Below are 243,793 nucleotides of genomic sequence, written 5' to 3'. Positions count from 1 at the left end.
AAGGATTGCAAAGGGCATTAACATCTGGGCAGGCTTACGGTTATTTATTTGGACATTTTACAAACGGCAGCAAAAGAGTACCTGCTTACTCATCTGAATTCCCTGAAGAGTTTTAAAACAGAGTAATAAAGAATCACTTATAGAAAGTTAATAACTATCACCAGAGGGGAGTGAAAGAGCCACAGGAGAGTTTCTGGGCCAAAATACAGACTTCTGAAGCTTTCTGCAGGAATCAGCTAGAAGTCCTAAGGGCTTTGAGGCCAAAAGAAACCTCTGCCATGGCTCACATCACTGTGTTCCCAATGCAAGCAACACCATGCTCGTGCAGTGACACCTTGCCAGTGTCCCCTCTGCTGCATCAGTCACAAACGCCACAGCTCCGGCTGAGTTTCACCCCTTTTTGCCTTGAGTGATCCTTGTGGTTTTATATTGAAGAACAAAGCACCTCCTCTGATAGCTCATATTCCTTGAGTACAGAAAAGCTTTTTAAGAATTTAGATTTAAACGTTACTTAGCCTAAAAATATTTTTGCACGGACCTCTTGGGAACGACAACATTTCTCTTTAGCTCCCTCGAAACTAGACAACGAACTCGTAAAACAGATTAAACTGTTGAAACACAAATTACGAGCTGTGAGGGAAGAGACTGTCTCTGCACCTGCGAGCAGTCCCGGAGGGGACAGTGCGGAGACTTGTCCTGTGGGCTTCAACCTGTTCCCCCTCCTGCCAGGCAGGCACGGCGCCTCACCTTCCCCTGCCCTTGGGTTTTTGTTGTTAAACACTACCCGAACCTCACGGCTGGATTCGTCCTGCCCGTCGCTGGGATTACCCAGCCGGCGCCTGCCACCTCCTCTCCCCTCGGGGCTCGGGGAGGACGGACCGAGGGAGCGAGTGAGGGAGGGGGCCGCCATCTTCTCAGGGCGGGCGCCGGTGGCGGGCGCGCGGCGGCAGGTCCGCGCCGGGGCTGCCGGGGGGTCGCGCGGCCGCGCCCCCGCCCCGCGTGCGTGTGAGGGAGCGAGGGAGGAGGAGGAAAGCGAGAGGGAGAAAGCGAGCGGGAGGGCGGGGTGTGGAGGCAGCTCCCGCGGCTGGGCGTGTGCCCGGCCCCCGGTGCTGCGTGACCGCGCGGGAGGAGCAGGAGGAGGAGTGTGGGTGCGGGGAATTTCCTTGTGTGGCGGCGGAGGAACAACACCGCTCCAGACAGCGGGGCTGCGAGGAGGGCGCTGCCGCCGCCGCCGGTTGCCGAGCGATGTGAGGGGGAGCCCCCCCTACGCCCTCCCCTCCCTGCCCCTGGAGCCGCCTGCTTTCCCCCTCCCGCCCCTCGCTCATCCCCGCCCCGCCATGCCGGACCAGATCTCCGTGTCGGAATTCGTGTCCGAGACCAATGAGGATTACAAGTCACCCACCGCCTCCAACTTCACCACCCGGATGGCCCAGTGCAGGAACACGGTGGCGGCCATCGAGGAGGTGAGCCCGGGCGGGGGGCGCGGGGCGCGCAGCCCTCTCTGGCCTGGCTGCAGAGAACAAGGCGCTACCGGCGTTGGCTCCTGCCGCTCCCTCTCCCGCCCGGCCCCGAGCAGCGCCCTCGGCTGCCGCTTCGAGGAAATGGAATGGGGCTCGCCCGAGTGGAGAGGGGAAAGAAAAGGCGGGGGGAAGGGCCGGGGCGCCGCTCCCCCGGCCCGCGGGGCTCACGCTCCGCCCGCCCCTCAGCGCACGGCGGGGCAGGGTCGTCCGCCGCCCTCAGCTGGGGGAGCCCGAGCCGTCGCTTCTCGCTCCTCCTGACGCCCGGGGAGCCCCGATCTGGGCGGTTCCGGCCGCTTTCCTCGTAAATGGGGTGGTGGGGGTGGGGGCTTGAACTCTGCAGTCTCCTCCGCCAGCCCCTTCCTTCGTATCGACACCTGAACCGCCTTGGTCTCTCTAGCTGCCGTGTGGGGCTTCGGCTTTCCCTGTTTGTCCTTTCCCTGAGTGTATGTCTGCCTGCCTCCGGGCACAGGTGGGATTTAATCCGCTTTCCATTTCCCGCACACAGAAATTTAAACGCGCTTCCCCCGGCCATACGGTTTAAGGCAGCCTTCTCTGGGGATCCGCTCCCTCAGGGCCGTGCCCGCTCCTCGGTGTCGGGATCCCCAGCTCCCTCTTCCCTGCCTCCTCCGGGACAGCCGGGCTGCTCGTGCCTGGCGTGAGCCGCTTTTGTCTCGCCGAGAGCCGGGTGTTTTTCTATCTTTAAAGATACTCGGAACGTGCCGTTGGACTTGATGGTGAGAGCCCACCCTCTCTCCCGCCGGGGATGTCTGCCAGCACTCGGGAGAGGGAGGCTCTTTTCCCTCCTGCTTCAAATCAGAGGGAAATCTGGGACAGGTCTGAACACAGTGAGAGCACATTCCACATCCCAGTCATACACGCACAATGAAATGAGAAGCGTCTCTGTATCTTGACTCCCCTAGCAGCTTCTCTGAAGTAACTTGTAGGAGGGGGGACTCTTACTTGTGCTGCGGATTAATTTGCTCCATCTACCTGTTACATCAGTTCTTACAGTGTGTGTTTAGTTGATTTGTTTTGCAGTAAACATATATTTTTAAAAGATCCACTTCAACAACTGACAAGATTCTTTTTGCTGATGTCCCTTCTTTCAAAAGAACTGCCACTAGCAATGGATTATTAATGTGTCTTAAGTGAACAAAACCCAGGTTAGGTGTTTAAACACCCTTTTCAGGATTTTCCTGTTTTGCCAGTTCCCAAAACCACTAAAGCAAGGAGTTGAATTCAAAATAAATCTTGTTCCTGAGGTAATTTTCTGCCCTGCAAGCTTGCACTTAAATGCCTGGATTTAATTATGCTTTATTAACCCGATAGTCTTAAGATCAACAATTCTGTAACAATGACAACCTCTTCCTGAATATTTATAGTAATGAATAATTTTAATTGCAAGGTAGAAGTGCTTAATAATTGACTAATACAAGATCGAAGTTGGTATAAGCATTTGTGTCAAAAGCAGTTTTGTGAGATTTAGAGATTTTTATTGCAGTTCTGAAAAAAAATTGTTTTTTCTCTAAGTCGAATTTAGTGGATTGGTGTTTGATTTTTAATGGAATTCAATCAGAACATTAAATCTTCCTTTGTATCTGCATATTTCTGGTATTAGATGCTGTCTGCTAGGTTAGTACAAAATTATCTTTAGTAATAATGATGATAAACAATGAGCCTAGTAAAGTTTGCAAGGCAAGAGGTGAGAGATTGCAGAGACTGGCAGTAGTTGTTAATAGTATTGATCTATCTGGCACTTCTGGCAAAATATCAGCAGTTCCTGTCTGTTTGTGCTGCTGTCTGAAAGCATGTGTGGAAATGGCTACTGAATCATTTTCTCTGTGATTTGTCAAGAACAACAAATATATTTTCATAGTTTCAAAATAGTGAATTTTTTTTTCAGGCTTAGACTTCTTTGGTTTGGAAATACTCAGGTCCTTCAGCATGACGTGCCTGGTTTTTCAGGTTAAATGTGATTCTTGGATAAAAAGCTGTCTATAAGTTGTGTAATAGAGAAGTCAGGGCTCAGCACTTTTTTCGGGGAGGCTGGGCGAGAAGTAGTTCATCAGCTTGTTATGAACTAAAGCTTATTAAAGAATGCAACTAAAAATGTTCAGGGAATACAAAGAACCTGTGCCTTTCCAGTGGCACTGGTAGTGTGAAGCATTGATTTGCAGAGCACACTGCAGCAGGCAGTGCAGTTCTGGGAACTAGGAAGTCTGGCTGTGTGTGATTGAGGGAATGTGTTACTTTAAAGCAGTTAATGGGTAAGTGGAAAGTGGCTGACTGCTGACTTTGTGTATGCCCTGGTTTGAACAAGCGACTGTAAGAGCTAGTTTATTAACTGAAGACACGTTTTTGCTTCCCAGGATATTGTATACATTTATTAAATCAACAAATTAAGTGGTTAATGCGATATTTAGAGGATGTCTCTTTACTGCTACTCCCACAAAATAGGGTTCTGGAATGGAGTATTCAGCTGCCTGCATGAAGCCCGCTCTGGGCTCCCAAGTCTGGTGTTCCCTTGGGAGTTGGGGAGGCAGTGCAGAAGCACAGGAGGGAGAGACTGCTGTGACTTGTTAGCCTGAGCTCAACTGTCCACAAACACAGATACGTTTTCGCATCCCATTGGGATGTCTTTTGCACTTAACATTGCTGACTACTTGTTTTGTAATTCTGTCTTTGTTAATTCGTAGGTATCTAATAGTGTCTTAAAAGTTTAGTTAATGAAACTTTCCATGGTGGAGTGGAAGAGCCTTGTTAAGTGAGGAAGTCAATAAGATGTTGGACAATTAAGAGTGTATAATTTATCTGTATATCTTTGTGGGCAGTGGTCTTGCCTTAAATCTGAACTTGGATTAACTGACCTCTGTCAGTTTCACAGTATGGGTGATTCTTAGTATCAGTTGAAAATACTTTCAGTTTTACTGTTTTATAAGATTATGTACACTGGTTACAGACCATGGATCATGGCTTTTGAGATCACCAGAAACACCTGCATTGCAGTTTGGGAGCTGGTGCCTGTTCAAACACTTGCAGAAAGAGCATCTGATTCTTTGCTGAATCTCTTTATTTGCTCTCAGTAGTGGAAAAGGGATTAGGGAAGGCATGCTTGTGGAGCACAAAGTGATTTCAAAGGAAAAGGAATCATATAATTTCTTATTGTTCTCAGATTGTGGCTTAGCAAAACATTGGGAATATTTAGCGTCTTCTGAAACAAAATTATTAGTAAGCATTATGTCACAGGCCCTTACAGGTTACTGTTTAATCTTTACAAGTATGATAGTGACTAAGATTAAATAAGTTTTAATTGATAGAGTGCAGAGCATGGTCACATGACTGGGGGAGTGGTTGCTTGAAATCAGTAATCTGGTCTGAGAGCTGCAGCCTTTTTAATTGTCTGTTTCTACTGAAGGTCACAGGATCTAAATAATTGTGGTGACCATTCTTAAACTAAATTGTAATGAAACCTGCAAAGTGGTTTTAGTAACTGTGATAATTTAAAAGATTTTTAGAAATTAGTTTAAAGAGTAATTGAATGACTAGAATCTAATTGTGCCACTTTTTTTTTTGAAGCATGAATTAAGTTTTACACTAAAGAGTGGAATTCAAGCCCATATTTCTGCTCTGACTGTTTATTGAGATCCAGTGCTGGACCAAGTAATAAGGATAGGGAGTAGTTTTGCAGACTAATATGTAAACAGAGAGTAGCAGTCCCTGCGCTGAAGACATTTCCATCTAAGTCAGGATTGAGGTACAAATTTACCCACCTACTTAAGCTTCACTGCATGCACAGATTTCCCTATGAAGGGAGGAGAATGGAAACACAGAGAAGTTTAATAGGTTACTGGGACACCTCCACATCACAGTGGCACTTGCCACTGGAGTAAATGTGTCCTAAAAAGTGGAGAGGACAAACATGGGGGAAACATGTAAAGTGTACAAGCAGAAGAAACAGTATAGTGGTACCAAAGGTGGTTTTAGTTCTCTGGATAGAAATAGATTTCAATTGCTTACAGTCTATTTAAAAACCACTCTCAAGGAATTTTTGTAAAAGCTGAGGAATTAATGTTAAAGGCGTAACTTGTAATTTCAGATCCTGACTTGCCTTTGTTTTGTAGGTCCCATTCCATGATGATTATACCTCAATAATTCTGTTATTTTACACTTTCAAAGATTTTTTTTTTCAATTACCGCTCCTACAAATGCAGCATGTCATTTCTGTATCAAATGCTTTTCTTCCTCACTGTCATTTATAATGCAATTTTCTATCAGAAATGGCAACATCTTCTTGCCACCTAAGGCAATCCACAGTTTTCAGCTGGCTTGGAGTGGTGTAAGGGATCGATGTTTATTGAATTTGATTCCCTCTTGTATGGTACAATTCTGTAGCATGCTCTTCTGCATTTTGGTTCTGCAAAGCCAACAAGGGGGAGATGTAATAACAGCTTGGTAGGGTGGGGGAATGTGAGTCTGGATATGTGGATACAATTGTATATTTACTTTTTGTTTGTTACATTTGTAAGACTGGATTCTGTTTTCCTGTAGTTGATGATTGTGCCTTGTATTTCAAAGTTACATGAAGAGAGTGATTCTGTATAGTTTGAGAAGCAGTAGGAAGTGTCGTATACTGTAGTTCATTTTGAGAAATTCACTGTGCTTTCTTGTCTATTTCTTTTTAATAAAATATATCTTTATTCCCTCCACAGCATGCTACAGAAATATGTAGCACACTTTTATTACCTCATGACTAAATACACTTCCACAAATACATGTTGTTTAAAATGTTTTTTGTGTTCCTTTCTGGAATCATGATTCTCTGTCATCAGCATCCAGAGGTTTCTGGAAAAGTCATTATAACACAAAAGGCATGATGATTTCAAAAAGAGTGTGGGAATTGTTTTCTTTTTGAGAGGAATATAGAGGATGAAAATTGCAGAAATACAGGAGCTAAACTGTACAGCTTCAGCTGGAGCTTTGTGCATATTTTCAGGTAGCCAGTTTCAACTTTAAACCTTTAACATCAACATGTAGCCAGTTAAAACAATGTCAAACCACAGAAAGAGATTTCTGTGCACCTTACCCTTGTGCATTTGGTAATGAATCTGCTTCACATTACCAAATGCTCCCATTCCTCCTAGGAGCATGAATGAAAAATATAGATTTATACAGAAAGATATATCTCTTTCTGAAGTACTTTACTACTTGAGGGTTTTGTGTTTTGAGTTTTCCATAATGTTGGTGTATTTTTCAGAACCATCTTATCTGAATCTAGTGTACTTCATGCTGATGCTAGAAGACAGTAATGTAGAAAGTGGCTGCTTCTGTTTAGGTTTAACCCACCTTCACTTCCTCTTCATGTTGTTCTCTGTATACCACAATATGCAGCAACGTTAGGTAAAGGTGAATAAAGGTGAAGCCTTTATTCTGAAAGGCATTGCAAAGTCAAAGGACAAAAGCCTAATCCCTGCTCCAGAGTTCTTACAGTCCACCTGTCAAGTGGATCTGGCTGATGAATACAGATGGAGAAATGCAAGAAAACTTGGTGCACCTGACTAGTGTAGTGTGTTAGTAGCTGAACCACTGTGAAGTGCTTTCTTTTTATTCATATGTGTTGAAATAGTGGCTATTAAACACTTGGTTCAACTCTTAAATCTATGATTGTTTTATAATTTTCACTCTCCGTGTGTGTGAGTACGTTCATGTATTACATGCAGCCATTCCCTGTGTAAGTTCCAGCACTGCACCTTCTGAGCCTCTCTCTAGACAGCCCACACGCTCTGTCAGCTCGTTTCCCAGAAACAATCTTTCCACGTAAAGCTCCATAAAAGTCAGGTCTAGCCTTGTTTAGGCTGATTCTTCCCTCTCTTATCTTGGGTGTCAAGCTTCTCTATGCTTTCAAAATGTTCACAGTCTCCTTATCTTTCTCAATTTCTTGAAACTCCTTTGCTACAGCAATCATTGGTGCTTTGTCCCAGCGCTGTGGAGGTCCCTGCCTTGGCCCAGCCCTGTCCAAGGTACTGGAGCAATGGCTGGACCTCAGGTGGGCTTCATGCTAAGATGAAATGACTCTCATGGGTGGGCCAGTGGCAGGAGCCTTCACTTGTTCTCAGCCCTTGCTGTCTCCAAATAAGTCTTATTTTCTTTGTGAAGTTGCTAGAGAGGGAAGAAGTCATGTTATAGTCAGGCATCTGTCATGGCAAGCCACGATGCTGACTTTTATACAAGGAAGCAGAAGCTGGAGGGACTAATGAGAGAATCACTGGTTTAAAGGAAGGAATCAAGTTGTGGAACCAAGAGAAGTGTTTATTGAATAGTAGGGCTGAATTAATTATGTGCTAAAAGCAAAACAAAGAAATTAAAAGCAAAGCAGACACAAACACACACACACACAGACACACACACACACATATATATATATATATATAAATCATTAAACTGAGAGCTGGTGAGGTCGATAGAACTGAAGAGTGCATATACTAAAGCCTGAAAAATGTTCATTAGATATTCCAGGAAAGGAGAAAATTATGGGAAAATCTACAGACTTGAAACACCCCAGGAAGAATGTCACAAATTATCTAAGCCTGTCAGATGTGTGAAGAAAAAGCCAGATATTTAGAGGAAATTTTGTTTTAAAGAATATGTGTAAAGATAAAGGACAAATTTGCAGAAGTCGAGTTTCTTTAGGAGTGACTGGAGGCAGTAAAGAAAACAAAAATGCTTTTAAGCACATAAAATTGCAAGGAAAAAAAGAAGACATAATATGCAGTTAGAATGTAGTAGTATTAAAGATAATGTAGGTATTGCCAAATCTAAACAAATGCTGTCCTGCAATTTTTGAGCTCAAAGTGTGGGAGAAGGTAGAATGGATGGCAGGAATAGAGATGCAAGTAAGCAAGGCAATAAACAAAATTGTGAGCTTTAAGCACTCAGTTTGTTGGGGCTGGCTGACTTATTTTCCAGGATCCTGAAAGAACTAAGATGGTAACTAGCAAATATTTCTGACAAATACTCTGAAGACTAGCTTGATATCTGATGTAGCACAGGGGGTTAAAAGGCAGGCATCGGAAGAAGAGGAGAAATATTTACATCTAAAAAAAAATATTGCAATGAATGCAGAAATGCAGACCATAACCTTTAAATTGAAGAGAGGTGTTCTTACTCAAAAATTGTAAGTGTTCCTGGATGAATGGCAAGGAAGTACTGGTTCCCCTCCTGCTTCCAGAAATGTTTGAAAAACATTCTAAACATGCATTTACAGCAATTACCATTGCTATTCAAGAAGACAGCGCTTTCACATTTGTAGCCTGGTCAAATGTGCAAGAGGTTCACAATAGGAGAAATTGTGTGTCTCCTTATTTACTCTTTCAGCAGTGCTGGAAGCTGCTAATGGGAAATCAGAATTATTGAGAATCATACTTGTAAAGCTGTACAAAGTGGTTATATCCAGGTTTCATATAGCATCAAAATCTCTCCTTTGGTCCGTTTTAACTGAGACAGGGTTTTTTTTTCTTTACCCCAGCTGGAAAATGTAGTTCTAGTTACGGGACAAGCAGAAGTTTGAAGTTTGTAACTATTAACTTTATTGCAAATTGAGGGCAGGACTTCTCTTTTTTTTGGTAGCCTTTTCTCCTCACAGTCTCACGTTTGTTAGCACGAAGCTTAAACTGTTCTGTATGCAAAATGCTTACTGTGTGTGTAGCTGCTCTTGGTGGGGACAGAGAGATCAGCTCAAAGAGTTTCAGTATTAGAGATGAGATTTTCTGTGATTAAGGTGACCACAAGCTTCTTTTGTTTTGACTGAATCTAGACTTCTTTTCTGAAGTTTACATCAATCTAGGGATTAAGTGGTCAAGTAAATTTGGCTGGGAAGCAACAATAAATGAAAACACAAGAAAGGGAAGACTCACAAAGTAATGGGCACCTGAAATGTTTAAGAGGTAACATGGAGATCAGTCAAATGTGAAGAACAAGAAAAGGAAATTTGAATTAAAAACTAATTGAGAGATTGATAGAGTTATTCTGAAGCAGAAGTACTGTGATGGCATATGAGGAATTGAAGGATCAGGAATTGCCACTTGGGGAGAAGCATGAAGGAGGGGATAAGGAAATGCATAAAAAGTCTGAGGAAGTTTAGAGAAATTTGAATTGACAGGAACTGCAAAGGAAGAGGGAGTGTGGCAGTGTTCACACAGGAAGTAGGATGAAAACGCAGGCCTGAGAACATGGGGGCAGGGCTGATGTGAAAAGGATCAGTGTAGCAAGGAGGAGGGCAGGAATATAGGGAAGTGGTAGTGGTGGAGGACAGGGAATAATGGTGATCTCTTAGCTATTTCTTACTGTGTAGTTTAGGAATGGAAGAAGAGTTCTGTAAGTTCCTCGGAAAATGGGATGTAATTAAGAATTATGCAGACTTTATGAGATATTATACATATATTAATTTTATTTGGAAAGAGAAAATAATTTACATTACAGGGGAGAATTTGTTAATGGAGGAACTGAGATAGAGTGTTGTAACTGAATAGGTTTTTTCTTGTGAGCAATGGTGCTTTGCAGGAAATTAGCTTGGGTGGTGTGATTCAGTACTTTTCATCTCAAGTAGCAGGCTTTGTTTTCAAGTGAGTAGGTGTTGGACAGAATTTGAAAAATGTGCTTCTTTGTGCATGTGAACTCTGCTTCACAAAAATATTTACTATGTAAGTAACATACTGTGCAGTGAAGTGTATTTCTTTTGAGTATGTTCTTTAAGAGGTGGCTGTAAAAGTTAACATGGAAGAAGCTATAGTATAAATCCTAGCATCTGACTTGTTGAAACAAGAAGAAATAGAGAACTGAGAGAGAAGGCTAAAACTCTGCTCCTTGTTGTCTTGGAGCAGTGCGGTGTTCAGAACCATCTGCTGTTTGTGGACCCCTCAGCTAGCCCTGATTAAAGATCAGATTATCAATGTAGTTCTAGCCTGAGATCTATAATTGTGTCTAGGCATTATGCTAAGCATGCATGTAGATACATCAAAACAGCTGAAGTGATTAGAGCTGAACAAACTACTTCCACATTCCTGAAAGCTTTGTACTACATTTTAAAAGCACATAGGAAGGCAAAATGGTAGTGAAGGGATGTGGATGTCCTTACAGATTATTTTCTCATGTTTTATAATTTCTGTTCATTGTTAATGAAAGATTTCTTTCCTAGAATATGCAATTTCAAGGAATTTTAGGCTGTGTTCTAGGGAAGTCAACTCAGAAACCAATGCATGAAGTAATCATGTTAAGCTCCTTCAATCAACCAGGATTACTGTTTGGCTATTGCAATAGGAGTAGAAATTTCCTTAGCATTTGCAAACACACAGCCCCTGCTCCGTAGTCACATGCAAAACATGCAGTATGGCGTTTTGCAAAGCACATGTTTTTAATTATTTGTTTATTTTCCAGCACTGTAGGTGTATGTTACACAACAATAGAAAAAATGCCAGCAGAGTCCTCCTACACTGTGAGCTCCATGTAGACTAGATGCTGATTGTGCTGATGAAAATAGCATTGAAGAAGCAACAAAGTAGTAAATCTTTTCTAAGCTGCTTTTTGTTCGGTTTCATTCATTTTTCTGCTTAGTTCACTCTCTTCTGTTGTTGAAATGGTCTGGATATAGATGGTAAGCTTTTCATATCAGTATTTCCAGCCCAGTCTGTTTTAGGGATGGAGTCATGTTTGCCACTGCCTTCCCTGTCCCCCAGGCCATACGGATGTGGCACTGGTGCAAGGACACACGGTGCTTGGTTACGTATAGATTCACCATTTGTCTCTTTTGCGTCAATCAGTTGATTCAGTAGCTCTTTTCTATTTAATTTAAGAGCAACAGAGGTTATGATAGGCCTGCACATGCTTCTCTCTTCTAAATTGCTTCAATTTTAAATGCAGAACTTCTTTGTCTTAGGTAGTGTTTTGTCTTAGGTAACAGTTTTGTATGAATTTGCCTTCCTAATCTAAATTGATTATACAGGGAAGTGCCATTCTAGAGATACTTTCTGTGACATGAACTCTCTCGTTATTTTGGCAAAGTCCACTCTAGGGATAAAGTTTTTATTTTTGCATCAATATTATGCAAATGAGTATTGTATCTCTGCTGTTTGGTGCTCTAATAATTGCATCACTTAAGATTCACTTACACTTTGAGGCAGCTGTCTCTAGTGACAGGAATGTCTGAGCTGTTAATTTTAGTTATACTTAAAGCTGCTGAAATTCCAGTAGAATTTAAGATCGTTGCTTTCAAGATTGTAATAGTGTCCTGTGATTTCTGTGTTGAGCACCTGAAATGAATGGCAGTTCAGATGCATTCTTTCATTTAAGTGTATTGATACTGAGACATTGCAGAGATTTTCAAAGTATAGTGAATTACAGAGAAGTTGGAGTGCAAATCATCAGCTGAATTCTGAAAGCCACTATAGAGCAGAAATAATTTTATAATGTTTCAAGAGAAAAGAAGTTATGTCATTTGACACTGGGTTTTATGTGTAATAATAATATAGCATTAGTATTACAGGTAGATGCTGTTAATAAATTTCTACCCTGATAACAGAGAGATGATGTCCAGTGTGCTGCTTTACCTCTGATTGTTTTGACAGCTGGTTCTGTATGTCCCTCGGAATGGTTGGTTCATTTGAGGTGATTTGTCTTACTCTCCTGAAGTTCCCTCTAGGTACCTCTGCCATTCTTTGTTGTGGGAATATGGCATCCTAAGAGTTTCTGGTGTATCATAAACTAGATAGAGTTTGTGTACCTTCTATTCCCTTCCAGAATGGACACCTTGTATGTGTCCGCCAGAGATGTTTGTGACACCGATTTGTTATTTATGTCTGTTAAGAAGCTCTCCGAGGCCTGTTAAGACTGAAATTCAATTTTGCTGTGTTGCTGTAGACTCTCCTCTTTTCTAGGCTAGTTTTTTGTCCCTAGAATTATTGGATACCTAAAGAGGAAAAAGTCAAAGGAGTGTTGGATGTGGAGGGATAGATCAGTTTATGGCATCCAACTCATCTGTGTACACACTGCAAAGGTTCTCATTTTTAGCATGAAGTACATCATACATAGGGGGAAACATAACTGTTTCATTTTTCATTGTTTTGTAGAGATTGTAACAGGAGTGTCTGCCTGGTTCAAGTAGAGGTTTGGAAGACTACAAGTACCAAACTAGACCACCAGTATGGGAACTTTTGAGTATTTGGAACGTGTTTTGATTTGCTAACTGCTCCCATAAATAACTAAACATTCTATTTTCAGAAAGCTTATCACACGCAGAATAAAAGGGCATTATGTTCTGCAAAGATTAATTCTTGTTGCCTGTGATGGTGTCTGAAAAGATTTAATACCGGGGAAAAGAATTCCTGAATTAAAAAATCTGCAAAAGGAAAATCCCATCAGCCGCCTCATCATAATGCTGTTGAATGACACAGTGTGAGGATCAGCCTCTTCCAACAGCTGGACCCCAACCATGAGCGGCTTTGATGGATGCTGACAGCAGACAGAAAAGCAAAAACATGAAGCTAGAAAAAAGTCTCTTGCAGGGTGAGGACCAGAGAGTTTTGGCATGGTAAAGGGATGGTAAATCTTACTGGTCCATTTAAGACAATCATCACTGGAACTTTAATCCTGTTCCCTATGTTACTTTATTTCACATGGTGATATATCTTAGTATGTAGGAGGATGTAATGTTAAAAAAATGGAGATGGATATCAAGAATTGGCTACTGCAACTGACAAAATAAACAACAATTAAATATTAAATAAAGGAGTTTATTTTATACCCCCTCTGTTTATAAATAAGCAACTGTAAAGATTAAGTGCATAATCTATTATGTTGCTTATGAGATCTGTATTTAAAGTCCAGTCATCTTGTCTTTGAACGCAGATAGCTGCAGTGTTGGAGAAGGAAAGTGTATTTCTCAGTGTAAAAATTGGTTAGTGCAGGAGGTGGATGTGTTCTGGAGAAATAGTTGGCATAAGCAGCTTCCATTCTTTCTCTAAGCATGAGATTTTATTTCACAAAAATGCTTGATGTCTGTTTCCTAGTTAAGTATCTGTTGCATTTCTAACTTTTTGTAGTGAGGGAAGCCTGTGGAAATCAATTAGTACACAGATACAGCACCTGTTTAGTGTGAAACAGTCTCCTTTAGTGACTTGTATTAATGATGTAACATTTTGTATCTCTGAACTTCTGATTTAGGATTTCTCTTCTGACAGAAGTAGTCTGTTAGAGAATTCTGGCTTTTAGGCATCCCTTCTTTGTTTTAATAAATGCATTGTACAAAGTCATCACGTTCAGGTCTGGTTTTATACACAACACAGAGCACTGCCAAAGTCTCCCATTGTTTACCTTTGCAGCAGAACTACCTTGCACTTTCATGTATTAATTTCCCAAAGCACATTAGTGTTACTTTTTTCCACCGTGCATATCCTTAGCTCAAGAGTTTACTACATTCTTCTGCCAAATACACCAGTGGTTGTTTAAACAGATTGCCTTGGCATTGGGCCCTCAAGAACCACGAACCCAGATGCTGGAGAAATAATGCTTTTGTGGAAAGGGACCTTTCAGAGATCATTCTGCCATAAACTCTGTCCTTTTTTTGCAGGTTTGTCTCTGAACCTTCAGTCTCTTCAGCTGACAGGTCTCACAGCAAAGAGTTCATTTATACAAATTAACTATCATAGCTACTGCAGTTTTTCACATAGCTACTGCTCCAAGTAAAGTAATTGCCCCAAACTGAAGTGTTTTTAAATTACTGTTGTTCCAGGATCCATTCAGAAGCTACAATGCCTTGCCCCAGACTATGCCTGTAAGGGTTTTTTTCCACCCTTTGTATCAGTCCCTCTGTGAATGTGTAAGGTGATCAGTGGAAGGAAACTGGAGAGAGTTTAGAAAAGAAACTAATACATTGAAGGAGGAAATGACATAAGAGTAGGAGAATGGAAAGAGGATTCTGAAGAGAGATAACGTAATTTAGGAAGTTTTTTTACCACCCTCTGTAACAGTAAAGTGGATTGAAGCCAGCGGTGTTGACAGTTCATTTCTAGTAGAAAAATAACAAGCTGAGACAGAATGTCTGTGGATATCTCTGATCTTTTGAGTCAGCAAGGATTAATTACAGCAAATATCAGATTGCCTGTAAAGATACACAAGAAAAGCCAAACTATTGTGGTTCCTGGATACAAGTAAAAAAAATTTGCTGTTGTTAATTTTTAAACAAGACCAGTCCAGTGAGGCACAAGAACCTTGTCTTGTTCTGCTGTCTCTACAATAATTACATGATTGCCTCTCTTTTCATAAACTCACCAAGTTTCTTCCTGTGCCTTTTGTTTTTGGGAAGGATGTTCCTGTATGTGTTCAGCATCTGCAGCTGCCTCTGGCATTATTATTTATTCTGAAATACTGGAATGGATGAAGTGCAGGATTTATGACTGTTGAGTAGACCAATGTTTTAAAGCAAATTGCTAAAATTAAGAGTGAGATCTGATTTTGTTTTAAAGAAATAGTGTTAAGATAACTGTGTATAATAAATCAAATATCACTGTGTTAATATTTTTTGTATATTTGTCAGTTAGGTAAGTTATTTGCTCAGTATAGAGAAGAGCAAAAAGGTTCCTGACTCCAGGATAATTTTTCTAATGGCACAAGATTTATTTCCCAAAATTTTGTTACTGCTTTAACAGTACTTCCAAGCATTTGTTGTTGTTGTTCCAATGGACTCTTTATTTTACAAAATGGTAATCTTGAGATTTTCCTCAAATTTAGATCCAGTTTTATGGATGCTTTCAGCAAAACCCCGTCCAAATAGCTGAAAATGTGAAATAGTAACTTTCACACTTTCCAAAAGAAAGCTGCTGTGGGTAAGAAGGAAGGAATGTGTTAGAGATTTTGAACTGTTTTAAATGCAAAATAAAGTAAAGGTGACGGCCGACTCCTTCCTCTTCCTCTGTCCCTACTTTCCATGGTTTAGTTTTTTTCTTTTCCTTGTCTGGAATGAGAAAATTTGGGCTTCTTGTTTCTCTTGAGAAAAGCCTGTTGGGTAGTGTTTATGGCTGAGAGTATATCAGTCTTTTGTTTTTAAACTCATTACTGGAAACTGGGAGATTATCCTGGGGAAGGATGTGTACGTGCTTTTCCTTGCTTGCTGCCCCGAACATCTGCTGTTGGCTGCTCCTGATAGAGGATATCAGGTTAAATGCAGTGTTGATCTGATCCAGTATGGCTGTTTTTCTATTCCTTCACAAATAATTAATTATTTTCTGGGCCACAAAGAAAAAGACACTGGTGTGAGGGCACTTGTAGAAGATAAAGACCCAGACTTCTGCTGTAAGTTTGGCACAAAAGATGTTTAATGAACCACTAGAGCCTGGGGACTCTCCACTTATGCTGCTACTGCCCTGGTTTTCCCCGTACCCTTTGGCTCTGTAAAAGGTGCCAAAATCATCTCTGGGATGTTCGGTTTCTGAGTTTCTGTCTTCCTGCTTTTTTTCCTCCCTCAGTTAAATATGCTAATAATAGAACAGTTGTTTCTCCCCTCTCCACTGAAAAAGGCAAATAATACATTCATCTTTTATGCCAGCTATCTATATTGCACAGATCTATTTAGACAATATAGATTTGGGGATTGATGCGAATCTTTATTTTCGGAGTTTTTTGGCGGGGGAAGTAGCACAATTAAATGTTTGAAAATTGCAAATCCTGGTGGGCTTAAATCTTTCTAGGCAATGTGAAACAGACTTAAGCAGATCTATAATAATAATAATAATAATAATAATGATAATGATAATTAGAATTAGAATTAGAATGAAGCATACAGAGTAGAATGTAGAATAACATTTCAGGATGTTTCAGTAATCTCAGACTGATTTCTTCCTGGTGAGATGGATTTGGTTCTAATTAGGTGACGTGTTTTACTGTTCAAAGTAAAAACCTTTGAAGCAGCGAGAATGGAAATTGGCCTTTAGCAAGTGAAACTGGACCTTGTTCCTGCATGCAGAAAAAAGCCTTGCTACTTATCACTAGTAGCTTGAGTCCTCTGTGCTGCGTTCCTTTGAAAATGTACATTTGATTGCGATATGCTTGTTCCTCTCCCTAGTATATTTCTGACTAAAAAGTAGTTTACCTTAAAAATGGTTTCATCAGGTTGCCATCAGAAATCACATGAAAGTAAATGAACAGAAGACATAAGTACTATATTTGGAAAAAAGGTTGCACAGACAAGGACATACTCAAAAAGGTCACTTTCGAGTTTCTGTTTCAGTTCACGTGCATAACTCCACTTCCACAATAATGTGACTTCTTGTCTTAGGTACTGTAGAGAATTTCCCCCACCCCCTTCTTAGGTCAAAGCTATATTTACTGTTTTTAACAACGGAGCAGTCTGAGTACTCATGAGTAGAAGCTGCATGGGACTATGAAAATTATTTATATGGCCTCATAGTCTCAGTTGTGCTGAAACAAATGCTAAAATAAGCAGTCTTACAATAGAGTTTTTTGAGGCAAAACTAGAAACCTTACCTGAGAGGACAAACTGATCCCACCAAGTGAAATACACGGTCACTTTTCTTCTTGTTCAGGAGTTGACTGGTCATTTTTAAGTGAATAAAAAGAAACGCTAGTATATGCAACATCCAAAGCCATTTTAAAATTTCCTGCTTCTGAAACTACTGAGAATGCACCAAGAAGTTGAATTAGGGTGCATGTGTGTGCATTGGTATAGTATTTATATATTTATGAAACAAGCAGAAGCTTAGAAATGTGAACTGTAGTGAAGCTACAGCTGGATTTGAACTGATTCCCCAGTGCTAAGATGTGACAAAGAAAAGGACAAGGAAATATGAAGAACAACACTAAAGACAAGGAGCTGACATTTTCAAGTTTTATCCTGAAATGACTCCTTTGAAACACTAGATGTGAATAAACACCAATGCTGTTCAATTAAACAAAGGCAAAGTCTTCCTCTCTATTTTTTGGTCTGTAAGCAAGAGTGAAATACAGCATTGAAGGTGCAAAGCTTTTCAGTATTTTGCCCATTAGTTGTAGGCACACATAGACACTCTTAAATGCCACACACTATGAGAAGATTGTACCAAGAAAGGGGGGAATGGGCAAAACTTCCTACAACAGTAAGTGTAGTTATGTTACCACAGTTGGAAACATAGTAATAGTATTTCATAAATGTATCCAGGTCCCTCTTCAAATGGCTAGATATTTGTTATCCTTTGTTTCCTGTTTGGAAAGCTTTCCATAACTGATTTTCCTCCCCAATTTCTAGTTGCAGTTTGTTACGGTTCAGGTACAGCTTTGCACTGACACAGCTGAAAAGACAGGCAGGGGATGAAGAGAGGACCCAAGAAAGCCTGACCTGTACAGTTTCAATATATTCAGCTTTTAGGTTTTGCTTGTGTTGTCCTTGGTACTGTCAGTGGGGTATTTTCCCCCTTATCCTTTGTTTTTAATTTTTATGTGGACCAGCTGTCTGAAATGGGTTGATGCTTGAGTTGTCACTGGTGTATTAGGAGCATTAGCTGCCATTTCTGTTGGACTCTGTGCTGTGCCTTGTGGATTTGTTCCTGTGCTGCCTGATTCTGGTGAAAGTGGAAGCTGCTTGAGAGACATTTCAAACCAAAATGATGACTTTAGTCGAGGAAGCGGATTTGAGGTTTTTTCCTTGCTGGGAGTTGGTGCTTTCTGACTGAGGCAATCTTGGGCCAGAGGATTTTATGAATCCATAGATCTGGCTGGATCCGTGACCATGGTAATACAATGAATCCCATGCATGTATCCTTCTGACATTTCTCTTCCTTAAGAATTATCTCCCCCAAAATAAGGTGCAGAGACTTAAATTTTCTCAGCTGCACACACAAATCTAAGACTTGGCTGAGAATTGAATTTGTAAGTTTTAAGTCTCTGGCTGTCAGCCTTCTCTTTGGACTGTCGCTCATATTGCTTGTAGTTTGAGACATTCCTTTCACTTGTACTCCAAGAGGATGACTGCCCTTTGATGCAGTCATCAATGAAATGATTCCTCTGTATCAGCTGATTGGAAGGTGCTTTTACAAGGTTATTTTTATAAATCACCAAATATACAATGAGGGAATTCACTTCATGTACTCCCATCCAAACAGGTGACTAATTTAACCTTGGAGATCACACTAGATATAGACTTGTTGTCATAGATGGAATTCAAATTGCTGAGAGGAGTGAACAGATCTGGCATGGCTTTTATGGGCTTGCTTAGATTGTTTTATTTTCCCCTTCCTCTGTACTTCAGAATTCCAGGTGAAAAGCCCTCTGCACTTCTCCTGCTGATGTGTTTCAGGTGTGAACTATAAAGATGCTGGAGGTAAAACCTCCAATGGATATAGCAGTACCATGACACTGTAACCATTAATGTTAAGGCATTGTCTAAACTGGTTGGTTTCCATGGAATGCTGTGAAGATTTTGTTCAGCTATTTGTGGTCTAAATAGATTCAGTTTCAGAATCCTCCCAGAATCAGAGGGCTTAATATTTCTTTTTGCATTCACTGTGTTAAAATAATTGGATCAACTCCTAGGGGCTGACTTTTCCGCATAAAACAATGGTAGGTCAGATGTGCAGCTGCTGCAATTCATTGACATGTTTTAAATGAAAACTGGAATTAATTTGTTGGGTTTACTTTGCTTTATCATGTATCATGCTAAACAGCTCTTGGAATAATACAATTTGTAGTGTTCAGTATTGTTTTTCAGTGGGGTCTAAAGATACCCCATCTCTGGAACATATATTTTCTTCAAGTTTCACAACTTTTAAAAAAAATTAATTTGTATAACTGTAATTCTGCTTCTCCCTTCTGGAACTATTCTACATTTTTGAGTCTGCTCATATTTCACTTCAGTAAACAAAATGATGACCTGCTTTTACTTCTTTCTTTGAAGCAAATTGATTATAAGTGCTTGAGCACTCTGGGCAAGATTTAAACTTGAATTTTATATAGTGTTGGGGAAAGCTTAGCCTAGTGTTAAACTGTGTGAAAGATATTTGAGAGATATGCAATTTATTTTGCTCAGCATAACAGTTAGAAAGTGTATATAGTTGAGAAAGCAATTAACTAAATTATCCAGGAAAACTGAAATTAAATTCCATTTTCAATATTCTGCCTAAGGAAGTGATATTGCTTATTTCTTCAGCAATATCAGAATATACAATGGGTGAAAACCGTTTTAAGCTTCTTTAATAATTTAGCATGGAAAGATGATACTGTGTAAATTGTTTCCTGCTGAGTTTACATGATGCTGGTCCCCAGCCAAAGATGGAGGAGGTGTTTTTTCGAGCAAGGGGACAGAATAGGTTGTATGGATGGGGGTGGAAACAAACAGCAAGTAACTTATTAATTATGGAAATAAAGTTAACTATGTAATAGTTGTAACTACAGCAGGTTTCCAGGGCAGAAATTTGCCAAAGGACAATCCAATATTATGTTTTTCTCTTTTTTTTAGGCTCTGGATGTTGACCGAACTGTTCTCTATAAAATGAAGAAATCTGTCAAAGCCATAAACTTATCTGGTCTGGGTAAGTACATAATTCCTGTTAGTTTATATTGGTGAAATTAGAAGATTTTAACAGTCAGATGTCATACTGAATCAGAAAGAGTTGTATGGGTATCTCTGAGAAGAGAAATATATGCATTTTAAATGGCAGTCTTGAGCTGGCTGTTTGATCATGACCTCAGTAGGGATGAAGTGTTGTGGGGCAGCTAAACCTCTCTTGCTGGCGTACTGGTAGCAAGTGGTAAAGCTGTGCTCTCCTCTTTCCACTGGGTGTGGGCTCCCTGCTCCTTCTGTCATGCCTGCTGCTTGGCAGATCCCTAGATAAGTTTTTAAGCTTGTATAAAGCTGCATATGCAGTGAGATCAACTTAATTGGGATTAGAGGAGCACCTGAAGTGGAAGGGCCATGTGTATCAGTGGGGGGGGGGGGGGGGGGGGGAGGCTGAAATTACTCTTTGGCACCAATAAGAAGCTACATTGGCTCGACTGCTTTGTGAAACCTCAGTTTCCCTGGTGTCTTCCACTTCCAAGAGGGAGCTAATGAGCTGCAACTCTTTATTGTCATTATGTAAAAAATCAGATATTTTTTGTACAATGCTGTGTAAAATATAAAGAACTATTGCTGCATGCATTTTTAAATGTATGCCAATCTCTTAGAATTGTGTGTGTTTATCTACTTTGAAAAAATAGCTGAAGCTTTTTTTTTGTGGATCAGCATCATTTTGTGAATAAGAAGCAGCATTTGTTTTGGTGGATATGAAATGGCATGTGGTTGGCTTTTGTTCTCACTATGCAGTTAATAGCAATTAGAGCTAACAAAACCTATATTAAATGTAAAATAGATAGGCCTGTCAACCTTGGAGAGCCACCAATATCTGACAGAACTTGTGGCCATGTTGGTGTTCAGACAAGGCTAGAACAAGAACTGCTGTTGTGGTGTGATTCATCTCCAGTAATTGAAAGGAGGTTCCTTGTTGAATGTAGTAAAACTGTTATCTTTGGATTGTGGAGGGTTCTGTTTAAGATTAATCAGGAGCTGTTTCATTGATTTGGCATCCTTTCTTCTTTTTCTTGCTTGGCTGGCTTATTTTGTTGTTGAGTTTTTTTTTAAATTTTATTCTAGAGTGCTAGACTATGCCTCCTAATCAGAGTACCTGCTACATTGTAGCAAATCACTAATCTTACATACAGTCAGTACCTTGCCCACATTTTAAATTTGTGCTGCCCATCCAATCTTGACAAGAAAGGTTTGGAGGCTTTTATCTTCCACCAGAAGAAACATCACTAACCAAGCAACTTATCAGCCCCTGGGGTTTCTTTTAACAAAACAAACCCCGTGGTCCTACACTCAGAAGAGCACAGAGACTGGATTTTTAGTATAGGTTGCCTAAATAGGTAATGTTTTAATAAAATAATGTTTTGTCTTTCTTTTTTAATGTGAGAGTTTACAAACCATTATTAAGGATTATTTAGTGACTCCCAATTTGTACATAGCTTGGGTTCTTACTTAAAGAAAGCCTCTAAACCCTCAAAACTGGATCAAGTTTCTTTTTTTGATTTCATACCTTTTGTTTGTAGAGAAACTTTTAAAAATTGTCAGGAAAACACCATAGGACAGGAAGAGTATTTTGGAGAGTTCAATCAGAAAAATAGATTTTTGTGTTCTTCAGAAGCACTTGGGGGGTACCAGCTCACTTAATAGTACTGCTGCAATAAACTACCATCAGCATTCTGGGGAATGTCTCAGAATCTAAAAGAACAGTCCCAGGATGCTGGGGAATAGAGGACTCCTGGGGATGCCATGTGGAATGGTGCCATGCTTGTTTCTTAAGGTAAAAAGTCAGCGTGGCTCAGCTACTGGTTGCACATCTAACCATAACACTTAATGGTAGCAGCCTTTTCACCTTGCTTGTATGCAGGGGCACCTTTCTCTTTTTGCTGTAGGAATTTTGGCCTGACCTCTTCTCTCACCTGTGTTCATGTAAGCTAAGCTGGATGCAGGAAGCAGCAAAAATGCAAAGCAGTGAGTGTGGAACTAATTCACCTTAGTGGGTAGATGTGAGATCTAAAGGAGCTGTGACCTGCCACATCCTCATTTTTGCTGTCTGTGCCAGTTCATTGAAAGCTTGTTCAGGTGTATATATGTCACACAACAGAATTAATTGATCATCCTTACTTCATCCTACAGCAAAAATTTTGTTAAGTGCTCAGCCCTTGCTGTTGATGCTGAGGAAAATAAGTAACTTTTAGTGCTAGTACTCAGTTTTTAAATTTAATAGCGATCTGCAAACTATCTGTCACAGGCTGCAAATTCAAGTGCACAAGTTAAAAAGTTGTAGAATTAATGCTGTTTGTGTAATTCCCATTCTGCATGTACATTATGTCATTAATTACATAGTGTTATACCACTACTGCTCAGGGTTCTAGTTTCATATATTGGAAATGAGAGAAAATTTTCCAGATAGGACACGTGAACAGACAGGTTTGTTTATAGTCTGGAGCACGATAAGTTTATTGAACAGGTTATAAACCAATTCACTGAAATTTGGGAAAGGACATGGTATCAAAAATCCTTTGGATATTAAATGTGTTTATGTGTAAAAATAGCTTGAAATGAAACTGAATCATTGCTTGTTTAAACAGAATAATCCTCTTTAAATGATCTTCAGGGTTTATGCTAGTCTCATGTAATGACCAAGACTGTCTTTGTCCTTATTAATGCATAATTTGTTTTCTAGGGTGGGAAGTTTTTTTTTTTCCCCCTGACTTCCTTTGAAGCTTTAGAAATTGTCTACAGCTATTATTACAGAATAAGAAATAGGCAATGTTAGCTTTCTCAGGAGCCAACTCTGTGTGCTTTGTCCACATGCTCAAGCATGACATGGTCACTAAACTTGAGTTCAGAAAAACTTTCTGTTTCTGTTTTATTCCACAGGTCAAATTGACTTTTGACAAAGGGACTTTTTATGCCTGTCTGTATAGGCAAGTAACCTGGTGACCTAGGAGTAAATCACTTGGGCAAAGTAGTTAAGACTCTCAGATTTCCTTTATATTTGAATTTATTTTATGTCTAGATTTCGTCTCATGCCCTGGGCTGAATAACCCCCCAACATGTGCAGCTCAAAGCTTTCTGAACATTGATGTTAGATGTGTGCTGCATGAATTGTCCTGGTGTAACCCAGGACCACTGGATGATTTCTAGGGCAGAGCTTCTGGTTTTGTTGTCTCAGAAAGGAATCTGGTTGTCATGAACCAGAACTGCTTTCAGAACTGAACTGGCCTCTGGTAAATGCACATCACTCGGATTTGCTTCAGATCCCCATTGCTGCCCTGAATTGGAGAACTAACATAGATATGGTTTTGGCCTCCTCTGTAACACGTTTTATAGTCCTTTTTCCTAGGATAACCCAAGAATATTTGATCTATTGCCTTCTGTTGTAGAGATCCAAGACTCTGCCAGCACACTTTAGCTCCTGTTTCTTTTCCAGTACACAGTAACACATAATAGCACACAATTAAAATAAGGAAGTGTTAATAAAAGACTAAAATCTGAAAGTTCTTTATAGGAGTTGGGAGTTGTTACGAGGTCTCTGCTATGGTGCAGAAATATTATGGGTCTTTCCAGGGTGTCAGGTGTTTGTCTTGTCTTGGCACATTGTCATTTGTACATGTGGATAGATGCATGCAAACCAGAATTAGTGAGATATGTCATACTTCTCGCATATCAGTGTTAAAGTGTAAATAATGGCTGGGTTTTGTATCAAGTAAACATTTTTAGCAATAACTCTGGAAAGCTTTTTTTTTAACCCCCATAAATTGTGATTTCAATAACCTTTTATCTGCTGATGATATCTTCATGTTTTGCTCTTTTTGAAGCTCATGTGGAAAATGAAGAACAGTATACGCAAGCACTGGAGAAGTTTGGTGGCAACTGTGTTTGCAGGGATGACCCAGATTTGGGAACAGCGTTTCTAAAATTTTCTGTATTTACAAAGGAATTAACTGCACTCTTCAAAAATTTGGTAAGAATTACTTAAGAAAAACATGTTGGGATTTTAAAGTCAAAAGCTGTATTTTGGAATTATAACAGCTTTTCGTATTGGAGACAATTTGTGTTTTAGCAACCACTGTTCTTACAAAATTCTCAGCTTATGAAAATATCTCATGTCCCAGGTTTTCCCCTTGCAGAAGTTAAAACTCAACCCAAACCAAAGAAACCAGAAAAGAAACCACCGCAACATAAAAACACAACAAACCCCCCTCTTCCAACACTTCTCAAGCCTAAAAGCTTCCCACAATAAAGCAGTTATAACATGCATTATAAAACACACATCTCAGTTTGCTTTGTGAAATTTTTACAATGTGACATTTTTAAAATGTGAAACCAGCAAAACCCAACTTGATTTACTGTGTGATCACGATGTTTTACTTTACTTTTTCCCACTTTCCATTTGTACTCGTTAAGGGAGATTTTAGTGACCCTGGAAGAGAGCATTTTTGCTTCTCAGGGAAATGAGTCAGGGAAACAAAATCAAGCAAAATGCTAAAACAACAGTAGCATCCATTGGGGACCAATTCTACAGCTGAAGCCAGTAAGTCTTAAAAGCCTCTTTGGTGAGCCAAATGGGATGGAGCCAAATGGAAGAAGAGGATATTTCATTATAAATGGAGAATTTTCAGCCTCAATTTCACATTAATCAGAGGGTGCAAAAAGGGCAGATTCTGGTTACTTCCTAGGAGGAAGAGCTATCCCATATCTTAAGTACCAAATTTACTTGAATTCACAGAACTCTTATACCAGGGGCTAGGAAGAAGAAATGACCCAGATTCCCAGGAGCATTTAAAAGTCTGTGTCTGCTGAAATCAGTGGCATGAAGAGATATCAAATGCTTTTGTGAGTCTAGACCAAATGTCTGTATTTTGCAGCCAGCTGGTCATTCATAATCACTTCTTTGGGGGATGTTTCCAGCTGACAGGATTTAGGGCAGTTCCATTCACTCTCTGATGCTGTCCTGTCTTTTTACCCAATCATGATATTGATGAATACAGTCACAAATGTATTTATCAACAATGAAATGTACTGCATATCGGTTATATTGATTTGAACTTCTCTGGATGTGCAAATACTATCTGAGATTATGTATCAGAAGAGGCATCCTGATTCAGTGTGAGTCAGTTATCCCAAGTCTCTCATACAGAGGCAGGCAGCTCCTATGGAAAGGAAAATTGAATGGGTCTTCTAATTGATACCTTCTGTTGACTAAAACCCCCTCTCTATCATATATTAATTGCAGTATGATGAATTCATTAGGCAAATGGATCTGGGAAATGCGATGTTTAAGTGGTTTTAAAAAGCAATCTGCTAAAAGCTACACCCCCTTCCCAGAAAAATCTTTCAATGTATTACATTTCAAGAATACTTCTGAAGGCTAGAAGGCGTTGCTTTTTTACCAAAAATCTTAGCTATTTGTTCTCTTAAAACCAGAAACTACTATCTTTGCAAAATGTTTGTGACAAGAATAAATTTTCTTCCATGCTTTGGAAGGGAAAAACACCCAAATAAGTATCTATGGGAAGTTGGAATGCATGTTTTTGTTACGTTTCGTTATCTACCTAAGTGTTTTGTGTGTCTTCTCAAAGGAATATTTGTAGTTCTTTATGCTGTGTACTGTTTTATTGAGTAACAGCTATGTCCTTTTGCTTGAGTTTGTGTGTGTAAGAAGAGGCTATGTCATAAGAGAGTAGCTAAGTCTGTAGTTTTTCTCAATTTCGGGTTCTTATTTTCTCTGTTTTTGAAGGGAAGAGTAATTTTGCATAGGTATGGATATAATTTCTTTTTTTAATATTGCAGTAGCATAGGCACCTTCTCTCTTTATTACTGTCTGGTGAAGAGCAGGTCTCTGTAAAGTTCTGCTCCTTCCTGATATGCCTCATATTGTTGAGGTTTGAAGCTTTTTGTTTTTTCCTGACTAGCAAAGGAAACCTAATGGTCCTAGAATTTGGTGTCTCAATAGGAAAATAGTTTCCTCCAGAAAGAAATACATATGAAAAAAAGATGTGAACTTCATTTTTGCTTGTAAAAGACATATTTATGAAAAAGAAATCTAGAGTAATGTAAAATTATATAAAAAATTATATATCTAATTTGTCTATTAGAAGTTAATGCCACTAGAAAAAATTTTTAGTAACTGGTCACTTTGAAAATCTGTTCATAAATTCAGTGTTTGAGGTCTAGTTTTCTAGAAGGTTAAAAGGGTATTGACCAGTATAAAAATTTCTGTACAGGAATTGGAAATAATTTTGGGTGTCTTTTGTTTAACTCATACCCATATGTGCACATTCTCAAAATGAAGAAACGTATCCAACTCTGAGTGCTTTCAACACAGTGATATTAAAAACATGCCTCTCCTCTGGTGTTTCCTTGTAGTACTCCACATGTTTTGGTTGTAAATATTTTCATCAAAAATGTAGCTGGGGCCATCCCACCTGCTGCTGTTGAAAAAACATTCTGAAAGGTACTCTTTAAACAGACCTTTCTCTGGAGTTTCACAGAGTGCTGGATTTCCACAGAAAATTTTAACTGAAGTGGATGGGGAATGTGCAAGGAAGTGAGAGGACATGTTCAGACTGGAACAGATGCCAAAGCTATTAACACTGGCAAAGCTTTAGGGCTACTGTCAAGTTTTGCTTTGTCATATATTTTACTTTTGTTTCTAGAAGCTGATGTGTTCTGTCAGTTCTTGGCCTGGATGGCATTTACAGCTGTAGCTCTAAAGTCCTTCTGCACACAGATTTTCCTTAAACTTGTCCTTAGTAAGTTAAAGGAAAGCCATTATAAAGTTTTTCTTCTTTATCTGGAGTTTAAGGCGCTTATTTTCCCTAATAATTTTTAAAGTTTCCCAAAAGACTTTGAAGTTTTTATGGCCTTATCAAGACATCGATGTTTTAAAGTATTTCAATAACAGCTGAAGTGTTTTTGTTTTTAATCCTAAAACCTGGATACTTACTATTCAAGTTAAAGTTTAGTTCTTGAGGTTTTTATAAGTTTGCTATGCTGCTTTTGTGTGTGCACTTTCAAATATGCATCACATTTAAAAAAAAAAAACCACCCCAACCTTTGTAGTTTTTCTTCACTTTTGAAGGGATTTATAAATGCATCTTCAAGAAATGAATTTTTATTTACTGTATATTTATTGTAACCACTCATTTTAGCCATTCTACCCCAGTTGACATTATTTAGGTCACTGTGATACATAGTGTGCAATTATTTTCTCTTGCCAAATCTCTGATAAAAACGTGAAAGTTTTTTTTTTTTAACTTCTGTATTTTAAGAAGATTGAGCAATCAGTTTGTGTTTTTGGTAGTGAGAGATCTGAAAATACTAGAGGCCATTTTCAGAGATAACGTACTACATTTTGTGGCGAGCACAATATTGTTTGTTGATGGCAACCTTGTTGCTAATTCCTAATAGACTTGGACCACCCAGTAGAGTAGGCAGTTCTCCCAGGTGGGTAAGGTCTGTATGGTACTTGCTTGTAGTGTTAATTATTATTCCTTCTTAAATATAGTGCCAAGGGATAAAAGTGTGAGTCTTAATATGAAAAATGTTAGGACAAGGAAGGGCTCATTGCAATATATTTGCACTTTAAATATTGTCTCCTTTAAATCCTATTAAATTGCTACACTGAGAAGAAATAAACTGTAGTTGTGCATTTTTGTCAACACTCCTTGAAAAGGGGTTTGATCTCTGAAGATGAAGTAGCTATTGAACAAATACCATTTTCTGTATTTGTTGTTGTAATACTTACTTTTGTCTTTTATTTTTTATTTATATAAATTTAAAGCTAATGAAACAGGCTGCATTGAGAGGAGTGGATCTGATATTTCCACTCTGTGGAAGATAGCTGGAAGTAAGAGATTCTATTTTTATTAATAATCCTTGGAGTTTTAGTCAGAAAAAATGGAAGAACAGCAGTGATATTTTTCTGACCATATGCTCTTGCTTTACTTACTTTTTTAAATGTAAGAAGAAAGAAAATTTGCTTAACTGTAAAAGGTAACAGCAAAACTGAAGGAATTATCTTTTCTGTATTATGTAATGAACTTGAAAAATTTATGCCCAGAATTTTATTTGCTGAGACCAAGGTGTTAAAACACAATGTTTGATGCCTGAACCTTCGCAAACATATTTTTGTTTAGAAGGACTCGCTGAAGTCCTTGAAAAAACCCTACAGGTATACATATTTAAAACTGAAGTATTATGTATGGGGCTTAATGATTTAAGTTGTGAGCTTTCAGTTTTTCACCAGTACACTTGAGGAAAACTTGGCTAACAGTGTGAGTTAAAAAAGAGTTAAAAAGGTACTCTTTGATTTATGTTTGTAGAGATATAAACCAAGATGTAATAATTCCTCCTTAGCAGCATGGGTTCAGCTCCACCTGGAATCAAATCTTTATTTTTTTGCCAAAGGGTATTGATCCAACTGGAGGAAATTCAGAGGACAGTAATAAAACATGATTAGGGCTTCAATAGGTAGGTGTATGAGGAAAATTTAGAAGAATGTTTACTTCTCGGATAACTCTGATTGTGGAAGAGGAAAATAATAAATTGCGTATAAATGGAATCTCACTCTGAACATATTAGGCAAAGTGTCCCAGAAAAAGTGATAGAAGCCTACCACTTAGGTCTTTCAACCCAGATTAGAAAATGTCCACTCTGGAGTTCTCCACTGGCAAGGAAGAAGGGCTAGAATAACCCCAAGCCTCTTCCTTCCTTTTCTTTTGCAGCTCTTCATTTAATGCTTTTCAGATTTCCCGTGAAATACTTCCTGATAGAGAAGTTCCCAGTTTGTAGTTTGCATGTTGGTGCTAATAATGGGGCTGATTCTAAGTAGTCCATGGTGGCAACACTTGCTATCTTGTATGAAGGCATTTTTCTAGGCAACTGTGCCAGCAGCTCCATGTGGACACTTAGTGGTGCTCAGCTCCTGCTCTGCTGGAGTCATTTTCCCTGTGGCATAATGGGTGGAGGGTGATGCCCCAGCTCAGCCACACCTGTGCTGTGGGGGAAAGGGGCTGAGGACAGAGGAAGAGCAGCACTGTGTCCTTGTGTGCAAGGGGAGGGCACAGTGCAAAGATGAAAGTTTGTGCCACCAGTCTTTGCTACACATTTTTCTGAGGTCTTGGGGGTAGATGCTAGACCTTAAAGCTTAGACAAACAATGTCTCATCTGTACAATGCTCATCAGAGTATCTGTGGATGCTCTGACTTCCACTTTCTCCCTGCTGTGTTGATTGGCCTTGTCCTACTAAAGCTCATGTCACGAGGAAAATTATTAAACTATTAAAACTATTAAATGCAATATTTAAACTATTTAAACTATTAAATCCAATTGCACTTGCTTTAAGAAAACAAACAAAAAAACCCTAAAAAAACTTAAACGGTGATTTGTCAGCAGGCAGTACTGCCATCACCCACCTGCACACACCCGAGCTCTCTGATGGTTGAGAAGCCCACAGCCAAGTACAAGGACTGCATCTAAGGTTTAGTAATGGCAATAGGAGACATATCATACTGCTCAATTGCCTGAATTTTAGTTTAAACTGAAAAAGTTTTAAGTTCTGCATGTTAAGAAAAGCATTTAATTTCTGAAGCATACTGAAAAGGCTTTTTTTCCTTTTTGCTTGGATTTAGCAGACAAAATCTACAGTAGTACTGCAGGCACCAGTGTACAAAGCTCTTAGGGAAAAGAGCTTTATGTTAAAGTAATCGGGAGGGCTGGCAAACAGTGAATTTAAATGTTTAACCATAGGCCCTTAAACCACTTAAACATCTTTCCCCTTTACAAATGCTGGCTTGCTTGTTGCCTCTACCAGCACTTCTGGCAGCTATGTGTTTTGTTTATATGTTCTCTCCCCTGCTATTTCTTCTTCTCTGAGCCTTCTCCAGCTTAGGAAGTTTTAATTTTTTACACTGTCATCTTGTTGGAAACTGTCAGAGGAAAACTGCAAGTGCCAAAGCAGCAAAGTTGGAAGTGGAAACGAGGTCAACTATTTTTTTTCCTTTCTTTGTTTTTTAACCATGTGAAATTTGCTAGTGTTCCTCTGAGATGGGATGGCATTAATTGCTGTGAAGCTGTCTTGCACCTTTATGTATTTTTACACATTTTAAAACATAAAGTAGTCAAAATCTAAAGTCCATTGCATATGTTCTAGCTCCTTGTACTCTGCACACAGAGTAGGAGCTGCACGTATTAATGCTTCTCTGTATGCCAAAAATGGGTCTATATTTTTAGATAGTTCACCTTATGCTTCTCAAGAAAGAGGGGAAAAACATGTAAGGTGTTTCATCTGTATATTGCTTGCTGACTTATAAATATGAGGGAGTATGATTCATCTAACTGGGTTAATAATGACAAGTTCATGCATTATGTATGTCTTTTGTTACAAATAGAATTGGAGCATAGGGGATACAATAGACTGATGGTAATGTACAGGTGATGGCACACAGAAGGAATTAATTTGAATAGGAAACAGTCTCTAAACTTTTAAAAAAGAGTGTGGAGTTTTTCTCCTTTTTTTTTTTTTTTTTTTTTTTGTTAAGTTGCTTTGGACTCCAGGCCTCATGGTGTGAAATTTCTGGCAAATATCCATAACTATTTTGGAGTCTGATTGATGTTTACACATGAGTATGTTTGGGATAATACTTCAGATGGTTTATTTTTTCGTGACTTAAAGAAAAATCAGTTGTCTTGAGTCTGCTGTTGAGAAATGCTTTGTTCTTTATTCCTGTCTACTGCATTTGAAGAATAATTAAATAGAGGCTATGAAAGTATTGATCCTTAAGTTAGACATTTGACTACATCAAACTCATAAAATATACTAACAAAGTAGAAATCTTTGCATGGAAAGATATAGAGACCTCTTCTCTTTTCCACCTGAATAACCATTCTGGATGTGCACTTGCAGCTTCTAGAAGTTTTGGAGTGTTTTTATGTAGGTGTTGTGCAGTTTAAACCTTTGCACTTTTCCCCTGTATCTGTGACATACAATTTTATTACCTTTGGGAATGGTTGTGTTGATATATGCATGTGGGCTTAGGAGGTGGATGGTTTCCAGCACTGCCAGCTAAGCATGTGGACATGTCGCTCATTCAATTTTTACAGGAAGTACTTAAAAAAACCAGCCCCAATACAGAGCTGAAACATAACTTGTTGATTCTGAAGGGCTGTGGTTGGGTCCTGCAGCTTGTTGGGGAGGAGAAAAAGTAGGGTGGAGGAGGGGAAATATGATTTGTGTTAAGAGTTTGAAAGACCAGATTTTCTGTGTTTCTTTAGCTTTTCCATGCGGAGACAATCTGTGTAACCTTTAAAACTGATGAAGGTTCACTTTGACTGGTGGCTGAAATTTCAAGCAAATGCAGTAAGGTAGTTTCTTTGCGGAGGAAAGGTGGGGACAGTGGGGCTTTGCTGGTTTGTTTTAACAACAACTGTTATGTATCATGGAGTCAGTTCTAGTGAGGCCACCAAGTAACTACATGGTGATAATATTTTACAATTTTACAATCCTGGGGAGACTGAAGCATCCATAATTGGAATGATTTTTTACTTGAAATTTTAGTATTCTTTCATATCTGGATGGGTTACACTAAAGAGGACTTTGATGTCCCTGACATTATTCCTGAAGAAATAAAAGCATTTGTTCCTACATGATGCAAAGTTCTTTCTGTAATTGGAACATTTGAAATCCATCTTCATGTAGGGATTTCAGAGCTTCTTGAAAAAAAAATCGCATTTTAAAAGAGCATCATAAAATACCAAAAAGTAGCAACTCATCCAAGGGCAACTTTCACTGAACTGCTGCAAAAGTTATTCTGATTTTTTTTCTCTTTCTGTTATTTGAAAGTATTTTGGGTTTTGCTCCTCAGAGCAACCAGTCCTTTTGAATAGTTACAGTTTAAACTCTCTGCCTAGATATTATGGTCCATACCTTGAATGTTTTCCCTGAATCATAAATGAGTTGATATAACATCTTTTCCTACCTGTCTTATTTCTACAGTCTTTTTTTGTTCTTTTTACATACTAAAATATTATCATACAGATATTTAACAAAAATCGTGATTATTTTACCACTGTCTTAATTTTTATATAATAATTTAAAAATATTTTTTATCTTCTTGAAGTACTTATGTTCTCTTGAATTACTTGCATACTAAAGACCTCAATAAATTCTTATTTCAAAGTTTGCATGAGATAAATAAGGCAGATGTATTGCTTTTTAAAAACAAATGGAAAATATTGGAATGTTGCTATTTTACAGGCTAGCATTCCTTTATCTTTATAACTTCTATCAGAGTAAGATGCCATGTATTGGGAGAGTAGCAGATGTGCTTTATGGAATAGGTCTGAAGAAGCTAGAAAGTAAACAAGGTTAATATAAAATCTGCTCATGAACTTGAAATTATCAGTGCTAAAAATTGTATACTTCTTTTCGTAGAATTTAAATGTGGAAATAAGGCAATGTAAAAATTAGTGGTCTTATTTTGCAGACACTGTTGGATGAGATATTTATAATCAGCAGTAATTCTGGAGGTTTCCTGCTGGTTTGGGTTATAGTGTTTCCAGAGTGAGTTTAATTAACTTGAGTCACTTTCTTCTTTGATTGCTGGCTGTGCTGATAAATATCTCCATAAGGCAGGGACAGGAAAATAATATGTAAGATTTCCTTGTGAAACTTTCTGAAATGTATGTATTAAGACAGTCTATATTCTGTGTCTAAATATATTAACTGATTTGGTGTAATTTTCTTGTTACAGATTCAGAATATGAACAACATAATCACTTTTCCATTGGACAGTTTGCTGAAGGGAGACCTGAAAGGAGTGAAAGGGGTATGTCTTTCCTCCTATTAATATATAGGATTGTTGATGGTACAGTAGATACATTTAGCAAGTGTATTAATCTTATGTGTTGGAAGACATAGGATACTAAAGTCATGTATTAGCTCAATAAACAAGACTTTGGGAGTTTGTTTGTTTTTGGGGTTTTTTTGTGAATCAAGTCATCCTTTCTGTTTGTGGATTCACATACCTCATGTTCTTGAGTGTGTATACAAAACAACATTTGAGAAGCTTTAAAAGCAGGCTGAGATGCAGAAGATAAGCAGAGAAAGAGGTGTAAGATTCAGATATTTACTTAGCTGAGTTAAGGGTAGTACTATATTTTTAAGGATTTTTAGCATTCTAAACTTACCTGGAACTATTAAGAAACACACATTATGCTCTATGAGCATAAGATTTTTTTTAAGAAGCTGAAATCCATTTGTTTATGCCCCAAGGACATTTCCTATTTGAAATAACAGCAACTTAAGACTCAGATGATGATATGTTTATGATAAATTTCAGAACCTATGGCGAGCAAACTTATTTGGCTTTGGCTTTGTTTACTAGTGAGCAAACAGGAAGTGACTGGCAGCTATTGTTCTAGGACATTGAAGGAAGGAGAAAAATATGTACATAGACTAAAAATGGTTTCTGTAAATTACTGGAGCATAAATACATTATTAAATAAGATAGACTTACTATCTTTGTCTTGTTTGCTTACCACATTTCACTCATGTTTTTCTGTATGTCAGAATAAATACATTTATTACAATACAGTGTTTCCCCACTGCCTTGAGAATATAATCAAATGCTACTTCAGTTAATTTAATAATTATCTCAATAATTAATTAACATGTAACAATTAGTTCCTAATCTGTAGTCACAAAGTCTTTCCAGTGTCTGACAGTTGTAGTTGTCTGTTCTCTTGAACTTCATCAAAATTTCATCTCTTGCATTTTTATACATCAGTGAAATAACTTTACAAGTTGTTAAGATCATTTTATCCAAATTTCCTTATTTAATGGAAAGAAAATAAAGGAATTTGGAATATAAGTCATTCATAATTCTCACAGATTTAGTTATCCTGAGCCATAAGGTCTATACTGTTCCCATTAAGTCAGTGGAAATTTGATTTTTTTAAACTTTAGTGTGATGAATCAAGTTCTTAGCCAAGGCTATACTGCAGCCTCGGGACAGGGACTTTGTTCCAGTAGAGGTAGAGAAGGAATGATGAGAAAGTAGTTACTTTGATTAATTGCATAGTGTGGTGTTGGGATAACATGTTGTTATACCTTTTAAGGAGTAAAATGGAGCTGTAAAAATCATAGTGAAGAGCATCCTAGAGATGCTTTTAAAAACATGAGTGTATTAATTCTCTTTACAAGATTGGTTTTCCTATGTGCAAGATTGCTTTTGCACAACCCTTAGAAGAGAGAGTGAAGTCCCTTATTCTAGTAGGCACTGCAAGGGGCCGAGGTGTGTCTTCATTGTTAGAGCCACAGTATTTTTCATGTAAATAACTGGCTGTTATTTTTTCTCTTTTCTTGACAGGACCTGAAAAAACCCTTTGATAAAGCCTGGAAGGACTATGAAACAAAAGTGTATGTATCTTTTAAACTTATTATTTAAGAGGGAAATGTAACTGAAATCTGTAGAGGTTATTACTTAATGCTGAGGTTGGATGTTCTCAGCAGGTGCAGCATGTATTAGAAGTGTATGTACACCTATCTGAGGCTTGTGAGTTGTGTCTTATTTTGTGCATCTAACCCTCCTTAGCATAAGCCACTTGTTGGAAATTGCCAGATACACTGCTTAAACAAACAGCTATAAAATAAGCTTATAAACACCAGAATTTTATATCTAGCTAAATAAATGGAATGAGTCAACAAAGCTCAATACCTAATATCAAACACAATTTATGCTGGTTCCTAGTAAATCTTAAGTGGTTCAGTGTCCTGCATCAGGGACAGTTGTTTCCAGGGTTGGCCAGGTCAATTGTATCAGTACAGCTGACAGTCTCTGCAGTAGAATTTTGTAGTGAGTTTTACTCCACATTACAGTATTGCCTGGACTGACTATCAGTTTTGTGTCACATGTCCTGTGTCTTTGTTCTTCTGAAATAATGCTGCCTTGCATCAGACCATCTCTGATGATACAGGTCCAGAAGCATCACGTACAATGACACTATTTAACATAAGTAACTTGCAGATCCAATGCCAACTAGACTGGCTGAAAATCTAGCACCATTTCTGTATTATTTTTTAATTGCACAAAGTTACAGTGATTCTCTGGTGCCCACTTAGTCTGTCTGAAGTCTTCAGAAATTATTCCTGTAGCTGGTTTACCCACAAAAGCAACCAGTTAGCTTAATTTCATTATTCTTTTTGTGAATAACAATGAGAATGGTCTAGTTATTGCTTTCTAGCATCAAACTGGGAGGAAGACCTGTGTGGCTTTTGGTTTTTGAAACTGCCTAGCTATAGCTGGATTTTCATAAAAGGACATTCTGAAATACTGAGATAAACCTCTGGTCTGACACTCTAAATCCATAGAAGATTGTGTTGGCTTCTCCAGTGTTTTATGTTCCTGACACTGGTGAGCAGTCTTACTTCGTGCCATTCCAGTTATTGGCTATTGAAATAATTAAGATTTCTAATCATTGCCTGTGGCAGTAGTTGATCTCTGAGGATGGGCCTTAAAGAATAATCCTATAATTTAGTCTGCTGTTGTCTAGCACTGCTTGATTGCTGGATCTGAAAACTTATTTACTTGTGTGTGACTATTCATACTGACAACCCACAAAGTTTATATGCAGAATTTCATACAAAATTGTGCACTGCTGGGACATACACCAAGAGGAATGTTACTACTGGACCAAGACCTCTAGTGCTTTTAGGATTTCTGATCTAGTGTTCACTAGGATGAGTGTGTTGAAGGGATGTAAAGATTTGTGCTTGATCATCAATTTGTTCAGAGCTGGCATGTCAGAGTCAGATATACCAGAAATATTTTCAGTTGTTATTTAATTTAATTAAGTACTTGAGAAGTAAGAAATCCCCTTAGAAAATGTATTTGTGTATTTGGGGATTTTCATTCGAGGTTATGGACATGTTGGAAATGTTATTTTGTGTGCTGTGTCATTCGGGACCTGAACACGTGATGCTGACGATGTGTTTTCTGTCTGTGGCATTGAATCCATTGCTGCTTGTATGATATAATGAGATTTTTTCTTTTTCTTTCAACTGGCAGTCCTTTAGAAAACCTTTTTTATGACTTTGCTTTCAAGTAAGACACTTGGGTTTTGATCTGAAACGGGTTTCCTTTTTCCACTTGCAGTTATCTCTACTTTCTGCAAGATTTTTAAACAAATGAAGCAGACCTATTTGGCAGTGCTCATTTCTAAGCCATTTATGTGTCAGGTTATTCAACATGCAAAAGTTGAAGGTAGTGCACATCCATCAGGAATTTTTTTCAGATCCATGAACGATTTTTTGGGTGGGCTGGTACAATTACTGTGTGCTGTATTTAAGTGGTTAGATGAAAGCTCCACATCAATATGTTGAAGTTTTAAGCTCTTAGTCCAGTCTGTTGGACTCCTTGACTTTGATACAAGGGATCATCTGCTTGAGGTTTAGGATAGGGAGCCTGGGAATCCTGTGTACAAGACAATTCTTTTAAATAATGGACTGCTCTTTTTTTACTTTTTTTTTTTTTTTGTAGGCTGTTCTACAACAGTGGAAATTAACTTTTCATGGCGTGAGGTTGCAGGGAGTATTGTTTTTCGATGGAAGCTGTGTTGCTTATACCAAGGAGCAGAACAGTTTTCCATGGTTTTGTTAAGTTAAATTCAGTCTTGGAACTTCCCTGAGACCCTTGCCTGTAGGACTGTGGGATTGTCAGACCTCTTGTACATAAGATCAGTTCTCAGATAAATTGAGATGTTACAACCTGTCATTATGGAGCATTTGTCTTTAAAAACCTGAGATGGGAATTTTAATGATGTGATTTTCAACTTAGCATAAGAATATTAATTTGAACTTGAATTTGTTCAGGTCATCTTTTTTCTCATACTAATTTTTTGACATAGGAAAACAGTGAGGTTTCTCTGGGTTGCTATTATACATGCTCCTGAGGGTTCTGAAGAAAATAACTCCTTTCATTCTGTGGCTGTCCTGAATGGATGTAAACTTCCTTATAGCTGTGTGTTTTGATCATCTCTAGCAGTGGGTGGATGCAGAATCACCTCAAGAAGTTTTAATTGCAAATTATGGGGGTTTTGTTGTGGTGTCTTCATGCTCTCTGCTTTAATAAGAAGGACAAAGGAACCGGGAGAGGTGACCTCAGTCTCACCTACAGCTTGTGTTGTCAGAGTAGAATGGTGGATGTAGGTGCTGATAGCCAGAGGTTTGCTCAGCCTTCAATCTGTTACTTTAGATAACTCCGTGTTTGGATTCTGCCTAAAACCAATTCTTGGTGTGTGCTTAGTGAGCTGTCTTTTCCAGTGATATTTCTTCTAACATGTGAATAACTCTTTTTAAAATTCTTCCCCCTTTTCTTTTTTTCTTTCTTTTAGTTTTCCCTTTTGGTTAACAAAGTATTCAAGGCTGCTAGGCTGCTCTTTTTCTGCACATGCCTCTGTATCATATGCTTAATACCATATTGTTCATCTGTATTTCCTAGTCACAAGTACAGACCTGTGAAGCAACATGCCAGATAATGAAGTGGTATTTTTGTAGTCTGTTGGGAAGTGACAATTTTCATATTGATTGCTGCCTTTATAAGGAAAAAATTTAAGCTTATTTATCATACTATCTCATCTCTCTTCCTTGCACCTTTGTGATAACCTCTTGGGTGCAAATATACCCAAGTGTGACATATTTCAAAAGAAAGAAAGTTAATTTAAAAATGGTATCTGCTTTGCTTTATTCCCATAACAATTTTGGAGATTCACCTTCTCTATGTAATTAGGTGTGTTTAAAAATTCCTATGTATCTAGTTCTTGTTTGAGAGAGAGATGTTAAGATCCATTCTGATGATCTTGGATCACCATCCATCATTGTTGATTTCTATGCTTCTTCTTTGCCCTGTAGCCACCTAACTGCTCTGACTATTTTCCTCAGGATCACCTTAGCTGAAGTAATGGAGGGAAGCTGGAGCCCTATTTCTCTGTACCCTGGGGCTGCTCTTGAATAAGGTAGTATGAGGAGCAAGCAACCTATAGCTTCATGCAAACTTACTTCAGTCAAAAATTGGGACTATCCTGAGGTGGCATTCATGAATAATTTATATTTTCTCGCTACCAATCATTAACATGACTCAGCTGGAGCCATAAAGATTTTGAAATGTTTTTAAAGCCTTATAGCAGTGCATTTCTACTGGGACCTCAGTTACAGTTGTTGTTTCCATATAAGAGCTGGGAGATGCTGCTGGCCACCAGAGCAGCGCAGCGGGACTGGTCTGTGTCCTTTGGGAGAGCTGTTTCAGACTGGGCTCTTCTTGTTACGAGGCACTTGCTTTCCCGTGTACTTAAACACTAATGGCAGGCGTGCTGGGGACCATATGGGGAAGGAGTCCACATGTCATAAAAACTGCTCATTCTCCCAGCAGACAGATCGGATTCAGCAAGGCGCTGAGCCAGATATCACCCACGTGCTTCAGTTTGATCGGTCCTGTTGTGGTAGATTCCGAGGTAAAGACTTTGTGTCAATTTTACACAGGAAATAGAAGCATAAACTTACTGAAGCATATTATTCACAGTTTTTTTTAGCTGAATATGTCTGTATTCTGGATTTAAGCCTGATTTTCCTGAAAAGAAAAAAAAGTTAATTTTTTAGAATAGAATCTTATTTTGAGGCCTGTAAATGCCTATTATCTTCAGAAGTCTTCTTTAACAAGTGTTGTGCTCATGCTATGAAATGTAAAGGTTTAATGGAAACTAATGAGCTATTTCTGGGAAGGCTGATTGCCTCTCCTTCTTTGCCATTCTCCTTTTAAAAACTGGGCATGAGGTCTCTTTTGCACAACTGAGTGAAGAGTGTTTGAATGTGCTTATGGCATTTTAAGATCCAGGCATTAACAATACATTACTGTGAAGAAACGCAAGCGCTCATATCTAGAAATAACTATCATTGATTTGTTTCTGAACTATTTGAAGTCAATGGAAAAAATGAACAAAGTCAAATACAGTCATCTGTTAAGATGTCTGCACAACTATTTGTTTAAGTGATGCTGTTTTCAGTTTAGTAAACTCATGTTTTGCACAATATAAAACAATTTTATCTGAAAATTCTGCAAGCATTTCTCAATTTACTTCTTCAGAGCTCTAACTTCTGGACTCAGAAGACCATTAATATTCATAGCTCCTAGATATTTCTGCCATGTTTCCTTTTAATGCAAGTAGATAAGACGAAGTAGAGGTCCCAGCTTGTAAACAGTGATATAGAATGGAAGTGCTAAACAAGGTTGCTTAAATATAAAAAAATCATAGAATAGAATAATAAAATGATTTAACTTTGAAAATACCTTTAAGATTATCAAGTTCAACCATAAATCTCGTGCTGCCAAGTCCACATATAAAGCATGTCCCTAAGTGTTACATCTGCACTCTAAATACCTGTGGGGATAGCGACTCAACCACTCCTCTGGGCAGCCTGTTCCAATGCTTGGCAACCCTTTCCAGAAGAATTTTTTTTTCTAGTATCCAACCAAAACTTTCCCTGGTGTAACTTGAGGCATTTTCTTTTTGTGCTATTGCTTGTTACCTGTGAGAGGAAACTGAAATTCCACTGCTAAAACCTCCTTTCAGGTAGTTGTTAAGAGTGAAAAGGTCCCCTCAAGCCTCATTTTCAACAACCTAAAGAATCCCAGCTTCCTCAGCCATGGTGTTGCATTTTAGTTAAATGTTATGCTCTGTCTCACCCATCGAAAATGTATGGTTTATTCTAAGCTGTGATCCTCCCCTGCAGTGTCATGTATCTGTAATCACATTGGCCCAAGTCTTATCCCGCGCCCACTTTGATTATCCCTCTTAAGCTGTGCGGAGGAGACCAGACTCGCTCTTGGCCCCTTTTCTCCATTTCTCCCTAGGCTCTCCCTCTCTCCCCTTCCCCCTCGCCCCCACCCCCTTTCCCTTCAGAAACTATGCTGCTCCCGGGGGTGGGACCCCCAATAAACCCTCATCTAATTAACACCCTCAGAAGCCGTGTGGAGTCTCCTTGCCTGCCTGCTGCTACCAGCGAACACACAGCTTAGGAGGCTCACAGGGACTTGCCAGGGGCCCCCTAAAACTAACTGCATCACTCAGCCACTTCTCATCAGACCTGTGCTCCAGACCCTTCACCAGCTCTGTTGCTCTTCTCTGGACTTGCTCCAGCACCTCTATGTCTTTGAGGGGCCTAGAACTGGATACAGCGCTCGAGGTGTGGACTCACTGGTGCAGATACAGGGGCATGATCACTGCCCTGGTCCTGTTAACCACACTATTACTGATACAGGCCAGAATGCCTCTGGCCTTCTTGGCCACCTGGGTATATGCTGGCTTGTGCTCAGCTGGCTTCTGACCAGGATTTCCAGGCTCTTTTCTGACAGGCAGCTTTCCAGCCTCTCTGTCCCCAGCCTGTAGGGCTGCTTGGGGTTGTTGTGATCCAACCTCGCACTTGGCCTTATTGAACTTCATATCACTGGCTATTCCCTATCGATCCAGCCTGTCCAGATCCCTCAGCGGAGTCTTCCTACCCTCCAGCAGATCCACACAGTCCCGCAGCCTGGTCTAATCTGAAGACTTACTGGGGATGCACTCAAGCCCCTTTTCCAGGTGATTCATAAAGATATTAATCAGGACTGGCCCCAACACCAAGCCTGGGGAATACTTCTAGTGACCAGTCACCAGCTGGAGTAATTCCATTCACCATCATCCTCCAAGCCTGGCTCTCCAGGCAGTTCTTTTGCCCAGTGAACAGTGTACCTGTTCAAGCCAGTTTCTCCAGGAGAATCCTGTGGGAAACAGTGTCAAAGGCTTTACTGAAGTCCAGGTAACCACATCCACAATATACTGTTTCAAGTCTAAGATTAAGTATTTTTATTTTGAAAGACATTACCTAGAAATTAAATGGAAAAGTCTTTGAATGAATCTGCAGATGTTATGGGTGAAATGATGAAAATATCTGAGCACATTTCACTCCTTCTGTCCTCTTCCCCTTTATCATTCAGAGCAGGATGTATGGCAGGAAAAACCTTTCAAGCATTTCCAAAAGAAAAAGATGACTTCTTCATTGAGGACTTGCATGTTAGGAGAGACATACTTTACTGTGAGCATTGACAGACAGTAGGGTGAAATAAAATAGAGGCTCTTTCACCAAAAAGCTGGAGGGCCCAAGCCTGGAGAGTCAGGCTGAAAAGGAAGACTAGACAAAGAAAGGATATTTGAAATGAAAATGTCTAATATTTTGTCAAACAAAATAGCCTTCAGAAGCACTTCTTTTTCCAGAGGGCTACCAATTAAAGTGTGTTCCTTCCAGGTGCTATTCTCAGTCTCTGCACCTTCTCATGTATGTACCCAGACTCAGCCTGGCTGACGGCTGTGTGGAGAAGGAGAGGAAGAATGACAGAGTTGCTTCCCAGTCAGCCAGTTCACTACTGCTGCTTCCACACAGGATGCTCTAATTTTTTACCCTTATTGACTGACAGAAAATAAATACAAGTCTTTGGTGCTTATTTATACCACAATCTGTATGACAAAATTGATTTATTTGAAATGAAAATTGTAATTTATATTGAAAGATGGTTGCTTTTCAAATTGAAGTAGTAAAAATAGTCTTATATTGGAAAATGAATGGGTGAGGCCATTCACTTTGTATCTCTTTGACTTTACTGTTGTAATTCTTCATCCTGTATTTCAGCTTTGCTTGTCTGTTATGCACATCTGACCTCACTGTATATTACTTGTGTGCAGCTGTCTTGTAAATGGACTGACGTGTGCTCACATTTTAATCTTAGTCAGCAAAGTGTGTATATGTGATATGTGCTGCATGAGCTCCAAGAATAGCAGCATTACAAAACATTTGCTGCTTTCTTATTGTTTCTAGGGTATTTTTTTGAGTTTTCACAATTTTGTTATTCATTTGAGTTAATTGATCTGCCTGGAAAACCTGAATACCCTGCAACATTTGGAAGTCTCACAGTGTAGTATTACAGGACTGTCTTTGCCAAAAGGATTTGGTTAATGTCACAATAGACTGACACTTGAAGCTGAGTTGATCCTTGCATTTGGATAGAACACTCAGCCAGCCTTTAGCACTCAGAAGACTTGCATGCAAAAGGGCTGTGAGGGGTTTCTTTGTTTCCCTAGAAACAAAGTGTCCTGTAGTATCAGTCACATAGGAGGTAGCCTATAATTGTGGCAAACAACAGGTTAAGTTCTGAATTACAAAGATGAAGATGTAGTTAGATATTAGAAGTAAAATAATGAGGAAATGTAAGTGTGACATGCACGAGGCATGTATCTCTGATACTTGTCACTGAGAGGTGATTTGGGGTTTTTGGTAAAGTATCTTTTTGAGTTTTTGAAAACAGGCGGCCTGAAGCTCCACCAAATGGCTTCAAGGATATCTTTCTCTGAATTGCTTGATAGAGGTCAGTATATTTTCATCTTGGTTTAACTATTCTTTTGTCTGTGGAGTATGATTTATCCTTTAAAGAGCAGAAAGCACTCTGTCACCAAAATCTGGCTTTCCTTAGGAGGAGTACAATGTATGCTGTGGTATTGCGTGTAATGTTTGACTGTTTGGCAGTGTTAGCTGTCTTTTAGTTTAACTAGCATTGACAGATACCTTATGACTTGCTAATAAACTCCTAAGATTTTGGAGGTGGTTTCATTTTCTTCTGCTTGAGTATTGTTCTCTGTAAAAAATGAAAATACTATACAATGGTAATTGGTAGTTATTAGCCTTCTCACACCTGGTCACGTTAGTGAGTTCTCTGGCCTCAAGAACTGTTAGGTTAATTCGGAAATTGAGAGAACAGAAACACCCTGGATCTTTCCTCTGAGGTTTCGGCTGTTTTAGAACTATCAAGTATGATATAATGTAAATTCTTCTAGAGTGTGGGCTAGAAACGAGCTGCATATTCTTAATTTTCTGTGTGTGAATCTTTTTTGTAGTGGTTTCTCTTTCTTGTTCAGGTTAATTCTTGTCTGGTTAATTCTTGTTTCTGGGCTCTTGTTTTCTGTGCCTTCAAAATAGCATAATTGGTAGTAATTTGGGTAAGAGTGAGGACTTACTGTTCATGAAAACAGAACATTCTGGAATTGAGTTTTAATTCAGGCAACTGGAGGTTTTCAGAACATTTTTTTCAAAGGAGAGGAGCTTCCTTCCAAACGTCTGCTTCTGGCGGGATGTGATGGGCTGAGGAGGAGCTGGCTGGCTGTGCTGGCTGCTGCAGTACTGCACAGGGCTGGCTCTGCTGTGCCTGCCCGTGATGAGAACACAGTGGGGCTTCTTGAATTGCTGCTCAAAATTCTTCCCAGTGGGAATGTTGCAGGGAAGAATTAATGGAATTAGTTCTTGTTTTCTCTTGCTGCTTGAGGTGTAATAGGAGGCAGTTCCTCATTTATGAGAAGTGTAAGTACAGAATATTTTGTTGTGTGGAAGTCCTTAGACCTTCTAGACATTTTCCCATAAGCTGTTAGGGTAATGTTAACATCAGGTTAAGAGAGTACTTGAGACATGTCACCTTTTCAGAGAGAGAGCTAAGAGACACTTGACTCTACCTCTACCCAAGAGGAGGTAGGACAGTTGTGTGTGTTATTTGTTCCTCTGATCTCCTTCCTGTATTCCTTGTTCAAAAGCAGTATAGCATTTCCTCAGGAAGCTCTTTTCAGAATTTGAGGTTCTAAACAGTATGAGTGGCAAACTAAAAGTCTTGAAAAAGTTAATACCTTTACGTATTTTCTTTCCTTAATATATACATATATGTATTTATATGAGACTTACCTAACTGGGTTGTCAAATTATGCTGCATTTAGGAATAATATGGAGAATAGCTTTAACAAATGGAGAAGTGAGTTTATGGGAATAGGCCAGGCATTGGTTATTCATTTATATTCTGCAGGAGAACCTGTTTTATTCAGAGCTCTTGGAAAATGTTCATGGAAACTTTTAGGGAATTAGGACAGCTGGTCTAGCAGACTTTGAAGTCTGCAACACAGCCGGCTGGTCGGCATTCCCAGTGCCAACTGGCTCAGCAGCAAGTAGAGACAGCAACTGTGATTTTGGCTTAGGAAACCCTGTATATATAGAAGATGACTTGATGACAGGCAAGACTCAATAAATCTGGTGACATAACTGAACTTTGTTAACCAGTGTTTGCTCTGTTGGGATTAAACATCCCCCTATGTTTTCAATTAAAACTCATTATTTTTTCCTGTATTTTCTTTCTTTGGAGCAGGAACTTAGTATGTATTTCTCATGGACTGTCTTTTTGGAATATCTGTCAGAACATTACTTTAACAGATGATTAATTATATTTCAGCTACTGTATGTCATTGCTGATCTTTAGTCATTGTCAAATTTCAAGTGAAATGTCATTTGGAAGTAAGTCATATGCAAAGCTACAGAAGTTTGGCTCCGAATCTGTCAGTAGACTTTGTGAATAATCTGATTTCCTGAGAGGCTGTGGATTTATCACTTCATTGACTGATTCTTTTTTGCCTTATAGTACAAAAATAGAGAAGGAGAAAAAAGAGCATGCTAAGCTTCATGGGATGATTCGTACAGAAATAAGTGGAGCTGAAATTGCAGAAGAGATGGAGAAAGAAAGAAGGTTCTTCCAGTTACAGATGTGTGAAGTAAGATTCAGTGTGGAATTATTATTATTATTATTATTATTATTATTATTATTATTATTATTATTATTATTATTATTATTATTATTATTGTGCTGTTTGTAGGAAAATTTTGAAAAATGCAATTGTTTAAGAGTAGCTGTGATATTAAAGGGAAATGCCAAGTTATTTGTTGACTCCATTTGTGAAAACACATTTTTTATTTTCCTGATGGGCAAACTTTGCAGGAAATTTAGCTATTTTCTAATTTCACTAAACAGCTAAATTAATGCAAATAAAACACTAAGAGATTATAATAAATCAGTCTTTACACCACTACATCACTGTAAGTTATTTTAAGCCCTTGATCATTCTCTGAATTGTTCCCTGTCCTGACAGCTGTTGCGTTATTAGGAGGAGAGGCTCTAGTCTAGCACACTGCTGGGTTGGTACAGGACAAAAGTGCTAGGGATGGAATCCAGTTGTCTTTCAAGTTGTTTCAGAATGTTTCTACTTCAAAATCTCTGTGATTTTGCAATATGTTAAATCTGATGTGAATATTTTTGGTTCGATTAATTTAAGGTTATGTCTGGTTCTGTGGTTGGGAATTCAAGTTGCTGTGTTCTTTTTTAGTACACATTAGCCCAGAAATACACCATGGGTGTTTCTACTGCCTTTCCTGTGATGATGATCGCTAATTTGACTCATATGCCAGCATAGCATAACTGCAGTTGTCCTGTATATTACTTTTGGTAACTACATGCACTCATACATAAGAGAAAAGCTTCACATTCCTATACAGAATCAGACTAAAATGTTCAAAACTGATTAAGGGATTTGAGTAACCAATAAACATATGGATGTTGTCAGCTAATTGCCCATCTGTAGCCTTCCTAAGAAACAACTAGGAACAGATGCTTCTCTTTTGCTGTGTCATGGTAAAGGAAGAGTTCACTTTAGTCAGTTGTAGTGATAATGAAGGATATAGTCTGTGAATTTGGATTAAATTTCCTTAAATGTGGAATAGCTGAAGTGTATCCTGTATTTCTTCTGATTTTGAGGAAAAGAAGTTTATATTCAGTTACCTCTGAATAGTTGTGAAAGAGGACTTTAGTTTTGTTTTGATAGTAAGTCAGAAGGGTGACATATTGAAGTTTTATGATAAGTACAGACCAGTTCTCTATAAATTATGAAAGTGAACTGAATACCAAATGCCTAGAGCTCCATTTTAAATTAACAGGAGCTGGAGAGGTGATTGTTGTAAATAAATACTCTCCAGTGCAAATGTCTACATTTAGGCTCATCATTTGTTCACCTGAACCAGCATAAGAGGCTGCAACATTGAAAACTGGCACTTGGATGCTGCTTTACTTTAGCTGATTTAAAACATTTAGAGTGTATGGTGAGAAGGGGAAACCCAGGTGCATTAGAGCATCATTAAGAAGATATTCACTCCTTTGCTTGGAGGTCACTGGCTAAGTTGGGGTTAAAATTTATTGTCATTTAATGGACAGTTAAGGACTTTGATATTTGATCAATCATACTTCTGCTTGCATGGCTGACATTTTATGCTATGATATTCAGGGGAGGAGCTGCTGCTTAATGTGGACTTTGATTGTGCCTTATGCAAAAGGACGGTAATTACACTTCTTTTGTACATGACAGTAGATTCATTGAAAAATCTCTTGCTGAACTTGTAATTTGTTGTAATTGCCATGTATAAGGATTTGATAAAGAAACCTATAAAATAAACAGGCAGATTTCAAAACTTGTTAAAATAATCCCTCACTTTTATTTTAGCTTTCCTCCTTAATGACATCTGGTTAGTTAATGACTAGTGAGATAAATTTTTAGATGTGCTGCTAGGTATAAGAATGGGTTCCTAAATGTACTCAACAAACCCTTTCATGCTTTCTTTAACAGTGGCTTTCCTTAGGAGCCCCAAAGGATATTCTAACAATTTGAACAAATCATAGTGAAATATCCTCACAGGATATCAAAAGTCAGCAGTGACAAGAATTCTTTTTGTGTGACTTAAATCTTGAAGCCACTTTTTGCTGCATTTTCTTTTAGGTTTTGTAAATCTGCCACTGTTTAAACTTGTTGAAATATAACTGAAAATGAAGTGTTAAAAAAAACCCTGTAACAGTAATAAATAATTTATTTTGTGAATTATTGTTTTAACAGTACCTGCTGAAAGTCAATGAAATCAAGATTAAAAAAGGAGTGGACTTGCTTCAGAACTTGATCAAGTATTTTCATGCTCAGTGCAAGTATGTTTTACTTTTCATAATCTCTACACTAACTGGAACAACATTTTGTTTTCAAATTTTGACATCATCATAACACTTTTCTAGAATTTTTAAAATCTGAAGTTTCAGCTGTTCTTGCTGATGTCTTTTGACAGATTTCTTTTGTCAGATTAGTCATAGCTTTTGTTACTGTATTCTGAAACATGTAATGAGGTTGAGCTTGTTACATTGAATATAGTTGTATGTTCCAAAGGAATACCGAGCAATAATTTGCCATGTTTATAAACTACTCTTGAAACAGGGCTTTTAGTTTGTTCTATTACTTAGTGGTCCATTAGTTTTGATGGACTTCTTTGAGTGTATCTAACAGTGATCTAAATTAATTATGCAATCAAGAAAAATAAGTTGCATAAGCAGTGGAATAAACCTATATTGAAAGAGTCACTGTTTTTCTAGTTGATTGGAGGAGGACCCAGTAGTAAAACACAGAATTCTCATTAGAATTATGTGCTTTTTGCTACAATAGTGTTACAAGTCTGCCATGTAGCAATGAAGTCGCAGCTATAAACTTGAAAGAGCCACTGCTAACCTGTTTGAATCAGTTTTTCATCTTAAAACACTAGTCTGTATCTATGTATTTTTTCCTTAATAGATGTGTTGCTTTTAAAATCAGTTTCACTTGTGGTGTGTCATTAATCTGCTCTGTCCGTTTAATAAAATTTTAGCAACGTAAGTGCTGTGTTGTATTGTCACTTTCATGACTGCTTCCCAGAGTGAAAATATTTCGTTTTGTGAACAGTGCAGCAATATTTAATCAAACATACATGTAACTGTGATTTCTTATAATTTATTTTTTAAATCTCAAATTATTTTTTTAAGAACTGGAATACTTAGAATAGACAGCATTACTCTGCCAATTCAAAATGCATGTACTACAGAAAGGTGTAGCATATTCTATAAGCTCACTTATAGAGCATAATTAATGCTTGGGAAACAGAGGGGTTTTCCTTTAGTAAAAGGATTGCATCGGACATTAAATTATGTGGCTTCAAGAAATCACAATTATTTTATATGGAGGTTTTGCTTTTCTTCAAGTGAATCTTACTTGTTCTGGGCACTCACAAAGCGTGATGAGAACTTGGATTTGAGGTGAGAATGAGGAAAATTTATGTGGCAATGGATTCTGGCAGTTCTGAATCTAAATGGGGATTTTGCATGTTAGAATAAGCTCTGATGGAAATAAAGAGGTGGATCAGTCAAAGATTAATTTTTAAAAAGTTTACTATTTTGAAGTTTATGGCATGGCATAATAATATGTATGTCTTACTTTGGCAACTTTTTAAGCAGAACATTCAAAGTAAAGTTTCATAACAGCTGGCTTTTTGCTTTTCTTTTTAAGTTTCTTTCAGGATGGGTTAAAAGCAGTTGAAAGTCTCAAACCTTCAATTGAGACGCTCTCGACAGATCTTTATACAGTGAGTAGCAACATTTCATGTTTGTGTGGTAAATTTAGTTTTCTACAGTAGAAGCATGATCATTTTGGTTCAGGTTGCCTGGCTGCTTTAATAGTCAGCATTTAAGGTTTAGAGTAGATTGTTGGTAAAGTCTTCTTTTAATATGACATTCACAAGTCTTAGTTTCAGTTCAGTACCCCACTGTGTAAAATGTTATGAAAACAGCCTTTGCTCAAAAGGGTTTATTAAGTGGAAAATAACATGAGGTTTCAAATGGAGCACAAGGAAGCAAAAGCATTGTGAGCCAATATCAAAGCCTTAACCCAGCAATATCCTAACCATTATCAAGTCTTCTGAAGATACAAGGGAAAACAAAGCCATCACATTATCTTTTCTTTTTGCTTTCATTCTCACTGAATATTTCTCAAAAAATGAACCAATTAAGCAGCAAATTTGAAAGACCTGCATCGAAAGTTAAAAAAATGTTATTTTTGATACGTGTTTTTCTTTGTTCAAGATTAAACAAGCACAAGATGAAGAACGAAGACAATTAACACAGCTCAGAGATATTTTAAAATCAGCACTCCAAGTTGATCAGAAAGAGGTGAGCATATAAGGTGGTTTGACTTTGGAATACCTATTTTAATTACTTGTAATGTAATGTTAATATTCAAAGTAAAGTTATTTTAACTTTTATCAGACATTTAATTCCTTTTGTTAATTCATTTTTGTTTTGAGGCTGATGTTGAATGTTTCTGACAAAAGCATTTTTTAAAAAAACAAATGCCCACTAAAAATATGAGACTTACTGAAAAATAATTTCTTTTTGTTACCAGTGTTGTAAAATACTTCAGATGGTGCACTGTTGCTCAAACTGAGAATGAAAAACTTGGGCAGCATCAAGAAGACCATGTAGAACCTTATCTCACAATATTATTCCAAACTGTATAATGATTATGTAAAATTGAACTTCACATCCCAAAACACCTCTGTCATCATTTGCAAAAAATGACAATCAAGTTTGGTACTCAGCTGCAAAATGCCAGTGTTCAGATGTGCAGGAGCTGGGTCAGCTTGGCAACCCAAAAAATAAGTATTTTTTGAGTTCTAGTTATGATTGCCATTAGATTTAGTGAATTCTGGAGTAATCTCAAACACTCATCTGGAAGTAAGCATCTTTTGTATAATGTAATCCTAAATACTGGGTATACTTTTTTTCAGATTGCTACTGCCTCCTCTTAATATAAATAAATGCCAGCCAGCTTCCTTTGTGTGGCTGCTGGGCCATGAGTAAGTGATGAATGAGCCACCCCCCCACTTTTCAGATTCTCTTTCTGAGAGGGATCACAATGAAATAGTTTAGTCTGCAGAGCTCAGACTTCCTTGATCTTTTCCGGTCCTGCTTTGATCTTCCCATAAAAAGTTATGGTGACTCCTAGCTCTTCCTGGTGACAGATGATGGTTGTTGAACAATGTAATCTAGTGAAAGGTGTCCTTGCCCACAGCTGGGGGTTGGACTTGATGATCTTTAAAGGCCGCTCCCAACCCAATCCAAGTGATTCTGTAACTTGCTGACAGGCATTTGGAACGGTCTCGAACACTTCTCACTTTGTTACCTTGGGAAGTTTGTGATAATGACCATTGTGTACAAAGTCCCACAAGATCAGCAGGCACTTCCTTAGATTCTGCCTGGCATTCAGGACTCACTGATTTGCCAAAAGCTTCCAAATTTGAGCTTGGTAGAATGAGACACTAGGGAACCTCGTGGAAGTGGTGACTGCTTTGGGTTAGCCATTGATTGCCCACTCCTAAGAAGGATTCTTTGCTGTTTAGGGTGTGTTAGCAGGTGTCCTCTTTCAGTCAGGTCTGTGGCTTTCATGGTTGCTGGGAATGTCTATCAGTGACACTGATATTAAATATATATGGAAGATGTGACAAGTACACATTTTTTCACATACTCAAAAGTTAGTAATACACATACATTTATTATTTCTACTGAGTTTGTGACATTTAAAAATACAAGTATAAAAAGTGCTTTATGCTGTAGTCATTATTTATTAATTCTTCAAATTTAGATATAGATGCTTACCTGCAGAGCATGAGAATTACTATAATTATTCTTAGAGCTTTTTCAAAACATCAATTAATCAGTGGGATGCCAAAGAGTTCCAGTGGGATGCCAAAGAGTTCTTATATAATTTACTGTATGACCCACTGATATTATTCTCGTTGCATTGTAATTTTCTTTACTATAACTGATTTCTTTTTCCTTCCTGAAATGCATTTACATTTTGTGACCGAAGTCTAGGAGAGTAAGTGTTACTATGTTTTCATGAAAATAATGGCATGAATTGCATTCAGATTTCAAGAAACTGGATTTTTCCTCTGAGCTTTTTTCTGTTGGCATGAAAAGACTGGTTCTTTTTCCTCTTTGGTGTATTTTATTAGCAAGAAAAAAAAAAAAAAAAGGAAAATATTATCAAAAAACGTTTCAGACTCTTCTTGGGAAAGAAAATTGTTGTAAGACAAATTGGTGATTTCCTTTGTACTTTCTTTTGGAAATTAAATCCAGTTGCTTGATTTGATGTTCTTGCAAGATTTTGAAGATATATGTATTTTTAATTAAAATGGACTTAATGTATGAAATGACAGAATGTTGACAAATATTGTTCCTGATATGTTTAAAAATTTTAACACATACAAGCACTCTTAGTGAACCTTTTTTTGTTGTGCCTATATGCGTAGTTTCTTCCTGCACACAACTTTGTCAAATCTGGTTTGTACTGAAACTTTATTTTTAAATGTCTTTTTGTGCACATCTTCATAATTTTTAATTTTTACGTTTTTATTTTTCAAGTGTAGAAGTTCTGCAAGTTTCAGAGTCAACCTTAGAGTTGTATTGCCTTAACTGTTCTTGTTCCCATGACCTTGGGTGAGGTCACCTCCTGTGACTGTAGTGTTTAGATTCATTTCTGCTTCTTTGTTAGAACCTATAATCTATTTAGACCACTGCAAAATAGGGTAAATGTTGTGTTTCTTGACAAAAATTATGGTAGTTTTGCGATCAGAGAGGCTGCCTGCAGGGGGTTCTGATAGATACATCTTTTGGAGACTTTGTGGGGGTGTAATAGGGATAGGGATGGATCTCTGGAACATCCTCCTGGCAGTTATCCTGCAAATGTCAGAGATGCTCAGGCTCTGGAAGAGCTATAAGAGCTTTTTTTTGGCAACTTTACACACAGGAGTGATCTAAACAGTCTAAAAATCCCGCTCCATGGGAGCTGTGGAATGGCTAGCCAAAATTTGTTGTGTATAGGTTGAAGCACCTTGTAGGAAAAGTTCTGTTATGTTCACATAGTGGAGCTGACAAATAGGATCCCAGAATATCTCTTGTCATAAGTCACAGGCCACCTTTAGAGAATACTGTTTTCACATTTCTTTCATTTTTAGCTCTGCTGTTCAGCTTGACTTAAAAGTCAGTGTATCTTCATAGACTTTGGAAGACAGAATTTCAAACCTTTCTATGGTCAGTGAAGTGATTCACTAAGAATATGCTGCAAATTTTAAATGACTCACTTCTTTTTATATGCCTATCTACATTTCAAAGTTGATAAAGTGGTCAAAGTTCAGTTCCTTTGGCTCGTGTACTTAAACCTGATTAAGTTCTGATTTTGTTATGTTCAAGACATACTTAAAATGACAATACTCTGAGCTAGGTGTGTGTCCTCTAGCCTGCAGTAATCCATTTCCTCCCATAGGTAATGTACATTGTTTCTGCTCCTCCAATGAGGCTATTGGGTCTGACCCTGTTATCTGTGATTTCTATCTCTGTTTTGTTTAGTATGCAAACCAGAAATAAGGGAAGATCCTTGGAGGGCCTGCTTATGGAAAAGGCGTGCTGAAAGGAAGGATGTTAATTATGGTGGTGATTTGTGGGGTGGTTACCGTCTCTTAGGAGCTGGATCAAAATCATGAGCTTCTTGTCAGATGGCTGTGGAAAACCATCATTTGGCAATCACATTGGACAGTATTGATGTGGATGTGATCTGAACTGAGAATTTAAAATGAACAATATGTTTGTCCTTAAGATCTTTTAATGAAATAGTATTAAATTTTTTAGATCCTGTTCAGAGTCATGAATGTGTGGAAATACACGTCAGCTGCTGCAGCTTCCTCTCCTGCTGAAATGAGGCAGGAAGCTTGTATTATTGGTTTGCCAGTTTGGCCAAACACAGCAGCTGAGCATAAACAGATGCAGGGAGGTAGCTGAAATGAGGCAGAAAATAATGCACAAAAAGTAGCAGCACAGACTAATGGGAATGGTACTATGAGCAGGTGTTGGAGGTCATCAGAAATCTTTACACAATATAGGATGGGGAGAACTGAAATTAATTTCCTGTCAGGCCTCTAATCTTGAAAATGGAGTTCCTTTACTTGCTAATGGGAGGCAGAGATCAAGGCATTGGTAGGGCACAATAGGCAGTGTCAGATCAGATTTTCTTCAAAAGTCAGTAAATGTATGCGTGCAGCAGTTTTTAATGAGTGACAGGAATATTTTAAAAATGTTTTTCTGCCTTTATGTTGTGCAGAGTGCAAAACCAAATAATTCTATGTAAACAAACTAGAAAGGAACGATAATCAGACTGGTTTAAATCTAAAGAAATGCTTTGTCAGGCACAGTCAGCTAAGTGGTAGTTCTTTAGGCTCTTTAAAAGGCCCAGATGGTGTTGTAGCTACCTGGTATGGCTTCCTGCATCACTTGCTGAGAGGCAGGGAGAGGGCACAGGTTGCTTCTCTTGAAAAGGAGCACCAAGGAGTGCTGCATCCTATGCGGAGCTCAGCTCATGGCTCTCAGGAGCACTGAGCTCCTGCAGGGTGTTCAGGATGAGCCTGAAATCCTGCAGCTTGGAGGTGAGGAGTCCTAAGCACTCTGAACAGAGGTGTATGTGGGAGCTCTGTCCCTACCATCGTGTTTAGAATAGCTCATAGTCATATGAGTGAGCTACTTTGTGTCTTTTTTCCTCACTATACTTGTATTAAATGCCATAAATAGCACAAAAGTAATTATGTTCATAGAGCAATGACAGTAGAAAAAAAAATGAAAATTACTTATTACTATTAAGTAATAGTCACTCTTTCTGTGTGCATTTAAACGTCCATTCTGTCACGTTACTGCTGTTAATATGATGTGACACATCAGATTACTCATTTTCAGGTTCTTATTTTTTAAGAAGTTGGACTCTTACAGCAGTGGGTCCTGCCTCTGGGTAGTTCTGAGAGCAGTGAGAAGGGTTCAATTAATCATTGTCTCTTCCTATCTCAGAATTCTACTTTCTTCCAGATATTTTGCTTTAAATTATTCTTTTTTGGAAATGACTTTTCAGTTTTCCTGTATGACTCCTGAACTGTGTTTCCAGGAGGACTCTTCTGCTATTCAGACAATAACTTGACTCAGTTTCCACAAAGAGAATCACTTCTTCAAATTGATGTATGTAATTATTTTTTCAGTGGAAGAGTACACTAGGAATTGCAGGTAATAATAGTCTTTAGTGTTTGTACCTTGCAGTGTTAATAGGAGTTGGAAAGGCCACTACTCATTTAAGTTTTGGGTTAAAACTCCTATATATTAAAGCCAAGAGTAAATATAAATAAAGGCAAATAAAAAGATTTTGGCAGGTGCTGATAATGGATACTTCTCAAAAATTTTTGGTGCCCTCTGAAAAAATAAATGGATCTTGTTCTCTTTCATTGAGGAGGGAAATTGTGCTTCATTTGGCCTGTTGGATTAGAGCAGGAAGGAAAAGCTCTGAAACTCATTAATGGAGAAGTAGTTTGGTTGAAAGTGTGGAATGCATCACAAATTGCTGTTGATTATTTCAGGATTCTCAGATTCGTCAGAGTACAGCTTACAGTTTACATCAGCCTCAGGGAAACAAGGAGCATGGCACTGAGCGCAGTGGCAGTCTGTACAAGAAAAGTGATGGGTAAGTACTGCTGCAGTTTGCTGGGAGAAATATTAGGTTCTAAGAGCTCAAGAAATGTAATACAAAATATGTTTAAAACTGTCACCTTTCTTTTCTTCCTTTAAACTAGAATCAGAAAAGTGTGGCAGAAAAGGAAGTGCTCAGTTAAAAACGGTTTTCTTACAATTTCCCATGGTACAGTAAGTATTTGTTTACAGTATTTTATGTACATGGTTACTAATACAGAAATACAAGCTGTGCTGATCTATATTTATGATTTGGAATTAGCTAGATTCCTGATGCAGTGTTTTGAATATGAGTGATATATTTTTTAAGTCAGCCTTTTAGAAATATATCAAGACATACACAGTATCTAAAAATACAGCTATTTTAATGTTCATGACTGTTAATGGGAAAAAAAGGCTTTTTTAGTGACTCAGTTCTTGTAAATGTTCATATTTTACCAGGCTATCTAAAAATACAAATTCTAACTTTTTTTTTTTTTTTTTTAAGGTATGGTTGGGCATTAAGCAATTTTTTAGATATGAGTTAAACATTTGCAAGATAAACTTGGAGTATGCTGAATTACTTTTTTCCCCCGGATTTGCTGCTGTATGGTAGTCTATTAGCTCCTTAGGATCTTAGGAGTAGCTGTTGGGGAAAATCAAGGCTAAAAACAACTTCTACCAGAATGACAAGAAATAGTGAATTGCAAATTCCTCTTTATTACTACTACCAATATTTGAACACATTAACTATAACTATTAAACATTTGTTAAAATTTTAAAACTTTATGCTTTCATGGTTTGGGCTTTTTGCACTTTGCCTTCAGCTTGGTTGTGCTTTCCGGTAACATTTTTTTATTGTTTCCTCAAAACTTTTAAGAAAGTTTATTGAGGCAAAAAATAACTCAGTGTCAGTATTTCCCATTCTTGGTCTAATAAACAGTCCTGTTTCTTTTTCCTGTTATGAACTGTTCTGTTCTTCATCCTGTTATGCCTGTTGCTATGACTACAAGTTGACCCTGGCAGCAAAAATGAATCAATCTCTCATTTGTGCATCTAAGCACAAGCTGCTGCCTTCAGAATTGATAATCAGGAGTTAAGGAGGAGTGTAAAGTCAGGCCTGCAAAGCAGAGTCCTTACTATGGCTTTGGAATTGTCCCCTTGTTTATGCCTCCTCTCATTTGGGTGTATAGGAGTGTGTCTTTCTCAGAGGGAAGGTTGGTGTATTCTATGCTGGTGTCTCCATGTGCTGTGGTTGTGCCTGATGTTGGACATGCTGTACTGGTATAAGTAGGAATGTAGCTGGGGGAGCTCAGAGCTGGCAGAGGCTACAAAATCCACTTGTGGAGCAGAATTTGGAAACTTTCACTTGCAAGTACAGTTAGTGAGTCTGTCAAGATACTGTTTTCTTCTCTTTTTATAACCTGTCTACCAGATGGGCTGACATTTTCAGAAGCAGTATGTTCCCACTGAAATCAGTGGAGCTGTAGCTGGAAATCAGTTCCTGAGGGAAATATTCAAATGTGAATTTAGATATGTGCATTTCACAGGTTTTGTCTCAAAGTTTTTATATTACAACATTAGAAAAGTCCATTCTTGTTTCAAAATATACTCCGAAAAGGTATTTTCACTTATTTACTCTTTTCCCCCTTATATATTGATGATAGCTTTATGTGAAAAATTAATTATTGTTTCACAGTCACTGAAACAGGTAGAAATCATACTTGTTTGTTAAAATTTTTCTAGGCTGCTCTGAATGTCTTCTGAGAATTTCCAAGCTTCTCAGGGTTGATATTTCCTGGTCTCTGCAATATGGTGTATTGTTCTCTCATCCCAGTAGTTCATCAAAATTTCAGAAATTCAGTTGTCAGTTTTGCTTTCTTTATCAAATACAAATTTGTAAATACTTCTCCTTTTAGGTCTAAGTATTCTTCATGGACTTCTCTTTGGTCATGTAGTCTCTCTTTATGAGGGACTACTTTGTCAGTCTCTAGAACAGCTATCTTCAAGCAATTGCAGGTTCTTAAACTGGCCTGTCAGGAGCTCTCCTGACAGATGGAGAGAATGTGTTTGGTTCTCTGTCAGTCACCCAGCTGTGACCCTGTATGTACCTGACTGCATTGGCGTATGTGCAGAAGTTGTACTTTTAGACAACTAAAAGCTTCAAAGAAATCAACATTTGTACATTTAACATATATGGATGAAAAAACAATGATAAAAGAAGATTGAAACATGTAATTAGGAATTCCTAAGTCCTTTCCAGATCAAGAAGTCCCAAGGCAAAAAGATTTCAGAAACGTCAGACTCCTCAAAGCTGGATTTGTGTTTAAAGAAGTTTTGCTGGTTGTTTGCAAAAGAAAGAATATAAGAGAGTCCTTATCGAAACTTCTTTTGTTGGTCTTTCTTTACTGCTGAAAACCTTACCATGATGATTAAAAGGACAATCTGAAAGCAAAACAATCAGATTTCATCTTTTTATTTTGAAGTTGATCACTGATATCCAGAAGAAATGCATGAAATCAGCCAGCCAGTCTGTTAGTGGACATATTTGCTCATGCCTTTTGTAAAATCAGCTCTATGTCTCCTGTATTGTCTCAGAGGCCTAACTTTCTGATTCCTATGCTTCTGTTTGTTGCTAGAACAGTTTATAAGTCAGTTTTGATGGATAGAGGATTGCCATTTTTGCAGGAAGGAACATGAGTTGATGCTCTGGTCTGTGTATGGTATAAAAGGTGGCAGCACTTTTCAGAGTGTTGGCATGTTAACGTGGGTGTCCGAAAACTCAGCAGTAGTCTGAAATTTAATCAGAGACTCAATCAGGAAAGTGAATCTCAGAGGTTTCAAACAAGTAGTGTAATGTTAGTTACATTTGTTAGTCTTTTCCATGTCTAGTATCTCCTAATACTGCCAAATGTCTGAATCAGTGTGGCTGAGGAGCTCACACAGTCCCTTTGTCTTTAAGCATCAGCTTCTCCCCAGGCAGCACCTGCCATGTGATGGAAGTGAGTTGTCCACAAGCAGTGGGCACAGGCTGGGGAGGCTGCTGGAGAAAAACTGTTAGCCAGCTGCAGGATGGAACTATGAATGAGGTGCTATCAGCCACATGCACGGGGTTTTTAATACCCTTGTTAATGCTGACTTCAGGTTAGGAGTTCTTCAGATAAAAGCTCAAAAATATGTATGGTTTCCAAGATCAGCATATTTGCCCAGGATATGTTATTATTGTTGCAGCCGTTTCTTTGGGTTACCAGATTGTGATACTGAGTTCTTCTGCTGTATTCTCCTGTCCCGAGGGACAAGTCCTGTGGGCATGGCTCCTTCAGACCCCTCTAAAGCATTTTACTGCATTCATTTACAGCTTCATATTTCATAAGTTAGAGAAAACTAATTAGGTCCCAAATGCACTTCAGATCCAAAGTCTTGGGCGAGGGGATTTTCTCTTAAAGACGAATTGCATTTTTACATTCTGATAGGGCCTGTGAGAAAGGTATATATGAGCTGCCCAGTGTCTGAATAATTAATAATTTAGAAATATTTTTATATATTTATGTATAATTTATAACTAAATAATTAAAACTCTATGCACTTTTACTACTAAAAGGAAGGCTGGAATTTGAAAAGCTATTTATTAGCCAGAGAATACAATGCAATTGTCAATAAATTGTCATCTTGCTGCCTCCAAAACCTCTCTTGGGTATAATTTGTTTTACATTGCCCAGAAAGTGACCTGCACATTTATTGTTTCAAAGCTTGCATGACTTTGTTTTGTCTGCTGCTTATGCTGGGCAAAGCATGAGCCTACTATTTTTCAAGGACACCATGCTTTTTTTTTCTTCCTAACAGGAAAAAAAATACATATTTGTTTCCTTTCTTGTGTTTGTCCATGGTTTTGATTTTTTTAACTGGTCTGCAGATATAATGATACTGTTCTTTTTTGGCCAGCTGTATTGTTTTATCAGATTGTTTCAAGGGAATCTGTAATCTTTTGATTTGTTGTCCCTTGTTTTTTTGAATTAAATGTTTTCATCAGTAAATTTAGATGAGATTGTGAGAATATCTACATTTCTTATCATTCATTGCAAGTTAATAATATTATGTGATAGTACAGCTTCATTTGGTAATAGTTTTGTTTAGATATTTAAATCTTATTTTAGCAACTTAGTCTATATGGTTAGAACGCAACAATAAGTGTGGTAATGAGTTTGTGAATATTGCTATCCTTAGAATAGTTCTTTCCTAATGGTTTAATGATGGCTTAATGATTTTTTAGATATTATTTCTAGAGCAAAGGTTGACTACTTAAATCTGCTTTCTGATTTAATTATTCTAAAAGAAGAGTGAAACTAGTTATCAGTTGTAGGAAGTGAAAGCCATTCCTCAAGTCAAGGTTGCAAACAAGTCTTTCTAGGTCCTACCCCAGGTCTGCAGCACAGGTAGGCTAAGGGAAAGAAGAGTGCAGAGGTGCTGTTTGGAAAGTCTTTGTAGCCTTTATGAGTATTTCAAAATGCAAGTTACTTGTGAGTCTTGCTCTTAGTAGAACACTGTCACATTTTGTTCAAAAAGGAACTGAAATAGCTGAGAGCACCTTGACGAGAAAATATATATCATTGTAAAATATACATTATTTCACTAGATTTTTTTAGTAATCAGCCAGCTCATTTTACTTTTACATATGTTTGGTGCAAGACTTCTCTGTGAAAACTTATTTTCCTTCACTTAGTTTCCTTTACTGATTAAAAAAATTCAGCATTTGTTCTTAACTGGTTTTTTGGGGATCTCTTAAAGGCATTAGCAGAAGTCAAAATAATTAATTACTGAAAACTAAACAAGTAATGTTTTTAAACTAAATGTCTGAGTGTTAGGGGATTAAATGTAAGTATGAACCTGTCTCTTTTTCGTACCCAGTTCCTTCAGGTAAGTGTTCCTGGTTAGTGATAATTAAAGAGATTCTACCCTTCTTCCTTTCAAAATCCTAGTGTCTATCCAGTTACCAGTAAACAAAATCATCAGATAAAAGTAGCTTATGAACCATGATGAGGAAGAAAACATGAATGAAAACCTGAGGACCTTAAAAATTTAACAGCCATTTGTCAAGTCTTTTTGGCCAGTCTTTTGGCAAGCCTTTTTGGACATTATCGTGTGCTTTCAATCTGCAGCTTTCAGTCAGTGTGGGTGTACTAAAATGTGTATGTTTTATCTTCAAATAGGCTAACCGACCTCCAGCAAAGCTCAATCTGTTAACCTGCCAAGTGAAAACAAACCCAGAGGAGAAAAAGTGTTTTGACCTCATATCACGTAGGTTTGTTGTTCAGGTCTTTTTACTTGCAGCTCATAGCAGAATTTTGCATTATTTCTGTAGATGTGTCAGTAATCCACTAGAACATTTTTGCCATTGTAGAATGCTTCCCTTTATAAAATGCCCTTCCTATGACAATTTGACCTTTCAGTTATTTTAGCATAATGCAACTAACTGTGCCTGTTTCTTTGGAAAACCACTTGTATATAAAAGCTGTCTTCACTTCTTTTGTCTATTTAATTTTTTGCTGTATTACAGCACAGTAACTATTTTTTGCTATGACATCACTCTTCATACTGAAAATGTCCTAGCTCATCATCTTGAAAAGTTAAAGCTTGTGCACAAGATCAAAAAGTGCTTGTTAAACTTTTTTAAATTTAAGTCTGGTGGTTGCTATGCACCTGTGAAGAAAATACTAAAAACATTTTTTGGTTTTATTATCTCATAATAGATAGAAAGATGAGATGAACAATCTACATGTTAAACCCACCAGAATGAAATAATTTTTGGATCAGAATGGGATGATATGAAATTGTGTAGTAGTCTGTTTCCTTTGTTTTCTAACTAGGATATTTTACTGAAATATGTATCTCAAATTAGCTGGGGAGAAGAATATCAATGTATTCCTCATTTGTTCCTTTATTGAAGCATAAAGTTCTTCTGCATTTGTAGATGTAAGCTGTGCTGCTACTGTGAATAGACTCAAATGCTTGTGTGCAACATGCAGCTAATTCATTTCTGCTCCTGCAGCTGGGCTTCCCTGTTTACTTTTGCACTTTCTTTCTTTGTTGATGACCGTGTCATGTTTTGCCCATTATCAGCTTATTGCAGTGTTACCACACACTTGAAAAGGCACAACTGGCCTCTTAGCCTTCTCCAGATTACTTTTTCACTTTGTTTTTATGTAGAGTTAGAAAAAATTGCTTGGTCTATACAAAATGGAAATTGCTGTATCATGGCAAGAAAAAAAATCTCTAAATGTAGCACTTTCCTTTCTGTTCTTTCATATCTCTTCACTGTCTTAATATTTTCCATGCTTGAAGCTATCTTTTAATACCTTTTAGCCTGAATATTTTTAAACTTTAGAAGTTTTCACCTTAGAATATATTTGCCTGTAGCTTTACCTCTGTTGTTCTCATCAACTATTCTCACTCCAGCTCAGTCATTAAACTGTATCATAGCTTATTCTTCATAGACTTACAATGTATTATGCTTTTTTCTTTAGTAGTACACTATAATAACAATGCTTAGAATTAGAAAAGTAGTAGTAAATTAAAAATTGTGAGCTTAGTTTAATCGAAATAGATTGGGGCTCATGCTGGTTGTAGTTTGGACTTTCTGTCTGGCAGATTTTTTTTGAAGTTTGTGATTATTGGGTTTTAAGAGCTCATTTGAACTCCTTAAGTCTTTCCTACATACACAGATAAACTCAAATATGGACTCTATATTTTACTCCCCTCCCTCCCAGCAGAACTTTATATTTGTGATGATGGAGATTATATTCAAAACATGGAACATTTCCTTTGCTCTCCTGCTGCTTCTGTGATAAAAGCACAGCATTGAAGAAAGCAGCTTCTGTTTAAAATGCAGCAAGCCGCCTTGTGTAAACACAGATGTAATCATACAGGAGCTGTAGGTAGTAAGGTGAAACTTCTTAAATGGACTTTTTGTCTGTCAGCACACTCCAGTGATGGGAATGGAGACCTCAGGAACAAATTAATTTTAGATTTCATTGAGAGATTTCTGCAAGATGAGTTTTGCAATAACTTTTTTTAATCAGTATGTGAATTATTTATTGTGCAGACGACAGAACATACCACTTTCAAGCAGAGGATGAACAGGAATGTCAAATGTGAGTTACTTTGCTAATTTTATTGTTGACACTGGTGATCTACTGAGACTTACTTTGAACTTCAGAAGTGCCATAACACTTAATAGCAAAATATTGCTGCCATTTTAGATGGACATCTGTGCTACAAAACAGCAAAGAGGAAGCTTTAAATAATGCATTCAAAGGAGATGATAACACAGGAGAAAATAATATTGTCCAGGAACTGACAAAAGAAATTATATCTGAAGTCCAGAGGATGACTGGAAATGATGTTTGTTGTGACTGTGGAGCACAAGGTGACTCAATTAAGCCTATTTCTAGTTGGTAAAAATTCTTTGTCTCATGAGAATCTTTAAGCTAATGTTTTATACTTTCACTTTTACTTATTATTTCACAAAAATTATACACATAGTAGAATATGCTAACAGTTTAATGGAACTACTTTAGTAAGAATTGATTTGCTATATGCTTATTATCAGAGGGGAGAAAAGTTACTAAGAAGCTTATTTTTCTCCCATGTGTTTTGCTAATTGTAGCTTTTGCTTACATAAATCAAATGAACTTACATAAAATACGGGTTAATGTAGGATTTAGGTAAAACTGAGCAGCCATAAGTTACTTGAACATTTTTTTAATACACCTCAGGGAATATGTCTAAGGCTCTACTCATTTTAAGAATGCTCCTGCTGGCTGTGGTTTGCAGTGTTGGTTTTCTTCATCAATGAATTTCTATTTTAACCCTCTTTTTAAAATCCTGCTGTTTCTTGTGCTCTTTTGTGTTGCAGGGGCACTGCAGGACTTAGGGTTTTCTGATATAAAATTGTAGCTGCAAACAACTGCTCGGATGCTGTATGCACTTTACAAATTGATTGTTACTTCCAGCAATAAGTATTGTATAAGGCTATGGGAAGAGTCAAGTCTGCTGTCTTAAAAAAGAAGAGTGTAGATGGCAACTAACAAACCTTTATCAAACAAATTAATTGCTAAGCTGTCTAAATCTTCAGAAATTAATTATTTGGCTGGAAGATGAGGGAATGATGTAGTAAATGCAAAATACCAGGAGAAAAGACTTTCAAGGGCTATGGAAGGAGAGGGATGAGCCTTAGTATCTTTGAAGTAGTTGAGTGAGAATCTTGTCGTGTATGCTTTGTGTGCACTTCTGAATCACTTCTGCTTCACTTGGTTGAAAGTCTATATTTGAAGTACAAAAAAACCCCAACCCTGTAAATGTTGTTATTTCAGTTTAGACTGCACTTGTATTCCCAGTTGAGAGTGTGACACCATTATACTGGTGGTGGGAAAATGCAGTTCCTGAAAGCTCTTTGAAGAGTGACAACCTGGAGTGGTTGACGGGCTCCCTTGAACAGCAATGTCTTTCACAAAAAAAAAAAACAAAAAAACAAAACAAAAAAACCAAACATTCTCCTCTGCACTTCTTTCAGCATTAAAAAGATCCTGGTTTTTTTCCAGGTAGAGTAAATGTAAAGACATAAATTAACTAAAAAAAAAAAAAAAAAGGTAATTAATGTACAAGAATCTTACTTTACAGAATTTCATTTGTGTATTCTACATTTTCTAGATTAAATAATTGCCTGAATAAATTTTAATTCTGTGGGTGCCTTCTGTTTCAGATCCTACCTGGCTTTCAACAAATTTGGGAATTTTAACTTGCATTGAATGCTCAGGAATCCATAGAGAACTTGGTGTTCACTATTCCAGAATGCAGTCACTTACATTAGATGTGCTGGGAACATCTGAACTTCTGGTAATCAAATTGCTTTTATTAACTTAAAAATAATACTGTAAAATACTTTTAACACAAGTATATTTTTTGTCACTTTAGCAAGATGTTCTTATCCTGAAGTTGTCTCTGGATAAACACAATTAAAGAAAGCTTAACTTTTGAAGTTTATTGGAACCTTCTGGAACATAGTGTCCTACTGTACATTATCTTATCTTATCTTAGTAGAGGCTTAATATTTTTTCTGTTTTCAAATCTTTTTATCCTGAGTTGCTTTTTAAAAGAATGCGGCTGTTTCACATATAAGTGTGCTTCAGATTAAAAATTGGAGGACTTCACAAATACTTGACCCATTAATTATTTAGCATTATTTTAGAAGACAACTTTAATTCCCAAAGGAAGAAAATGTATTTAGCTTTGCTACACAAAGAAATTACCACTTATCAGCTGCTTCATGACAGTTTGTATGTGTTCTTACCCAGCACGAAGTATTTGCATTTATTGTATGAAGTGGTGTCTTGATGGATTATTCTGCAGTTATTTGTTCATGTACTAAATCCCCGTTGAAAATTCACATCCAAAAAAAGTCCCTAATCTGTTTCTTATTGCTGACATAGCAGAAGACCAAGGAATCAGAAATAAGAGGTCCCAACTCTCATTTTCCCTTGTTCTCCCCTTGTTATGTGTGTGGCTAATAACTGAACATGTTTATTAATTGAGCTGTGGGATTTTGTTTTTTAACAGCTTGCAAAGAATATTGGGAATGCTGGATTTAATGAGATTATGGAATTCTGTCTTCCAGTTGATGAGGTAGTCAAACCTAATCCAAGCAGTGATATGTAAGTAAAGAGACTCTACTTCTGACAAAGGCAGGCATTTAATTTGCTATTGCTAAGGGGCTGACCTTGCACTGGCAGGCCATGGAAGATGTGTAATATCTTATTTATGGTCTCATAGCTGAGGAGTAAACTTTCTTTGATGCTTTGCATGTTTGTTTTATTGAGTTTTATCTGACTGTACCTACTCTAATAGTAAGGAATATCTTACCAACTCTTTGAATCATGGTTTGCGGGAAAGAAACAAATAAACTGTGACTTGTTGGGAACCTTAACGTCATACAAGGATAGGGATTAAAACCAAAGCAATTAATTTTGTGCTATTTGAAAACAAAATAGAAATTGTAATAAAGTTCACCCGATTGTAAGTTCACATGATTGTTCTGTATCTTAAAAGATACAGAACAGCATTTAGAAACTACACCTAGGACCAAAGTCTGTGTGGAATGAAGACAGAACATTTAACTGAATTCCTTGAAAGCACTGAACAGTGATGGCAGAGATACAGCAAGGACAGCTGCTTACTTGGCTGGATAGTACTCATCATGAAAGAGCTAGTAAACAATGCAGAAACAAACCCAGAAGAATTGGCTCTGGATGAAGCTGATTTTACATTAGGTGTATTTTTAGCATTCTGACAAAACCAGTGTTAAACAAGGCAGTATAGATAATTTTGAACTACTACTACTACTACTATCAATAATAATGTAGAGTATTAATATTAATAATTTAAATTACCAATAATTTTACCATATGCTGAATGAGTATAATAAGAACACTTCTAAAAATTTGTATTTAAAAAGATAATTTCATTTGCTACCTCACCTTATCAAAATTGGGGCTATTTTTTTGAAGTGAGAACCTGAATACTATCAAATGCTTTATGAACAAGAGTTAGCCATTGATTCAATTTATTATTATTTATTGGGGTTTTTTTTACTTCTTACCCATTACACAGTATCCAGATGATGAGGTATGGCTTTGTTAATTGTCTTCTGTGCAATGCTGTGTTCATCCCAAGACCTGGTAAGGAGTTCTGCCTTTGGGAGGCAAGCAAACTCCTGCCTTGCAGTGATGGGAAGAGGAGTAGATGTGTTTGATGTGTTACTGGACATCAGCAGCAGAAGTGATAACTTGTGCTGAGTCAGGTGGACTAAATTTTCATCTTGGTTTAGAAATATCGCTAAAAGGTCCAAGATATCCTCCCTGTTACAGTTGTGGTGAAAAAAACATACTCACTGTTGTGAATTCAAATTCAGGGCCTGGATAGTCTGTGCAGAGGTATAAGATAGATTTTTTTTTTTTTTTGCTGTTATTGTTTTTTGTTTGTTTGTTTTTTTGTATCCCATGCTTTCCATCCCTTTCCAGCCTGTGTAGGAGTACCAAGTCAGGTAAACATAAACCTGCAAGGCAACATAAACCAACATTTTGAAGCTTTGCTGTATCTTCTGTACATAGAGCTGGATAGTCTTGATCTCAACATCATCACAAGAGTTTGGAGGAAGACATTTGTGGTCCGTCTTCGTATTGGATATTTGATTCACTTTCTGTAACTACATTTCATACTTGAAATGTGAGACTGCATGGTTACATGCATATTTTAAAAGAAGAATTATCATAATGAATGATTTCAAATGACTTGCATGTATTTATGGAAATGCTAATGTGTATCTTCAGCTGAAAGTTATAGAAGTAAATCATATTCAATTTCAGGAATGCAAGAAAAGATTACATTACTGCCAAGTATATTGAGAGAAAATATGCAAGGAAGAAGCATGCAGACAATGCAGCTAAATTGCATGCTCTTTGTGAAGCAGTGAAATCAAGAGACATTCTTGGATTAGTTCAAGTGTACGCTGACGGTGTGGATCTCACAGAAAAAATTCCACTGGCCAATGGCCATGTAAGTGTTGTAAATTTGATTAGACAGATTGTTGTAAGTGCAATATGCATTCATTAATTAAAAATTATTTGAAATAATATCTGAAACAGTGTTCTGAATGCATGTCCTTTGAATGATGTAATTTAACAATAAAAAAGAAGATACTAAATAGTTTAATCTAAAATTGTTTCCAAGTACTGTCTTATATTAAATTTATTAAAACATTAAACATTAAATCATTCAATAGTCCATTAGTTTTCAATGCATTTATTTATTTATTTACTTTAAAGGAACAAAAGGGACACAGTAAGTCTTCACAGATGTTTTAATGGTAGCATGTTTGAATATTTTGAAATTACATGTTTTATTTTATTTAATTACTGTCTTACTAAAATTTCTTCTTCAGAGGAAGAATAAACAAATATCTTTTTTCATTTTATTCTTAGGAGCAAGATGAAACAGCACTGCACCTTGCTGTTAGGTCAGTTGATCGAACATCCCTTCATATAGTTGACTTTTTAGTGCAGAACAGGTAAGTATGGAAAGCTAAATATTGACATTGCTTTTATGTAAAGTAATATAAATACTAAATAAATAAAAATACTTAAGTACTAAAGCTGTATTTGCAAATGTAATGTTATTCTTTGAAAATCTTCTAATGAGAATGGCTTAATAATGTAGAGGAGGAAACTTATGTTTAATTACCTTTTTTCTTTCTTGTACTCCAAAAGTGGCAATCTAGATAAGCAAACATGTAAAGGTAGCACAGCCCTGCATTATTGCTGTCTAACAGACAACGTTGAGTGCCTCAAACTGCTGCTGAGAGGGAAGGCTTCTATTGAAATAGGTAAAAGGGTAATGTGTACTTCAACTTTCCTATTTGTCATTGCTTCAGATAAAAAACAGTGAAGTTGGAGTAAGTGCATTTTCTTCTCCATTGTTTATCATAATTCTGTAAAACTTCATTATTAGAGAATCAATATTCACTGTTTATTTCAAGTTTTAAAGTGACATATATTACACATAGTTTTTAAACAGGTTTAGATTTTCAATTGCTGTTTTGTTGTCAAGTTATATACTGCCATTTCATGGCTATCATTCGTATGTATATGTGGCATGTTGAATTTCTACTGCTTGTCATGTTCAGGGGGTTGATGTGAGTTGGGCCTACCTATAAAAGAAAGAGATGAGTTTTTGAGTGTGTTGCTCTAGTACTTTACTATCCAGGTTTGTCTTTAGTAATGGACATGTTTATAGTGACATCTCTCATCATACATTTCTTTTTTTGCTGTAATATAGCAAATGAAGCAGGAGAGACACCACTTGATATAGCTAAACGTTTAAAACATGCTCACTGTGAAGAGTTGGTGAGTACAGTGTCATTCTGTGTGTGCATTTCATGTCTGATCATTTAACAGTTTACAGCTGAATATTCAGTGAATATATTCCAGATACAATAGTGGTGTAGTAGAAATAGTCATATCCTCAGAAATAGTCATGTGCTTACATAAAGTTATATGCTTTTAAGAAGAAAACAATATTTTTCTTCAGATGCAAGGGAGTGATTGAGTCGCCTTTCCTGGAGCTATTGTTGAATAGTGTAGAAGTGGCACTTAGGGCTATGCTTTAGTGGTGGATGTAGCGGTTCTGGGTTCATGGTTGGACTTCATGATCTTAAAGGTCTTTTCCAACCTAAATGATTCTATGAACCTAAGTGTCTGACATCCCCTTTAAATCTAATTACTAAAGTACTTTTTATGAGTGAAGGCTGTTATCTTGTTGCCCAGAGAAGTTGTGGATGCCCCATCGTATTAGAGGGGTCAAGGCTTCTTAGTAAGTCACTTGGATTCAAGCAAACTGCCATTGCAGTTAATTTCTTTGAACTGCAATTTCTAAATCAAAGCAACTACAATATGGTGCTTCTTATAAGAAAATGGAGAATGGATCTACAATGGTTAATGAAAAGTCTAGTTACTTTTGATTTATTTGTGTTGTATTTGGTAACACAGCTTAATTTCAATTTACTTCAGTGCAGTAACTTTCCAGATTGCTGAAATCGAGATTCTTCCTATTTGTGAACTTTATTTGCTTTTAAATCTGTTGTTTTAAAGTAAGTACTGCCCATAACATAAGTGTCAACAGTCATCTTTTTTCTTCCTTAGCTTACTCAAGCACTGTCTGGAAGATTTAATTCTCATGTTCATGTAGAATATGAATGGCGGTTACTTCATGAAGATCTGGATGAAAGTGATGATGATGTGGATGAAAAGCTGCAGGTTTGTATCAACATTATTTTTCTGTACACGTGTATGTGTGTGATGTTCATAATTATTTCAATAGCTTTGGTTTTTACTATAGGTATGAAGACACTGTGAAATAAATTTCTGTAGTAAAATGCAGTAGCTTAAGTTTTTGTTTCTGGAATTATAGTTGGTCTTCTTTTTTCTCTTAAAACATGATGATGTGGTGCCAAATTATTAGCCATGTGTTATATATTCTTTTCAATCAAGTCAGTAGTTGGTTTCAATATATCAGGAATATTTAGATCTGCTGATTGTGAAGCAGATCTAACATGAACTGGGAAAATTGCTTTTACAATGGAAGGCACCTCACACTATCTCCTCATGTTTGTGAAATATCTCCAGTCAATGGCTCTAACTTAAGAACAGTTTATGCATTGTTTTGTCTTCAACTGAACCTGTTCATTAAATAAGCTACATCTATTAACAGCAGGGGAGGGTCTTAATTCTGAATCTTCACATATAAAATAATTTTTCATTTTCATGCTTTTCATACCTGAAATGTCTAGTGGAGTTGTGGTACTTTTAGGTCCAGAATCACAGAATGGTTGGGCTTGGAAGTTTAACCTCCCTGCTACACCAGGACCACCAGGAGCCAGTTGCCCAGGACCATGTCCAGATGGCTTGAATGATGGTCATATTTATTACAAAACATTTCAATAGCACAGAAACTTCATTGCATTTTCAAAATTTAATTTCCCAATTTAGGGCCCAACTTGAAAAAGTATTTATGCACCTGAACACACAGACAGGTAAAAAATTACTGTGTTTTGACACCTAAAAATGGCATGACTTTCTAGCAGACAAATAATTTGAAATTATGAATAGGCTCCAAAATACTAATAACATCCTCAAACTTTCATAATTTGAAGTATTCCATGTAAGTATTGAACAGGTTTTTGTTCTTTGTGTGTGAATGGTGTTCTTATGGCTTATGCCTTTTCTGCTGTCCTTATAAAGTGCAAGAAATTCATAATAGGCTTTATATCAGTCTTCAGATGTTAGCACAAAGTTTTTTGAAAGTAGCTAACAAAAAACACTTTCTCCTCTGGATAATGAAATTTAACTTTTTCTTTCTACAAGCTTTAGCATTTTAATACTTCTCTTCCAAAATCCCTCATCTCATCTAGGGCATGAATTGCTAACACTAAACTGATAACATAAAACTGAGTCTTATGTGTTGGGTTTTTCTTTGTTTTCAAAAATATTAAAACCTGAGAGTCACAGGTTCATTTCCATTACCTTCATAGAATCTCTTTAAAATTGTTAGTTCATCAGATCATTAAATTGGCTTAAATGTTTTGGAGACTAATTTTGACATCAATAATTCCTCTGTTGCAAAATACCATTTTTACAATACCATGTGTGCATAGGACTCTTTCCCCATATCCTGTGTCTCTAGTCCGAGATAGCTGTTACCTCTGGTGCTTGACTTGAACTAATTAGCAATAGAAAGTGTCACAGGCCATTCCTTTCAAAGCACAATTTCTACCTTCTGAGACTCTTCTTAAGATTTTTCCTTTAAATTTTTAAAATTTTTCCATACCTTAAATATAAATAAATACCTTAAAATTGGTATCTGTGGAAGAATCTGAAATCTGTGAGCTGCTAGATCAAGTTCTTCTGCATACTCTATTCCCATATTTATGTATTCCTATATATTTTATTGCCTTCCACATAATAACAATAGTAATGATGACCATTTTGATAAAACAGATTGAAACCTTTAGAGGTCTCATTATTTTCCAGCTGTAGAAGTTTTTGGTTATTTACAAATACAAATCCCTTTCTGGCATGATCTAAATTTGTTTTTTGATCTGTTCTTGTCCTTCACTTTCTTCATGGTTGCCAGTTGCCTTCTGCAGTTGAGTGATTTGTTTGTTTCTTTTACTAGTCCCTGAGCTTCATCTCATATAGGAAGGTATCTGCTACTCAACAGTGTGGCTAAAATTATAAAGGTCCTATTTCACTGCCCACTATTAGTAGGTTTATACTGCAGGGACTTTTGAAAGGAGATTAAAGACTATTAATCATAGAATCACAGTATCTGCGACTACATTGTTCACGGGGGTGAATACTGCTGTTGCTTTGGATCACATCAGAGATTTGTTTTTAAATGCAAGGCTTTTGGATGTGTCTTGCTGGTAAGATGATTGGATAGATTTTGTAATCCATGTCAGAAAAGGTCATGTATGAAATTTAAGTTCTTTTAGTCCAGAATATTTCATATAAGAGAGACTCTAACCTAAAAGAAGGTTAAGATAATTCATCTGGTTTCTGCTGTTGTTGTACACCGTGACTGCCGGGTCCTGCCTCAGCTTTTGCCTCCACTCTGGCACACATTTGTCCCTGTATTGAACTGCTTCAGTTTGATGAGCCAGTGAAAAGCTGAATTATAAACATGAAAAAGAATTTCTGCTGGTTTGGAAAGCAGAAGAAGGTGTGGGCTGAAATAAGTCCCAGAACTAGGACAGTGGAGAGGTCAGGCAGTGGAGAGTGTCAGCCAATGAGGAGTGAGGCTGCTAAGCCAAAGCAAGGGTAGGGACTATAATGTACATAATTCTGACAAATCTTGGAGCTATAATGCTGTGCTATAACATATCTAAAGGCCCTACATGATGAATCCAGAAGTAATCATTGAATGTATTCAGAGGAAAATCAATTGCTTGTTAGTGATACTGTTGATGCAAATCTTTATTCTGCCTAAATGCTATTACTATAAATTGTTATTTTAATTTCATACAGACAATATGTCACTATGGCGCGTTTATCAAGCACTATTTCTGAAAGTATGTTTATGCTCTCTGGGCATGGATTTTTAAAGCCCATTGCTGTACTAGCCACATGAATTTGTAACTCTACTATTTTAATTATCATTTGGTAATAGTAATGACTATGCTTGCTGTTGAAACAGGAAGAATAATGCTAAGTGCAGATGATTCCTGTAAATCTCAAAACCAGCTAATCAGATACAATTCGAGAATGTGTGTGGGATGAGCAATGTTCCTTCGCAGCTGCCAATTGAAATAATCTCCCAAACTTAACCAGTAATACTAGTGAGCTAAAAAAGAGTTTAAGAGGAGTTTTGGCTACTCATTTGTTGTAGGTTGAGCTGCAGGTAGAATACTTAGATGAAATCTTGTCTGGGCTTTGAGGTCATGATCATCCATTTAGTATTTAGCTCTGCTGAACTTCAGATGAGGCTAAGGACCTACAGTTGTTTATTTAGATTTGAAAATACTGCTGGATATTTTGATGCAGGGAAACTTTACTTGATCCAGTCTGAAAATCTATACTAGTTATCTACAGAAATATAGTCTTGTGTATATAGGGATACAGTATTATCCTGTAGCAGTGTACTACAGAAGAAATGAGAATATATTAATAGTTTTGAAGTGCAATTCACCTTAAATCTTTTGTTGTTGTTGTTAGGGTGCATTTTTAGGGTGCACAGTTACTTTGTCTTGAAGAGGGCAGAATGTAGGTTTTACATTATGTATTCAAAGGAACAAAAATGCATTTTAGAAGCCATTTTTTCTTTCTAGAAACTAGTAACTTTCTATTAACTAATTAATAAAATGAGTACAACTAATATGGTATCAATGAGTACTTTTTTTATTGTGTTAAAGCAACCCAGTCCCAACCGGAGAGAGGACAGGCCTGTCAGCTTCTACCAGCTTGGATCAAACCAACTTCAGCCTAATGTAGCATCCTTGGCAAGAGATGCAGCAAACATTGCTAAGGACAAGCAAAGAGGATTTATGCCAAGTATATTACAGAATGAAACATATGGAGCAATACTCAGTGGCAGTCCGCCTCCCATTCAGCCTGCAGTACCTGTTACAAGTAGTGCACCTCCTCTACCTCCAAGGAATATTGGCAAAGGTACTAGAAAATATAATTGTATATTAGAAGAATAGGATCATAACTTTTTTAAAAATAATAATTTTTAGGTTTTCTCTTACAGTTATTTAGCACAGGTAAGTGTTGGAACAGTTACTGATGGCCTCATTTTATATCCTTGAAGTGAATCTACATTACATGTTCTGAATTTGATTATTGGTATACCTGCAAGGCACTACACAATAATGTTTGGGAAAACAATACCCAGATAACCTCACCAGAGTTAAACCATTTATTAAAAGGATGGCTGCAGTCAATGTAGCTCATCATTTTTTTGTTATATTCAATCTTTTCGTACTTCTGTTTCTTGAAGACGTCACTGTCAGGGTTCACTGTAAAGATAAAATTTCAATAGCATTTGTCTGCCGTGAAACTTTGTTTCAGACCTCAGAGAATGGAGAGTGTATGCAGAGCATGAGATTTTAACCTTGCAAATTCTTCTCTTAATAAATACATGCTTCAGGGTTGTTGAAATAAAAGTGTAAGTGTCATGATGAGGAGAACTGGACGATTTTAGCGTCCTGATAGCTGACTGAAAATATAGCTGCCAATTACTGGTTGTCTCTAGAACATTAGAACAGTGTAAAAGTATATGTCTCATCCTGATTCAGAGGGCTGTGTGCTTGCAAAATCTACCATTAAAGCTGGTGCTGTGAACTTCATTCTTATCTTCATATGTAATCTGTTTGCATCACAGTAAAGAAACATAGAGAAATCTGAAGGTCCTCTTAGTACAGGTCATATTCAATGTGTTTCATTGTTTTAATACCTTTATTATCCATCATCTTTCATGGAGGCTAAATTTATGTATTCAATTGAATTCAAGAAATGTCCACATGGTTTTCTATGGTGTTGTATTCAGACTCCATAAAAGGAGATATGATCAAGAAATGTTCTGGGCACGCATGGGTGACTTCTGACTTCGGGAGCACTGTGCAGAGGTCAGAATGCAGGACTCCACGCACCGGTGATTGTGACTGAGATGGCAAACTGATCTTCTGTGCAATATGAAAAGCCAGTTATGCAATGGCTGCATAAAAGGGGCAGAAAAACTGAGAACAGAAAAGTCTGGTTTTGGAAAGGGTAGGATGGGACTGGGGGAAATTTAGTTGCATGTAAAACTTAACCAAGACAGGATTACTTTAACATTTCATATGAAGTCTAAGCTTAATATCTAGACAACATTTTTTTACTTGGTGGAAAGGAATATTTTCCCCACCAAACAGGAAAATTGACACAAGGAGCTTGCCTGGTTTGTTTAAGTGTCGGATTCTATCTCTGGCATAGTAAAAAATTGAATAGTTTAAAAGACTGTTTTATCCTTCGATATTATTTTAATCATGGCCTACCATACACACAGTTTGCCCTTGATTAAATGACACATTTCAAGAAGTGTAATTTTAATTTCATTCCTAACCCCAAACTTCTTGGCATCACATGTAATACAACTCAGCATGAAAACATGCTGCCTGCCTTAGATTATTAGCTCATATTCTTTACTCTAGCAATGTATTAGCCTATTAATTTATATACTTAGTTAAAAGCTATAATAGTATCATTGACTGTAGCTTCTTGTCAGTTGCTGATGTTGTTCATGTTATGCTTATGGTGTATTATTGCTCCTTTATCCTCATAGCTTTAGGCTGTTTTCCAAGTCTTCTGAGCCTTTTATGCTTTTCCCTGCAACCTAATATTTGTTCATACCTTACTCTGTTTCATCTTTTCTTAATATGATACTCATGTGCTGAGTAGGGAGAAATGGCATAATATGTGCAAAATACTGGCTTTATAAAGAAAACCTGTGGAGTGTTTTTATGAAAAGAGGAGGCAACTCTTCAGAATGAAGTAATTTAAGAGGCTCTGAAGAAGTACTTTGTGACTGTTTCACAACTAGTTATTATAGCTTCTTGCTTGAATGAAATTCAGATTTACAGTTTTATTTCTAAGTCAAAACTGATGTTTCACTTTGAGTCAGCAATGTGTGCTCATGCTTGTGGAAGAGTGAGGTCCTTTTCTTGCATTACCTGAGAAAATTACAGTTATCAGTCAGGGATTAAAGAAGGTAGCAAGATGTGCCTTCTGCCTTCTTACTGAGAAATCTGCTTTTTCAAGTATTGATATATTTTAAAGTAATGACTGGAGAAAAATTTTGTTTAGGTAAAGTGTTAGAAGTTTCTGGGTGATTTTTTTCTGTAATTTTTAACACCAGACTGATTTCTGCTCTGGCATTCCATCGGGATGCAGTGACTATAGTTGATGAATATAGTGTTGCTGAATATAGCGGTCTATCCACACCATTTCTGAAAGCACATGTGTGAATATTAACACTTTGTGCTTAGGGTAAGTAATAATAATAATGCAGTATTTTCCTCTCTTTTTAGTTCAGCCTTCAGTTCTTGGCAGTGGTATTCAGACAATTTCTTCATCTAATGCAATGTGGAAGACAAATTCTTTAGGAGTGGAAAGTATAAGCAGGCAGAGGTCTTCATCAGATCCACCAGCTATTCATCCCCCTGTGCCGCCATTGCGTGTAACATCTACAAGTATGTTTCCACTTTCCCCTGTTTTCCCTTCTACTGTATCTAATCACAGTTGGCTTATTTTTCCATTTCCACAACTCATACTTCCTCTTTTGGTGACTGTAGCTTTGGCCTATCGTTCCCATCCAGTAACAAACTGTCTTCTCTGATGCTCCAGTGAGGACTGTATGGTGTAGTGCAGGGTCAGTAGGAAACACCATCTATTACTACAGCTAAAGGGCTCATCATTTTATACTTCTTTTTTTTTTTTTTTTTTTTTGGTGATTTCTCACTAGTTGTAAAGGTGAGTGTTACATGTAAGCCTGGGGCTGTCTCTCCACATTGTGCTTGATTCTTGTAGACCACTGGAATGCAAAAGGATGTTTTAATTCATAGCCAGCTGCTGTTGTGGTGGTTTTAAGAATTCAATAGCAATTTTAATTAATTGCTAAACCTAATCTGCTGTGAATCACAAGCTTTTAAGAAGAGATATTCATCTAAATAATTCATCTAAATTGCTCACTTGGTTACTTTTCCATAAAACACAGACTGAAGGCATTGACTGGACAAATAATATTAGCACTTTAAAAATGTATTCTGATCTACTGTTTTCAAGAATGTGACTGACTTCAGTAAGAATTTTCTTTGCCTGCACTTTAATGCTTTTAAATTCAAGTGCTTGTGAGATCTCCAACTTTGACTAGGTGAAACAAAAGGTAAACCGTTTTCCAAAGAAGTCGTCCTTCCATTACATGTAGTAAAGCATTTTTCTTACATAAGTCCTGTAACAGGGGAACCTGTAATGAGAACCCAAGAAATCAAATGGTAAATGGAAATTTAATTCCGTGTTTCTGTCTAACTTTCCTATACAGATGTACTTTCTCCAGCACCACCACCTCCAGTGGCAAAGACAGCCAGCATTATAGAAGCTCTGAACCAGCAATCGAAACAGCAGCCAGCTCCTCCACAAAACAAGCCAACCCCACCACCACTGCCCCCACAACCTCCTAGCAGAATCTCTCAGAGAAAGCCTATTCCTGGGTAATTGATGTCATTTTAATCTTTAATATACTTCATCATTTTTAGTAACTTAATATATCTATAACATGCAATCATCAATAGAGCATGCCTGCTTTTGCCAGTGATGTGCTCTAGAGTGTGGGAATGAACAGAAGGCAGATGCTAAGGATGTAGATGATTACTACAGTAATGGAGGATTACTACAGTAAAAACAAGACAGCCTAGTGGTTTAAGGACATATGACTTGTCGAATATCTCCAGAATGCCTGGCTATGATGGAGATAAAAAACCATAAAAAATATTCAATTCCTTATTCTCATCTAGTAACTAATAGGAGATAATGGGATCTAATGTCTGATTGTGCTGTTTATTGTTCACGTGCTTTGCATAAGTTCTGTTCCATTGCATCTTTCCATTTGTGGCAGAAGTAGAGAGACCTGGAAAGGAAAAAAAAAAAAAACCCCAAACTTTTAAATTTGCAGAAAAATAATTTAGGAAGGACATATGCACTGGAAAACAGGATCATATCCAAAGCATCCTTGAGAAACTGAAGGAATAGTCAAGGGAAAAGAAGGGTATCATTCAATAAGCAACCCTTAGTAATTAAGAACAATCAACTACAGGGATGAAGCATGGAGAACAGCAGACTATGGGTAAGCACAAGTCCTTAGAAGAAGGATCTGTAAGGACATAGTAAGTAAGGCAGATGACCTAGTGCTATTGTGAAAGAGTTAAAGAGTATAGTTTTACCTTAGCCTGCAAACTATAGGAATTAATTCTCTCAACTTTCTCAACATCAGTGGTGCCCCAGCAGGACTGCTGTGTTCAGTTTGGGGCATTGCAGTAAAATGAAATACTGAGATGGGAACCAGGGGAGATCAATAAGGTAATGAGAAGTCTAGAAAATAGGGCCTTTGAGCAAATTTTGGAAGAAATAAGGTTTCATTTGCAAATTGGGACTAAAAGATAAAAGCAACCTTGACACTTAAGCTCCTTTCTAGCCCTTTTTTTCCATGTACCATACTACCTAAAAGGTAGTCACAAATTATTGAAGCTTTCTATAATGTACAGACTAATATGGATGCATAATTTTAAGAAAAATAAAATAACAGTGAAAGGAACTTCAAATCTCAGGAAAAGGCATGAATTGCAATAACCAACCGGTATTATTTTTCTGCGTTACTTTTTTAAAATTAGGAGCAACTTTCAATTCACCTAATCAGAAATACAGAAGAAAAGTAGTACTTTTAAAAGCAAAATAGCTGTCACCAGATCGTACTGAAGACATGCCAAGACTTATAATTTGGAAAGTACTCTGTATTGTTGTTTTTTGAGTTCTTGTTTGTTTCTGAAATGGACCAATTTCTCACTTTCTGCACAGGACTGAGAAGTCATCTGGCTTAACTAACAAAGGGCAGACCAGAGGACTTGGGTCCCTACAACAACCTGGTAATTGTGGTTTTGAGATTCATTTTATTATAGTTAAGCTGTCATAAGAGTCAAAGGGAGAGTGTGGGTTTGTTGAGGTTTTCTTTAATCTGTTCATTTACCTTACACATTTAAATATAATCAGTGCGAACATTCTTCTTGTTTCTCTTTGTGATTGTGTAGGCCCTGATGCCTCAAGTTCTTTAGCATGAGCAGAGCTATGGGCCAAATAAAGTCAATAATGGGACCGTGTAGTAAATATAATCACAGAATGGTTGATGTTGGGAGGGACCTCTGCAGCTTATCAGGTCTAACCCTTTCCTCAAGAAGGATGAGCAAGAGTGGACTATCCAGAGAAGCCCTTCTTGTTATCTTTGAATTCCTTGCCAGATTCAATTCCAGCTAGGCTTTAGCTTTCCTAACCTCACCTTAAAACCCACTCAAACAAAGGATGCATTTGAAAATTTTTGTTTGCACTGTTATTTGCATATGTCATAAAGAAGGTGTCAGATACACATTTTAGAATAGAAAAATGTGTTTCTGGCTTGAAAATCCAGAGCTTATATAGAGTCACTTTTAATTATATTGCAAATTGATATCGCTCTTTTCATGTTAATAAACAGAGTACATTATTCAGGGTTCATTATTCATTTTGTGGTTTTTGCTGTTCAAAGTAACTACTTCTTTGGGATATGACAATAATGTAATCTCCATAAAATCTCTACAGTGAAGTTTGTGCAGATTCTGTGGTGGCTGTGGTGGAATTTCTCCTACCTTGTTTGCCCTTCTACTGTATATTTTATATTCATTTGTTATTACTGTGATTCTTTTTCATTTTCTCTTGACATATCCCAGAGGAATTTGCTGATGGCTGTCTGCCATCTGTGTCAGAAGTCTCCTGTGAAGGATACAGCACCCTGATAATGATGGTTTTTACTAGGAAAGAAAGGTTCTAACAGCATACAGTCTGTAGTGAAGGAAAGTGGGAATGGGATATTTGGTTCTGCCCCCATCTGTTTTATCTCTTAGCATATCTGCACTGTTTAATGTTGTAGGCAGTTGCCTTTGGGAAAAGTGGCCTTTTTGGTAAGGAAAAGAATAGCATTCTGTTCCATTATTTAGAAAGAACCAGTAAAAATTAAATACTCATGGGATATAAAATTATTTATATACTTTTAAGAATAATTGGTTTGGTTTGAATTGATACCATCACTCTTACTTTTTTTGGAAGCATGCCTAATATTTACTTGGTTTATTTACTTCAGCAGGAGAGTCATCTTCTGTATGTGACATTCCAGGAACACAGACTGGTTCTACAGCAAATACTTTGGCACAAATCCAGCCACCAGCACCAATGCCAAGGAAATCACAAATAGTAAGTACAAAATGTGGTGTTTGATTTTATTCATCTTCTGCATTCTATCAAACACACTGTAGACATGATAGTGTGGCCTGCCATAGTAAAAGTGTGGGAGCCATGAAAGGCCTGTATCCTGTGTTTGAGTATCTGTGTGACTTGTACTAAATAGTTACAAAACCTTTTTTTCCTTGAATTTCCTATAGGATAGTAGGTGATTTTAAGTTTAAAAAAGCAAACCAAACCAAACCAGTTGGATTCTTTGTTCATGTCCAGATGTGACCAACACAATCCACAGAATTATGGTTTGACTTATGGGAGATAGATAAGCTTTAGGAGTTAGTGACTTGTAGGTGAGCTTGGTGAGTCACTTGTAACATGTGGCTTCATTCTCAGTCTTCAGTGAAGTAAGTTATAAGGGAACTCTTGTGATTTTATAATGGACACAGATATACTGACAGTTGTTCATGTAGGTAGGTGGAATGACTTCAAACAAGACCAGCAGAAGTCAAGCTCAAAACAAAAGAAACTGTTTCTTTGTGCTGTCAGTTCTCAGCATTTACCTGGTGATAGGAGAGAAATCACTTGGTAAGCATATCCCCAGCAGAAGGAGGTTAATTCTAGATTTTTCTTCTCCACCCTCCCCCAGCCTTACAGTGACTATTAGAAAAAAGATACTGGATTTAGATGGACTCTTGATCCGATTGTGTGGCCTTTTTATACTCTTTACTTATTGTTTTTAATCTAGGACCATGAATGGTAACACATATTAGTGTCAGTACCTGTAGTCTTATACTGGTGTAGGTAAAAGGGATGTATTTCCAGATGTCAGTGGAGCTGTACATTATGTGTAGTTAACTCGGTCTTTGGTCCTTGCTTCAATTTTATGTTGCTTTCATGCGTGATAGATCTAAAAGATCCATATCCTTGATCATGACAGTAGATCTCTGCAGGAAGCAAATCCCAATATGTAGAGCCCGTACATTTCCGAGATGCTGTGTGTGACTGGGTCTGGGCTATTTCAAACATTCTGTGCAGGAGTGTGCTTCAGTAGTCAATAAGCAGAGAGGTAGAAAACGTGCTGTTCCAGGCTCTGCAATGGTCTTGTTAATGGCTTGTAATGAAAACACCTGCTTCCTGCAGTCCCCTGTGTCTCTCCTTTCAACCATTTTTCCTTAACCATGTCCACTGAAATAGCAGCTATGCAGGTGTGTTTGTGTGCATAGCCTTGCCACTGGTCTTGAGCACACAGAGCCCCTGTTACCTGTTTCTCATCTGATAATGATGAGAAGCCTCATCATCAGAGTCATCATCTTGCATTAGTCGGGAGTATAAAATTGTCTGGTTTCTTGCCTCCCCCACACTTGTTCATCCAAGTTACTATCCGTCTTGCATTAAAATAACTTTCATTTTTTAGGCCACAAAAAATTAAATGGTCTAAGTAATGTAAATTGCTTATGTTGTCATATTAGCTTTGTGAAGCTACTGGACTCTGATCTTAATTTCTGTTGTGTGTGCTGGGATTCAAGTGTAAACACTGGTTACATCCTTCCAGCACATCTGAAACAGCTCCTAACCTGACTTTCTGTATAAATTGTAGTTTCCCTATGTTGTTCTCGTTGTTTTTTTTGTTTTTTGATGTTTTTTGGGGGGGAGGGGGTTTGTTTGTTGTTGTTGTTTTGGGGTTTTTTTGTGGTTTTTTGGGGTTTTTTTTGTTTAATAGGAAGGGGCTGTGCTGGCTAGTTTTGGGGTCAGTGTCTTCAATGTTTAATATTAATTGCACATAATATGAAGAACATAATCTGACTCTCCAGCTGTTTCTAGGTCTTCATTGAGGTGAATTCTATCACTGAGCAAATCAGCTGGGTGATTTTCTTCTGTCATGGGACAGAGAAATAAGGGAAAACCTGGCTCAGGAGTGTGTGCTAGTTAAGATGATTTAGCTAAATTAATCTAGCTAAAGCATCTTAGCTGAGATTTAGTCAAGGGCCCCTCAGCTAAAGAGCTTTATCTAGATCAGTCTAGCTAAAGTTCTTTGGCTAAATTGCTCCATATACCCTTATACTCCTGGCTTTTTTGCTATGTCTTTACCCTGCCAGGGAGTCCAGAGGCCAGCCCAAGTTTAGAAAACGAATGCAGAAATGCTTCTTGAGTAAAGAAAAGACAGGTCTAGTTGTACATGCACATTTAGCCAGTGGCTTTACCCAATAGCCTGTTAATCAGGTGGAAATTCCTGATTCACCTTTTGATTTCTTTTTTTTTTTCCTCGATATGATATTTAGATTTTTGAAACCATTTTGTAGATACATGGGAAATTTCCCCAGCAGATTTTATTCCTCTGGGAATGAGATCTATTTTAATTTCCTTGCCTTCTAAAGAACAAGAAATACCTGTAATTACTGCACTTTGAAGTTAGTAATTATATCACTGTTGTACTGATGTGAAGCTTTTCCCTTTTGACCTAAAAAGTGGTTATGGTTCAGACTGCCATTTGTCTGAGAAGGAGTGTCTGGAAATATTGCTGCGCTGCAGTGCCAGGCTGGCAGCTCACAGGGATGAGAGGGCCTCAGGGTGTGCCTGCCCTGAGCAGGCCACAGCTTTATTTATATTAGAATTTATATACAATTTATACTGGAATGCAAATGAATGCTTCTAGAGGAACATAACAATCACGCTGCCTCCATCCTTCCCCATCAGCATTCCCTCTTTGCTCTGCCTGGTGCTCAGCTCTAGCACAATGGCACAGCCAGAGACCGTTGGGCAGTTCTGTCCTCAGCACAGCATTTTGCCAATGGAGAAGATGAGAGCTGTAAATGGGGTCTCTTGTTCCTTTTCATCTGTCTGCTCCATGGCTGACCTAACTAGAGACTGGGACCAGGCACTGGGGGAACTCCAGTATGGTGATGAGGCCATCTTTTCCTTATGCCATGTGGAACTTCTGTCCCAAAGAGCCACTGCACTAACAGCCATCTCAGACCTAAATGGGACTTACACCTCTGCTCTGACACTTTAGGATGGAAAGGAGAGATTTTTGTTCCCTATGGCTGGGAAAAGGGTGGACTCATGGTGGAAAGCTTTACACTCTGCCTCCAGCTCTTGAGCCTCTTCACTTGTTGGCTTGTTTTGCATGAAAATGCTGTGTAGGCAGCATTATTTTTGGTCTGCAACAGAGAATGAGGAGGCTGAAAAGAAATGCAGCAGCAGACTGGTTTGCACTGGAAAAGGTGTGAGATTAGGAAAACCAGAGCGAAACAATTTTGATATCCCTTTGCACAGAACATAGCTTAGGACTGAGTCCCCCTGCCATACTGGAATATTGCAACTCCTTACTAAACTTTACCTTTGAAAGAGCTGCCAAAAGACTCCTGTGGCTGGCAGTCCTCAGAGCACTGGTGAGTTCTTACACTACTGAAATGGGTTTAACAAATTAAGAAGGAACTTATTAGCAGGTGGCTCGGGCCTCCCTCTGATAATGCTGCTGCTGTTACATTTGCACTGAATTTGATCACCCCACCTTCTGAACAAAATCATGCTTACTGCAGTGATGTAGAGCTCTGAAGACAGAGGGTGAGCCCTCTGTAGGTTTGAGTGAGCCAAAATGGAGAATTTCTAAAGGAAACATGGCCTATGTTATTAGCACAGTGGTTCCAAAAAGCTTTGGGTGGTGCCAGATTCAGCCTGAAGCATGAGCACCCAGCATAAAAGATATAGCTGAACTCTAACCTATGAAAAACAGCAGTTGGAAGCAGTTCTGAAACTTTCTTTAAAAAACTCCTCGTCTACTCTGTCTCTTCTGTGCTGTATTATTTACCTTCAGGGTTTGTTTTTTTTTTTTTTTTCATTTCAGTCAAAAACTAAACCCAAGAGAGTAAAAGCAATTTACAACTGTGTAGCAGATAACCCAGATGAACTGACTTTTGCAGAGGGAGATATTATTGTCGTTGATGGTGAAGAAGATCAGGAGTGGTGGGTGAGTATTTTGCATTTTCTGTCAACACACTTAGAAAGAAAGACATTAAATCTTAGAGGTTGACACTCACTTCGGAAGGTCCCCTGCTGGGTTTCCAAATAATGAGAATAGTTTCATCTAATGGAAACTGGAGATGAAATTTCAGAAGTCAAACTTCAGACAAGCTTTTAGCTTTTCTCACTCAGAGGAAAAAAAAAAAATCGGATTAGTAGGGTTCACAATACACTGTGGACATGGTCTGCATGATCCAGAAAAATTTTGGTGGAGTGTCAGCAATTTAAGAATCTGCTATTACAGGTGCTATGTAGTGGGTGTCTGTCCTGGTTTGGGACAAACTTGGAATGGAACTTCCAAGGAGATGTTCCCTAATGGGCAGACTTCAGTGGCCCTTCCCCCCACCTGTTTGGGAGATAAACCTCCTTCGAGAAAAGTGGATAAAAGGGTTTATTTAACAAGCAAAGTACTCACAGACATGAAAAAATGAATAATATTAAACAATGGAACCTCTCGTTGTTCCGAAGAAATGTCAGATTCAGAGAGGGTCCTTTTTGTGGGCTGTAGCTCAGCTCGCTCAGTCTCTTATCAGTCTCTCCTGCCCTGTAAATGCTGTGTCCTAGTCCCCTGTGGGCCACAGGCGTGAGCTCCCAGGGTTTTTCTGGGTTTTTGGTCCAAAGCAGGGCTAAACAGTTCCAAGAAAAAGAAAAGCCACAGTCCAGGGAACTTGTCTGCCTCAGCTAGCTAAAAACGAACTGAAAGCAAAGGAGAGTTCTGTCCCGCTCACTGTCTGTGCTGCAGACAACACGCACCGAGAGAGAGAGCTGAAGCTCTTACCTCTGTGTTTTGAATACAGTCTCCTTGGACATTCCACTGATTCTCCTTCTGCCTCCCTTAGCTCTCAGATCTCGTTTTAAAGGTGCAGAACCTATTTCTGGACTAAACAGATGGATGGGAATACAAATACAATACAGCATCCTAAAGTCACCCCATTACAGCATCAGAGGAGAGCTTTGTATTGTCCTCAGTCTTCAGTTGGCTAGGACTGAGTCTGTTTGAGCTGGGAACCATCTCAAGTTTTTATATTCCAGAGTCTTAATGGCTAAAGTAAAATCATGGAAAATTATTGTGCGTGAAAACACTTGCCTTAATCTGTTAGCTAGTGAAGAACAGAGCTTCACATTGCATCTAAATTGACAATAATGCTGTATAAACAGAAATAGGTTAATGTAAAACCTGAAACTGTTGAAGCTTGATTCATCCTTTTGCCTCACAGTGGTGCTTAAAGAAGCAACTCAACAGAGGCCAAATGTGGGCTGCCAGGCATTACAGATTGCACTGGAATTATGCAGCAGTGGTACTGCAGTAAGATGTTGTGTATTCAAAGAACTGGATAAAACTTTTGATTTTGACAAAAACCCAACCTTCAGCTGAAAAACATGCACCCTGTAGGACTGAATTATCCTATCCGCAGAAGAAAACTCGCACTACCACAGAAAAGATTTGGTGGGAAGCTTGTACTACAGGCAGGAAGGTCACTGGTATTCATTTTGAGATTTAAGTTGAAAAATATCTGATCTCTTTCAGATTGGTCATATTGATGGAGATCCCAGTCGGAAAGGAGCTTTCCCTGTATCATTTGTGCACTTTATTGTTGACTAGATTGCTACTGATAAGTGGAGACATTTCTCATTTCCAGCAGTCACAGAAACAAGTTTTGTTCTATTTCATTTCACCTACCTATCCGCAGCCACCTTGCCAGAGCACTGCCCAAGTCCTAGGTACTGTAGCTTACTTTTTTATTGCCATTGTTCTGGTTTGGGGACTTTTAAACTTTTTTCTACGTGAAAACTTCTCATAAGCAGTTTACACTTTTAAATAAAAACAACTCTTCCTGTATCTTTCAAGGTGAACTGAAAAGCTTTAACAATCAAAATCCATGTGTCCGAGTATCACAACATTATGAATGTTCTTATCGATCAATTCACTGTAATTTTATTATCCCGTTTGTAACATGACAGTACAACAGTTCAGTGTTGCTTCCCCGGTTAAAGAAATTGTGTGTGCATCTACCAGGGCAGGGAACTTACCCAGTTCTTGATGCCATTTGAAATGTTGGAACCAAAACATGCCAGCTGCTGTAGTTCTGAAGTGGACTCGTTCAGTAGCTTGCCATATTGGTTGTCATCAAAAATGCCAACAGTTGCAGAAGAAATTGTTTTAATTATGTGTCTTTGGCCAGGTGAAAGTGAAAAAGTACTTCAGTTTACTACAGGAGAAATTTCTTTCTTTCAGAATGGATGTAGATATTTGCTTAAAGTTATCTGAAATCTGTGTTAGTTGTTGAACTCTCTAGTTCTGATTTTGTGAGCTTGAGACTGTTTTGTTTTTCTATGCTGCATGTGTGTAGAACCTGTTTTTTGAATGTTCTTTATGTATGTTACATCCATTTTGGTCACTTAATGTGACTACTGCTGGTTAACTAAACTATGGCAATATTAATGAGTTACTACATTAACTCAAGGATTTGAAAACTGCACTTCCTGAAATGTACTTAAGTATGATGATGGATTGCAGAACATTTCTTACGCTTGTCTCATTATAGCATTAAGACTTTGTTTTTAAATTCTTGAATTTTCTTTAAATCATCCAGCAATGTGTTCACAGAGAGAACATATTTGGTGGACCATGTAGGTAATTATCCTTGGTCAATGAGACACCTGACACCTCACAAGTTCACTACGTTCTGTTCTGGTTTATGAAATTTGTGTGCCACTACCTTGCAAACAATGATAGTTTGCCAACTCACTCTGTATTTATATAGAATACCCACGTATATGGTAGCTACACTGTTGTTAAACTTGTTTTGCTGATTTGTGAACAAAAGCTAGGCCATGGATAGTTCCCAGGTGGTTGTTGGAATTTAAAACACCAATACAGATCGGACATCATTTTGATGTTTGTGTATTGTGAAATTGTACCAGGTTTTGCTTATGCTACAGGAAACAACTGAGGCATAGGATACAGAAAATCAATGTCTAGGTCACATTGGCTTTGATCACGTTATGTGAACATTGTATCTCTAGATTTATCAAGAGAGCTTTGAATTTCTGGCAAATGGTGCTTAAATTGGCCATTTCATATTGGAAGGAATGGAAAACAGGCCACCACCACATCTGTGCTTATTTGGAGGAAAAGCACGTTGCAAAAATGCTGGAAGAGCAACACTGATCTCACCCTGTATCACCCTTCCTGAATGGTACCGCTGGTTGATGCCTCTTGGGCGTGTGGGTACAGCCACGTAGATGTGTAATTTTCACTTCCTAGATGCTGTTGCTGCAGTATAAATGGGGAACAAACTGGAATGTTTCAAGATATTTTTATTGCAAGTTGAAGCAAATTAGTCTGTATTTTCAAAGTTCCCAGTAAAATGATAGAGTAATAGTTTAGCACTACAGTTTTATTCACTTACTGATATGTTCAGTTTGCAACACTATTTTGTATGTTTCTATCCCTGATAGAGTCTAGAGAGTAAATGGGCATATTATTTTGCACAGATCTCCTAATGTACAGTATTTTTAACACAGAATCTTATAGTGTATGTAACGATTCGTAACATTAAAAAATGATACAAATTTCCCTTGAGTTCTGCTAGAAGAGGAATAGAGTAAAATGTCGCAACTTTGTTCACAGGTCACTTAAAAAACAGGAAACTTGTAGACTTCAACTTAATAGCACTAACAGTGCAGACAGGTAAAATCCCAAGGACCAATAAAGAGCAGCTAAGCAAAATGTATCCCCTGATTTTCTCAGTTTCTCAAAAGGTTTTCTCCTCTGGCAGAGAAAATGAAATTCTAGAGCCTGTAGATATCTATTTATAATATAAAATTAAGAATTTTAAGTCCAAAATTTTGGCATATCTCATACAACTTTTCAAATCTGATTCAAAAAATCTATTAATAGACAGACTATTAGGTTGCTGTGTTAACTGTTTAAAAAGGAGCAAGTGACACTTAAAATGCAGCTTAGAATGCTATGAGATGTATAATATTCAATTCAGTTGTTTTTATTTTGTTTAGTTGCAGAGCAACTGTATATATTGTATAACCTAAAATCAACTCTTATTTTCAATGTCCTGGATGCAGTGATTTATAATTAGAGCATGATTAATAAATTTTACTCTTGTTAACCAGTCAAATGTCTGGAAAAATAAAACTACTTTTAAAATCACTTTTTCTGCTTCTCTTCTGTTCCCTTGTATTGCTTATGCAATATTGTTCTTTTTAATGTATAAAAATGACAAATACAAACGTATCACTTGAGGAAAAAATGTATTTCTTATGAACTTTAGTTGAACAGAAAAAACTGTAGATGGCACACCTGAGACTAAATTAGAGGGGTAAAGCACCAAATAATTCCATTTTACCACTTTGCTTTTGTTCTAATATCTGGGTTAAGCAGAATCAAAGTCTATATTAACAAATTATTTCTCAGACAACGAGGTAGAAGCAAGTGTCAGTTTTATTTTACATTTCTGCAATATTGACATTAACATACAAAACATGATTTAGGAAAAAGAGAAATTGTGTTAAATATAAAATTCTGTAATGTCCTGGACACTGAAGATGGAATCTTCAAGTCATGTTTGGGGAATGCCAGAGTACCATGTGCAAGGTTGTGTGGCTCTTCTTTGCACAGTAAGGCTTTCCTAGGACTGTGTGAGGCTCCAAGCTGTCCGTGGTGTCACGAGGAGCCCCGGTGCCTCCCACATGAACACTGCTGCCGAAGGAAATCAGGACTTCTCCGACATTAAAACCGAATCAAAGGCTGTAGACAACACTTTGCAAATGGCTTGTGCTTGTTCCTAAAAAACCCAAACACACGTTAACACCTTCTGAAGAACTTCTACACTTCTCAAAACTCATTTAAAACAGAATGTGTCCTTCATTTTGCTTTGTGAGACCCAGATATCACCTGTCTGGCCTGCAATGACATGTAAGAGCTGTCTTACACGAGCTCTTTTGAACCAAGCCAGAGTTCTGGCTGTCAGTATAGCACAGCACCAGCATTCAGAACCTAATTTTTTGTGTTCCCCAGTGCTGCCAGCCAAGGGTCAGTGTTATCACAGCATCCTAACAATGAATTCTACTACTCATAAGAAGGGACCACCTCCCTTGCTTACAAATATGGTTGCAAGCTCTATTACCAGAATTGTCACTCCATCCCTTCCTGCTCCCAGGAGATTTTTGTTTTGTTTGGAAATACAAGTGGAGATTGTCCATAGGTGCTGCCATAGCACCCTTTAGACTGGACACAGCTTTCTCAGGTGAGTACAGTCACTGGCAATTTTAGGGAATGTAGGTGTTTTCCTCAAAGATGATCCAATGTAGGCAGCAGGGCTGTTTTCCCCTCCTCAGCCAGCACACATTTATACCTTTTTTTTTTTTTCACTGAAGTAATCCTTCTGCCAAAAAGCCTTTACAAGGGCCTTGGGTTTTAGAATCTCCCTAGAATCTGATTACTGGAATCAGAATTCCAATACCTAATTTAAATACTGAAAGCATAAACTCTTACCAAACTATTGCACTGATATACCCAGAGGCTGCATTCTTCAGAGGCTGCATCTGTTGTCTTCAAAGCCAGTAAACTTTTTCCTGCTCCCAGACCATCATCATAGCACACCATCCTTACAATCAAATAGAGAGCATGCCTATGTAACACATCCTGAAAGCACATGGCAAATCAAAGTTACTCTGGAACAGTGCAACAGATATTTCAGTTTTCCATGTTTTTATTCTTACTTACAAAAGACTACTTGAGATTTATTTAAAGGAGAAAAGTTTTCCTTGGTAAATTCCTTTTTTTTTTTTTTTACTTGAGAGTTTAGTCAAGATTTTAAAGAGTGGTGGCTAAGCACAAGTTTAGCTTTAATTTTTGCTTCTACTCCAGAAGTGCATTCCTACGTGGACTGCGAAGACAAGCTGAGAGAGTTGTTCAGCCAGGAGAAGAGAAAGCTCTTGGGGAGACTTTGGGGCACCTTCCAGTACCTTAAGGGGGTCTGCAAGAGAGCAGGAAAGGGACTTTTACAGGGGCATGTAGTGACAAAAAGGGGATTTGAATGGCTTTAAACTGAAAGAGCAGGTTTATAGTAGGTTATTGAATTTAAGGTAAGAAATTCTTTACTGTGGGAGTGGTGAGGCACTGGAACACGCTCAGAGAAGCTGTGGATGCCCAATCCCTGGAAGTGTTCAAGGTCAGGTTAGAGGGGGCTTTGAGCAACCTGGTCTAGCAGGAGGTGTCCCTGCCCATGGCAAGGGAGTGGAACTAGAGGATCTTTCAGATCCCTTCCAACTCAGCCCCTCCCATGATTCTATGGTGACATTCCTGGCCATAATCTGAAAGTGCACATTCACTTCTCACCAACCCTCACTCAGCCTCTGTGACAGGTGGGAAACTCTGTCATTCTGGCACAAAGGTAACTTTAAACAACTTCTTACTTTGCCAGTATTTTTCCCCTGTCTCAGTCTTGGGAAGAATACACACAAGAAACTGTTCCCAGAAAAAAGTACGGACAAGGTCAGTTGCTTTGAGGGGCAGTGGCCACGTGGCTGTAGCCAGGCTGTTTGTGACCAAAACCACAGGATGTGTCCTGACTCTTCTACAGATCTTGTCTGGGAGAAGTCTACTCTCCATCAGAGATGCAGGATTTCCAACACTTCTGATTTTGGCCATTCCAGAGAGGAATTGGTAGAAGACACCCAGTACAAGGTCTCTGCAGCTGTACCCTACACAAAGCCTTTCTTCTCCAGCCATCCTGCCCTCTGATCATACTCATCTGGTCAATTCCAGTCATACCATCTCCAGGGTCTTAGGAATTCTAGACAGCTCTGTTTCTGTGTTCATGGCATCAAACACCTGTCTCTGTCAGCTGAAGGGTCTAAAGAGAGCCCACTTTGATACAGAAGCTGTAGAAATGGGCAGTGAGCTTGCTGCCTGCCTTGGAACTCTGGAGGGAAAGACCTCCACCACAGCCCTCAGGTCACCTTGCTGAAAAATGTCTCCATCCTGAAGCTCACTCAGCTCATTGCTCACATTGCTCTCACCACCAGCAATATCACACCATGCTCAGAGCAGCTGGAGCCTGCCTAGAGCTTACTGCATCCACCCTCCCATCTCTGTAAGAAAGATGCCAAGACTTCATCAAATTACTCGTAACTCTCAAGGGCTGCTTGCTTGGAACTTGCTACAGTACTAATGTGTATGTGGATTATCACTAAAAGAGGGATGATAGAATTCTTTTGAGTACAGTCTCCTTGTAAATCAATTTCTTCCCATCCTTTCAGTATTTTGGAACTCTGTGAAAAGAATTTGGTGAACTAACACACTGAAGGACAAATTAAATGCCTGCAGTGACACAGATGCAGACAGCCAGAATTTGGGGAACAATGCAATGCCACAAATTGTCAGTGCAAGCTAGCTTAACCACAAAAGGCTTCATCTGCTTGTGCGTGCTTGCAACTTGAAGACAGAAAAGCGATGGATGAAAGTCTTAAATTAGCTATTTGATCTTTATCAAAGCACAAGGGAATTTAAATAATAGTGTAACCTATGTTTTTAATGAGAATTAAGAATTTAGGAGAGCAAAAACAGAATTTGAAAGAATTCAAAGTCTGAATAACAAGTACTACCCTTCCTCCCAGGCATTAGAAACAAGTGGCTTATTTTCTGAAGGGACCAAAGGAAACTTTTTGGCTCTCTTCAGAGCATTCAACCATTAAGCAACCATTCTCTGTGCTCATACTTGAGGCTTTCATGAACAGGCATCGCTGGGTTGTTGATGGGTCAAGGCTTCATAAGGCCAAGTATTTATGGTATCTGGGGCTCTGAGGGCAACCAGAAGGAAACCACATGGCTGCAACACAAAGCTACACAAAGGCAACTGGAGGGCCCTCGGGAAGAGACCGGATTTTTATTTTTAGCAAAGAAGCTACTTGAAGTGCACTAAAGGAAAATAAACTACATGTAGGAAATGATGCAAACAAAAAGTAGGCTTGATCAATAAAGTAGAATCATGAGGTTTTAATGCTAGAGTGAACTCTTAACTCTTGGATTAGGAGTGCAAGGATGGAACTTAAAACAGCTGGGCAACTCAGGTATTCTTAGAAAAACTCCATCCTTTGTTTTTCCCTCTTCACAGAAACACCAAGAGGAACTAAATGCCTTTCTAACTTGGGCTCAGGAACCTATGGTCTTGGCCACCACAGTCACACTACTTCCCCCCACGAAATAATGGTGCCCAAAGAGTATTACCAAAGACTTGCCTGCCTTTTGTCTGGTGCTCTATCTCAAAATCTCTATTATTTTTGTCATAAATCCAGGAAAACACAGCCTGTGGAGATATGACATGAAGCAGTGCTGCTGGGAGAGCTTGTTAGTTTCACTTTTGCTTAAAGCCAGAAATAACATTTTGGTCACACAGATCATCTACCAGAGAAATAAATGAAAGCACTTTTCAACTCTCATCAGAAAGATAAGTTGGGTGGAGCACTTACATACTGATCAGATGTGGAAACTTTAATGCCGTATTTGGAAACTCCCATAATAAACTCCTCTTCACCTGGAACAAAAGGTAACTTTCCATCTTGCTTTGGAGGGAAACAAACAAAAGCCTTTAGTGCAGACAGAAGAACATGAACAATGAAGATACATAACAGAAAACATATTTATGTGTACTTGGGTCCACTGGGTCAGCACCACCACAAACCCTGCTCAGATCCTGCTCTGTGGGGTCTGCCCAGCACTCACCAGTCTTTTAATGTTAAGTGAAATACATTCAGGGGTCACAGGACATTAGGAGGCATTTCTTTACTGAGAGGGTGACCAGACCCTTGAACAGGCTTCCTAGAAAGGTGGTTGATGCCCCAAGCCTGTCAAGTGTTTAAGAGGCACTAAGACAATGCCCTTTACAACACATTTAACTGTTTGTCAGTCCTGAAGCGGTCAGGCACTTTGGACTGGTGGTCACTGTGGGTCCTTCCCGCAGAAACACTCTATTGCATTCTGCTCCATTCTACTCTAAATATCACATGGTTCCAGAAAGGAATTTGTCGTCTCAGGGGAGAGTTTGGCCCTGTGGTCAAATCAGGTTGGCTGAAAAATCGTGCATGGCCTGTCATGCTGCACTGACCCAAGGTGATCCGTGTTCCACTGGCAGCCCTTTCACTGTTTGGCTACAGTAATAGTTTCAGCAAATATGCAGAAATGGCAAGTTGCTGCACAATAAACAGACATTCTGTGCTTTTAAAAATATGTAATCAGCTACCTAATGAGAACAACCAGTTATGGCTTTCAGTACAAAAGTAAGTACAAGCAACCAGAGTTTGGCAAGGATGACCCAAATATTATTAAGGTTCTTTGGTCACAGGTTCATGAGTGATGAAACTTGCAGAAACTTGACATCTTCCTCTATGGGAAAACGTTTTACAATAGTGAAGAATCTGGGGAGATATTCCTTCCTGGATACTGATCCTAATCGTGCTGGAGGCAATGTAACAGCTTTCAGCTGGGACTTGCTCAATAAGGACTCATGAAAAGGGCCTTGGCTCTGAGCCTGCTTCTGCAGAATGGTTCTCTGTGTGCATCTTCTCCAGTCACCTAAAATTACAGAACTGCGATGGCTTTTGAGATTCATATGTTAATAGTTAAGTATGCCACTTTCTTCAAGTAAGTCTAAAATTTAAAGATGTCAAACCACAGGATAAATAAAAAAGCCCACACCGAAGTTTAAGATGTTTTGACTTTGTTGGTATTGCCTTTTGTCACCCACTTACCTGTGCAACATCTATGTAATTTATCAAGTCCAGTGGCCCTTCAAGACTTTTGCTCTCATTGTATTTCAATTTTTCAATGGCACCAACATATTTAACTCTGAATTCTGCACATGTATCAGAATTACTATTGCTTTGTCCTGCAACAAAGTAAAACAAAGCCATTCTGAAGACTTCCAGAACTGTAATGCTATTCTAATTGCCGTTGACAGGGCTAACATAATAAATTCCCTAATTTTGCAGACTTTCATCAAAGACTTATCACAGTATATTAACTCCTCTTTAATGAACTGTACTGGATTGATTTAGAACAGACCCTTGGTAAAGGCAACAGCTTTGTATGCATACATGATATTGGTATAAGCAGCACTGGTTATGCCAATTCAAATGTGGAGTTAACCTTGAATCAGAAAACATAAAAAAGCTGGTTCTACTTTTTGAGGTCTATTTGTTTCAAATTAGCTGTTTGGTCCAACAGTGATACACTGGTAACTGAAAACAAGTAAAATCAAATCTTATTTCCATTATTTTGGTGCAAATGTAAACTTAGAAAAGCAGAAAACAGCCATCCAAAAAGCTGTACAAGATTTGTGCTGGTAATAGACTGGTAGCACAACTAAGTTTTTCTTCCTCAGACACTTTACTTTGAAAACAGTGACTCAATCCTAGACGAATTATTAATAATAGAAGCCTAGGGCTGTGCCTGCATTAGTTACCAGGCTACCTAACAGATTCACTCAGTATTACTGAAAATACCTATCTTAAGCTTTTCCATTTTCTGCTGTTTTATACAAAGACAGAAAGTTAATCCTGCTGTACCCATATCTGCTCAAGCTCTGATTACGTACCTGAACTTTTTGTGGAGTCTGTATCTAGGCTGGCCACAGTACTAGACCTGGAAAGTCCCCCAAGGCTGGAATCTACAGACTAAGAAAAAAAATCATCATCATCACAAAGTTACAGAGAATGTGTTAACAATTCACTTCTAGATGTCCTGCCTCTACTATTTAAAAAAAAAAACAACCCTGCAGATTATGTTCTAGTTACTTCAGCAGCACTGGAAGATAGGGAAGAAAAAACAGTACCACCTGTTTCTTTCCTGAAGTTATCTTTCTGCCCCAGTGCAGATTGGACTGATAAAAGTTCATCAGGAACCCTTGAGAAGTCCACAGATATTTTAAAAGAAGGAGGAAATGAGAGAAGAAGAGAAAATGAACCTTAAGGTTATGTCCAGAGAAAAAGGAAAAATAAACCCTAGGGTTATGTCCAAATATTTCTGGTACTGCAATATTACCTTAAGAAATTGACAACTACATGCTTGTCACCAATACTTAAAATAACATAGCAGTGCAGGGGAAATGAAACAGCACCTTGGAAAATCCAGACTATTCAAGTCATCATTCTAAAACTAATCAGACAAAATGTACACATTATTCAAAATTAAGAATACTTTTAGAGATACTGAGAAACCAAAAAGTACTGAAGAATAAACTCATTCTTGGTACCTAGCACCAGGCACTGTCCTTAAAAGACAAAATTTAAGAACAAATGTACTAATTTTTCCTTCACACCTTTCTATGTGCTGCAAGAAAATCTTGTGTTTGTGCAATTCACTGTGGAAGTGACTGAGTATCCATCTCAGAATACATGGGCTTTATGATTGATAGGTATTTTTAACTCTCATAAATGATGAATCTGATGAAAGGAAGTAGAAAGTTCTCTTTGTGGAACATGGCATTTTATGGAAATCACATCCTACCATCAGTGCAAGTGAACCACTGAACTGTTAACTTGGAACAAACCCAAGGGCTTCCCAAAGAGAATAAACACCACCTCCAGCTTACCTTGCTTTTAGTGCTGATTTCACTGCTTTGTGAGCTGCTGCTGCTGTGTCGCTTTTTTCCTTTTCTAAACATTTTTTCATAATTGGATCAAAGAAGATCTTCTAGGTAGAAAAAATTAAAATTAAAGCCTGTCATATCATCAAAGGAAGGAGGTCCAGGCAAATACCAGTGACTGTGTCCAAAGTGGACCAAAACTGGAAATTTGCTCAGGACTCTGTGAATGGAGGTAGGAATTTTACTCTGACGCTCTTCATGCATGACTGGGGAAAGTTCCTCAAGCTCTCTGCTAAAACTTCCTTTTCCTTCTGAATTGCCAAAAAAGGCTACTACCTAGTTTACAGAATGTCACAAAGGTCAGTTTCTAATGCAAATAGATACATTTAGGAACAAGGCAAAATTTAAAACTTATCCCCATCTAAATATTAGGTGATTTTTACTTGTGAGTACAATCTAAATGCCCTATAAAGTGCATACAACACATTCCCTGCTCCAATAACTGTGTTTCCAATAAAACAAAACAAAAAGCAAAATCTATCCCCCTGCCACCGCCCGACTAAAGACTCCCCCACAACCAAACAAAAAAACCACAAAATACCCTGAATCCCAACCCCAACCTAATTCTGAAGAACTACTGACTGGAATACTCATAGGAACGGCCACTACCACTTAACATAATCCTGAAAATTAAGCAAAATATGTGGTACATTTACTGCATTAGAACTGAGCTCCTGGGAGTTCTGAGAGGATTCCAGAACCCTGTGTCCCGTGCCTGCCCTACTAACACCTTGCTTCGCTTCAACTTTGGCTGGCCAGTGTCAAGCAACGGGATGCTGGCTCCCTGTTTCTCTGAAACTCTGTTTCTCAGCTTCAGAGACGAATTATTATCATTACAAAACTTTAGAAACTTTGAGCAGGTGGAAGAAAGAGGACAATGGACGATGACAGCATATGGAAGACGGCTCACGCTGTAGAAAATAATGAAAGTAGCACAAGGCGGAGCTTAGATGCGCGATGCCGTGATGGGTCACAGCCCCTCGGCCGCCGCTGTTCCGCCACTAGGCAAACACTGGGTCCCCGGCGGACTAAAAGCCACTCAGGGCAACCAGCGGTGCGCAGGGCAGGGCGGTGTCCAGCGCACCCCCGAGCCCCGGCTCCCAGCGTGGATGTGCCGGCGCCTCCCGCACAGCGCCCGCGGCCGCTCCAGGAGCGCCCCCGCAGCGGCCTCCGAGGGGCCTCAGCACCCGCGGCTCCCGGGCGATCCGGGTGCGTTACACGGGCCCTCAGCAGCTCCCGGGCTTTCCGCGGAGCATCTCTGCCCCAGCGGGTGGAAGGGGCGGCCCGGGAAGCCGGGCAGGGCAGCACCGCATCCCGCCTTGGCTTCCCGTTCCTCCCTCCGTCCCGGGCCGATAACCCGAAAAGTGACAGAGCGATGCGGCCACTGCTCACCGGGCGCGCCGGGCCCCGCTGGCTCCCGTTCCCGCTGCCGCTGCCGTTCCCGATCCCGCTGCCGGCGCCGATGCCGTTCCGGGTCGCGCGGGGCGGGCGCAGGCGCGGCGGGCGGCGGAAGGCGGCGGGAGCGCGGCGCGATGGCGGCCAAGCGCAAAGCCGAGGCGCTGATCCCGGCCGAGGAGAGCGACCAGCTGCTCATCCGGCCCCTGTGAGCGCCGGGGCGGCCGCGGGCCGGGGGGCGCGGGGGGCCGGGCCGGGGCCGGGCAGCGCCGCTGGGAGCCGCCGGGAGAGGTGCCGCTGCAGGCTGAGGGTGCTTGTGGTGGCGTTCCCACAGGCTTTGGTGTGGGGACGGCTTGGAGATGCTACTCCAGGCTTATTCGGCCCGATTTCTTACTTAGGTGAACTTTAATTATATGTGCCAATAGTTTGAGACTCGAGTGCTCATTAAAAAAAAAAAAAAAGGCCAAAATAATTTCCTCAAACGGGTTGTTTTTATTTCTGCTGCGTTACGTAGGGCCTCATTTCCTTTGGGATAAGTACAGCTGTTCAGGTACTTTGGATAGCTGAGCTTAAAAGGGCCGTACAGTTCTTATTTCTACACAGAAGAATAACCCCGGTAAACGCATCCAGTGTGAGTTGTTACGGGTACGTCTGTGCAGTGTGAGTTGTTTCAGTCCTCATGACTTTGATATCCTTTTGCAGAGGTGCTGGCCAAGAAGTAGGAAGGTCATGCATCATTCTGGAGTTTAAAGGAAGAAAAATAATGGTAATTATTGCATGGATATGTTTGTATGCCCTCTCAGTGTGCTACTTCAGATCACCAAAATTATCTGAAATGTTGCAGGTTAAATTCAGCCTCTGCTCTGAAGTCAGAGACAGTGCTAGAAAAGGGACATTTTGTAGCCTTCTGGAGCAGTATAGCATGTATGACATTAGGCATCACAGAGGCTGTGCTGCAAAATAAAACCCTCTCCCTATATAGAATGTATGTGCTTCCAACCCAAACCATTCTCCTTGAAATCCAATGCTAAAGTAATGCTTAATGAAGAAAAAGCTTTTTTTGTGTGATGCTAAAAGTTACCAGTCACTAATAACTATGCCACAGACCAAGATGGAAGAGGGTTTTTAATACGTTCTGCTAGAAGCTTTAACTTTCTTTCATTTTCCAGCTTGATTGTGGAATCCATCCTGGGCTGGAAGGAATGGATGCTCTTCCTTACATTGATTTGATAGATCCAGCTGAGATTGATCTCCTCCTTATTAGTCAGTAAGTGGCACCCAAAAGCACAAGTAACTTGAGGTCATGGTCTGAGCTGTGTTCACTTGTAGGTTCTTAAGAGAGGCTGAAAAATAAGTGTTATTTAGATGGTAAAGGTCTAGTTTCTGGGTTTTTTTTTAAAAAAAAAAAGTTTGAAGGATCTCCATTTAGAATTAAGGACTGAATATTGAGGATGTTCATTCACATTTGACATTACAGCTCTTCTCTGAGGTCACTCTGATTTCTGACTGTTTTACAGCCTGGCCTGCTTTAACACCATTGTGATAGCTTGTGTAGTGAGTTTTCTACACAAAGACTGCAGAAGAATATTGGTTATGTTTTTTGCTCTGTTGGCTTTGATTAGAAAGATTCTTGGAGACTTTGAAGATTTGAATGTGGTTTATGTATTGCTTAGTGGCTGAGAGACAAGGAGAGCCATTTCTAAATGATGTAATCAGTAATAAAAAGCTCTCCATAAAATCCTGAGTTTTGTGGTATGTGTTTGTTCTACCTGTATTTCAAAAGTAGTTTCTTAAGATGGGTCTAACTAGAAGTGTGAACAAATAATTTAATTTTCAGAGATCGTGTTTTATTCTGTAATGTGCAACTTGCAAAATTAGGATCATGTTTTTAGCTTTCATGTATCTTTGATGTTTACTGTCCCTGGTTCCTGTTCCTTTTCTACCTCTAAATCTATACAGAAATCACAAAAATAAGGTAATTCTAATACTATACATGTATAGTATTGGCAATTATTGGAGAATTTCCTGTATTAGTTTTATCTTTTCTTGGTCATGTTTCTAGTTACCAGTCTGCAGAACATAGACCAGCACAGTTAACAACAAGGTTGGAAATTCTTTTTCTGGATTTTTATGACATCGTGTTAGTCCAGTGAAGGAGTGAATTATAGATATTATTTATTAGTGCTGTGTAATATGAATGTATTAATTGGATTTGTGTGTCTATTTTAAGCTTCCATTTAGATCACTGTGGGGCTTTGCCATGGTTTTTACAGAAAACAAGTTTTAAGGGAAGGACATTTATGACTCATGCCACAAAAGCTATTTACAGATGGCTTCTTTCAGACTATGTTAAAGTCAGGTAAGCTAACCTGGGGGCTGTCTCTTCCTGAATTATTTCACCTATTTCCCTTTCCAACAGGAAACTTTAGGTCAAGCTGCCAAAAGTAGCTGGATGAACCTGGATGTTGTCATAAGTAGCAACATTACCTATAACCAGATTAGAAGTGATGAATCATTTTACTACCTCATGGATAGTTTGTAGTGAATTTTAAGCTCCTAAAGATACAATTCACTCTTCAGGACAAGGACAGATCAAATATTAAATATAGAAAGAGGGTTCTGTTACTTACATGTTGGGGGTTTTTTTCTCTCTTATGTTTTTTGTTTTCTTGTGTGTCGTGCCTTGACACATTATTTCCATGTGACTGCAGTGGTCCTGAGTGTATCTCGACTCAGTTGTTTAGAGCTTGGATCAGAAACCTGATGAACAGTCCTCTTTTCACTTGTTTGTTCTGGGCTGGTAGGAAAAGCATGGATCCGTGTGGTTTTTGAGGACTGTTACTGGCTGAGCTGTAGATCTCTGCCCAGGCCTGGGTATCTTTCTGGTACCTTTTGAGAAACACAGAGCAGATACTTAACCAAAAAGACTCTTCTAGCATGGCCTTTCAAAAGAAAGATGCTTTAACTCTCCTTAAGTGAGCTACATTAGAGTAGCTGGGCTTGATTTCTAACGTGGGAAATGTGGCGTTACGGAATGGAAATCTGTCAGTGGGGAAAACCCAGGAAGTTTTTTCCAGCTGTTCAGATGAGCTGATATTTCGCCATTTCACTTGTACCCAGTAACATCTCAGCGGATGACATGCTGTACACAGAAACAGACCTCGAAGAAAGCATGGACAAGATTGAGACCATCAACTTCCATGAAGTGAAGGAGGTGGCAGGAATCAAATTCTGGTGCTACCACGCAGGCCACGTTCTGGGAGCAGCCATGTTTATGATTGAAATAGCTGGTGTGAAGGTATTTTCTCTTTCTTACAAGTTGAAATCAAGCCTGAGTACTAATATAGCCAGTAATTATTATTGTCTCTTATGTCCCACCACTGTGGCTGGAGCTGTCCAATAGACTTGGACTCAGGTCAGGGGGGAAAGGCCTTGGCTTAGGACATGTATTTTCTCATTGATTTAAACTGGCAAGTGACACAGATCAGGTAAGATGTTTGGATTGTATGGGAGTCTGAGACATGACTCAGATTTAGAGCACTGAACTTGTAGTTTCCCTTGCTGGGCTGATCAGAGGCAGGTGGTAGCTGAGGCAGCTGTGTGGAAGCTGCATTTTGGTAAAATCTGTGAACAGATATTTGTTTCTGTAATTCTCATTTATGTCTCTGCCTGTCTCAAGTTCTTATATGGCATTTGTCAATGCATGTGAGTTACATTTTTCTCATAACACTCCTGTGCTAAAGTACCTAAAGAAATAAGATGATTATTAATTTTAGGCACAGAGGGATTAAGTAAATCATATAATCACAGATAGCACTGTGCCAAAACCAGATACTTGAAACATGTTTCCTGAGTTGGAGTTCAGCAGGATAATCACTGTCCAAGGGAAGTCTCACACAGCCCTGAAGAGGGAAGAGAGAAGTTGGTTCTGAGGCTTGCTACCCAGTAGGAGTTTGTTCATGATTTATAAAAATTGAGAATTATATGAGTTTTAACTTTAAAAAAATCCTAGAAATAGAACTGAGTTTACAATGATCACAAGAAAATTTAGATCTCTTAGTGTTTCTTTTTTGGTTTTATTTCTGATTGAGGCATGATGACGAAAATTTCCCTCTTACTACACATGACTCCAATAGACTAGGTTTTAATATCATTATTCTCATTAATTCCCTGTGATAGTAGCTTAACCTGGCAGACCAGGTGTCTGCTGTCACTGACTGTATGTTATTTATTATTCACGTTTTCATCAATGGAATTATTGTTAAATAAAAACATGTCAATTTTGAAACCATCAGTTTGGGCACAGAGAGTTCCATTCCACCCTGCAGTTAAGAATCCATTAAAAATAAATAACTATTAAAAATTACTTCTTGGTGTGTTGGGGAACATGATTATTCCATTTGGAAAATCAATTGGATTACAGGCTTTCTTAGTATCAGAAAATATTAGAAGAATTTTTAATGAATAATTTATTGGATTATTCATTATATTTGCATTCTGGTATGTAAATGCAGTTTGATTTTGATTTACTTCCTTGTAGGAGTTGCTGTATTTTATGTTATGTCTATTTTTACTTCTTTGGGGTCAGTGCAAGTATGCAGAAGGCTGAAAATGGCACCTTGATATCTGAAATGAAAAATAGGAGCTTGATAATTGTTTACCTGGTTTTGTTGGAATGATGTTACTGCTTGAAAAACCTTTACTATTGAAGTTTAAATACTTGAAGTACTGTTGACCTAAAAATGTAAGCACTGCTCATATAAGAAGAGTCTTATTTAAAGTACAGCTGACCTTGTTATCAGAAATTTATTAAAACCATCTTTGCACAGTCTTTTAAAGGCTGCTGCCTGGTAAGAACCTGTAACCAGAGCACCTGCTTCTCTTTGTCTCCAACAGCTGTTATATACAGGTGATTTCTCAAGGCAGGAAGATAGACACCTGATGGCAGCTGAGATTCCCAATATTAAACCCGACATTCTTATAATTGTAAGTTGTGCAAAATTATTTCTTTTTGTTAGTGGTTAATTATGGATTAGGGGTATGACTTGGCTAAAGCCAAAATGGAATGACAAAGACAGTGGAGATTTAGAGGTAGGGATTTGTGTTAAATATCCAAAATACTTGGGTGTCCAGAGCTCTGACATTGCTTCCCATTGTATTGAAAAGTCTAATTACAATTTTATAATTCTTCTGATGAAGCTCCTTAAGGCTCTAGACAGACCTTTTTGAGATGGGAGATTTATTAGATTTTGGCTTGCGTTACACTAGCCCAAATTTGACCAGGCATCTCTTTTAGTAGATTCTAACCTACTTCCAGATATGTAAAGGATTTGTCCTCGGTGGAGGGGCCCTGAGTGTTATTCCATTTTTTTGTTTTGTTTTCTGAGTGAAATTATTTTATTCTGAATCCATGCTTGGAAAACAGCAACTCAAGGGAAACTTTATAAGGAGCAGTTTTAACTTTATAAGGAGCAGTTTTAGCTGGAAACAAACACTGGGAACTTTCAGAATTATTTCGTTTACTGTGTCCCTTCTAGTGTTCTCTCTAACTGATAATCTAATTTTAAGTCACATCAAAGTTTGTGTTTTGTGTAATTCCTATATTTGAAGTCTGGGGTTAAACCATGGCACATGTACCACTGTGGGCCCTGTCAGTGTGATCATCAAAGCTCTGACAGCATTTCCAGATAGGAAAATAAGTGTGTTACATTTGAAACCTCTTAAAAGAAGCATTGCAATTAATAGCTCTAACTTCTTTAGTACCAGCAGGATCTGTGTGTCCAAATTGCTTGGAGGGATTTGGGAGCAGGGAAGTTTTGGTTATTTGCCTTGGCAGGGTGGTTTTGGGAACTTGGGGAAACTTTTCCCTCTCTTTGACCCCTCTCCTTCCTCTCCTCAACACGTTAACAGCAGCACGTTTATCTGCTTTTTTTTGTTGGGTTCAGAGAAGATCAGGAATTACTCTGTGTGCCAGCCCTTTCACTGCTCTGTCTCTCCATTTGCAGGAATCCACGTATGGCACTCACATTCATGAGAAGAGGGAGGAGCGGGAGGCGCGGTTCTGCAACACCGTCCACGACATCGTCAACAGAGGGGGCCGAGGTCTCATCCCTGTGTTTGCCCTGGGTCGAGCTCAAGAGCTGCTCCTCATCTTAGGTATGTACCTTCCCAGCTGCTCTTAATGGAAAGGCACAGAAAGGGATTTAGAATGTTTTCAGGTATCATAATTCCTTGGACAACTCTTCAGCCATTTTACAGCGTGTTATTTACCTGATAATTTAATATATAATGCATGTTTGTACAAATGCAAAAGGTCAGTAAACCAACCAGCAGTTCTGCTTTGTGAAGTAGGATGGGAGACCTAGAAAGGAGGAGATGATGGTGTGGTAATATGTGCTTGGCTTTTGAATCTTTTTGAATCAGGATTTCAGCAATTAGGGACAATTATTACAAATAGAAAAACAACAACAAGAAGTTACAACAGCAACTGTTTTATTTAAACTGTACTGCTAAAAAAGGATATATTTTCTTCTGAAGTTCTGCTATTTTTGCACTTCGATTTACAAACCTGTATGAAAAACTCTATATAGGAAAAGCTTAGAAGACCACAGAAGACACTTCTAACACTTCTGAAGTCCTAATAATAACAAAAAGTAAATTAGGCTTTTGAACAAAAGTGAGTGAGAACTACCCATGAACGAAACAAGCTACTTCACATAAAATATATAGAGAGTTGTTACAAGGTACTTAAGCAAAAACAGATTTTAAGTAAATTATTCCCAGGCCTCTTTTCTTCCTTTTAGCACATTTAATCTGTACTATGTTACATGATTTTCTTCACTAGTCTTTCTGCTCGTTTAAAGGCTGGCAAGATCAAAAGAAAACTATCTCAAGCTTAAAATGCTTATATTTAGGGGTGTTGAATATGAAGTGATCTCTAAACTAGTTGAAATCTTTCTCACTTTTCATTTCAATTTAGCTCTCTGTTAGAAACTAGTTTGTTTTCAAAATGTCTTACTAGTCTATTCAAATGTTAACAACACATTCATATCTAGGCACGGGGTAGTATTTGATGTTGTAGAGTTATTTACTACTTCTCAGTGATTGCTGGGGGGGTTTAATTTATAGAGAACATAAAAACTGAACATTTTCAACCCTGCGTGGCCATTAGGTTGTAATTTGTTTGCCTCTCTTTGCTGTGTGTAGATATTAAACTGAGTTTCTAAAGATAAGCTTTAAAATATATCTAGGAAAGCTAGACATGCAGTTGGATGCTTAATTAGGTAGAAAATGCAATTGCATCTCACATACCTATGCAGTTGAGTCTGCAGGCTTCTCTGTTTATTTTTCTTCTTTCTGTAAGTGTATGACAAAAATAAAATACTGTGTAACGGTGTAGAACATTATGATGATGAATTGAGTTTGTGACTGGTTATCTTTCACTGGCTGTTTCCACCTTACACCTGAGCTTATTAAGGTAGCCATGGCAGTGAGCCTCTCTGAAATGTTGTGAGAAGCTTTGCCTGCAAATCAGAAATGTTAGGTAAAAGCACATTATAATGTCATTGTAAATGCACAAATATAGCCAAAAGAGTGTACCTCTATTTTTGGACTATGGTGTCTCAAAGGTACAGCATAAATATCTTTCAGACTAGCAGAAATGTATCCAAATGGTAAAATGGAGGAGTTATATTTGTACAGCTGCATTCTGATCTCTTCTTTGTGTTTAGGAAAGGTCATGGCTACTGTCATCAATGATAAAATAAGTTGTGATTTATGGAGGCTCTTTCCTTGATTTTGTTCCAGTTGGGCTTGTAAAATAGAATTGTTGGTGCTATACATGAAGCCAGGCTTTATAATGGAGTGATTCCTTCTCACCTTGAACTCCATGGATTTATTTTACAGAATGTTCATACAGTGATTTCTCATGAACAAATAAATCTGTGTGCAGGTGTCCCTGGCCCTTGATGTGTAATTACTATTTGACAGGGACATTTTAGCTTTAGTGTAGAGATGTAATAAAAGTTCTGTTGTTATGAATGTGGACTTAATGCAGTGTAGTGTCATGTATACTTTAATCCTTGTAGCTGAAGTTGGTGGTTGATTAAAATTTGACCTGCCAAAAGGATCTGAAGTTCACCTTTGTCATGTCTGTTTGCCTGTTTGTTTGTTTGTACTGCTTGTATATAGTTCTAGCTGGTGACTGTGTTAGAAAAGCAGGTGAAAGCAAAGGCTGTGATGGTGATTTTCTGTACTAAAAATGCAAATAATAATAACAAATAATCCTGCGGATGGAATTTTGTGTTTTGTTGTTTGGTGGCTGGGTTTTTTTGGTTTCGTTCTTTTTTATTGTTTTGTTTGTTTTGTTTTTTTTAGATGAATACTGGCAGAATCATCCTGAACTCCATGATATCCCCATATACTATGCCTCCTCTTTGGCCAAGAAATGTATGGCAGTTTATCAGACGTATGTCAATGCCATGAATGACAAAATCCGCAAGCAAATTAACATCAACAATCCTTTTGTTTTCAAGCATATTAGTAATCTGAAGGTAAGCTTGAGATTCTTACAAAAAGGTGAATGTGACAGAAGAGTTCATATTTGCTCAATAGTTTGCATGCTTAATATCCTGATATTACAGGATATTCTGAGTTGGAAGGGACCCACAAGGATCGTGGAGTCCAACCCTAAAGTGAGTCGCCCCTCCAGGGACTGAACTCACAACCTTGGTGTGTTTTTAGCACCATGCTCTAATCAGCTGAGCCAATCAATAATTTTAATATCCTAATAGATTGATTAGGTGCAGGTTTATGTCTTGCTGTCCCAGTGCTTAGATAGCTCTTTGAGGGAAGCTTATGCACCAAAATTTTTTCCACTTCAGATCTCTGTGCTTGCAGTTTAGTCCTTGTGGGTATCAGTAAGGTGAATTTTCCTGCAAAGGGCACTTTTTGTGAGGATGGGGTATAATCTGTGAACACAGGGCCCTTCTTGTACGTTGTTTAAGGGTGCAGCTGGGCTGTCCTTGGTTTAAGTGAGCTGTGGTAACTGATATTCCCACTGTGTCCTTCTAGAGTATGGATCACTTTGATGACATTGGCCCCAGTGTTGTGATGGCTTCCCCAGGTATGATGCAGAGTGGCTTATCCAGGGAGTTGTTTGAGAGCTGGTGCACAGATAAGAGAAATGGAGTCATTATTGCAGGGTACTGCGTTGAAGGAACTCTTGCTAAGGTGAGTTGCTAATGCACCACAGCCTCTTAATTACAGGTTGCATTCGTGTTAGGTTTTAAAAGAATTGGTCAATAGGAAGTGTCTTTGTTTGATTCACTGAGATTGTAGTTGTGGGTATGTATGAGTATGTAGTCAAAAGTGATTGCTTTTGGCTAGTACTAATGAAAAGTATAGACAATTTGCATATGGTCATTTCCAGTGATGTTATGTAGAATAATCTTTTCTAGGGGCAGTTATCTTGTCATGAGAAAGAATGACTGGTACTTTAGACCTCTCCACTGCTTAATTTTTCAAGAAGGTAGCCCTAATCCTAATTCTAGAGAAGTTGATATTAAGTCTAACACTACTTATATGTTAGAGACCAGACTGCCTTGTGCACCGTGTGCCATTGAGCATCTGTAGGGAATGAAATCCTTCCACATTCCAGCATCTAAGAGCAACCACAGCATCTAATTCTGCCCTTAGAGATAGAAATCACACACTTGTTACTGTTTTGATACAAGTCAGAGAGATTTATCTGGAAGAAGGATGAGCCCCCAGATCTGCTGAGGATGAAATGGTGGGTGTTGTGCATGTGTTTTTCATGTGTGAGTGTGTGTTCTGGGAAATTTTTGAGATTTTTTTCACTGCTTGCTTTACATTTAACGAGGCTGCCACTATTATTTCATTGATATTTGAAATGTAAAGCATTAGTTATACGGTGTCTATAGGAGGCTTTACTTTTTTAAATTAAGGTGCTTTTTCTTTTCTAGCACATCATGTCTGAACCTGAAGAGATCACAACTATGTCAGGGCAAAAACTCCCACTGAAGATGTCTGTGGATTACATTTCTTTCTCTGCTCACACAGATTATCAACAAACTAGTGAATTTATCCGGGCCCTGAAACCTCCACACGTGGTCAGTATCCATGCTGCCCTTTTCTCCAGAGTGGGATTCATCAAACCAGCTCACAGTCAAGGCAGGGACTGGTGTCTAGCAGTAGCCAGCATCCCTGTGCTTTGAATAATTAAAGGTGGAGATTTTAATCATTTTTTGTCAAGTTATCTTGGCAAAGTAAAAATCAGCTTGTTCTTGAGTGGGATGTGGGATCCCTGGGGATGACTTTCCAGACAATGGTGTAGGACATAATCTGTTTCAGCAGTGTTTTGGGAAGTAAGATGCAGTATGGACCAACGTTAAGTTGGGGATGCTGGTATTGGAATAATTCACTGGAATTGGCCCTGAAATAAGTAAGAAAACATCAATTGAAGGTATGTGCAGACAGCAAAAGACAAAGGCAGCACTTAGAGGGAAAAGCATGAGCAAATCATGGGAAGAAGAAAGTGTGAAGGACCAGAATGTGACAACAGCGACTAGGATCTGAAACTGGTGGTGAAACAGTGTGCATACATAGATAAGAAAAATACAGAAGAGAAGAGAATTAACTTGGCAAAGAAAATGGTGAACTGTGAAGCATCCTGTTTGAATTGCATGTTTATTATGTTTATATCTACACACACAGGCACAAAAATATAAAGCTAACTGACTTCTGTTGAACTTAAATTAATACTTCCCTTTCATAGTACAACAATATATTTGTGTGTGAAAACTTAAATGGGATCTCTGGAATGCACTCTGGTGGCATGGATTTTTCAACTGATACTCAGGGTTGTGAAATCCCACCCTTCAAATAATGCAGAGAATTCACAGACACAGAACTGTAATTGAGTTCACGTTTGCTACACTGTGACCTCGTGGAATTGCATTTGTATAAAGATGAGATTGAATATGGCAGTTTTCTTGGATAATTTGCTTACTAAACATGTCTGGTTGGACAAATAAATTCTGCTAAAAGGAAAACTGTCTTTTTTATAGATTTTAGTTCATGGTGAGCAGAATGAAATGGCCAGATTGAAAGCAGCATTGATACGGGAGTATGAGGATAATGATGAAGTTCATATAGAAGTCCATAATCCTAGGAATACTGAAGCTGTGACATTAAACTTCCGGGGAGAAAAACTTGCCAAGGTATGAAATCAGTGTTTTCTTATATGTAGAATGGAATTATTCTCTTCTGGTGTAAAAACTGCATGTTATCTTCCTAGCCTCTTTTTTTAATTGATTTAAAATTACATGTTTTCCAGGGTCTCAAAGTATGTGAACGTTTTGTTTTAGTTATATTTGGGGTTTGGTTCAGGGGTTTTTATTTTGAGGTTGTTTTTTTGTTGTTTTGGGGTTTTTTTGGTTCTTCACTCTTACAAACAATTCTTGTGTTAATGTCTCAGAAAGTTTTTAGGTTACTCTGACCTTCTTTTGTTTACAGAGTTAATTTTATACTCTGATTTTTCTGAGAGAACCATATTTCATCTCCATAATTACTTGATGCTGTGAATGCTTCAGATTGTTTTGTTGCACTGTATATGTTTTTCTCTCCAGGTGATGGGATCTTTAGCAGATAAGAAACCAGAGCAAGGACAGAGAATTTCTGGAATCCTAGTTAAAAGAAATTTTAACTATCACATCCTTTCTCCATGTGACCTCTCCAGTAAGTACAGACAGTCATGTGATCAGTGGATAATTGAAACTTACTGTGTCATTAAAACACTTATAATTCTGAGGTTTTTTTCCAGCAGTTTTGTGTTTCATAAGCAATTAGTGAACATCTTAGTTTTATTTCTTATTTGCTATAAGTTCTGAACTATTGTAGTGAGATGAAACGCATTTAACTCGTTCGCTCAAATTTAAAATCTTTCCTTTCTCTAACAGAAAAGAAGCAAAATTCCATTTCCCTTCTGGTTACTTAAAACCTTTTCCTCTGAAAGAATATGCATAAAACATTCCAGTGAGAACCAAAAAAGACCTCAATCAATAGTCCTACCATTCTCTAAAATGTCATTAGATTTTAGTGTAAAAAGCTACAGAACACAGAAAATATTTGTGTAATCCACCTATGCTTTTTATTACTCAGGGAATTGATCTGTTCTCAGAATAGAAGAGGAATTAAAGCTGAGGTCAGAGGAGCTTGGGGGAAAGCAGTTCATTGTTTGTCTGTAAAGGCAGGACAATAAAACAAGCTGGTTTCCTAACCACAAATACATTATTTATCTTATAACAGGTGTTCCACCTTCCCCTTTACAAATTGCTCTTTTCAGCCTCCTTGTCTTAAATGTAGCAATGCTATTATTTATCTGTGATGACAGTTCTGTTTATTAGACAGTAAATTCAGAGGGGTCGTTTCTAACATGCTGTTTCTCAAATGGTTTCAGATTACACGGACTTGGCGATGAGCACAGTGACCCAGACCCAAGCCATTCCCTACACGGGCCCTTTCAATCTGCTCTCTTACCAGCTGCAGAAACTCACTGGTGTGTGCTGGGCAGGACACGGCCGTGAGTTACACTGGCCAGCCTTTAAAACAACTTCCAGCCTTCAGAGGTCTTCTGAGTGGGGATTTCTTTGTATTTTACAGCTTTCATTAGACTATGCAGCTTCTGCCAGATGCAATTTATGAGTGTGACACAGCTTTGGGGGGGATTCTACTGCATTCATATTACAAAGTGATGAGCATATAGCAATATAGAGCATAGGCTGATTTCTGTCTCTGTCAGCCCCCAAAGTGAATGCTCTGGCCACTCTGATGGAAACTTTATTAATTGATCTTGTATCTCTAGCCCCAAATGGAATGACTGATGCCATCCAGTTAATCAAAAAAAGGACTCTGGCCTCCTTTGGGACAGACAGCCTCGTCTGTGCCTCTGCAAGAGGCACAAATTGGCTTTTTCTGGATGAGAAGCCATTTAAACCTGACACTGTGACTCTCACTGGCTTTCTCAAGGGTTAGGGGCAGTTCCTATTCTACACTCACCTTGCAGATTCCTTTCCCAGATTTAAAGCTCAGAATTTTTAAAATTCTCTAGTGTCAGAACCAAATTCATGTCACTAGTGAAGAGAACACCTATATTCAGTTGAGGTTCAGGTCTCATAACCCGAGTGCTAGCAGGCACACAAGTGCTTTTCATTTAAGCTCTATGCTTATGTGAGCAATGGTTTATCCTTTAAGGGGTAAGAGCTGGTTACTTCTGCAAATTGAGCAGAATTAACTAAATTTCTCATATATTTTCTTTTTTGATGATGTACTCAGTGTACTAAGCTAGTCAAATACGAGGATTCAAACCAAGTCAAGTGGCCAAAATTAACTAATAAAAAACCCCCAAACAATCCAGAACAAAGAAAATAATATTGTCAGGTAAGGGAAGAGAATATGGGGTTCCATTTTGTGAGCTACTCTGAGCAGTTGTGATAACAGACAACCTCTCTTATCCTCAAACTGACTTATTTTCTCACATGAATGAAGTTAGTCTTGCTTCCAGTATAATTTCATTATTGCTAACTCTTTGTTGTCACTCCTTAGGTGATGTAGAAGAAATAGAAATCCAACAAAAACCAGCCCTGAAGGTTTTCAAAAATATTACTGTGATCCAGGAACCGGGCATGGTAGTCCTTGAGGTGGGCATCGGTGAGGGAGAAAGAAGTATTTTGTTCTCCAGTTTCTTCAAAATAATACCATAGAGATGCCATGCAGAATTCAGTGTTTTAAGGAGTTTTCTGTTGTATGACGAGTAAAGGCTAGAACTAAGTTCCCCTTGAGCTGTGGTCCTGTGTGGATGTGTGTTGTTTGATTTATCCAGTGCCAGTTGGGTTTTTTTGCTGGATCTCATGAGTATAATGGCAGATTTGGTGTCCTTTTTTCATTTGGTAGATAGTAATTGAAAATAACATCAAATGGTTGTTCCTTCCTCCCCCAAAGCGTTGTGGTAATTAATTATTTTGTAAATGTTCTCAGAAACATTCAAAAGTTTGAATTTTTCATGGGAAGTTACTGAAGTACACCCAGTTAAAAGTAGTTAATTATTTGGTGTGAAATGTATAACAGCCATTTGAAGCTGGAATTCAGAGAAAAGCCAAAGGGAGAATGCAATAAATGTTATATTGTCTTTATGCTGAATTATTCACTCAGTCTAAATCATGAATTTATTTTTTTGTCTTCTAGTGGGTGGCAAATCCTGCTAATGATATGTATGCAGACACTGTGACAACAGTGATACTGGAAGTTCAGTCAAACCCCAAAATACAGAAAGGTATAAGTTTAATGCATGTTTATTTAACTGAGGCATTTCTTCCTTTTTTTTTTTTTTTTTTTTTGCATCAAGCTTAGAGGGAAATAATGCCTTCCAATAGATTGCAATCCCCTTATTGTATTTCCTTGCCTTATGGAACTTACTAGGGAGTAAAATTTGCTACTTAAAACAGAATTACAGGTTGGTCTTCATTATTTGTGACATGTTCATTTGTTGAAACTTTCTCTTACATGGCAACCGATAACTGCCTGTGGAAAACATGGCCTTATTAAAAATAAGTTTTAAACCTTGTACAAAAAAAACCTAAAGTGATTAAGTTTTGTATGGCCCAGTCCAGGCCATTTTTTGATTCTATGATTCGATATGGACAGATATTTTCACTGGATTATTTTCACTGGATTAGCTCTCTTGTATTTTTATTATATATTTTAATAATTTTGTATAATAGCAGTCAGTGTTCCTTAGGGGTTTAGTCCCATACCTGACTCAACATATTTGTTAAAAATCCTTTCACCTGAGTTTATAAATTTCCATAACAGTTCTTACTTTGTTTGGGGGTAAAGATTTTCCAGTCACCTTGACCCAAACAAATTCAGAGTGAAATGTTCTGATCTTGGTTGTGATAATTTTCACTATGTAAGTCCTTCTGGCCATGTGCTCTTGTTCTGCTCTATGAGACCAACCAAAAATAGAAATTTTATTTTTGAATGATACTTTGACCTCCTCTTTTTTTTTTCTTCCTTTATACAGATGGAAAAACTATTTCACTGTTTTGCCAGATTTTTTAAATTTCTTATTGTAGTATCTGTCCTACCTTGTGTTTTCATAGTCCACACTTTCTCTGTATGATTTGTTAGTGACAGTATCTAGAATCTCCATCCTCCACTGCCCTGAAATTATTTCTTTGTATTTTTATGTGCCTTTTAGCATTATCTCCCTTGTTGTTTTCTGGTGCTGATTTTGTCTGCTAATCTCAGGTGTGGCTTCTTTCAGTTGTTTTTTTTTTGTTCTGATTTGGGATAAAAACATTCTAAAGAGTTCTTGCAGTTGGTATTTTAGGGTATGTACACAGGATCAAAAGAGATCAAATTAAAATATCTGAAGTTATTGTTGCTTAGCTGACCATGTGCCTGTGTTTATCTCATTCCCAGGATAAAATTATATCTTGCTTAGTACATTCAGAGGAATGGTAAATTTTAATATATTAATTCTGAGTTTTTAATTATTATTATTAAGATTTAAGCTCGATCACTTGCAGTTGTAAAATTTTTCAAATAATTAATCAGAAACTTAATGCCACTGTGTTCTGAACTCTTCAGCTGATTTAGAAGTACTGAAAACCAGTTTTTCAAAAGACTTGAAGTTTTTGTATCCATCAATGAAAAGGGTACCAATTTTCACAACTACCCTTTTCTCCAGACTTCTGACTCTAACAATCAAATACTTAAATAATCATGTTCAAAAGAAAATCACTTGTTTTACACTACCTCTGAATTTTGAAACCAGGTCTAAAAAAATTTATTGTTTTTATTTCAACTCCTCTATGCTGAAATATATTCCAGGAATGTCTGTGCTTATTACTACTGCTCACTCAGTATAAAATAAATCTGTCCAGCTTAATTTTATTTTATTCTCTGCATGTTCCCAACCTCCATGATGTGGTAGTTTTGTGTAATAAGAGAAAATGGAGGGATTATAAACAACTGATAAAAGTAAATTATTTTCTCTATTAAGTAAAGGATATGTGAGATGTAATGAGTGTTAAGAATAAACGGGAGAAATAAAAAGTCAGAATGTGAATTGTGAATTTTTTTATTACTTTAAAATGTGATGAGAGAACAGGAATATAAAATGGAAATGTATGCATTTCCTTGATTCTCATTTTTAATAAATTGTTTAAACATACATATTTTATTTTTTTATTGTTTTTCAGGAAAGTCAGTTTGTGAATAGCATCTATCAATTAGCCATTTTTCCCTCCCAGTAAATGTCTGTGAAAGTAATTTTTTTTTTTCTTTTCAGCTGCAGTAAATAAGATTTCCAAAAAAATAGATATGGATGTATATAGGAAGAGAATGGAGATCATGCTTCAGTAAGTTGGTGTATATTTTTCTAAAGGAAAATGAGCAATGTTAACCACACAGATAGAATAGTTTTAGTATAAGAGAGTTTAAAGATAGTTGTGTAAAAATACTTCATGCAAATTTACTTCAGTCTAATTTCTGTGAAGGCCAGGAATTAAGTAAAGAAAGAGGTACAATAAAAAGTTCTCAGCATCATTAAAATTTTGAATACAGGGCCCAATTATGTCTTACAGAATCAGATTTTTGAGTTGTCTCCCAAAGTTATGCTACAAATGGCTAATGAAAACAACTTTGGATCACATCTCTTTTAAAACTTACTCTGATGTGTATTCTTTTATTTGTGTAGAATTCTTGCCTCTTTTGAAATCAAAGGAATCTTTCCCTTTGTTTATTATGAGATTGATTTGGTAAAATCCTTACTGTTATTTGATACCACTGTCATAATGAAGATTGATCTTTTTAATTACATTGGAGCGAGTTTAATAATTGTTGCTGAAAGGTGGTCCTCACCTGCAAAGTGAGCCCAGGGTTAATAGAAAAGCCTAAGTTTGCTGTTTGGCCACACCTCACACTCCTGGGTCTTTGCTTTAGGGATATGTTTGGAGAGGACTGTGTGAGTTCCAAAAATGACTCTGTGCTGTGCATCACAGTGGATGGAAAGACTGCCAACATCTCCCTGGACACTCGGGTATGTAAAGCAAAGCACCTTTGTGTGTGCTGCGTTCAGCAGTCCCCCGTCTGACACACAGGGCTGCCTACACTGTCATGTACTCACTTGCTAAGGAAATGTACTTGGTATCAAAACAGAGAGCATTCTTAACTAAAAAATGCTAGCAATGTTTATGCAACAAATGCAGTACATTTGGAAAAAAAAAAAACCAGTATTTTTCAGCAGCTCAGTTGTATGAAAAAAATTATTAAAGAAAGATTGTAGAAGAGAAACTGAGTTAACCCATAATTTTTAATGCTTTTAAAGCATGGCTCTGGTCTGAATAATTGAAAAGTTACAGGGTAGAAATGCTGTTAATAATTTTTTTTGTCATCTTGATCCTTTTGGAGCTAAGTTGAAAGCCTGAAATACTCACAAAAAGAAATACTTTATTAATTTACTAGCTTACAGATGTCATGCATGTTAGAAGGGTGCTTTAAGAAGCCATCACACCTAGTAATTTCAATAATTTAAAATAGTAAAGAATGGTTAAAGCCATGTCCTTCATGTTCTTAAGCATTTTAACATATTGTTAAGCATTCTTAAGCATTTAACATATATTTAACATATAGTCATTACTAATAACGTGTTAAACAAAGCTTGTGTATTGCCTCTATTTATAGTAATAATATAATGTAAATTCATTCTATGGAGCACCTCTCACGTGCTCTCCTTCAGGGGTCACAACAAATGTTTTAAGTGTTCTGCAAACCCAGAACATAAAGGTTAGCCCCTGCCAAAAATTTGTTACCTATTGAAACAAAACAAGTGAATGTTAATTACCTTAAGAAAATAGTGAGTTACAGTGGTTAACACACAACTTGTGCCATCTCTTTCAATTCTTTAATAAACATTGCTACATTTCAGTTTGTACATAGTACAGAAAAATACAGGACTGGTGAAAGAACTCTTGAAATAAAGAAAAAAGTAACTAGACTAGAAAAGGATGCATACTGCTTAATCAAGAAGTCTGATTTCATTTTTGTAATACGTCATTATTGTTGTAAGATTTGTGTACTGACAGAAAGCCCAGTGGCAGTTCAGTTAAACAGGGTGTACCTTGCACTTACTGTAGAGTCTGTGTTGGCAATGGCAAGCTTGTGCCATTGTGAACCAGATTTTACAAGGCAGATCTGTCCTTCTTCACCTGTGTATGTATCTTATAAAACTTTATTGCTTTAAAATAAAAAAGCTGTTCAGTGTAGATCTGACTGGCAGGACACATGGATTTATTTTTTTCCATGTTAACACTATGCTTTCACAGTTAACAGAATTTCAATAACATTGCTAGGTAACATTAAATGCATGTTTGCTGTTTTCAGTGCCTTTTTTCCTCCCCCCAAACCTTTATGGATGGAAAAATCAGAAGAGTAACAATACTGAATTAAAGGAGGTATAGTCTTAGAGTCTAGAAAGGCCACAGGACCAAAAACAGTATTACTACTCAAATGCTGCCCTTTGTTTCTGAAGTAGAGCAGTCAGGAATGTAGATCAAGGTTCATGTTTGGGGTGGGCATCTTTCTCTAGGAGAATTTGTTTTAGTAAAAAATTAATTTATTTGGATTATTTTTGTGTAAATGTTGTCATGTATGTGGGAACATCAGTGTGGTGCCTGTACCTCTAGTGACTGCATGTGTTTTGCAGTGTTAACCCTAATACAGTGTGAGTGAATTCACAGATAAAATAATATCTCCAGGAACTGAGTCTTCTGTGATTTTATTTGATTTCGAATCAAATGTAATCCACAAAATGCATTTTACATAGCAGTTTTGAGCATAAGACTTGAAATTAAGCTTCTTGTTCCTCAGCAGGACTTGCTTGAGTCTTCTCTGAACTCCTCTACATGCTGGCAGACCACTGAAAAACATAGAGTGCTGCTCTTGATAATTTCCGTGGCTGCTTTTTCGTTTCCCCTTGCGAGCATGCTTTGGGTGCTGACGGGAGCATGAAGTTGCCCGATGTTGTAACATCCTTCTCTTTCTGTTCCCAGACAGTTGACTGTGAGCCAGGAAGCGAAGATGACGAATCCCTTCGTGAAATGGTGGAACTGGCAGCACAGAGGCTTTATGATGCCCTCAGCCCTGTATACTGACCTCTGTAGATACTTTGGATGGCCTAAAAAAAATCTTTTAAAATTTCAATTTATTTGAGCTATTTTTTACGAGTAAATAGATTTTTTCTTGAATAAGTCAAAGGTTTCAATTCTGTGAATGTGAAAGTGCTGAGTTATTTCACATAGTGGATCAGCAACCTCATAATAACTGTATTTGTGCATATGGATGCCATTAAATCAGGTAAAGTGTGCATATGTTCTCTTATGTGCACATACAAGAAATAATTCTTAACCTGATTCAGAATTACAAAGATTAAACGGAGTTTTGTATTTTTGAATATTAAAACCAGTTGGAGGATAAATTGCATGTATTGAGTTTGCATATATAGTTTTGCTCTTGTTGAGGAAGTGATTGCCTGCATGCTTGTATCTACTTGAAGTCAAAGGATCTTGAACACAACTGAAAAGGGAATCCGTGTTTGCATGGTGGGGTTAGTTGGAGCTTTGAAACTCCGCCTGCTGTCTTGCTTTAACGGGACTAGAGGAACACCACCACCTGCAAGAGAAGTGGGTCATGAGCACCCACTGTGACAGCCTCGTCTGCCCCAAGCAGTGACCGCCCCGGCCTGGGAGGAGGGACACGGAGTATCAGCCACTGCAGGACACAGAGCGGAATTCCAAACACGGTGGCACTGATGCTCGGAGGTAGCTGCAGTTGTTGTCAAACGATGATCTTCATAGTAGTGTTAGACGATCAGCAAAATTAGTGATACTTTCCTCCCCAAATTGTGTCGTTAGCAGGCTCAACCTGAAGTCTTTTAAGTGAGGTAGTTGCATTTTCTTAAGAAGGAAGTCTCTCTTTGAAATAGATGAAGGCCGTGAAGCTGCGCGCGTCCCGCCGGGAGCGCTTCCAGCCCGCACGGGGGTGTGTGAGGGGTGGCTCCCCGGGCGCGCCCCTGAGCCTTTTAAAGAGGCGATAAAAGATTGAGTGGGGCTGGAACCTGAGGCTGGTTTGTAACCGGGCCCTTCCCCCGGCCCGCCCCGTTTCCCGCTGCAGAGGAAGCGAGGCGGCCGCCGCCGCTCCCGGCGGATGTCCGGCCGCGGCCATGGCGCTGGCGGAGCCGGGAGCCCGCGGGCGGCTCCTGCGCTGGCCTCGCGTCTTCCTCTTCGGAGACTCCATCACTGAGGTAGTGCCCGGCCGCCCGCCCTGCCCCGCGGCTCCCGCATGGAGCTCCCTGGCCAGCCCGGCTCCTCGTACCGGGGCCCAGCCGATGCCGGCGTTGCTCCGAGCTCCGGCGCCGAGCGGCGGGAAAGGGCCGGTGCGGCGGGAAAGGGCCGGTCCGGCGGGCGCAGCCGGGAGCGCTCCTGGCCCCGCTCACGGCCCCGCGGCCGCCCTGAGGCTGCGCCGGGGCCTTCGCGCCTGCGGGCCCATGTGAGGCTCGGGGTCGCCTCACAGGAATTCTTGAGGTCGCTGTGTTCGAGGCGCGAAGGTGTAGCTTGGGACCTTCGGGTGTCAGGGGCATTTTCCATGCGCGGGCCCAGCGTGCTGCCCTGCAGGGACCGGCACTGCCCTCCCGGCTCCTGGGCCATCCCTGCTCCCCGTGTCCCGCTCCGCCAGCCCGGAGACAGCTCCTGCACTGAGGAGGCTGCTCCTGGTGAACAACTCTGAGGCAGCAGAAGCTCTTGAGCGTTGATTTTGGGTGCCTGCCTTCTGTTGCATGGGTTGTGTGGTGGGTCACAGAACTGCTCTGATGAAAAACTAACCAGAGACCAGGTTTGTCTTAATTGGGAGATGGATGTCTGAGCCGACTCACTGCAGAATTGTAGCAGAGAGGATGGTGCAGCAGTGGGAATAAGGAGAAGGAATTAGTTTTTCTGTTTCTGGAAGAGGTGGGTATTAAACTGAACCCCATGAAGAGGGAGGATTTTTGAGAGGTGCTCTTCAGAATGAAAGAATCTTAGAAATAAAGTAGAAAAATATTCCAAACACAGCAAACCCTTACTGGCCAAAATGAAACTGCAGTCCAACAGCAGTCAGTTTGGATTTTGAAGGGACCACAGGGTCAGTCCCTCCAGAGGTACCAGCCGTGGGTTGCCTCGGAGGCCAGTGGTGTGCCTGGGTGAAACCAGGACTGTTGGACCTCGGAGGACAGGGCAGGGAGAGAGGAAATGCACCAGCAGCAGTGCCAGAGGCCGTGCACAAAAGCTTTGCAGGTGGGAAGGTGCCAGTGGTGGGACTAAGCTCTGGAGAACAAGTTCTTCCAGTGAGGATCTAACCATTTTCATTGTTTTCAGTACTCCTTCCAGGAAAATGGCTGGGGGGCATACCTTGCTGAGAGACTGGTCAGGTAAGAGCTTAAATTTCAAAAGTAAGTTCTAGCTTGCAGAAAGTCATGGAGCTTTTCTAAATGAAAACCAACAGCAGTTAATACATGTTTATTTATTGACATTTATTTATTTAGTGAAGTGGAACTGCCTTCTGGGCAGCATGCCCAGAACTGGTGAAAATACTCATTGGGTGTTTCTACTCAAAGCTTGAGTGGAATTAAAAATCCCGTAGTGATTGTCAGGATTGTTGTCCTGGTTCCATGGTGTAACAGGTAAACAGTACATGTGCAGCCTGTGTGTGCACTTTCAAAGCATGATCCCGTTGAAAACTCAGGTGACATCTCATTTTTCCTGAGAGGGATGGAGGCAGATGGCCTGACGGAATGGTTCAGACCTTCCAAAGTTTTGTTTTGGTGGACAGAGAAGAGATGTTCTTTTTGATATGTGTCTCTGTTTCAGAAAATGTGACGTTGTGAACCGTGGGATCTCAGGGTACAACACCAGATGGGCTAAATTAATTCTTCCAAGACTGATCACTGAAAGTACTAGTGCTGACAGTATTGCTGCAGTTACTATTTTCTTTGGAGCTAATGACAGTGCTTTGAAAGGTAGAGTAGCTTGCTTTCTTGACCTATTTTCTTAAAACAGTTTTACAGTTTAGCAAAATAGGCAGAACATTTCAGAATAGGCATTTCCTGCTTCTTCTCTCGGAACTGTTTACTCTCTTTCCATTTGTACAGAGGTTTGTTTTCTGTCATTTCATTTGTATTTAAACCGTGCAGTGCCTTCCATTTCTCTCCCTATCACCAAGTTTTAATACTAGACAAATAAATGTCAGGAGGCTCAAGACTTTGTTGTGTAGCAGTTGCCTAAAATTGGAGTCGGGCACCCAGTTGTTTCTTGTGTCTTTAGAGAAGACTGATGAGTTCTCGGCAGGTGGGCTGAGGAAAGGAGGGAAGGCAGCATTTGGATTCTCTTTCAGATGAGCATAGCAGGATGCAGAGTCTAATCAAAATGATAACATCAGTGCGTGAAGGACTGACTGTATGTCCACAGGACTTCCCAAAATTTTCTCTGCATCCAAGAATATTGGAAATCTCGGGTTTTGGTTCAGGCGAGGTTTGAGGTGATTATATTTTCTGATACTAGGATATGAAGTTGTGAAAAAAACATGTTAAAAAAAACCCCAACTGTAGGGTTTTTTTTCCCCTGTGCCTTATTTGCCTGTTAGAAATGCTGTCTTTAAACTCTTGATTTGTCTGCTTTGGGTATCGAGGAACAGAATTTTCCTACCACACCTCCCGAATCCGTGATTGAGAGGAACTGCATGCTGGAACTGAGTGTCCGTGGCCACACTGTGTAAAAGTGCTGTTATGCTGTGTAAGAAGCCTGCAGGGAGCTCAGCCCCACTGATGCGTGTGCTCCACCCCTGACAGAGCTGAACCCTAAGCAGCACGTTCCTTTGGAGGAGTACGCTGCCAACCTGAAGAGCATGGTGCAGTACCTGAAGTCAGTAGACATTACTGCAGACAAGATTATTTTGATAACGCCCCCACCTCTTCAGGAATCAGCTTGGGAAAAGGCATGTCTAGCCAAAGGTAAAGGAATTATGAGGGTGGGTGGAATTCTGCATTTTACAAGTGGAGTGTAAGTGACAGATCCCAGGTTGTCAGGTGGTTTCCTTCATGTGTGTGCCATATTGCAGTCGTGTTTATGACTTGTTGGAAGAGGGCTGCTGTTTTACTAAACAACTTCTGGATAAGCTCATGGAGTAACTGCCAAGTAATGACAAACATCCTTTCCAAAGTGTTGATTGATTTGTTAATGCATAAAACTGACAGAAGTGGCTGCCCTCTAAGAACATGGGGTTGGTCAGCATGTCCTAGGCAGATTCCATCATGTCCCAACAGCTTCCAGAATAATACAAATAATGGAAGAAATGTTGGCATTGTGGGCCTTTTAAAAATTTTTACTAGGTACAGTGGATTTCACATCTGTTTGGATAAGCAGTAGTATCCCAGCCAGGTTAATTTGAAAATTAAAAAAAACAATACCAGAGAGTACCATATTCTAAGGATGCTAATAAAAGTGCCTGAAAAAGAAGAAAGAGGTAGTTAAATTATTTCCCATTATGTTATTTAAGCTAATTCTAAAATTAGAGACATAATAGCACCACTTACTTTGTGTTACTGAGCTGGTGGAAATTGCCATAATCCCATTGACTCCAGCAGTGACAGTTTTTACCTCCTGCGAGCATGTGCTCTTTTCTGTTGGGACACCTTGTCCAGTTCTTACACATTTATAAAAAACTTTTGAGTCAGGTTAGGTACAAATACATAGTAGATGATACATAGAGCTGGTACCTTCGTGGCACAGTTTTCTATGATTTAGGTGGTGTTGTATATCCTCAGTTATGTTGTTAATTAAAGTAGTAAAACTTTGAAGATGACCCTAAGTTTAAACTGCATTAAATGAGACAACATTATATGATTTTGCATTAGGAGGCTTTGATCTGATCATGTGAGCACACCTCAAATGCTGCTTATCTGGCTCCCAGCTGTCCAGGAGCACTTGTAGTGTTAACCCATTTTCCTCTTAAAACTGTCCTTTTTATGGGGTAGGAGGGGAGGAAACTTGAATTTACAGCATTGAATCTGCCAGCATGTGTCTAAAAGAGAGTACTGTGTAGGGATGGAACAAAAGACAGGGTGATCTCAGACCGTGGACCATAAGTGAAGTGTTGTGGGCACAGTAAGCAGCGGTATCAGACCATCTGCCCTCCAGTATCAAGGAGAAGTTTTCTGCCTGTTTCTAGTTTTGCCAGATACCAAAGCAAAGGAGAGATGGGAAGCAGGAGGCTGGTGATGTTCACAGGAGCATTCATCCAGGTGCGAAAAGTAGCACCTGGGCTACTGAGAGGACCAGTTGCATGTGGAGTCAGACAAAAAGCAGAAAGCTACTTGTAAATACATTTCCATTTACTTAACTCTGTTTTACCTGCCTTAGCAGGTGTATGAAGAGTTTTAAGTCTAAGCACTGCTTTCACCTGAAGCTTGCCAGAAGGTGAGAGCTGTGAGCAGCAGAATTATACTGTCTGCTCGTTGCTGTTGCTTCTCTCTCAGCCTGATGCATTTCTTCAAAAGAGACATTTTCAAGTGACTCAGAACCAAAGGGTGCCCTGAAAAAGACCACGCAAGCTGTAGCTTCCAGCCACTGACATTGCTGCGCGTTGGGTTTAGTTTGTGATTGTTTATGCCTGCTGGTTTAACACCTGATGCAGACGGTGTTTGCCACAGAAGACTGGAATGGTGCTGCATCAGTGGCGGGTGCTGCATGTTTTCCTTGTTTCTGCTTGGCAGGTGACAAACTGAACCGCAGCAACGCCACCACCGGGCAGTACGCCCAGGCCTGCGTCCAGGTGGCCAGGGAATGCGGCACGGATGTGCTCGACCTCTGGACCCTGATGCAGAAGAATCAGGTACGATGAAATCAGAAATATTTGAAACTGTCATGAATTGTGAAGTGCATCATTTAGCATAGAGGAACTGGTGGTGCTGCATTATCACTGAAATGCTACAAAATACATCCAAATTGCACTTTAGGGAAGGAAAAAAATAATCCAGAGTGCTTCGTAGTTGGCTATGAGAATTAAAGCTGTATGCAAACTGGCCCTGGTGCTTGGGTAGCAAATATCCTGAGTACATCATATCTAAATAGCCTTTTCCTTGAACTTGAGTCATGGAATAGTTTAGGTTCAAAGGGGCCTCTGGAGGTTTCTTGTCCAGCCCACTGTGCAATGTTGGGCTAATTTTGAGGTCAGATCTGGCTGCACAAGGGTGTTGCTGATGCTTCTGACCAAATACCCAAACTCATCCATGGGAGACTGCAGACTTTTCCTGTGAGCAAATAACTCTAGTTTGGACCCTGAACATTTTCTCTCCCCTGCTCTCCCCAGTGCAGTAGACCTGGTGACTTTTGATTGCATCACTTTAATCCTATGATCTTTTACTGATGAATAGCAGTGATTTTGGCTATCAGAACATTCTCTTAACATTTTAACATAAACAGTGAAAAATAAAACCAGTTTACCAGCTGGTTTTGAAAAATTACTAAAGGCTGTCTCTTTGCAGCTGGCAAATCCACTAATACATGGTTTTAACCTCACTTGCAGGATTTCTCTTCCTATTTGTCTGATGGTCTTCATTTATCAACGAAAGGCAACAGCTTTCTAGCAGCTCAGCTTTGGTCACACCTGGAAAACAAACTGTCTGCTCTTCCTTCACTGCTCCCTTACTGGCGTGATGTGGACCACACGAACCCCGAGGCCAGTCTCCTGTGACACCCCTGCAGGGAGGAGCCGGGGCAGCCGTGCCAGACAGAGCCAGCTCAGTATCCAGCAACGTGCTGCAAACTCAGGGAACTCCCGTGTCCTCAGGGAACATGGCACTGGGGAGTCCCCAGCAACGCTCTTCTCTGTCCCCTTCTCTTGGTCTGTGGGAGAATAAAGGTGAGATCACTTGGGGTGTGCCCTGAGGTGTTTTTTCTTCATGCTGCTGTTGCCAGGATAGCTGTGGGGATGAGTAGCTCTTTCCTTGGAGGACTCAGAGGAATATGAGTCTCCGCTGTTCTGTGGCCAAGGGATAGGGGCTGCCCTGAGCAGTTCCTGGCCGTGCTGAGCTTTGGGAACTGCACTGTGATTAATACCATCTACTTGCTTTAAACACAGAGGAGCTCATAAGAGGCAGGAGTGTGGAGTTTGTCAAGAGCCATTAGTGTCAGTCCAAATTCATTTATTTGGATGTAATACAACAGGAACAGCAGTTCCCTACGTTTTACTGTGGCTTTGGTATTGATAGAGAGTAGTTTAGAGCAGGGCTTTTAAAATGTCACTTGCTCTGGCACCAGCAGCAGCTTCTTTTTACCCAGCTCTTCTGTATAGGCACAGGTTTCAGACTAGTGCATGTTTCTGGGCAGTATAAAACTGGTAGATATATGACCTTGGAGAAACTACTAGAAAAGGTCTGCATCTCTGCTGACAAAGCTGCATTGTATGTCATTTGCCATTGAGTTAAGACGACCCTTTAAGTGTTAAAATAATTTTACAACTCATCTAATACATAAGTACTGCAGACTATGCAGGTTTTGGCCAAGAGAACAAAAACTACAAAACTGCCTTTACAAACAAACAAAAAAAAACATTGTCTGCAACCTAAATGAAATTCAACAAGTATGGAAAAAATGGTTTGGGAAATGATGGTCTAGCAAGCCAGATAGCAGCAAAAATGATACAACTAACCGTGCATAAAAATCAAATGGTGTATCACTGCAAATCTACCCCCTCCACAATTCTGGGCTGTATTAACAGTTATGTTGACATGGAACAGGTGTGCTTATTATGAAGGGGGTGAGAGAGTAATGAGAGGCTCTCATGCTGTCCTGCACGGTCAGTGCCATTAGACTGCCTTTGCTTCATTAAATAATCAAGACAAGCTAGCCAAGACCTGTCATCTCCTATGTAACAGTGTTATAAACTGAACCATAAGTATTTTTCATGTGCCTGGAGCCAGAGAAAAAGCAAGTTTGATATATAAATATTTATGAGTGCTTAACTGGACTATCCTTTCTGTAATAAATGCTTACAGTAGATACTGGCTGCACAGCAGAAGGGGTTCCTAGTGGGAAGCTGTGGATCTTCCTGCCTTAGATGTTACGAACAAATCATGCAAGTACTGCTTTCAGTTTCTGGAATACAGCCCAGGCTGGGGGATGGATTCAGTGAGTTCCAAGGCTTGCTCCAAATCTCTGTTTTCGTGCTCCCAAGCACCTGCCACTGCATGGTTTTCACCTGGGATGTGAAGACCTTGGTGCTGAGAACATGTGCTCACAGATTTGGTAGCTGAACAGGCATTTGAGCACACCCCCATCCCTCAGGCAGTTAATGTCGCCATCTGAATTGATGATAATCTGCAGGACACATGGCATTCCAGCTCCAGCCCAGGCAGGAAGCAGGCAGCCCTCACGGTGCAGGTCTGCACCCTCATAGTCCAGGTCTGGCCCCTGCAGCATTTGAGTTCAGAGAGGAGCAGGCAGAAATCCTGGTTCCTGCCTGGCTGCGTGCCAGACTTTTAACCCAGGCTTTGACAACCAGAGAATGGAGATCTTTTATGAAAGGACTGCAGAGAAACAGCTCTTGTTTAACTGATTTTTTTAATATAAAAAGCTTTTATTTTGTTGGGAATTAAATTAACTCCTGACATGTGTACTTTGCACTGAATCAAAAAAAGAAAACTTGAACAAAAACAAACAAGCCCAAACAAAGTTCAAAACCAGCATATAAAACATAGTAGCTAGTCAGATAGGAATACCATAAGGCACACATTCAAGTAACTAGTGTAACAAGTATCCTTGGCTGTGGAGGACAGGGAGCACTCACAACTTCGCAGCACGGGTTCAGTTCCTTTCGCTCTCATTTAAAAACATGGGCTCACCGCAGCCCCACGTCCCTGTGCCTGAGTCCAGGCTTGTAGGAGTTAAATGGTTCTGCCCTTGGCCACGTTCTGTCAGTTTTACCGATAGATTATTGTGGCAGAAAACAGCTGCAGAATGAAGGTGCTGCTGTACTACCAGGGCAGTTGCTCTGTGACTCTGCTGTGTCAGTCCATCTGCTGCTAAGCTAAAACAATGCTCGTGTGCCAGTCCAGCTCACCTGACAGATCTCCAGGTGTACAGAAGACACCATCCAATTATCAGCTCTTAACATCATGTTTTACTACCTGTGTGAGTATCAGTATTCACAAAATCTCCTCCTTATACTTACCCTGCAAGTTTGAACAAAGGTTTATTTCTTTATTAATTCACAATTGTTTTAAAACAAATGCCTCCCCTGCAATGGAATGATTTTTTTTCCCATCATTCATGCAGCAGGAGCTTCCAAAGGCCACAGAGACCACAGAAAACTGAGCTCAGTTATTTGAAAATTTCAACAATAGTGTTGCCTGTTTTAAAATAACATTTGGAGAAACATTTCTGCACCAAAACTGCTGTAAACAGCAGCTTAAAATATCATCTGCATAAATGATTTCTTCCTTTGCGCTTCTTTTTCCAACCAGACACCTGCGACACACAAACCTTGGTGCAGAGTGGGAAGCTCCCAACAAAAGCCACCAAGACAAGACAGCCTCACCACTGAGGCAGAAGAGTTTTGTGCTAGAGGAGCATTTCTCATGCACTGTGTACAGTGTAACAGCCTCTGTGATCCTTTTATTTATACAGAAGCTGGGCATTTTAAGTTTCTTTATTCTGATTATGCATTTTACTGAATGCTGCGAGCCTGTATTTTTACCTGTTTCAGTACTTTCTGTTCTCAAGGCATTTGCTTAGGCTTTTGGGTACATGTACCTTAAACTGCTAAATTATTTACTCTATTATGGAACATACTGCAGAGTTCATTTTGGTTTTAAAAGCCCCTTAATTTTGTCTATCAGTGCTGTCAGACTACAAAATATTAAATTATAAAAAACGGCTGATATACACAATCCAATATCCATCAGGATATTTGGTTTTGCACCACAGGTTGAAGGAAATGTTAAAGGTCAAGGAAGTAGAAAACCAAATCCAAAAAGCTTCAAAAACAAGCCACTTCTTGTTTGGATTTTCCTTTGTAAAAGATATAATGCTCTAATAAATGTAGTTTAAGGAAGGTCATACACATGACCAGCATCTGCAGTAGGTCACTTCCTTATTCTCCCACTCCCTCACAAAAATATATATACATATATTTATATTTATAGAAATGAAATGGTTTCAGATCCTTATTTTGGAGACAGGAGTCATACATGTAGAAGGCAGCAGGACACTAGCACTCTGTTTCTTTGCTGTCCACCCGGTTCTGGCGCTGCAGTTTGAAGGATGACGCTTTCTCACTCCTGATGACAGGGTGGTCTGTCAAGTCCTCGAAAGATTTGGCGGCAGAGCTGCTGTTTGGGAAAGGGTCCTTCTCAAAGGCGTCCTCGTCGATGTGCGAGTCGGTGCTGGGGTCCTCCTGGATGGTGTCCATGCGCTGGTGCTCCTGCTTGGGCGGCGCGGGGCGCGGCGGGCGCGGGCGCCAGGGGCTGCAGCGGCTGGTGCCGGCTCGTGGCCTGCGCTGCAGGGAACGGCTTGATGATGCGGACGGAGGCAGAGTCCAGGCTGCTGAGCATCTCCACGTTCTGCAAGACACAAGTGGCCACGTCACTGGCAAAAGCAACCAGCAGCTGGTCCAGGGTTCGGTTTTTGCAGCATTTTTCGAAGGGAGGAGGCAAGTTCTGAGGAGCAGCTGCGCTCCTGTGAAAACTGCTTAAAGGCTGTCCTCTGTGCCACTCCCTAAAGGCAGAAAAGCTGTTCTGTCTCTGCTTCCTCCTCTGTATAAAGCACCACAGGTGACAGCCTCACTGGGAAGAGCTGATGAGTCGGCCCTTCCTTCCTGGGGCCCAAACTGCTTTGGCAAAGCCTAGGACTGGAAATGCAGGGTCAAGCTACATAGCACAGAGCTCAGTGTAGGGAAACAGTCCAAGGTACAGCTTATTCCAGTCCTCCAACTTGGAGAGTTCATGGTTTAACGTACAAGAACTGCACTGAACACAGGGTCAAACACTGCAGGGATCAGTGTCATCGTAACTCAACCCAGTTTAAGTTCAAGTACATTGATGTCTGCTACTATTTCAGAATGGTTTGGAAAATATCCAGATATCTCTAAGCATAAAAATTCCCCAAGGACCTCAGCAAATGCTAATTCTGGGAAGAATCAGATATTTACCTGCTACCATTTCCCAACTCTCCATCCTCAGCAGATTCAAAAGACACAAAATCTGTTTATTAAACTGCTGCTGGTAGAGAGCAACAGTTCTCCTTGCTGTGCAAGGAGACCATTGGCTACACCTGTGCTCTCTCTCCTGCCTCTGGGATGTTCTCAATTGAATGCAGGCAAGAAGCACTAAGATAACTTTTCTCATATCACAGCTATGGGGCACTCAAACTAAGATCACCCTCAGTTCTATCACAGCAGATGACAGAGGCACTCTGCCTCAGTAGTCTCCAACTTCAGTATGCTTCTTCCAATGGTTGTACAAGGAAGAGCTCCACGAGGCTTTTTTCCCCTCTCCTAACAGAACAACTTTTCCTTAACTGAATATTTTAGTTCTTAATAGGAACTGGATTGTCAAAGCACAGGAAAGGATACCCAAACCTCTATGTCACAAGGTGCCCCGTGCTGGACTGTAATTAAAATTTTTCTTGGCACTTTTTTGCTCTTCCCCTCTCCCAGCTCACCATCTGCAAGCTCAGAAGTGCTGCTGATGTGACACTTGAGCAACTGGAAGGCTGTAGCACATCTGGCTGCTAGAAGCCACCTCCTGCAAACAGCCATTCTGCAGCAAAGACACTGCATTTTGCAGAGGTTTTTGAGCCTCATGTTTCAGTGACTCCACCTGGCTGGGAACTAGCAGCCTGTGGCTGGTGCTGCCCAGCGTGCTGTGCCGAGGGGATGCCGGACACGGGTGAAGCCGTGCTCTGCAGAGCAGCGTGGCTTCCTGCCCCTCTCTGCTGCACCAGAGGGGCTCTGCCAACAAGGCTCAGCTCTTACAGGAAGGAAGGATCAGAGCCTGCCATGCTGCAGTGCTTGGTAAGAGTGAACTGAGGCTTGTTCAGAAACCAGCTTCCCCTCTCATGGATTCACCCCTCTGCAGCATGGGGCTCTGGGGCTCTCTCTTACTACTCTTGGTATCTCCTCTGCAGACACCTGAGCTTCAGGTTTTCCAATACACATGGGGCAGCATTCTGCCTATTCAGACTCAGACAGCAACTTACACTGGGGCAAAACAGGGACTTTGTGTTCTCCTCATACTGCTTGTCCAATTTCTTGTCCTATTGAAAAACACACAACAAAATAAGAAAGTTAATTTCCCTGTGGCAAAGACTCCTTTTCCTGCAGGGACTCAGCACATTGTGGGAGTCCCCTACTTCCCATCAATCCCAGGAGTGCCTGTGGGCACAGCATCCCTTTGCTCTAAGCCCACACTGCTGTCAGCAGCACCCCACATGTCCACACTCCCAGTGGCCATGAGCTCACTGACTCTCTTTACCCATCCACCCAAGATCACTTCCCACTCTGGGTGTTCTCTCAAAATGTGGGTGTCTTTTCTTCGCAGGGCTTTAGAAGAATTTGTTTTTAATGATAAAAATACCAAAATTATACTTGGGTGGAACTCAGAAGGCAGAGAAAGAAAATCTGCCTGGGAAAGAATGGGAAGGGCTCCAGGGAATAGTCGTGGGAGCGCTGGGTCTGCCAGGGCCTGGCAGAGTTTAGCAAGAGTTTTGCCTACTGAAGGAGCAGTAAGCCTTACATATGCTGGATTTCCCCCCAGGGTTTGCTAAAAGCTTCCCATCATTTTTCCCACAGCCATCTGCCACTTCACATATGAAGAGTGTTCTCACAGCAAAATCCAACAGAGCAGTCATCTCAAAGACAGCTTACTCACCACACAGTGCACAAGGATGCTGAGAGGAATCCAAAACAGTAAGGAGAAGACAAGCACAGAGCCCACTATATTATCCGCTAGGAACTTCCCTGTGGAACCAGTTCAAATCTGTCAGTTACCCACAAATACTGTTTGATGAACACACACATCTATCCCCCCTTCTGCAGCCACTGCTCAGGCAACTGAAGCCTCAGAATTGCTTAGAGAAATACAGGCTGCCTACTTGGAGGTAGGCAAAGATAAATTTACATAATTTTTAAAAATTGCATCCAGTATGTTAACAGGTTTTTCTCTGTTGTTCTCTGAAGAGAAATGCTGTGAGGCTGTAATATTGAATATGGGCTGTTTTGGAGCAGCCTATACTGAGCCAGCCAAGCTGCCTCTCACTCACACAAGACACTGCGAGTCCATTATCACATTCTGATGTAACAGTCATGTGATCTCTACCTGCCTCCACAAACAAAAATATTTGGATGCCAAAGATTCAAAAACTGCCTCTATCCAAGCAGACTAAATAGCTTTATCAGTTACCAAATTTTTTGTCTCTGAAACTTGAGACTGAAAGCTGCATGCCAGAAATTGCACTGTGCAGGCAAAGTGGTGCCATGAGCACACACAGTTAGGGCTCATGACACAGCACCAGCTTAACCATGGGCTTCGTCTGGTGCCAGTAACACAGAGTGAGACACTGGGGGTGACACCTGGGGTGAGGTGACACCTGCTTAGGTTGCATAGCTGGGATCAAGACCAAGGAGGCCCACTCAGTCACAGGGAGTGACTCAGGACGGGCACAGCTTGAGGTGTGTGACCTCTGGTTTTCTTAAATGACAGAGAAAGGAAGTGTTCCCCTCCCTTTCTGTTGACATTTAAATCCCACTGAGAGGCCCACTTTATACCCTGCTGAATCTAGCTGACCTCTACAGAGACTGACTGTTATTTGCTTTTCTCTAATTGACCTAGTTCTTGGTATTCAGACAAGAAGCTATCATCCTTTTCACAAGCTTGGAAGATGCCTAGGAAAAAAATAGAATACAAAAATGCAAAACAATCTCCCATCCTTTCAGCTTTAAAAGGTGAGATCAGTAGCGTCAAACTTCAGGCAAAAATGTACTTCAATATATCACAAGCACAGCTACTCTTGCACACAGTGAATAAATCCAGGCAGCTAACCCCCCCCAGGCTTTAGAGGTTCATGTCATGAACTCAAAAATCCCCAAAGGATATATGGTTATGTATCTTACCAAAAGTATTGATGCTGAGTTGGTCTATGAAATCCCAAAATCGTTCAATCACATCCTGTACTTGCTTCTCGCATTTGCCCTACAAAAGTAACAAAATAATCTTATACTACCCAAGTATTAAATACTGCCTTCTTGGAGAGGGAGGTACAATAACGGTAATGAAATGACAACTACAGACACAGTATGACTTTGCTTACCTTCTGAATACAGAATTACTCTCATGCCCAATAGCAGCAGTCCATTTTTACTGCCTTTATTTTTATCAAGCCAGTTTCAATTCAGTTGCAGTATGAATCAGATAATTTTTTTTGTTCGAAATGTGCAAAATCTACTCCACCTTTGGCCCATGTTAGGGGACATAAAACTGATGTTTCTGGAGAGATTTAAACACTAGAAGCCTCAGATGCCATTATCCAAAAAGAAGGCTGCAGCTCTCAGGAGCCCAAGGTTACAAACAAACTCACTCCCAGATTTGGCTGTGCTGGTTTAACAGAGCAGAACCTTGATCTTCCAGTTCTGCCAGCAGACGGACTGGGGCATGCCCTCCCAAATTCACTTCTGCTGATACCCAGTTTAGCTCCAGCCACTTGGGGTCTGCAGGTATCCGTACAGCTGTACCATGGAAAAGGCCAATGAATGCCAGCAACCCACCAGTGTCCCTGCCACAGGCTCACTGCCCCTTTCAGATACTGCTGGCTGGATTTCCATGTGATTGCTCCCTGACCCGAATTACTGGAATAAGAACTAATTGGGCTAACGGGAACAACTGAAAAGGCAAGCGCTGCAAACCCAACCGAGCTTACGGCAGCGCTCAGTCCCCTCCTTTGTGCAGGGTGCCAGGCTGCTGAGCTGTGCAGGGTCCCCGGCTGAGCTGTGGGGAGCAGCAGAGCAGGTAACGAGCAGCCCCAGAAGGTAACAGCTTCCCCTTGCATGGGTCCCTGCAGAACTCCAACACCCACAGCCTCCAACGCTCTTTAATATTTACCCCATGAAGAGGTACTTAAAACCCATTACCCTGCTCAAGTTCTGGCTTCTCTTCCCCAGCACAGTCCCCAGCAGAGCAGAGCTGGGCACACTTACATTTGTGTCACAGAACCCCACAGTGCAGGGCTTGCCCTTGCGCAGGAACAGGAACTGGTCGTTGGCATCCACGTACGGCGTGCACCTGTCCTGCTCGTCCCGGCAGCACACCTTGCAGGAATTATCTGTTTCTGAAATAGAGCAGCAAACTCATTCCTCGGGAGCACAAAGAGTCACCTGCTACCCACAACCCCATGTGTCTCCTGGCTGAGCATAGTCCTGACCAGCTGCCCCTCAGGGAAAGCAGGACCAAGCTGCCCAATTTTGGGCACTCTGACAATCAAGCCTAAAACTCAATCGCATGCTCTGTGCAACATATTAAGGGGTACAGTGAGACCAAGTTCTCCAAGCTGATACCCCAAAACTGCACAAATCAACAGGCCAATGAAGAGTGTTCTAAGCACATCCAAAAAGACAAATTTAAGTGTTTCTTGGGCTCTGAGTCCTCTAGGTACCTGTCTCCTCAACTATGCCCTCAATCTCAAATGGTGAGGCTCACAGCAGTTTCTTGGGTTGCCCCTGTGAAGTTTTCATCCTACTCCCAGCTGCTTTACCACATTTAGGGAATAATATGGACAGCAAAGGAGCAGGAAAAGTCACTGGCAGAAGTGTATGGCAGGCAGCTTAGCAGGGGAATTAAGCTGGGCATTCTATATTCTTAAGGCATTTTAATCTCTCTGAAATCTTTCTTTAACCCCTTGCTGGAAGCCACTGCTCCTCTGCCAGATGCCAGATCCAGAGGTTGGTTGGAATCTCCTTACAATCCCCTCTTGTCCATCTGTGGTAGAGCTGGAAGGTAGGAAAGTGTCCTCTCCTTTAGCTGGAGTGTCAGAGCCTAAGTCTCATGTTAGTGTCTTCAACCCAAACCGCCAGAAGACAGGAGGACATTGACATCCCCTTTTTAAACAGAGAACAGCTGACAAAACCCAACAGTTTAAACTTTTCCAGAAACCACAAACTCAGACCTCCAAAAGGCCAGCCCACAGTGAAGCCAGCACTCTCCAAGGAGCAGGGGTGAAATACGAATTTCAGTCCCAGTCCCGTTTCAGTTCGCTCTGTGTCACCCACCGTTGCACGCACACGACCGCAGGTTCTTCTCCCTCTCGCAGAAAGGGACACACTCCCCGTCCTTGCACTTGCCCATGTCCACGCACACTGTGTCATCCGGAGCGTTCCCTGGAGGGGGACACTCGCTGCTGTTCCCTGCAGATGGAAGTCAGCAGAGTGGGAGGACTGTGTTAGAGCAAAGGTCAGAGAACCTAAGTGTGCAGAAGAAAGAAGGAAAATAATGGAAATACAGACTTATCCCAGGAAAACCCCAATAGCTTGTTCTTGGCTTTCGACTGCAGGCTGCCTGCCAGCTGCTCTGAGAGGCAGCAGGAGCTCTGGAGGCTTTCAGCAGCTCGGGCATTGTGGCACTGGCAAACAAGCAGTAGGTGCAGACCCTGGAGCCCCCCTCAGCAAAGCACACGCTGACTTGACTCCCTGTCTCCAAGAAAGACTATGAGAAGAAAGTAAACAAGTGGGGAAGTGAAGCAGAGCTGCAGTAATTCCACTATGCAAAATTCATTCTTGTTCCCTCCCAGGGATATATTCTGTTTTGCCTTTTTTTTTTTCCTTTCTTTTAAGGGAAAGAAACAAAAAAAATATTTTAAAAATCAACTTTTTTTTAATGTTCTTCTGGGCAATAAATCACAAAGTGACTCTTGAACTACAATGAAACTCATTATAGGAGCATACTGTGCTGCTTAACTGGTCTCTAAAATTACATGTACCGGATGACTAAAGGGCACTAGACTGAAAGTGGGCTGAACAGGACACTGAGCCTGAAGCACTTGGCTAGCTGACATACAGGAGGCAGAACTACATCCTACCAGTGCAAAAAGATTCTCCTTTGCAAGTGGCATTTATGGCTTCCTGGCATTTCTTTTGTGCACTTTCAAACTGGCAGCCTTTACAGCAAGGACTGTTTCGGTCACTGGGGAAAGATCAAAATGGAAGAAATAAATATTAACCAATCTTTAAAAAATAAGTACAAGTGTGACAAAGCCAGAGAAAAAAGATGTTTCGGAAATAAAAAGCTACTTCTTGGAGACTGACTCATTGATTCAACCCTTGTCCTCTCTGTCCCCTCCTACAACACCTTTCTTACATACATACTCACTCTTCATATACTTAAGGTCAAATCACATAGAAAGTACAATATATTAAGAGACAACAGAGGGACCCTTGTATTTATTCAAGGCACTTGGATCAACCTCTTGTAACCTGTTGTGCAACTTAGGACAAGTTCTTTCACCCTTTCCTTCCCCAAACATTTCTCCCCCTGCTGTCTGCCCTGAAGGTTTCCTACTTTGTATTCTCCATTGTCTTTACTTTCATTTTCTCACCTAATACATGAAAGCCCTTAGTACAAAAACACCCATTAAAATGCATGGATTTTCTTGCTAAACAACAGGAATTGCACAAGCTCTCTAATGTTACATGGTGTAGAGCTGAACTATGAAAAAAAAAGATTGGACACTGCATTGCAACAAGGCATGAACTCTCCAAAAGGCAACAACAGAAAGAGAAGTCAGTTAGTGCAGTCACTGTGTTGTCTGCTCAAACACATTTTGCAGCACTCTGGAATTACCAGTATGTAGCAGTGTAAAAAGCCACCTTCCAACACAAACAAAACTTGTATTTGCACAGAAAGTGCAAATGCTTTTTGATTGCCTAAGTTTTCTTTTTTAATGCTTTTTGATTGCCTAAGTTTGCTTAGGCAGTAATTGCAATAATAATGGTAGTAATAACAATGACAACACAATAATAACTTGCAAGGCTGTGGCTCTTGACACTTCTCAGGAAAACAAACAGAATGCTATAAAAATTAATGTATGCATACAGAAGCCTTTTATGAAATCTTTCACTGTCGTGAGCTCTCTCGTTCAGCCTTAAAGCCAGGGAAGGGGCCTGTGACACTGCAGGTGCCTTTAGGAGTTTTCAGCCCGGCCCAACGGTCTCTCCTGTGTAAAGAGAAGCTGCAGCTCATTTCCCCTTACCTGCACTTGGCACCATCTTTCAGTTTGCAGTCTGCAGAGCAGCAGGGATCAGCCAGCTGGTACAAGAGGCCAGGATCGCATTCCTCGCCTTCATCCACTCTGGAGTTGCCACACACTTTGTTGTTGCGCTCTTTGAAACACTCCTGGGCCTTGACCTCTATGGTCCTATAGATGGATTTTTTGCTGCAGCTTGAGAACATCTAGAGAGTCACAGAGGAAAAAGCAGCACTGAGTGTACCTTTCTGTCAACAACCGGCATCTAAGACAGCCACAGTCTCCCCATGTCCCTGAGCTCTGGCATTCCAGAAAGCAGTTATTCCCTTTGTACTGTCGGTTTGATACCTTGGAAAAACTTTAAGATGGGAAAGTAACAGCCGGGTCAGTAAGGGGCACTGCTGCACACTGCAGGGACTCCCCCACGCAGTCTGGCTCAGAGACAGCTCCAGCTCTCCCATGGCTTAAGCGGCCCCAGGATGGGATGTGAAGCTGCAGCAAGAAGCACAGACTGCGCTGCCTCTGGGCAGAGGGGCTGGGCACGGGTCAGAGCAGACTGCGAGCCAAGCATGCCCTGCTAATCTGGGACAGGCACAATGCCAACCCCACACTGCCAGGGCAAGCTGCCACCACGGCTGTGGCACCTGGCAGCCCCTCTCCAACAGCAGCTATGGACCACCCCAGCGCTGAGTGGTACTGAAGGTGCTGGATTTGACTCTTGCTGAGACTTGCTTGTAGCAGCATATGGACACAGCTAATTACAAACAATTAATTCAAATGCACCTTGACATGCTATGAACTCCAGTGAAACCCAGATTACAAAGATGAGCTTATTTTACACAGAGCCCAGCTGCATGCAAATGTTTTCTTATGGCTAATCCATTACATTCTGGTGGTTTCAAACTACAGGAATCATTAACTAAATAGATTTGCCGTGCAAAGGGTCACTGACCATAGCAGAAACTTTTGTGTTGATGCAAAACTAAATAACCATACCTTGTTGTTTTCATGATCCCCACTGACAGCAATAGGATACATGACATATTTCCCACCCTGGTCCTCAGTGGGGGCACACTCTGGCAGACTGTCAGGATCATGCTCTGCTCCAAAGTTATGTCCAAGTTCATGTGTTGTAACCAGGTCAGCCTCCTTTTTTGAACATGAAAAAAACAATGTTGGAAAAAATTCATCTGACCAGTAAAGGACAGAAGACCCCAGCTACTTCTAGGCCAGCAGCAATACTAAAATACTCCGAGATGATAGGGATTTTCCTATGAACATAGGAATTTCATAGGAATTTCCTATGAACATTTTTCTGGTTTTCTGGAGAAATTAAGGTAAATGAAATTATGGTCCTTCTCAAAGTCAAGTTCAAGGACTAGATTTGAACATTAAATCACTCTTAAAGGCAAAATACTGTCCTAGAATACCAATTCAAACTTGTTTTCAAGGCAATGCAGATGCTTAAATATGAAAATTTGCTTCTATGTAGCTGAAAGGCATAAAAAGTTAAAACAAAACCCAACCCAAACAACAGCTACTACAATTAGTCAATCTCTTGTTTAGCGTATCTTGCCATTAGAATTATTTCTTCTAAATGGACGATGACATTAGGAGTGCTGAATAAACTCCACTACTGCATGATTTCTAGGAAAGACACCTACAATTATGGCCCAACAGGGATGGATTTCCAACATCCTTTATGTGAGACACGCCCACCTGTGCTGAGGATCCCAAACCAGCTCTGCTCGCTGCGCACCTCCCACGGCGCCTTCCCCAGCAGATGGTGTCACGCTCACAAGGTGACAATCACAAATTCAACTCACACAGATGTAAAGACAACCACAAGGAGACTGGGCAGTTCCAGAGAGGAACTGTCACTGCAGCTGCTGTGCGGGCATGGGAAGGACCAAGCGCTGCCATGAGCTGCCCCGGCCTGTGTCAAAGCACAGCCGATGTGGGAGCCAGAGACAGGAGAGCTGCCTGGGCATCCCTCCTGGGCTTCACTGTGTTTCATTTGGAGAAGAGTTTTAAGGAAGTTGTTTTCATTTTCTTTTTTTTAAACCAAAGTGGAAACCATGCAGCACTTTCTCTGTGAAATCAACGTGAACCATCATCCCAAGCCCTAAGCCTGCCACTGGGAAGACAGTGAACTAAACCTCCTTTGTAATCCAAGGCAGAACTCCAGTCTGGAGATTGAACAAATGCAAATAGCATGGCAACAGCTATTGCTAGAGCTCTCTGTCAACATGCCTCTAACACAAAGCTTTACTGTCTTTTTTCCCTATCTTCTTGACAGTTTCTGTGCCAAGTTTTAGCCCACACATCAATTATAAATTCCTATTATTACAATCATGCTACAGAAAAGCACAGCTGAGAAGCCAGCAGAAGTCAGCAAAGGCAAAATATGCCCAGCTTCAATTAACAGAGGCAGACATAGGCACTGCTCTGGTGTCTTTGCAAGTGAGACAACGCTCATATTTAGGCCTTTGTGCACTTACTATCTCATAAAGTATGGAAAAAATCCAGGAAGCATCAACTTACATTAAGCTTAGTATTAGCACGAATAATCTCTGTCTACTATACTATTCTCTGCTCTAGTTACTCAGGACACACAAAAATCAGGCGGAGGAATTTCATTAAAAGGCTCAAACTAAACCTCCTCCTTTGCCTGCTTGTTCTGTTTGAGGGTTTGTTTTGTTAAGAGTTTTGTTGTTTGTTTGGGGATTTTTTGTTAAAACAAAACACATTTAAATTCATCTTTAGACATCAAAAGCCTGTTTATGTCTAGGAAACTACAACTCCTATGAGGCACTAGCTGTTTCTGTTCCTGTTTAACAGTGAGTTCAATTTTCAGTTCCATTCAGTCCTGTCTCCCCTTGTCAGCTACAACAAAAAAGATGGTTTTTGTTTTATGATCTATATCCTTGTCCTCAGAGATCTCACTCAAATGGAAAGCCAGCAGCTCTTTTCAGAGAGGGCACAGGAGCTTGTCACAATCCCATGGCACATATCACCAGCACACACATATAAGGAGGATACTCTTCTACCTTTGTGAGGATGGTCTTCCCATAGTTCTTGGTGCTGGTCAAGCCACTGTTCAGATAGATATCCTTCTTTACAATTTGACTGTAATAAGCTGAAAGAGTGAGAAATAAACAAATTAAAATTGAGAAACATTTTTTTTGAGTTTCAGGGTACTTTTGGGAAGAGAGGGATATTTGTCTGGGGAAATGAACAGCTTTACAGCTTTATTGTTCTCACAGGCTCACTAGTGAGACTCTGCCAGTTTTTGGAGCTGGGAATCTTTCAAGCACAGCTCCAACAGCTCATGTATTGCAGTAAAGGCAAAAACAGCAGAAATTTCCAAGACAACAGCATCTGCCATTCCAGAACCGCTGCAGGATGTGCCCGCACAAAGCAGCCCTTAGAACAGGGCTTTTTCTATACAGCCTGTTCACACCAGATAGCTTAGCAACTTTGTTTAGTGACTTTTATCCTTCCCGCTTTTTCCAGCTCCAGCCAAAAAATCCAGCCATCCCTTCTGTGTAAAAATCCAGCCCCTAGAGTGTGTGCAAATAACACAACATACTCCATGAAAGCTGGAGAAAAGAATTGAACATGAATAACAAAACCTAGCTTCCAACCCACAACTGGGAGAGAAAAAAAAGAAGCCTTGCCTTTAGGACAAATGCCACCATGGCTGTTAGGTCTGGGAGAGCCAACGTAAGCCAGTCCAAGCGTTCCCATGTCAAAATCTTGGTACGTGAAGAGATGAGCAAGGCACACATGAGCTGCTTTCTCTGCAATATCAAAGCTAAATTGCTTTAAAAAAAAATAAAAATAGTCAAATCCCTGTTAGCTTACAGTGCTTGTTAAAAGTCTGTAGATAATAATATTTATTTAATGTGCCAGACAAGTACCTCCTAGATCTGGTTAAGTCAGAAACAGCAGCTGTTTAGCAGTCCTGCAGAGCTGCAAGAAATTAAACTAATGCCCAAGTACACTGTACACATTCATTTACATAACTTGTCTATTCATTTTCCCTTTTCACAGGGGGGAGAAAGCCAAGCACAATAACTCGATGAAGGTCACAAGGCAGCCTGTCTCAGGGCCAGACATATCAGGACTGCCTGACTCAGACCACATTAACAAGACTAATTGATGTCTGCTCTGTAATTATGCAAGGGAGCCCTTTACCAAGGGCTACAGGGCACAGCAGCTGTTTGACTTTGTGTGACATCTACACATCATGCAGAGGGAGCACAGGACTTTCACCCATTACTACAGAGCAGCCATACGAATGAGCAATTTTCTGGGCACGATTTTTCAAGGGGTACAACCTACCTCTAGCAGCATTTTCACATCCCAGGCATCTTTCTTATCATCTGGGTAACTTCTTGCCATATTATAATGTTTTTCTCCAGGTTTTACAGGATTTGGCTCATTGTGGATGATAATCTACATGTCAAAAAGGGCAACAATAATGAACAGGATTTTTTTGTCATTTTTATAGCTACAGAAAAGGTTTCAATGTAATTTTAAATATCCCAATAGATCTGTAAGGAGAAAAATTCAGACTCAGCATGATTCTAATATTAACTTTCCAGTCTCTGCTAGTTAAATACACCAACTAAATCATAACTTCATTGTAACCCTTTTACAGGATAATATCAGAAGTTTTCACAGTAAAATTCTGCTTTGAGATGCTTTTTACTTCTAGAAAAACCCCAGACAAATACGCCAATATGAATAACCCCAAATAATTTCAGAGCTCTAGTTCACCAAAATGCATGTTAAAGGACTGCCACTTTCCCAGTAACCCAGAATTAGCTCACCATGTTCTCTACCCCTTCCCTGCCCAAGTAATGCTCCTTCTCTATGCCTGCAGATCTTTTCTCAGCAAAAGGGGCAGCTGGCTTGTACTGTGAGTCTCCATGTCCCCCATCACAGCTCTTGCAGTATGCGGAGCTGATGGAGCCCTCCTGTTTTTAATGCTGTTCTCCAGATTTCTGTGCACTTCAAGACACCATTGTAGAAACTGAAGTTACAACATTCCCTGTGTCCATATACAAGCCTCTACACTAGCACGATGTCTAAGGGAGTCATTAAAACTCTTCAGGCAAGATTGTTTTCACCTGGATTTGAGGCCCACTCAGGCTTTGTAAGCCAAGAACTAGCAATGGATATATAAAATAAAAGCATGAGTATGTCTAAATGAAACAAAATTTGTTCATATTCAGGTGAAAAATGTACTTTTGAATCAGGAATAAATGTGGAAAAATTCTTCCTGAAAATTCCCATCTCAAAGACTGCAAGGAACTTAAAATGGGCATTGTGTCAGATCATTAATACTGGCAAGATGCAACTTCAGAGTGCTCCCGGCTGGAGTTAATAATGTAGGATTTTCCTATTTTAGCTCTAACTCAGACAAAATAATCAGAAACACTGCTGTTCAAACCATGTTCCTTTAACTTGGCAGCCCTCTGCAGAGTGCAGTGAATACCTGCTCTATCTGTATGCCGTACCCATTGAAGGTTCCATCGTCCCAGGAAGTGTTTCGGTAGATGTCATCTACTCTGTCTATCAACTCAATCTGTGTGCAAGAGAAAACAAGTTACCCAAGTGAGCTTTCATGGAGCAAAAGACATTCAGAGAAACTGCTACATACTTACCCAGAAACAGTCACTTGAATTAAAATTGAACCTCGTGTAAGGTAACAAGACAAACTCCCTGGATCCAAGAACTGTTGGTTTTGGATCAGTATTATCCAATATACTTGAAAATTTTCCATCATAAAAAAGTAGTACAAACTTTTCCATTTATCACTTTTGCTTGAGTAGTGGAATAGCAATAATATTAAGAACAAGACATTATGGGAAACACTTTGTTCAAACACTAATTTTCCAGATTTCTTTGAGGGAAAGGGTGGAGGAGGGAGCTGTTTTTACTGCTTTGTTTCAGCATGGTGCTTAACTAGTTTAACTGACCCCCCAGGCTTTCTTCCCTCACCCAGCCAAAAACCTATTATTTTCCTCATTATGGTTCAAGCACAAGGTTCCAGAAAGTCTCTTGTCAGTGCTCACAATCAATACCTCCCTTTTCAAGCTGTTCTCTTAAAAAAACACTTTCTACTAAATATAAACCACTAAACTTGCTGAGAAGGAGAAGTGACATTCAGAACCACTCAGTAATAGTTTATGCTTTAGTTTTCCCGTCACTGTGTTGTTAACAGCACCCATCTACCCAGGAAGCACAACAGGGGTCAGCCTCAGCACATGTCAGATGCTGAGATAAGAGCACTTCTGCAAACACACCAAATGAGGCCCCCTCACCTGGAGAATGTGAAAGCATTTCTGGGGACAGAAAGGTCAACAAGCCAGCAAAAAGTGGAAGAGAGTGATTAGCATTTCAAAGAGTAAAGCTCGAAAAGAGACTTTAGACAAACAACAGTCCTCCAAACCTGTTTTCATTTGTTTTGTCTCCAGTCCCCAAACCCCCATACTCTTCCCTTCTGCTGAAAGGGAGAAGGGCCTTGTTCTAGTTCACAAAAACCTATCAGACAGACAACCCCAGTGTTTCAGCTGGGTCACTCAGTAATTGGTACACATGATGGAGCCCTGCTTCCCTGAGGATGCCTGAACACCTGCCTGCTGATGAGAAGCAGTGAATTAATTCCCTTGTTTTGCCTTGCTGCTGTGAACAACTTTTGCTATTAAACTGTTTCTGTCTCAACCTACAAGTTATCTCACCTTTACCCTTCTGATTCTCTCCCCATTCCACCTGGGAGGAGAGAGCCAGTGGCTGCCTGAGGCTGAGCTGCCTGCTGGGGTTAATCCACACCACCAGCGTACAACCAAACAAGTTGTTTACTGGGCCTGCTTCTAATTTATGGTTCTGGACAGACAATCCTGAAAGAATCTGGAAAAGAAGATCTATGTGAGTTGCTTTAACTTCTCATTAAACATGCTAGAACTTTAAAGATGCTCAGATCATTTACAGTGGATTTCAAAACCCAGGAGACTCTAGAGCTCTGACTGAGGAAAAAAAGGAGTTCCTGGGCAGAAAACAGCATAGCTAACAGAGGTATGTTACAGGAAGGAATTTGCTTTTAAGTGAAATTTGAAGACTACTGAACTACCTTAGCTTCATTGTAGAATATTTTTAAAGCATGATTTAGCACTTTCCCAGGTAAAAGCCATGTGTACAAAAGCAGTATAAGCTGTATGGTGTTACTTACCAAGTAGTTTATAGTGGTGCTCTCTTCTCCACGGCCCATGTACTTGAAGAAACGATGGTCTGCCACTACCAACATCTTGCACGTGTTTTTGGAGTTCTCTGGAATGGCTCTTTTCTTCCGATGGGTGCTTCCTACAGTAAATATTTATAAAAAATCACTCAATACTACTACCACTGCTGAGTCTACTGTCCTTATTCAAGACCGGAATTTGAGTGTGGGTGGGCTCCTGGGAGGAGAATGGGGATGTTTAGTTTTAGCTTGGGGCTTTTTTTTTTTTAATAGCCATTCTTGTATTTTGTCTTCCTAACAGTCCTCAAACTTACTGTAAGGAAAACAATGCATGGCAGTGAAACTGAGTTATTCATCAGATTTACCTATAGAGCTTTTAAGGTCATCACCACAGCCTTAACACCTCCCCTCCTCCTGTTCCTAGTCATTACCCCAACTTTTGCTGACACAGCAAAGAACAGAGGAAAGTGAGACCAAAAACTCTCAAAACCCCATCATAGCTCAAGATGGATTCCTTGAGTGACCATAGAGGCCAAACAGGCCCTGCTGCACAGTGCACAAAGTTGCACAAAGAAGTACAAAGTTGTTTAAAGAGGCGTGAGGAGTGCTGCTTCCCCCCTCCATGCCCACAGTGAATTGATAGAGCTAATTTGTTTCAAAGATGCTGCTCTCCCAAGGTATGGACACTCACCTTCATTTTGCTTCCTGTCTTCCAGTCCTTTTGGCAACAGTTCATCTTCACTCAGCTTTAAATAACCACATACTTTGGGGGACTGCAACCTTGAGAAATCTTTGATATCTTCAGATCTGTAGACCAGCAGTCTTTCATCTTCCACATCATCTACAAATCTCCACAGTGGCTGACAGCACAAGGAGAAGTTAGGAACACAATGAACCCAAAGTCTAGATAAGTAAAAAACTTCATGTATGCCCCATTGTATCTCCACAGCTTTCTGTGTACACACACAAATGCACAAATGCACTTCACCCATAGCAACAAATCTACTGATAAAATGACATCCCCAAGAAAGCCAACAGAAGTCAACTCTGTTATGCTACATGGAATCCAAAAGTCTGAGAGCATCTTAACAAAGTAGTGGAAGCTACCTGATAAGGCTATAGGAGAGAATTTTTCTTCTCCTCAGAATCTGAGCAAGCTGAAGAGGCTTCTCAGGTTCCTCTGCTCCCCTCTGTAACAGCATGAAGCCAGAAGGATATCTTTAACTACTAACCAATGCACTGACCAGAAGCACAGGAAGAGGCAGGTAACTGAGAGCCTTTAAGCACACAGCAGAATGTGGACTCTTCGATGTTCAACAGCTACCTAAGTCACTCACAAGCATTTAAGTTTCTCCAAAACCAAAGAAGACCATGAAATCTCAAGGAAAGACACCAATTCCCATAGCAGATGCATACAAATAATCTTTTTACTTTACTGACAAGTCCTATTCTTATGTGAATGTTAAAGCTAAAGCAACACCACCAAATACGACACAGACAGGGTCAGTTCTTTGGCCAGAGCCAAGCAGCACAGACTGCCTGCATCTACAACATAGTGCACCTGGCTCTGGGTCTCCTCTGACCCTTGGGCAGGGCTCTTCCAACTTCAGCCAAACATCATTTAGCACACTGTGCTTTCGCTTCACAGCAAAAAGGTCCCAGAATGTGAAGGTTGTGCCATGTCAGCAGCCGCATGTCTGCAGCACAAAACTGAAGGTTTCACACACTAAGGCAAGGTGTGGGGGCAACAGCAGTTTACTCAAAGTCCCACAGCCTTTCCCAACCATACACAACGACCTTGAAAACAAAAGCAGGAAATGGCAGAGCAGCTTTGTCCATGCTACCTTTGGGGAACAGACTCAGGCCTGCTCCCTCTGAGACTGCACATGGGAATCATCTCACCCAGGGCTGTCAGTGGCCAAAGCTGACCTGGGGACACCACCAGCAAGGCAGCAGGGCAAGCCAGAGGCTGCACACCACTGCCTGCCCCCACCTGCACAGACACAGCCAGCCAGGAACAGGGGGCTGGCTGCATGGAGAGACAAGGCACACCCACAACTGCTCTGGAGCACAAAGACAAAAATGCTTTACATCACAAGAAACAGATACTGTATGTTGTCAATGTAAAACACAAGTACAGTGATTTGGGCATTTTGATCACATTTTTATACTTTAATATGACTAGATTTCTCAGGTTTACCCATAATTCTGCATATCTTTGGGTTTGGAGACAATTACAATATCCATATAACACTCAGCCATAATTACTGTTATTCAGTCATTCAAATACTGCTTGTGTCTGGGAATATACTGCACTGAACATCTCATTATGACAGTCTCCAATCATATACTTGTTGAACATTTTTTTAACCAAGAGCTCAAAATAACACAAGCAAGTAAAATGGTGAAAAACAAGGGAGTAGGGAAAAATAACCAATTTTCAGATAAAATATCAGATTTTTAATGAAGTTCTAAGAATGGGAAAACTTCCAAGATGTAACAAAGCCGGTTTTAAAAAGCTTCACAGATGTTGACTCTGTTTAGACTGCCACAGTTTGTTAGAGGCCATGATCCTCACTAATTTCTGATATTATCCATTTCTGTTTCTGAAACGCCTTCCTGTTTAAAATATACCTTCACCCTGATGTACGTAAAACATGCAACTGTCAGAGAATGTCACTCACTAATGAAAGTCAACACTTGCAAGCCAAATTGGTTTCTTATTTCTCTCCCTCCTCACCACAAAACAAATACTACCACCAAATCTTGTTTGAGCTACAGAAGCGTCAACATAACTACCAAGGAAGAGGAACACCCAGAGGAAAAGAAGGTGATTGTCTGGATACAGCTTTCCACAGCAAAGCATACCTCGATATTGTATTCTTCTCCATCCGTATTGATTCGCACCGTAAAATCTTCATCCCCAATATGTGCCACAACCTTGGAATTATGCTCTCCTTTAACATAAGCATGGAAGCATTAAATTAATTCAGCTGTTTGCATGTGCTCCTGGACAGACACTGTTTGTTGGGGGTTTCTAAATGTTTCTAAACTTCATGACAAATTACCTTCCTCAGTCTCTGTACTGTTCAATTTAAAGAAAAAAATGAAACTAATCAGCACTTCTCCCAAGTCTTAACTTCCCAATAGTCACAGTCAACGAGACTCAGACTCATCAGAAAATTTTGCAGAAAGTGTTGAGATGGCTCTGGGGATTAGTAATGGGGGACACAATATTTCTGCCAACAAAAGCAGCATGCATCTAACTACTATCAGACAGCAATTTCACGGCGTCAGCCTGCATTCCAGTGGAAAAGTCTCACCACATCACAAAGGCAACAAAGAAATCAAAACAACTTAGCAGAAGCATCAGTACTGCATGAAAGTGGAGCATGGCATCTTTCTTTACAGAAAAGTAATCTACATAGAACTTAAGTCTTTTAATTGAACAGTCTGGGCATTACTGCATCACCTCTACCTTGGCTTTGTGTTCTGGGCAAGGAACATTCAAGTCCTACATTCCAGCAGGAATTAAAGCTACCATCAGCATTTTAAAAAAATAATAATTTGCAAGCTGCTGCTTAAGTAAATTATACCTTTGTGTCCTGCCAAACTCAACACAAGAGTCCTGTCTTAGGAACTTGATGCAATACACCCCACCACCCACTAAACCTAAAAAAAATCCCCAAACACACCACAAAAACAAAACCAGAAAACCCAAGAGGATAAGAATTACGTTTATTTCTTCATCCTAACCCCATCTGATGAAAATGAGGGAAATACACCATCTACTCTGCCCAAGAGACTCGAGCAAAGCTGTGGTTTCTCAGCATTGACCCATAGGCTACTTCATACTAACCAACGACATGGCCGGTGAAAAAGTCTCGCCATTGGACACGATACTCCTTTTCCTTGCCTTCACCATCCACAACTAATGCTTGAAATTTTTCTGAAAAGTGTTCAGCAGTTGCAGTTAAGTATAATCTAAAGTGCCTGTAAAAGAATTTACTTACATTTATTTTTAAGCAAAGTATACACACAACAGATACATTCAATCTCCATTTTACTGAAAGTCCAAAAGAAGTTAAAAAGCATTAATTTTGATAAGCAGGCTACAAAAACACATACTGTGTAATTGATAACTGTAAGTATTTTAGAGTCAAAGATGTTTAATTAAGAAAAGTTAAAAAAATAACCCCCCAAATCCAAAACAGTCAGAGTTTGCCCATGATGTGCCTTCTCCATTTGCAGTTAAGCAAAACCAGTTACTGGTAACTATTAATAAAATAAAAAAAATCAGACCAAGAAATTTATGAATCTATTTGAAATTAAATTATCTTGAAGTTCTTACTGTCTGACATAATAAAGGCAGAAGATCATAAACAGAAATCTGAACTCCCTGCATTTTCCAATATATTGTCACAAAAACTGAAAACTATCCCCAAAAGTTTCCCTCTTCTAGAAGAAGCCTCACGGGCTCTTGGTTTATGTGGGCTTTGGGTAAAAGATTTTTGGCATGCTCCTCTGCAATTATTCTGTAATCATCATTGGCAACCTCACCCTAAAGCCAGCATGCATGAGGCAGTGCAAAACGGGACAGTCAGACATCTGATCCCATTAATCTTTCATAACTGCCCCTCCAAACTCAAAAAAATGCCCTTTCAAACATTCTGAGATTCAAAAATTATGCATAACTTGCATGACAGTTGAAGATGACACAGGAGCAGGCACATGAGTACACAGAGGACGAAAGATGTCAGACAAGCAAAAATCAATCTACATTTGTTAATACAAAGTGTTACTCTGACCCTGCTCCCCATTTCAGATTCACAATTTCAGCACTAAACACCTGCAAGGCATTTTTCTGACTCTCAGAATAAAATCCCTGCAATCTTCATGCCTGCTCCCTTCTACTTCTCCTCCCCCTTTCACCTGAGCTTTTATTTCCCATCTTATAACAAAAACTAAAACCAAACCAAACAAAACAAAAGATGAAAATAAGTATTTTATTTAATGGGACATTTATACTCAGTAGGAAAAGGATTAAACCTCCATCAAAATAAATACAGTAAATCTCTTGGGCAGTACACCACACACACTTCCCAGACTTAAGGCTGAGATTTTCAAGAACCAGAGGACAGTCAAGAAGTACTGACAACATTGCCAGATGAGGTATAAGTGAGATTCAACCTTATCAGTGGGAGTAATCTACATTAAATTAAATCTAAAAATAAAACAAAAGAAGTCCTAAATTATTGCCACTTCAGCCATCATAGAAATAAAACAGAAATTACTTTCCCCTTTCCTCTGAGCCTCTCTGAAGTCATATAACCAGGCAGATCACTAACTGAGAAGAATTGACCAGTCAGGACAGAAAACAAGACAGCAATTTCTGGGTTTGAAACTGCACATTACTCATCAGAAACTGAAGGAAAATATGATGCTATTTCATCGCTGATGATTTAATTACCTTTGCAGGGCTGAAAAACTTAAGAGCCTCTCTACGTGTGTCTCAGGCTGGAGGTCCCTCTTCTTCAGTGAGTGCTGCTGGATGCTAGACAGAGAGAGGATGTCGTAGTCTGAAAGCATGGACTCAACTGTGTCTGAAAGACCAACAACAAAAGTTTTAGTTTCAAAATACTTTCTTTCCAAATGCACACATAAAAAAGAGCAAACCAGAGACTCCCATTTCAACAGCAAGACCACAGTTTACTCTAATTTTAGGATAACTACTGTACATTTCTGTAACAGCCTATTTTGTGTACCCAAGTAGAAATCATAGAATGAGACGAGACAATCAGAGAGACAGAGTTTGCTTCACTTTTTCTAAAACTTCTGAGCAACCAACTCATCATTTTTACTGCCACAGCAATGCAGAACTAATGCCCTCCCTGGCTGCCCCCCAGAAACTGAACTGGGAGAATGTCCCTGTTTCTTTGGGGTGAATTACTCTCCTCACCTGCTGGTCCCCACATGAGTCTGAGGAGGAAAATAGTTTAACCTAGGAGACTTAAACCAAGTTAATTGCAGACTGGACTGTATTGGGCCTTTCTGCCCAACAGTAACCAGAAAACAGGTATCTGGATAGCACAATCAATCAGAACTAACTAACAAGGCAACTCATGCGAGATACCCTGATTTCCCTATACCTTACCATCATGCAAAACTCCTTTTCCTACTCAGAACACGAAAACTTGTTCACAGAAAGGAGAGCAAGTGCTTGAATTCCTATGGGAGCAGTACACAAATTACAAATTCAGGTCAATATTCTGCAGATGTTTCCACCATTAATAAGTGCACAACAGCTGCAAACAGTGCTTGGCTCTTGCTGATAAAACCTCCTGCTACTTTGTAAGGCATTCCTTCATCAAAGCACCCATCCACACTCTTGCCTCTCTGGAGCACCCACCACTCAGAGAGACACCCAACAACCACCCTGGCTTCCACTAGCACTGACAGATTCAGTTGCTATTTACAGCCTTAATGAAATGTTCTTATTCCCACACTGCTGCTTTCCTTCTCAGCCAGAGGTGTTCACTATTCACTGCACTAAATGAGGATTCAGGTGTGTTTTACAAGAGACAGAAGTGCTCACCCAGACATTCTTTTTTTAAAAAATTCCCTGTTTCCTCCCCCTCCATTTCCAGCTATGCTTCTAAACCAGACGTGATAGCTACCAAAGAGGTTTTCTGTTAAGGAAGATGGCATTCCTTCAGAGTCCCTGGTCACTAGCTTACCCCACTCAGCAAAGCTACCTCATGTGTTTTATTGGCCTTTAAGGTAATCAGCACCCCTAACAAGCTGTTTTACTGGCTATTGTGCAACAAACCAAGATTGCCATCTTGAAATCTAGATGCTCACACCTCTTGAAATAACAGGAGTTTTTTAAACCTGACATTCAGTACCATAATTAACCAGCAGTGTATGGCCACAGGTGAGCTTGTGTACTGAAGTGAGCAAGGCACGGAAGCAAAGATGACCCTCACAGCCCTCCTGGCCCTGCACCAGAAACACTCACAGAGTGAGGCACGGGTGACACGGCTGCTTTCTTGGGCAGCAGAAGCCACTGAGCAGCGGTTCCCAGGCTTCTCCCTCCCTGGGCCTTGAGCAACACAGGAAGGGCAGTGCAGTTGCAATTTCCTGATTTCTGTTTACAACTCTCAGGTCGAGAGCACCTGCACATGATTACCATGTGTTTCGGGTTATATGCAAAGACAAGTTTCTATCACCGTGTTTTCTGTCGTGGGGGTTTTCCCTACATGTGCCCCACTGCTGCATGTCAAGCAGAGCCTTCATTTTAGGTTGCTATATGCTGCAGAGCTGGTGCACGAGAGCCACGCAGTGAGTAAATGCCTAACTTCCCCCCCCAAACAACTCTTTTTTTGTAAAAAGTCTGTTCTAATTAATTGCCTTTTATCTGGCATCTGCCCTCATCCAGAACCACCTATGAAGGGGTAGGAATAGGGAAGGAAATCAATTCTGGGAAAAAAACCTCATTAAACTGCTTAGTTCTGAATTCTTTTATTCAAACTCGAGATTCTGTCACTACACTCAGGCTAGAGCTGACCCCTCAATTAAAGTGAATGTTGATATACAGGATATCCAACACTGGTTTATGATACAGACCAAGTGCATGGGACATAAGAGGTGTGGTACCACAGCTGTGCTGTTCGGGGACTTGCCAAGCACAAGGTCTGCCCGAGAGGCACAAACCCAGCTACAAAACATTACTGTCCTTTTCCACCTCTGCCTTTCAAGTACAGACCAGAACCAAGAGAAAGCCATGCCAAAAAGCAAGACGCAGTTGCCACTATGGCCAGACAAAATGTCTCAGTTTCATGGCAAGAGAAGTCTGCTAAAAAAATCAGGTTTTTTATTTGGTAGGCAAGTCCTACTCCACCTTACTATACACAAACACCCTTCTGGAAATGCCTCACAGAGACACAGGAAAGGTAGTAAGAACAAGACCTAAGAAGTTCATGAAGATGAGTAAGATGATTCTACTGAAGTAACAAATGAAACACACGGCACTCCCAGTTCCTGCAGCCCTGAAACAAGAGTGCACTTGTTCGTATTTCCTCTTACCCTTCCTAAATTTGTTTGCTTTTAATTTTACTTACAACATAAGTAGAGGCTTAAGACACACTGCTCCCAGACATAATCTGTTTACTAATTACGGTATCAGACAGATGTGGAACAAATATATTGGTAATACACTACAAACCAAAATTTGCCTGTAAAATGTTCGTATTGTGAAAATGAATCCATTATTCATGGCTTATTGAAAATAAAGATGAAGTGTCATTATTCTGAAGAAAACACAGAACTGTACAACAGTCTATGGATGGGAGCAATAGAAAGCATATACTTGACTTTTTTGGTCAAGTTTAAAAATCTTTCTGGTATTCCTTCCCCATTATCTTCATTATAGGCCAAGAGTCATTTCCCATGGGCTTCAACAGATCTGAGCTTAGGTTTCCCAAACCAATTTTTTGCAGTTCATTCCCTTCCACACCCTCCTAGATTTCTGCATTCCTGTCATTTTAGGGAACATCTTAATTGCATCCTGATATGGCAAGTATTTGTTTATTGTCACCAGCCTTCATCTCATGGTACCTTCTTTCCCGGAGAGAAAACTCCAAAGAACACACAGAAATTGGGTTAGTAAGACAGACAGGGAAGGGACATCAGTGACAAAGACAATATCCCAAAGCTCTCAAAAAGAAATCCACAGCAGTGAACAACCTCTACCCCCAGCTTTGAACTCGCCAACTCTTGCCTCTTTTTTTTTCACTTTGTTTCTGGCCTAAAAGCCTCCTGGCACTAGACTTCCAGACTCAACACAGGAAAGTATCTTTTAATAAACTCTGCTCTAGCACCAAAGAGCTCAAGAATGCACAGGAGAACAGCTTAACTCCCTGAGTTGGAGGCCACTCCATGTACTTCAAAAGAAGAAGTTTCTCTTTCAGTGTTCAGCTAGCAATTCAAATACCAATGTCAGCCTTCTCCAACCAGCTTGGCTTTCATAAGTACAACAGTAAATTCCCATGATCTCATGCCCCATCTATTGTCCGGAACCCAACAAGTACATATGGCAAGTCAGCCATTTCATAAGCATTCTTTTGCACTGTGTCATTTATGGAAAGGTTACGCTTATCTAGAAGCGTGAAGTTTTAACCCAGAAGATATAATGAATATTTTTAGAACTCTCTTCAAAATTATCCCATGACAGAAAATGTTCCTACCTAAAACTCAAGATCCAAAATTTAAAAAAAAAAAAGTTACTTTTGGGATTTAAAAAAGACCGCTAGATAATCAGTGGGGCTTGCAGGAATAATTGCAGTTATTTCTCCAATCATCCCAAGGGAATAAAAGCAGAACTAATTTTTCTGTCAAAGGCACTGGAATGGGATGACAAGCCTACAGAGATCAGTCCTAAAACAGGCACTGTAAACACGTTCAGGAAGGATTTTGCAGTGGGGCTGTTAAATCAGTGTCATCTCCAAGACTGAAGAAGGGGCTCCAGGCTGTATTTCATGCGGTACTCATTGACTACATCTGGGTTCTGAACTCAAGCTGATTTCCCATGGGTACCAAACACCTATCAAAAGCTTATGAGCAGCTGACTAGTAACAATTTTTCTTATTCAGCTGAGGAGTGACTGAATAGAAGGGCTCCATATTCTTTATTGTTATTATTTTGTTTTGTATGCTCTTCTTGTACAATAAAATATATTAATTGAAGTAACCAAACACAGTAATTGGAAATATAATTCAGAGTCTCAGAATTAAGACTAGGAAACACAGACTGGAGTCTTTCCAGCTTGAAGCACAAGAGCTAACACAGGTGTCCATCACCCTACATAAAACAGCTGCCTCTGTGTTTGCAGTAACAGCCACTCACTGGCTGCAACACAGCCGGATCCTTTGGCTGCAGCACCATTCCAGGGAGTGCTAACGGAGAAGGCAAATATATTCCTATTCCAACTGAGCACACAAACGGTCTGTGCCAGGCAGGAGGTGATGCAGTCCTGCACAAATGTTTGTGGACACCCTCTCTGAACAGCTTATGCTGCTTTTAGGAGACTGCTGACGAAGAGGACACATTGAGAAGGTTCATCGTGGGAAAGCTGTTCTGTAACAACTCCTTGCACGTGCTGTTACATCTTTCTCCAGCACATCTGGTACAGAGACATTGCCAGAGACAAAATACAAAGTGAATTGAAACACTTATCCCCCACAAAACAGCCCATGCTTTCAACAGTTTACATAAATCGTGCTTACTTGTTTCCACTGAAGAGTGGTTGCTGTTTTGCTTATCAAGAACATGTAAACACAAGAACTTGTATGAGAAACCAGTTCAAAGCAAGAACCAAATACATGTCAGCATTCTAATAAACCATAACAAGATAAAAGTTTACACTCTGAGCACATTTCTGGACAAACCTGTTAGAAAGAATGGTCAGCCACATCAGCACTGCTGAATGTTTTAGAAAGCATGTTTTTAACTCGATCCCAGCTGCACATAACTAGTCAAACCATGTGAGAAAACAAGGTGCCTGCACTCACTCACTCACTCAGCAGCAAACAAAGCCTCCGGGTAGGGTTAATCAGCCCTCATGCTGGGAGGGCAGGGATGCTGCTGCTTTACTGTCCACCAGCTACTCCACAGTGCACTTCTCCTGTAGTTACAGTGAGCAACTACTCCCTCCTTATCACACATTCAGACATGCCAGTGATGGGTATCATGGAAAAGCTAACAGCTTACTAAATACCATTTAGCTCATATCAGGAAAAACTTGTTCATGTAGCAGCACCTTTATACTACTCCAAAGTTTTTCGCCACAATAAAATAAACATCTGTTTCCAGGCAGTGGGAATATTTCCTTAAGGGTGCAAATTCTGTTTAGCAGAAGCTGTATAGATAATTAAGCTGCTGTTTCTGGTGGTTTTGAATACAGCTGAATACCCACAATGGCTCCTACACATTACCTCACACACTTCCTTGCAAATTATCTCCCTCGCTAATCACATCTTAAATAAGGACCAGTGAGGAACAAAACTTAACAATGTTGGATCTACTTGATTTAATACCAGTTTGCCACATTAATGACAACAGACCGCTTTCCAAAGGGAAAAAAAAAGCAACAGCCTGCCAAATATTGACATTATAAAAAAATAAGGAAGTCTACTGAATTAACATCCTCATAATTAAAGTGAAATGAGGGCAACAAAGCCATCCCATCTTACAATAGAACAGCATCATACGACTTGATGCACAAAAAACACCAGCACAATCCACCCCCAAACCACATGCTTTCATACATTCTGCAGAGAGGAACTGCCCAGTCATGGGATGCAGTGTTCTCTGGAAACAGAACATTTGTCTGGCTATCAAAAAACTACAAGCCTCACTACTGTACAAAGATACCACATCACAAAATCCTGCTCTGTCACAAAATAAGTTCAAGTGGAGCTGATTCTAGGCAGACACTAATTACTATCTAGACTGCACTTGTGAGACCAACCCCTTCACTTCTGACTGCATTTCTTTTCCTTGTGGATACAACTATGGACTCATTCACACACGAACTTCCAAAATTTGAGGCACCTCACAGGTACTGAGGAGCACAATTTTACTATGTCAGTGAAAACCTGAAAATGTGAGAAAGGAAACCAAGGGATATCATGTTCTTATTCAACACCTCAGTAATTATGGATCAGCATCTACTGGGTGGCAGCTATAGGTGCCTCCCTTCATAACAGAGCTCCCTTGCCTTCCCACTTCCCAGTCTGTGTGCCTACAAAGGTTAAAAATGCAAATATCAAGGAGGGAAAAAAGTACAAATAATGCACATTAGGGCGGCACAGAAAGACAGGGATGGATATTGTCAAGAGATGCAGACCACAAGTGACAAAGATGGGCAGTACTATCACATGTATCTACAAAAATGAAAGACATCAGGAAGACCATTAGAACCATTGAGAGGGTTGCTGGACATCCCCAAAACAGGCAAGTTCATGTGCTGCACATGAAGATCACAGAAAAGGACAGCAGGATATGCTGCTCTTTGTTAAAGAAACCTAGCTCTTGGGTACACAGCAAAGCACATGCCCTCATCAGTCTGGCAAACAGGCAAACTCAGACTCCTACAGTTTATAAAAACGCTGGGGTGGGGGATCAACCTGTTCATAATGGAAACTAATATAAACTTCTATTGCAAAGACAAATCTCTGCCAACTACTAAATGCAAAATTACATCTGAACGTAAAGTCAGAGTGCCAGAATTTTGGAGTATCGCTGGCAGGACTTCCTCACTTGGCCCTTCCAGCCACAGAACAGAAATCCATGCTGGGGCTTCTGGACATGCACACAAAAATTCCAGAGTGCCAGAAGCATGAAACTGAGATGAGTCACTGCTGCTATCAGCAATGTACAGCAGCAGTGAAGTTGCCAGTTTTTACTGGGGAGAAAATTAAACCATCCCAAATCTTAAAAGCAAACAGGAATTTTACTTTTTGTCTGCTTAAAGGTCAGAACAAATTGGCACTACTGAAAACCAAACCCACGCCGAGTACTGGATTAGGCTCCCATTATCAAAATTCTTGCAACACTTAAAGGTAATTCATATTAATTAGAATTTAATGTAGCACTGACATTCTTCTTTTTGTTGACCTTGAGTACTTTTTGCAGAAACTACACTTTAATCACTTTTTTCAGTTGGAAATGGAAACATTGACCTATTCATATAAACAAATGAAAACAAAACTGAGAAAAGCACTTGAAAACCTTGATATTAAGTAACTTCATGGAAAAGATTGCTAATCCACAACACAAAAATAATACTGGTAATTTGCATTCAATAGGGCTATGTCTACACCAAGCATTTGCTGTTTATACAGAGACAGACACTGCATCAATTCCTGCAATGATTTCAAAATAATCCCACCACATCCTGGGCAGGGACCACATGCTGTGGGATTGTGTGTCCTTGAATTCTCCACCATGTGATGCATGGTGAGAAACACACTCAGTCTTCAGCTTTTGGGCACAAACTGCAAAACCAGCTCCAGCTACAACAGTAATCTTAATTCAAAGGATATCCAAATGGGGTAAGAAACTGTAACAAAAAGGCAGATTATGGTAGAGAAATGAATCATTTGACCCTCACCTAGGTCTTGCCTTGGTCTCCAACAGAAGCTTCAGTCCAGCAGGATAAAATTTAACCTTGCATTAAGATTTTCGTCACTAATTATCTCACTGCACATTCTTGACACTGAGCTAAATTTCCAATCCCTAAAATCTCTGTCAGCAAGTTACATTCCTGGCCTTTGAACTTCCTGCATTTTGTCACACCAAGTGTGAAGAATTCAAAACTGACTGCAAATCAATTTATGCTGCCCTCTGTATCACTTAGCTTCCCTGGTTTATTCTTCAACACCACTAGCATTTGCGGATTTTTCACTCAACAAATCTAGATCCGAGTCTTCTGACGTGCATCAGGTAGGTTTGCACTGAACCATTTGTACCAGGTCATTTCTCCAGCTCATGCAGTTGGTCCGAGTTCTGCATGGTATTTCTGCAATGTGGAGAAAAAACTGCTGAAAATCAGGGTACCTGCCTCAGATTTTATTAGTGCAATTTGGCAGGTAGAAAAAGATCCCCAGTGAGTGATTTAAAGAGTATCATCTGCCCAGCCAAGGAAGAACTATCTTATTTTAGCTCCCTGCCTAGCTTGTGACAAAGCTCTCACTCAAAAGGCGCAACAGTTGAGTAAGACACATTTTACACCCAGACTCTGCTGGGAGTAATCCTGCATAAATGCTGCATAGTGGCAGCACACAACTTGTACCACTGCACTGTAATACAGATTCAGGCAGTTCTTTAGATATAGTCAGTGACCTATTCACCTATTCAGCACCCAAGCTGGACATCTGCACTGTTACTCTTTTCAAGTACATCAAGGTCTGTTACCATTCAGATATGTCTGAACCCCAAGAAAAACAGCATAAATATTTTATAGGTATAAAAGGTTGTCTTCAGTCATAAATGACAACAAAGAGAAAAATCATGAAAGAGTTGCCATTGATTTTTCTGGAGCTAAACTACAGTATCAGTCACTGTATCGAGCAGCGGAGTCCCACTTCTCTAGAAATTGATCCCAGAGGTCAACATTACTAAAAAGAGTACACCTAAAGACAAATTGAGGTGGATACCATTCTGCCTTCATCCCTCACCTGGAACACAACCACTTCCACTCCTCAAAAACAATGGGGCAGGTGCTTGGACAGTCACACTGTGAGCTGCTCCACAATAATGGAGTTCACAGAGAGAAACTATACCCTTTACAGAAAATAAACCAAAATCAAGCAAAGAACCCCAAACCACTAATTTTTTTTTTTTTTAAAGCAAGGAAAAAAACAACCAAAAAAAAAGAGATTCACTTCCAGACAGCTCACATTCCATGAATGCGCTCACAGGAATGGGGAAGGGATTGGAAAGCTGAGGTCAGGTTGTGGCAGTCCCATTTTAGATCAGTTTAGACTCCTGGAGCACCACACCCTAAGATTACTTCAGCCGAAAAAAAGCTGGAAAATTACCCCCATAGTTTTATCACTTATTCTATTCTTTGTCAATTTTTTTTTTCACTGTATAATTTCTTTTCCTCCTTGAAAAACGGAACTCAGAGTATTAAGCAAGAAGTTCTCAATAGAAATCACAAAATGTTAATTCATGAAACTTCCTTGCAGATTGTGCTCATCAGAAATCTGGTATCAGTTCCCAAAAATTAAGCTGTGGAAAAACAAAGCTTTCAAAATAATAATCTTGAAATTATTAGAAGGAAAAGATTATATTTAGAAAACAAAGCTGTAAGATGAAGACAACAGAACTCCAACAAAAGATGAACATAAAACCACAATAAAATAGGCAAAGGTATTTTTAAAAACAGCTTGTAAAAGGCAGAAAGCTAATACTTGAAATATTTTTTTTATTTTATGAGAAGAAACCACACAGATAAATAACGAAAAAGGCTTGTAAAACAAGTAAGTTGCAAATACAGCCCCAAGAATGGATGCTAAAGGCCAGTACCAATAACTGACCTTAGTATTCACTGCAGAGGAGATTAAAAAGTTCCCCAATAGGAACTTTTTGTCATGACAGGATATATGTAAAGACCCGTGTTAAAGACTCAGGAAAAGAGGCTTTATAACAAGTCAAGAAAATGACCAATAAATCAACAGGATATGAATGCATTACCCCAAGAGTTACAAAGCACTGCAAAAATAGAACTGGTCAACTCCTAACTGCAGTATGGGACTAAAGAGCCACCGGTGTAGCGCAGGGGGTCTGAACAGACCAATTTCCACTCCAGGTACCATCTAAGGGCCTAATCAACAAATACATTCAGTATCCCCACCTGGCAAACAGGTAACACTAACAAGGATGTGTAAGTTATTAGACCTGAGGTTAAATAAGACACTGGGGAAGTCGTGCCTCCTATACATATATACCTATCTGGCAGTAGTGTGTGGACAGAAGTAACAGCTAATGGAATTTTCAAGTTCTTTCACAAAAGACTTTTGCAAATTTAGTTTACTAGACAACAAAACTAAATGTGATTAAGTTCAAAGTGTGAATGTGTGAAATAACATGTGAGGAAAAGTATTCCTCACGGTATTTACACAACAAAGTATATCAGTACAATTATTACCACTCAAAGCAAAACAAAAAAACCCCAAAAAACCAAACAAGCCCCCCAAAAACAAACAAAAAAGAAAACAAACAAACCTCCCCCACAAACAAACAAACAAACAAAACACAAAGAAAAGAGAGCTTGGAGTGACTATTAAAGACCAAAAACTACTCAGAAAGGAAACAGAATAAAAATCATTCCTAATTATAAATTTATGCTGCCTTTGTATTACAAATGGTGTCCTGCAGCCCTGATCATACATCTTAAATAAATAAATATCCAACACAAAATATCCAGACAAAAGTAACCAATAAAGCCATGATTCTTTCCTCATACTAAGAATTATTATATAGACTAATATTTTATCACTTAAACAGCAAACAGTAGTACAAATGAGACTAATTGCATAGGTATGTAAGTCACTAAAGGTGTGAAGAAAATGAATAATTCTTCCAACATTTAGAAACAGAAGAAATGAGGTTTTCCTCCATGCAGTATTTCATAAAATTGAAGGGCTCATAGTCCAGGCACAGTGGTACGTGGGCCAAGAAGATAAAAGCCATCAGATAAAGACTGCACAAACTCCTAGCAGACAGGTCCTTTAGAAGGCATGAAGATTTGACAGCCCAAGATGCAACCACTGCTCAGGACCTCCCTGAAGTTGAAAGGACAGGCTGTGTTTGTTTCATTTCTATTACACTTCCCGGAGCATCCTCCATTGAGCCCCATCCTTCCCAGGTTCTTACAGCCACAAACTGCTGAGGTGTGCACAGAACCACAAATCCACCTCAGGTGCAGGACAGGAGGGCAGAGGTGCAGACACCTGTCAGGAAATGTGCTGAGAGATCTAAGCCAAGAAAGGAAAGGAGTCTTGGAGCAGTCCCTGCTGGCCTCACTGACTGGAGACAGGAGAGCTATCTCTGGATGAAGGTACAGCTGACTAACCACTGCAACAGTGTTCCAAGACTGTCTATAGACAGTTCAGTTGTTGATTTAATGTCAGCATCACCCCATGTGAATCCCGCCCTGCATAGCAATGGGCTCAAGGAAAGCAACAGAACTTATCACAAAACCATTTTTTGTACCTTTGATTTTCAAAACAGGGGTTTTCATGTGGGGGCCACACAGAGCTTTTAAAGGAAACAAAAATTTTGCTGCTCAGAAACTATCATATGGAGAAGAGGAAAATGGAGCAAAGACAAGGATCCAAGGAGTATGTAAGGCACGGGTCTTAAGGGCAAGACACAGCCACTGCCTCATGCAAGAGCCCGTCTGCCATTTCAGTGATAAGCTTCTGCTTATCAAACGAAAGTCTACAACTTGTTCATGGCAAAGCAGAAGCTTAGATGCAAAACTGTTTACAGAAGCTAAATAAAGCAGCGGCTCTCCTCCGTGTCAAGCTTTTCTAGCGGTCCCTTCCAGCTCCAATGGCTTCAGGCTCTCTGGTGACTCTCCAAACAGAACTATGAAGGGATGCCATTTATATGGTTTTGCCCAGTGAGGCTGTGCAGCCTCCCTCACTGGAGATATTCCAGAACCGCCTGGATGCAATCCTGTGGAATGTGATCCAGGGTGACCCTGCAGGAGCACGGACACCGGACCAGATGACCCACTGCCGTCCCGTCCTACCCGACCTATTCTGGGATTAGCCCGCCTCAACAGGACGCAAACTCCCGTGAGGAAAACTTTTCAGCAGACCGCGAGCGTGAAGACAATGGTGTCTCCCCGCCTCCCCGCAGAGAGCAGCAACCCCAAAGGCAGCCCATCAGCGATGCCTTGGGCACAAGGTCTGCTCTGCCCTGCTCTGCCCTGCCCCGCCCCACACATCGCCCATCGCCAAGCCCTGCCACAGGCGGGGGGGCCGTGCCCGCCTCCCCCCTCCCGCTCCCAGTGGTCTCTCCCTCCTCCTCCTTCCCTCTCTCCCCTCCCCTCCGGGGTTGCCGTGGTCGCGCCCCGTCCTCACCGTAGCGCTGCGGGCGCTGCGGATGCCCCAGCGCCTCCAGCCCGCCCGGCCCCCATAGCAGCACCAGGGCCGGGACCAGCCACAGTCGAAGCCTCATGGTCCGGGCGCGGCCTCCTCCGGCACTGCGCGCCCGCTCGTTCGCATCCGCTCGGAGCAGCTTCACCCTCCGCCCGCCGTGCCGGGCCCGCCGCCCTCCAGGGCCCGCACCCGGAAGCGCGGCAGCTGCGCGCGGGGCATTGTGGGGCGGAAGGGGGCGCCATCTTGGGCGGGGGCGGTGCGGAGGGGAGGCGGCCGCTCGGCTGTGAGGGCGGGAGGCGGCTGCGGCTGCTGCCCTCATGGAGGCACGGCGTGGGGCCGCGTGTGGGGGACCGCGCTGGGGCGTCTGGTCCAGCCTCGCTGCTCCTGCAGAGTTGTCCTAGACCCCATGGCACAGGATTTCATCCAGACGGTTCTTGAATATACTCAGGGAGGGAGACAACACAGCCTCTGGACAATCTGTTCCCGTGTTTGGTCGCACGCACAATAAAGTTCTTCCTCGTGTTCAGGTCGAACTTCCTGAGCACCCATTTCTGCCTGTTGCATCTTGTGCTATTGCTTGGCACCACCCAGAGGAGTCTGGCTCCATTCTCTTGACACCTCCTTTGAGACACTGAAATACATTGATGACGTCCTCTCTCAGTCATTTCTTGTGGCTGAACAGGCCCAACTCTCTCAGCTTTTCCTCGTAAGAGAGATGCTCCAGTCTCTTCATCATCTTTGTAGCCTCTGCTGGACCCTGTCCGGGAGCTCCCTGCCTCTCTTGCACTGGGGAACCTGGAACTGGACACAGCGCTCCAGGTGTGCCTCACCAGGGCTGAGTAGAGGGGCAGGATCACCCCCTTCTACCTGCTGGCAGTAGCTCTCTTCCTGCTGAGAGCACTTGCCTTCTTGGGATAGCCTCACCACAGCCCCCTCAGGGCCTTCCCAGGGCAGGAACAAACCCCTGGGAAGGGAGAAGGCTCTGGGTTCTGCAGCCCCTCTCTGGGGACAGCATGGGCTGTGTACCTGCCTGGGCAGGACCCTGGTGCCCTCAGACCTTACCCGCTCTGTGATGCCACTCACAGCTGTTTGCTGCTTCTCCCCAGCCCATGTGAGTGACTGTACTCAGTGACTTTACAAGGCTTTGTGTAGTTTCCTTAGCACAACTGAAGATTGTGGCACTTGGTACAAATATTAAGTGATGGGTCCATGACTTTATTGTTCCCAAAGAGCACACCTTATTGAGATAAAAGCACAGAAAATGTACTTGTGTTGCAGCTGTGCTGTAGTGCTCTGGTTAATGTTCTCCTGAACTAGGTGATCTCTGAACCTTTTTGCAGATGCCTCCAGCAAAGATGATTGCAAGTGATGTACTCAGCAAAAATGGAGAAAAAGTGTCCCCATTGCCCACCCTGCTTAGCTGTGCTGCTCATTAGTTAACCTGAAAGATTTAAAAAGCATCAATAAAATTACTCATTTTTCAATTTTTCATAGCACCATAAAGGCAGATACATCACTTGAAACAAGAGTATGTCTCCCAGTTCTTGTCTCCAAAGATGAGAGGATTGCAAGAAGTGAAACTTCTGGTGAAACTTCCAGTGAGGTGAAACTTCTGCTTTGAACTTCCAACAATTTGCTTCTAGTGACTCCTGAAATCAGAGGTAGTGTCTTGCTTAGCCGCCCTCCCTGTATCTCCTCCACACATTTGTTCAGTTGATTTGATGCTCAGGAAGTGCCAGCTGTGCATGAGGAGGAATTTCTTTACTGTGTGAGTGACTCAGCACTGGAAGAGATTGTCCAGGGAAGCTGTCAAGTCTCCCTCACTGGAGATATTCTAGAACCACCAGGATACAATCCTGTGCCATGTGCTCTGAAATGGCTCTGCTTAAGCAGGGAGGTTGGACCAGATGCTCCACTGTGGTCCCTTCCAACTTTATCCTTTCTGTGATTTCTATGATTTCTGTGATTTCTGTGACCTACTGCTTGTAAACTTGTAGCATCCATATCATCCTGTGGCAGGGAGTTCCACAGTGTCACTGTATGTATGAACAGCAACTTTCCTTGCTTTCAGCTTGACATTTTGTGACACCATGTGATGACCCAACTTGAGAAAGGACAGTACATCAAGTTTGCCTTCTCTATGCCAGTCACCACTTCAGAGCCTCCATGAAATCCCCTTGCAGTCTGGTCAGGCTCCTCTTGCAGACTGACAAATCCCAGTGAAATCTCCTTTCTGAGGAAGTGTTTGCTGCTATTCTATGAACTTCACCATTTCTGTTATTTCTGTTTGTGATGGTGGGACTGGAACTCCATATGGTGTTCATGACAGAGGCATCTAGTAGATTTATAAAATGGCATAATAATATTTCCTGCCTTGTTTTCAGTATTGTTTCTGATTATTTCTAGCATTCAATGTGCTGTTGATCTCTAATGAGCTGGCATTGTCCTACAAATAACCTTAAACTTCCCAGCTCTCACTCCTGACATGTAGTGGTCAGTTCAGAGAGCATTGTTCCACGTGTGATGTAGGACTGTTTTGTCCCCATGTGCATAGATTTACATCTGTCTGTCTTCATGATAATCTTTTGTTTTCCTGCCAGGCACTGAGGTCTCTGTTCAGTGGAGGTGTCCAGTGCTATTCCAGATGACACAAGAGGGTCTGAGTGAAGTTTTAGAAGAGTCTGCGGGTCCCTGTTGAGTCCTCCTTATCATTTCTCCCTGCCACGGGGGTTACCTTGATTTCTGATAGAATAGCACAAGTACAGCACATTGAATAAAAAAAAAGTTTATATATGTAAGCAGTGAATGTGTTTCCCTGTGTTAATAATAAAAGCTGGAGATGTGGAGTGACAGCTAGCTGGGTAACTGACCCTATTCACAAGAAGGGTCCCTTTAAGAACAACTGTTCAGTAAAAGAGGTAAACCCACTACCCAGAGTGATTCATAGAATGTACAGTTTAGTAGTTTATTTGGAAAGGAAAATGGATTCTGTGGCATACCCTGGAGGAAGATGGTGGATTGCCTTTGTTTTGTGAATGTCTGAAGAGTAAATGATCCCCTGAGGAAAAAGTCCTGATCTTGGTTCTGAGCTAAAGAGATAAGCAGAGCTCCTCCCCCACCCATGTGGGAGATGTAGGCTTAATAAAGCTGCATATTTTCCCATGGGAATTATTGAAACCCGTATTACGTGTGGCTTTTGAATCTATGTTGAGCAAAGACCTGGGAAGTGCAGTGACTTATAAGAAGTGTTCATGCTTTGTGAGAAGGATGGAATGAATGTATTCATAAATCTCTTCCACTTTCATGTTCATCTGCAGAAAGAAAAAGAAAAAAAAAAAACAAACAAAACAAAGCTTTAAAAGCACCTGGGAGTTTCTCAAAGTGAAATAACCTCCAAAACATGGAAAAAAAAACCCAACACCAAAAAGTCATCCATGTTTATGTTGCACAAGGAGGGGTTTGTGTTTGTTTCATACCATGGAACAGGGGACCTAACTGCAAGAACAGGTCTGCAAGAGTTAACAGGCAGAAGACTGGTATACTTCAGCCTGATTGCTGAGGTGTCTTCTCTCTCCTGCTGATAAATGAGGTCTGGAGTCCTGTGGCATAAAAGTTCTGAAGTTTCTGTAATTCCTCTTTTCCTTACCTCTTTTTCCTCCACTCTTCCATGTCTGTCTTTCACCAAGTCATCTGACTTAGTCTCCTCTTTTATCTCCGTAGTTGTTTTTATTTCCCATGCAGCGTTTCATTACTTTGAAGGCCTCACCCTTACTTAGCTCAGTTTGGCCTATTGTCGCTTTCAAAATATGTAAAATAGCGCTCCACGTAAGTGACCCAGGAGTTTCCAACATTTCAACATTAGTGATCCAATGATTTCCCAACATTTCCCCTACTTACTCAGAAAGACAGAAATTTGGCTACAACTCTTGAAATATACATATTCCAATATTTTCTGACTTCGAGGAACTTCTATGGTCTCCTGTGGTCTTCCAGGACTACACAAATATGCTGCAACTGGACTGACTTTCCTGCTGTGCTAGTTTTGAAATCTGCTATTACTGCATCACAAAGGAAAGCAGAGACTAACATGAGAGAGCTTTTTAAAGGCAGAAGCAATCTGAATTTGTTCTTCATTATTGTGAGCATATGTTCTCTATAATTATAATAACACATAATACTTTTCTTCCCTGAAGCATATAAAAGGTAATCTTCTTAGGGAGGGAATATGTTCTTGTGAAGTTACTTCCTGCTTCAGCCTTTTTAAAATCCACGAAGAAATTACTTGGGCCCTACCTTCTGACACAAAGTGGTCCCTATTTCTTTTATCTGCCAGGAGATGGTGCTGCCAGTCTTCCATCTCTTCCTTTCCAGTTTTTAGGAAAGGTGGCACATGTTTATGTATGAATAATGAAGATACTTCTGCCATCTGACTGGTACACTTTTGTCCTAATAGTGGTCTTAAGAGAAACAGATAACACCTTTCCATATTTAAAGCTTACTTCTGTCTTACAACTGGATATTTCAGATTCACCAGATGTCCTTGGCAATTCAGGAACTATCCAGAGGTTTTTAGTGTTCCACAGCAAGATGATGAATATAAACCACTTAACTTTATGATTTCCTGGGTAGTTTCACACATGCCTTTCTCACCTTGACAGACATCTGTGGATACACTCTGGCAAGATGGTTCATACTTTCAAAGGCATCCCAGCCCTGTTCAGAGAACAAGAGCTGTGACACTGCTTTAAATGAAAGCAAGATGCAGTTTTAAAACTCATCCTAAATCATTATTTGTAATTTAGACAGTTCTGTTAGCATCAATGTTAACAGGTCATATGACTTCAGGTTCCACTGAGCACACTTCACAAAATTTGGCCTGAGAGGACCTTGCAGTTTATAATGGAGAGACACGTTCTCTTCTCCTTGATCGCATTTACAAATATTTGTGAATGCCACAGAGCAGTGTACTTCCTTTTAAGCTTAAAGGATCAACTTTTTTGCTTTGTTATTACGTATCAGATTTTCTTTTCATCAGAGCAATTGTTTGGTAACACTCATGGCTACATTAAAAAAAAAAAACAAACCCAAAACAAAACCTAAAAAAACCAAAAACAAACAAAACCCCACAAACCCCCAAAAACAAACAAACAAACAAAACCAAAAAACCCACAAAGCCCAAAAACAAAACAAAACAAAACAAAACAAAACAAAAAAAAAAAACAAAAAAAAAAAAAAAACAAAAAAGAACTGGGCCTAATGTCAAATTCCCAGGTTTTGTTGTGTTCTGGTTCTAAAATACATCCTGATGATTTAACATATACCCTGGTGATTTCTCTTACCCACCCAACAGCTGTCACAGACACTGGTGGAAGTTAATATCTCTGGTATCAATTCCTGCTATTCAGAGGACATCAGATATTTTTATTGATTCTCTTTTCTCTCCTAGGAAAAAGTGAAATTTAATAGAAGAAAAGAGAATCTAAGCACAAGGTAAAATGTGTTTCTTCTGGGCAGTATTTTTGATCAAACATTAGGACCAGATATTATTCCAGGAGTGTTGTTAATATCAAGGCAGCAAATGTGGATCTTGTGGAAAGTAATGAAATGTGGGCCAGTTTCCAGCTGTACTGTTTTGGTGTATGAGATGCAGAGGGAGCTGACTGCTGGTATAGTACAGCAGCCTAAGCAAAACCTGGCAGCTGGACAACTGGACACACCGTAGTAAAAAAACACACCAAAACAAAACATCCCAAAACATTTAACTGATTGCTTTGGGTTTGGAAGGATCTGCTGGCATTCTACCTTATGCAGATTGCTTTGCCTCCACGTTTGTGTGTGTATATGTACTATGTCTTTATATACATATGAAGAGTTCCTGTTTAGGCTTAGAATAGTATGAAAGAGACAAATGAAACTCTCTTGGGCAAACTGAAATCAGAATTCAGTGGCTTCACAAGTGAGATTTATTCTCATGCATGGGAGTTGAAAGATGGTACTCCTGGGTTTTTTTCCCTTGCAAGCTAGGTTGACAATATGGGATTTAAGTGTAAGTGGAGACTTCAACATGATATGGAAAATTCATGTATTGGATTCTGTACCATCTGTATTACAAAGAAACAGAAAAAGAGTGGGCTAGAAAAAGGCTGTGCTGGAATGGATTTGTGCCTTCTAGGGTTTTTTGGCAATACCTCAATTATGGAGCAATTCATGGAATACATGGAATGTAGTGTTAGATTTTGCTTCCTATTCCTAAGTAGAGCTGTAGTAGACCACACTTGTGAATGAGGCATCATCAAGAGCTGCTTGAAAAGAGATAAATGCCTCAGCCAACCAAATAAGACCTTGCATTTTCCCTGGGTTCCACAGTGAGAACTGGAGCCCTGAGCCTCCTGCAGAAGCAGATGCTCTTGAAAAAATTGCTGTGGTGGGATGTTGCAGCAATTCTCCTTCTGTAAAATGAGAAGTTTTGTGCCTTGTCTTAATGCTCCTCCAGAAACTATCTTAAAGCCTCAACAGAGGGGAAGGATCAGGACGAGAGGATCTCGTGTAGTGACCTGGTGACTTTGCAGCAGAAGGACAGGGCAGAGTTACCCTAAATTGCACCACTGACTGAATGAACCCACTCACCTCACAACGGGAGGAATGCAGGCAGTTTTTTGCTGAGCTGCTGTAGTCCTTAGTGTCTACAAGCTATCAACAAGTTCAGAGGTTTCATTCTCCTCAGTCATTTTTGACCCTGTCAACTCTCTGATATCTGAGCAATGTAAGTGTGAAGCATTGCTGCTCCAGGCTAGCAAGTACTTCACACTTTGAATAGGTGTAAGTGCCTGCACTAAGCAGACAATCTGGATCCAAGTCCTCACAGTTCTTACTCAGACAAAATAGTTCTCCTGAGTATGTGAGTGAGACCAAGAGAATTTATTTTAAAATAATTTCTTTACAAAGAAAAGTTCACCAAATGTCTTGGGTCTAGAAACACTGTCAAAATCTTCATGTGACCATAATTCACACATATCACCTGTTTCCAACAAGAAATCTCTATGAGGAGCCTGCATCTGGGACAGCAGTTCACCACTGCAAAATGGGCCTGCACGTGTGTTGGTCTTGTAGACAGCCCACTGATCTCAGGCTCAGGAGCAGCACTGGCATACTTCATCCAACAGTCAGGGTCCAGGTGACCCAGACTGGCCATCCTCATGATGGAACTTTGGTGAAGGAGCTGCATTTGAACTGCTTAAGTAAGACCTGCATGTGATTCAAGTCACCTGCCCATCAGCTGAGATTTCAACATTTTTTTAAATATGTCTTCCTATTTATATGCTTTTGATGTCTCATTTTCATGGTGCCTCATTTCTCTCCTCTCCAGGGCTTTCAGTTCCGTGTGCTTGAAATGTGACTCACAGAATCGCCACTCCCCAGCCCTGCCCGATTACACTGCTCTGGGATGTGCTCACCAGCCAGATCTGATACAGGGCACACAGCAGGAAGACAAGAGAGAAGGGCGCTTCCAAGAGACACTTCTGCTTCAGGACAGTGCTGCTCGAAGGCATGTTCCCTTCTACACCTGTGCAGGCTCTTCATCCTTCTCCTGGCCTACCTGCAGTGGTTTGGTTGGAAGTATATTCTGTGTAGTGGCAGTAAAGAGCCTCGAGAGACCTGCCCTCAGCAAATATGCTGGCTGTGTTATTCATTGAGCTGTAGCTTAGATCACCCTGGTAACACAGCTCTGCCATCATAAGGCTGCTGGGAGCACTTTGGTAATTCTGTAATCACAAACGTCAGACTAGCTTAGGAGTCTCCAAACAGTTTGGACCACCGGAGTGTAGTCAACTCTGAAAACTCTATTATTAAAATTCTACCTGAAGCCATGTTTTCATATGATTCTGTAGAGTCCATACCAGCGGCTCTTGGGGCACAGTGAAGGAACCACTGGCCAAAATACTTCAACTGTAACTAACTTAAGGTACAATTAAAGAGACTCTGTCTAAGTCTTCTCAGCTTTCTGTGTGTGAATCAGTTTTCGGTGGTAGAGCACGGGCAGTGATATATATTAGATATGCAATGCAAGAGCCACAGTGATATATATTAGATATGCAATGCAAGAGCCAAGTGTTCAAGGTATTATACACCTGCTGACTTAAAGCACAAATTCAGAAGGACTGGGAAATAACCAGAAAAAAAGCATAGTGCTAGACCCATTTTAAAGTGATTATCTTAGGTATTTTTCTTTATGAAAAGTGACACCAAGCTTGTGTTTCTCACGCATGAGAAAATTGTTATTGGTGAAGAACAGGTAGGCAGAAGTTTCTAAGGTCCCTAAAGCAAAAAGCGCAAGCATGGAGTTTACTGCAAATCTAGGACACAAACTCATACTTGCTTATTACTCTTTACATATTTTTGTTCTCAAAAGAATACTCATTTTTATATAACCAGGGATTTAATATGGCTCTTTGTATTTTTTTTTTTTTTTTGCACTTGGGGGAAAAGATAGTAAAGAGAGTGTTTGAGAAAATGTCTGTTCTGAGCAAAGGCCTGTTAGTTAAGATAGTAGGTAAGCAGCACTGTAATTAAAGGACTCAAACACTTTTGAAGTTGCTGAGGAAATTTGTGACCAATATCATCAAGAATGTGGTTCAAAGGATAAAGTTCCTATCTCTAAGACACACAGGATCAGACACACTAATTCTGATCCCATGCTAGTTGGGTACCAGGCTTCAGCTGAATCAAACTTACTCTGCTGTCAGATGTCCACACTGGGCAACTTTTCTTGTTTTATCTGGGATGCTGAGAAAAGATGACCCATGGGATCAGGGCAAAGAAGGAGCCCGAAACAGATGATAAAAGGGGCCATGAAAGATGAGGAGGTTAAAAAGGTGACCAAGAAAACGTTTAAGAGAAAAAAACCGCCCAAATTCTGTAGTGCCATCAGAGCTTTTGCTCTTGCTCTTGTCTCCTTGATACCTTCTTCTCCTTTCCTTTTCCCTTTGAGCTTCGCAAAAACTGTTCCAGTTTGGCCAGTTAAATGATGCTGAATATGGTTTGTCATTATTTGTGGTTGTAATTAAATCATACTGAATTCTTAGGTAGTTTATAGTTTTTAGATTCTGAATTATTGTAGTCTATTTTGTTGGCTGGTTGGGTTTTTAAAATTTATTTGTGTTCACAAATACAGGTTAAAAAAAGGAGTGGAAGGCATAAATAGTTATGCAGAATCGAGGTCTACAGTTGCTGGATTTCTGGATTGTCTGAAAGACTCCTCCAAGACAGCTGACTGGGAAGATTGAGACACAGGTGAACACCTGGGGTGGGATCCCATGGGCCTCCACTTACATTTTCCATGTAAGGGCAGCAGTGTCTGCACAAGACCTCTGGACTCTTGTAGCAATGGTCATCCTGCTTAGGTGCCTTTGCAGGATTGCAGACTGGATTAGGTGCCTTTTTGTCAAAAGTCAGTTCTTCTGTGTGTTTTGATGAAAATATTGCTGGAGCCAGTGTAAGCAAGGATGCATTGCTGCTGTTTTTGAGGCAATTATACTGAAATTAATGAAAACATCACTTTTCAGGGCCTTTTACAACACTAAAGTGATTAGAACAAAATTAAACCAGTTGAATTTTAGTGTGCTGCTGTTGGACAGGTTTTCTCATTTACCACAACTGATACAAATCCATGTCTTTTCCCCTTGAGAATACAGATTATTGGCTTTCTGAGTATCTAAGAAACAGTTTAAAGCATAATTCACCAAGCCCCAATCTCCAGAATGCAATGGTAGCTCCCCAAGAATAAAAACCACCACTGACTATACAAATATATTTGTATTTAATGACTATGCAATAAGGGGTCTAAAATAAAAAAGATAGTATAAAAATGAAAGAAATGAAGGACTTGAGAGAAAAAACCCAGCAACACTGTTGTTTATGTAAGATTAAATAAGTATAGTGGCTAGTTTTAACGCAGGGTAACTTCAATGTATTTGTTAGTGGATTAGTGAGAACAACTGACTGCATTAATGCTTTTAATGCTATGCAGAGTATTGGGATGATTTAGCATATGTGTGTTTGAAAGACACACCCCGAGGAACCTGTAACTTTGAAGTTGGACTTGCTCTGAGAGGAGATATGAACCATGTAATTTCCATAGGTCCCTTCCAGCCTTAATGGTTTCATGACTCTAAAGCATTATTGAAACTAAGCTGCTTTTATTAAAATATTTGCCTTGTTAGTGGCTGACAGCATTGTGTAATGATAAGAGCAATGGAGGCAGGATGTTAAGCTATAAAAAGTCATAATCAGTAAAGTATGGAGCCATAAACAAACAGCTGCACTTTATAAATGTGTGTGTGCAATTTATGCAATGTAGAAAAACAGTTTTAGTATGAGATGTTTTGTAAGATCCTTAAATGTATATTACTTGTCTTGCTCCTATTATTGCAAAGATACTGCATATATGGTAGTAAGTAAGCCTGAACAGTTTTTTTTATTTTGTATGAGTTGATTACTTTTATATTGCTCTTTTGCTGTGCAAGCTTCTAGTATTTCCTATCATAACTTAAACTATGTTCAAATGAGCTATTTGGAAAGTTTAATTAATAAGTAAACTGTTCTTACCTGTATACAAAACTCCAGAAAAGAGGAGTTTATCTCTAAGGATTTAGACTTTCATTTATGTTTTTTCCAGACAACATGACCAGTAATTACTGTTAAATGTGGTGTCTAAACAGTCTTCAACCAAGACACTATAATTAAAGTAATGCATTTAGTACAAAATTTTAACATTTTTATGTCCCCATTTGAGTTGAGAAATCCAAGTTATGCAAAGGCAGGAGTGGCTCACAGGACTGTAAACTCACAGCTCATGATGTGTGGTTACTGGCATGGGGTCAGCCAAGGTCCTTAGTAACCAAAAGCTGTTAGCATCCGATTGTAACTAATTTCCAACATACATGTAAATACATATAAATATATATAACAAAATACTTATAAACAATATATATATTTCAGTATACACACACTAGCACAACTGAAACTATTTAGTGTATTATTCATTATTTTTCCACCTTTTAATTTTCCTGAATATGTGTATCTTTTAGGTTATAATTTTAAAGAGAGGATTCCAAATCCACTTCTCAGTTGAAAGAAATAGGAGTCTTGCTCTAGATTGTTTCATTTTAATGAGTTAAACTTCTTTAGTGAACTAATTTTCTGTGGTTAATTATCAGTTCATCTTGTTTCTTGCATTAATCCCATATTCTTCTGTGTCCTTGATTACAGGCATCACTACCAGGACATTTCATTCTGGAACAGTACAGAAACAGCCTCCCACACAATAAAGCACAGGAGGACTGTAAACAAGGTTTGCCTTTTGATGCTTGAATTTGTTTTTACCCTTAAGCCCAACTTGTGAAGGTAGAAAGAAATTGAGTTATGCAGAACACCTGAAATTGTAGTAAAACAGGTTTGCTGACCATGCCTGTGTTCTGCTGGGTGTCATGTGGATTGACACTTCTGCTAAGGATACCAAGCTTCTTTCCTTGGTGAAGATCTTAATTTTTGTCTTTTATTTACAACTCTTCTTTTTGTGCAGTTTGAGACTCGGGAGCTTTCACTGCTGGAAGATATCACTCCTAAAGAGACTTTGATCATGCAGCCTAATGAGCGAGAATCCAGTGTCACTCACTTTGAGCCAACAATAAACATTCCAAGACCAGACCCAGAATACAGTGCAAAGTAGACAAATAAACCTGCCTTGAGTCTGACAAGAAGAGATGTTAAACTCCTTGCATCTGGGTTTTTGTTATGTTGCCACATCATCCATCCTAATTTGCATTGCCATGGGGAGGAGGAGTGCTCCTAGCCTCTCCTCTAATGCATTTCTCTTCCCGAGGGTCAGCATGTGGGCAGGGGAGGGAGAAGGGAAAGGTGTCCATACCTGCACGTGGTTTTGCATTCAGGCTGTCTGATGCCAGCCTAAGAGGGGCACTAGGGACAAGCAGAGATGAGACAGCGGAAGATTGCAAAGGCAGTATGGATTTGTGTTGGACTAAATTGACTGCATAACTGTGACCTCAGAGGGATCCTCCTGAGCACTGGATCCAGTGCAGCACCTGCTTGTCAGCACAGGAGACATGGCCCAGGAGGACAGGCTGCCACTGGAGCTTTGTACCCCAGCAATTCCCATTTAATGAAGATCTTCAGACATCACTGGCAGGGAGTATGAATCTGCACAGCCTTTGGACTGCTGTAATTTGTAAGGCTCAGACTGATACATTTTATCCCACAACACTGTTTAGAAGCAATATGTAGAGTTTTTAAAGTAAAGATCTTTGAAATTAGGCAAGTAAACAAATTACTAATAGCAAACAGGAGTTTTGGAGTGGGTGGTGCAAATAGATATGAAAGCTGAGCGACAAGGAAGAAAACCAAACGCAAACACATCAAACTGCATCTACCAGTTGCTTTTGTTTCAGTGGAGTAGGTCTCTGAGGCAGTTTCCCTGAACAGCAGCAATCTCTCTGCTCCAACTGGAAAAGGAAAACATCAGAAAGCTTCACAAGTCAAGGGAAAAAACAAGCAGGAAATATGCTGCTAAATGTAAGATTTTTCCTTTTTGGTCATTCCTTCCACAAAGGTCCCTCAGTAGTCAGACACTCCTCATTTCTAAATGTTAAACCTTCTTCATTATCACAGTATTTTTCTTAATAACCAATGATATTTTTATAATACACATGTATTTATTTATATTTCTTAAGAGCTCGATGATTTTTTTCTCATTGTTTTAGAAATTGGGATTGCTTTGCACAGGAAAATACTTTAAAAGAAGAATGCAGGGCATGGAAAACTATTGACATCCCTGTATCTTGTCCACGTCTCTGGCCCCACAGGTGGAAGGATGGAGGGAGTGCTCCTTTTGGCTACATGAGTAGGAAAGAATTGATTACCAGGGCCAAAGGAATACAGCACTTGTCCAATCTTGTACATGCAAGTCTGTAATAAACATCTACTTCAGAAGGCCCCATAAAATATGTAGTCAATAAATCTAAGCTAAAAGACAGGTTTTTAACATCCTCTAAACCCAAAATACCTAAAGAAAAAGACTGAAAGCCACAACTATTAAAAAAATAAGGTACAAGAACAGGTCAGGAGATTGGGCATTGCAGAGACCCTTGGTTTCTGCAGTAATAGAAAGTATATGACATACAGCTCTAGCAAGAAGCACTCTACTCCACTTTTTCTTACTGAGGAGGAAATCAGCCTTTCCACAGTTCTTCCAAAGTGGTTCTGAGAGGCAAACTCCTCCTGCATCTCAGTTGGCTAGATGAGCATCCATCTAGTAATTGTAAATCAGAGTTGTGAAGGATCTCAAGGATAAACGTCCTCTTTCAGACAATACAGTGCTTTTGTGTAGTTTCCATCAAAACAGCCAAGTGTTTTGTCTGTGTATTCTGCTTTTTAAAGTTCTTTATCTTGTACACCCTCACTTTTCCACCCAGATGCAGGTGTTTCTAAGTGCATCCTTGTAATCCGTTATCATCTTAATGCTAGGGTCAGGACTCCTCGGCCTTCGTGTTTGGTTTTGTTTGTAGGTATGATTGATAATGGAAAATGATTACAGATGCAATGCACCAAGTGGGTATAAGATTCCATGTATAAACTCTGCAGCATGAGGTTATGTTATTAAAATGTATTTCAAAGATTTATTCCTTGATAATAATCTAAATCCTGATTATAAAATTCTTCATATTGCAGATAAGATCTGATACTACAAGACCTTGGCCTACCTCACTCAGGGAGAACAGGTAGCCTGTTCAGCCAGCAAGAAGCACCAAGTGATGGGAAAGGAAGAAAAAAACAAAGAAGAAAAAGTCTCCTTCTGGATCATGATAACCAGGTCATGGCTGATTTATAAACAGCTGCAACAAAAGCCATCTCAAGGCAAATCTAACCAACTGCCAGCTCACGTCATATGTACACAAGGTATGATAATGGAGAAGTAGTCAGCACAGTGCTGCACTTCCAAAATCTTGTAGATGAGTTGTATGGGGTAACATTAAAACCGGGCAATAGAGTATATTTTTCCTGCAACTCCTTCTTTGAGCTCTTCTTCTCAAGCCTTGCTTCTATTCACACATTAACTGCACCAAGCAGATGTCTCATGCAGCTGAGGAAGCAGTGCTGAATTCCAGACAGAGCAGATTGCAAGCCAGTTTTAAGGGTTTCATCTAAAATGCCAACGTAATGATATAGGACTGTATGGCATTCAATTAATCAGTGCTTGCAAGGTGATGGAATCAAGAATAACAGGAATTATTTGTTTCACGGGGAGATGTACTTTCTATATTTTTTTATCCTTGTTGTCAGTCATGTGATTGCATGACTAGTTGAGGAATCAGACAACTCCAATGGAAAAGAGAAATTAGGTCATCTGGTCCATCCTTGCTGCCAGGACATGACTGTTCCCTGCAGTGGATCACTTCCCACACAGTTATCTTTCCAACAGTCTTTTTGAGGATGGAAATGCAATTCAGAGTCCCATTGGGCTATGGCTTCCAGAGCTTTTGAGGACTTTTTATTCTGCCAAGAATGCTTAATGAGAGAATCAGATCCAACAATTTTAAATTCATTTCAAAGAAAAAAAATCAAAATCTCAGAATTTCATTCTCAATAAAAACTTTTTAATAGAAAAATTATGCAATATTTGGGATAATTTGGGACTGTCTTTATTAGACAGGAAATAGTTTCTGTGACTCAATTCTACCAATTAAATAATAGGATTCCTGCTAAAAAGATCAAGCAGCTAACTCATTAAGTAGCTTAGGAAGCATCCAGTTCTTGTGATACTCTGAGCAGACCATCATCAGGAGACCCGGCACCAGGGCTAGCTGACTGTAGGGATTCCAGGTTGCCTTGATAAATTACTCCAAGTGCTTGGATCCCCATCCTTCAGCGGAACACCTCAGTGGGCAAACAACACTCTGACTGTACAGAGCAGGACTGGTTATTAAGAAAAAAAAAAAAAACCACAAATGTAAAAACAGTGATAGAACTTACACATAGGGAAATGGCACACTGCTTCCCTTATAACAGCTTTAGCATGACTGCCATGCTGCCTGCAAATGCAAACATCCCACATCTTTTACCACTACATCACCGTGCTCATTGAGTAAATCCATTATTTCAATTAGTAAGTGGCAGTCCAAGTATTTCCCTAAGGTTGATGTCCTTCCCCAAAAGATGTGACCATGTAGTTTGCTTTAAGGCTTGATTCACTTCCTGAAGTGAGGCAGGGATTCTCTAAACTCGACTCAGCCTTGCTGGATCACCTTGGCTACCAAATTCCCATCCTTCTTTGCCTTCTCACACTTACCTACATTATTTTTTGATGTTTTTAGACCATCATCCTTCACTAGAGAATTTTGTTTGAACTTCACCCTGCAGCAACATTGTCACCAGAGAGGATTCAAAAGCATTTAAGGAACTTCAGTACAAATTCAACAGTTCAGAAACAAGCTCATCATGACAAAATGAGTAATGTCTTCTCTAGATCTTAGAAAACATCACAACCACTGCAACCTCAAGTACAAGTGCATGTGGTTGCTTTTTTTCTCACCAGAGAAACAGTAAGATTTGCTTGATAAAAGATGCCTTTTTTCCTACTCCAACAGAAGAGTGCTCTCAGGTGCTCCAGAGTTCAAGAATAAAACAGGCTACTCTCTCCAGTTGCCTTATTAAATCTTCAAATTAATCCACGTAGCTTCTTCTCTTGTCCCCAGCAGAACTACCAAAAAACTGCAGGGTTATTCCATCTCTGCTATAAATCCTGAATTCACTGTCAAATTCTTATTATTCTACTTGTCTTTTAAACACATAAGAACACTGTATTTCATTCCTTTATATAAATAATGCTTGATCTTGTCTTAACTTAAATGGGCTTTATCCCACTATTTTAGGTGGTCATTGCAGTTACCAAAGGTTGTCCAAAATTCATCGGTCAGGAAAGGGTCAGCATGGCAGGTGGGAGTTCCCAGGGTTTGGATGCTTGTGTATGTCATGCTCTCCACAGCACGGTTGTGAAGGTTTACTGTAATAACAATAATTATTAGATCCATGGTGACATGACAATTTTCCTTGGCTTTTTTGGAGTAACAGGTTTCTAGATTCCACTTGATGAGGAAAGATGTGGTTACTAACAGAAGAACACACTAAATTATACACCTTTTGTGGGTGTAGCAATTTCCTACTGTTAGAGAAAAACAAAACATTCCAGTATTACAAATCCACTGAACAGTTAACTTGTTTTCCTTCTGTTACTTTTCTTACTGCACCATTTAATCCTAGTGACTTATTAATTAGTAGGAAGACCTGCCTGATTTTCTCAGCAAGTGAAATTTAGAAAGTCAAGGAATACAATATGAAGTTCCAGGATGCTGATATCGATCTCATATTTGTACCTGGATGGGAAAAAAAAAAGTTACATTTGGAAAGCTTGAGCACCTTTTAAAAATTAAAGCACCTTTGACAAGAATGATTTGCTCTTCCTCCTCCAGTTCCAATTAAACAAACATATTTGCAATTGACCCATCAACTAAGCCAGACAGATAAGCAACATTTCCTTTTTATCTTTTAAGACAGTGAACTAACAAGTGAGCCATTTTTATAAAGAGCAGCCATTTGGAAAAAGAATGTTTATTTCTTTCAAATGTCAATGCCCATGCTGTTAAAGATCATTCTATTCAGCAACCAAAACAATTCCTTTTTCCTTGATTGTTTTTTCCTTTTGCAACAGATTCTTTGCAGATGCACTCCAAAGCAAATTGCCTCCCTTACCAGCCAAATTATCACTGAAAAAATACCAATGTTAACTATTGCAGATCACTGATTAACTGAATCCTCATTAAAATCAGCAAAACCTTGAGCAAAAGGACGTGCAGCCTAAGGACCCACCTCTGAAAACCAATTACTGTTACAGATGTATTGAAGTTCTGCACAATGTACTATCCCTGCATACCACAAAATGTTCCTGGAGCACTCTGGTAATCTAAGATTCCTCTCCATGCAGAGCTGCTAACAGCAAAATGTTTACAAGGTTTAGCTAACAGGCAGCCCTGACACAAAAATAAGTGGGTAGAAGCTAGCTAAGAGAAAGCTTTTATTTGGATTTCTAGCTATCAGCAGGATGAACATACTGATAGCAGCCTGATAAACATACTGTGTAGAGTGGGATGTGAGATCTAGAGGGTCTCCCCCAGACTTATTTTAAGTACATAAACCACAGCATAAGTTGTCCCACTTTGAAGCAGAAGGCTTCAATTGGTTAGGCTGGCACACTTAAGGCTGTATCCTCCACAGGAACCATTTATATTATTATTTCTCAAAATTTATATAATTTTTTAATTTATCAAAGCTACTGGTTTTGAACCATAGTCTTCAGATTCAGTGGAGGTGACCATGCCCTCTTGGTACAGAACAGCATGTGATCATCTTGTTGCTTGCAGAATGGAGCAGCACATGTAGAGATATTAAACATCTTTTCAGCCTTGACCACACATCAGACCTTCATGCATGACATCCCTCACTTTTAAGTGACAAAGTATCTTAAGTCCTTTCCACTCTGGAGCCAGTAACAAGAGACAGCAGTGTTTGCATTCAATACTGACAGATGGGCTCTGGTTTTCCAATTCTTCTGCCTTTCAGCAAGATGATCACTGCTGAAAATGTTTGTATCTTCTCCCCCCTGGGATCCTACACACCTGGCACCTGGGTGCAGAATGCCCCCTCAAGTATTTGCGATGTGCAAGAGATAAGAGCAATTTGCACCTTTGAGCATCTCTCCCCCACCATCCAGTGTGCCCAGCCCTTGCTCCAGAGCCTTAGAAGAACGGGGTAGAAAGGACGAGCAATGCAAGACAGCTGGAGTAAAGCAAGAGCAGGAGAATAAGCAGAACATTAGAAACAGATTTGTAGGGATGGAGCAAAAGTAGCTTTGAACTTGGCTGCTAAATAATTCAAGCGGGTCTAGCAAAAGCCCTAATTTTATTTCCCACTGAGCATTATTGAAACTGTCCCAGATGGTATAAAACTTGAGGGGAGGGACAAAATGTAGTATCAAAAACTGGGTCAGTTAAATTGGCTCTAGCTGCAATTCCACTATACACAAACTTCTTTGGTGATTCTCTGGTACTCCTTGAGAAGTTCCTCTTGTTCCTCCCACTGATGAAACTGTCAACCATCTCTCAAACCACAAACCTTAACAGCAATAAGCTGGCATGAGTTTCCACTTGACACAATCCTTACTGAGCACTAGTATTTATTTGAAGCATTTTGGAGCAGCTACATATTAACAAATATCTATACTTTGAAGTGTCCAAATAAAAATATATTTTATGTGGGTGCTTATCCTATGTTTACATAAAACCCTACTGAAGACCCAGTGTATGAAAATTGAAAATTATGTTCTCAAGGTCCTGTATTTAAACTGATTAATTCTAACATTAAAGGTGAATTAAGTTATTAATAAAGTTCACCAACTACTGAAACCTCTTAAATCATATAGCAAGATCTTGTTCAGACCATTCAGTCTTCTCAAATTAGCTCTATAAATGAAGTTTAAGTCACCTATACATTGAAACCAATGAAATTTTGCTAACAGAACAAAGGCAGGTTTTGTGTCAGCCTGGATTTTTCAGAAGGGATGGGAGTGGCAAAACCTTGGCTTGGCCACTTTATATTAGCCCAAATATTCTGTTGCCTCCTGGTTCACATTGGCATAATTTGTTCTATGAATAGAAACACAAGTATTTTTTAAACTTCACTGGGCTGATTCATGCATCCTGTACTACAGAGGCTTCAGTATCACTTAACACATGCACAAAATCTCTTTGGAAGCCTTGAGTTACGTGAAGAATGCTATAATGTCCAGTGTTGTTATTGCTGTTACTGCTGAAACCAAACTCTATCACTCCCTGGCTGTCACACACCAGATTTCCCCAGGGAATGCAATTTAAGTAATTCATAGCATAGCAACAAACATCTCTTCTCTCTCTCATTTCCCTCCTTTTTACAGGACTGTAATGACCCTCTTTTATTGTTTCCAACAGATTTACAACAGATTGGAAATACCCAGCATCTGCTCAGCAGCAACAACATGAGCAGCCATATGTGATTTGAAGCAAAGGCTTAAAAAAAGCCCCAGTCTTCTCCCTCCAAATTTTACAAACTGTCCTTTTGCTTCCAAAGTAGAGGGTTTTTACAGTGACAATGACCACAACAGGAATGAGGATTTAACTAAGCAAAGAAGTTGGACAGCAAAGCAGATAATTTGCAATAAAAAAAGCTTATGAACCACTTCTAATGGCATTTACAGAATCTCTGCTCGGAAATTCTTACATGATATCAATGCACAGATCCCACACTAGAGACAAACTGCCTTTAAACTGGTTTGCATAGACAGAAATACAAGTTTTAAAATACTTGATGACATAGTTTCAGGCTACACTTTATTATCAGGTGTCCTCATGACCATGTGGCAGAAGACAACAAAGCATTCCTCTAGGAAGCTGGAGTCTTTGCAGAGTAGCAGAAAATATCATGGCAGTAACCCAAAGCTGGTACTAACATTTCACCCTTCCCACTCTGGCATTTTATACAGCTGAAAGCTGGCCAAGCTGTAATTGCTGCAGCTTTCAGCAGCCGTGTCATCTAGCCACACTCACACAAAACAGGGCACTTAGTTCTTGGGACACAAGTCTGGGATTTCAGCTGTACAATGGGAATCTCAAGTCTGTATGCTTCCAATAATGTCTGGAATAAATTACCAAGTCTGCCCTTTACCTACATATGATGATTTATTGCCCAGGTTTACCTGGGAGGGAAAGACTCAGCAAAGTCATTTAGGGAATTACAATCCATCCCTTTAATTTGTGGTATCATCCCATTCCCCTACACCATTCCCTTACACATTTCATTCCCTCTCTCCTCCAAAACAATGCAAATACTTGGCCAAATTTTGCAAGTAACAATGAGGAGAGATGCTGCTGTATTCATTACTATTAAAATTTAAAAGCTGATGTTGCAGTTTCAAGACTTTTTTTTCATGTAAAACACAGATACAATCAACAAGAGACAGTCTAGCATTTGCCCAGCTTGATAATAATCAGAAAGCACGTTTAATAAATTAAGCTATAATCTAGATACAAGGCCCAGCTGCTGTTCCTGTAAGGAAAACTGACAACTCTCTCAACAAGGTGCAAAAGAAAGGAAACAAGAGAACGGTGTTAGCTGACAATGCAGTGCAAGCTAAGACAGCAGCCAGAAGACAGCAAAGAAAGCAAACCTTGAGCAAAGAAAGCAAAAAATGAGCAGATAAAGCTGACTGCGACATGTAGTACCCAAACAGCCTTACTAGAGAATGGCAGCACTTAGGAGCTAAAACCTTTATGAAACAAATAAAGGATCAGTAAGAAATGTGTGGGGGAGGGGAAATTACAAAACCAAAACACTGATTAAGAAGCGAATGAGTTTACTATGTAGAGTCCTGCCACACAGTACTTTGACAGCAATTCAGAGTGACTGCATGAAGAAAATGGAATTTATACAATTTTTTTAGCGTAACGCATGTCGATTGAAGCACAGATTCTGAACAGTTTTATTGAAGAAACACTCATTGTGCACACTCAATGAATAAAAACACGGAAGGTGGAAGATATACCACCAGAAGCTTTCAAGGACTAGTAATATATATCCTTTTTTGCAATGTGATTTCTTGTCCAGCCACAACACTAACAAGAGTTAAATATTTTCAAAAACCCACCAACATGGGAAAGTAAGAGGTAGAGATTTAGGAAAAAAACTCTTAAGGGATCCAAGGGGAAAAGGAAAAAAGCAGAGCAACATATTGTTACAAAAAAAAGCTCCAAAAAATGAGGGAAAACAGTAACACTAAATGTAGTCTAAGAACAAGAGAAAGCAGATTGTAATGTAGCAACACACAAACTAACATTCTAGAGCACGACAAAGTCCTCTGCATTACTAAACATGTAGCTGGATCACTGTAATGAGATCCATCAGGAAAAACACAGCAAGAGAACACAGCAGAGAACTCCAATAGATTACAAAAAAAAATTGCATCATTTAGATGAGAATATCTGCAAGCCATGAAAGCAAATTTCTTGATACTCTATCTTTTCTTAGTTCATTACTAAGGTGAATCAATTTCCTTAAGTAATAGATTTAGTTATTAAGAAGTCCACATGTCAGATTAATTATGAAAAGATATCCAGGGAATTTTTTTAAACAAGTTCATTTAAAAGCAGACTTTTAAGAAGTATGCCATAAATTTGAGAAAGACATTTTCAGCACAAGATACTTACTTTAATGTTCAGCCCTGAAGTTATTATATGGAATTGTTACAAGTCAACAGTAGGTGGTTTATAAAATGTAATTTTATTTAATGTTACTTTGCTGTTACAGAGGGCATAACATTTTCACAAGGCTTTTTTGGGACTACAATCAATGATTAGCAACACACAATAGTGGTCCAAACTCTCTAACAATCACTGGACAAACTTGACACCTTCTCACATGTGCACAAACCTGCATGGAAAAGTACTAAATTTTATACTTGGACATGTGAACTTCAATTGGTTTTCCCATTCCAGTGTATTAAGAAATGACATGCACTTTAGTCTGCCAAAAAGCACTGCCTGTACTCCAGCAGTAACATGCTGCTTCTAATACATAGTAAAGTGAATACCAGAACTACAAAGGCAGGAGTGTAAGTGAACTTTTATTGGGAAGGGATATCAACTTAAACAGCAGCAACTGAAGATTAAGAGAAGCCCCTGGTTTTGAACACACAAGCTTCTGTATTACATGATACGGGAAGCAACTCAATTTGTGGTTTTCCAAACTTTAAATGCTCAACTTGATCTGGCCCAGAACTTCCATATTCCTACTGAAACGAATACACAGTAGCATGTGAAAGTCAATTATGGAAAGGAAACCCTGCAGAATAAGAAGGGAATGTGGAGAATTAAATGCTATGTGGAACACTCTTTAGTTGCAATTAACTACATTTTCATATCTTACTGTAATACAAAACACAGTCGACTGGCAGGAACTGGTTCAGATTTGTTTTTAAATACCAGGTACACTTTAGTCTGCTACATAAGTGTTTGGAAGTTACTTATGTTTATATGAAATGAAGCTATTAATACTTTTCTACAGCAGTAACCGCACACCAGGAAGGCCAGGACAAACACAAATCAAGGAATGGAGTTTTCCCAAAGCTGCAGTGTGAAAAGACTATAAATTGATTTCCATACACATGGATGGGTTTTCTTTGCTATAGGAAATCCAAGTGGAGCTATAAGGAATGGAGACGTGTAAAAAGGTTTTTGAGAAGGAAAGGGAGAATGACGCCCCACGTGCAGTTTAGTTTTCTGCACCTTCTGCAGCATCACATTCTTCTCCTGCGCTGTCTGATGTCCATAACTAGAAAGAAAAGAAGAACAACGTCAGCTTTCAGAAGTGCAGCTTGAATTTCAAAAAGAGACAACTACTGAGTGTAAGGAAATGACAATGAATTAGACTTAAGGATGCCCCCAAAGTACCAGCGCATTGGCACTGCACAACCCTGGCTGCCAGCACTTGCTGGGGAGAGGCAACTGGACAGAGCTCCCCCGCACAGGGCACAATGAGCTTTCCCCCTCAGGCAGAGCAGACACGTTCTCAACGACTCCAGCTCTTGTGCTTAACAGCGAGCTGTGCCATCGATCCCAGGCCATTCAACAGCAGCTCCACGGGCAGCTGCCATTTCAAACACAGCAGTCTGAATCCTGCAAGTGTAGATTGCCACTCTGGTTATTGAAGCTAAGTGTCTGTTCACTCTGCTAACAGACACTTCTACTGAAGGACTACTGCAAAATAATAACTGTTGTAATTTTAAACACAGTAATTATTCAGAGTATATTCCCTGAAAAACTGCCATAGTTGCATATTTTAATACAACTTAGTTGTTCCACAAAGTACTTTTCTTAAATGGCTTATCATTATAATAACATACTCAAACAAACTGATTTTATTCTTAGTACACTGAAATTTCAGAGCTTTGAATGAAAATCAGGACAACAAGAAAAGCAAGCTACTCCTGGTGTACATCCAGTGAAACTTTGTTTTGAGGTAGTCATCAAAAAAGTTTGAGTAAAATTCCCTTTTTTAATTCCTTGTCCTATCTTATCCATTAGGTTGGGCTGAATGCCCCTTCTCCTCTCTACCCTAAAGGCCATCACACCAGGAAGAATGTGAGCTAACCAGGCTGTTATTCCAGATTACACAGCATGAAGTTGGACATCAATTTACACAACATTCAAGCTCAGTTATGAAAAGGTGACAGAGGCAAACAGATCAAGTCAGTGCTGTGCTTTGTGTAAGAGGAAAATAAGAGGTTTTTTTCCATCACAAATTCAGTCTAAGCAAACACCTGGAGAAAACAACCAGATAACACATAAAAAAGCAACTTACTGTTAGGTTGTCTCTAAGCAACTGCATGATGAGAGTACTGTCTTTGTATGAGTCTTCATTCAGTGTATCAAGTTCTGCAATTGCCTCATCAAACGCCTGGAATAATTAAATCATCTTTAGCCTTTCTATTAACTGATCATTAAGCAAGCTGAAGCTAAACCTATCAGAAAAGGTAGCTTAAAAAAAAAAGCAACAGCAGACATTAAATGACCTGCTCTACTTGAAACAAAACCATGCTAAAGACATAATAAAAGCCTCCCATGCTGCTGAAAATTTAAGTCACATTGTAAATACAGCCTGCTTGTACCCCTTCAATCCCACTAACAACATGAGCGAGGAAACCAGAAACTTTAAATATGATCATTTTATTCACAAACTCTAGGAAGCAATAATTCATACAGTTTTAAGCATAAACTCTCTTCTACTTTCCCTGCAGGCATACTGGAAAAAAAAAGTGACTTACTGTCTTTGCCAGTGTGCAGGCAAGCTCAGGATTGTTGAGAATCTCATAATAAAATACAGAGAAGTTAAGAGCTAGACCCAAGCGAATTGGATGTGTTGGCTGCATCTCCTTCTTGCTGATATCAAACGCCTCCTGATAAGCTCCCTGTGAGTTTTCTATTGTTTCTGTAAAAGAATGACAAACAAAGTGGTTTTGGGTTTGTTTAAATTTTTTTAAAGATATTCCTACCTAGATCACTCCATGAGTAGGAGACTCTACAGTGCTGTATGTAAACCTGTTCTTAGGAAAACAGTGCATGCACTTTAATCAAAGTAACGCTGTACCCCCATCTTAAGTGCAGCTGCCAGAGTGACAAAGCACAGGGACCAAACTAAGCTACTACAGAGCAAAGGTATTCAAGAGAGATAAACACACAGAACTTGGTAAACACAAGCATCCAAGACTACTTCAGTCTTCAGTGGCCTTTGATACTTTGGGGGTGGGGAGGGGGGGAAGCATTTGTGCATTACTTTTTCTACAGAACTCCTACTTCATTCCTTTCTCAGGATGGACATCTTCATTCGAGTTATGTGTGCAGAGTAAAGAAGGCCCAGTTCCTTGAGGATGTTTGGGAGGCATGTACAGCATGTTCCTGAAAAACTGAAGGTTTGCCTCCAAAATCTACGTGTAGACAGGCCAAGATTAAAAGCCCCAGTGTTGTGCCCAAAATAACTGGGATAAACATCACAGAGAAAAGAGGTTACCAGGTCAGAGTACTTCAGGAGTGCTACCTATAAACTATTCCAGATTCACTTCTGATAGACAACCAAAGGGCCAACAGCTGTCCTAAACATGCTGCAGAGTGGAAGGAGACTGCAGGAAAAAAAAGGTCATTGTCAGAGCTCAAAATACTGTGAGGGAGCTAGCTAGTACTGGCACTGCTCCAGCAAATGCTGGTAAAAGATCTTGGTAAGCAAAATAGTAAGTATTGAAAAGAGTCAAGACAGACAGTATTTACACAGTAATGAGTGCTAAAGGACTATCCATTTGTTGAAAACAGGTGAAAGTAGGCAAAAAGCTAGCAAATCCAGAGATAAATTAGCTTTTGAGTACAGAAAATATATTTGAAACTGAGAAAATAAACAGATGTTTTGAAGTGGAACATCAGAAAAGCTTTAAGTCTTGAAGTTCTAAGAAGTTAAGCAGAAGAGTCTGCATGGTGATACACATAAATTGTAACTGCACAGCTAAACCCCAGCAGGATCTGCTAACAAGGCTGTATCAATCAACCTCTCCTCACACTGTATCCCCTATAAGCATGTGCGGCATTTAACGGCAGTCATTTTAGCAAACAGGAGCTGGTATTTCTATGCTTGGACAAGTCAAGATTTGTAGCTGTTGCTTGAGACAAAGTATAAATTGGATGATCTTTGTGAAAGCCAAAGGCAAGTTTTCTCTGCTACCCATGGACTTGTTGCTGCTACTTGAATCAAATTAAGGGTTAGGAATTTCTGAATGCAACACATTAACGCAAAGACTTTTACTCCATTCCGAACGTCTTCATCTTTCAATGTGAATGCTCCTACAATAAAGGCAGACTCACGAAGCCTTTACTGAAGAGACAACCTGCCCCATCCTCTCACTGTGCACTGCAGTTGGCTTCTGGCGGCCAGAAAGGTCAGGTCCTGCCATGGCCAACCCCAGGGGACAGCCACTGCAGCATCCATGGCTTCCAGCAGTCCCTCTCCTTGGTGTCACAGCATTACTGCACAACTAATTTTAGTCTGTTATGTAGAAACAGATCACTAGCTTATGCCATACCAAGAGTTTTTAACATCACAGCACTATCTGGGCACCCTGCAAGACAGTTGTAATAATTAATTCAATACATCTGCTCAATACAGACTTAAAATCTTCCCCAGAAGAGGTTCCTGAGTCCAGAGGTCCAACTACCTATGGACCTGTTCTAACTCCTAGGAAAGGTCTACAGTCTCAAGATGCTCAGTATCAAGTGGCAGTTTCCAGGCCTTTCCTGCTGAATCCAAAAGGGCCAACTAAAATTTCAGGAACAGTATTATTCCCATTAAAATCAATCATTTTGGAGCACAGCTCATGCTTTTTTGCTGGAGTATCAACCTAGTAATTTTGTGGCTTCTTTATAAACACAGGTGACTGCAATGAAGTCTGCTTCACAGTGAAATGGCTAAAATTTGAAGACCAACAGGACTCTACCATGGAGTACAAATTGTTACAGAGATTTGTTTACTTGCCCCAACCAACTTTATTTTAGTAAAGAATTACAAACAAGCAACATTAAATATATTATCATACCTTCACCTACATTGTTTTCCAGAAGATTTGAATAAGGATTATGGAACAATTATTCAGGAATTTAGGGCAGATGACAGGAGAAGCAGCTAAGATTCCCTGGCATACTTAAGGTCTAGTCAGAGTTTTGCTCTCTGGCTGTATGAAAACTGGAGATTTCTGACTGAAACACAGCAAAGTTGTGTGAGTTTGGAGTCTGTGTATTTCATTTCCTGGCCCCTCACCCACGGACCAGAGCTGGGAAAGACCCACAGTACTTACGTTTTCTGTCATCACCACAGGCAACCTCAGCAAGGTATCGGAAGTAGTCTCCCTTCATCTTCAGGTAGAATACCTTGCTCTCTGGATTAGTTGCATTAGCTATTAAATATTTGTCCAAGAGCTCCTGAAACAGCAACAAAACACACATTGACACATTGCAAACACCACTGCAACTAAGTTCAATTTACTTCTCTCCCAGATTTGAGTTCATCCAGTTTGGATGGACTCAAATGTTTGCTACAAGGCTAAACAGTTCTCAGGCATTTTAGATGGATGCACACTTATTCCAGCCATTAAGATGAACAGACAACTGGCCAATCAGACTGCAAGTAACAAGGAAAGGTTTACTGATGTACAGTTTCAAGACCAAGTTTAGTTTCAGGATATACACTTCTCATTTCAAAAACACTGCAAATGAGTAAGCTTTTACTGGAAAAGCAAAACACGACACAAAAGTTTCAAAGCAACTTTTTTTCATCAATTCTGTTTATTAGACTTGTGATAAAGAATCTCCAGCCCACCTACCACAGGGAGTCAAGGATTTAAACCCATTCAGTCAGCAGCCAACCTCACCAAACTGCACCAGCTCTTCGCAAGGCTCTAAAGGAACACCTGGCTCCAACACAGCAGGGAGGCATCCTTCATATCTGCCTTGTTATTCCCAGAATGGAAAGAGCTATACAGTGCTCTCCAGCACACCCTGAGCTGCTGCAAACATCACTCCCCTTGTTCACAGCTCCCCTACCTGATACCAGAAGGACAAGGAAAGGTTTGCAAGCCTCCAGCAAGAGAAGGTAAGTCGCTCTCCAAGGCTGCAAATCATCCTAAGGCAGGGGTGAAGGAAGGAGAGAAGAGGTACAGGACTTTCCCCTAGAGAACAGGGTAGTTCAGAGAACTGACAAAGAGCAGCGCAGCTTCTGGCTGACCTTGCCCCTGAACTCCAGAGATTTTACCCAACTCATTACTACAACCACCCATGTTCTCCAGAGTTTACAAAAGATGCAAATGAGTTCAGATACACTCAAGGAAACCCTGCAATATGCAGAGAAACTTCACGGTAGAAATGTAAGTGATAAAGATCTGCATTTACTTATTTGGAAAGCAAACAGGTCAAAAAAGGAGCAGAAATTTTCCACAAAGCTTGCAGCTGTCTAGTTAAGATTTTTGTTACAGGAACATGTATCCAAATACATGAAGCAGCTACAAAGGAAATATTCAAGGAACTGTTAGCTTTCTGCACAAAAATCCTTAGCACTTTAATTGACTACAAGAGCATTATAATCAAAACAAGCTAACTTTAGACACAAACTCACTCCTTATGCACACCACTGTATATACCATTATTACTTCCTTTGATGATCAACAGAAGCAGAGCAGTCCAGTTCAAAGTGTTTACTCAATCCAAGTCCATTTGAGGTTTTGGCAACTATTTTAAACTGACACTTGTAGTAGGGTACTTCCAAATGGGTTAAAAGAGCATTTTTGCATCCAAATTGTATGTGTCCTATGGATGTAACACTGCAGTGCCCAGACAAGCTCCCTCAGAGATCCCCACCAAGCCAGTAAGGGAAGAAGAGAGTCATACCTGCCCTTGATACCACCCTAGAGAAAGCAGCAGAAGGTAAGATGATACCAAGACTGACATACCCTTGCAGCTACCAAATCAAAGACAGACATTTTTAGGAGTTTCTGTAGGGCTGTAAAACCACTGCCAAAGCCTAGACACTGGCTATTTGGCAAAGGCATAAGTGAGGAATCTGTGTAACAGTTTAACACAGCCAAGTATGCAGGGGCTTGAGCAAACATATAGAACAGTACAGCTCACTGGTGTTATGGAAAAAGCAGCAAAACTGTAGGTCTGTTTCAAAACAAGAGTTAAAAGGTAGTAGGCAGATGGGTAATACAACACTGTATTAATACTGTTATTGTGCATGAATCATTCCATATTAGAATGAGTTATTCCCACTCTACAGATTCGTGCAAAGAAAAAAACTTCACATTTTGGCTCAATGTTTTCTTGCTGCTTTTCTCCTATGACAATGTCCACGTCAGCCATAAAAGTGCAACACTACACAAACCAGTTTCAGAGTCTCAGAGACAACAACGCAGCAACCTCAAGTCTAACATTTGAGTTTGATTTTCCAAGAAACTGCCCAGAATGATGAAACGTGACACATCATACACCTGTGGTTTAGAAAGGTTCCTTAAATCCGTGATGTTTGAAGAATAACCACCAGCCTCTAAAAGCCATCCTACAGTTGGGACTGCGCTAAGTAGAAGAGATGTGATCTATTCGTGTGCTCAGATTAACTGTGCCAGTCTAAGGAGCACTGACCAGACGAGCAGTGAGGATACTATGTCGCATTTTAAACGAGGTATTTTGCAAAACTGTATCTTTGATTCATCTTTCAAACACTAAAATAAAACTTTCAAGATGTTACAACTATAAAAACAAGAGAACAAGCAGGCATTTTTCTTTCATGCTTTCCAAACCAGAAATTTACTGTATACTTAGCACACAAAAAGTATTACCCATTTTATTACAAAATTCTGTCTTTGGAGGCAGCTCTAGCTCTAGAGCTGATCTGGCTTGGTTAGGCTGAAAAATACTTAACCCCTGGAATCTAGTGCACACTAAAGAATGTTTACAGGAAAGCTTTAGTGTGGCAAATTTAAGTAAATCTGAAAGCTACATTCCCTAGGGCATCAGTGTCCACTTTTTCCTTCCCCCAGATGGGGTAGGCCACACACTTTTTCTGGGAATATGAAAGGATTTTGCTGTGCCAGTCCTCCACAAACAAGCAGCACTGTAGCCTGTGGGTCAGTGCATCCTTAAAATGCTGCCTTCCTTAGGCAGATCTGATAACCAGCGGCTCCATCCAAACTTCCAAGAAACTTAGAGAAAAAAGTGATACTGAGAATGAGCTGCAGTTTTTCAGACAGCAAGGATATGAGTTATTTCCTAGGCACTTCTCAGGTGGAGAAGCTCAGTAACCAAGCAGCTCTCACTCCCAGTTCATCTTAAGGGCCTCCTAATCCTAATAACACAAGTAAGCAAGAGACCTGTGCCTTTTCCATCAGCTAGGGTGGATCATTCTCATTCTGGATGTTACATATTCAGTTTTGTTTTTTTAATAGCCTTAAATGGAACAAGATCTCATTTATAAATCACATAGGTTAGAACACAATCCAAACAGACTTTGAGTGAAGCTGATTATTAATCAGGCTAATGTTAATCTTTCAAATCAATAATTTATTAGGTGTACTTCATGAGCCATTCATCTCAGGATTATCATAATTTCTTGGAAGGAATCTTACCCTCCGCTTCAGAGACAAAATGTTGGTGGGTTAGTGAGAGCACACATCACAGTAAGCCAAATTATTTGCTTTACACTGCTGTGAGTCAGTAATAGCCAGGAAAACTCACGATTTCCTACATCTCTTCTCTCATCTTTCCCCACCTGGACATTTTTACCTTTCCAGCGGAGAGAAATTAGTCAGGAATCCTTCTTTTAAACCTCAGCTGATATTAGGTAACATGACTATGTGCAGGCAAAGCAATGAAGCAGAGCACAGAGAGCATCAAAGTTTTTGTGATTTTACCTAGGCAGAGACAAGCATTGCCAGAGGGATGACTCTGGGATGAAGTAAGGCAATACAGCAGACTGCCATCCATGCTCACAAACAGTGAATGTGCCCATCCCTTTTATGTATTAAAATACAGCTGCCACCATCACTTAAGAATTGCAGCTCTTCCCATCACCTTCTAAACCAACCATTGAAAAACCAGCAATTATGTGCTCTGCAACGCAAAACATGCCTCAGAAGCTGCATGAAAGCCACGCAATGTCCCAGTGTCCGAGGCGCTGATCTGCCCTGATGGGGGGTGACTCTCAGAACAAGGAGCAGTATGAAGATGCAGGAATCAAAGCTCTATCCTCAGACCAGACCCTTGTGTCCCACTGCAGCTGCATTACAATAGGTTTGCAGTGTGACAATCTGTGCTTGGTAGCTGCTGCTTCCCCCACGCTGCCATATTACGCTCAAGTGGCATGCTGGTCCTCCTAGAGCGTGACAAGATTTCCCACTCCAACACCTCTCCTAAGTGTTGCTCATCCATCTCAGTTTATTTCTACCTTCACAGTATGCTAACACTTGTCATCCTAACAGCATTATACTCTCAGATATGATATTCTTTTCCCCTCCCATGAAAGGAAGGCTTATTTATCTATTACAGAGATGCCAGCAACAGAGGGCTAAGGCTCCCTGGAACAACAGGTCTGCAGCTGCCTGAAGAAGCCATGGGGAGCCGGCTGGGAGCCTGGCAGCTAGATACTTCTTCCCCTAAAAGCTGAATTCTTTTTCTTTCTCTCTCCATTGGCAAACATATTCTTCTACATGCAAATGAAACCTACATTTCAATTGCCTTTTTGGATCCTTCTCCATTCTACTTTTGTTCTTTCCCACCTAGGTAAGCATCCTCTCAGTCCCTTTTCCCTTCTGTTTAAGAAGGCTCAAGGGTTGAACACGTGGTACTCACTGACCACTGCCATTAACCTGAGCCAGAAATACTAAGTCAGTCTATCTGCTCTTATCACTTCCCCGTTTTTCCAGCTTTATGAAAAGCAAGTCCTGAAGGAATGTCAGGCATACCTTTACCTGCAGGTATGTCTGACACAGACAAAGCAGCTCCCTGAAGACAGAGCTCCTTAGTAATTATTTGTGGTGTGTGTGCATACAGCCAACCTCTCCTTACAATACACTGGCACACCTCCCTTACAATTCATGCTTCAGTCCCACTCCATATATGCTTTTTGTTTTCCCTTTTCAGGGCAACAGCTCCTTGAAAAAGCTGACATCATAACAAAGTCCCACCACTCTCTCCCCACCTAAGCCTATTTTAAAAGGCAAGACTGACTGAGATATTAAGTTCAACCACAGTGTACACTAAATACCCCACAGTTATACTGTATAGAAAATAGGTTCAAGTGGCAGAAAAATACCACTGCTATCTGGTCTGTGCTGTTCTCTCTTCCCGCATATCCAGCTATAAAAAATCTCAACAGCAAAGATGAATTTGGGAAAAAACCCAACTTGAATACCCAACTGACCTTTTAGCTTCCTTCAGCAGTTGTGCCATTTAGACTTGGGTTTCAGTAAGAGCAGCAAGTACAGGAGTGTAAGTCTCCTCATATATTCCAATACCAGTAGCTAGTGGACATATTCTTTACACTTAAACATTCAATATTAGAGGATAAACGTGAACCAGGTCAACTCCAGAGATTATCTACTCATCACAGCTAGTTTGAGGCCAATTTTTAAAGCACATTAAAGACAGCATGCGCGTAGGTACAGACAGAAGTTCTCAATGTGGTAAACTCAAGTAACCCAAAACAATGTCACCATCACTGAGACGTCAACACCTATGACATGTTTGGGTCACAACACCAGCACCAAATTATTTAACGTTATGCTATTAAAAGACAGATCTACATTGTCATTTGCATTACTCACTGAGTACAGTTTATCATTAATTTTGTTCCACGAAAAGGAAAAAAGTCAATGTAAAAGCAACCACCAGAAGCAGCAATGCTCTCCAAAAGTTTGTCTCATAAGTTAAGCTGCTGCATGGTATTTAGCAAGGAGTGTGTCAATGCTCTAAATGGCTGGCACAGAACTTTCTGAATGAAGTCTATGTTGGATAAAATTTGATTTTTCAAGTCAGACTGTTTCAGCAATACCCTCGAGCCTTAAGTCCATGTATCTTACTTCAAGATGTTTAAAATACCTTATTTCAGCACCATCTCCATCTTCTGGGAATGTAATTTTAAAGGCTATTTTTAAAATGAACATCCTAACAGTTTGTGTGAAGTAACTGGCATTTGCAGATTTTAGTAATTGAAAACAATGTCCTTCACCTGGCTTGAACTCATGACACAAAAAGCATCTAGGAAAAAACCAAATTCCTATAGTGGTAATTTTTGACAGAAGAACAAACTAATAAATATCAATAGTTATAAAATCAAAGAAATTATATTCCTCCTCACTGCATAATGAAAAAGTTCAATTATATGGGAAAAAAGAAAGAAGAAAAAAGAAACCAAGTTGAACTTCTGCTCAGCAGCTCTTAGCTGTCCAAGCGATCTCAGACGTGCCAGCAGATAAGGTGGTGTCATTCCACAGAGTACCAATTTTTCACAGGAACTAGACTGAGTTTCACTGCTGTTTCCTAGATGTTTCTTCATTTTCTGAACTGACACTGAATGTTCTCTGTTTTGAGCTTTAAGTGCTTTTGGGTTGTTTTGTTTATTAGGGAGAACAAATGTTACCTGGGTAACTGCAAGTAACTGATTACTTAATGTTGTACCATACACTAATTGGCCAAACCCCACAGTCAAAACCAAATAGTCACATGCAAGTGAAGAAACTGTTTCAAAATAAACCTATTTTGAGACAAGGTTCCTAAAAATAATACACAAGGCACAGAGTGCATGTCAACACTTCTTCTAGCAAGTTAACTCACGACACTAAAACATGGATTCAACATCAGAGTCCCATCTAGATGAGCAGCCTGCATCTCACAGGAACACCATGAGTATATGAGGCTACATAAATTCAGGGCTGAAATATGCAAAATATTTGAAAAAATTATTCAGTCTCAAGTATTTTTGACGGTCCATGCAGACCCAATACAAAAAAAACCCCACAAAAACACCTAGAAGCAGAATAGACAGAAATGGTTTCCACCCTAACTGCAGTCAAGAAGCAAAGCTGAAGTTGGTGAGGCAGCTCAGACCAACATAATCACCTAATATAACTTAAATGTGAATTTAAACACATCAAATATTCCAAAGTCTCTGACAGCACAGATGATTGGTGTGGGCTCAGACCTTTCAACAAGGCTTCTACTCACAAATAACTGCCTGTTTTAATCATCTAGCTGAGTAGTATTTAAGACTTCTTGACTATTTTAAGTAAAATCAGTCATTCCAAAGTCCACAGTATGACTCACTGAAACCTAGGTGTTTTTTAACGTTCAGCAGTTGTTTTCTTGACAGGAAAGGGAGAGTCCCCTGCTGCCAGTAAGATCACTTTACTTTCAACAGTGTAATTCAGCAGAACTGAGTTCTTCATCCTTCAGGATTCAAGCTCTATGCATCAACTCCTTTTGGGAGAACATTAAGTGATTTTCATACAGACCTCTCCAGACTAACAGTGTTTCAGTTTATGTATTGAGGAAAATATGTGTGCACCTTTCCAGTAATGGCATGGCCTTAAGATGACCTGACAAAGCACTACTGAAAGCAGAGACAAATGTACCTGACAAGAAAACAGAGAGGGTGACCTAATTCATCTTTTCCATTTGGTTCCATGTTTTTGTCTATATAGTTTAAAAAACTGGCAGCCAATACCTAGGATTGGCCCTGAATGAAGTATCTGGAATCTCATTTAACAAATGCACTGGAAGCCTGAACTGCAGCACGTCTGCCCACACTATTCCCATTTGGGGTTGAGATTAATTTAATCTAGAATTTACACTCACTGCTTATATTTCTCCTCGAGTTAGAAAGTTCTGTGGTCCCCAGAGAACTATGTAAGCCAGTAAATAGGAGTGTATGGAAATACAAGTTCTCCTTTCTATAGATTTTTCAGACAAGATGAGCAACCCAGTGAAAGTCAGAGAACTATTTAAGTTTTTATGGAAGACCTTAAAGTTTTCCAGTTTCCCCCATCAAATGTAGAAATGAGTATTAAAAAAAGAAGTAATTCCTATTTTCAAAAATTATAAATTTTTGTTGAATTAATGGCTATGCAACACAGCCAAAAGCTTTCAGGGAAAACTCCTTGGTATCAGACACATTTATCTCAAATTGATTCTAACATTCTTCCATGACTGCGTTTTACATATTTCTAATTCCTCAAAATACTTCCAAGTGCTCTTCTCTTCTTATCAAACACACATTTTAGAGACCAAATCCTTCCCTTCAGAATCCTAAAGCCATCTAAAAGCTTTTTTTCGGCATACATTTTTGACATTGCATAATATAATACAAATCAAACAAAAAAGTCTAAATTTTCATTTAAAAATACTTCTATGCTCTGCAGCTACAGAAGCCCAAAGGTAAGAATAAATGACAAGCCAAGGTATATCTAGACTAACAGCACTCAAGAGGAACAACAGCACACGGGAGTTATGTGGTCTTAAGGTATATTGCCCTTATGCAAAGAACTAATTTTGACTTGCTTTAGTTCTGGTCTCTCTTTTGGAGCTCTTGATCAGAGGCTTGGGATCACTGAAACTCAAAAGGGTAACACAACAGATGCACTTTCTTCCCATTGCATAGTGTAGCTTGGAAGAGCCTTTTGCATCATCCAACTTTATCTTGATGGAAACCCAGCAATGTATTACTTTACTCAGTCTACTGGGACAGTGATTGGGAGTGTGGCAGTAATTTGTTATTCCCCAAATGAGACAACCTACAACAATGCAGTCTAACATTAGGTCAGAAAAGCTGAAATCAACATTTCAGAGAACCTGGTTACAACAACATCTCACAGAAAGTGAGCTGTGATTTTTTGCTAAGGCCCTGCTACCTACTTTTATTAAAAACTATTTCTGCTTACAAGAATTTTGCAAAAAATATTAGACTTCAGAACAAAACTTCCTAAAGAAGTTTTATCCAGGAATGATGTGGCTGTCAGTCAGGTAAGAGCATATATAGTATATTTAGAAATGCTATTATTAAAGCAAATGCAAATTCTTCTGTTTTCAGAGCTGAACACTACTCATGTATCAGGCTACTTCAGTGAATGGATCATATAAATTAAAGGAGAGAATAAAGAGTAATAGAGCAAATAACATATCCTTATCAATATTAGAAACTGGTAAATCAAACCCTTGATTACTTTAACAAATTTAGAGAAAGGTACATAGCTAATTCAGGACTTGCAGTTCTTAGATCTTGACATCTGATGTTCTCGTGGGTGCAGACTACAAGATGTGAAACTCAGCACTCAAATTGTTTTGCGGCCTCTCCTAAGTGTCTAGCTCACTCAAACTGTGCACTGTTCTATATTCAGATATACAGGATGGATTAGCAAATGACAAGCTTACAGGTTAACAGTATGGACAGCTGAAGTGGTCTCATGTTGGTTCCAGCTTCCTGGGATGCAGAAAGGATGAGGAGGAACTTATAAACACCCCTCCAATAAACTTGGTGGAGCTATACTGAGTATCACAAATGCAGTGCTCAAAAATAGTTATTACTTACCTTACCTTTGTGACTAAACTGGCTTCAAGTTTATTGGCAGTAAGAAAGCACCTGGCCCCTCATTCTCAAGGGCCAAGAGCATAAAGCTAAATATGAAAACATTGATTAATCAAGCGTGCACCTTCACCTACCAAACTTACAAAGTACACCCATGCACTTTACCAGCCCTTCCTCTGCTGTTTTCCTCACTACCTTCCTCTGAAAATCAGGCATCCCCCCACTACTGAAACCAGAATACCAAGCTGCAGTGCCTGCACAGAAACTGTACAATCTACTCCTTTGATACTGTGTTAAATGGCCCCAATTTGCGTCATGTTAAAGAAATCAAGTGTAATAACCTTCAAACTCAAGTGTGTTCTTTCCCCATCAAGCTCTCTCTCTCTCACATACAGGCTTCTGTGTTTTTCTTCAAAAAGGCACCTCATCACAGTAGTATCCAAGGTAGCAGAGGTGCCTGTGAGACAACTGTCTAGCAGGTAAGCATGACAGTGATTTACAAAATCTGTTAAAAGCTTCACTGCATTAGCAGAAAAACAGAATTTTTGCCTTTGTTGTCCAGTTCAGCCTAATGAGCACATCCTACTTTCTCAAAACCACCAAAGCAATAAATGTCCTCCAAGAAATTTAGTAATTCCAGACAGCATTCAGCTGTAGGGGGAGGGGGCAGCAAGCAAGGACTGCATGGGATGGAGGCTTCAGCTACCATCAGAATTCCTTGAACTATTCTCAGCTGGACTCCTGAACAGTTCACAGTCTGTTCAAGAACCTCAGTGCACTCTAGGCTTTGCTTCTGCAAGAATCAGTCCCTTTTCACAACTGATTAAGTTTTCTTCTCACAAGAGTGGGGATTCCAGCAGCAGATTCTATTGAAAGGTGACAGAGAAGGTAAGAGAAGGTAAAACTATGAAGAAGTCAAGTTCAGATCTAAGTTTCAAGCATATCACACTAAAAAAAGTTTTTAAAGTTCCACAATTCTTACCACAAATGTATTGATGGTCGGTAGAAGTTGTGCTAAAAACACAAAGGAAAAATCATCTCTCTCCACAACCTGCTTTTCACAAAAAAAAGATTATTCATTCCAAACTATTCATTCAATTCACATTCACTCCATAATTCTGGACTTACCAAGAAGTAACATTCCTAATCTAATTTTTATGAAGTAGCCTTTCCTTTTAGTCAGTCACTTAAGAATAGCAGTTGCTTACACTTACGAAAGGTTAAAAGTAGTACTTGAAACACTGTCCCAACCAGTAGGACAACTAACTCAAGTCCAAATGTAATATTAAGTGATCAGCATGCCTGACCTTCAAAATAAAACTGCATCCTACAGTTTCCTGTATCAGAAGACTGTATGTAATACCTTTTTAGTGGGTTACACCTCTACACCACATATTTCTGTATAAACTCTCTCTCTTCCCTGACAACAGGAACACAGAGACAAAAAGAATTCACAAGATATTAAATTTGGGTAATTGTTTAGATAGCAGCATGAAGCTGATACCTACTGAATGTGACAAATTTCTACATGTGCAATAAAAACCACAAAGATTTCACTTTTCTGTAGGCCAAAGGTAACAGCAGGGAAGAAAGAGGGCTATGGTCAAAGATATCCATCATCAGCCATCAGGTATTTTAGCTGATACGAGGAATCTATTTGCTACTGCAAGAAAATGCCAACTTCACTTTCAATGGACCTCTGAACTTGTGCTGTTGAAACAAATTGCTCTGAACACTACCTGCTAGCATAGGAATTTTTGTTCTACTCATTTTAAGTGACTAACTTTAGAACTAGATCTACAAAATGGATAATAATCAGAAGTGGACTGAGTTTTTTACTCATTTTCATTAGCTTTTATTGTTTCTTAAGTATGTGAAGCAGCAGTAGGAACAACATTGCAACCTTGGGGAGGAGGGAGAGAGGAAGGAAGGAAAGGGGAGCTGGCAAGAGCAACACACTGATTACATTTTTTCAACAATTAACAGTAAAATCTCTCGGAAGATCAAAGCATCACATCAGCCTTAAGACAGTGAAAATACAGACAATACACACCTAGAGCTCAAAACTATTTCATTGCAGGCACTGCCACAGGGTGGCAAAAAGAACCAACAGCACAACTAAAGTGACTGCTCCCTCATTTTTCAGAGTTCACAATGCCATTGCTCATTTCTAGAGAAACAAGCCAACATGGGCCTGACACAACACAATGTAAAAACGTTCACAGGGACACTGATGTTGAGAAACAACTTAAAAGCCTCAGGTATGTAACTTTTCCACACAAAATTTTCTAAGAATATTAAAAAAACACTTTAACATTTCAGCTAGAGACAGGAAAAGGAACAATCAAGACACAGTTGCTTTCAAGTCCTAATGATTTTGCATATTCATCAAGATTTAAACTGTGGGCAAATAGTTACTAAATCTTATCTCTATTACTCCACAAAGAGCTCCAACACATCAGGACCTAGAAACTGAACATATGCACAAAAACCCTCAAGCTGTAAGTGGAGATTGCTTCCAGGCAAGGGCTGCTTGTCTTTCCTGCCTTCACATTACTGTTCTCTAAAGAACAAAGGAGCCTGAATGCAACACAAGTTAGAGCCACACAAAACGACCAAAGCTCTCAGAAAACCCACCAGTTTAATCTGCTTTCCCAGGAATGCTCCAATTCAAAAGTCAACTTTTTAAAAAAACTATTGTCACTGAACAGTGGAGTGTGCATATAATTAAGCAGACCTTCTACTGTATGTTCTATCTTCAAAGTTTCCCACATCATTTCACTAATTATATGAAAGTTGCTGCTGCATCCACCCCTTCTACATTATCTGGTACCCATCTCAAAAATCACTCAAGTCAAGAGAAAGCAACATGAACTTTGTGCTCAGAGTATATGAATCAACTTAGTGCAACTTTATCTTGAAAAAAATTAAGTTGCCAACCTGTTTCTTTATTCAAGGAGAAGAGAGTTTCAGGAACAGTTTTAACTATGAGTCATAAGGGATGATTCAACATTAACTCTCTACATTACCAAAGAATTAGTCAATCAAATACAAGGAGTTCATCAAAACCTTCTAGTGTACCTTTCAAATAAAACATTTGTGCAAGTTGTTTGACAGCCATACCATTTTTCCATTAAAGAGCTACTCTCATCTGAAAGAGCTGTCACAAAATTAAGAGCTAAAAAGCATTCAGATCATGCCTTCTTGCAAGACAGGCAGTTAAAGAATGATAGTTAAATAATCAGTAAAAGCTTTATTTTTATGTATATGTCCATATACAGATATCTCAACGTAATTTTGAATGTTTGTATTCTAGTGGTGATTACATTTAAGTTCTTTATCAAACCATGACCTGAAACACTGCTTACTTAACTGGCTTGGGGCATTTTTTGCAGGAAAAATGTAATTACAGATTCCACATTCATGACATTTTAATAAAAAAATTAGCAGCATTTTTAATGCTAACACAAGTACTTCTACATGAAGATTCAGAAATATGCCACATCAGTAGTTAAAAAAAAATCTTTTGACAAAACTGTTAGTAGTATGACTAACAGCAGTCACACTCCACCCAACACACCCACCCTTGCTAAATCCAAATACTCCAGATGACAAGCAACCTTTCCATACTACTTGCCAGCAGTTGTTACAGTTTAGCTGCCTTCCTAGAATTAAAAAAGCATCTCTGAGATTCAGCTGAAGAGATCTCAAAAAGCCACAAGCTGTTACCATAGTAGTAGTACAGAAGAAATTATCATTCAAAGGAGGAGCCAAAACCATTGTGCGGCTCAGCTTTAGGAAACCCATCCTTTGTAACGCCTGCTCCTCCTGAATTCCAACCTCTCACATGCTGACTCATGGATCATAGGAGTGGTAGATGGAGGAGGAAAGGGAATCAGAAAAGAACAGAACTGCACTTGGCCCTCAAAGGAAGAATTAAAAAAAAGGAAGGCTTGCAGTAGATAGCCAACACCTCCTCCTAAAGGAAGGCACATCTTTGCAGCGGTCAGAACAGGACAGGAAAAGCATGCTCAGCTGCAGGTTTTGGTCTTCACTACTTCCTGCAGCCTTCCAGGCCGGAAGGGGAGAGTTGCCGACAGGCCACTGCTGAGAACAGAGAAAGACTAGAGTGCACTGAAAAAATCATCTAGCACAGGAACAGCTTGCTTTCCCTACACTAGAGGTCTGGGCTAGCACGGCTACCAGAATACCTGCTGGCCTTGCACCCCATCAGATGGGGTGGAATAACTTCAGTAGAGACACTGGGTGAAGGGGTTCACTGCCTCTCCCTATGGAAATACAAGTTCCTTGTCAAAACGGTACAACCAGTGTGAGATTTTATGTATCACCTTCTCCAAGGCACTAGATTTGGTAAAAAGACAAAGGGAGATTAAGAAGTCTGAAGAGTGACGTTTATTTGGAGGTCCCAAGAAGTTAGCTCTGAAGTGGGGCACTGAGTAGAGAAAGAAGAGGGACACAATGCTGGCACTTCATCACACAGGGTTCTAGTGAAACTCCTGTCACAGGAAGCAGGAATCCTACAGAAGTCCTATCATTTTCACAAAGGTGAAAGTTTCACAACTTCAATACACCTGTAACTGGAGAAATTTTGCTCTTGTGGAAGGCATGGGATCTTAAATGTACTAAGGAATTAACTGATTATAAAGCTAATAAATATGAAAATTATTTTCAAGATAACTCACTTTGATTTAGAAAGAAAAAACAAACCTAGGTGGCAGCATACAAGGAAGCATACAGGTATTTTCAGCACACTCCAAGAAGCATTCCCTTGTACAGGAGCCAGAACATTTACTCAAGAAGAAAAATCAGTTCCTTCCAAACTAGCCACTTTTAAATTCACATCTTCTAAACAAATCTAGAATAAATTTATCTCAAAATTGTTTAATTCCTTATAGATTTGCTTCCTCCTGGTCTCACATTAGCAATACTAGACACCAAAAAAAAAAAAAAAAAGGTAACTAAGAGGAGCAAATCAATCACTGAAGATGATCTGCCACAGAATAACTACTGCATTAGGCACATGCAGTTTCTTGCAGATACAATTCCCTGGTCATGTAGAACTAGGTCCAGCAGCCTCCACACTGCTGACACACATCTCTTGAGCTCCCACTACAGTGCACTACAGTTCTATCAACAGCATCTGGAATTCTGCTGCTTCCACAGAAATGTACTTCTGGGTTTGATGCATGCTTAGGGTGTCATTCCAGTCTTTATACCTTAGCTTTACATTGCTCCATAATTACTGCAAACTCATCTCAAAGATACCCTCAGAAGTCAGCTTGCAGCTAAGAAAGACAATTTCTACACGTCTCTCTTCCCCCTTCAATACAGATGGCTAAGTTTGTAAAGTCAAATTTATGTTAAAACAGTCCTCAAAATGTCTCTTGAAGACCCCTTTGGAGTCTTTTTCTTCATGAGAAAGTAAACAAAATGCACACATTGTTTCAGTGTTTGTAGCAAGTTATTAGGTGATCTGAATAAAAGGGTTCCATATTTTCAGCTTATCTTATGAATAGGTTTACTAACTACAGCACAGAGGCTAAATTCTCTGTATCTCTGCAACTACCTGGTGAAATACTGCATATGGATCACTCCACCCAAAAACATACCTCACAAAACTGAGTATCTCAAATACCTCTACATCTATTGGGCCAACAGCATCAGTGCAGCTGATCCTCCTCATCACAGTGATCCATGTAAGGGTTGTAGAAGTTATGGTACTGACCTCACCTACCCCCAGCGCAACACTGCATGATACGCCCCAACCAAGTTCCCAGTACAGCAGCACACTTAAATACCGCATTTCTTCACCTTAAACAAAATATAAGAAAAAACAAAGTCCCCGCTTACCAGCACCGTGGTGCAGATGGACCTGAGCTCAGACTCCACCTTCTCCCGATAGTCCTTGATAAGCTGCATCTTCTTGTCACTGGTGTCTGTCTTCTGCTCGATGCTGGAGATGACCCTCCAGGCCGAGCGTCGCCCCCCCACCACGTTCTTGTAGGCCACCGAGAGCAGGTTGCGCTCCTCGTTGGACAGCTCGGCACCTTGCTCCGTTACTGCCTTCATGCAGGTGGCCATGTCATCGTAGCGCTCGGCTTGCTCAGCCAGCTTGGCTTTCTGGATCAACTCGGTCTTATCCATGGTGGCTGGCAGTGGGACAAGAGCGGTGCAGTAGCAGAAGAAGCTGGAGATGTCACACTATCAACACGGGAATGCACCTCAAAACCTGACAGAAAGAAGACAGCAACCATGATGCCAGGATAAACACCACCGAACACGATCCTACAGCACCCATAGCAAAAACCGGGAATTACTGTGAGTCTTGCCTTCCATTCCCCATCTCCAGGTACTCCTCCTGGAGAGACGGACTGCAACATCCTGCCCTTCCACGCAAGGCTACGAGGACTCGCCCCAAGGGTCCACCCCTCGGGAAACCACGACCCAGAAACCCAGGCGGAGAAGTCACACTCGGTCGGTGCTATCCAAGGGACGGCAGCCAGCCGCCCAAGCAGTGGAAATAACTGTTTTTCCATCAGAAAAAAGTCACCACCCCGCTTTTCCTTCGTGCCCTACGTGAGCATACTAATATGCCTTCTAACAGGGACTCGTGGAATGATTCCTGGTTACCACCCTGCCTGGGGCCCTCGCCCAAATCCCTGCCGCCGTGTGCTACCAGCGCTGCGGGCGAGCGCCGGAGGCAGGCGGGCATGAATACCGGGACTGGCGGGAAACATACATAATAAAAGCAGCAAGACGAGCTCGGCGCCGGAGAACACAGCAGGGGTTAAACCCCTCCAGGACCCGCCTCCCTGGGGGCGAGCGAGGCCGGGGCCGCGAGGCCGGGGAGGGGGCCCTGGGCGCTTCTCCTCCCCGCGGCGGGGCGCGGCGGGCCCGGGCCTCCCGTCTGCCCCGGCGGCCGCCGATCCGGACCTCGGCGCGACGGGGGCCCCGCGCTGCCGGCGGGGAACGCGGCGGCTCCCGGTACACGGCAGCGGGTGCGGTCTCGGGCTCAGCGGCCGCGTCTCCTGGGACGGCGGGGGGGCGCGGAGGCGGCCGGCGGAGTCCCCGTGGCGACGGGGCGGGAAGAGGAAGCGGCTGCGGGTGCGAAATGGCGGCGCTGGATGCACCTCCCGCTCCCCGGAGCCGCCGAGCTCTCCACGCCGCGATCACAAAATGGAGGACGCGGCGGGAGGAGGCAGCGGAGCGGGGCCCATCCCGCCGCCGGCCGCGGCCCCGCGCTCACCTGGGTCCGCCGGGCTGTGGGGCCGGGCCGCACCCGGTCGGTGCCGCGCTCGGGGCTGTGGCGGAGAGAAAGAGCCGCTCCCGTCTCGGCCGAGCCAGCGCTGAAGGGCGTTGGCGCGCGCACCGACCCGCTGCGCGGCCCGCGCCCACGCGGCCAATAGCGGCCCGGCCTGCGCGCCCGGCCCCGCCCCCCCGCGCAACGACGGCCAATCGGAGAGGAGCGCGCCGCCGCGGGGGCGAGCGCGGGCAGGGCGCGAGCTCGGCTGGGCCCGTGGGCTGCGGCTGGGGCCACGGGGTTTCCTCCAATGAGATCCAGGGTGGGGTGACGTCACTGTCGCCATGGTGACGGCGCTACCACCCCCCCCCTTTCCCCCCCGCCCTCACCGCTGCCCCCCCCCGCCCGGCACCCGGGACCGGGAAGGGAAAGGGAAAGGGAAAGGGACCGGGGAGGTGGCGGGAGGGGGCCCGGGACTCCCTGTGGGAGGGCCCGGCCGAGGCGGTGCCCGTGCCGGCGGCGGGGCGGGAGCGGGGGGGCGAGGCGGTGCCCGGGCCCGCACCCGCACCACGGCGTCTGTTGTTCCGCCCGCGGGCGGCCGCGCCCTCGGGCCGCCGCTCCCCGCAGCGCCGGCGGGCGGGAGCTCCCGCAGGAGCGGGCGGCGAGCCCGGCCCTGCCCGGCCGGCCCTGCGGCGGCTCGGGCGCGGCGGGGCTGGGAGCGGCCGCGCGGCTTCCGGAGCGGGCCGGACGAATCTCCGGGCGCTGCCGCCGCCGGGGCCGGGGGCCGGCGGGGGCCAGTACAGGCACTGCGGGGCTTCGTATTCCCGAGTACGTGTTCCCGGAGGCCCACGCGGGTGAAGGCGGCATTTCCCATAAGCAACGATCAGTATATTTGCTTGTTTTCATCCTCTTGATTTAACCTTAATTCTCTAGAGGTCAGACCATGCTATGACATGCCATAAGAGCGTGTTACCCACCCGTGGCTGGATAAAGGTGAGGCACCTATGGCCACATGTAGGTCCAAAACTTTGGCTGAGCAGATGCATGTCTTGTGTGCTCTCACGCTGCCTGAGCCTCAGAGGATGTGGTAAGGACACGGTGGGTTTGTATTATTGGTCTTGCCGTAGGAAATCCGGTCAAATGCATCTGGTGAATCAGGGCTCAGGCAAGGTCAGGTTCTCCAGTGTCTCTGCAGTACCAGGTCTGTGCGTCAAGTGATGAGATTTCTCACCTTTGTTTTCAGCATCACCAAATATAGTCATACTGAGGAACTTCAGCATCCAGGTGGAATGATGAATTCTCTGAATCAATCTCAGGATGTTACTGTCTCAACACATACAGCTCTTGGTCTGTGTTTGGAGTAGGACTGTGATTGTGTATGTGAAAATTTGAGCTATACTGTGAACAAGACACTTTTGTGTGTCATTTGAGTTTGGGAAACATTGCTTTATTAGAAAAAAAATAGAATAATAGATAACAACCTTTTCAAATTTAATGAAACTCAGAAACTGCTCTGGATCTCCCCCAGAAGTTATCTCTTGGTTACTTGCTACAGTTTTAGGATGCTCGTTTATTCTTCCTTGTTAGTAGGATATATTCTCATTTTCATTAGTCCCTATTAATTATCTTCATTGACATAAAGACCAAAATTGACCAATTGTGTAACAAAACTTTTTTAATTAGCACCGTGTCTCTATCAACTAACCATTCCACCTATGAGGCATGGGTGAGTGTGTTTTATTTGAGTGTGTTTTATTTGAGCTGACTTAATTGAGGCTACTTCCTTCACTGATTCACCTCAGAAAAGGGAAGATATTAAGAATTACCCTCATAGCATTTAGTTCCCATTTCTCTCCCACCTATTGAGAGGCTGCATTAAGAAATACAGACCCAAGTTAAGAGCTGGAAGTGCTGAGCAGAGCAGTTTGTGTGCACAGAGCAGTGTGATGGACGCTGAACTCCATGCGTGATGCAGAGTCTGATGTGTGTGTGCAGAGCAGCTGTGTGACCTTTGTGTCTGGCTTCAAACCCCTCTGTGCTCTTTGCTTTTCAGTCTTGGGTCTTGTGGGCTAACAGGCCATAAGATTGCCCAGCAATATCTATTTTAATCACATAGTCATAAGCTTATCTCCCCAGAAGATTCCTATTGCTGGGTAGGAATGTTGTCTTTTGGGGAGCTTTCCAGAGAGGGGGCTTGAAGAATTTCTTGTGTTTAGATGAGAGAAATAAATATTAAGAGGAGATTTGATGTTGTTCCAAGGGAAGAGTAAATGGCATGGATGTAGAATTGTTGTTTAAATGGAAGACAAATGTGTGTAAAACGGTCAGTAATGAATTTAGACTGTAACTTAGAAAACTTGGAATTATCAGAGCAATGAGGCCATGAGACAGTTTCCCTGTGCCGAGGGCAGGAGGCCCATCCACTTAGAAAGCAGAGCCTGATGACTTTATAAAAGTGCTTATGTGATGTAGTTTCCTTGGATAGCAGAGGAGTAAGCTCCAGAAGCTTTCCAAATGTGTATTTCTTTTATTGCTTATTACATATTCTTATACATGCTTAGTCCATGTGTAGTTTAATGTACAGTTTACTGCATAACATTATCCTTTATTGAATTAAAAAACCTAATTTCCTGTAGAGCATTTCAGGAGTGCTATAATCTTACTGACCATTAAGGACTTTACCCTTGTCACCACTATGAAATGGTTGGCATCATTCTATCTTGTGTGCAGGAAATTAAAAATATCAACACTTCTGGTTACCTGTATGAAGAAATTTAAGCCTTAATTTCCCAAGTGGTAAATACCGTATCAAAGGCGTTCATTTCCAGGGTGGTAAATGCTTTATGCTACTTTGCATGTAGAGAAAGTCCACCTCCCACTGACTTCAGATGCACCTACTCACATTCAGCATCTTAGCAGCTCACACTACAAATTACTCAATTGGGGTGTGGGAGAAAAATGAGGAATATATATAATGCAAATTCCTCAGACTTACATGTGAACTTTACAACAGAGTTAGAAGATAGTTTTCTAGAGCCTCTGTTATTTGCTATGAGACTTTTCTTGCTTTTTCTCAGTGGAACCAGGCTCCTCCATCAAATGCATTCCATTTCTACAGCAAAGGAGGTTGAGATGGTACAGGCAGGAGCTTCCTTCCTGCTGTCTGTACAACAGGGACACGGCAGGTCATAGTGGCATCTCGCCAAGCATAGTGCTATATGCACTGTGAATGAAGCTAAACACACAAAGAACCCCCCAAAACAGGCTTCTGTCATGGGATTTACCCAAACTACCCCTGAACAGTATGAGTGAACTCTTTGGATATGCAGCACAGCATGCTCCTGAACTATCCAAAACAGTCCTGTCATGTGTAGCAGTAGAAAAACTTGCTCATTTTGTGTTCTGCCTTGAGTGGGATGGAGATTCTTTACAACTAGTCTCGTGTCTGTTCACTTAATGGCCAGAGAACGTATTTTATGTTCATTAAGGCCCTATGTTCTGGTGGTTAAGGACTTTTCTCTTTTGCTCCCTTACTCTTCCTGTAATCTTTTCCTTATTATCAGCCCCCTAATTTACACTGCTATCCCATCTTATCCCCTTCTGATTCCTACCTTCTGCTCAGCTCCTGCCTGTACACTTGTTCTCCTGCTGTCATTCTTTCTGTATCTGCACCCTCTGCCCTTCCTTTGTTGTTCCAACTTTTACTAAAACTTCTGGGCGAGAAGAAGATGAGGCCTAGACATTTAGCAGTCTTATATGAGAGCTGGAGTCTTAAGGAAATTCTGCAGGCAAAGTTTAAGATGTCTGTTGAGGGTATTAAAATCAAGTTTTCTCTTTATGTTTTCCATGTTTGGTAATTTTCCATGAAACCAGTGTAAGACTTAGCTTCCATCTGGCCAACTTCTTGAAGAGTTTAAAGGCGCCACTCTGATGGTTGCAGGTGTTGGAATTCTTTTATAATAAAATTGTAATAAAGTGTGTCATCCTGAACAAAACTGGAATTCCGTCTGATTTTCTCTGTGAAAAACAGCTAAACCATTCTAGCTAAAACATGAAAAACATTTAAATTGTGTTCATATAGACTGGTGCGTATTTAAGCCTTTGGAGAGGAACTAAACCAGTGGTCACAATTGTTCTAGATAAAACTTAAATTTATTTAAATTTGTTTATCTTACACTTGATTGAGGGACTTAGGAATGAAAGGATAAGGTCTCTTGTTACCCTTGTATTTTTTTCTCATATCTTGGTGCTAGAGGGTGGCACGAGTGCTCTTATATTAAAAATAGAAAGTCACCCATGTAAGAGGCTAAAGCATCATCAGAGACCAGTTAAGTGAAAAATAAATGTGAGTCAGTGGGTTCAAGCTCTTTAAACAGTAGTCTGATTCCATATTCTGTCTGTATTCTGCTGTGAGGAGGCCACAGGACTTCTTAAATTTTTGAAAATACTTGCATGGCTTGCTCATAGCCGGTATGAACTAATTGCTCCAGAGGACAGGCCTCTGAAGATGCTGATGAATGTGTAGCTACTGCTGGGTGCTGTTTTATGCAAATAGTTTTCTTCTGCTGGGAGAAGAGGGATCAAGGAATACTTGGGTTAGGGAGGTGACTGTCAGCGTGGGAGGATGGTACTGAACCTCAGGTTTGCTGCTGAGTGCCATTTGTCTGCTTTAAGTGGCTTCAGCATAAGTGTATCTCCATGCTGGGACTAGTTTGGTTGTTGCTTGTAAAGGATGGTATTGATTAATATTGATATCTGCTGCAAGGTAAATGCTGCTGTAGTCTGATGTGCTGAGGCAGCTACTGATCATGGTTGATAGGAGTGTCTCTGCTTTTGTCTGACACTCTTCCCTCCTACCATTTCAGTAATTGATATTGGATTCCACGCCTGTTTGTGGGAGGTGCAGTATTATACATAACCGTATTGAACGTGACAGGGTTTCTGTATCCTTTCCATCTGTGGCATGTGGTACTGGAGAGTGCAATAGGCTCTGGAAACAGAGTCAATCCTGTGTTACGTGGGTGAACCATCTCCCTACCTCACAGAGCTTTTCTTTCCTCCTGATGGGCCTGTGAGGGAGGGAAGGAAGATGCTGGCTAAACAGAACCATTCAAATTTTTGTGCTGTTGGCATTAAAATGCAGGTTTGTCTGTTTTGGTCATAAGCAGGTCCAGTGAATTTCTTGTGAGGTAGATCCAAAGCCCTGGGACCTCACTGTGCTGCCACTGTCAAGAGACACGTGGTGGAGTCCCATATGGGATTCCTCTCCAGGAATACCCTGCACTATCTAGCTGGACATAAAGCTTTTGCAGATTTCTGTGGGCTTCTCTTTTACTTTCAGAGGCTCTGTCTTACAAGTGGGAGGACAGGAGCCAGCTGGAGTTCATGGTATCCCTCAATGTTGAGGTGTGTCCTTTTTTTTTATTGGAAATGAAGCAAATAGCCTTTTAATGGCTTTTGTTAAGTTACATGCAACTTGCTCTGATAAAGGCTGATAAAAGGTCCCCTTTTTCATGAACAAACACAACTGGAAAAAGTCACTCAGGCTGTCAAGCAAATTTTATCCTCCTATCTGGAGGCAACAGGAGGGCCCCTAGAATTAAGACAAATGTAGCTCATGTCCTTTTAATGGTGATTTGATTATTCTTTCATTACAAGTAACTAGTTCCCTTTTCTAATTATACATCTTGCTTTTATCTAGGAAAAATTACCCAGTTTGTGGGAGTGGACCGTTAAAATTTCTCATCCCTTAACAGTTTATTGTAGCGCTATGAGATTGCTGGTTTCAGAAAATGTCTGTATTGCAATAGATTTGTGTAGATTTTTGGTTCTTGTGCCGTTTTGCCAATGGTCATCATTGACAAATGAGAAAGCAGATAGTGAGGGTGAAGGTGCAAGGCAAAAATTATATGGAGAGGTCAGAGAGCACAAACACTCCATACATTTAGTGTGCTTTTTAGGGAATGCGAAGTATTGGAAGGGAAAGGGGCACTAGGGAATAAGACCAAAATGCACGAAGGTGCACTGGTACTTGGAAAGGCTTCAGGTTTCGTAAAGATTTAGTGAATTCAGGAGAGCTCTGTCTGTGTTTGACCTCTGCACTTCTTGTGTTTTCTCTCTTCTCTTTCCTCTGTAATTGCCATAAGAACGTGTTATTCAAATGGGAGAAGGGGCATCGGTCAGCCAAGTGACACAGAGGGGACAGGAGAGGGGGCATTGGAGTTGTAGTTGGGAGCATGATTTAAGAAAGCCTTGGGTCCTGCAGGCAGGTCACTGCAGGCCACTCCTGTTAGTTTTGTGATGGGCTAGGGATGCCAGCAGGCAAAGCTGGTGCAGAGAGGTAATATTTCTTACTGTATCAATTAACAGTTTGAAAAATAGACAAGCATTCAATCTGAAAGTACTAGTGTAGTTTCTCTGTATCATCTAAATGTACTTTTTTGTTCTGTGTCATGTAATGTTAAGACTGATGGATGTCTGAAGCTCAAGTGTTGATCTATACAGGTAAACTGACTGGTAAAGGAATTGTGAATAGTTTTACCTGTAAACAATAAGTAAACTGGGGTTATTCCTTACATGGAAACTCCATTCTATAAAGAAAGTTACTTTTATTCTGAAATACAGTGCATGCTGGGGGAGCAATAACAATGAACTATGATTATCAGACTAATCCCAGTGTAGAGCAGCCATAAGAATAAAGTAAGGAAAGGGAGAAGACAAAAAAGGTAGAGATGGAAAGAAGGCAGTCAAGTGGTTAAGTAGAGATACTTGTGGGAAGATGTAATATAACTATCCTTTCTCATCAGTTTGTTCAAAGGTGAGATATTTTGGTTTTGAATAGTTCATGCTCTTCCATCAGCTCAATATGGCAATAGGATGTGTATGTATTTTTCCATACGATTTCTAATGACAAGGTTCATGGTTATGAGTTCAATTAGGACACAGCACTGTCTTTCATATACAAAAATCAGAACTCTGAGGACTATGAAAAACACATATTAAATGTCTCACCTTTTATGATTATATATCTGGTACACTATTAATAGTGATTTATATGTAGAATAAAATAATTCTTCAGTGGAAGAAGGGCATAGCATATGCATATATATATATATATATTGTAGGCTGAAATGCCCTTTGACAAGACAAGAACAGGGCACTATTCATACATCTTTAGTAAGTGAATTAATTTTGGCAGTTAACATACTGCATCTTTGCTTTACTGAAATATTTTATCACTGTTGTACTTGTCTGCCATCATTATGGGCAAGCTGCTTAATGATGGCCTGTGGTAATGCAAATGATGTCACTTAATTACTTGCATTAATGTTGTAGGAAGTTTCAGATACACAGGGTGAGTGTCCATGGAGCTACAAGCAAGGAAAAAAGCTTCAGACAAGGGAAAGAAGTGGCTAAGTGTGGGGTTGCCTCCTGCATTGGTGGTTTGAGCTTACCAGTGGGAGAAGGCAAAACCAAATGAGAAATGCAACCTCCCTTTCCCTATTTTCATGTTCTACTGCGTATGAGAGAGCAGAGATTTCTGTTGAGGTGAAGAGCTATGCTTACAGCATAGAGAGCATGGTAACATGCTGATGCTGCCAGATAAAGCCATTTCTGCAGCAGGAGATACACTTCTGAACTGGGAGATTCAGATGTGGTCCTGATCCATGGATGAGTACATGAGGAGTTTAGTCTGAAGGTGCTGTGTGTTCACAGTGTTAAACATTGATGCTGGGAGGAGTTTTCACATCTAATTTCCATGTGTTTGAACACTGGAGATTTCCAGATAGAACACACAGAACAGCTGTAAGTAAATGCCAGTATTTATTTCATTCTGCTTCTTTATGGTGTTCCTCAAAGGACTGTTGTTTGTGTAACCTTCAATAAAGTGTATTTGAATGTTCAGATGTTATGTAGTTAGCATTGCCCCCTTCTTAAGAACAGGCATTTCTATGAATTGGCTTTATTTCTTTTTAAATACAATGTTTCTGTACCTCTTTACCTGAGCTTAAAAGCTATGCATGGATCATTAAAATAATAAGATAATTAAGGTAAAAGGTTTGGAAATACAACACAAAATGTTATATTAAATGTATGAAATATTTCATAGTTTTGGTTTTTTTTCTATTGTCACAGATTACCACTTTTGTTAGTTATTTCATTCAAATGTTCTCCAGAAGGGATGGTACCTTACTTTCCAGGGTGTGATATTGGAGGAGTGCTGGTTGACCAGCTTGCTTTATTGTATCCATGCTATTGTCATCATAGCTAGGTAGGAAGCAAATGTCTTGCTCTGTCAAACTCTTCAGGAATTCTTACCCTGAAGAAGAATGTTGCAAAACTTTTCTCATGGAAAAAAAATCCCCATGCTTCTACAGTATGAATGAAAGTATCTCCATGCCATGGGTAGGGACATCTTTCACTAGACCTGGTTGTTTAAAGCCCCATCTAACTTGTCCTTCAGCACTTCCATGGATGGAGCTTCCACAGCCTCTCTGGATAACGCATACCAATGCTTCAATGTCCTCATCATAAAAAATGTCTTCCTTATGTCTGATCTAAACTCTCAGTTTAAAACTGTCATCCTGTTGCTCAGGCCCTGGTAAAAATGTCCTTTTCTATCTTTCTTGGAAGTCCCCTGTATATACTGAAAGGCTGAAATAAGCTTTCTCTTACAGATAAAGAGAAGTGTGTATCCTGGAAATGTCAGATCTGTTTTCCAAGACATTGTTAGGATGCTCCACAGAAAGACTGACTTGGATTTCTCTCCAGTAGATGTAGTTCCAAGTTACTGGATTTTTGAGCATAGTAGCCCCAGCATCTCTGTGTAGGCTGTGGAAAATATTTCCAGGGAATGATTCTTCCCATCTTACTGAGATTCTGAAAGTGTCTGTTTCCAGATCCTTAAGTGACTAAATAAAATTAAATAAGCTGAACATAAGCCAAAGTCTACAAATATGAGAACAATTTGATGAATATTCGTAATGATGGAAGATTACCCCTAATGGATCAATACAAACATTACATATTAATTATGAGCAGGTTATGTTCACTCAGAAAGCACAAAAATTATCATCAGGCCTGTATGAAGGGCTCAGTTTCATACTGTATAAAGTGGCATTTGTTAGGGAACTGAATTTTCTACATTTTCCCCTTTTGTGTCATATACTTTCATTCAAAGTCATACTTTTTTTTTTTAGGTGGAGAGGAATATTCCTTATTTCTGATGCAATTGTTTTATTGTTACTCTTGGCACACAGCCATTTAATTTGTTTGAAGGAACAGCGGTTGCAGGGTGTGATAAGTAGGGTGATTGTCATCAAGAGTTGTTCAGTGTTTGCTTTCACAGAGCACAAGCTCCTTTTAATTCACTTTAAAAGGATAAGGCCTGATTTTTGTCTGGTGTAAATCAGAGAAAAATGCTGCCTGTTTTGAATGTGTGTCTTTTGTATTTAATTAATTCCTTGAAGATTTTTTATTGTAAGCCCATTGTAGGAATTGTACCATCTCATTTAGTCTGTCCTTACTTTTGAAATTATTCAGTTATACCTCTGTGGACTCTTTATTTTCTCATGTATCTCTGCAATGGGAGACTTGGTACTGGACCCTGCTTGCAAGGTGAGACTATTGATTTAAACATTGGTTTAATGCTTTCAGGACTTTTCTCAGTACAATTCTTCCTGATATTCTGTCAGCTTTATAAAATGACACTGAACATTGTGCAAATGTTCTTATTTTGCTGACCACATCAATACTTAAATAATTTTGTCCTAGACTATACTTGATAACATGGCATTTCTTCTGTTTCGTGTTGTCCATTCAACCAGCATTTGTTAGGTCTGTATGAAGGTTTTCCACAACCTTGTCTCAGAGTTCTGTTTTGACTGTCAGATAAAATTGTGTCACTTGTAAGCTTGCCCTATTCACACTCTTTTTCAGACCATTAGTCAAGACATTGAGCAGTAGCCTACATCTTTGGACACCATTCAGTGTATCTTTAGCCTGAGTGAAAAGTAAAACCTGTATTCCCACCTTTTTGCTTGTATCAGTGACCATAGCACAACTTGATGCATCTGAGAAGGTGGCCAAACAAATCTTGTCCCTGTAGACTTCAGCATTTTTTGAAGTTTAAAGTTTGAGCCAGTTTGGATTAAAAAAAAATGCTGTGAGCAGCTATGGGTGGCATCAAGAGTCTCAGAGTGTTTCCAAGAAACCTGTAGGAGTTGAAGGGGTGGAGCCCACAGATGAGTGTTCCCTACAGCCTCAGAGCTGAGCACTTGTTATCTGGGGTCAAACCACCCTAGGCTGGCAGCTGACCCTGCGGGTGGCACTGAAGGGTGGGCAGAGGAAATGGGCGTGTGTTGGGCCCTCTGCCGAGTGGCTGAGGCTGTGCACCTCAGACTCCATTGTGCTGGGATCAATGGAGGCCCTCTACATTTTTTCCTCTTCCTTCCATCAGCCTTTCTAGTCATTACTGGAGAGATGTATTTCTGAACATAGCTTGTCAGTCAACATGCAGGAGGTAGTGCAGAAGTCCACAATCCCTGGAAACTCTGCTTTCTTTGCTATGTTATATTCCCAAAGCTTCAACATAGGAATACTTAGTTCCTGGCATCTTTTACATTCCCAAATGATTGTCTGGCTCCAACTCAGCCGTGGGCTTTGCACTCTTCTCATGTTGCTGAATTATTGATGCTGCTTCATTGCAAAAGAGCTCCTTAATGCCCGTGTTGCAGCATGGGAACCTGATGTGAGACATTCCCTTCTGTAGTTCATCGCATCCCTCAGACACACATGGGCAACTTGCAGAGGGAATGGGTTGGGGTGAGGGAGGGGAGAATATATGAGCAGATGGGGAAAAATGGGATCAAATATCAAAACACCAGGATAGGAGCCCCAGCTGAGAAATGGGAACAAAAAGACGTGTTTCATTAGTTGGAAGGAGATGGCTATGTCTAGTCCAATTTGGCAGGGAAGATCCACATTAGTTTTCCACATTTTGCTATGGCAGCTTCTGAGGGAGTTGTTTCTGCAGGCCTGTCTCCCCTCTCAGGTCTGCCTTAATTATGAACAGTAGAAGTATGCCGGGGGAAGGCAGTACAGGGGACGTTGGAAGGCTCTGTGCTTTTTCACTGAAGCTTGAGAACAAATTCTGTGCACATTTCAAGTCAGGAGCATGTCTGGTTGCCTATATCTGCCTCAAATTCTGCAGTCCTACCTTACAATTCACTCATGCTGCCTGTGCAAGTTCAGCCTAAACCTAAATGCTTGTCCCTTTGTATCTACCTCCTTCCCTCCACCAAAACAGCCTCAGAACCTCCTGAGCCTGAATTTGTCTTTGTTCAACAAAAAAAATCCCCAGTTCCTTAGAATATCCCAGCAAGATCCCCAGAAGACTTTTAGTAATAGCACAATAACTTTTTTACTGGTGAAAATAACTCATACCTCTTGGCATCAAACTTTGTTTTTACAGCCCTGCATCACATTAGCAAGGGATGATTGTGCTTATGTAGAAATATAAGGTGTTCCTAGTTGGCTGCTAAATTATGAGCTTCTAAGTTTTTAGCAGAAATTCTAGTGTTGATCCCTAAATACATGACTTTATACCCCACGATCTTCAGTTTGGTCTGTCTGTTTTACTCTTAGCCTACCTGTGCAATACTCTGATCCTCCTCTGCACTGACCCAGCCTTTGAATCTTGTGATATGCTCTTGTTTCATTAGCATGTTTTCATTTTCTTGTGCCAAGGTTGTTTATGAAAGTATTAAATAAGATCAGTTCCAAGGTCCCAAGCTTGGAGAAGCTTTAATTGGATGTGCAGAGTACATTTTGTAGATAAATAAAGGATATGGCAGAGATCCTCATGGGAGCAAATCGGCCTAATCCTGATGTCTTCTGTAGAGTTATTCTGCTTATTCAGAGGATGCTGCTTCATTTCAGTCTTTTGTCCTGCACACAGATAGCAAAACAGCCCCCTATCCTATGGCCTGGGGGGCTTTATAAGGGCAATGAAATACAATTTGGATGAATCATCATTGAATGTACAGCACTGATGTTGAGGTGGAAGTAGGACAGAAGTACTTTTGCAGCAACTTTGTAAGGGAAAAACAAGCAAGAGGGTATTGTGTAGATGTGGGAAAAGGTAGAGGATACACAAGCCAAAAGCCCTGAGAGAAGAGGAGCCTCACAGAAATGCTGTACGTTCTTGGGGCCATCAAGTCAGAAATGCATTGTGCTCCTGGCGTGGCTCAAAGAGCCACTTGTGAACTACAGATATGTCTTTATATAAACCACTAGTCAAGCATATTACATATCTTCTTGTGTATGGAATACTATTGTCATGATTCATGTGAACCTTTTACCTTATTTTATGTGCAGAATTAATTGCACTTTCTGTGGAAAGGAAATACATTTTCAGTGGGGTTTTATAAAGTTAAATAGCAGGGAGCACATAGAATAAAGACTAAGCAAAACCACATTACTAAGCATCTGAAAAGCAGTTAGGAGTATTAAAACCATGAGCTTTAGGAAAGTTATCTGCCCTCCAGAATCCCCCAAAGTTGTTGTGCTATAGGGTATCAGCCCTTTCCCCACACTCTTCTGTCTCCTCTTTATCACACTGATGATCTGAGGACATGTAAAGGAGAAAACGAAGAAATTACTTTCCAATTTACAGACATTAACCCAGTGCAGTTGTCCTTTAGCCTTTTCGTCAGTTTTAGGTCTCCTTTCTCACAGACTCTGTCCAGACCTAAACGGATCTGAAGCTACAAGGATTTCATCTTTCCAAATTCTTCCTTGTCCCCTGAGCCTAAAGGCAGTTGTCTAAAAGCAGTGCTCTTCTGGTAACTCAATGAGAAATTTATTAAACATGGCATGGATTCCTAGATAGCCACGAAAGAGCAGAGGGTAGAAGGCTTTTGACTGGGAGAGGCTTCAGAGGTTGTGTGTGTCTCCATTAGGAGCGTTGATGGCTGCTTTTGGTATGGGGTAGCAAAGTGCATGAGAGGCAAATTAGTAAGTGGGCATGTGTAGGTCTGCCCTCAGTTTGAAGGATCTCATTGTCAAACTTGTTGCAAGCAGGCAAAACTGGATTTTTTTAAAATGAGGATAAGGACAGAGAAGGAAAAATACATCCTATTCCTCCAGAACACCGGGTCCTAGGCACAAGCACACTCCCTCCCAGTCTGAGCACTACCAGAGAGCTGTGTCAATGAACAATCTTCATGCTAAGGGACAGCACTACTTTTGGTATAAGTTAATTTAATTCCAGCTGTTCAGTGTAAAGTACACTGCAAAACTACAGGAAAGCTGCAGAGAATTCCCTATAGCAACACTCAGAATTGCTTTCCTTTAGCAAGTGTCTGAATAGCCTGACCTCAGCAATTTCCCTCATAATAATGATTTATGCTGGCTCAAAACTGAGGGCACCAATTAAACTGTAAGCCAGCAACACATCTCTAGAAGTTTTCTTCCTCTGTTTACAGTAAGCACTTTTAGAATAAGAGAACTTTACCTTCCAACTGTTGTGGTTTTCCTTTAGCTGTGATTTTTTTTTTGACTGATGTAATAATGCCCTATCACCTGAGCAGTCGGCTCAGTGGAAGAGAAGGCAACAAGTTTCATCAGCAATCTGGACAAGGGGATTGAGTGCACCCTCAGACAGTTCAAAGAGGACACCTATTTGGATGGGAGTGTGAATCTGCTGGAGGGCAGGAAGGCTCTGCAGAGGGATCTAGACAGGCTGGATCAATGGGCTGAGGCCAGTGGAATGAGGGTCAACAAGATGAAGTGCTGGCTCCTGCACTTGGGTCTCAACAACTCTATGCATTGCTACAGGCTGGAGGCAGAGTGGCTGGAAAGTTTCTCTAGTGAAAAGGACCTGGGGGTGTTGGTTGGGAGCAGCTGAACATGGGGCCAGAGTGTGCCCAGGTGGCCAAGAAGACCAATGACATCCTGGCCTGTATCAGGAATAGTGCAATGGGACACCTTCCCCTAGACCAGATCAATCAAAGGCCTTTTCAGCCTGGCCTTGAACAATTTCAGGGATGAGGCATCCACAGTTTCTCTGGACAAACCTGTTCCAGTGCCCCATCCTTTGGAATGGTACCTCCCCTGTCTACAACGTAGAGAGATGCTCCAGCTGGGGCTCAGAACCAGAGCGCAGTCAGGTCTTGGTAACAGTGTACTGTAGTAGGCCCTGGTACCATCCTTGAAGTCTTGCTCTATTTATTTTTGTCACAGTCAGGGTCCTAACTATCCCTCTCTATCACTCATCTGATTTTTTTTCTGTGCACTAAGCAGTTGCTAGGGATATGGCCCAGAGGCAGGTCTCAAAAGGTCATCTGTTCCAGACTTCAGTATGAGATTGTGGTGGTAAATCAGCTTGCCACCAGCTAGAATACTCAAGACCAGCACTTTGCTCTTTGCCAAAATGCAAGAAGGCAGGTAATGGCTGCAGCAAAAACCAGGTATCTAGCAAAATATGTTGGGATATCAGTAGAAGAATATGGGATATTTTCAGAAGAAGGATCCACTTCCTGTGATCCCGAAAGGGTTAGGCTCCTCCAACAGGTTACTGAATCTGCCTGCAAAATGGCTTTAAATCTTTGCCAGTTTGCAGTAAAAAACATGAACTGCAGGAGCAAGCCTAGTTAACACTATTCTACAAGCTGTCCTACAAGGATCCATGGAGAAGGCAAGGATGACATTTTTCGTTCAGTGGCATTGGTCTCCCTCTTGTCTCAGAAGGCCAAAAGGGAGGTGGAAAAACTCGTGGCTCCTTGACTTGAGATACACCTGACTGTGCAGTGCTACCCTTTCCATTCCTGTATTAGTGTTTTAGTTGTAGTTCCACTGTTGTATCAGTCCTTAGGCTGAAGCAGATCTCTGAGTGCACTGGAGTAGAAGCTGCCATTCCCAGCTGGACATGGCTGTCATTGTTTATTGCGTACTGAGTGTTCATCTTGATGCTGTTAGAGTAAGTTTGTGAAATGCACTGTACATGACTCCTCTCTCTGACACCCATCTAGCTGGAGTCAGGCATGGAAAGGAAATACAAAAATCACTCTCCTGGGTCATCCCTTACAGTAGGAGATTACTCTTCTTCCATTTCACCACATTCTTTCCATTCTTTCACAGTCAGGGTTGGGTCTGGAGGAGAACTAACTAGATCACGAGCCTCCTGCAAAGCCAGCAGCTTGAGGCACAGGGATAAATGTTAGTGAATGTTAACCTGCAGGAGAACAAGGAGTGTGTCCCGTGGAGCATCTTGCTCTTTTCATTGAAGGATTAGGAATCTCTTTCTACAAGGAAAGGGAACAAATACCCTCTGTTCAGCTCTATTCCCTTTCAGGGATGGGGAGAGAAAAGGTTCCCTTCCCCTGGTGAAAAAGTCAGGACCAGCAATAGATTTGGTCCCACTCATATTTTCTACCTCCCTGGGTGAATTTTACCATTCACGTTTCCCCAAATCTGGACAGACACTTCCTAGCACACTTCCAGAAGGATGTGACACATGTTAAGGTACACTAAAGACAGTAATTAGCATTACATTACATCCCCACTGTACAGTAATTAGCTCATCCCCATTTTGATTGCAAGCTTTCACTGCCAAATATTTGGGAAAAGCTTAGTTCCTATGATATTGAAGGTATACATCTGCCAGGATGGATCTTCTCTGAATGATGTTTGCTTTCTTCAAGCGTTTGTCCTTTGAAGCATTGTCCAAAGCAGACACTTCCTTTGTAATGCCTGGCAAAAGATGACTTGAGAAACCATCCCAACCTGCTTTAAGCCAGCTTCTGAGCTGAAAGGAGGAATAGGGCCACAACAGTGCATCCCATTGTCAGAGAAAATAAAGATGGAATTGTTGCTTTTTTCCTGCTTAAAGAAAGTGAAGTGAAACAGGCACCTTGCAGCTTTTGGTATCAACCTAATTGAACAGAAAAATTGGGGCCATAAAGTAATCTGGACTTTATACTGAAATCTGATCTCTGTCAAAGCATTTCAAGGATGTGCATCATGCCTGTAAAAGGCATTATAATTGTGGCAACAGAACCTGCACTCTAATTTGTGTTGCCCTTGTCACAAAGTACCCTGACAATTCTCCTTCTGTTGTCATTCTGCATCCTGAGAGATGCTGAGCCCCCATTAAAGCTTGAAGTCTGGTAGTGGAAGAGTGCCTGCCTCGCCCAGGCGTGTCAGTGAGTTGTTAAGAGGATGTAAACAATTTAAAGGCAATAACCTGGAGTCCTGTGTGTTTTCAAGCAATGCCTGGGCAACAGGCAGTGATGCCCTGCCTACAGTACCTTTGTGAAGCTCCTGTCACTTTGTCATCATGCCTGTACTTGGTTTTATCAGGGGCAGTACCCCTGTAGGTATGAGGTTACTGCTGTATTGAGTCCTGCCCATGCCTCCAATATCAGCCCTTTCCAGAGGTACAGGAGCTGGAGAAGACACTGGGATCTTTCTAAGGAAGAAGCATTTGGAGCATAATGCAGCATTTCACTTGTGCAGCCAGGAAAGCTTTGCTCACCTTTAGTAGCTGCAGATACAGGAGGGAAGCTGTTGGACACAGCCCCTGCTCCCATTATCTTCCACTGCCTGCATGTTACTTATGTGCTACCAAAACCTCCTGCCCATCTTTCTCTCATAGAGTTCTTCAGGCTTTGTCTGAATCATGAATTAGATCTAATCTCTGCTGATTCCTAATCTAACCTAATCTAATCAAGCACTGCTTAAGAGCTTGTTAAAACTGAACATTAACATCCAAGTAATATTCCAACACTCCATACAATTTCATTCCTTTTGAACTTAGTGCAACTTCTTGTTTTTGTTTAATGCCACTTCCTTGCCTGTTTGGGGTTTTTTTGGTGTATGCCTACACAATATTTAAATTTATAACACATCATTTAGCTGAAATCATTAGGAAACCTGAAGCACTCTTTGAGCCTTACGACTGAAACACTTCTCAGCTCAGTTTAGAAGTTCAGCTTTCACCCACAGATCTGAGGTTCCTAAATGTCACAACCACCTCAGTTATGAAAAAAAGGAGATCATATTAACGTATTTCTTGCAGCTTAGAGTATTAATTCTCTGTCAATTAACTCAAAAGCATCATTAAAGGCTGTGGGAGCTGGACACTTACTCAGGTGCACTGGCTGATGCCTGCTGGCAAAGCTAAGCCAAGCCAAGCCTAGCCAAGCTACAAGAAAAGCACATTTCACCCTCCAGATCATTTTAGCAGGTCCTTTCCCAGGGCATAACTTGTTGTTTACAACAAAGGAAATACTACAACTAAAACACGGTCCCCAGGGGGCACTTCCCTGTCTCCGTTAACCGGATGAAACACGACACACCTTCCATGTGACCTGAGGAACTGCTTTCTATCATGCCATATGGACCTGAGGTAGGCAGGGATGCCAAAACCATCCCTAGGCTGCTGTCTTATAAAACTCTGCAGCAGTTAATGCATGTCAGCTCTGGGAGATGTAAAATGCATTGCAATGCTTTTGAAGATTGCACCAGAACCCTTGTCTAATTGAAAGGTCATGTATTGCTGTGATGTGTCTTGAAATAAGAAAAGTAATCCTTCTTCTTAATGAGTTGAGAGCAGCACTGCATGCTGATAGGGATACACTTCCCTGTTTATATTGTGGATTGTTCCTCACCACTTGCAAACTAGAGCTCTGCTTCATGGAAATGCTGCATGAGCACTTAAAACGCTTTGGCTCTTGCTGGCAGCTGGGGCTGATATCATCTTGTGAGGGGTTCTCAGAAGTCTGCAGGAGCTGTTTTTCATGGGACAGCAGGTCTCTCTGTTCCTCTGCATTATAAAGCGTGTCTTTGGGTTGATCTTCATATTCAGAGTTGTGTTACTGAAAAAGTCAATATTTTATCAGGTAGCTGTCTGCATCTCAATTTTGAGGACAACTAATGTCCTCAGAAGTACTGAGCACTCATGATTCCTAGGCTTCTGGCAGCTCAGTTCTGAGTTTCAATTTATATATTTAAGTGTGATATCCTGCATTTGTTATGCAAGCCATGGAATATTTTTTAAGACAGTTCTTTTGTTAACAATAGGTCAAGTTAAGTTGCAGTGCTTTTTACAACATATATTTTATTAAGAACTTTTGATAAATGCTAAACAATGGGAAGGAAGGGAATATCTTCCATCCCTTCCATTATCATCACCACACTGTCAGGCTTGTGAGTATACTACAGGGGAATTCCACCTTGACTTCAGAAGGCTGCAGGATCCCACTGCTTGCAGCAAGGCTCTGAGCAAGATCCTCAAGCCAGGCCAGGCCAGGCCACAGAACTCTCACATAAAGAAAACATTAAAAATATACCAATTAAAACATTCCTGCAGAATGATGCCCAGCTTTAATCAGCAGAGGAAAGCAAAACAACAAGAAAAACTGGGAAAACCCTGAGAAGGATTCTCTAAAGGTGCTGGTTTAAAATCTGCCCTTATATAACTTGTTGAAGTCACCAAATATGAACCTAGGCCAGAAAAGTCATTCAATTTTTTATTCTATAAATAGTTTCCTCTCTCCAGTGGCATGAGTCTAAGGTTTAATAGTGGTTTGGCAGTTTGCAGAGAAAAACCTGAGCAGTGTGCCAGTTTGCTGGGAGGGAGGAGCAGAGGGATGGTGAAACACCCTTTGACTCATTCTCACTTCAACCAGCTGACTTAAGGTTTGGACTTAACTCGTTTGTGGACTTCAACCTTCAACATGTCCAATTATTTGGAAAACATAGGAAAGCCCAGACCTCAGGGAAGGCACTTCCCCAGCACCCTGCCTGCCTGCCTGCCTGCTGCAGCGCTGGAGCCTCTGCTGCTCCCCGCTGCGCTCCAGCACCCTGACAGGAGATTCCTGTGCTTTTGTGCACATCAGTTGCTGCATAGTTCTTGACATGGGGGAAAAGCACCCAAAATTTGGGTTTGGGTTTGTTTGGTTTGGGATGTTTTTTTGATTTTGGTTTTTTTAAAATGATTATCCCTTACAATTTGCTTTCCCAGCCTGGTTCTGTGTTGCTAACTGGAAATGCAGACTTAAAGGAGGCAGTACTGGAACTAAAGAAACCAGGCAGGAAAGAGAAAACAATGGCTTGGATAAAAATCATTCCCCTGGACAGAAATGGATAACCAGGCTGAGAGGAATGAAGGGGGATCCCCGAACTCCAGCTCCTGTCCTGGAAGGCTGCTTTGGGAAGGCTGGAGAGAGCGGGGCAAGCCCAACTGCGAGCGAAGGAGCCCTGCAGGAAGGGAGGGAGCTGGGGGCTGCAGGGGTGTGTCAGCTGGAGACTGAGGGAGCTGGCTGCCAGCTCCCAGCCCCCGAGGATGAGCAAATGCAACTTGCTTGGCCTGTGAACAGAGAGGATGCATGTGGGTAAGGGAATGTGCTGGGAGACTTGGGTGTGCCTGAGGCTTTATACCTTGGCCGCACATCACGTCAGTTTTGTTGGGGATGAATAAAAGGTTTCTAGGGGGAAGTTGCAGATTCATAGCATTTGGCTGGTGGAAAGCAAACCTTTTTCTGAGAGAGCTGAAGCAGATATAGTTGGTCATGGCTTAGTGTGAGCCTTGGCAGTCCCCCCAGGAGAGGGACACAAGTCCCTTTGCTCTCTGAGCATCCCGGCTGAGACCCCAGGAAGGAGGACAGTGTCTGTGGCACAGTAGTTATGACAGGACAAAACTCTCAGTTGTTGTTTACTGTGGTTAATCTTCAGTTCAAAATTACCACAAACACATCAGAGTCATCCCTGTCTTTGCTGTGGATCCTCCACTTGGAGGAAGCCTCAGAGGGAGGTCCCTGGAGGGCAGCTCAAGCTGCAGACCTGCTTTGTGTCACTGGCACAACTGTGCGTGCAAAACAAGTACACCCAGAGCTCTGTGCCCCAGGCTGACCCCAAAGCTCCTCTGTGCTGACTCTGTGTTCTCCTGTGCAACAGAGAGCTGCTTGCAGGGCTGATGCTCCTTCCCACCACCATGCCAGGTGCAGCTTTCCTTTCAGGAATGTAACCCCCTCAAACAAGAAAGGGAGGAATAACCTGTCCAGGAGATACCTAAGAGGATCAAATTCGGAGAAAGGAACCTCTCAAGATTCTCCTGTGCTTTTGACCTACTATTTTACTTCTCCTTAATAGCGCCTTCTACTTCAGGGCAGGGCTTCATAATGGTCATTTGATGCTCAGGCCTCCATCAATGCTGTGGGCAACCTGGACAATGCCTGTGGAAGTAGGATTCATTGGCATCCCAGCTGGGCTAGGTTTTGTCCTGCTGCCCCTTGCCAGCCAAGGATGTTCTGTGTGCCCCAAATATTGTGTAAGGCTGGGCAGGGAGTAAGGATCTCCAAAGAGAGCATCTTGAAATGCCAGACTGCACTTCTTGGCCAGGCATTTCCACCTTGCACAGAAGGTGGGAACTAGGTTCTTAAATGCCTTGAATGAGGTGTTTTTCATTCATAAAACTTTCTGAGATTCTTCACCATTTGCCTTTTCACGGTTTTGTTCACTGTGCAGAAAAGAACATTTAATTTTTAAGCAGACAAGGAGTATGTATGTTGTTAAGTAAAAAATGTATTAAATATTTCATCAAGGGAAGTGTTTTAATAGGCACTTAGGGTTTCATGTGCTGTTTACTTTTGATAGCTTAGGTGAAAACTGTTTCTTGAGGGAAATTGTGATCTTCTTTTGCCAAGACAAAACATCTCTCAGCCCAAGTCATTACATTTACTTGTCCATGACCCTGATCAGACACGTAGTGATGCTAGTTCATAAACTGATGTTTATATCAGCAGCCTGATGAAAAACTAGAGCCCACAGGCTTTAAATATTGAGCATGACACTAAATTTCAGAAGTTGTGCTATTAATATCATGGTCATTTTCATATGCAACTAATTAAAAGTTGTCATATGGTCTGTCTCCTGCATGTGGAATGACACCTGGTCCAAACAGTGCTGAACTTCACAAGCATTTGGGGTTAGATCCTCATTGGAGTAATCTGTGTTTCATACCTTCACCTCATTATGCCTGTATTTGATAGATTTCTATGGCAGTTAATGGTGGGCTGTGTTTAGATATTTGCATATGACTTAATGATATGCTATTTCCATACAGAGCACAGTACACAGGAACACAGTCTGCTCTTTGGAGTCTGATAAAATGCCAGGGAGCTTGTAGGTGTGATGCAATGTACCTGTGATCAGGGATGGCTGAATCAGGGATTGAAAATGAGCTGTCAGGGAAGATGTCATGAAAGCAGGCTCAGCCTACGGTGCCAGCTTATCTAACCTTTGGCTGCAGGGGAAAAAGGGAGGAACATGTTCTCCCATGGTTTAGTATCTAAAATGACTCCATTAGCACCTGCAAAAACTAGAAATAAAAAGCAGTCTGTTTCAGATATTCCTTTTCCTCCTTAAATCAAATGGTATTTTGGGAGGATTACAGTCCTACATTTTAAGTGTTTTGACATAAAATAATTTCGTTGCAAGTTGTGAAGAGGTAAGTGTAGAAAGGAAATTTCTGTTCTTTTTCTTTACCAAAAAATGTTGTCCTTCTTCTTGGCTGTGCAGAGAGGATAATTCAGATACAATGGGCTTGTTTCCCTCCTAAAGGGAGCAGCACAAATCAATAATTCTGCCAGGGTCAGGACTCATCTGCATGGGAAGTCAGACTGCTGTAATTATAATTGTATTGCTGCAGTTATGCCATATAGTCTCTTGTGTATCCTCTTATTAAAGAGTGACTTCTTTTCAGCTTAGTTTAAACTACCTCTTCTGATGTTAAGAAACATCAGCTGTGTTGAAAATGGCCATGGTTCATATTGGAAGAGAAATACTCACATGGGGAATTAAGTTGCCAGCATGATTAATTAAATTCACACCTTCTTTATGGTGGTGTAATTCCCCTTTTCTGTGGTTAATGTCAGGTTCAAGACAGTGTTAATACTTCTTCCAGCCTTTTTAAACTTCTGTGAGCCTGCCTTTTTTAAACTTTAGAGCCTGCTGCTAATGAGCTGCCCAAGCAGAAAAGCTGATTTCTGTCATTTTAACAGGAAGGTGCTTTCTGCTGCTACAACCAGGGCTGGGCAAAGCCAGAAGTCAGTAGTGTAACCTGTCGGTGAGACCTCAAAGCAGTGGAGAGTGTCCCATAACCTTTCTTGTTCCCACTTTTACATATTTGTGCTTGGTTAAAAAAATCAGATTTTGGCCCTACTGATGCTGATGGCAGAAATTGAAGAGGGTTGGAGTGAGACAGGTTTTTGCCCAGAGAGCACAGAGCATTTCTCCAGGAGTTATCTTTGTCCGGTTCCCAGCCCTGTGTTCACTGTATCAAGCAATGGTTTTTGTCAAAAAGAATCAGTGAATTCTGTAACTCTTCCCCCATGAGATTGGTTAGTTTTGTCATCTCCAACAGGATGCAGCCATATGCACAGAAACTTGCTCAAGTCTCTGCATGAAGGTTGAGCTTGAGCTGGTAATAAGGACTGACTTTTAGCCCCGGGGACATTTCTCCTGGTTTTTTGTCATGACCTGCTACACCTCAGAAACCAGAATGATCCCACTTCCATTTCTCAATCAGACTGGGAAAAAGATGCAATATTTTCAAATATTATAGTCAGCAGTTTCGGTGCCAGAAGGGCTGTTCTTAAGCAAATTCTCCTTGGCTTGGCAGCATGCTGTGCACTATGCCATTGGTAGTGACCTGCCCTGGGGACAGAGTCACTGCTGGCTGGTGGCAGTGCTTGGATATCGAGTAAGTTGATGCCTTTTTATTCTGTTTAAGGCAAACTGAAATAAAATGGGTATTCCTTGTGGGATTATGAAATATACACGTTACTGGTTTTATTCCATCAAGAAAATGAAACCCTATGGTTTTGCTTTAGTGTATGCAAACCTTTGAAAACCTAGGTTACAAAGAAGTGCAAAATGTCTCCTAGAGCCGCTGAAAACATGGTGAATAAAGATGGACCAACAAATAGTTTCTGCCTCACAACTTGATTATATGAAGATTCCACAGCTAAAATCTGAGGTCAGAAATCTGCCTCCTGCATCCCAGGGTTCTGGTATTAAAATCATTGAGAAGATGATGCCCATCACTGGTAAGAAGAGCTGTATTTTTTACCTGTAATTATTTTTTAAGGAAAGTGTGTTAAATTATCCTGTCACTAAATCCATTTTGACCAGTGCCTTACTATGTGTTAACAAAGTGTTAAAACCTGAATCCTGCTTTCTCCATAAGAAAGTGCACCAAAATCCATTCCTGCTTGCTTTGGTGAAGGTCACACACATGGTAGCTGTATAGGGATGATCCCAGCTCAGAACCAGTGAATCTCAGCTCAGTGGGGGTCTGACATACAAAGTCAGGGTAGGATCAGGCTTGGGTTTTGTCTCTCTCCTGAAACAGCTTCTTTCACCTGAAGCTGTCGAAGGTGAGGCAAGCTGAAGCGTATGCCTTGCATCACTCCCAAAGAACAGCTCCACATTTCTATGTGATGGCTACAGAGTCATTTCCCATCGAAGAAGACACTATTCCAGCTTGCATCCAGGCCACAATGGTTACAGTGATCAGACTCACCCCTCTTCCTAAGCCTTCAGCAAGCTTAATAGTCCGTGACTCTGCAAAGAGAGCCCAAAGGTCTTGTTGCGTGAGCTGATCTGTAAACTTGATGATGAATATTTTTGGTACAACATGGGCTCTTTCTTTAGCTGCCATTTTTCAGGGATTAGCTCAACTTTGTGCAACCAGCTCTACCAGTCCCTAGGAGCATGTCCCTTTGTGCTCCAAACTCAGGTGAGCTTCTTTGCCCCTGTGTTCACTGGTAACAGGACATAGCAGGGAGGGGGGAGATGCACACCTGAAGCGTGGATATTCTGCATTCTTCTTGGAGAGAAGGAAGAGCATCACAACTGGTGGAAGTTGATCACCTGTGCGTGTTGCTACGTGGACAGATGATGTACAGGCAGGTACAATAACGTGTTTTTCTCTACAATTTGTGTCCATTCCTTTTCTCTCTCGTGCTAGACCTGTTTCGTCAATACTTTGAATTAATTTTACTGACCTGATGCACTTGGCATGCAGAGGTGATACTGCTGCTCTGAGTCACTCCCGCGGGATGAGGTAATGCTCCTCTGGCTTCCCCACGCGCTGGGCGGCGGCTGCTCTCCCCCATAGGAGTGGTGACCCAGAGACAGTGCAGCTAAGCATGGGGGCTCTGCCTCCTCCCAGACCTCACTGCTGCAGGAGGCTACTGCATTTTCTTATTCTCCTTTAAAATGATTAACCCCCTTTCTTCAGGCTTTCCTTATCTTTTTTCTCTGTACATCCTGCAGACAAATGCCACAGCCCAGCTCTGCTGGTTAATGAGGGCTGGATTAGTAAGTAAAGGTTTTCTTCTTGCACTGCATGTGAACATCTCCCCGGTACAACAGTTCTCCCTGCCCTCTCCCAGGGTTTAAGCTTCCACCACGCACTAGGCGCAAGTCTTGGCCCGTGGCAGCTGCAGGTATCACGTTGCACAGAATGTCCCTTTTCTCCTGGGGCCAGCCCATTCTGTGTCTGTTTCCTGTGAGCACATGCCTCCTTCTGCTTATGGCTGCATCCCTCTGCATGACTCCGGATTGCTCTGCATTGTTCTGCATCCCTCTGTGTCCCTCTGTGTCCCCCTGCATATCTCGGTGGCCAGAGCAAGGTGTTGGGCCAGTGAGAAGGCTCCCGTTCCACCTGCTCCTCCCAGTGGGAAGCAGTCAAATGTGAGGGAGCAAGGCTTGCTAGAGGCTGTGTCCACTCTGTCTGCTCAGAGGCCATTCACACCGTGTGCCCTAATATGTACTTTTTAATTCTGTTGCTCCTGGCTCAAGTGCCATTTACTGGGAACAGGCGGGTTTTCCTCCAGTGCAGCAGTGCATTTACAGCTCTGCTAGTGCTGGCACACAGAGGATGCATCTGGGGGCATACCCAGGTGGTCTGGCAGTCCACCAAAGCATTGATTTGCATTTGTTTTTTGATTATACATTCTATATCATATAATATCACATATTTTAAAAGACATCTTTATATTTTATCTTACTCCCAGCCCTCCTCCCCTCTTCCTGGGAGCAGTCCTCCCTGTTAGAATGGAGCCCCAGCAACAGGAATATGGAACAGGGGTGTCGCTGTCCAGGGACCACAATGCACCCTGGGGACCTTGTGGCTAATCAGTTCTTATCTGCTCTCCCAAAGCTGACAAAAGCAGGCATAAAGCTATAACAGTAGCACAAACTTGACATTACCAGGTCCTATTAATTCTATATAAAAGCAATTACGTGTTGTTGTCACATCTAGATTTCATACATACCAGGGCTTTATCTCTCATACAGCTCCCTCAGCACCGATGGCTACAGGAGATGGTGCCCATGCTGTTCTGTGATACGAAGGTAAGCCAAAAGAGGGATGTCACTTTTGGCACCTGTGGGGACTGAAGGAGTTTTTCACTATAATAGAATGGTTTAGGTTGGGAAAGACCTTTAAATCAGATGTTAACACAGCACTGCCAAGTCCACCACTAAACCATGTCCCCAAGTGTCACATCTATACATCTTTTAAATCCCTTCCAGGATGGTGACTCAGCCACTTCCCTGAACAGTCTGTTCCAATGCTTGATCACTCTTCCAATGAAGAAATTTTTACTAATGTCCAATCTAAACCTCCTCTGGCACAACATGAGGCCATTTCCCCTTCGCAAGTTTCCTATCACTGTGAACAGTAATTATCGTTGTGATCAGTGCCAACATTGCATCCCTCATGTTCAGCTGCCGTTTGCCACCACTACTTTCAAAAGAGATCAATACGACACCAATCTGTGAGGAGGCATGTTGCCATAGACCTAAATCTTCCAGCACATAAACAACCCAGGAGTTTTCTGAAGTCAGTACATCTTTCAGTGAAGTAGGGGGTGTCCTGGGCTCGTGGAAGATGCAGTGATGAGGGCATGAGTGGTCTAGCTGCACTCTTCTCACACAATTCAGAAATCACTGCTAGATTTTATCAAATGGCTAAAGAAGCTGAGGAAACACTCAGTAGCCTTTAAACCTCTGATTTAGGTGGAGAAATGTGCTAGAAAGGCTTTGATATTCTACATCTAGCTGTATAATAAAAACACCCACATCCAGTGGTACTTGCATGTCTGGAGTCTTTGGATTTCTTATGCATGCTGTGACATTTCCCTCCATTTAATGGCATTAATCCTAAACTGAGATTGCCTTGTCTTGTTGCTGATGCTCTCCTGCCCAGCCTTTTGCTACAGTTGAGCAAATGAATACTTTGTGGTGTACAGAACTTGCCATTTGGGTATTATTTTTGCTATGTGTTTTTTTCTTATATTCCAGCACCACTTTTCTCTCTCCCTCTCTTTCGTGTGTTGCTTTCTGTGTAGTGTGAGCCCATCTGCATTTAGCTGAATGAGTGGGAACTGTGGGCACGCAACAGTACGTGATCCCTTCTATTACATAATTAAATTGCCATAATGTATATGACTTAGAAATATGTCTGAACAAGTTGCTATGAATCATACATTTTTCAGCCTGAAACTGCCCTATTTAGCTTTTGTTAATCATTTCACTGCTCCTACATTTCAGAAGAAAGCATCCTTTTGCTTCAACTCCAAAGGCAAAAGGATGGGAAGAGTGAAACACATTTCCATCTCAGTTATTCTAGTGCAATATGAACGTAAGGTAAATTACAGCACATGCAGTTGAGATCAGAATCTGGCACAGAGTCTCTGTGCCCTATGATAAGAAGCTTCTGCAGTCCTGACCTACTGAACTATCAGTAACAGCAAGCAAGTGATGGGTAATTGTTGTAGTTCAATATCTCACATAAATTTTGGGCACAGATTTGCAAGGCAAGTTTTTAAAAAAATAAAGTTTAAAAGTTTCAAGTTTAAAGTTGTTTTCTTTCTCTACCAGCTGCTATTTGATCAAAATAAAAAAACAAACAAACAAAAAAAACCCCCAAAAACAAAACCAACAAACTGTTCTGTCTTTAGTAGGATCTGCTTTAAGCAAGATACATCTTGTCTTTATCAAAAGCTCTGTCTGATCAGAGAGAGGATCCTGCCAAAAACAGGGGAGAGATTTGGCTAGAATTAAATGTAAGAAGTCAGTGGTAAAAGGAAAAAAGTCCAACGTCTGCTTATTTACTCTGTGTCAGACTTTGTCTTCACTGGAATTACTTTGGCTTTCCCTGTGCAGCTCAGAGCAGATCTTGGCGCTGGAGTGCCTGAGCGTTTGCAGTCTGGTTCGAGTAGACAGGGTAGCTGAATCAGGGTGTCTGGGGAGTGGAAGTGTGAGTGTGAGTCAAAAGTGACACATCCTCGATTAAAGAAATGCACTTGCTTCAGAGAGCCCTGCCGCAGCTCCGGTACCGTCTGGGGAGGTAGTGGGACTGGTGGGCTGGTGTGCTTGTCCCTCTGGGGAGCTGTGCTGGCCTGGCCCCAGCGCCATTCCCAGGCAGGGACTCGTGTCTGGAGGCTGGCACCAGACCATAGATCTCTCAGTGGGATCACCTGCCCTGCGGATCTCAGTGGGTCTCACTGGTACTCTCCACACAAAGCAGTACCAACAGGCATCCCGTGTTTCAGACTGCAGTCTGCTTTACTGTGGGTTTTGGTGATTCACATTCCGTCCTTACTTTCTGCCTTATTTCTTATTTCTGTTGTGTCAACGGCAGCACAGCAGCTGCGAGTCAGGGACATCTTATTACCATGCAGAATTTTATAGTGAATGAGTAATCGAACCTCTGCAATGTGTTTTAGAGCCAGGCTTGCAAAGGCTCTGCTGTAGCGAAGGCTCTGACTGCCGCGCTAAGGAAGCACCGAGCAGTCCTGCCCTGCATGGGGGAAGGAGTGAACGCTCATATGCTGGGCAGAATTTAATGTTCTGCTGTTTGCAAGACATACTCACGGCACTGCCCGCACGGGTCCAGCCTCTTTTTCCACACTCTAGCAGGGATGCTGCGTGGAATGAATAGCCAATGCCATGCTGTGGCTGTTTGGAAGGGGAGGGGGCCTTTGTCATGCAGACTAAAGCTCTGGAATTCATACAGGCAGAGACTTTCTCGGTGCGCTCTAGGATTTTTCTGAAGCTTTTCCTCTTTCATTAGAAGATTCACCAATGTTATCCTTATTCCTTGTTAGTATAGGTGTCTAGAATGAGCTTACATTTCATTCAGAGACTATGTTAACTGCACAATGATTCTATTTATAAAGATGTAGAGAGAGCACAATTAGAAAATTGCAGGTGGGGTGACAAAGAATGGTACCCTTTGCTCTCAGTGGCTATGTGTTTTCCTCTTGCACTGCATAGGAATCCCGGGGTTTCCCAAGGCATTTGTTAATGTTAAATACTCCTGACCTTCAGACTGTCTTTACTGGGTAATAAAACTAGAAAATACTCTTACTTGGTATAGTGAACACAACCTGTCCATTTTGCACCTGTGCGTAAAATGTTACTGTGATAAGGCAGGATTGAACCCACCCTGAGATAATGAATGGAAGGAAATCTCTGCTGGAAGCTGGTCAGAATATGCCCTTCAGGTTGGTGGCACAAGCAGGAGGACAACCCTGGAGTTCTGCTCTTCTTCCCAGTTCCACAATCAGCCCATGTGCCAACTCTGTTGCTCACTCTACTGCTGCAGTATTGACAGCTTAAACATTTACTCCATATAACAGCATCCCTTGGAAATTGTAACACAGTGAAGATATTGGAGGATTGTCTGAGTGGTTTGTACAGCAGTTTCAAGTTATTTGAAAAGCGTAAGTTCTTGATGTAATTTCAATGTACACAAAACCACACAGACCACTATAATAAAATAATGCCATGGACCTGTGTGAATGACGTTCATATAACTCAGCAAAGCCCAGGACACCCTGCTTGAACATAAGAATTTGTTACACAGCTGTTATTGTGGATGTAAAAACAAAGAAAATTACTAAAACCCAAAGAAAATTACTGATGCTTATTCTTGGAAAATATGATTGAACTATTTTTATTAATATTTTCTGATAACTTCTCCAATGGAAATGATGCGAATGCCTGTCAAGGAGTGCTCCAGGTGTCCTGGTTCATGAACTTAAAAAAACAAAAGCTGCTTTGCTTTGATTCCCAATGCAGACTTTTCACCCTGATAGGCCAAATACCAGCATTCTGGATTTTGCTTAAACACCTTTTTCTTAGAAAATCTACTAATTTCCATCTCATACTAATCACCCTGAGTTACCCTTCAGTTTAGAGCAAGAAGAACTGATCAAAGAAGTCATGCTTTGCTTCTTACAGAGATGAGGAACCACTCAACAATGTCACAGGTTCTTTATTGTATTGCAAAACACTATGTAACTCTCTGTAGAGGAGGATACTTCTGGATTTATCATCATCCTTACAGTTTCTGAGCAGTTCAGGAAGGGAATAAATGAAGAGGAACTTCAGAAACTAAGACCTGTAATTTTTTTTCTCCTATATATTTTTCAGGTTTTAGAACATTTAATTGTGTACTGGAAAAGGATTGTAACACAATGTGCAAGTAAGGGCATTTAAAAAATGATGGCATCTATTTAAATGCTACATTTTAAAGTCAGATAGTTACTCTCAAATGGAGCATATGACTTCAGTAGTCCTTAGGCAGCCAAGGACCCCTATATTAGAAAACTGGTTCACATCATTGTCAGCTCCAATCTCTTCTCAGAAAACCAAAGTGAAAATTATTCTCATTCAGAAGGCATTTGTAGTCAGCATTTTATTCCAGTTAAATGTTTCTTTAATTATTTCAAAGCATATTTTTCTATTTTTATCACAACTGATCAGCCAAAACAAATCAATTTGTGTGTTAAATTGAAGAATTTCTCATTGAATTGAATTAGTTTTTAGCCAGACTCTTATTTCTAACTCCCAGTACAGCTAGAACACCTGCCTTGTAGTAGATAATAGATTCTTTTGCTTAATATGGACAGGTGTCCTGGAATACAAGAGGATAATGATTTGGAGAGACTTATCTATGTTCAAGTAACAGCTCTTTTACTGTGTTTGTGCTGTTTTGTTTGGTTTTTTTTTAATAATGGAAAGAAAAGTAAGCCAAGGGAACATTATTTTATATTAAAGGTAGGGAGTCTAATCCAAATGTCATGAAATGCAGAGCTTTTTCCTCTGCATTTGGTGAGCTTTGGACCAAATGCCAGGCTTGCAAAATGCAGCATTTTGTGATGGCAGTCTCAATCCCACTGCCTGATTCGGGGCTGGAGCTGCTGCCCAGATCAGCAACTCAAACTGTGCTGCCAACAGCCTCTCCCTGGGTGGGGATCATGGCCCAGTTTGCCTTTCCAGCTGCAGCTGGGAGCTGCTGGGTTGGGTGGGAGACCTCTGGTAAGAGTGACATCTTTCCCGGGTGGGACAGGTGCCTGCAGCGTGATGGTGCAGAGGGCTGAGGTGGGCAGGGGAGCCTGCTGCTCCTCCAGGGATGCCACCATAAGGACATGGGCATCCTTGGCAGGAATCATCACACAGCAGGTCTGAGAATGAACAAAGGGACAGTCATGCCATTTCACCTGGTTTCAAGGCATGTCCTCTCACACAGATTTTTTAATAATGTAGTTTGCTTATTTGTAACTGCCTTGCTAACAGCCACAAACGTGAGTTCTGTGCTGCTGAAAGACAGCCCTAGTGACTGAAGTTACTGCTTCTGCTTCAGGAATGATCAGCAAACCCCTTCACCAGGCAGTGCTGGCAGCTTGCCTCCTCTCTGGCCAGCAGGATCACTGTCTCTCTCAAGTGTGAGACTGAGTTACTTGGAAAGAGTGTGGAGCTCCTCAGAGTCTCATCTCTCCCCAGCTTTATTGCACAGATGGTGGTCTGGAAAGATTGTTAACATTGACTGAAGCTGCTGGGATTGCTGTGGCTGCTCTGCAGGCTCTGAGGCATGTCTGCACCATGCTGGGATGTTGAGGTCCTTGCTATGCACTCTGCTGCCCTTTCTAAGGTGAAGTTTGCTACCTAGAAAAGGAAATTTATTAAACCTAAAGCTGATCAAGGCTTCCACTCCCCAGATGTGAGGATGTCCAGTCCATGATGGGGTGTCTCCCACAGGCTGCACACTTAAAAGCCAGCATTAGATTCACAGCTTTCACCCAACTCTGAAAAGCTTAACCTAAAAAAGACTTTGGAATAGTTGTGAACCAGCACAGGAATGCCAGGTGTGGATATGACTGGGTCCTGCCTTTGCTCAGACACGGGGACTTCTGGAGAAATGCATCCATGAGCAAAGATGAACAACCTGCAGGCTGCAACTCTGTGAGTCTCTTGTGGGTGAATGATGGAGTAAATCCCCAGAGGGACCCATGTCTGATCTCTAGACAGAACTCATAAAACATTAAAAAATTCTCTGTGCTGCCTTTCTGAAGGGCCATGATTCCTCTACAGCAGTGCAAAGCCCTTCCTTCTGCATCTTGGTGAATTGATTCCCATGCTCCAGTTGGGGCAGTGGGCTCATGGCTCTGTTTGAGCATTTCAGTCATTTTATCTGCTCCATGAGAATGTGAGGTCTGCCTCTCCTTTCTCATCCAAGCCCATGAAATGTGTGTGAGGATGGAGAGCTGGCCTGAGAGGCTGGACAGCCGGTCTGTTAGCAGGGAGCCCTCCAAAACCTACCCTGGAGGAGGTGGCTCTGCCCCACCATGGCCAAGGAAGGCAGGACACGTGTGAGCCTGCACAGTGATGCTCAAAGGGCTGCATTCCCTTGGTGCTTGTGTTTCAGGACAACTAAGGTAATGCGAGCTGTGATTAAACCTTGTGTTCAGCCCTGCAAAATTATGTCCTTGTACAAAACCAAAAGCAAAGACAACATTTCTTGAAACTCTCTAGTTGTAATTATATTTGGAACAGCAGAAAGGGAACAAAAATCATATTGTTGTTTCCATGAATGGATGTCCTGCGTTGAAGGACATTATCACAACAGAGATTTGGCAGTGGAGGTGAGCTGAAGCTGAAGGAGCAGATGCTCAGGTGGTGTAAAATGGCTTTAGTTTAGTGGAAGACAGTGGATTTTCATTGCTTTACCCTTTACAACCTGATTCATAAGCCCTGACACCTTGTGTCCTGTTTCTGACTGCTAAAATCACTTTTCCTCTTAAATAACACTTTTGTGTTTTAAAAGAACTTTCACTAAATTTAACAAAGAGGAAATTAAAACCTTGTGAAGTAACAGGTTTAATGCTCTGGCTTATTCTAATTCAGTCCTTGGGCAGTTTGCATTGAGAAAATGTCATGACAAAATCTTGGGGAGAGGATTTAAAATAAAAATTCAGCTGGATCACATAACCAGACCTTTCTTACATAAAAAAAAAAAAAAAAACAAACCAAAAAACCCCCCCAAAAAAACCCCAAAACAACAACAAACTCCACCACTTTTGTTTTTAGAAGTAATTATGTGATACAAACTCTTCACATTTGCCAATATCTCAAAGTCAGCCCTGAGATAAAGGCTTACCTAATGCATTGGGTTTTTTCCCAGACCACGTCTGTCCCAGCCCATCAGCTCCCTGAGATGCTTCCTGGCCCCTTCCCTGCCTGGTTCAGCTGTGGTTGGTGGCTGAGAGGAGAGGAGGTGGGAGCTTTCCAAGCCTGGCAGTGCTGTGCCTTGCTCACTGCTGGTCCCTTGCCCCACGGCCATGACGTCTTCTGCCTTGGTTTTCTCATGCTGGAGTTTGAGTTCCCGTAGGTTATTCCCTTCTGCCTTGTGTTTGGTTGGTGTTAGATGTTTTTAACTCAGTATCTCAGGTGAGGCTGGACTGGCTGTGAGCCCTCAGCCCTGTGGGTGTGGTGGGTGGAAGATCCCATCACACAGAGCAGGCCAGTCCCCCTCACACTCTATATTTCCACCCCAAGCACAGCTCTGCTGTCAGCTTGCTTGTATCACCGCCTTGCCCCCAGATGATCCTCATCTTCAGTGAAACTTGGCTGAGCATGATGCCAGGCCATCACTTCAAAATGTGTGTGGCAGCGCTTCGCAAAAATGTAAGAGAAAGAGACGAATAGATTTCATAGCCCATTTTTTCCAAGAATCTAATGAACAAAGCTAGACGTGATGGTGTCAGCATACCTCACGCAGTTTAGAGAGAATGAAATAACACAAAATAATATTTCCACTAGTGCAGATATCCACTCTTGGACCAGATGACTCCCAGAGGTCCCTTCCAGCCTCCCCCCTTCTGTGACCCTGTGGTGGGAATCTGGTGCTGTTGGTAGCAGGGATGCAATCACAGGTACCGTGTGCTCACAGAGGACCTTCCATCAGGGTGAATAGTGTGGCTGTGCTGAGGAGGGGCACAGCCTCTGCAGCACATCTCACACAGAGACTTTTACTTCCCCTTCCCCTCCCCCTGGCTGGAGGTGTGTGGGACAGCTTTTCCCTCCCAGCCTACTGATGACGTCATTGAATCACCATGACATCATCTTCCAGGAGGGGAAAGAGGAGCAAGCGTTGCTCTTGCCACACCTGCCCAAGTGGGTTTGCTGCTGGAAAGTCTTGGGAGCTGATGCAGAATGAAACTGTCAGCAGCCCCTATAAAAATTCTGTACAGCAAAGATCAAAAAGGAATTAAACCCAGCAGTGGATGAACGGGTAGGGCTGGAGTAAACTGAATTTGAACACCGTCAGATTTGGTTCAATGGTATTTTTAATTGAAGACTAAGTAAATAAATAAATAACATGATTTCATGCAATTTCTGGCTAATAGTAAAAAAAAAAATCTTGGTTCTTTGCCATGGGAAACCATCTGTCTTACACCTAGCAGGGATTTGAACCTAAGTGATAGGTTTTTTTCTTTTTTTTTTTTTTTTTGCTCTTGTTCTTGTAGTATGAATTATTCCTTACCCTGGATTTCCTCTCTCTCTGCCTCCTGTGAGGCTGAAGCAGTCACATATGTCAGGTTTCAGCAGGCAGCAGGCTGCCTGCCCAGGTACCAAATTTAATGAAAATTCTGGTTTTTGTCATCCAAGCAAAGCAGTTACCATCCTCTGTGTGTGCAGGAAAGGCATGATAGTGTCTCAGGCCAAGAGCTGTCTCATCAGTGACAGACCCCTGGCAAAGGGCTGTCAGGGACAGTGGTGTGTTTGTGATCCTGCCCTGCCTGGATCCTGAGGATTTACTGTGATTGCTGTCATCTTGATGAATGTCCTGCTCATTTCTGTTTCCTACCTCAGTATACCATCTTTGTCACACAAATGAGACATGATATTAGTGCCACAACTGAATTGTAAATGGCACAATGGCACATATATACATACATTCATACATTCATATATATATATGTGTGTGTGTGTGTGTGTGTGTGTGTGTGTGTACAATTAGAACCACCATAACCTCTAGATTTTTTTTTCTGTTTTTTTTTTCTTCTCCAGTCCTTAATGAAAGGATTTCTTTCTCAGGAATTTAGGAGGTGAGGTTCAAAATCTGTAGTATTGTGTTGGCTGATTTTAGCATGCCAGGTTTGCATTATTATGATTCATCTTCCTTTGTTTTTTAAGATAGAAGACCAAGAGTTGCTTTAATAAGGGACATGTCCTTGGCACCAAGATAGCCATGACCACAAGAGACACAGTCCAGCCATAATCTTGTCCAGTCGTAATCCCCAGCCACAGCAAAACCCAGCCAGCTGCCTCATAAAATTGCAGTTCAGAGGTCAGAAATACTCACTAGAAATAAATTTAGGATACAAGAAGAGTGAGGTAGAAGAGGAGAATGAAACTAAGAAATAAAATTTTGCAAAGTTCAAGAACTTTTTCTACCTTCTACCGGGCCTTCAGGTGGGGTAAGGATGGTGAGGTACCAGCAGGAGGGACCTCTGGAGAGCAATGTGTCCAAGCTCTGCTCAGTCAGGATCACCCACAGCAGTCACATAGGACTGTGTCCAGTTGGGTTCTGAGTATCTCCAAGGATGGAGACTTCACAATCTGTTCCTGTGTTCAACCACCCTGACAGTAAGAAGAGTCTTTCTGTTATGTTTAAACCTATTTTCCTGTGTTTCACTCTGTGCCTAATGCCTCTGGTCCTGTCCCTGGGTGCCGTGGAGAAGAGCCTGGCTGTGTGCTCTTTGCTCCCTCCCCAGCAGGTTGTTAAACACATTCCTAGGATCCTGCTGAGCCCTCTCTTCCCCAGGCTGACCAGTCCCACCTCTCAGCCTCGGCTCATGTGAGGAATGCTCCAGCCCCTCCATCACCACTGTGGCCCTCACTGGATTTGCTGCAGAGTGTCAACATCCTCCTTGTACCGGGGAGATTCCCAGCTTACAGGTTCTGTAACAGCAGCATGGGTTTTGCCTACAATTCCTCTATGTGCTGTCAAGGAATAAAAAAGCCATTGCCCAGCAGAGGAATTTTTCAAAGGAATTAGTTCATTACCAAGGCTGTTTTATGCTTAAATTTAACTTTGGCATGGGAGTGAGTTGAAAGGTGTCTGTGTAATAGCTGCACTGGGATACACAGCTTCACCCAGATGCTTCATGGATTTGTTGACTGCACATCTGTATACAAGTAACCAAAGCACTGATAATGTGTGCAAAGGAATGGAGGCCATTTGGAAACCTGTGGAATGTTGATGGAGCATAGAATGAAGAAAATTTTTCCTCTGGCCATATGCTTCATCAGACTAGTCCGTTTTAGTCATCCTTGAATAGACTTTGGTCTTCCACAAATGTACTTGATATTCAAATTATATTGCCAGTGGTTAAGTAAATACATTTCCTCTTAGAATTTGCTTATGCTCCTGTTTGAGAGGAAGTGGGTTTTTGGGAGGTGGTAGTGGTCAAACCAATAGGTGCCCAGATGTGGATATTGGCACCTGGTTTGACCATTGAGGATATGGATCCGCCTCTGAGAACACAGGGGTTAAAAGCGAGGAGCTCCCAGGGGATCGTTCTCTCTCTTGGTTCCGGTCGGTGGAGGAGTTCAGACCTCCCCTGCCCAGCTTCGGGCTGGGTGGGGGAGGGGAAAAGGCCACGCGGCCGAGGGAGGTGGGCCGGAGCCTCAGGCAGAGGACGGGAGGCGATGGTTCGGACGAGAGTGAGTTCCCCACAGAGATGGAAGGGTGGAGGAACTCAGAGAGGCAGTGGGCAGCCCCCCCTTCCTCAGGAGAGAGAGAGAGTGAGAGAGAGGTGCCAGTGCTATCTTGAACTTGATAGTACCGGCCTGGCCGAGGAAGAGAAGTGGGGGGGCAATGGGAACCGTGCCCAGTGAAGAGTGCGGAGCTGGTGTGGGAGTTCAAGATGAACAGAGACTGTGATTTTAACCCTTCTGTGGGACGGTGGAAACCTGGCAAATGCTGATCCTCCGGGAGTCGGAGGAGGAGAGAGACGGATGAGAGGAAATATAGAAGTGTGATGAGAGCTGTGCAAGTGAAGAACGACGGAGAGAAGTTGAGGAAATCCTAGGTGGAGGAGATGATGGAGTGGCTTTTGGCTGGACTTTTCTGGTATAGCCATGAGCAGAATCTTTCCTGTAATACAGAGACTGCATTTTAGGGGTAGGCGGCGCCAAAGAAGTGATGGTGAGACCCCTCGGCCCCAGGGGGTGAAATATTGGGGGGGGACTGGTGTCCCGAACAGGAGGAGGCGGCGCCAAGGAGTGATGTGAGCGGAGACGACAGGTGATGAAGTGATGGTGAGACCCCTCGGCCCCAGGGGGGGAAATATTGGGGGGGACTGGTGTCCCGAAACGGTGAGAGACTGTCGTTCTCTTCTGGAACTGGGCAAGGCATCCTTGAAAGGGGAAACCCTAAAAGCAGCTCTGGTCCATGTGCAGTGGTGAGAGCACTGAACATGGAAGGAAGAAGTCACGACGTGTGGTGCTGAGTGACGGGGGATTGGCCTGTGGCACAAGGAGGGCTCCTTCTCTCCTTGATGAAATGAGAGGTGATTGTCGGAAGGGTGGAGATGGACTGTGTTGATTATCTGAAGGGTGATGGACTGGGAAGAGATCTAAGGTTTTGTGTCATTCCGTGAAATTGAGTGGGGGGAGGAGAAATGTTTGAGAGGTTTCCATTCTGCTCTGTGTGTTCATTTTATAATTGTGTGATAATAAAGTTTTTTTCTCCTTTGTTTACAAGTGGAGGCCTGCTTTGCTCTGTCTCTGATCACATCTCACAGCAGACACCAGGGGAAGATGGGTTTTCATGGGGGCACTGGCATTGGGCCAGCATCAAACCATGACAGTTCCCAAGATGTTCATGCTGCAGGAAAAGCCACCCAGCTCATACATTGTGATTTTTGCTTTCTGTGCATCTGACTGACAGTTCTTTCATGCATTTCAGTTTGGCCAAGCACACATTAATGTCTGTCTCCAGAAGTATTTATGATGGTTTTCTGATGGATGCATTAGCAAAAAGTTAGTTAGTAGAAACATTAGTTGAAAGTGAACAATGTCCTTAGTGTGTCATCTGAGCATCAAAAAATGGAAATGGGATATGATCCAAGCAATATATACCTGTCATAGCTGTAAGAGCTCCCTTTTATTGCAAAACAAAGCATCAGTGACTGTTGTGATTCTCAACTGAGACCTACCAGAGCAGTCCCAGAGCTCTCTCACATCTGTGTTGTCTTTGAACAGCACCACAGCTCTTGCACCTGGCTCACCAGCCTGGCCAAATGTCAGTCTTGTCAGTGGTCAATGGTAACATCACAGATATAGTGATGTCCAGCTTTATTCCAATTTTTTTTCCCAGTACAAAAGGTAGGTATGTCTGTATCCAGTAAGACTAGTAAGATTTAAAGATTAGCCTTGAGGCATTTATGAACATACATGTAAAAACAAGAAGGTTTATTCCTGAAAAAAATCACTGTTACAATATAAGAGTGGCACTGTAATGTAGTCATCTCGGAAAGAAAATAGATAGTGTTTCTCCATTGTCAGGGTTGGGAAGGAGAAAAGGATTTCATTATATAACCTTATTATATGATTATATGAATCAGTAATCCAATGTCTTTGTGGACAAAGGTGTCTCTTCTGTGGAAATATGTAAATGTTTCCTTTTCCACTTTTGTAATAGAAAGTATTGAACTGACTTGAGTTTTCCTCTTCTTTAAAACAAGGATATGGTTACTCCATGTCAATTAAAACCTGGATCTTTTTCAAATATATTTGGGATATGGGATATTAAAAGCCTAGTACAAAAATATTGGCTTCAGATTTGTATATTCACTTAGCACCCAGTACAGAGTAATGCAGGTGTGCTGTTGGGAGCCTGAGGTGCAACACCATAGAAATAATGATTGCTCATCAGAGTGCTAATGTTCCTTTGCACCATTTAAATAAACTGTATTGAATTAACAGCTTCCTGGTAGAGCCACTTATTTTAGGGTTGTTTTTTCTTCTGTTGCAGTTATATCACTGTAGTTGAAATGACTAAACTCTGAGACACAGGCCAGGCTTCAGAAGTGTTGCAAATTTAAGCGACATTTGATGGATACTTTGATAAGTCAAATAATCAGAAGTTACTGCTATGAATAAAACAAGAATATTTCTTCATATCTGACTTAGTGTAGTATCTAAACAAAGGTTCAGGATTATGTCTTGGGGACTAAATTCTTATGGAAGGAACCAGTGAAGTTCCTTCCTTGTTTGTCACTCTGCTACACTTCTACCGAGCTGGTTGAGGAGCCTAACCATGTCCTTGTGTTATTTTGAACTTTCCAGCTCCCACTGGCACCACTTTATATAGCACAAAGCAATTTGTTTTCATTACAAAGGACATTAAGGTGATGTAGCTGAAATTGTTCTGTGCCCTAAATCTATATAATTTGTTGCTCTTGAGCTATTCAGCTCAGCTTCCATTAGCACAGGCTGACATCAACAAACCATTTCATCTTCCTGGCCTGTCACATCAGGGTTTTTTTACAGCACTGTTATAACTTCATTTCAGAAACTGACTGTGACAAAGAAGGGGCTGCATTAGACACAGTGTCAATAGCAATCTGATTTGCTTCTCAGAAACTTCATTAGCTAAAAATAAATTAGCGAGTGACATGTGCACAGCATTGGCAGCTCAAAAACACTGAGAAATGAAGCGCTCTGACAAAGCAGTGCATGCCCCAGCAGCAGCACCTTTGGCCACTACCAATTCCTTAGCAGTGCCATGACCATTGCTGGTCCCATTCTCCAGCTGCCAGGAGAACATTTGTTTGCAGACTGGTGTTCTCCAGAGTTGCATTAATGGACAAAAGTTTCAGAGAGGTACCAAGATCCTGCTGGTCTTCATAATATCCAATAGATAACAAATCTCTTTGACGAAGAAAACAGTTTTTTGATCTCTTTATTAATCACTTCTTTATCCACATAATGCTTTATTAATATTGTATATTGACAATTCCTAATCAGAATGCCAATATGGTGCTCAGAAAGAAACCTTGCAAAACTCTATTATGTCTTTGCAGCTATAAATCAAACACATAATCTCTTTAAAGAATTAAATACTCTCTTTGGCAGGTCTTATCTTCCATAATTACATTTCTACTTTTATCCCTCAGCAGTTTTTTACTTTTTTGTCCAATACCCCAATTCCCTGTCCTTCAGTTGCTGAGAGGTGCTAGCCTTCTGTTTTTGAATTTGTTGCTACAGCATCCCTCTCCTAGGCTTCACAACCCACTCAAGGCACAGTTTATCCAACACATGGCACCAGCAAAGTGGACATCCTGTCTTTCCTTCTCCCCTGTCCTCCCACCTATGGCCTTTTCTTCTGGATACTTAGTTTTCTTTATAAATTTCCTGCCTTTTATAACATTGGATTTTGATGCCACAGAAGGCATAAAATAGGGCAGGACCTAGCTGATGTCTTCCTTACTTTGTTCACTGTCATTTAAAGGGCATTTCAGCTGTGCCCACGTAGAGGCACAGTGCTGGCACAAGCACCCATGGGACGGGGGAGTATCCTTGGGGACACTGCACAGCCCCTCACCCACAGCAGACCAGACCCTGCTCACACTGGTTTTACTGTCAGCACACTCCATTCAAATCAATATTTCTAACTTGTTGAAAGTACTCCTTATTTTGTCTCCTTCACCTAGCCAGCACTCCTCTGAGCTCAGCTTCCCCCCAAATTAGCAGCCAAATTTGACATGTTTCTGTCCAGAGATGCACTAAGCTGATCAATTTAAAATGAATAACCTTACTTAATACATAGCTTGCATTCACACACTGCAGATGCTCTGAAATCATGTCTAACACCTGCTCACCCATTCTCAGATGAGGCAGCAGCAGTTTGGAATAAGAAATGTCTCTCATTTCTGTGTGGAGTGTATGTACTGACAACTACCTTAATCTTCAAGCAGGTGCTCAGCACACCCACAGTGAGGATGAAATGTTTGATCCTGCAGAAAGTAAAGGCTGCCTGTATTTTTTCCCAGACTCTGAGAGGTCCAGAGGTTCACTGCCTTTCCCATGTAGAGATTTGTGTTGTGCACCCTGCAGAGGAACCCTGGCAAGTGGAAGGGTTGGCGGAGAGTCAGCCTAGTAGCTGTGTCTTGTAGCTCACTTTTGCACCAATCTGGGTATCATGACATATAGGAAGCCTAGAAAAAGGCCTTGCACAGCAGCCCTCAGTAAAGATTTTACTAGTTATCCCTAAGTGCACAGAGGCTGGCAGTGAGAAGGAATAGAGAGGAGAAAGCTGCAAAGTTTTTACAAGTTCAAGTTCAAATACAAAAAAATACCTATTTTCCCCAAGTGTATAAGACACAAATATTTTCTTGTTATTATCTTCACAATTAATAATCCATACTGTTCTTTCCTGTATTATTTTGTTAGCTTAATTCTCCACTTTATTAAGCACACTACAAACATTATATACTCCCAACTTTTTTGTTAAGATCCCCAACAGCCAGAAAGCATCAGGACCAAATCTACACTGCTGGGAGCAGATGGTTGGATGGCCAGCAGATTGTCTCTGCCCATGTTCAGAAAGAGAGTAAAGATTGTGCAAGCCATAGGCTGCTGCTGATCAAAAAATGTGAAGACAAACAATATAATTATTTTTCACTGTTGCCATAGAAATTCTTTTTCAAGAAGCACCTGTTCTTTCTGTGACCTGGGTTAGCACACTCTGGTGTCATTTAGTCCCTTGTGAGCTTGACATACATTTCTGCTGGGTTTCACTGCTGCATTCTCACACCTCTGATGGGACTGCAGAATGATATTTAGAACTGTGAGGAAGTTAATGCCCATAAAAAAATAAGGTGATGGATAGTGGATGCTTAGAAATGTGCACAAAAGTGTGAAAGCTGTAGGAGAACTTCCCCAGGAGGCTTTGCCAAGGAACTCCTAAGTCAAGTGTGATACATTTGTGATTAATAATACTTGATATATTCTGTCTTCCATCAACTATTTCCATTCACTGTTTGAGCACGTGCAGTTGTGACATCCACCAATGTCATGTCTCAGGGAGCTCTCCAGTTTAACAATGCACTGTGTGCACCTCTTGTTTTTGAATCTGCCACTAGAAAATTTTAGGTGAGGTTTCCTAACTTATTATTATTATTATTATTATTATTATTAGTAGTAGTAGTAGTAGTAGTAGTAGTAGTAGTAGTAGTAGTAGTAGTAGTAGTATGAGAAGTTAAATCATTATTTCCTCTTAATCTACCCTATGTGCCTTGAGGTTTTACAAATCCTAACATATTCCTCATGGTCCTCTATCCTTAGGTTGAAGATTTCTTGTCTCTGTCAGGTTCTTCCCTGTATCACCCTTGCTTCACATCTTTGTTCTTTTTCTGCTGCAACTCGGTTGCTTTGGGAAGAGATGCCAATGCTGGCTGTAGAGATTTATGGTAAGATGCAGGCAATACAATCCCTGCAATATTTATTTGGTTTTGGGGTTTTTTTCCTCTCAAATTGTTTTCTATAATTACCTAATAGTAGTATTAAAATTAGCCTTTTCAAACTGATCCTGAGCTTTGAGTAGGCAGTTTAACAAACCTCTCTAAAATCTCTTTCCTGAGTGGTAGCAAGCCAGTCAGAGCCCATCACTGTGTGCCTGGAGTTAAAGTTGTCTTTCCAGTATGTATTATTCCACATTTATCAATATCACATTTCATCTGGCTTTTTATCATCCAGCCATTTTCTGCAAGGCTGTACTACAGCTCTATACACTCAGCTTTCAGTTTTATTGCTTTGAATCAGTTCATATCATCATCAATCTTTGTTCCTCACTCTTTCAGATCATTTATGAAGATGTTGTCATATGATCCATGTGGTTCATATGATCTAAACTCTGGAAGAGATTCCTGTGGGATCCTCTGGTAACAGCCCTTGTCCAAAAACACTGACTGGCTATTCCTACCTTTTTTTTCCTGTCTTTTGATGGTGATTTGCTCAAGCAAGGTCCTTCCGTCTCAGGAGGCTTAGGAGGAGATGAGCTTGCAGACTTACCCAGAGTTAGTGAGCATGAGACAAAATGTACCTTGTCTGCTCTGCACAGGAGAACCCAGCTGGGTCAGACGCATGGGGTGTTACTCGTGCCTCACACTGGCCACGCTCCCTGCAGCAGAAGATCCCTACGGGATGAGAGCAGAGCGTATGAAAGCTTTGCAATTTAACTATTTGAACAAAAAGGGTTGACCATAAGGTGTTTGCCTGTGCTTGTTTGGCCCCATTCTTGAAAACCTGTCCTAATCTAATGGAACCTGACAGAAGATTTGAATGTGCATTCAAGTCCTGCAGGCTGCTTCCTGAATATGTGTTTGACCAACAA

At 40.5% G+C, this 243,793-nt stretch overlaps 6 protein-coding genes across 14 annotated transcripts; 3 read left to right on the top strand and 3 right to left on the bottom strand.

Annotated features, from left to right (window-relative positions):
* The first annotated feature begins 568 nt into the window (after positions 1 to 568).
* Positions 569 to 86,738, top strand: ASAP2 (ArfGAP with SH3 domain, ankyrin repeat and PH domain 2). 6 transcript variants are annotated; one of them, XM_038130697.1, is made up of 29 exons: positions 569 to 1,463; positions 20,011 to 20,083; positions 23,937 to 24,082; positions 32,874 to 32,948; positions 34,491 to 34,540; positions 44,652 to 44,781; positions 46,945 to 47,030; positions 48,409 to 48,484; positions 48,981 to 49,067; positions 50,767 to 50,775; positions 54,344 to 54,447; positions 54,557 to 54,626; positions 59,639 to 59,726; positions 61,531 to 61,579; positions 61,688 to 61,854; positions 63,190 to 63,323; positions 64,044 to 64,138; positions 65,849 to 66,038; positions 66,464 to 66,549; positions 66,749 to 66,864; positions 67,317 to 67,384; positions 68,180 to 68,293; positions 71,947 to 72,202; positions 74,602 to 74,763; positions 75,612 to 75,780; positions 77,141 to 77,208; positions 78,456 to 78,562; positions 82,392 to 82,514; positions 84,096 to 86,738. In XM_038130697.1, the coding sequence occupies exons 1-29, from the start codon at positions 1,338 to 1,340 to the stop codon at positions 84,168 to 84,170; spliced, it is 3,099 nt and encodes a 1,032-aa protein (XP_037986625.1). In that variant the 5' UTR covers positions 569 to 1,337; the 3' UTR covers positions 84,171 to 86,738. The 6 variants fall into 6 exon arrangements, with proteins under 6 accessions (XP_037986625.1, XP_037986624.1, XP_037986627.1 ...); XM_038130696.1 differs by having other exon boundaries at positions 571 to 1,463; positions 78,453 to 78,562; XM_038130699.1 differs by lacking the exon at positions 74,602 to 74,763 and having other exon boundaries at positions 571 to 1,463; positions 78,453 to 78,562.
* A 273-nt stretch (positions 86,739 to 87,011) lies between these two features.
* Positions 87,012 to 95,694, bottom strand: ITGB1BP1 (integrin subunit beta 1 binding protein 1). 4 transcript variants are annotated; one of them, XM_038130703.1, is made up of 7 exons: positions 95,626 to 95,694; positions 94,180 to 94,280; positions 93,184 to 93,262; positions 92,339 to 92,475; positions 91,061 to 91,153; positions 88,083 to 88,232; positions 87,012 to 87,372 (listed from the first exon to the last, which is right to left on the bottom strand). In XM_038130703.1, exons 2-7 carry the CDS (start codon positions 94,249 to 94,251, stop codon positions 87,301 to 87,303), a joined length of 603 nt encoding a protein of 200 aa, XP_037986631.1. In that variant the 5' UTR covers positions 94,252 to 94,280; positions 95,626 to 95,694; the 3' UTR covers positions 87,012 to 87,300. The 4 variants fall into 4 exon arrangements, with proteins under 4 accessions (XP_037986631.1, XP_037986633.1, XP_037986632.1 ...); XM_038130705.1 differs by having other exon boundaries at positions 88,083 to 88,194; positions 91,061 to 91,125; positions 95,626 to 95,677; XM_038130704.1 differs by having other exon boundaries at positions 94,180 to 94,277; positions 95,626 to 95,677.
* Positions 95,684 to 114,959, top strand: CPSF3 (cleavage and polyadenylation specific factor 3). Its single transcript, XM_038130702.1, is given in 19 exon segments — positions 95,684 to 95,719; positions 95,721 to 95,836; positions 96,331 to 96,394; positions 96,798 to 96,895; positions 97,859 to 97,987; positions 98,749 to 98,926; positions 100,525 to 100,614; positions 101,634 to 101,784; positions 104,005 to 104,180; positions 104,701 to 104,859; positions 105,612 to 105,758; positions 106,716 to 106,868; positions 107,277 to 107,385; positions 108,107 to 108,205; positions 109,252 to 109,346; positions 109,891 to 109,978; positions 112,001 to 112,070; positions 112,654 to 112,750; positions 114,762 to 114,959. Coding segments are annotated over 19 exon segments (2,145 nt in total). The 5' UTR covers positions 95,684 to 95,695; the 3' UTR covers positions 114,864 to 114,959.
* Positions 114,960 to 115,832: 873 nt separating this feature from the next.
* On the top strand, positions 115,833 to 121,673 carry IAH1 (isoamyl acetate hydrolyzing esterase 1 (putative)). Its single transcript, XM_038131981.1, has 6 exons — positions 115,833 to 116,011; positions 117,120 to 117,172; positions 117,612 to 117,760; positions 118,589 to 118,750; positions 120,512 to 120,630; positions 121,324 to 121,673. Exons 1-6 carry the CDS (start codon positions 115,931 to 115,933, stop codon positions 121,489 to 121,491), a joined length of 732 nt encoding a protein of 243 aa, XP_037987909.1. The 5' UTR covers positions 115,833 to 115,930; the 3' UTR covers positions 121,492 to 121,673.
* Positions 121,674 to 123,340: 1,667 nt separating this feature from the next.
* Positions 123,341 to 158,283, bottom strand: ADAM17 (ADAM metallopeptidase domain 17). The gene is given in 20 exon segments (XM_038131980.1): positions 123,341 to 125,238; positions 125,240 to 125,359; positions 126,996 to 127,052; positions 127,667 to 127,755; positions 128,908 to 128,986; positions 129,988 to 130,118; positions 131,056 to 131,190; positions 131,862 to 131,965; positions 133,032 to 133,231; positions 134,022 to 134,174; positions 136,076 to 136,164; positions 136,706 to 136,850; positions 137,373 to 137,486; positions 138,532 to 138,621; positions 140,266 to 140,396; positions 140,966 to 141,134; positions 143,143 to 143,231; positions 144,134 to 144,267; positions 145,745 to 145,877; positions 157,932 to 158,283. Coding segments are annotated over 20 exon segments (2,730 nt in total). The 5' UTR covers positions 158,269 to 158,283; the 3' UTR covers positions 123,341 to 125,007.
* Positions 158,284 to 179,365: 21,082 nt separating this feature from the next.
* Positions 179,366 to 201,169, bottom strand: YWHAQ (tyrosine 3-monooxygenase/tryptophan 5-monooxygenase activation protein theta). Its single transcript, XM_038131789.1, has 6 exons — positions 201,031 to 201,169; positions 199,635 to 200,013; positions 184,495 to 184,618; positions 181,927 to 182,090; positions 181,464 to 181,559; positions 179,366 to 180,434 (listed from the first exon to the last, which is right to left on the bottom strand). The coding sequence occupies exons 2-6, from the start codon at positions 199,926 to 199,928 to the stop codon at positions 180,375 to 180,377; spliced, it is 738 nt and encodes a 245-aa protein (XP_037987717.1). The 5' UTR covers positions 199,929 to 200,013; positions 201,031 to 201,169; the 3' UTR covers positions 179,366 to 180,374.
* Between the last annotated feature and the right edge of the window lie 42,624 nt (positions 201,170 to 243,793).

Source organism: Motacilla alba, chromosome 3, assembly GCF_015832195.1.
Source record: "Motacilla alba alba isolate MOTALB_02 chromosome 3, Motacilla_alba_V1.0_pri, whole genome shotgun sequence".
NCBI lineage: Eukaryota > Metazoa > Chordata > Aves > Passeriformes > Motacillidae > Motacilla > Motacilla alba.
The sequence above is the reverse complement of the archived record's forward strand: the minus strand, read 5'-3'. Positions and strand labels throughout refer to the sequence as shown.

Coding starts and splice junctions, on each gene's coding strand:
- ASAP2 (XM_038130696.1), top strand. CDS start 1,338: ATGCCGGACCAGATCTCCGTGTCGGAATTCGTGTCCGAGACCAATGAG. Junction 63,324..64,043: donor TGGGAACATCTGAACTTCTG/GTAATCAAATTG, acceptor GTTTTTTAACAG/CTTGCAAAGAATATTGGGAA. Junction 82,515..84,095: donor AAGAAGATCAGGAGTGGTGG/GTGAGTATTTTG, acceptor GATCTCTTTCAG/ATTGGTCATATTGATGGAGA.
- ITGB1BP1 (XM_038130703.1), bottom strand. CDS start 94,251: ATGTTTAGAAAAGGAAAAAAGCGACACAGCAGCAGCAGCTCACAAAGC. Junction 93,263..94,179: donor AAATCAGCACTAAAAGCAAG/GTAAGCTGGAGG, acceptor TTTTTTTCTTAG/TCTGTAGATTCCAGCCTTGG. Junction 88,233..91,060: donor TTTCCACATCTGATCAGTAT/GTAAGTGCTCCA, acceptor ATGTGCTTTCAG/GATGTGTTACATAGGCATGC.
- IAH1 (XM_038131981.1), top strand. CDS start 115,931: ATGGCGCTGGCGGAGCCGGGAGCCCGCGGGCGGCTCCTGCGCTGGCCT. Junction 117,173..117,611: donor CTTGCTGAGAGACTGGTCAG/GTAAGAGCTTAA, acceptor TCTCTGTTTCAG/AAAATGTGACGTTGTGAACC. Junction 120,631..121,323: donor CCCTGATGCAGAAGAATCAG/GTACGATGAAAT, acceptor CCTCACTTGCAG/GATTTCTCTTCCTATTTGTC.
- YWHAQ (XM_038131789.1), bottom strand. CDS start 199,928: ATGGATAAGACCGAGTTGATCCAGAAAGCCAAGCTGGCTGAGCAAGCC. Junction 184,619..199,634: donor CCATCTGCACCACGGTGCTG/GTAAGCGGGGAC, acceptor TTGCTGTTTCAG/GAGCTCTTGGACAAATATTT. Junction 180,435..181,463: donor TGCTTAGAGACAACCTAACA/GTAAGTTGCTTT, acceptor TTTTCTTTCTAG/TTATGGACATCAGACAGCGC.